The sequence below is a fragment of the Copadichromis virginalis genome, linkage group LG3 (genome assembly GCF_057382275.1).
Source record: "Copadichromis virginalis isolate Kocher_CV1m ecotype Utaka linkage group LG3, C_Virginalis_male_GT1.1, whole genome shotgun sequence".
NCBI classification, from domain to species: domain Eukaryota; kingdom Metazoa; phylum Chordata; class Actinopteri; order Cichliformes; family Cichlidae; genus Copadichromis; species Copadichromis virginalis.
In genome coordinates this window covers 61264873-61553230 of record NC_140620.1, presented here as the reverse complement: position 1 = coordinate 61553230, position 288358 = coordinate 61264873, and the positions used below count along the sequence as shown (strand labels likewise).

The window sequence follows — 288358 nt, the reverse complement described above, 5'->3', positions numbered from 1 at the left end:
GTGTGACCCCATAAAGACTTCCCTAAACCTGCTGGTCTGGAAGTCCAGCAGTTCATCTAAACAAAAGGCACTTAGCCTAAATCAGATATAGATACATTTATCCTAAATGAACAGAGGGAGTGACTTTAAGTCTGATTTCAGACTATGTCAGTATTAGTTAAGCCAAGAGTCGGGCAAAAGCTTTATGACCCGGAAAGTTCTAATTCCCACAACATATTGTTGGATTAGTAAGCAAAACTTTTCTGTGATGAAGATTTTTGGGGTCGTTGTTTTAGTGATGGGTTCATTCTGTCAGTTAGCTTTGGCTTGTTTTCTTATTTCAATAGAGGGAGTTTTACTAAACATGGACATGTCGAGGAGCGGCTCATTATTTCTGTAACAGTGCACTTAGAGAAAACTGTCAGGTGTCGCCCCCTTTGGTGATGATGTTTTGTGCTCTGATGAGCTAATAATCAGCTCTCTTTTCCTCCTTCTTTGTTCTAAGCAGGCCTGCAAGATTGAATTAACAGCGCTGTAAAACATTGTTGTGAGAGCAAATATAAGGTGAGCTTTTCCAGATTACAATGGGCTGAGGAAAAGGTCACCTGTGGGAACCTGCCAGTTCCTGTCTAAAAGGATTGCAGCGAGTCAATCCAGTCCAAGATCATAAAGAACTCTTTTTCTAAAAACAAAAGAAAGAACAAATAAATGAGCTCATATTGATGAGGGTGGAGACTCTGATGCTTTGCGCGTGAGGCTCCACTTGTCTGCTGTGCAGCCGTGACAAAGACTGGACCAGCGTTAGGATGAGTAGATGTTGACAAACAATTCACGACGCCGGTAAGAAAAAGGTGGATGCTTTGCTTTGCTTTTGGCAGGAGCACAAGAGAGAGAGAGGGAGACCGAAAGGTTCACATGAGAGTGGAGCTGCAGACTCCACCCTTGGGCGGCTAATTTTGGGTTGCTGATGTTTGCTTTAAGAAAATGTTGTTTTATTGACTGGGTTTAGATGATGGTGTCACATTATATTGTTGGGAAAATGCCAAATGCTGAAGGGGAGAAAATGTTTGATATTACTGATGTTACCATTAACCAAAGCAGGCCACTGTAGAAGTCAATGACATTTTATAGAAGGAAAACAGAACCAAAGCCAAATGTAGGAGTTATATAGGGGATTGGTGGACTTGTCACATTCCAAATCCAGTTATGGAATAACAAACACTGGTCCAAGGGAAAGGGCAGGTGATACGAGGTGGTGCTGGAGGGAAACGAGCAAAGTAAAGACAGCAAACCTATTTTGGTTCGATTTGATAAAGTCAAATTAAAAGAAGTACCATGACACTCAGAGGATCAACGTGAAACTAAAACATACGCACATTTTGTATGAAGCACATGACTGATAACTGTTGTGTTTTAAGTTTAGTTTCTTATAGCACAGAGTGGATCACAGTGAGGGAAGGACAGGGGGGGAACTGAGTTTAAATGTGAAGTTGATGCTAATATACAGGTTTTGTTTCTAGGTCGTTCTGGGGATGCAGGCTCTGGGTGGAGCCAGGAGCTGAAAAGATCGAACATGATAATTAAACTGATTTTATTATTTAAACACAGGTTTGCAGGCCCGGAGCAAATATACTCGAGAGGAGAATCGCTGAGGTTTCCTGAGAAATGATCTGATGAACCTTTTTCTTTTAATTTTCTAGTTGTGGTTTTGTTTGACACATGAAGATGTGTCAAAAGGGGGAGTTTTAGGTCTAATTTGAAACAATGGATTATATGATCGATGATGCAATTCTACACTGCAATCATCGAGTCCATCCTCACCTCCTCCATCACCGTGTGGTACGCTGGAGCCACTATCAGGGACAAACAGAGACTGCAGCATGTTGTGCGCTCTGCTGAGAAGGTGATTGGCTGCAGACTCCCATCTCTGCAGGACCTGTACGCCTCCAGGACACTGGGGCGTGCAGCTCAGTCACAGCTGACCCTTCTCACCCTGGACACAGTCTGTTTGACCTGCTCCCCTCAGGCAGGAGGCTCCGGTCCATTCGCACCAGAACCTCTCGCCATAAGAACAGTTTCTTCCCCTCTGCTGTTGGACACATGAACAATAACCGTATGACTGTTCCCACCACTACCACGTGACCCTACGCTGTGTTCACTGCATCATTCCATGTTTGGCCCTGATCACCACCTGCACTCATGTATATATCTATCTACTTAGCACTTTTAATCCTTATTTTTATTTTTATTTAAGTGTTATATGACAGTATGTTTGCACTGAAGCACCGCAGCAATTTCCTAATGTTGTAAACCTGCTCAACATTTGGCAATAAAACCGTTTTTGATTCTGATTACTGTCAGCATTTTAATCGCTAGTTTAAAGGCTGCAGCTGTTGCTCTAACATAAATGTAACAGGCCTCAGTGCTGGTTCTAATAGTCTGAGCTGCTTCCAGCTTTATTTGTGAAGAGCACAGCAGCTTACAAAACACGTAGCTAGCTCGTACAGCTGCGACGTTAAACTTTCATGAGCTAAGATGACCTTAAAATAACGGGGCTACGTGTGGTGATGCTAGCGTTAGCCACGTTAGCGCGTTAACTTCACAGGTGGTCAGACTGAGTAAACAGGCACTAAGTCAGAGGTTGGGCTCTCCGTTTCGCTGCAGGATCCCTTCATTCATGCAATTTATGCAGTTTATTAAAGTGCAATTGGAAAAAGGATTTTGAAATGCAGTTTTTAAAAGCATTTCAAAAATCAGTTTATTAAATGGGAATTCAAAAATGAATTTACAAATGCAGAATTTATTCTATAATTCATTACTTAAGCACAGAATTCTTTATTTCGATGCGCGTGGCTCTTGTGGTCCTCCATACAGGAGTGAGAACGTGTTGGCATTTGGGTCCTCCTTCCCCTCATCATAGTCTGCCACGCAGGCCGTGACAGAAAAGCCCACTAAAAGAACGCCCACCAGACCAAAGCAATGGTTTTGACTTGATCAGCATTAACCCCGCCCCCTGACTTTGATGGGTGAAGCTGACAAATAAAATGTATTTATGAACAGCGATGCAGGGCCAGGAGTAGCAACGTGAATTAAATAAATACATCATTAAATAATTCATTAAATGTGTCAGTAAAATAATCAAAATAGAAAACAAACCAATAATTGATTAAATATGTAATTAACTAATTTGAATTGTATATAAACAAATATTGAAAATTTTTAAATGAAATTAATGGATAATTCATTATTAATATATATCTTTAATTGATTATGTAGATTTTTTAAATTAATTACTGAAATAGTTCATTCATTAGTGATGCATTTATTTAATGCAACCATAAAATTATTGCTAGTTTAAGTAAAATCAATTTAAGACATCAATATTAAAGGTTAACTTATGATAATGAATACATGCAACTATAACTGATGACATAAAAATGAGGATTTCTTAAGCTGAAGCCAAAGTGCTGACTCATTTGTCATGTTACTCTCAAATGTTTTCCCTAATAACAAGAACATAATTACACTTTAGCCACAAGAGGGCAGCAGCATTAATATAAGTCACATGTATATAAAGGTACAGTGATTATATTACAGTGATTTTGACAAAAACAAAACAGTTGATGGCAGTGTGTTTTTCCATGACAGAATAATTACGCACACCCCACTTTGCAGTTATTTATTGTAAAAAATGTTTGGAATCATGTATGATTTCCGTTCCACTTTGTGTTGGTCTTTCACGTGGAATTCCAATAAAACTGATTCATGTTTGTGCTGTAATGTGACAAAATGTGGGAAAGTTCAAGGGGGCCAACACTCGGACCGGCGGCCGCCTCGGGTCTCTGCTCCTCCTGCCTCCCCTTTCCCTCATCCACCTGCTGCCTCTGTGGAAGCTCCGCCATAGCCACCACCAAACAACTGACTTATTTCTACACATCGACCAGCATCCGGCCAATCCACCACCTTCCATCGTTTATACCGTTACAAAAAAAAAAATCATAAAAAAACATCATTGGCCCAGAAAAACGAAAAATCATCATCGGTATGCCCGATGGCCAGTCCAGCTATGGTCGTGCCATCAGTTAACCCTTCGCTTGCCAGCTGTGACACGCGTGCCCAGGGTTGCCGACCCCTGCTCTAAAGCATCTGATTTGGATTCCTGAGATCAAATATATTTTCCTTTGTGTTTGTTTTCTTCACATTTGTGGCTTTAATGTAGTGTTACATCCTGTTTGTTTGCTTCCCTCTGTATACATGTCCAGATTCACTGTTATGTTTCTATTCTTACATTGCTGTGTGATCACTGTTCCCTCTGCTGACTGATGTGACCTTTTGTATCTCACACTGATACTTGTCATATTTGTATCTGCGCCTAAAAGATAAAAAGTTTTCCATGCTAAAACACAGCTCTACCTCCTGCAGTTCTCCCTCTGAACCACTAGATGTCTCTGTTATCTAAATGAAGACGTGCAGCACAGCAACCACAGCAGCGCTCAGATCACACGTGTCCTGTTATTATGTATAAAAGCATGAAACAGGTGAGACAGGTGGGATCAATATTAATGTTGTGGAAATATATGAAAAAGCAACAGAAGAGTGAAAACATTTCGTGTTTCTAGAAAGATCTTTCAGCTCAGAGCTGCTCACAGACTGTATTTACAAGTGACAAACTGCAACTCTACAGTACATCTACAGTATATATCAAATATATTCTGTATTCAAATCTATTGAGTGATGTTTGAAAGTCTTTCCAGGTGAGTTTGATCCAGGAGGGTCTGAAGCCAGAGTCAGACAGAGACTGTGCAGAGACTGTAGAAGGACAGAGCAGCAGCAGAGCAGTCCAGATACACTGATGATCCTCTGTCAGATCCAGAGGGACACACAGGGATGATGCTGGACTCTACATTGTGTCTGACAGTGGAGCTGTTCTCAGAGCAGTTCACTCTGCAGCACTGACAGTCATCTGCATTTCTTCTCATTCCTCTGTCAGTCACTGCTGGATGAAGCTCTCCTCTCCACCTCCCAGTAACATGGCCCAGTCAGAGCGTCTCTACACACAAGCTGCTGCTGCTTCAACCTCTCTGGATCATCAGGACACAGCTCCTCCTCTCTCAGCACACACACCGTCCTGTTTACCATCATCACCTCCACCTGCAGAGAGAAGAAGGAAGAGCAGAGGAGATAAACGAGTGTTTCCAGAGACTCTTCATCAGCTGTCAGTCAGTGATGCAGCACATCCAGTATAAAGAGCAGCAGGGACTTCAGTGCTGGGACTGTACTAGGACTCATTGTTGCTTCACTTTTTCTAATCTTTGGATTTTTATTGAAGTTGATGAAAATGTTTTTCCCTCCTAGTTTGAGTTTGGACTTTCATTCATTAGAAGAACCTTGGTGTGTCCACTCTGAGCTCTGTAGGAACCCCAACAACAAGCCCAACAATCCAGATGGACGGTTCCAGCTGTTAACTGGAGGAATTCCATCCAAACATCTGCTCTCACTAAATTCTTCCTCACCTACAGACTGTGTTCTTCACTGCTTTAAACTTGGAAATGAATGCAGTCATTGGTCTGCGTGCTGCTTTGTTCAGAGAGCTGATTGGCTGTTGACAGCGTTTGATCAGAGCGTGTCAGCCGTTACCATGGTGACCATAAAGGTCAGAAACAGGAAGTGTTTGTGTCCAATCCTGAAGCCTGTCACCATTCTCCTCTCACAGCTTCACCGAGAAGCTGCAGCTTTACAGGAAACACTGGATCTTTGTTTCATACTGACTGTGTTTAGTACAATACTGCTGACAGCACCACCCACTCACTCCATCACTCTACTTACAGCAGAGTCTCCAGTCTGTAGTCTGGACTCTGCTGAAGATCAGACAGCTGCTTCACATCTGGATCCTTCAGGTTGTTCCAGCTCAGGTCCAGCACTCTCAGATGGGAGGGGTTGGACTTCAGTGCTGCTGCCAGATAATCACAGCTGATCTTTGACAAACCACAGCTCATCAATCTGTATAAAGAATGAAAGATGTAAGTTTATTAGACAAAGTGCTTGAAATCATTCAGTGTTTCATCATCTGTTCAGAGCTGAAGAAGGTTCAGAATGTAGAAGTTTAGAAAATGGAAACTCCAAACAGCTGAAGCCAACAGGAAGCAGCTTCAAACAGGAAACTGTGCAGAGTTTCAGACTATATGTCCTGATGCAGCCAGTTGGATTTTGGAGATTTGAATCTCTGTTCTGTGACTAAGTCCTTGAATCATTTCTTCCAGTTGGTCCAACAAGACAGACTAAGTATTGGACATGTGTTGTGGCTCCATTAGGGGAGCTTCTAAATGTGATGTGATGGCCCCTCTGGGTCTGTCAGGTCACAGGACTGAAGAGAGCTCAAACTGGGCACGCAGTTGTTCCAGTCTGGACCAAAGACTCTATACTGGGACTGAGGGACTGCTTTGACTGCACCCACTGGGACTTTTTAAAGGCTCATGTTCTCACTTAGATCATCGATTTCTACTTACATTTCTTTCTGGGAAAAATGGGGATTACTTTGGAAACAGGAAGTATTTTCCCCAATAAGCAGCCCTGGATTAGTAAATCACTCCAACATGTTCTCAGGCAGAAGAAGCTGTCTTGTTATGAGGGAGAGAAGAAAAAGATTGAGGCACAGAAACTTGTTGAAAGAGAGATAAAGCAGCTAAAATCAGGTGTAAAAGTAAAGCAGAGGATGAGCTGAATAAAGGACACTCAAGGCTGGCTTGGAAAGGAATGAAGTCCATGGTGGGGATGCAGAACAAGGAGCAAAGATGAATGTGATGCTGAATCAGCAGAAGACTTGGACTCATTGGATTCCAGCTTTGATATCATTGATTTCAATGAAGAGCTTTGTGATTGTAGCAAAGGGCTGGTAGCTCTGAGAGTCCCACTGATGAGGTGTTTGTGTGGAAATCTCTTAGTGGGACCAAAGAGAGAAAAAGCCCTGGTCCTGATGCTGTGGGAGGGAAATGATTGAAGTGTGCTGTGAGGAACTGACTGGGAGATCTTCACACATTTTCCAGTCCTCCTTGGAACAACAGGAAGTTCCCAGCATATGGAAACAAAGGTTAAGTGTCCTATGGCACTCAGTGATGATGGTGCTGCGGCCCCACCACCTCCACCTCTTTGTAAAGGAACTAACTGTAATCTGAAGCTTCAAATGGGACTAAGACTTCCTCCACTAGGTGGCAGTGTCTGATGAGAAAGTGTTAGTGGAGCTGGCCTGGAGTCAAAAACAGGAAGATGCAGGATTTGGGATGAAATGGGGAAAAGTGGTTCGCACTAGTGCCTTAAAGCAAGAAGGTTGTAGGTTGAAGCTTGTTGGCCTTTCTGTGGAGGTTGGATGTTCTCCCACAGTCCAATGAAATGCTGCTTAGGTTCATTGGTGCTTCTAAATTGGCTGTAGGTGTGGATGTGAGAGAGTGCTTCTCTGTCTCTCTCTGTTGGCCCTGTGATGGACTGCTCACCTGTGCAGGTGGACCACGCCTCTTGCCCTATGACAGCTAGGGCACAGGCTGCAGCCCTGTGAGCCTAAGCTGAATAAACAGTTAGCAAAAATGATCCATAGATGGCCTGAAATCCCCCAGTTAGCAGTTTGGTAGATAGCTATGACATGCTAATCCCATCCAGCAGCTGTATTCTACCTGTAAGCTGATCCCTGCTGAGCCAAAGCACTTTTTCATATACAAATTACAACCTTTAATAGAAACCTATTGGTCAGCATCTTATTAGCCTGCTGTTAGCTTCATTCCACAGAAAACTGAGAGAAACTAACAAAGTTGATAAAGAATAAAGAGAAATGTGCTGATTTAAAGCCTTTGAAGTGCTTCAGATGATCTCTGTCCACTTCTGTCCACTCATTCATTCATGTAAGCTTTCTAATGCAGCTTTGATCTTCACAGTCTGCTTCATGAAACTCATTCTAACCCTGAATGTCAGAGTGTTCCTCCTTCTCTTTCCCATCATTCATGCTGGCAGTGGAGGAGATTTGGATGTTGGACTGTGTTTTGGATGATGTGTGTATGTTTGTGTTGGACTGCTGTCTGTAAAGCAAACGCACATTTTGCTTTGGATTTCAGTGTCAGACAGACTTTAAGGTGCAATGAAGAGTTGGAGAGTTTCACAGTGAATTATCCAGTGGAGGATTTTTCTTCTTCTTTGAAGGTTTGAAATGTGAACATTGTTCTGCTGCAGTCAATGGACTAAACCAGAGAAGAAGAAAACAGACTTTACCATGAAGATCCTCAGTGTGGATCAGTATAATATCAGCCTGATGTCTGCAGTTTAGTGTCAGCACAACTTTCACATCATATTCATCTCAGCACAACTAAAACATGCTGACTGACCTCAGAGTTTCAAGTCCACATCCTGGACTCTCCAGGAAACCACACAGATGCTTCACTCCTGAATCCTGCAGGTTGTAGTTGCAGCTCAGGTCCAGCTGTCTCAGATGGGAGGGGTTGGACTTCAGCGCTGCTGCCATATAATCACAGCTGATCTCTGACAAACCACAGTAACTCAATCTGTATAAAGAATGAAAGATGTAAGTTTATTAGACAAAGTGCTTGAAATCATTCAGTGTTTCATCATCTGTTCAGAGCTGAAGAAGGTTCAGAATGTAGAAGTTTAGAAAATGGAAACTCCAAACAGCTGAAGCCAACAGGAAGCAGCTTCAAACAAACACAACAAGAGAAAAAACTCTGAATGTTTCACATTAAAGTCGTACATTTCTCATAAAAACAGGACAAAGACTTGAAAAAGTCGTGTTTTTCCTTCCAGGAACCACAAGGCTTCACTTTTAAAGGTGAAGTGTGAAAGAAATGGACATATTTGAAGTCCAACACCTATTTCCAGTCACATTATTAAAGCAGACAAACTACAAGCTCATTTTCATTCCAACAAGTCATCTTCTGACCTGGACTAACAACACTGGTCTCTATGTGCAGCTGGCTGTGAGACCAGTGCTCAGGGAGCGTCTACAAAGTGCAACACTGAAAGAACATCACACACTAGCTTTGTCCCAAAACGTCGGCTGCATCCTTCGGAGGACCCGGTATTCGCGGTCTACGTGGGCCGGGTCCTTCAAAGACCGAAAAGGCTGGAAGTGCTGTGAAATGGGACGGTCTAGCCTTCAGATTTGCGTCACCGCTGTGTTGGTGGAGTTTAATAAACTCGGCCGTCTGCTCCTTGCTATCTAAAATATAACAGGACACTGGCGTAAATTCTCGACCGTCTCACACTTCTGTTTAATCAGTTTCCTGTTTAACGTTTATTCAGCTGTGTGAAAATCCCGGAGGAACTTTGATCTCAGCCAAACCGATTTACTCCGGAACAAATAAAACACAGAAAAAAGGCAAACAATTACATTTTTAAGTTATCCGAGTGACTTATATATCATGTTTAACCTGAGTAGCGAAAGAGCGGGGTCTGAAAACGATGAAGCCGGGCGTCCGCTGCTCTCGCCGGCTGGAGTGACCATTGAACCCCCCGGCTTGCTAGCGAGCGGGTGGGTAACAGACGTCTCCGAAAACGTCGGCACACTTTTGCAAATATGCGATGTCTTGATAAACCAAGCAGATATTTGAAGTTTACACAGCTACTTTCTCGCCTGAAAATATGTTAAAAGTTTATTTTGTGACCCAGAAAGATTAATAAGAGTAATTTGAAAACTTAGTAGCTGCCGCCATTGTTGGCAGCTGAAATTTGGCTGGGCCGCGCTATGAATTCTGGGATATGGTGGGCCACGAAGGACACACCCGATGAATCCTTCAAATTCGGGGAAATGAAGGACGCATTTGTCGGGCACATTTGAAGGAGTCGACAAATACGGACAGCCTTCATCGCCTGGCTGTGACGTAATCGGCCTTCAAATGCAGCCTCTGGAGGATGCAGCCGACGTTTTGGGACACAGCTACTAATTTGCTTCCATCATCCAACCTGAAGAGGAAACAGAGACGCCTCCCCTTCAAAGTAAAAGCTGCTCCTTTTGGACACAGTATCAAAGAAAGTCTACAGTATAACATAGAAAAGACAGAACAAAGTTTTGGTTGTTTTTAAATTGTGCAGAAATGAAACTACACTAAGCTCAATTATGTGACAGACATTTCATCCCATGTCAGTTTGGCCTCATCCTGGGCCGGATTATCCAGCACACACTCTGACCACAGGCCCATGTTGAGCAGGATGAGCTGCTGGCTAATCTGGAGGCTGTAGCAGCAGCTCACAGTCACAGTGGGTTTCCACTCATGAAAAAGCTCTGGCTGCTTCATTTCTCATCTCATATCAGAGACTTTAAAGCTTCACTGAAGCTGTACTGTGATGCTTCCATATTCCAGTGAGGCCTCCATAATGATTTCAGCTGTTCTGTACACACACTGTGTGCCCTGTATGGCTCAAAGTCTCTGCAGCCTGTTTTTATCTGCTATCATCAGATCTTCATCATCCTCATTCACATCCCTCACACACTCTACAGCCTCATCAGCACTGACTTCATCTTCACTGACTGATGGAGCACAACATGAACCTGTGGAGGCTGAAACACTGTCCTGTCAAACATCTCCCCGTCACCACTCCACTTCTGTCAGCCTTTAAATGAACCCTGCTCAAGTCTGTCACTTCTGTTTGGAGCCAAAAGAGGTTAAAGATTACGCCACTACATTCTTGTCTAGAAAATATTAAAGTGTATTTGGTGACACACAAAAAAGGGTAAAAGTATAGTTTGGGTCCACACATGTCCAAACCCTGGTGTGTAGGCCTATTGAGAAAAGCCCACTAAAAGAACGCCCACCAGACCAAAGCAATGGTGTTGACTTGATCAGCATTAACCCCGCCCCCTGACTTTGATGGGTGAAGCTGACAAATAAAATGTATTTATGAACAGCGATGCAGGGCCAGGAGTAGCAACGTGAATTAAATAAATACATCATTAAATAATTCATTAAATGTGTCAGTAAAATAATTAAAATAGAAAACAAACCAACAAAATATGTAATTAACTAATTTGAATTGTACATAAATACTTAATGAATTATTTTAAATGAAATTAACTGATAATTCATTGTGATTTTGTTTTGTGTTTTGATGAGCTAATAATCAGCTCTCTTTTTCTCATTGTTGTTCTAAGCCGCTTATCCAAAGGTAAGGCACTACCTGTTGAATTATTTCCAAAGTGTGCCAAATTGGACATTACAAATTAAAGTCTACTCACTGAAATTACTGGGGAATGTCTGCTTTGATTTTGATGAGAATCTCATGACAGTACTGAGGATTTAATGCAGTTGGACTGCTAAAAATGATTGAATGCGGTTGGACCGCTAAAGGATTTAATACGGTTGGACCGTGGAAAGCAGTTGGACTGCTGAGTGATTTTAGTATATTAGGGAATTTGGTTATTGTTTGGGGTGGAGCCCGTATTGGTTATAAGGTTGGACCTGCTTCAGTCTTACACTTTTTTGGCTGTTTTACTGTTGTTCCAAAGTATTATAAATTATTCAAGAACGTCAGTTGGACTGATAGGAAGCACAGTGCTCAGAGGTAACGCTTGCCAATGCCAAGGACGCTTAGGCATTGTCCTCGAAGAGGGATAGTCAGTTGGTCACTGTGGAGCTTGGGGCACTCCAGAATAACTAGGAGTTAGAGTCTCCTTACCGTTTGGAACGGTAGTCTGCGCTTTTTTGGCCAGCAGAAGTTGGACTTCGGGCGTGTAACTTTAACTTAAAACTTCGGGGTAAGCCTTGGCTGTGAAATGCCAAAAATAGAGCTTCAGGCAAAGTTTGGGTTGGTTGACGCTTTTAAATTGAGTTAGGGATTTTAGAGATGAGGCCAGAAACTGTTGGACAGATACTGGTTAATTGATCACAAAAAAGTTGGACTTTATCGGTTGGACCGTTAACTTAAATTTGTCGAAATTGTTTAGGCGCTAAAGCTGACAGATGTGACAGTGGTTGTAAATATAAGACGTCTTTGTAATATAAAATAAGAGATCTCTGTGTGAAAGGAGTCTGAGGCAGTGCTGGAGCTATTTTTAGACTGTGTGTGTGTGAGTGTGAAAATGCAAATTAGTCAGCAGTGAACTGTTTAAACCACAGTTGGTTTTACAAATACTGCTGCAAACATTGTTGAGTGTGTGTTTAAGACGCCATTTATGTTCATTAGAGGGCTATAAATAAAGTTTTGAGTTGCCGTAGTGGATGTATAGTAATTGACTGAGTTTTGATATATAAATATAGTGAGTGCACTGTATATATTTAAGACTAACATATTACTTTTAGGAGTAACCTCTCATCAGCAATAAATGCTGGTGTGTTTTATTTTTTCTATTCTATGTGTGTGCTGTGAGAATTAATAGAGGTTTCAATTGTTTTCTTTGACTTGCTCTTTCTGATTATGAAAGGCATGTCTGAAAGACTCTTAGGAAAGCGTGTTGTGAGTATATTCCTCAACTCTTGTCACAGTTTAAGTGTGTGAATGCTGTGAGTAGCAGGTTTTGAGTGATTGGGTGTGATTTGTACAAAATAATAAATAATAATAACACTATGAAAGTTGATAGTAGAGTGAGTGCAGAAGTGGAAGTGTGAGAGAAAAGGCGGTGTGTGTGTGAGACGATCTGACAAACGCAAAGAATTTAGTATATTTAGAAGTGTGTGCGTGAAATAAGGGTGAATTGTTTTAGATCAAGACTTAGTAAAACAAGAGTTTTATTAGCCTGTAAAAAAAACAAAACAGGAGAGATAGAAACAGAAAATATGGTTCTGAGCAGCTGCAAGGTTGACAGGAAATGGTGTGTGTGACAGGAACTTTGCATGCCCATAAAAGGAACTGACTGTGACAAGTGAGCACACAGAGAGAGAAACATACGAGTTAAACTCCAGGCAGATGAAGCAAATGGAGGTTTTAAGAAAAGAAATGAAAAGGATATTAATTGTATGCTTTAGTGTGTCAATACAGGTGGACTTCTTTCAACCTAGAATCTTGAGTACAAAACCATTGATTAACAGAATTGGGAGGAAAACAGGCCAGATTTTGGCTTAAAATTTTACAGCTTGACCTCCCACTTGTCCCGATCCTGAGAAGAAGCTCATAGGACAGTTAATCTCCTGATGAAGACCGACAGAACATCGTGGACTTCAAGAATTAACAGCAGGCAAAAGACAGTGCAACTGAAACTACACTGACGATACCAGCAGCAGCATGGAAGAAAAGCACGTGATGGAAAATGCACGGTGAACTGCAGGCTGGTAAGAACAGTGTGACATAACTGTTTAAAGACACTGAATGGGATATTTTGCCAGGCTGGGATTTAATCTAAAAGGAAAATACTGAAAAGAGCAACGGAGAAGAAACAGAGAAGAAACAGACTGTGTTTGCTGGGGATCACAAGACAACAAAGGACACTAAGAGAAGGGCACAGGGGCCAGTGGGAAGGTGAAGCCCAGACGAGTTCGACTGCGAGAATAGAGGGTACAATTGGGTTGAAATTGAAGCCGGAACTCAGGATGGTTTAGGGATGTCCACGTCACAAACAAAGAGGTAAACAAAAAGAAGGTAAAATAAAGAGAGAAAATAACTGACAATTACATTAATGAATAGAAGACACACATACAGATATTACATAGATTTATTTTTAGGATAAAGGGGAGAGCTTATACGTAGAAATGACTTTTTATACATATTGCATTTTGTGCCTTTAAGGGAGTTGTGGCTCAATTCGTCTCTTGTGGGTCACGAGCCTTTGGCTAGCGCTATGATTAGCCAATCTACTGTGAGGATGATATGAGTTATTGAAGGATTGCACACGCTTACAGACATATAGAGTCCATAAACACACATGACAGTATTGATTCCAGGCAAAAGGCCTCAAATTAATTTAGCGTTTAACTGAACTTGAGCTGGCCCTGTAACAAGTGACAGAAAAGAGGAACTGAATAGGAGTTTCTTGCTTTAGAGAAGGACCAAAGGAAGGAAAGCATATATTTTGGTTAAGTCTGATAAACTAGAATGAGAAGGTATTGTTACATCAAAGGAGCAAGATGAAATAAAAAGGCTGTACCAAAAACAGGCTATAACATAGGAAATGTGAGTTTTAAAATGAAGTTAGTGTTAACACACAGGAGTTGTTTCAAGGCAGCGTTTAGCTGTGATAAAATGTATGCAGGAGTAATTGCTTATATGTTTAAACTTAATTGATTAAAGTGGTTGTTTTTTTTTTGGATCTTTTAGTAGAATAGGCGCTTATAATGATTTTCTTGTGAAAGGAGATTCTAGGTCAGAGTGGAGGCCTTGCAGCAGCGAGAGTTCTGTGTACAGGATGTTGATGATTAGATAAGGCAAGCGACAGGAAACGCATGCAGGGACGTGAAAGCAGCGTTTTAAGAGTTTTAAAATGATGCGTAATGTTGAAGAATATATATAAATACAAGTCAATAAGTCAAGAAGATAATTAGGATCAGGCTTTTGATTAAAGAGTCCCAAAGATGATAAGTTAGGGAGGTGCAGGAAAAGGTGTTTGGTTTGCTTTACACAAGATCTCGGCGACCACAGGGGGGTGAGGATCCTGGAGGCCCGAGGCATGATGGACCACAAGAGAGGGACGCAGAAAAAAGAGCACCCATCGGAGTGTTCTCGAGGGGGAGCTGGTGTTTATTACTGGACCACTTAGATGACATGAGGTTGTCTGATTTGCTGAGCCAGAGGACGGCTAGAGAGGGTCAGAGCGGGAGTGGTGACCCCGATGTGCACGATGCCATGGATGGACATGGAAGCAGCTGAGTGGGCCGAGGAGTGACCCAACACAATGTATTGTGACCTCTGGTGTTCCAGAGGTCGAGAGAGGGAGTATTGAGATTGGAGAAATATTTTGCTGCTATTGTTAAAGGCTCATGTTCTCACTTAGATCATCGATTTCTACTTACATTTCTTTCTGGGAAAAATGGGGATTACTTTGGAAACAGGAAGTATTTTCCCCAATAAGCAGCCCTGGATTAGTAAATCACTCCAACATGTTCTCAGGCAGAAGAAGCTGTCTTGTTATGAGGGAGAGAAGAAAAAGATTGAGGCACAGAAACTTGTTGAAAGACAGATAAAGCAGCTAAAATCAGGTGTAAAAGTAAAGCAGAGGATGAGCTGAATAAAGGACACTCAAGGCTGGCTTGGAAAGGAATGAAGTCCATGGTGGGGATGCAGAACAAGGAGCAAAGATGAATGTGATGCTGAATCAGCAGAAGACTTGGACTCATTTGATTCCAGCTTTGATATCATTGATTTCAATGAAGAGCTTTGTGATTGTAGCAAAGGGCTGGTAGCTCTGAGAGTCCCACTGATGAGGTGTTTGTGTGGAAATCTCTTAGTGGGACCAAAGAGAGAAAAAGCCCTGGTCCTGATGCTGTGGGAGGGAAATGATTGAAGTGTGCTGTGAGGAACTGACTGGGAGATTTTCACACATTTTCCAGTCCTCCTTGGAACAACAGGAAGTTCCCAGCATATGGAAACAAAGGTTAAGTGTCCTATGGCACTCAGTGATGATGGTGCTGTGGCCCCACCACCTCCACCTCTTTGTAAAGGAACTAACTGTCATCTGAAGCTTCAAATGGGACTAAGACTTCCTCCACTAGGTGGCAGTGTCTGATGAGAAAGTGTTAGTGGAGCTGGCCTGGAGTCAAAAACAGGAAGATGCAGGATTTGGGATGAAATGGGGAAAAGTGGTTCGCACTAGTGCCTTAAAGCAAGAAGGTTGTAGGTTGAAGCTTGTTGGCCTTTCTGTGGAGGTTGGATGTTCTCCCACAGTCCAATGAAATGCTGCTTAGGTTCATTGGTGCTTCTAAATTGGCTGTAGGTGTGGATGTGAGAGAGTGCTTCTCTGTCTCTCTCTGTTGGCCCTGTGATGGACTGCTCACCTGTGCAGGTGGACCACGCCTCTTGCCCTATGACAGCTAGGGCACAGGCTGCAGCCCTGTGAGCCTAAGCTGAATAAACAGTTAGCAAAAATGATCCATAGATGGCCTGAAATCCCCCAGTTAGCAGTTTGGTAGATAGCTATGACATGCTAATCCCATCCAGCAGCTGTATTCTACCTGTAAGCTGATCCCTGCTGAGCCAAAGCACTTTTTCATATACAAATTACAACCTTTAATAGAAACCTATTGGTCAGCATCTTATTAGCCTGCTGTTAGCTTCATTCCACAGAAAACTGAGAGAAACTAACAGAGTTGATAAAGAATAAAGAGAAATGTGCTGATTTAAAGCCTTTGAAGTGCTTCAGATGATCTCTGTCCACTTCTGTCCACTCATTCATTCATGTAAGCTTTCTAATGCAGCTTTGATCTTCACAGTCTGCTTCATGAAACTCATTCTAACCCTGAATGTCAGAGTGTTCCTCCTTCTCTTTCCCATCATTCATGCTGGCAGTGGAGGGGATTTGGATGTTGGACTGTGTTTTGGATGATGTGTGTATGTTTGTGTTGGACTGCTGTCTGTAAAGCAAACGCACATTTTGCTTTGGATTTCAGTGTCAGACAGACTTTAAGGTGGAATGAAGAGTTGGAGAGTTTCACAGTGAATTATCCAGTGGAGGATTTTTCTTCTTCTTTGAAGGTTTGAAATGTGAACATTGTTCTGCTGCAGTCAATGGACTAAACCAGAGAAGAAGAAAACAGACTTTACCATGAAGATCCTCAGTGTGGATCAGTATAATATCAGCCTGATGTCTGCAGTTTAGTGTCAGCACAACTTTCACATCACATTCATCTCAGCACAACTAAAACATGCTGACTGACCTCAGAGTTTCAAGTCCACATCCTGGACTCTCCAGGAAACCACACAGATGCTTCACTCCTGAATCCTGCAGCTTGTTGTTCCTGCTCAGGTCCAGCTGTCTCAGATGGGAGGGGTTGGACTTCAGTGCTGCTTCCAGATAATCACAGCTGATCTCTGACAAACCACAGCCCCACAATCTGTATAAAGAATGAAAGATGTAAGTTTATTAGACAAAGTGTGAGCTTGAAATCATTCAGTGTTTCATCATCTGTTCAGAGCTGAAGAAGGTTCAGAATGTAGAAGTTTAGAAAATGGAAACTCCAAACAGCTGACAGAGTTCATACGCCTTTGTCAGGGTCAAATTCAAGCAAGACCATGTGAAAATTAAAACACATCATCCTAGGTGAACTTAAACACCTTTGTTCCCCTTTTGTTAAGACATAGAAAAGTACACCACACAAAAATACTGCAAAAGGAAACGGTCGCCTTATATACATAGTGTATAAACTCAAAATGCACATTTCACTTCAAATTAAGATTAAGGCTTTGAACAGATCACATAGTTCAGTTCAACATATAAGACTTTAAGAATGCACAAGCATCTACTTAAAATCTATTTAATTTATCATCCATGATATTATTTTGTACAATTCCAATGTATTTTGTTCATCTCCCTTAAATAAACAGGCAGTCTTAAAGTATGAAATATTCATATACAAACACATATAAATGTGTGTACTGTCTCAGTGGCTGATAGTACCCCACAGGCCTCAGTGTGAGCTTGAAGACATTTATAATGTTTAAGTAGTTTAATGTGCAGGTGCTGACGATAAACACATTTTGAATGAAAGCCGGGGAACTTTGGTAGCACAGAAACAAGTGGCTATTCTTTGTGACTATATGGATCACTCACAATACCATTATTTCACACAAAGGCACCAAATTAATACTCAAAAAAGCTGCAGCAATACACACAAATATAAACAGTACTTGGTGACAACTTTGCTTTTAGCCTTTAACCCTTCTTGACTACTTTTGATGTGGCCTCTATATTTTACCTTTAAAAACAGTTTATCTTGCCAATCTGTTATTTTCTCATTTTGACCAACTGTATCAGCACAATTTATCTAAATTCAGACAAAATTTAAAATACAAGTAGAAAGTGATATTTTGACTGTAAAAACCACACACATGTTTAACGAATCATCTTCATAACTTGAAATGCAAATAGAGATTGTACACTTTTAAAAATACGCACACGTTTTGCAAACAACAAAGTTATATGGTACTATTTACCAAAAAATGCAGCCAAGGCTCAGACGTTTTTCATATAATCATTTCAAACTATTTACAGAACAATCAGGTGTCAAACAATAGTTTGTGTCACTCTAACATATATGAGAACAGCACAGGGATAAACCTGCAGGTCTGACAGCAGGTGTGTCACTCAGCGTTTACACTGCAATCTGCCTTTGTTGGCTTTAAGGCAGCAACTGTGACGATCACTAGTAGAACTGACACACAAAACAAAACAACAGCTACACACTAAATACACAAGACAACAAACTAACTTGAGACCAAACACGGTAAACGTCACAAATCTCTCACGTATCAAAACTCTCTCTCTCTTTCGCTCACTCGCTCTCTCTTGCCGGTCACTCCTAAAACTTCCCCCTTTTGCTAAACAACCAAATGTCATGTTTCCATATCATTTTTGATTGGTCGACATGGTACATTTTCCCACCTATAGGGCTTTGGAGCGTGATGTCACGGGAGATGGGCCATGCCCCCTTCCGCCATGACAGTAGGCCAGCCAAAGGATACCATTTCAGCTATGGATCGTACGTGTTGTGTTGTCGGTTGCAACGTTAGATCACACGATCGTGAAGGCAAGAAGCTGGATAACGGGCTCTCTTTTCATCGTTTTCCGTCCTGGAGGCAACGTGAGGGATCCCATGTATCCGATATTACTAAACAAAGACGTCAGGCTTGGATTGCAGCGGTGAGACGAGCGGATATCGAGTTCTCTGCAATCCCCAGCTTTTTGTTGGTTTGCTCACGGCATTTTCTTTCCGGTGAGTTCTAAATTAATTCATATCACTCTTGAAAGGCTTTTAGTGTTATTTTCAACGTGCTGAGGTCATAGATAATGAGATAAAACATGCTAATGTGTGATGCTGCAGAACCACGTCATGTCGACTGAGTAGCTTATGATTTGGCATTATTGCAGGCAAACCAGCATATGAAATGGATGTAACAAATCCAGACTGGGCACCAACACTGCACATGGGGCATGACGACATACCTGTATCAGACTCGGACCGGCACTCAAGGCGTACGCAACGGAAGCGAAAAAGAGCACCCATCGGAGGTAAACAACCCCCCCCCCCTCTAAAAACATACTAAATTGCTATCACTGTACACTAATCCGCACATAACTTCCAGATGAATCACACACCTGTCATTGGAATATTGGTGTACATTTACCTTATGTCTAATTTTATCTTACAGGCTTTCGTTATGCAGCTGCAGAGTCTGAAGGTGTGCCCCGTGCAGAAGTGATTGATGAAGATCTGACAGAAGACCAACAGCAAAATCACAATGTCATGGAGGCAGTGGACAGCAGTTGTGTTGGACAAGTGGAGGTTGAGGTACCAGCTGCAAATGTGGATATACTGAAGAAATGTAAACCTTTTAAAATGATGACAGATTACAAACTCTCAGCTGTGTCTGTAATCAAACCTCTGTAACTTTGCTTCACTTCAGCAGCATCAGCTCATGTTCACATGTTGATTCATGGTTTGCTTCAGTTTTTGATGGACTGCAGAATATTTTGAAGGTTATCTGCTATAAAAAGCCAGAACAGGAAAATCTGCTTCATGTGTTTCTGTTTGATCCTCAGTGACTTTGACACAAAGGCCTCTGCTGTGATGATCACACCTCTGATCAAGTCTCACAGTGTCAGCTTTGTTTTTATACATATGGATATGTGCTGATAAATGATCAGAGTTATAATATTTCCCACTGTCTGCTGTGTGCCGTGACCTTTGACCTGCTAAAGACAGTCAGCTGTGGATTATTCATTGTTGTGTCTGATACTTAGAACTGTGAGGAAGAACACTACACAGTTAATCAGGGTCCCCTCTCTCTGAATCAGGGAAGGTAGGCAGGCCGCGTGTGGGCCGCGGGCCATACGTTGAGTCTCACTGTTTGAAATGTGAACATTGTTCTGCCACAGTCAATGGACTAAACCAGAGAAGAAGAAAACAGACTTTACCATGAAGATCCTCAGTGTGGATCAGTATAATATCAGCCTGATGTCTGCAGTTTAGTGTCAGCACAACTTTCACATCATATTCATCTCAGCACAACTAAAACATGCTGACTGACCCCAGAGTTTCAAGTCCACATCCTGGACTCTCCAGGAAACCACACAGATGCTTCACTCCTGAATCCTGCAGCTTGTTGTTCCTGCTCAGGTCCAGCTGTCTCAGATGGGAGGGGTTGGACTTCAGTGCTGCTGCCAGATAATCACAGCTGATCTCTGACAAACCACAGCGACTCAATCTGTATAAAGAATGAAAGATGTAAGTTTATTAGACAAAGTGTGAGCTTGAAATCATTCAGTGTTTCATCATCTGTTCAGAGCTGAAGAAGGTTCAGAATGTAGAAGTTTAGAAAATGGAAACTCCAAACAGCTGACAGAGTTCATACGCCTTTGTCAGGGTCAAATTCAAGCAAGACCATGTGAAAATTAAAACACATCATCCTAGGTGAACTTAAACACCTTTGTTCCCCTTTTGTTAAGACATAGAAAAGTACACCACACAAAAATACTGCAAAAGGAAACGGTCGCCTTATATACATAGTGTATAAACTCAAAATGCACATTTCACTTCAAATTAAGATTAAGGCTTTGAACAGATCACATAGTTCAGTTCAACATATAAGACTTTAAGAATGCACAAGCATCTACTTAAAATCTATTTAATTTATCATCCATGATATTATTTTGTACAATTCCAATGTATTTTGTTCATCTCCCTTAAATAAACAGGCAGTCTTAAAGTATGAAATATTCATATACAAACACATATAAATGTGTGTACTGTCTCAGTGGCTGATAGTACCCCACAGGCCTCAGTGTGAGCTTGAAGACATTTATAATGTTTAAGTAGTTTAATGTGCAGGTGCTGACGATAAACACATTTTGAATGAAAGCCGGGGAACTTTGGTAGCACAGAAACAAGTGGCTATTCTTTGTGACTATATGGATCACTCACAATACCATTATTTCACACAAAGGCACCAAATTAATACTCAAAAAAGCTGCAGCAATACACACAAATATAAACAGTACTTGGTGACAACTTTGCTTTTAGCCTTTAACCCTTCTTGACTACTTTTGATGTGGCCTCTATATTTTACCTTTAAAAACAGTTTATCTTGCCAATCTGTTATTTTCTCATTTTGACCAACTGTATCAGCACAATTTATCTAAATTCAGACAAAATTTAAAATACAAGTAGAAAGTGATATTTTGACTGTAAAAACCACACACATGTTTAACGAATCATCTTCATAACTTGAAATGCAAATAGAGATTGTACACTTTTAAAAATACGCACACGTTTTGCAAACAACAAAGTTATATGGTACTATTTACCAAAAAATGCAGCCAAGGCTCAGACGTTTTTCATATAATCATTTCAAACTATTTACAGAACAATCAGGTGTCAAACAATAGTTTGTGTCACTCTAACACATATGAGAACAGCACAGGGATAAACCTGCAGGTCTGACAGCAGGTGTGTCACTCAGCGTTTACACTGCAATCTGCCTTTGTTGGCTTTAAGGCAGCAACTGTGACGATCACTAGTAGAACTGACACACAAAACAAAACAACAGCTACACACTAAATACACAAGACAACAAACTAACTTGAGACCAAACACGGTAAACGTCACAAATCTCTCACGTATCAAAACTCTCTCTCTCTTTCGCTCACTCGCTCTCTCTTGCCGGTCACTCCTAAAACTTCCCCCTTTTGCTAAACAACCAAATGTCATGTTTCCATATCATTTTTGATTGGTCGACATGGTACATTTTCCCACCTATAGGGCTTTGGAGCGTGATGTCACGGGAGATGGGCCATGCCCCCTTCCGCCATGACAGTAGGCCAGCCAAAGGATACCATTTCAGCTATGGATCGTACGTGTTGTGTTGTCGGTTGCAACGTTAGATCACACGATCGTGAAGGCAAGAAGCTGGATAACGGGCTCTCTTTTCATCGTTTTCCGTCCTGGAGGCAACGTGAGGGATCCCATGTATCCGATATTACTAAACAAAGACGTCAGGCTTGGATTGCAGCGGTGAGACGAGCGGATATCGAGTTCTCTGCAATCCCCAGCTTTTTGTTGGTTTGCTCACGGCATTTTCTTTCCGGTGAGTTCTAAATTAATTCATATCACTCTTGAAAGGCTTTTAGTGTTATTTTCAACGTGCTGAGGTCATAGATAATGAGATAAAACATGCTAATGTGTGATGCTGCAGAACCACATCATGTCGACTGAGTAGCTTATGATTTGGCATTATTGCAGGCAAACCAGCATATGAAATGGATGTAACAAATCCAGACTGGGCACCAACACTGCACATGGGGCATGACGACATACCTGTATCAGACTCGGACCGGCACTCGAGGCGTACGCAACGGAAGCGAAAAAGAGCACCCATCGGAGGTAAACAACCCCCCCCCCCTCTAAAAACATACTAAATTGCTATCACTGTACACTAATCCGCACATAACTTCCAGATGAATCACACACCTGTCATTGGAATATTGGTGTACATTTACCTTATGTCTAATTTTATCTCACAGGCTTTCGTTATGCAGCTGCAGAGTCTGAAGGTGTGCCCCGTGCAGAAGTGATTGATGAAGATCTGACAGAAGACCAACAGCAAAATCACAATGTCATGGAGGCAGTGGACAGCAGTTGTGTTGGACAAGTGGAGGTTGAGGTACCAGCTGCAAATGTGGATATACTGAAGAAATGTAAACCTTTTAAAATGATGACAGATTACAAACTCTCAGCTGTGTCTGTAATCAAACCTCTGTAACTTTGCTTCACTTCAGCAGCATCAGCTCATGTTCACATGTTGATTCATGGTTTGCTTCAGTTTTTGATGGACTGCAGAATATTTTGAAGGTTATCTGCTATAAAAAGCCAGAACAGAAAAATCTGCTTCATGTGTTTCTGTTTGATCCTCAGTGACTTTGACACAAAGGCCTCTGCTGTGATGATCACACCTCTGATCAAGTCTCACAGTGTCAGCTTTGTTTTTATACATATGGATATGTGCTGATAAATGATCAGAGTTATAATATTTCCCACTGTCTGCTGTGTGCCGTGACCTTTGACCTGCTAAAGACAGTCAGCTGTGGATTATTCATTGTTGTGTCTGATACTTAGAACTGTGAGGAAGAACACTACACAGTTAATCAGGGTCCCCTCTCTCTAAATCAGGAAAGGTGGGCAGGCCGCGTGTGGGCCGCGGGCCATACGTTGAGTCTCACTGTTTGAAATGTGAACTAACTGTAATCTGAAGCTTCAAATGGGACTAAGACTTCCTCCACTAGGTGGCAGTGTCTGATGAGAAAGTGTTAGTGGAGCTGGCCTGGAGTCAAAAACAGGAAGATGCAGGATTTGGGCTGAAATGGGGAAAAGTGGTTCGCACTAGTGCCTTAAAGCAAGAAGGTTGTAGGTTGAAGCTTGTTGGCCTTTCTGTGGAGGTTGGATGTTCTCCCACAGTCCAATGAAATGCTGCTTAGGTTCATTGGTGCTTCTAAATTGGCTGTAGGTGTGGATGTGAGAGAGTGCTTCTCTGTCTCTCTCTGTTGGCCCTGTGATGGACTGCTCACCTGTGCAGGTGGACCACGCCTCTTGCCCTATGACAGCTAGGGCACAGGCTGCAGCCCTGTGAGCCTAAGCTGAATAAACAGTTAGCAAAAATGATCCATAGATGGCCTGAAATCCCCCAGTTAGCAGTTTGGTAGATAGCTATGACATGCTAATCCCATCCAGCAGCTGTATTCTACCTGTAAGCTGATCCCTGCTGAGCCAAAGCACTTTTTCATATACAAATTACAACCTTTAATAGAAACCTATTGGTCAGCATCTTATTAGCCTGCTGTTAGCTTCATTCCACAGAAAACTGAGAGAAACTAACAGAGTTGATAAAGAATAAAGAGAAATGTGCTGATTTAAAGCCTTTGAAGTGCTTCAGATGATCTCTGTCCACTTCTGTCCACTCATTCATTCATGTAAGCTTTCTAATGCAGCTTTGATCTTCACAGTCTGCTTCATGAAACTCATTCTAACCCTGAATGTCAGAGTGTTCCTCCTTCTCTTTCCCATCATTCATGCTGGCAGTGGAGGAGATTTGGATGTTGGACTGTGTTTTGGATGATGTGTGTATGTTTGTGTTGGACTGCTGTCTGTAAAGCAAACGCACATTTTGCTTTGGATTTCAGTGTCAGACAGACTTTAAGGTGCAATGAAGAGTTGGAGAGTTTCACAGTGAATTATCCAGTGGAGGAGTTTTCTTCTTCTTTGAAGGTTTGAAATGTGAACATTGTTCTGCTGCAGTCAATGGACTAAACCAGAGAAGAAGAAAACAGACTTTACCATGAAGATCCTCAGTGTGGATCAGTATAATATCAGCCTGATGTCTGCAGTTTAGTGTCAGCACAACTTTCACATCATATTCATCTCAGTATTAGATTATTCTGTTATTATATGTTACCTTATATATGTAATCAAAGTAGTTGAATTAGAATACTGCTGTAGATCACATTATACCCTTTAATATAGAGTGTGTGAGCTGTATGTAGTTTAGTTCTCATTATACTTTTGAGTTAACAGAACATATTCACATATTAGTTCATTAGATAAATGTGCATCACTCTGTATCCTTGATCTGCTGGGAATGTGTTACACTGTTTTCTTGACATGCTTAATTGTTGAATCATGAAGAGAAGGTTGTAAGCAGGAGACTCTGTGTCTAAAGACAGGGGAGATAGATAGACTACATTCCACACCCCCACCTTACAGAAAGCAGAGAAACAACTGCCGAGGTCATAACTTAGGCGCTGTAACAGAGAAAAAATGTGATGTTTTGGCTTTTACGACTAGCTGGGGGCCACTAGAGACTATAAAAAGCTGAGCAACCCGTCACCATTTGGAGACATGTGCCTGACCCTCTGGTAGCATCTCTCCCGTCCGGACGTTGTAATGCTCTGACTGTTGAATTGTATGGAAATAAATGATTGTTGATTGAGCATTGATACACCGAGTATTGTCCCTCCTTCAGCCCAAAGATTCAAAGAATTGGGAGATTTCAACAACTTGGTGCCGTGACCCGGATCTTTGGTGTGCTGAGGAGGTGCAGATTTGGCCTTTGGTGAGATCGTGGGGCAAAGTGAACAGAAGGCCGGCCTAAAACAGAAAGGTAAGCACAGCCTGTTGTATTATAAATACCAAATGTGCATATTGGGCTTTCCAAATTAATCTGTTCGCTGAGTCACATGTATTTTCACAGTAAATTTGTCGGTGTCTGGTTTTTGGCGCAAGATACTAACAACATAAGTTGAGGCTGAATTCCAGTGTGTTAAATAAACTGCTTCTACCGAGATACTAATAACATACTACGTTGGACTAGTTGCAGCCACTTTACCTTCCACATTTAATTTTGTCTAATACTGGCTTCTGTAGCAATAATACGTTAGAATTTCTTCTGAAGACGCGGCCATTAGTCCAGTACATTGAAGTCGAGGTTTGTTTATTTTGTTTATGGTGTCAGTGACGTCCTGGCTTTTGCCGGCTATGAAATAGAAGTTGATTTAAGGAAAAGCAGATGCTGGCTTCACGGTGCAGTTGAACGCTGGCAACGCGAGAGCGAAACACGTCCGTAGGTTTGGTTTATGATACAGCGTGTTCCGGTGGTGCGGCCGTGAAGTGCAGTAGTGGTTGGTGCTAATTTAGTACATTGGATAGAGGTTTGACGGTGGTTTGTGGCGTCAGTCGAGTTTTAAGGGCTGCGGTCATAATACAAAGTAAAATTTTACATAGAGCAAAACCTGGTTTATGATGTCAGGTATAACTTCGGGGATGCAAGCATCACTTTTATGATGCGATTTTGCCCCGTTGTGGCGGTCATAAGCGCAGAGAAAGGGGTATTTTGGTCTATGGTGCAGTGTGCTTTAAGAAGATCTAATAGTTGAGCTCAGAGGTTTCTGTGCAAATTTCTGCTGATGAGAGGCGCTCTCTGAGTGTCACACTGATGGTGTAACGCGCTGTGTGTGTAAGGCGCGCTCTGGCCGTGGGTGAGGCGCGCTCTGAGTGTGCTTTTTGTGTGTGTGAAGTCTGAACACAGTGACAGTGATGGTTGATGTGTTTGATTAGGAGGACATTAGAGCAAAGACACATTTTAGGATCAAAGGTTGATGCCTAGTGTACCTGTGGAAATAATTTTGCCCTAGGAGTGGCGACCCTCCTGTTCGTGGACGCGCGGCCAGGACCGGCGGCGTCCGGGTGCCGAGGTGGTGACTTGGGGAGGTGAGGGCCCCCGCATAGCTACGGAATAACACTGGGACCGCAGCGTAATCGCGGGTTCACATTTATTCCGGACTAGAACAAGACACATTTTGCGAACAAAGGTTGAGTCTAGATTAGTAAAGAAATAAAAAGGTTAAATTCCTCGTTTCAGTGGTTGAAATTGTTGTGTGCCTGTCCCCTGACGAGTGTGAAATTAAAATAAAGAGGGAATTTGGAGCCACATAGAGATACTGGCGTACAGTTTACGCTGTCAAGGTAGGCGTGTTGCCTGCTTATCTGTTTAACAGTGATGAAAATGAAATTAAATAAATCTCTTAGTGTGTTAATACAGGAAGCTGCGGACCGGGACCAACTGCCCCCACAAGCACAGCGGCCGAAGCAAAATTATAGGTAATGGGAACCACACCCAGCACGAATCAGCAGCTGTGAAAAAGACAGCAGCGAGGAGAGAATTAGAGGAGAAATTAAGAGAAGTTTTAACACATAAAATTGGGGCCAACGGACTTGTGGAGGTTGGGAAGGCGTCCGGAGCATCACAACAAAAAGGTGAAACAAAAACACACACAAGCAGAGAAATCTGAGAGAAAGGCTCCTTTTAAGGTAACGCCTAGTTTGAGAAAAGATAAAATTAACCTGCTTTTATACAAATGCACATACACGCAATGAAGAAACAGCTTACACTCATGAACACGTGAAGATTTTCCAGCAAGGTTAAAGAAAAATTAACATACTTAAATGATGAAGTCTATACATTGACAAAGAAACCCTCTGGGTTGCAGGACAACAATTTAACTAAAAAAAAAAAAAAAGGAACACTGGTCTAACCAACCAGGCAAGACGCAACAAATTTAGTGGTAAAAAGAGTCAAATTGTGACATGTTTTCTGTTGATTGATTAATAAAAGTGATTACTGAATGAAAGGAAATTCCTTTTTTGGGCTTTTAAACATGATCTTAAGAATTTTAATATGTACTTGTGTTGTCCTGTCAACTTGGTGGGTTATTGACTCAGAGGATGTCCCCGCAGAGATGCCTTCGGCCACAGGGCGCCCACTGTTTTGGCTGAGGGCCAACTGCTCAGCCTCTGTGAGTGGTGGTGGTGGTGGAGGACCCCCACCTGTTTTTCGGGCCTCCTCTTTTTTTCTGTTGGCTATAACGGGTCACATTTGAGCATACAGAGTAAGCAAATATGTACTTGTAATGTGCTCAGATAATTTCAATAAGTACTTACAGACAGAAAATTAATGTAGCCTCTAACTGCAATTGATTTACATCGGACAAACAGACCAAGCACTATGGCTCATAATACAATTACACCTTACCTGTTTGGACTATATTTTTATATTTCATTTTTACTTGCTGCCAGGAACGTTTGGGGCCTGTTGGGTTGCACCTGCGCTCACATCACGTCACAAAATAAAATGTATAAAATAACAAATAAAATAACATATGATAAAATAACGTGTTAAATGGGTGGAAATCCCTAGATCAATGTTTAAATTAATACTCACGCATTGACTCTGTCGGCTATGTTTTGCCATGCATGCTCACTTTCTTTTGCAGCTGAGGCTGTGTTACTTTTTTTCCGCGGAATTTGCATGTTATCGGCATATGCTGCCATCAGAATTTCGGCCTCAAGCGCTGTAAAATACATTGACCGCGCCTTCTTTCCCTCCGTCTCCATGGTGACTCGCTTAATCTGTGCTCCACTGATCAGGGCTTTATGTATCCTCGTCCGCGCGCTTCACTTGGGGTTAAAGCAACTCCGCGTTGACTGAACTACTTGTTATCAGCCTTTCTGAAACCGAATATTCCGAGTTGGACAGTTCGGGGTTACTCAACCCTGCGTATCGTTTTTCACTCTGAGTTTTCTAAACCGGCTTCCTGAAACAGGGCCCAGAACAGGAAAGTGATGAACACAAACACCCACACAAACACACACATCTACATGCACTGACTCAGAATGAAGAGAAACAAACACACACACACACACACACACACACACATACACACACACACACACAGATTCAGAATGAAGTGAAATACACACATGAACACGTGCACTCGTTGAGTGAGTGAGAAATGACACACACACACACATATACACACACACACACATACACACACACACACATTGGAATGCTGATTCACTGAGAAGTGATCCACATACACACACACACACACACGCTGATGCAATGAAGAATGCTTTGCTTATGCTGATATGCAAAATGCTGCACACAAACATCCCAATGCATAATTTTTATGAGGAGCCATTGATTACTTAGAATGTGTTATATGTCACCTAGAAGGCATTTATGTAGATTTTAGGAATAAGCTCTAAAACGGTTTGGTTATGAAAACAATGTCTGTGCGTGATGTCTGTTTATGGCTCAAGGCCTTGACTGAATTCTTTGCTGTGCTTCACACAGCCCTGATGAGGAACAGTGGCACAGAGTGAAAATGATGAATTAATAGTGTAAGTTTAGGTTGGAGTACGGCATTTTCTGTGATTGAGTTTTAATTCAAGGAGGAACAAAAGGTGTTACGGCACCTGAGGTTCTCATTCCCACACAATATTGTCCCGGCAGGAAGCAAAATGTTCCTGTGAATTTCTGGTTGATTGTTTGGTTTTGTTTAGCGCTAGTTTGATGTTATCAGTGAGCTTTGGCTTGTGTTCTTTCTCGTAAGCGAGAGAGGGATAGTTTTATGCTTGGACATGTCTGCAACGGGCCCTAGTTTTTGTTATTTTAGTAGTATTTTGTTGGTTATGTCTGTTTTCGTTTTTGTTACAGTGCACTGAGATAAGAAAATCTGAGAGGTGTGATCCACTGGTGGTGATATGTTGATATTTTGTGAGTTTATGATTTAACAATCAGCTCTTTAAACCAGGCCTGAAAGATTGAAATTTAAAGCGCTATGAAATATTCTTACAAAAACAGTTGCAAAGTGTGCTTCTCCATGATTGTAATTGGCTTGGGAGAAATTCACTTATAGGGAACACTGAGAAGTTCCCACTGTCTGTTCCCAAAAAACAACAAGGAATTGTTTTCCTTTAAAATGATGATGTCATCTTGCTGGTGATGGATGCTCGAATAGGTTGCGCGTGAGACTCCATTATCAGCAACATCTGGTATGAATGTGTATGGAGGTATGCATGTGAATGGACTGTGATGGACTGACGACTAAAAGCTTTGACTGACTTGATACTGAGACAATGACTGCACCCACTTTAGGATTAGTAAATGCCAATAAACAATTCACCCAGCCGACAAGAGAAGGGTGGATGCTTCGCTTTGTTTTGTTTTGTTTTTTCAGGAGCAGGAGGATAAGAGAGACTGGAGGAGGAGACTCTAGCTTCACATAAGTATGAACTGCAGACTTAACACTGTGGTTGCTGATTTTGAGTTACTGATGTTTGCATTAAGAAAACTGTGCTATATTAGCTGTGTTTTGATTAAGGTATCATGTTATATTATTGGGAATGCCAAATGCTACAGTGGAGATAACTATTGATATCACTCATGACTGGAATATGTTACTATTAACCACAGCAGGCCACTGTAAAAAAGTCAATTAAATTTTATAGAGGAAAATCGCCAAAATTTAACAATACCTATGAATGACTGGCCACATTCAGAATAGAGATATGCAATAATAAACATTGGTCCACGTGATTTAGGTTCTCACTTGAAATAGTAAGTTATTAAATGTAGAATATAATCGACAGGGACATTTGATAGGATGTGGTACTGAAAAAGAACAAGAGCAAAGTAAATAAAGAAAATATTGTGTTTAGTTTGGATAAATTCAAATTAAAATGTGCCATTACACTCAGAGGATCAATATGGAATAAAACATATGCAAAATTTGTAGGAAGTACATGACTGATAACTGTTCTGTCCTGAGCGTTTGTTTCCAGAGCACCCACTTGACCACACCAACAGTTTCTCGCCACCGAGGAGGGGTACTTGCAAAAAGAATAAAATAAAAATCTGAGTTTAACAAAACATTTTAAATGTAAATATCAAGCTTACCTTTCTTTTTCCATGAAATGTGCTTGTGGGCACGCCAGCCATTTTGAAAAGGTGGGCAAAACAATTGGCAAGGCCACACCCCCACACATGTGATATAATTTTAGAGGTACTGTTGCCCTCTCTAAGAAACATCAGGACTTAGAGGAGTGGCAAGTAGAGTATGCGAGCTACAAGCAAAAACTAAAATGTGTACTACAGTGTGCAAAAATGAAATACTGGGTCATCAGGGGGACATGAGGGACATTTATAAAACTAAAAGTCCCACTAACCTTAAAGTGCACTTGAAAAGCTCACACAAGAAGGTTAACCTAGCTTACCTAGAAGCACCCACTCAACCCGCATCCCCAGAAAACAGCTAACCCCAGATAAGGCAGCGTGATGTATCCCGAGACAACAGGACTGGGACATCTAAATAAAGGTGTGAAACAATCGCCTTCAAAAGGTTATCAATTCACTTCAACCAAAATTAGGACCACACGGTGCGGCAAGAGTTAATAGTTATTAGTCTCAACACCCAAGGATAACCAGAAGAGTATGACTGATATGATGGAACTGGGATTTTGTTACACTTAATTTTGGCAAAACACAAATAAAACTAAATTGAAACTAAGGATTTTCAGAATATAAAAACTAAACTAAACTAGCAAACAATTGGTAAAAACTGATTAAAACTGATGAAAATTGCAAAACTATTACAACCCTGGTCCAGACTAAGATGACGTTGGACATCTTCAGGGCAGAAAAGGGTTGGTGTGACCAAGGTGTGGTTTGGCTTGTTGTATGTACATTTCAAAATGTTACAGCTCTGGATGGACCAGTTACCTGGGCATGCAAGGATGACAGACTTTATTACATGAGGAGAAGGGAAATTTTCGGGATTGAAGATACTTTCTGAGATATGATGTCACCAACCTTCTCTTTTAATTGTCTAGCTCCAATGAATTGAGACATGGGAGTGTGTCAAAAAGGGGGAAGTTGAGTCCGAACATCAAACAATGGTTTTATGAACATCTTATGACGTTATTTCTGTGTTTAATAATTTAGCTATGGTAAAACTTAAGCTTATAATGTGTTAGACTTAGAAAGGGTTCACTAATTTTTGATTTCTTTTACACACACATAGATTATGATTAGAATAGGTCCTGAACATAATATTTTAAACCAAATTTGAATCATTAGAACAACAATGGATAACAATATTAGATTATCAAGCCTAGGGAGAGAGGTGTTTTGGTTTTCTGTCTCTTGCAGAGAAAGGAAGAGACACCAGACGGGGACACGGAGATGTGAGGACCCTTCACAGCAGAGACAGATGTAGGGACAGCCGAGACAGCAACTGGGGTCAAGTGTCATGACGTTTGGGCTCCTGGAGAAGATGGATCCCACAAACACAGCAATAACCATGAAGGGGTTGGCGAAAACCAGGAACACCAGACCAACGAGGTTCGAGAGACTCTTGGCAAAAAGGGGGACACGGCGGTGATCCCAAAACACACAGATCCTTGTTTGAAATCGGGGCAGAATAATCCCCAGAACTGTGCAATGACTAAAGGGTGGTCTAACCCCGGAGGTCGAAGAAAGAAGCTGAGAATCACCCAACTGGAAGACACTGGTAGCTGCAGCAATAAAAATAAAGGTTAAAAGCTCCTTAGACAGAGGTTCTAGTCTAAGTACATTTGAAAGGTATAAGGGGGCATTAAAATGGGAGTGGAAAACTGGAGCACCAAAATAAAGCTGTGGGAAAATTGGGAATGATGGGAGTGTCATCTGTAACTGCTGTTATGGTTGTAAATCTAACTTTGCTTGCATCTGAACTGCGTGAACACAGAGGTCATCCCACATATGGTCCACCCGTTAAAGGGGGACAGAGGGCCTCAGGATCAAGAAAACCTGGACCTTGCGACCCTGGAGTGCATGTTGTAAGTGATCTCTTTCAGAGATCAAAAGGGGGAATTATTAGATTATTCTGTTATTATATGTTACCTTATATATGTAATCAAAGTAGTTGAATTAGAATACTGCTGTAGATCACATTATACCCTTTAATATAGAGTGTGTGAGCTGTATGTAGTTTAGTTCTCATTATACTTTTGAGTTAACAGAACATATTCACATATTAGTTCATTAGATAAATGTGCATCACTCTGTATCCTTGATCTGCTGGGAATGTGTTACACTGTTTTCTTGACATGCTTAATTGTTGAATCATGAAGAGAAGGTTGTAAGCAGGAGACTCTGTGTCTAAAGACAGGGGAGATAGATAGACTACATTCCACACCCCCACCTTACAGAAAGCAGAGAAACAACTGCCGAGGTCATAACTTAGGCGCTGTAACAGAGAAAAAATGTGATGTTTTGGCTTTTACGACTAGCTGGGGGCCACTAGAGACTATAAAAAGCTGAGCAACCCGTCACCATTTGGAGACATGTGCCTGACCCTCTGGTAGCATCTCTCCCGTCCGGACGTTGTAATGCTCTGACTGTTGAATTGTATGGAAATAAATGATTGTTGATTGAGCATTGATACACCGAGTATTGTCCCTCCTTCAGCCCAAAGATTCAAAGAATTGGGAGATTTCACTGTTTGAAATGTGAACATTGTTCTGCTGCAGTCAATGGACTAAACCAGAGAAGAAGAAAACAGACTTTACCATGAAGATCCTCAGTGTGGATCAGTATAATATCAGCCTGATGTCTGCAGTTTAGTGTCAGCACAACTTTCACATCATATTCATCTCAGCACAACTAAAACATGCTGACTGACCTCAGAGTTTCAAGTCCACATCCTGGACTCTCCAGGAAACCACACAGATGCTTCACTCCTGAATCCTGCAGCTTGTTGTTCAGGCTCAGGTTCAGCTGTCTCAGATGGGAGGGGTTGGACTTCAGTGCTGCTGCCAGATAATCACAGCTGATCTCTGACAAACCACAGCTCCACAATCTGTATAAAGAATGAAAGATGTAAGTTTATTAGACAAAGTGTGAGCTTGAAATCATTCAGTGTTTCATCATCTGTTCAGAGCTGAAGAAGGTTCAGAATGTAGAAGTTTAGAAAATGGAAACTCCAAACAGCTGAAGCCAACAGGAAGCAGCTTCAAACAAACACAACAAGAGAAAAAACTCTGAATGTTTCACATTAAAGTCGTACATTTCTCACAAAGCTCAATTATGTGACAGACATTTCATCCCATGTCAGTTTGGCCTCATCCTGGGCCGGATTATCCAGCACACACTCTGACCACAGGCCCAGGGGCCACGCACAGCTGGGCTCCATCCAAGAGACAGCAAACAAACCAACACAATAATAAAAAGCACCATGTGATCTTCTTACATCTTCAAGACAAACATAGTAAAAACATGAGCATATTTGTTTCCTGATAAAATGATGTGACAGGTAGAACAGAGTAAAGTGGTGGTGTTACAGCCTTTCTCCCCTCTGCTGCCGAGGCTGTTAGTCTCTCCCAAACTCAGCTACAGGACTTCCAAATGAATGAAAGCAGCAGAAGTGGCTTTACAAATGAAAGAGGAAGAGGAGAAGAAGAGGAGAGGGAGGCCACCCTGACCATCACTCCAGCTGAAAACATCACACTTCCATTAAAGTTGGTGAGGAAATGTTGAGCAGGATGAGCTGCTGGCTAATCTGGAGGCTGTAGCAGCAGCTCACAGTCACAGTGGATTTCCACTCATGAAAAAGCTCTGGCTGCTTCATTTCTCATCTCATATCAGAGACTTTAATGCTTCACTGAAGCTGTACTGTGATGCTTCCATATTCCAGTGAGGCCTCCATAATGATTTCAGCTGTTCTGTACACACACTGTGTGCCCTGTATGGCTCAAAGTCTCTGCAGCCTGTTTTTATCTGCTATCATCAGATCTTCATCATCCTCATTCACATCCCTCACACACTCTACAGCCTCATCAGCACTGACTTCATCTTCACTGACTGATGGAGCACAACATGAACCTGTGGAGGCTGAAACACTGTCCTGTCAAACATCTCCCCGTCACCACTCCACTTCTGTCAGCCTTTAAATGAACCCTGCTCAAGTCTGTCACTTCTGTTTGGAGCCAAAAGGAAAAACTCTTGTTCAGTCGTTTGGAAAGACAACATTTCTGAAAGCACTCAAACTTCTTCACATTTGTCTTCAGAAACATCCTGAACATTTAGGAACTAAAGAAAGTTTCAAACATCAAAGACCTGAAATATAGAAAAACAACAACAGCCGCAGTCAGTGAACTCACCTCAGAGTCTCCAGTCGACAGTTTGGACTCTCCAGTCCAGCACACAGAAGCTTCACTGCTGAATCCTGCAGGTTGTAGTTGTTACTCATGTCCAGCTCTGTCAGATGGGAGGGGTTGGACTTCAGAGCTGAGGCCACAACTTCACAGTGAGACTCTGAGAGTCCACACTGAGTCAGTCTGTGATGATAGAAAATATAAAATGTGTTATTATAAAAGCAGAAAATCTGCATTATAAACACAGACTGAATGTATATGAAGACAAAACAGAGTGAGGTCATAATCTGATGAATCTGCTCTTCACATCTGTGCTTCAGCTCCTCTTACTGTGTTTGACATGACACAACGATTGAGTCTCTCTCAGACCTGCAGACTTTTAATGAGCATCTTTGTTTGGCTTTAATCTGCAGATGAAGGAGGAAGATGGTGTCACATTTAGGCTTCCATAATGTCCACAGTCTGTCACTGAGATCTGATCCAGAGTCAGAGTGAAGACACGCATTTGGACTGTTTCCTGTTTTGACTCCAGAACATTTTGAATGAGTTCAGCTCAGTGAAGAGTTCCAGTTGGAAAGATGATCTCTGTTTGCTACCTGCTGTCAGGTACGACTGTTCACGTCCACACGCAGGAAAAACCTGCTGACTGTTACCAAACGGAGCAGAAATCTCATCACTGGACAATAATGATGAATGAACTCAGAGCTGCTGATATCAGATCTGATTTCAGGGGAACTAAACACAGAAATGATTGGCTCATTTTAGCTTTCTGAGCCATTATCTGCTGGTGTGTCGCTAGTTGGCAGAAAATGATTTGTATTCCTGTTCAGGGCTTCACTGTTTATGAGTCCAGATCCAGGTGACAGCAAGTCAAAATGATGTTACCTGTCTGTGTCCAGCAGCAGCCTGTATTCACTTTGGATATTGTTATAACCTGACATGGATCAGTTTGTCTTTGATTGGTTTGTAAATGTCACTGTTTCCATTGGACCTGAGTGACGTACAAAGACAGAGAGGGAGAGAAAGGAGAGAGAGGATGGAGACAGCAAAGAGAGAGCAAACACAAACAGGTGAGAGTGGACAGGTGACCAAGGTCAGCAACCAATCAGAGAGCTTCTGTTTGACCCACAGTCACTGATGATGACTGCACATAACCAAGCAGTGTGTTACTCTGATATCAAATATGGATCCTGCTCTTATAATAATGATCATCAGATGATATTATTGTGTTATTTTGTAGCTGAATACGATGTTTGTGTGATTATCAGTGAAAGAAGCAGTGAGGAGGATGGAGAGAGAGAGAGGACAGAGGCTGAAGTTAGAAACACTAAAAGGATTTTTCATGGATTTCATGGATGATTTGAGTGATTTCCAGCAGGACACTTAAACATGTCAGTGGACGTCCTAAAGAACATATTCACTGATATGAAACGTGTCATTGAACAGGATTAATATCAGTGGAAACATGGTGGAAACAGCTGTGACTGCATGGATGTGACACACTTCAAATCTGTTCTCCACTCTTGGATTTGGGATCCATGGAGCTGCTGCTGAGTCTGTACAATAAAGGAATGGTGTGGAAGGTTGCAGCGTACGGACACAAACACTTTCTGCTTACAATCTGATTTTATTTTCAAAATTAAACTACTAACCTACACTGATCAATGATGTTAATGATCACATCTGGACTCACCCAGCCTTTCTGCAGTTCCTCACAGCTGGAATCAGTCTCTGTCGTCCCTGCTCTGATGTTTTGTACTTCTGCAGGTCCAACTCATCCAGAACCTCCTCTGACATCTGCAGCATGAAGGCCAGAGCTGAGCACTCGATCTCAGAGAGTTTCTTCTCTGATCTGTTCTCTGACTTCAGGAACTCTTGGATCTCCTGATGTACTGAGAGGTCGTTCATCTCCATCAGACAGTGGAAGATGTTGATGGTTCTGTCAGGAGAGATTTCATCACTGTTCATCTCCTTCAGGTTGTTGATGACTCTCTGGATGGTTCCATAACTGATCTCTGTCTGACCCAGCAGACCTACTAAGAGTCTCTGGTTGGACTCCAGACAGAGGCCATGAAGGAAGCGAACAAACAGGTCCAGGTGGCCATTTTTACTCTGGAGGGATTTCTCCATGGCTCTGCTCAGGAAATCATCCAGAGAGGACTCGTTGTATTTTTTTCCCAAAAAGTTCTTCAGCACCTCTGTCTTCCTGTTGGTGTGACAGTGGAACATGTAGACAGCAGCCAGAAACTCCTGAATGCTCAGATGAACAAAGCAGTAGACTGGTTTCTGGAAGATCACACACTCTCTTTTGAAGATCTCTGTACAAACTCCTGAGTACACCGAGGCCTCTGTCACATCCAGACCACACTGCTCCAGGTCTTCTTGGTAGAACATGATGTTTCCTTTCTCCAGATGTTCAAACGCCAGCCTCCCCAGCTTCAGAAGAACTTTCCTGTCAGCCTCCGTCAGCTCCTGTGGACTCGTCTCATGTCCCTCGTGGTACTTGTTCTTCTTCCTCTTTGTCTGAACCAGCAGGAAGTGTGAGTACATGTCAGTCAGGGTCTTGGGCAGCTCTCCTCTCTGCTCTGTAGTCAACATGTGCTCCAGAACTGTAGCAGTGATCCAGCAGAAGACTGGGATACTACACATGATGTGGAGGCTCCTGGATGTCTTCATGTGGGAGATGATTCTGCTGGACAGCTCTTCATCACTGAATCTCCTCCTGAAGTACTCCTCCTTCTGGGCGTCAGTGAAGCCTCGTACTTCTGTTAGCCTGTCAACACATGTAGGAGGGATCTGATTGGCTGCTGCGGGTCGGGAAGTTATCCAGACGAGAGCCGAGGGAAGCAGATTCCCCTGGATGAGGTTTGTCAGCAGCTGGCTGACTGATGACTTCTGTGTGACATCAGACAGCAGCTTCCTGTTGGTGAAATCCAATGAAAGTCTGCTTTCATCCAGGCCGTCAAAGATGAACAAAAGCTGAGAGACAGCCAGCTTCTCTGCTGTGACCTTCTGTAATGTTGGATGGAAAACATGGAGCAGCTCCAGAAGACTGTACTGCTCATCTCTGATCAGGTTCAGCTCCCTGAATGAAAGCAGAACCACCACACTGACATGTTGGTTCTCCAAGCCCTCTGCCCAGTCCAGAGTGAACTTCTGCACTGAGAAGGTTTTTCCAACACCAGCCACGCCGTTGGTCAGAACCACTCTGATGGGTCTCTGTTGGTCAGGTAAGGCTTTAAAGATGTCCTGGCACCTGATTGGAGCATCATGGAGGGCGTCCATCTTGGAAGCTGTCTCCAGCTGCCTCACCTCATGTTGGGTATGAACCTCTTCACTCTGTCCCTCTGTGATGTAGAGCTCAGTGTAGATCCTGTTGAGGAGGGTTCTACTTCCTGTTTCATCACTTCCTTCAGTCACACGTTCACATCTCCTCCTCAGACTGATCTTATGTTCATCTAAAACCTCCTGCAGACCAACATCTTCTGAAAGAAAGAAAAACAATGAGACTAAAGAGAAAGAAAACTCTTCAATGTCTGAACAACACAAGAAGTCCAGTTTTCAGAAATGAGTCCATCAGCAGACAGATGTTCAGTCTTACTTTGTACACAGCTGCTCTGACTGGCTGTCTGCAGTCCAGCTCTGCTTCTGGATCTTTCTCCACACTGGGGACAGGAGGAGTCTCCCGATGAAGCAGACTGGTCCCAGTATGAGGAGATGCACTGTCTGCAGAACCAGTGTCCACAGCTGGTAGAGACTGGATCCTTCAGGACGTCCTGACACAAAGCACAGCAGGACAGCTGCTCCTCATCACAAACACCACTCCTCTTCCTCTCTCTGTGAACACATTTCTTTATCACTAAAACATTTACTGTCAGTGAAAAACATCCAGATGTGACCAAACTGCAGTTCCTCACAGTTCCTTTGATTTCATCAACACTAATGAGCTGCTCTTCCTGTCTGCCTGTCTCATTAAACACTGAGTGATGAATACAAACTCAACACTTCCTGCAGACTTCCTGACTTCACAATAAAAGCTTTCCATCAGAGAGACAGTTATGACTTTCACTGTTTTACAGCCGCTGTGTGCAGATTATCTGGGTCAGTTCACTCTGAAGCAGCTTAGAAGTGTCTGTGTAGAGCCGTGGTCTGACACACAGAGACTTCTGATTTTCTCTATTTAAACAAACATGATGAAGATGAGCAGGTTTCTCTTCTAGTATAAACTCTGTGTCTCTCTGGCTGGCTCATGATGGCTTTTTAGGTTTTATGTTTTGCTCTCTCCTGCTAGCGTTTTGCCTGCCTGGGTGGAGCTTGTAATGGCCTCTCGCTCTTGGTCCACACAGTTATGATGATTACACCACCTGTTGCTGATTCACCTGGGCTTACCGGTAACCATTTAACGCTGCGGCATGGAGCAGTTTGTCGCTGGGACATTGACCCTCCTGTGTTCATGATCTCAGCTCCTTGCTAAGAAATCTCTCTTTTAATTCACCAGTTGGGTTAACTTTGTGTATACTTTGAGTAAATATTTCCCCGGACCTGGTTACAGACGCTTACCTGTGATTCCTGTGTGTGGCTGTGTGAGTGGAGAGCAGGACAAGAGTGATTGAAGAGGAGTGAGTGTGGACTCCCTTCCCTCTTTTCCCTGGAGCCCTGGACCCCCTCCCCAACTCACTGTACATATATAGAGCACTGTGGTTCACCTCTTTGGTAAATAAACTGTCACCTTTTTGTTTGTCAGAACTCAGTCTGTGCTTGAGTTCCTCTGTTAGCCATGACATCTTGTTGGTTCTCTCTCTTCAGGTCCCTGTAAGTGTTTGATCTAAAACATTATATTTATTCTGCTTTGATTGTTTTGTGTGCTGAGGGACATTGTTGCATGATCCACTTTTTCTTATCACTCAAATATCCTGATACTTTCAGAAAATTGGAGAGCTCTCCTGGCTTGCTTAGTCTTTGCTCTGTACTGCAGTACTTGCACTGGTTTCACTGGACAAGTCTGCATGTGAATCTACAACTGATCTGACATTGTGGCACAAACACAGTAAACAAACTCTACGAGCACCTTGTTTCATGTGCAGTGGCTTTCTTCTCATTCTGTTACTGAACACTGTATGAAAAGCCTCTCACTGCCAGCATCCTTCCAGCCCCACGACAACAAGACCAACTCACATCTTCACAACACCAAGAATTTTTCCCCTTTTCTTTGGAGAAACTGAGAAGCCAGTAGGATTGTAGCTCAAACTTGCCCACAGTCCTGCTTCATCACTGCTCACTCCTACCTGTGTTGGTGCTCAGTGGACAGTCATTAGGGTTGCCAACTCCCTGAAAAATAAATAAGGGACACCTCGTGGCCAGGGCCGGGCAACCTAGTTGTCTTCACCCTTCCCAGTGTGGTAGCTCTTTTTTGTGTGTGTGAAATTATTTTTTAACCATTTGACTTGAATTTGATTTAAGCAGATGCATATTCTATTCTTTGTGATATGACCATATGGGAAACAAATGATCCTTTAGCCATTTATTTTTAGCTCAAAATGACAACATTAACACAGTAAAACAGGTCTCTTTCTTAAACAGAAGCCTGTCATGCTTAACTTTTGAGAATAAAAGTAAATCTTTCTTTAAAAGAACTCTGTCCTGCTTAACTTAAAATTATATAAATTAATAGAAAGCAATAGAACGAAAAATATTCTTGTAACAGTGCACATATAGTGCATTTAGTGCAATTGGCTTCAGCTGAGGTATTATTTCAGCTTTTCTAATGCTAATCAGCTGCTCCTGTTTGTAAACCCTCTTGTTCCCATGATTACGCATCATAACTCATCATCATTATTCATCTATGTATTACTTTTATGTATTAGTCATCTATTTGTTGTAATCATCTATCCTTGCAGTTGTTTATTACACAAAATAAATTATATTATCACACTTCTGGCCACATAGCGCTGATATTCACTGCACATGCCCATATTAACCTTAACCAGAGGGTTTAAAAAACAAACCAGTGTCTACATACCATATCTGCTTCTGCCGTAGCCTGGTGGACAACAAATTGGTTAAGGGTTCCCCGAGCTTTCACGCCCCTCATGTTCTTCATGTGCCCACCATTAGAAGCATGCCTATGGAAAAAGTGCGCCGGCACACAGTGCAGTGCGCTTTATATGTGTTATCGTGCACTTTTCCAGCCAGGTGTTTTCCTTTTCCCATTCCTCCCTGTACTTTTGCAGCCTTTTTTTCTTTCTCTGAGCGAACAAACATTGCTGCTCTGATGCTGGGCTTACACTGTGCGATTTTTGTCCCATTTTGAGATGATTTTTGAGTCATGCGACCGATTTGGCGATCGGCCCAATTTTGGCCTTCATCGTGCATCGTGTAGTATACGTGGGGTAACGAGAAGCGATTAACACCTCACGACCAGCTCCCGATCATCAATCGCTCGTGAGCGTGTCACCACAGCCGTTCACACTGCTCACGCGCAAACACGTAAACGTTGGTGAAAAAGACGGAGCAGCACGGCTGTGCAGCGTGTGATCTGGACACAAGCGATGGAGGCACAACTGTAGAACTTTGGAAAGCTCATCAGAGCCTTTTCGATGTGGCCCCACAAAATTATCACGACCACAACAACCGTGAAAATAGTTGGAGATACATGCTGCTCAATCACAGCTGCCTGATCAATGTTTTTCATTAGCAATTTAGCAAAGTTGATGGTGGTGGTGTGTCTGTGTGAGTGAAAGACAGAGAGAGCGACAGATTTTCTGTTATAACCTTCATTTTATGGAGGCACAGTGTGAGCACTCAGGTCGCATCAGAGCATCGGGCGGTATAGTGTGAGACCTGCATCGTGACCTACCAACTGCGAGTCAATCGTGCAGTTTGAGCAGGAGCTGAATAACGTGACTGAAAAAATCACACAGTGTCTGCCCAGCTTTAGGTGTACTGTCGTCCGAGACTTGCACCGCAGTGTCGGCGTTTGTTTCCCTGTTGGCCATGCTTCTTGTTGTGGTCATCTGTTGTCTTCCGGTATTTTCTCCGCAAGCGACCTTTCCTCGACCAATGAGATGAGTGGTAATCTGAATTGTCATAAGTGTGCTGTCAGCTCATTGGTCACAAAGCAGGAGAGGGGCTGGGAATTATGTTTTCAAACAAAGCATTAATTCCATAAACATTTATAGACCACTTTTGATTCTCACTGTATTACGGGACAAAGTACGTCCCTTATTAGCTCAATACGGGACGTGTGCTTTTGTTTCTACAAAAAAACGATTCCGTTTTTTAAGGGACGGTTGGCAACCCTAACAGTCATAGCCTGCTGCTAGCATGAATGCTAAACGTACTGCTGTGGATGATCAGCAGAAAAACATGTGGTCAGTTTGACTGTTTGCTGTATTTAAAGTGTTTTTCTCAGTTCGTCTGTATTCAAAGTGCATTCGGGGCTTTAGCTGACAGCTCTTTGTGCTAACAAACTAAACTCTCTTAGTTTAAGCCAACAGACTTTACCAAACACAAAGCCTGCTGCTGCCTCCATGGGTTAGCTTGTGTGACTGGTGTTTACACCAATGAAATCTAAATCACACTAATGTGTCCTCCAAGGTGTTTGGTGGGAGCACTGAGTGAAACATAAGAGCTCTGGTTAAGCCTCATCAGCTGGATAGGCTGTCCACCCTAGTCCAGGCTTTAACTCAAATCTCTGACTGGCTTTCTAACAGCTACCTTGTTAGAACAAGACAGAGACCATGATCATAGCTCCTCCTGATCTATATTCTAAAATCAGTCAAGTTGTTGCCCCTTTCTGTTCTTCTGCTGAGCCAAATATTCGAAATCTTGGAATAATATTTGACTCTTCTTTGGGCCTTGACTCACATGTAAAGTCTCTGTCTCGTTCCTGTTTCTTTCATTTAAGGAATATTTCTAAACTGCGACATATGGTCTCCTTAGCTGAACTGGAAAAAATTGTCCATGGATTTGTGTCATCGCGTTTAGATTATTGTAATTCCCTGTTTACCAGCTTGGATAAATCATCTCTTTCTCGCCTCCAAGCTGTACAAAACGCAGCAGCCAGACTACTAACTCGCTCTACCCAGCGAGCTCACATCACTCCTATTTTATGTTCTTTACATTGGCTCCCAATAGATTTTAGAATTCTTTTTAAATGATTGTTTTAACGTACAGAGCACTAAATGGCCCCAGATTATTTATCCAAGCTTCTCACTAAATACACTGCTGCTCGCTGTCTCCGCTCACAGACTCAGAGTTTGTATGTTGCTCCCAGAACACGTCTGAAGACGAAAGGGGGCGGAGCCTTTCAGTCTGTGGCACCAAGGCTGTGGAACAGTCTACCTCTACAACTACGTTTGGTTGACTCTGTGGGATCCTTTAAAAAACAGTTAAAAACTTTACTGTTTAAACAAGCTTTCTGTTGACCAATGCTGTTTACATTTTTATATTTTTAATTCACATTTAAACTCTATATTGTGTATATTGTGCATTTTGCTATTTATCGTACTGTTTATTTTAATCTCTGTGTGCAGCACTTTGTGACTACCTGTCTATGAAAAGCGCTTAATTAATAAACTTTACTTACTTACTTACTAAAATAACAAACAGGGCTGTGAGAGCAACTGAAGTGATAAAAATACTGTTTGAAGATAAAAAACACTTTGATGTTCTCTCGTCACCTAACAAAGTCCAAACCCTGTGAACTATTTTAGCTTTAATAATTGTGGATTCAGGTATCCTGAACCCATCTTTGGACATTTGTAATTAAATATTTTAAAACTCCATCAGAGACTCCTGATGTGGCTGTTTGGAGAAGGAAAAGAGGGACAAAGTGGAGCGTTGAGCTGAGGCTTCATTCACTGCAAACCTACAGTTGTGTTTCCTTATTTCTGCTGTTTGCATGTTCACAGCTGAAATAAAGCTGCCTCTTTGGGAAAACACAAACATGTAAAGGAGTCATCACAGGTCTCTGACCTCGTTGGTTCAGGTTCAGCACTGAAGTTTGGAGGGTAACCTTTGGACCCATCACTCCTCACAGACGGACAGCTGGATCCTGCAGACTGTGACCTCTGACCTCTGCAGACACAAACATGTTTTATTCAATGATCAATTCTCTGATAAAGTGATTGAAGCAGCTGTGATCACACAGACTGCAGATAATGCAGCTGTTTCCTGTCAGTAACAGTCCTCTTAGATTAGAGTTCAGCTTTTTACAGGAAAACAAATGTCCCTGAATGCAACAGTGAGACACAGTCTGCCTGTGTGGCTGTGATAGCTGCCGTTAGGAGCGCTCATGTGTTTGCAGTTAGACGAGGAGATGTTACCATCATGGACACGTTAACAAATCCTGCAGCATCACGTGGCACAAACACTTTGTGTTCCTGTCATCTGCAAGCAACAGGAAGTTCATTAATAAAGGCAGGATGGAGACGCGACTGTGATGGTTCTCCTTCATCCAGCTGTTACACACATCTGGGCTCACACGACGAGCCTTTGTCTAATACAGCAGCTGCTCTCTGAACACTTTTCTGAAGAGGAGCTGCACAAACCTTTGTTTGCTTTCTAGAGCAGCGTATCAAAGTCAAACTACCCACTGCTAGCAGCTGTTTCTATCATAGTTTAGGATCCAGATGTGTGAGGTCTAAATTTACACCTCTGATTAAAATACATAGTTAAAAACAGCCAATTGAGTCCAAATGTGTCTTAAACCAGATAAACTGACAGTTGCAGCTGAGCCTGTGTGTCCTTGGAGACACTGCTCTGCTACAGAGATGCATTTTAGAAACCAGGAAACATCAAAATCATTTAAATCAGAGAGTTCTTGTTACTAACAGCTCACCTCTCTGCAGCAGACACAGGCTGGGATTTAAAACCAATGAATCGATGATTGGACCAGTCACTCTTTAAGGACACAGAGCTGGATGGTTTCTCATTGACGCTAAAAATATGTGAACATGTGTCACATCCAATGTGACCAATACATTACATAAAAAGTATAAACTATGTAAATAGTATATTATTTAAATCGTTAAATAGTAAAAAGCTGATTAAAATTTCAAACATTTTAATACTGACATGAACTTACTTTTTGTCAGATGACTTTTTTTGCCCTAAATTACGAAAGAAATGCTTCACCCGTTTGCTCTTAGAGGACACACTTCTGGGTGGAGGTCCAGGCGGGTTCCTGTGAATAATGATGGAGCAGTGATGTGAGTGCTGAGCTGTGACATGAAGAAGAGTCATGGACAGTTAGAGATGGTCATCTCACCTCTGAGCTTTGGTCTGGCTCTCATGTTCCCCACACAGAGTGCTTTTAGAGGGAGGGACTCCCTCCTCTCTGTCCTCACACTGATCCATGCTGCTCAATTCACATCAGCTCACACACACTTTCTACCTTCACCTGCAGAGGAAACACAAATCATTCATGTGCACATCAACTGAGAGCTGCAGAGGTCGTGTCTGATGTGTTGGACTAACATCCATCTGAGACGCAGCTTTCATCAGTTCACTACAAAAAGTGTCACAGAGCCCAGTTCAGCCTCCAAATCCTCCATTACTGTAGTCCTACAAAGCAGCAGGTCAAACATGGCTGCAGAGAGCAGCTTTATGTCAGTAACCATGTCCAGGACCGAGCTGACTGCTTACAGAGTTCATACTCTAACTGCTAGCTGCTCTGCTAGCTAAGCTAACTCAGTAACAGTGACTCTGACAGCAGTTACTGTGGAACAGCGGCCGAGCTCAGGACACATTCAGTGTGTTTAGTCTGAGTCCTGGACTCTGATTCAATGGATTCAATCCAGCTCAGAGTTTCATGTGTTCATCAGAATAAAATACATGTACTAATATAACAGAAGTAATGCTCTGAATGCAGGACTGTAATGGAGGATAAATAAGGTTTTTACAGCCTGAAAGAAACATTCAGTTCATATATTTGTAGACAGTGAAGCAGTTTTTAATACTGCAGCTGTTTCCTTCACCTGTGTGTGTGTGAGCCACACCTTCATGTGCTGCTTTAGAAATATGTGGTCTGACTGCTCAGACTGAGTCTAGGAGGAAAGTTCACACGCTGGGGCAAGTTTTGTTCCTAACTTTGTCAGAGTTCAGCTCCAAAGACAAAGAAGACGGAGCTCACAGTCTGTAGATGGTCCTCAGTGTGTGTGTGAAGCCAAGAAAGCACACAGGAGTGTGTTTATGTCAGCAAATCAGTGTGTGTGAAGAGTCTGAGGGAGTGTGTGAATGAGACTCAACACTGAACAGTCCAAGAAAAGCGTCTGGACTTCTTTAAGTTTAACTTAAAGAAATCCAGACGCTTTTCTTTTTGTCTCCATAATGTCTCCATAATGCTGCAATGTTATCTGCCCCAGAAACACTGTGCAGAAGCTCTGATGGTGACACAGAAAAGTCACAGTGGAGATACTTCTGTCCACCTTTGATTAGACTCATTATAAAAAGGAAACAAAGTTTGAACACAGTCATGTTTCCAGTTCACTGACTTACATTTATTCCATGGACACTCACTCTAACCTGAACCACAGCTGCGACCATATTTGTAATAACTACAACCCAAACATCAGATGTTAATCGAAATTTTTTGCTCTCTCTCCTCCTTAAATGTGTTTTTAATGTTAGTTATAATTCAGAATTGGCGACTGGAATACGTATGACACATACGAACATCAGAAAATAAAAACTCGATAAATATAACCTCAGTAAATGAAGTCAGTGTACAGCGTGGAATTATTTTATGTCATAAGAAGAAACATATTCATGTTAACACTCACCTGCCTCAGCTCCACCTTCCTCCTCCTGCTGCTCTGAACGGCTCAATACTTTCACTTTCACTGCACCTCCCTAAACACAGAGGATGCTGGGACTTGTAGTTGTTTCCTTCCAGTGCGGTCTTCCTCTTTGTTTGTTTGTGTTTGTGTTCAAGTTATTTCGATCATGTAAACATCAACAGAACACGTGAAGCCACACAGAGTTTGTATGTCGAGGTGGGTAGGAGGGTTTGAGGGTTTGGGGAGCGGTCAGAGGGAAGAGGTCTCTCAGTCTTGACAATCCACATTGATGGCATTGCATCTTTCTTTGTGGGTCGATTTGGATGCTCCAGGTGTAAGAGCAGCCACTCAGCCTCTACTGCAGATGTGTGTCACAAGTTCATCTAGTAGTAGGCTATGGCACTTGGCCACAGGTGGCAGCAGTGGACTGGTATTAAAACCCGATTCTTTGATCCCCATGATAGAACAGAGAAAACCCGACTCATAGTGGTCAAAACATTTATAATTCTTTATTCAATCATCTTCCGGAAGAGATCAGATGGGCCCAATGGCAGTTGTAGGATCTCTAACATTAGAAGCTAAAAATGTGTCTCATATAGGTGTTATTTTGGTACTTTACACGTCACACAGTTTCAACAACTCCTTATATGGTACAAGTTTGTTTTTTCTATCTGGCTTCCTGTATTTATTAATATGCTTGTATATTTCTACACTAACTTCCTGTTTTTCAGTCTGGCTGAGCACTTAGTTTGTGAGTCAAAAGTGGCCTTGCTTTACAAACCTTCATTATTAAAGTACATAAAACAATATAATTAGAAAATAAGCACTAAGAATATATTAATTACATGACAGTTCTTCCCTTTTTGTGTTTCCTAAGAAACACGACATAATTCCTGATTTATCCCATTAAGTTTACCTGCATGTTAAAAGGCTAAAATATAACAAAAGAGATTATGCTAAACAAAATGAAACCTTTCAATTGCCCAACCCTATCTGTCCCCTCAACGGGTTTTATGTTTTCAATGTTTCATTATTATTTGTCATAATTACTTCTATCCACAACAAATAAATAAAGCTCTAAGACAGCACCTGTGAAATGTGAAATGTCCTAAATCTACTTCCTACACCCCCTTTTTTACCCAGAATCCCAATTTAAACCCACTTCTGACTTCCCTCAGTGCTCACTGTAAACTGCAGATACAATCAGTTATATATATATATATATATATATATATATATATTTATAAAAAAAAACCAGCACGCCCCTGCGGGCGGTTTATCCTTCAAGCTCGGGTCCTCTACCAGAGGCCTGGGAGCTTGAGGGTCCTGCGCACATATATATATATATATATATATAAGAAAAATCACCTTTGTGAATGGTATACCGGAGTCTCTGAGTGACGATGTCCTTTTACCTCCGGATAAGAACGATGTGATGAATACTGCGTCTGACAGCATAGAAGTTCAAAATGTGTTCACACAATATGTTCATCATAGGAACTTGAGCTGCATGTATTTAGTTCAGAATTTGTTGCTAAAGCGGTAAAAAGGATGTCGTATTCACGGATGCAGAGAAACATTGCACTGTTGGAGTTGTTGTATAAATCCCCACCCAGCGTACGGAGGAATATTATTTGTAATGCAAGCATGGATTTTATTAATGCTCTGTGTGAGATATCGCTCAATGTTTTGAAAGGTGTTATCCCGCTGACTGATCAACAGTACTGTTAGGGAAAATATTCTAAAACACTTCTTCAGTAAAGACTGACTGATCAAAATGACTGATCAACAGTACAGACAGCTAAAAAAGAAGTGCAGTGGGAGGGGTCTTAGAAGGTTTGGGTGTATACACATACAAGCCGTTGCCATCCTGCTTAGTAGATGTTGGCTTGGTTATGTTGGATATCACATCAGACACTATGCCTGATGCTGCTGTTTTTAGGTGGGGTTTGACTGTGCTGACTCCTTTTTTAAACAATGGTACAGCAATTCTAAACAGGCTGCTGAACAAACCTCCCAGACCTGCGCCACATTGCGTGCTGGTCCCAATATAACCATTCAATTCGCCACCAGCCTGAAAAACGGTATGTGTTGATTTTGGTCGTCTATCAAATCAATTTCTATGTCATGGATTAAGGATTTCGAGACCTGTGTGCAGTGTGGGCTGTCAAATTGAAGAATGGCTCCCCGACGGTCATCGTCTGTTATATTTATTGCTCTTAATAGCCGCGCATGGGCGTCACCCACAAGCTGGTAATCAACAATATCTGCATAAATAAAAATGTTCTATTTTCCGCCGTATACGTCTGCAGGATGTGGTGCGTATGTGTTTTTATAATGAAGTACAAACGGGTCTTCTGATTTGAATCCTAAGATTCCTGCCAGTCTCCCTCTAAATGTGAGAACTGTGCCCCTAGGGCCCATAACACTAACATAGTTACTAACTTCACTGTATTGTGTTTTAATGTCGGTGTTATGTTTTAATGTTTTATTATCTGCGCCACAGATGCATAATGCCCCACAGACAGCTCAATCAAGGTTATGGACAATGCTCCATTTGTGACTGGATCATAAATTTCCACTCGCGAATCTGATTGTGGAAAAGACAACCATAGTCTTGGGTATTGAAATTCTATAACACCGACCTCATACGGTTCATTTAAAACAATAGGTGTTATAACCTCAGGATAAAAATGCTCGGAAACTCAAGTGCCAAGTGCCTCTTTTTTTCTGCCAAGTATTTTCTCTATTTTAAACCTTTTGTTTTTGTCAATAGTCACCTGCTGTATCTCAGGTTCGTAAATTACACCTTTCACTGCAGCTCCTGTGAGATCCTCTAGTTTGTATACGGGAGGGTCTCTTCCTAAACGCTCCTTTATGGTAAAGTACTCGTCTGTGTAGGTCTGATGGTAACCCTTTCAGAATATGCCTCGTAGTTTAGATATTCTCTCTGTATCGCCCACATTAAATTTAAAAGTCACCGGTTTTTGGGGTTTCATTTTGTACAGGGTGTTAAAGACTGCTTTCTCATTATCTTTGCACACCTCGGTGGGGTCATTTTGATAGAGCTGTGATAAGACAGGTTATAGGACTGTACAAGATCTTGGATCACATTAACATATCTTGGCCAGTTAACTGATGTTAAGTATTTCCACATTTTCCCCTTTAAGGTGCGGTTAAAACGCTCTACCACACATGATTTCATTTCACTAAAGGTTGAAAAATGTGTGATGTTATGCTGCTCCATTAGTTTTTTAAAATGTTTATTATAAAATTCCTTCCCTAAATCTGTTTGGAGTTTTTCAGGCACACGGCCCTCTCTCAGAATATCACCAAAAGCCTCAGCAACAGCCTGTCCTGTCTTGGTTTCAAGGCACCTAACCCATGCATACTTAGAAAACACATCTATGCATGTCAATAAGTACCTAACATTATCATCATCCGCAGAATATTCATGCATGTCAACCAAATCAGCTTGAAACTGTTTGTCAGTCCCGTTAACCAAAACTCTATTTCTGTATCCTTGCATTTCTGTATCCTTGCATTTCTGTGTCCTCTATCCTTGCAGGTTTATGAAGAGTATATGTGTCATCTCCTTTTAAAAACGCTCCACGTCAGGTAATGACGGCTTTAAGCCTGTTGCCTCACTGACAGCGATACGGAGCTTCTTTACACTTCCTAAACCCCCTGGGTGTGCAGGGTTGGGATATATTTTTCTCAGCGTGTTTTCCATAATCACTTTGACCAAACACAAATACAAATGACCAGAAAAAAGTGTTAGCATACGTTTTTATTTCATTTTCTGTGTAGTGCACAGTAAGGTTTTTATAACAGATGTGCATTAAATCTTGTGTCTCCCAGACCAGTAGTTTCCAATCATGTGGAGCAGCGCTGATTTAACTCCGCGGGTGTGATGATTGGTATTTAGCAGGTATCCGACATTCTCATCAGTGGTGCAAACAATGTGCGGCACTGATCTCAGTTCACACAGAAGACGCTCTGCAGTGCTGATGATTTGTGCTTCAGCCTCACTGACACTGTATGAGCAAACAAACAGACGGATGGCCGGGATGAATCGGGGCGTCCGGAGCTTTTCCATCACCTCATCATAGCAGGTCTCGAAGAAAAACACAGGCAGCTCAAACAGGCAACTGTGGTGTAACTGGCTGGGGTGACCGGATTGGCATCCATAACATATCTCCTGCACATACTCATTCAGTGCCGTCGACAGCAGGTGGAAGGTTGCGAGTTTAATGTTGAGTTCCGTTTCCTCAGACGGGTGTGATCCTGCAGAGTCCTGTGAGCATCCTGGAGAGGGGGGCGGAGTCGGTGGGGTCTGGTGTTAGAGTGAATTGTTAAATGTTTGTCATTTTTATGTTTACCATTTGTACATTGTTTTAACTCTGATGAAAGAAATTCCACTGTCCTTCCCCCCAGATTCTCGAGGATCAAGGTGGGGGGCTGTAGTCTTTTATCACAGACACATCCTTGTGCTTCTTTTGATGTAACCTTCCTGCGTTTATGACCCTTTGGTCAGCAGGAGGTCTGACACACACACACACACACACATATACATACAATGCCTTGTCTGGGCGTGGCTTTGTTCTGACGTGTTTTGTGTGAACGGTCTCTCAATAAAGGCAGCAGGAGGAGGAGGATCTAGAGGTCATTTTCATGGTGGCCTCCCTTGCGCAAATAATCGATCGATCGACTGTCTTGTTTTCTTCATGATGAATAAGTCTCTAGAATTCGCGGGACTTGTGGAAACACAGATCCAACATCTGGATTAGCAGTGCTGGAGGGGGAGACTCTGAGCAGTCCACAACATGGCAGATGTTGTCTGTAAAAGAAATCCACACATTGCATTTTTAAAAAAATATCGGGTATAATGCCAACGTCTCTCACACAGAGACAACCTACCATTTGTTTTTTGTTTTTTTTTCTGTCCTCAGGGTTTTTGGCCTCAACATGGCAGAAGGTAAACCAATCTTCGGGCCATGTGCGAGCCGATCATATATACAAGACGCGTCCTAATATTCTCATAAGAAGAGTTGTTTGTATGTGCTAAAAAAAACAAGCCTCAGAATGAAAACAAAATGAGGCTAATTAGTTCTTTGCCTTATATAGTGTACAAAGGTTGCAGCCTTGTTCTATCATGGAAATGTTAGTAGACTCCTATGACTCACAGAACATTTGAGCCGACCTGGTTTTCCATTTTAGGATGAAACCTCTTCTCACCCACACTCTGCTATTCATCTCTGTTTTTATGTTGCGGCTTTTGAGCCGGGTCGTAACACTGAAGATCACAAAGATCAACATTAAGACCAGTCTGTGCATTCAAAGCAGTGACAGAAAAGAGTGTGGGGCATTAACCCCCACTCACTGAAATGGCATCCAAGATGCCTTCATAACTTTAAGAAAAAGGAAAGAAAAAAGGCAATAAAATGTAACTCTAGGAATCACTCATTTCATCCACCTTTGCCACCATTTTCCACATTAATTAGAAGATGAAATGAATCGATTAGCTCAAAGAAATTCCACTGCAGACGAGTGTTTTGGTGGTTAACCCTTGGTAAGTCCTAAAAAAAAAAAAAAAAAAAAAAAAAGTACCCCTTATGAAGACCTAGAGCCAAAAATCGACCACGCCATAAAAAGTGCTATAAAAAGATTATACATTAATATTTTTCCACTTTAAATTAGCCAATATTTTAGACCTACTTCTCCTTGAAATATTCATATAAAGTTTTAATTATATTTCGCGATTTTAACCTTTTATATCCCGGTTTTGTCACATGAGCACACTGCCTTTTTTGGCAAAAAAAATGAAAAAATTAAATATTTTCCATAAAATACATTTGAAAGTTATATTTTATTGTACTTTTAATTAGGCCTTTGGATGGTCTAAAAATTACTACTGACCTTCATTTTGATTGGCCGTTAGTTTTTTTTTGCAGGAGAACGTTTTTCACTCTTGCCCCAATAAATGCATATTACCTTGTTGCCATCTAAAATCAAATAAAAAGCATTATGTAAATAAAAATACAAGATCAGTTTGAACCAAATAAACATTTATTTTTCAACAATGAACAAGAACATGTATATGGTAAATGTAATTATGTATATTGTTGTTGGGAATGGGGAAATGTATGAGAGAGAAAGAGAGTGTGAGAAAGTGAGAAAGCAGTGAGAGGGTGGGGGGCGTGTGTGTGGCTGGGGGGTAAATGTCTTGCTCAGGTAGAGCAGTGGCTGCAGACAAATTTGCTGTGGGCTCGGCAGCTGAATTTTCCACATTTGCTGCATGTGTTTCCCACTCGCCTCCTTTTCCCAACACAGAGCTCACAGAGCTTCCTGCCCTTGGGATTTGTCACTCCAGAGGGGCCTGCAGCAGCACCATCCTGCGCATCTCTTACTAACTCAGCAGCGGCTGATGAGCGGGGAAGACGCTGTCTTTGTGACAAATGGGGCGTGATCAGGCCTTCTCCCACCTCTTCAATGAACATCCTCCTCCTGTGTGGCTTCTGCTGATGCCAGGCCTGATCCACGGAGGTCCACAGCATGAAGGCGTTGTAGAGGGAGACGTCTATGATGTGATGAAAAAGGGCCATTGGCCATCGATTGGTCCGTCTCCTGCAGGAGTAGGTGCCGACAACCTAACAAAAAATAAACATAACAAAAAAAACAACAACATAAAACCTCTATATATTTTACACAAGAATATATGAAGAAAAATGAATAAAGGTGTGCGTAACTGATGCGTAATGATACCCACCTTATCAAGGTTGTCGACACCTCCTTTGCATCGATTGTAGTCTGTGATGATCGCTGGCTTTTTTCTCTCGTCATCGCTGACCTCCGGCCTGCGATGTTTCGTGCTCAATAAAAGCACATTCCTGCCCCGTCGGGGAATGTACGACACTAGGGTCTGTTTCGCTGAAAAGGCAAAGATCGAGGAGTAGACGGCTCTCCCTCTCATCTGGCGCAAAACGGGTGGGATTCCTTTTTTGTTCTGGCGGATTGTGCCGACCAGAGCCATTTTATTTTTGAGGAGTTCCTCTGCCAGTTCAGATGAGGTGAAAAAAATTGTCGACTGTGACGACATGCCCATGGAGCCCGTCAGTCATCTGCTGGACGACCCTCATCCCCTGGTTTACCTCGGCCGGTTCGCCCGCTGCTCTCCGGGTGTAAACCTGCAGCCGCCAGGCGTATGATGTCTTGACATCGCATGCTGCCCAGACCTTTATGCCGCATTTCGCAGGCTTTTTGGGGATATACTGGCGGAAACTGCACCTTCCCTTGAACGGTACCAGCTGCTCATCCACCGTAAGGTCCCGGTCTGGACTAAACAACATCCCCAGGCGGTGTGCCCACATGTCCCATATCTGCCGAATGGGAGCCAATTTGTCCGCACGTCGTGCAGGTCGGGTGAGTTTGTTATCAAATTGGAGCGCTCTGGTTATGTGACAAAATCTTTTCTCAGCCACTGAGGCACGGAAAATCTTCCTTCCCGTTTTCTCACTCCAAAGGCTGGCGATGGCCTCGTGCTTTGACCGGTATACACCGGACAAAATTAGCAGCCCCACATAAGCGAGCATTTCGTTGCTATCTAAATCTCTCCAGAATGAGATGTAGCGTCTGCCCTGAAGGTTTGTCATTGCAACTATATGCTGTATAATCCCATCAGTTATGTACGACCTGAAGCTGGAGAGTGGGTCCGTAATTCGGGCTACGGCGTAGTGGGTCGGTCCCGGAATAAGCCCCGTGGGTGCTGCGACGTAGCGCAGCGTCTCGGCGTTTGTTGCGGACCATTTCTTCCCATCTTTGGAGGTCCACGCCGCTGCTTCCTCCGGCGTCCTCCCCTCGTTCTCATCTTCAGAAGAAAAATCAGAGGACGACTCCTGGTGATCAGTGTCGAGAGACGAATCATCCGTGTCACCCCCGGAATCAGAGTCACTCTCGGCAGATGAAGAGGAGAGATCCTCGCTGTCAGAGCGCATCAGGATGTCCACTACTTCCTCGGTACCGTGCCATCGTGAAAATGCCTACTCCCGCGCTACGGCTTATTCTTATAACCTCTCCTGCCTGCACCTGCATAAACAAGCTGAGGTTGGCGACAAAATAAAGTCTAATTTGTTTTTTATTCTTGTTTTCATGTTAGATTTGTTTGCATTGCAGGGTGTACTTCAAAGAGGGAAGGCTTTTATCTAAACTTAGAATGAGACAGACACAAATTTTTTTTCTTTTAGGCAGAGAGACCTTTATTTTATTTATTTTTAAATATAAAGGTCAAAATGCACCCTCTAACAGCCCTAAGGGCAGAAAATGGTCCCGAACGAGCAGCGGGCCAAGCTGCTGCTGCACTCGGGGAATGAGTCTGCCTTTCCCGGGTGTATGTCTCGAGCAGCCCGCTGGAAAAGGTCTATGTTCCAGCAGGCGTCACATGTGGAACAAGGGCGCCACCCGGTGGCCAAATAAAAAAAATTACAATTCTAAGGCCCCTTGTCCAACACGGAACCGAAACAGAAGCCATCACCCATACGTTAATGGTAATAATTCTGCAGTGAAAAATAGCGTTTATAATGGGTTTCAATGGGGCGATTTATGGCTCTAGGACCTCATGTGGATGGCGGTTTGTAGCTTAGCCACTTTAAGCTAATCTAATAAACGGAGACTGCAATTCTAAAGAAAAAAGAAGAAAAAAAAGGGTCGGAAGGTTTGGCTATATTCTATTCAACACAGTGAAAATGGCCTAATATTAAAAAACGCTGGGGATGAAAAATGGCTGTAGGTCCTACTGAGGGTTTTAAACTGCAAAGCAAGCCACGCACATGGTGCAGGCCACTTCTGTGGGCTCTATCAGGGATTTATGTGACTAGTCGACTAATTGTCACTAGTCTGTATCAGACTTACCAGTCGTTCAATCTAATTGTTAACATTTTAATTGATGCCCAATGCTGGTACATTGTGTTCTAAATGTTAGGCAGCGATCTACCACCAGATGGTGCACTGTTGTTGAGAAACACCATAAATCTATTAATCTACCCTGATCTTCTTGTTAACACTGAGATCGCAGATACACGCAGAGGAAATTAGTTTCCTGAGAGGTGGAAAACCTCTCCTTTAGGAGAGCAGTTAAGTCAATGGGGGAGGGGCTCAGAGTAGAGTCACTACTCCTTCACATCAAAAGGTGACAGCCACCTTGGCCAGGAGGCTGTTCCAGCTGGGCACGTCCTACCAGTAGGAGGCCCCAGCATCCTTGGTCATGCTAGCCAGTTTACATCTATCAGCTGTGGTCAGGAGTAGTCCTTCCTGCTGCCCCCACAACCTGACTAGAAAACAGCTGTATAATGTATTACCTGAATCATTCTCGCCACACTTAGACGTACTTTTAGATTCTCAAATGATTGTCATATTTTAATAGAACATCTTTTGTAGTAACGCATTTTCATTTGTATTTAACAGAATGTGATAAATGGTTTAAGATACCTCTGCGTCTAGTTTGACAGTTTCTATTAATCAGTTCTGAAAATCAACTCAATATCTGAATGTTCCTTAGTTTTACATTAGTTGGTTAGTCTAATTATTTCCCCCTCGATTAGTCGACTAGTAAATAAGACGCCAGGAACATCCCTACTCTTCAGACAAAATGTGAGTATGAATTACACACCAAGGTATTAAAATGGATATGGAGTATGGCTTTGGTTTACCATAAACAGCTGATGTAAGGACATCATTAATGTACTCTGTCCAATGAACACTGGAAACAAGACTGCACTGACCTTGCTGGCAAACCTCAATGAGTTCAGAGTTTCCCCAAAGCTGTCGGGCTCCGGAGCAATGTTAACAAACATCAAGCTGCAAATAAAGACATCCAAAATTAGTGCCAAAGAATAAACAGTCACAATCTGAAGTGATGAGATCAAACGCTGTTAAATATTTTTTGGGGATAAATTCCTTCAGTTTTATGTGTCGTCATTATAAAGATTTGTGATGTCAACAAACTCACGTTTTGCCGTTTCCCCCCCAAACATCCCTGAAGGAGGTACGTGAGCTTCGAGTTCCTGTAAGCTACGTAAGTCTCCTGGAACACAAAGGCCAAAAAAATCATTAATACTGTAAATGTAAAGAAAGCAGGTGTGACATCTAAGACTACAGAAACTGCAGCTGCAGACCTTTTTGGCCAGAGCGGCGATAACGACGCCCAGGTTGGACAGTGAGCTGTTGATGGCGGTCATCTCTTTGAAACGGTCACCCTGAGACTGGCTCTTCACCATTCGCTCACTGCCAGCCAAGTCCACCAGGCACAGAGTGGCTACACACACAGAGAAAACCAACTCTTATAGGAAGCAGTGATCCGTTTTTCCTTCCATTAAAGGTAGTTTTAATACTTTACAAAACACTTCTTTTAGCGCTCAGGGGCTCAAACATTAACGTTGAGTCATCAGAGCAGATTTTGCACTGGTTACAGTAACAATAACTAACCAGACTAAATATTATAGATCCAAAAAGAAGAAGCCACATTCCTGATGCTGGTACTTCCAGTGTGATACATTTGCACTTGACATCCCTGCCGGCATTAACTCCCTCAATATCCAGCTGGAAGACTGAGTGGGAGCGAGACGAGCGGTCATTCTGGGCTGTCTGGGCAGTGGAGCGATTCTGATTGGCCAAAGCAATCAGACGGAGAACCTGAGAGGACGAGGGAACATTTTAAAACATAGAGCATCGATAAAGTTTGATGTATTTTCAAAGTTTGGTAACAATTTGTCAGCAGATTTGAAATTAATTTGTTCTGAGCTACAGATGTCTGTCTGCTGTACCTGATCCTCATTGGAGACCCGCTCATAGGTGAGATTAGTGATTGTCAATTCGTTGCTGGCTGTCTTGCGGATCTCATGCTCAGGTCTCTTGCTGGACTTGCCGGTGAACACAAGGTCCCTCAGGGTCTCATTGTAAATTTCGACGAAGCTCGCTGTGAACGTGAACTGTGAAGTGAGTGGGGGTTAATGCCCCACACTCTTTTCTGTCACTGCTTTGAATGCACAGACTGGTCTTAATGTTGATCTTTGTAATCTTCAGTGTTACGACCCGGCTCAAAAGCCGCAACATAAAAACAGAGATGAATAGCAGAGTGTGGGTGAGAAGAGGTTTCATCCTAAAATGGAAAACCAGGTTGGCTAAAATGGCTGGCGCCACCAAGGCAAAGACTAGTGCACTGCCGGGAAGCTTGCCTCAGGTATGCTTTTATCCACACCTGACTAGGTGTGGCCAATTAGCACCAGCTGAAAACACTGAGACGATTAGAAGCTGCAGAGGGACGTAACATTCAGTATTGATATTTGTAAATGTAAACTATGAGGATTTATTTATTTTTAATTCTTTTCTTTTTTTTCTTTTTTTTCCCTCTTTTTTTCTTTTTCCAAATAAATGTCCCGATTGAGTAATGAAACTAACCCAAAGGAGAATTCTAACAATATTAGACAGGCCATTCAATATGCTTTATCGTGGACAACTCGTGGCTAAAAACCCACACACACACACACACACACAAACCTCTAATCAAACATGAAAACGGATAATCCAGCTGAAGCTTCAGACAGCCGTCAGACAGTGAAACACTGCCATCTGCTGGACTCGAATAACAAAGACGCTGCTTTGACGGGTGAGGGAGTTTCAACAAGTCTGCAACGACTCAAGCATCAAACTACAGAACTATTATAGCGGACATGGTGCTCTAATGACTGCTTCATTAACGCAGGTCAGAAAGGATCAAACATATCAATAAATCATAAAACACAAAACGTCTCTTATTGCCCAGGGCTCAGGAAGTGAGTGTGTTCCTTATAGCCTATTAAACCTTAGCAGGTTATTTTGATGTGTTACAGATGAAACAGCTATCCAGTAACATTCAGCTACAAAAACGCTTTTTTATAATTACTTTTTTACAGCTTCGCACTTTTACACAAGTTTTATCATCAGTGTCACAATGGCTGCTGCTAAAATTGAGTACAAGATATTTGTTGGCCTGATTAAAAGGTCTTGATGCGTGCTCAATCATCAGGGAAGTAAATCTCCAAAAGTTGATTCTGTTCTTCTGGACGTAGCGTTTTCAGTCAGAGAAACCAGCCGACTGAAGGAACAATGGGCTGGGAGGTCAGTTCCTTAATCATGATTATGCAAATTCTCATGACCATTGATCAACAACCACTGATCAATGGTCTTGAGTACCATTCACAGAGAGTTGGAGAACGGCTGCAATCACAGCATTGTAAGATGGTGACAGATGTACCCTTAGGCCCCCTCCTTGATTCATAGAGGGTCTTTCCCTTTTCACGTAAATGGCCTCCTTGACTCCGCCCTCAAACCAGCGTTCATTGCAGTTATTGTTGACAATCACATTGTGTCGTGTAACCATCCAGCTCACATATTCAATGTAAATGATTTGTTGAACTGAAGACATGATGAATGTTCCTGCATTAAAACACATCCAGCCTAGTGTTCTCACTCTCCCTAAATGGATCTGTTACATTAGTGATATATGGGAGTTGTGTTTCAGTCTTTTCCACATGAGGACATTTACATTTAGTTTTTGCTTTACTGATGAGTGGCTGGTTAACCTGCAGTGGTTGAAGCATGTGTCGGTCGTCTGGAAGAGTAGGTGTAGAAGACGTCTTTAATGAATGTAATGCTCTGAAGGTGTCAGTGATTACTGTGAATTCATTATAAAAGTGGATTTCAGTGAATAAAGTGAATAAAGACAGGCCCTCATGGTGACGCTCAGGTGTCCATAAAGTGTAACAGGAGAGCTTTGTCATACTTTCAGAGATTTTACATGAGCCAGTCTTTCAAAAATTACATAAATAAATAATTCATTCATTCATCCACAGGAAACACAATGCTCATATCTGAAAGTAAACTCTGATATATATCCCTGACTAGAGTTACTACTAAATAAAGGATCGCCCCAAAATGACTAAATATATAAAGACACTCTCCAGAAGAAGTTAAAGGGATTTTATTTATTGTACAAGCAATATCTTCATAAGAATTACAAATTCTGCAGACATATTACCTTCTTACTGAACCTGAACAACTCACACACAGACGTGTCTGCTGCTTATCTTTGTTCAAACATGATGTTTTATCTTCTCTTCAAAACACATTACTCATCTTTCTGGCATCGTGTTACATGAAAACACCTGCATTCTACCTGTGTCATTGTACCACAAAGACAATGATTGCAACACTGTGCTTGCAAAATAGAAGAAATAAGACGACCAGCAAATACATAAAAGATGGTAAAAGTGATTCCATCTTTGTGTCTCCTCCCATTGTTTCCCCAGTCTGTCTAGTTCCCATATTCCCAGGACACCGCTGGACAACAAGTGGGTATTCCAAGACTGAGAGACAGCCAGAGTTGGCAAAAGATCAGACATTCTCCACTTAAGTAGAAGTAAAAATACTATTGTTCCAGTGAAAGTTAAAGTACTGATTCAACTTCATTACTCAGCTAAAGCAAAAAAGTACAGGCTCGAAGCGCTTACAGAGAAAAGCAGACAACAGAATACAACAGAATGCTGATGGCGGCAGTAACACACACTTGGAGGAGAGGCTCCAGCCGTCCATTCCAGCCCTATCCCTAACATTAACTCTAACCATAACTTTAACCTTAACCCTATCAGGTCTTGTTTTACAAAGCGATTCATGATTAGAACAAAAAACACATTTACACATACCGATGATTTGTCACATAGCATCATTACCTGTTGGGATGAGAACGTGTTGTTTCCAGAGCAACACAAATTGGGGTGTCTGTAGCTCAGGTAGAGCAGGAAACCTACTAATCAGAAAGTTGCTGGTTCAATCCCCGCCTGCTCCAGCCTGCATGCCAAATATCCTTGGGCAAGACGCTAACCCCAAGTTGCTCTCCGATGCATCCATCGGGAGGATGAATGCGTATTAATGTTAGATAGAAAGCACTTACAGAGAAAAAGCATAGAAAAAAGTGAGTGCATGAATGAGGCAAGTTGTAGAGAGTAGAAAGGTTTTATACAAGAACCAGTTCATTTACCGTTATATTTTAGTTTCATTTTCAGTTCTGTACTTTTTACATGTAATATTGATTCATTAGATTGACTACATGCATTAGACCTAACTTGCTGACAGCAAATTTAAACAACCGTAATAATTTATTTTCAGCGTCTGAAATATTTATTTAGTTTGTTTTTTGTTTTCTTTTTGGCTCCTGATATTAGTCAACTACTATTTGTCAATGTTGAACTAATAATGAATCTAAGAAAAGCTATTTGTCACGGTTGGCCAGCGTCAACCGTGGGGATGTGAGGAAGGAGGAGCCAGGCACGGAGCTCTGAATGCAAGCAGTGCGTTTATTTACAGTGAATGGAAAATAACAATAAATCCGCAGTGCGTTCCCGACTCCCGTGAAATGTCCTCTTCCCAGTGCTAGTGTTCCTTGTCTCCGCTCCTCAGTGTCTGAGCACCCCGTGCTCGCTGCCCTCTCATCTCCACGCTTCTCCTGGGGAGATAACAAACAGGCAGCCGTAAGACACATACAATGCGGCAGACTATCCGTACTGACTGGCCGAGAGACTAACGTGAAGTCACGCAATGATCCAGCGTCAGAGAGAGCGCCACCGCATTCTCAAGTGGCTCCTCTGACAAGGCTTGATCAGCTGTGTGATGGTCTTCAAGTGTGGCCAACCACCTGGCAGGGCCACACCCACCAGGCCTGAAGGTGCCTGTAAACAGGTGCTCTCAGAAACTCCGGCATCCACACACACACACAGATATACCTGCAAGCAGGGAGAACGAGGGACAGCACACCAAAAACACACATGTCCATAACTGCTGGGTCGTTTAGACTCCTGAGCTGTGCACGAGGGGTCGAACACCCACTGGAAGGCCGGGCACTGGTTTTCAACCGTAATATACCTGATGTGCTCAGGTAACCTGTAGCGCCATGAAACCACTGTCACACCAGGGCGCATAAAAATGATGCTTTAAGAGACTGATGGGATCGGGCAGCAGGGAAAACATCCACAAAATGCTACTTTCAGTTTGACTCCCTAAGACTACCTAAACTAAGTAGAGTCATTACATGCTTGTTAAAAGCAAACTCTCATATAGTTTTTAATGTGCTTCTTTCATTACAATGACTAGATAAAGAATGTGGCCCTGTCTCTATTTAACACTGGCTACCCCAAAATGTTTCCAAACCTACAACCGTAACTTTCACTGAGAGATTTTTAGATACGGTTATTGAAGCTGTGGGGTTAATTTTTTAAGTAACATGAGAGAGAGGCAGCAGCATACTGTTAGATTATAATATTATTTTATGCCATGTTATACCCCTAACTAAAGATTGTGAATTATTATGTAGTTTTAGTTTGCATTATTCTCCTGAATTAGAAGAAGCTGATAACTATTGCATTAGTTAAACTGATTTGCATTAAAGTAGACTGCTGATTTATTGTGGATGAATGATATTGTTTTATGATGCATAATACTGCTGCAGAAAGCCATCGCCTTATTTGTCTGATTAGAAGAGAACAGAGCATGCTGGAGTTTTCTGCCCCAACTCAGCAGGAGCAGATAAACGGGGAGCCAAGGTCGTAGCTTAGGCGCCGTGTGAGAGAAAAGCATGTGAATGTTTAGGCTTTTATGATAAGGTGGGAGAACCAGAGGCTATAAGAGTTTGAGCAATGCTCCACCATTTTGAGATCTGAGGCTGTCTGCATACGGTGTCCATCTCCCACGCGTGTGATCATTAAAATCATCGTTTGACTTAACCCGGCCGGACCAGTGTTGTTATTGTGGTTTTTTTCTCTTGTCTCTTGTCTCCATCCCCATATTTTGAACCATAACAATACACACAGAGCATCAGTGATAGAAAGCTAGGCTAACATAGGGTAGCTACCTGTTCAAGGAGAAACATGTATAGGCCCATCTCAAGTGCCAGTGAACATCTAAATGATTCAGGGAAGACTTTGGAGAAAGTGCTGTGGGGAGATGAAACCAAATTCCAATTATGTGGCTTTAACTGACCTTTTGAAATAGGAGTGTGATGCAAAAAATAGCATCCCCGCAGTCAAGCAGAGAGATGGAAACATTATGATGTGGGCTACAGGACGACTTAGTCGGGGTTCCAAGCAGTCAGGAAATGTGACATCGTCAGACTGCAGGCCACGGATTGGCTCGTCAGTCGCGGCACTCAATGAGTCATGAGACGGTGTCTTTCACTAAAATCAAAACTGCAGTTTTTTAAAAACCCTGCAACAAGGCAAATAGCTGCACAACACCGTGGTTTCCAAGTGTGACAAAAAGCCACAGATACATCATTCACACATTCACACACTGGTGATGGCAGCTACATTGTAGCCACAGCTGCCCTGGGGCGCACTGACAGAACATTGCAGAACCTTCAGCACCTCGTATGAAAAATATTTGACTGTGTGTATGCTTTTAGCACTGTTTGGATTTGAGAAAATCTAAAATAAATCGAAATTTGCTTTTAGAAGTTGTTTTATAAAGTTCAGTGGTATATTATGCATACAATAGGACATCTATTTAGATTTACATCTTCCACAGAAAAAACTGCACATTACTGAAACTTAGTATACTGGACTTTGTTGTTGTCCCACACAGGTTCAATTTCGAGTGGTAGATGGCTCAGTGCTCAGTCAACCAAGATTTTATGATAGTGGGCACAATGAGATAGATAAGCTGCTTGTAAACAGTACTTTTATGCTCTCTTTTTCCATTTGGATAAGAAAGAAAGAACCAGGAAACAAAGGCAAACAAATAATCTGTGCCTTTATCCCAGATTCACATTATAGGAACAGCTGCTCAATGACCACTGTAGTCTTTGCTTACAGCACTTTTATCTAGATCTATGCAAAGTGATCCACTACACCTACTTTTACAGTTAAATCATTTTATGAGCACTGATGCCATTTTAATCTGAGTTTCTACTCAAATACAATCAGTAAAGAAAAACACAGTCTGTGACGTTTGTTTTGAAGGAAAAGGTATTCCCTGCAAATGTTTATCTGTGTGAGACTATTCAGAAAACAGTCATTTTGTTTTATAGGTGAGACACTTGGCCTCTTTTTTCCTTGTTCTACGTTTGTCTTTTGTCCGATTACTCTGGAACACAAGATGGAAAACTGATATTCTCATGTTAAAAATATAGAAAAAGGATTTTATCACCCATAAATGTTAACTTCTCATGCCTCTAAGCACAAGCAGGAGCAGAAGTGCCCTCTGCAGTTTGTGTGTGGAAGTGCAAAAGCTTACAGCACCTGGTATTCCCAGGCGGTCTCCCATCCAAGTACTGACCAGGCCCGACCCTGCTTAGGTCACGATATCGGGCAAGCAGAGCTGAAGAGGAGGATGCAGGAGGCCTGTGTGTGTTCAGCAGCCTGCTGCATTGGAGTTTGCCTGGTAACAGATGACTCAAACAGCCCACACACCCGCTGGACGTGACCGCAAACATGCCCCCCTACACCTTTTACATAGCCCGGCTGCTCGAGTTCTTTTGCTGGTTTTTCCCGCGACCCCCCACCTTCTTCAAATCCAACAAAAGTGGTATCAAACGTTTATGCTACGTTTGTGCTGTAAAAATTTTTGTTTGTGCTGCTATCATTTTAAAGATATTCAAGAAAATTTCTAGAGGTCCCCAGAGGTCAACCAGCCCCCCCACATTAATTAAATCAAACAAAACTGGTGTCAATCAACTGTGCTACGCTTGTGCTGGTTTGTGCTGCTAAAATTCTCGTTTCTGCTGCTTCTGTTTTAAAGATATTAACGAAAATGTAAAGGTCAAAAGGTCTCTTCAGTATCCTTCCTGATGGCAGCAAACTGAAGACGCTGTTGAAGAGATGAGTGGAGTCACCTGTAATGAAGAGGACCTTTCGAATGAGGCAGGCACAGTAGATCTCCTGGGGAGGGAGGCAAGAGAGGACCCTGCAATCCTCTCCACTGCTCTCACTACCCGTTGTCATATTTTTCCTGCAGGACCCAGTGCAGGAGTCATACCACACAGTGATGCAGTTGGTGAGGATACTTTCAATGGTGCTCTTTAGAAGGTGCTCATAGTGGGGGTTGAATCTCTTGTCAGCAGAGTGAAGAGAATTGTTATGTGCATTATTATTCAGCCCCCTTTGGTCTGAGTGCAGTCAGTTGCCCATAGACATTGCCTGATGAGTGCTAATGACTAAATAGAGTGCACCTGTGTGTAATGTAATGTCAGTACAAATACAGCTGCTCTGTGACGGCCTCAGAGGTTGTCTCAGAGAATACTGGGAGCAGCAACACCATGAAGTCCAAAGAAACACTCTGATGGACGTGTGGACAGCAATGCTGCCTTGAACAGTACCAATGTTTCAGGGCTGGGTGACGTTGTTGGGTGGGACATCTACATCCTGACATATCAAGGTTACTTTACTTTTAGGTCAATTTGCTTTACAGAAAAATAATAGCATTTGTCATCAAGATATTTATATGACTGCACTTGCTCAGGTTTGTCCGGATTTCAAACTGTTCTAAAAGTCTTTTGATTCAAATCTGGGGCTGTGTTATTGAAAGAAGCAGAGAAATCGATGAACTGAAGTCCTTTACTCTCTACATGTTTGACAATCAGGTGAAGTAGAATCAAAAGCACGTCCTCCACTCCTCTATTGGGCTTATGTGCAATCTGCATTGAATCAAGCTGAAGTTCAGTGTCTTCCATAATCACATTTCTGATGATTTTTTCAAAGACTGAAGTGAGGGCAGCAGGCCTGAAGTCGTTTAGAACTTTTGGACGACTAGATTTAGGACCAGGAACCACAACAGCTTCTTTCCAAAGAGAGGGCATGAACGATTTATTCAGAATAACCTAAAATATGGGACTGAGTTGTCTGTGACGGTTCTCAGTCATCCAGGTCATTGTAGACTAAGGAGCTTGCAAAGAAAAGCGTCTGGACTTCTTTGAGTTGCTTGAAGACGTTTCACCTCTCATCTGAGAAGCTTCTTCAGTTCTAAGGGTCAGTTGGTGGGGAGTCCCAGATTTAAACCCAGTGGGAGTTTCCCCCCAAAGAGGGACAAAGGACCCCCTGATGATCCTCTACGTAATCACATGAGCCAAGGTGTGAAAGCGGGTGGGGGTCCTAATCAGCCAGGGTTTCGGGTGAGCTCATTGTGAAACCTGGCCCCACCCTATCATGTGATTTCCTGAGGTCAGATGGCCCAGGATGTGAGTGGGCGTTAAGGTGTCTGGGGAGGGAACTCAAAACTGGATTATAGATTATTTATATTATATATTGATATTATTTATCTGAATATTTATTTATCATAACTCTGTTTCTACACTCACTTTATATGAGTGCTTGTTGTTTCTTGTATATTTGCTGCTATGACAACTCAGTTTCCCTCCTGGATTAATAAAGTTTCTCTGATTCTGAAATACAGTGAGCCATTATATTTGTAGTTTCTAACTAACAATATAAAGGCTCTGCAACCGATAGTGCCACAGCACGTCCCACTGGCAGCTGAAGGAGCTTTTATACAAAGGACTTTGTAATTGAAGCTTTATTTATACAGGTCGGCTCATTGAGACTCAATGTCTCATTTACAAGAGAGACCTGTTCCAGACACACATATTAAAATTACAACAATAAGAGAAAAGTTTGTGTAATGTACTCAGTCACATTAAAAACGAGAACAAGTTCCCAGAGATGGTTTCACAAAAACATGTGTACGTCTTTTGAAGTCTGCAAGTGAAATCAACGGAGAGCCTTAAATCCTTCGGTTATGTTTTCCATGAAGACGGAGCAGAAAAGGAGAACGCCTTCTTCCCAAGCTCTGCATGAACTGATGGAACAGTGAATGTAATGATGTCCTGAGACTGCAGGCTGTGACTAAACTGTTTGCCTAACATGTACTCTGATGAATAGGAGGCAGTAACCCAGAAACAGATTGATAGATAAAATGATACTAATGGACCATCCTGTGTAAGACCAATGAGGACCAGTTAACCAGAGAACACAGAGCATAGTGGTGTTCTTCTGTTGTAGAGAAAGATTAAAAATATAAGACACTGGCTCAGCTATGATATTTGCAGCCAAGTGCAAGAAGGAAGGAGAACGATTGTGAGGACGAGTTTCTGGTGTTGGGGCTATTCAAAGCCTTACAAACCTCTTCTACTGTGACAGGTGTGAAGGAAAAGGTATCAGTAAGCAGGAACTACGAGCAGAGTTGTGTGCAAGAGGTTTACCATCAGATACTGTGCTGAACAAAGAGCAAGAAGCAACAAAGTGTTTGTTAAAGCAACATTTCAGTTTTGTCTGACACAGGAGTGGAGTCGATATTTAAGTGAGGAGGAAGCTCTGAGGAGTCACAGCTGGCAGAGACACTTTATAGTTTGCCAAAACCTCCTACGGTCGTTTGGACTGTCAGTCGTTAAAGTAAAAAATAGTTACATCTTGATGATGGAGGCAGTAATCCGATTACACAGCTAATGAAAACGTAGCCAATCAGCATCAGAGCCAGACTTCCTGCCCAGGCCTGGTTTCTCTCATGTAGGAGATCGGCCGGTACTGAACCAAACCAGGCCTGTCCCGACCTTTCACCCTGACCTGGCAAAAAGGGGCGTGTCTGTCCACAAAGTAGACACAACTCTCCTGTAAATGTTCCCAAACTGACATTGTCAGCCTGTTTAATACGACCCCAGTTCAAACTGATGCGGGCTCGGAGCGTGAGATTTTAGTGTTTCTCACAGCACCAACTACGCAGTGATCACTCAGGTCGTTGGCAAAAACTGCAGATGTGGAAAACTTACGCAGCATATTAGTTAAAAAAGGTCAATAAGAGCAGATTTATCTGGGTGTTTAGGATCAAGGCGTGTGAGGCTTTAAATAATTTGAGTCAGTTTTAAAAACAAGCAGCGTGCCTTAAAATCATCAGACACAGAAGAAAGCCAGTCCCAATGAAAATCATCCATCTGAAAGACGTCATTAAAATGCAGCTCAGATAAAAGTTGAACCAGAGACGGTGATGTGCTGGGGGAAGCAGGTGGAGGCTGATAGCAGCCAACAACAGTCTGATTTCCAAACAGATCAATAGTTAAGGCCAAGATTTCAAATGGCTGAGGTGCAGATGGAGAGAACAAGACTTGAGCAGCAAGACAGAGCTTCACATACACTTCCAGACCTCCGCCTTTTCTGGGACAGTCTGAGAGCTAAATGTTAAATCCATCAGTTGCTACGTTTTTATCCAGTAAAGATTTGGAAAGTCTCAGAAACAACAACGATACCAGCACCACTTGAACAGGCCCAGATTCCAATCATATCCATGTTAGGAAGCACACGACGTGATGCACGTGTAACCCAGACAGTTTTTAACATCTGCTGGTGTTTCACATTCAGCCAGAGGCCCAGGGTTAGGTTGGATACCAGACAATAATAAAAGCATCGTTATTAGACTCTAGAGCTGGTTTATAGCTGACACCACATGTAGAGTTTAAGTTCACACAGAGACGATGACATTTTTCTACAACCAGCAAACAATAAACAAGAAATGTAACAAGAGTTTCAGAAGAAGCTGTTTTACAGAGAAATGATTCCCTGAAGACAAAATTATTATTATCATCTTTATTTCTCCAGGTGAAAATTTAATTGAGATTAAAAATGTTGTTTTCAAGAGAGACCTGGCATCGTGGCAGCAAGAGTCAGAAATACATCATAATTCAAACAAATACAAAATAGGAAAAACATCCTACATAAACTTCATAAAGTTTCATTAACAGACTTTGAACAATGGACTTCAAACTTCCCCCCAAAACAACAGAAACACATTTGAAGACAATGAATGACATTTATCCCTCTAAAGAAGGACTTAGACTACGATTTAATATGAATGAGAACATGTTCATAAATGGATGCAACCAAAGATTTCATCAATCCCTGATTTAGAGACAACAGAACGTTTGGTTTGATTTCACAAGATAAGAATGACGACTGAGTTGGAAGATTGTTTTATGTTTAGTCAAATCTTTCATACATAAAGTCGGATTACAAAATCATCCCCTAAGTTTGTTGTTTTATTCAAGGAATTGAAATTATGGAGAAAATCTGTGAAATGACTTAAAGAAAACAAACCACAAAAACTCCAAGATGCTCTAAACCCCCTGGTTTAGGTCGGACACCTTTCTGATGATGAGTGCATCTAACATTTCCTCAGAAGTCAATGTGCCATATGATTGCATTAGCAATAAATTACACACTATATAGAACCACTTCATAGGATTATATTTGTGCGCAGATGTTTGCAGCTATCAACGAATATTTATCAGCTATTTTGAAACAAAGAAAGACTTTTTATCCATAACAGCAAATGAAATGTACAACAGAAAATACAAATGCTATTTATGGTCTCCTCACAACAATGATAAGAAAAATAAACTGGGCCAATATGTCATGTTTCTTACTACAGAGACACACATGTTAATGTGATCTCTGGTCTCCTCTGAGTGGGAGTTATTATAACTGACTGTAAAAAGTCAGCACAAGGAAAATAAACTCCACCTAAACTTGGTTTATATCTGACCCAGACAGACTGCAGGTCATAACTTCTTACCTGAAGTTCAGTTCACCTGACACTCGGACCGGCGGCCGCCTCGGTTCTCTGCTCCTCCTGCCTCCCCTTTCCCTCATCCACCTGCTGCCTCTGTGGAAGCTCCGCCATAGCCACCACCAAACAACTGACTTATTTTTACACATCGACCAGCATCCGGCCAATCCGCCATCTTTCATTGTTTATACCGTTACAAAAAAATAAAAAAACATCATCGGCCCATTAAAAATGAAAAATCACCATCAGTATGCCCGATGGCCAGTCCAGCTGTGGTCGTGCCATCAGTTAACCCTTCACGTGGCAGCTGTGACACGCGTGCCCAGGGTTGCCGACCCCTGCTCTAAAGCATCTGATTTGGATTCCTGAGATCAAATATATTTTCCTTTGTGTTTGTTTTCTTCTCATTTGTGGCTTTAATGTAGTGTTACATCCTGTTTGTTTGCTTCCATCTGTATACATGTCCAGATTCACTGTTATGTTTCTATTCTTACATTGCTGTGTGATCACTGTTCCCTCTGCTGACTGATGTGACCTTTTGTATCTCACACTGATACTTGTCATATTTGTATCTGCGCCTAAAAGATAAAAAGTTTTCCATGCTAAAACACAGCTCCACCTCCTGCAGTTCTCCCTCTGAACCACTAGATGTCTCTGTTATCTAAATGAAGACGTGCAGCACAGCAACCACAGCAGCGCTCAGATCACACGTGTCCTGTTATTATGTATAAAAGCATGAAACAGGTGAGACAGGTGGGATCAATATTAATGTTGTGGAAATATATGAAAAAGCAACAGAAGAGTGAAAACATTTCCTGTTTCTAGAAAGATCTTTCAGCTCACAGCTGCTCACAGACTGTATTTACAAGTGACAAACTGCAACTCTACAGTACATCTACAGTATATATCAAATATATTCTGTATTCAAATCTATTGAGTGATGTTTGAAAGTCTTTCCAGGTGAGTTTGATCCAGGAGGGTCTGAAGCCAGAGTCAGACAGAGACTGTGCAGAGACTGTAGAAGGACAGAGCAGCAGCAGAGCAGTCCAGATACACTGATGATCCTCTGTCAGATCCAGAGGGACACACAGGGATGATGCTGGACTCTACATTGTGTCTGACAGTGGAGCTGTTCTCAGAGCAGTTCACTCTGCAGCACTGACAGTCATCTGCACTTCTTCTCATTCCTCTGTCAGTCACTGCTGGATGAAGCTCTCCTCTCCACCTCCCAGTAACATGGCCCAGTCAGAGCGTCTCTACACACAAGCTGCTGCTGCTTCAACCTCTCTGGATCATCAGGACACAGCTCCTCCTCTCTCAGCACACACACCGTCCTGTTTACCATCATCAGCTCCACCTGCAGAGAGAAGAAGGAAGAGCAGAGGAGATAAACGAGTGTTTCCAGAGACTCTTCATCAGCTGTCAGTCAGTGATGCAGCACATCCAGTATAAAGAGCAGCAGGGACTTCAGTGCTGGGACTGTACTAGGACTCATTGTTGCTTCACTTTTTCTAATCTTTGGATTTTTATTGAAGTTGATGAAAATGTTTTTCCCTCCTAGTTTGAGTTTGGACTTTCATTCATTAGAAGAACCTTGGTGTGTCCACTCTGAGCTCTGTAGGAACCCCAACAACAAGCCCAACAATCCAGATGGACGGTTCCAGCTGTTAACTGGAGGAATTCCATCCAAACATCTGCTCTCACTAAATTCTTCCTCACCTACAGACTGTGTTCTTCACTGCTTTAAACTTGGAAATGAATGCAGTCATTGGTCTGCGTGCTGCTTTGTTCAGAGAGCTGATTGGCTGTTGACAGCGTTTGATCAGAGCGTGTCAGCCGTTACTATGGTGACCATAAAGGTCAGAAACAGGAAGTGTTTGTGTCCAATCCTGAAGCCTGTCACCATTCTCCTCTCACAGCTTCACTGAGAAGCTGCAGCTTTACAGGAAACACTGGATCTTTGTTTCATACTGACTGTGTTTAGTACAATACTGCTGACAGCACCACCCACTCACTCCATCACTCTACTGACCACAGAGTCTCCAGTCTGTAGTCTGGACTCTGCTGAAGATCAGACAGCTGCTTCACTCCTGAATCCTGCAGCTTGTTGTTGTATCTCAGCTCCAGCTCTCTCAGATGGGAGGGGTTGGACTTCAGTGCTGCTGCCAGATAATCACAGCTGATCTTTGACAAACCACAGTCCATCAATCTGTATAAAGAATGAAAGATGTAAGTTTATTAGACAAAGTGTGAGCTTGAAATCATTCAGTGTTTCATCATCTGTTCAGAGCTGAAGAAGGTTCAGAATGTAGAAGTTTAGAAAATGGAAACTCCAAACAGCTGAAGCCAACAGGAAGCAGCTTCAAACAGGAAACTGTGCAGAGTTTCAGACTATATGTCCTGATGCAGCCAGTTGGATTTTGGAGATTTGAATCTCTGTTCTGTGACTAAGTCCTTGAATCATTTCTTCCAGTTGGTCCAACAAGACAGACTAAGTGTTGGACATGTGTTGTGGCTCCATTAGGGGAGCTTCTAAATGTGATGTGATGGCCCCTCTGGGTCTGTCAGGTCACAGGACTGAAGAGAGCTCAAACTGGGCACACAGTTGTTCCAGTCTGGACCAAAGACTCTATACTGGGACTGAGGGACTGCTTTGACTGCACCCACTGGGACTTTTTAAAGGCTCATGTTCTCACGTAGATCATCGATTTCTACTTACATTTCTTTCTGGGAAAAATGGGGATTACTTTGGAAACAGGAAGTATTTTCCCCAATAAGCAGCCCTGGATTAGTAAATCACTCCAACATGTTCTCAGGCAGAAGAAGCTGTCTTGTTATGAGGGAGAGAAGAAAAAGATTGAGGCACAGAAACTTGTTGAAAGAGAGATAAAGCAGCTAAAATCAGGTGTAAAAGTAAAGCAGAGGATGAGCTGAATAAAGGACACTCAAGGCTGGCTTGGAAAGGAATGAAGTCCATGGTGGGGATGCAGAACAAGGAGCAAAGATGAATGTGATGCTGAATCAGCAGAAGACTTGGACTCATTTGATTCCAGCTTTGATATCATTGATTTCAATGAAGAGCTTTGTGATTGTAGCAAAGGGCTGGTAGCTCTGAGAGTCCCACTGATGAGGTGTTTGTGTGGAAATCTCTTAGTGGGACCAAAGAGAGAAAAAGCCCTGGTCCTGATGCTGTGGGAGGGAAATGATTGAAGTGTGCTGTGAGGAACTGACTGGGAGATCTTCACACATTTTCCAGTCCTCCTTGGAACAACAGGAAGTTCCCAGCATATGGAAACAAAGGTTAAGTGTCCTATGGCACTCAGTGATGATGGTGCTGTGGCCCCACCACCTCCACCTCTTTGTAAAGGAACTAACTGTAATCTGAAGCTTCAAATGGGACTAAGACTTCCTCCACTAGGTGGCAGTGTCTGATGAGAAAGTGTTAGTGGAGCTGGCCTGGAGTCAGAAACAGGAAGATGCAGGATTTGGGCTGAAATGGGGGAAAGTGGTTCGCACTAGTGCCTTAAAGCAAGAAGGTTGTAGGTTGAAGCTTGTTGGCCTTTCTGTGGAGGTTGGATGTTCTCCCACAGTCCAATGAAATGCTGCTTAGGTTCATTGGTGCTTCTAAATTGGCTGTAGGTGTGGATGTGAGAGAGTGCTTCTCTGTCTCTCTCTGTTGGCCCTGTGATGGACTGCTCACCTGTGCAGGTGGACCACGCCTCTTGCCCTATGACAGCTAGGGCACAGGCTGCAGCCCTGTGAGCCTAAGCTGAATAAACAGTTAGCAAAAATGATCCATAGATGGCCTGAAATCCCCCAGTTAGCAGTTTGGTAGATAGCTATGACATGCTAATCCCATCCAGCAGCTGTATTCTACCTGTAAGCTGATCCCTGCTGAGCCAAAGCACTTTTTCATATACAAATTACAACCTTTAATAGAAACCTATTGGTCAGCATCTTATTAGCCTGCTGTTAGCTTCATTCCACAGAAAACTGAGAGAAACTAACAGAGTTGATAAAGAATAAAGAGAAATGTGCTGATTTAAAGCCTTTGAAGTGCTTCAGATCTCTGTCCACTTCTGTCCACTCATTCATTCATGTAAGCTTTCTAATGCAGCTTTGATCTTCACAGTCTGCTTCATGAAACTCATTCTAACCCTGAATGTCAGAGTGTTCCTCCTTCTCTTTCCCATCATTCATGCTGGCAATGGAGGAGATTTGGATGTTGGACTGTGTTTTGGATGATGTGTGTATGTTTGTGTTGGACTGCTGTCTGTAAAGCAAACGCACATTTTGCTTTGGATTTCAGTGTCAGACAGACTTTAAGGTGGAATGAAGAGTTGGAGAGTTTCACAGTGAATTATCCAGTGGAGGATTTTTCTTCTTCTTTGAAGGTTTGAAATGTGAACATTGCTCTGCTGCAGTCAATGGACTAAACCAGAGAAGAAGAAAACAGACTTTACCATGAAGATCCTCAGTGTGGATCAGTATAATATCAGCCTGATGTCTGCAGTTTAGTGTCAGCACAACTTTCACATCATATTCATCTCAGCACAACTAAAACATGCTGACTGACCTCAGAGTTTCAAGTCCACATCCTGGACTCTCCAGGAAACCACACAGATGCTTCACTCCTGAATCCTGCAGCTTGTTGTTCCTGCTCAGGTCCAGCTGTCTCAGATGGGAGGGGTTGGACTTCAGTGCTGCTGCCAGATAATCACAGCTGATCTCTGACAAACCACAGTCCATCAATCTGTATAAAGAATGAAAGATGTAAGTTTATTAGACAAAGTGTGAGCTTGAAATCATTCAGTGTTTCATCATCTGTTCAGAGCTGAAGAAGGTTCAGAATGTAGAAGTTTAGAAAATGGAAACTCCAAACAGCTGAAGCCAACAGGAAGCAGCTTCAAACAGGAAACTGTGCAGAGTTTCAGACTATATGTCCTGATGCAGCCAGTTGGATTTTGGAGATTTGAATCTCTGTTCTGTGACTAAGTCCTTGAATCATTTCTTCCAGTTGGTCCAACAAGACAGACTAAGTGTTGGACATGTGTTGTGGCTCCATTAGGGGAGCTTCTAAATGTGATGTGATGGCCCCTCTGGGTCTGTCAGGTCACAGCACTGAAGAGAGCTCAAACTGGGCACACAGTTGTTCCAGTCTGGACCAAAGACTCTATACTGGGACTGAGGGACTGCTTTGACTGCACCCACTGGGACTTTTTAAAGGCTCATGTTCTCACTTAGATCATCGATTTCTACTTACATTTCTTTCTGGGAAAAATGGGGATTACTTTTAAAACAGGAAGTATTTTCCCCAATAAGCAGCCCTGGATTAGTAAATCACTCCAACATGTTCTCAGGCAGAAGAAGCTGTCTTGTTATGAGGGAGAGAAGAAAAAGATTGAGGCACAGAAACTTGTTGAAAGAGAGATAAAGCAGCTAAAATCAGGTGTAAAAGTAAAGCAGAGGATGAGCTGAATAAAGGACACTCAAGGCTGGCTTGGAAAGGAATGAAGTCCATGGTGGGGATGCAGGACAAGGAGCAAAGATGAATGTGATGCTGAATCAGCAGAAGACTTGGACTCATTGGATTCCAGCTTTGATATCATTGATTTCAATGAAGAGCTTTGTGATTGTAGCAAAGGGCTGGTAGCTCTGAGAGTCCCACTGATGAGGTGTTTGTGTGGAAATCTCTTAGTGGGACCAAAGAGAGAAAAAGCCCTGGTCCTGATGCTGTGGGAGGGAAATGATTGAAGTGTGCTGTGAGGAACTGACTGGGAGATTTTCACACATTTTCCAGTCCTCCTTGGAACAACAGGAAGTTCCCAGCATATGGAAACAAAGGTTAAGTGTCCTATGGCACTCAGTGATGATGGTGCTGTGGCCCCACCACCTCCACCTCTTTGTAAAGGAACTAACTGTCATCTGAAGCTTCAAGTGGAACTAAGACTTCCTCCACTAGGTGGCAGTGTCTGATGAGAAAGTGTTAGTGGAGCTGGCCTGGAGTCAGAAACAGGAAGATGCAGGATTTGGGCTGAAATGGGGAAAAGTGGTTCGCACTAGTGCCTTAAAGCAAGAAGGTTGTAGGTTGAAGCTTGTTGGCCTTTCTGTGGAGGTTGGATGTTCTCCCACAGTCCAATGAAATGCTGCTTAGGTTCATTGGTGCTTCTAAATTGGCTGTAGGTGTGGATGTGAGAGAGTGCTTCTCTGTCTCTCTCTGTTGGCCCTGTGATGGACTGCTCACCTATGCAGGTGGACCACGCCTCTTGCCCTATGACAGCTAGGGCACAGGCTGCAGCCCTGTGAGCCTAAGCTGAATAAACAGTTAGCAAAAATGATCCATAGATGGCCTGAAATCCCCCAGTTAGCAGTTTGGTAGATAGCTATGACATGCTAATCCCATCCAGCAGCTGTATTCTACCTGTAAGCTGATCCCTGCTGAGCCAAAGCACTTTTTCATATACAAATTACAACCTTTAATAGAAACCTATTGGTCAGCATCTTATTAGCCTGCTGTTAGCTTCATTCCACAGAAAACTGAGAGAAACTAACAGAGTTGATAAAGAATAAAGAGAAATGTGCTGATTTAAAGCCTTTGAAGTGCTTCAGATGATCTCTGTCCACTTCTGTCCACTCATTCATTCATGTAAGCTTTCTAATGCAGCTTTGATCTTCACAGTCTGCTTCATGAAACTCATTCTAACCCTGAATGTCAGAGTGTTCCTCCTTCTCTTTCCCATCATTCATGCTGGCAGTGGAGGAGATTTGGATGTTGGACTGTGTTTTGGATGATGTGTGTATGTTTGTGTTGGACTGCTGTCTGTAAAGCAAACGCACATTTTGCTTTGGATTTCAGTGTCAGACAGACTTTAAGGTGGAATGAAGAGTTGGAGAGTTTCACAGTGAATTATCCAGTGGAGGATTTTTCTTCTTCTTTGAAGGTTTGAAATGTGAACATTGTTCTGCTGCAGTCAATGGACTAAACCAGAGAAGAAGAAAACAGACTTTACCATGAAGATCCTCAGTGTGGATCAGTATAATATCAGCCTGATGTCTGCAGTTTAGTGTCAGCACAACTTTCACATCATATTCATCTCAGCACAACTAAAACATGCTGACTGACCTCAGAGTTTCAAGTCCACATCCTGGACTCTCCAGGAAACCACACAGATGCTTCACTCCTGAATCCTGCAGCTTGTTGTTCCTGCTCAGCTCCAGCTGTCTCAGATGGGAGGGGTTGGACTTCAGTGCTGCTGCCAGATAATCACAGCTGATCTCTGACAAACCACAGCGACTCAATCTGTATAAAGAATGAAAGATGTAAGTTTATTAGACAAAGTGTGAGCTTGAAATCATTCAGTGTTTCATCATCTGTTCAGAGCTGAAGAAGGTTCAGAATGTAGAAGTTTAGAAAATGGAAACTCCAAACAGCTGACAGAGTTCATACGCCTTTGTCAGGGTCAAATTCAAGCAAGACCATGTGAAAATTAAAACACATCATCCTAGGTGAACTTAAACACCTTTGTTCCCCTTTTGTTAAGACATAGAAAAGTACACCACACAAAAATACTGCAAAAGGAAACGGTCGCCTTATATACATAGTGTATAAACTCAAAATGCACATTTCACTTCAAATTAAGATTAAGGCTTTGAACAGATCACATAGTTCAGTTCAACATATAAGACTTTAAGAATGCACAAGCATCTACTTAAAATCTATTTAATTTATCATCCATGATATTATTTTGTACAATTCCAATGTATTTTGTTCATCTCCCTTAAATAAACAGGCAGTCTTAAAGTATGAAATATTCATATACAAACACATATAAATGTGTGTACTGTCTCAGTGGCTGATAGTACCCCACAGGCCTCAGTGTGAGCTTGAAGACATTTATAATGTTTAAGTAGTTTAATGTGCAGGTGCTGACGATAAACACATTTTGAATGAAAGCCGGGGAACTTTGGTAGCACAGAAACAAGTGGCTATTCTTTGTGACTATATGGATCACTCACAATACCATTATTTCACACAAAGGCACCAAATTAATACTCAAAAAAGCTGCAGCAATACACACAAATATAAACAGTACTTGGTGACAACTTTGCTTTTAGCCTTTAACCCTTCTTGACTACTTTTGATGTGGCCTCTATATTTTACCTTTAAAAACAGTTTATCTTGCCAATCTGTTATTTTCTCATTTTGACCAACTGTATCAGCACAATTTATCTAAATTCAGACAAAATTTAAAATACAAGTAGAAAGTGATATTTTGACTGTAAAAACCACACACATGTTTAACGAATCATCTTCATAACTTGAAATGCAAATAGAGATTGTACATTTTTAAAAATACGCACACGTTTTGCAAACAACAAAGTTATATGGTACTATTTACCAAAAAATGCAGCCAAGGCTCAGACGTTTTTCATATAATCATTTCAAACTATTTACAGAACAATCAGGTGTCAAACAATAGTTTGTGTCACTCTAACACATATGAGAACAGCACAGGGATAAACCTGCAGGTCTGACAGCAGGTGTGTCACTCAGCGTTTACACTGCAATCTGCCTTTGTTGGCTTTAAGGCAGCAACTGTGACGATCACTAGTAGAACTGACACACAAAACAAAACAACAGCTACACACTAAATACACAAGACAACAAACTAACTTGAGACCAAACACGGTAAACGTCACAAATCTCTCACGTATCAAAACTCTCTCTCTCTTTCGCTCACTCGCTCTCTCTTGCCGGTCACTCCTAAAACTTCCCCCTTTTGCTAAACAACCAAATGTCATGTTTCCATATCATTTTTGATTGGTCGACATGGTACATTTTCCCACCTATAGGGCTTTGGAGCGTGATGTCACGGGAGATGGGCCACGCCCCCTTCCGCCATGACAGTAGGCCAGCCAAAGGATACCATTTCAGCTATGGATCGTACGTGTTGTGTTGTCGGTTGCAACGTTAGATCACACGATCGTGAAGGCAAGAAGCTGGATAACGGGCTCTCTTTTCATCGTTTTCCATCCTGGAGGCAACGTGAGGGATCCCATGTATCCGATATTACTAAACAAAGACGTCAGGCTTGGATTGCAGCGGTGAGACGAGGGGATATCGAGTTCTCTGCAATCCCCAGCTTTTTGTTGGTTTGCTCACGGCATTTTCTTTCCGGTGAGTTCTAAATTAATTCATATCACTCTTGAAAGGCTTTTAGTGTTATTTTCAACGTGCTGAGGTCATAGATAATGAGATAAAACATGCTAATGTGTGATGCTGCAGAACCACATCATGTCGACTGAGTAGCTTATGATTTGGCATTATTGCAGGCAAACCAGCATATGAAATGGATGTAACAAATCCAGACTGGGCACCAACACTGCACATGGGGCATGACGACATACCTGTATCAGACTCGGACCGGCACGCAAGGCGTACGCAACGGAAGCGAAAAAGAGCACCCATCGGAGGTAAACAACCCCCCCCCCCTCTAAAAACATACTAAATTGCTATCACTGTACACTAATCCGCACATAACTTCCAGATGAATCACACACCTGTCATTGGAATATTGGTGTACATTTACCTTATGTCTAATTTTATCTTACAGGCTTTCGTTATGCAGCTGCAGAGTCTGAAGGTGTGCCCCGTGCAGAAGTGATTGATGAAGATCTGACAGAAGACCAACAGCAAAATCACAATGTCATGGAGGCAGTGGACAGCAGTTGTGTTGGACAAGTGGAGGTTGAGGTACCAGCTGCAAATGTGGATATACTGAAGAAATGTAAACCTTTTAAAATGATGACAGATTACAAACTCTCAGCTGTGTCTGTAATCAAACCTCTGTAACTTTGCTTCACTTCAGCAGCATCAGCTCATGTTCACATGTTGATTCATGGTTTGCTTCAGTTTTTGATGGACTGCAGAATATTTTGAAGGTTATCTGCTATAAAAAGCCAGAACAGGAAAATCTGCTTCATGTGTTTCTGTTTGATCCTCAGTGACTTTGACACAAAGGCCTCTGCTGTGATGATCACACCTCTGATCAAGTCTCACAGTGTCAGCTTTGTTTTTATACATATGGATATGTGCTGATAAATGATCAGAGTTATAATATTTCCCACTGTCTGCTGTGTGCCGTGACCTTTGACCTGCTAAAGACAGTCAGCTGTGGATTATTCATTGTTGTGTCTGATACTTAGAACTGTGAGGAAGAACACTACACAGTTAATCAGGGTCCCCTCTCTCTGAATCAGGGAAGGTGGGCAGGCCGCGTGTGGGCCGCGGGCCATACGTTGAGTCTCACTGTTTGAAATGTGAACATTGTTCTGCTGCAGTCAATGGACTAAACCAGAGAAGAAGAAAACAGACTTTACCATGAAGATCCTCAGTGTGGATCAGTATAATATCAGCCTGATGTCTGCAGTTTAGTGTCAGCACAACTTTCACATCATATTCATCTCAGCACAACTAAAACATGCTGACTGACCCCAGAGTTTCAAGTCCACATCCTGGACTCTCCAGGAAACCACACAGATGCTTCACTCCTGAATCCTGCAGCTTGTTGTTGGAGCTCAGGTGCAGCTGTCTCAGATGGGAGGGGTTGGACTTCAGTGCTGCTGCCAGATAATCACAGCTGATCTCTGACAAACCACAGCCCCTCAACCTGTATAAAGAATGAAAGATGTAAGTTTATTAGACAAAGTGTGAGCTTGAAATCATTCAGTGTTTCATCATCTGTTCAGAGCTGAAGAAGGTTCAGAATGTAGAAGTTTAGAAAATGGAAACTCCAAACAGCTGAAGCCAACAGGAAGCAGCTTCAAACAAACACAACAAGAGAAAAAACTCTGAATGTTTCACATTAAAGTCGTACATTTATCACAAAGCTCAATTATGTGACAGACATTTCATCCCATGTCAGTTTGGCCTCATCCTGGGCCGGATTATCCAGCACACACTCTGACCACAGGCCCAGGGGCCACGCACAGCTGGGCTCCATCCAAGAGACAGCAAACAAACCAACACAATAATAAAAAGCACCATGTGATCTTCTTACATCTTCAAGACAAACATAGTAAAAACATGAGCACATTTGTTTCCTGATAAAATGATGTGACAGGTAGAACAGAGTAAAGTGGTAGTGTTACTGTTAAGTCTAATTGTTGAATGTTGCCATTGTGTTTCTTAAATTTGTACAGTCTTAGTTCAAGCAGTAGGATCAAAGCCATTCCTTTGATCCTGGCCACCTCTCCAACCACTCTGTGCTGGGGGAGGTTTTATTGTAGATACATCCTATCTGAAAGATCTGTTTCTTTTGATGTAAACTTCCTGGGTTTACGACCCTTTGGTCAGCAGGAGGTAACACACACACACACACACACACACACACACACACACACACACACACACACACACACACACACACACAGTGCCTTGTCTATGTAACCAAAGGGGGGTTGCAAGGGGAGGTGCTTTGTAAACTATTGTTTGAGGATTGTCAATAAAAGGCAGCGAGAGGAGGCCACCATTGGGGTCATTGTCGTGCTGGACACAGACGAGGCCTCCCTTGCGCAAGTAATGGATCGATCGACTGTCTTGTTTTCTTCATGATGAATAAGTCTCTAGAATTAGCGGGGCTTGTGGAAACACAGACCCAACAGTTACAGCCTTTCTCCCCTCTGCTGCCGAGGCTGTTAGTCTCTCCCAAACTCAGCTACAGGACTTCCAAATGAATGAAAGCAGCAGAAGTGGCTTTACAAAGGAAAGAGGAAGAGGAGAAGAAGAGGAGAGGGAGGCCACCCTGACCATCACTCCAGCTGAAAACATCACACTTCCATTAAAGTTGGTGAGGAAATGTTGAGCAGGATGAGCTGCTGGCTAATCTGGAGGCTGTAGCAGCAGCTCACAGTCACAGTGGATTTCCACTCATGAAAAAGCTCTGGCTGCTTCATTTCTCATCTCATATCAGAGACTTTAATGCTTCACTGAAGCTGTACTGTGATGCTTCCATATCCCAGTGAGGCCTCCATAATGATTTCAGCTGTTCTGTACACACACTGTGTGCCCTGTATGGCTCAAAGTCTCTGCAGCCTGTTTTTATCTGCTATCATCAGATCTTCATCATCCTCATTCACATCCCTCACACACTCTACAGCCTCATCAGCACTGACTTCATCGTCACTGACTGATGGAGCACAACATGAACCTGTGGAGGCTGAAACACTGTCCTGTCAAACATCTCCCCGTCACCACTCCACTTCTGTCAGCCTTTAAATGAACCCTGCTCAAGTCTGTCACTTCTGTTTGGAGCCAAAAGGAAAAACTGTTGTTCAGTCGTTTGGAAAGACAACATTTCTGAAAGCACTCAAACTTCTTCACATTTGTCTTCAGACACATCCTGAACATTTAGGAACTAAAGAAAGTTTCAAACATCAATCAAAGACCTGAAATATAGAAAAACAACAACAGCCGCAGTCAGTGAACTCACCTCAGAGTCTCCAGTCCACAGTTTGGACTCTCCAGTCCAGCACACAGAAGCTTCACACCTGAATCCTGGAGGCCATCATTCCAACTGATGTCCAGCTGTGTCAGATGGGAGGGGTTGGACTTCAGAGCTGAGGCCACAACTTCACAGTGAGACTCTGAGAGTCGACACGGAGTCAGTCTGTGATGATAGAAAATATAAAATGTGTTATTATAAAAGCAGAAAACCTGCATTATAAACACAGACTGAATGTATATGAAGACAAAACAGAGTGAGGTCATAATCTGATGAATCTGCTCTTCACATCTGTGCTTCAGCTCCTCTTACTGTGTTTGACATGACACAACGATTGAGTCTCTCTCAGACCTGCAGACTTTTAATGAGAATCTTTGTTTGGCTTTAATCTGCAGATGAAGGAGGAAGATGGTGTCACATTTAGGCTTCCATAATGTCCACAGTCTGTCACTGAGATCTGATCCAGAGTCAGAGTGAAGACACACATTTGGACTGTTTCCTGTTTTGACTCCAGAACATTTTGAATGAGTTCAGCTCAGTGAAGAGTTCCAGCTGGAAAGATGATCTCTGTTTGCTACCTGCTGTCAGGTACGACTGTTCACGTCCACACGCAGGAAAAACCTGCTGACTGTTACCAAACGGAGCAGAAATCTCATCACTGGACAATAATGATGAATGAACTCAGAGCTGCTGATATCAGATCTGATTTCAGGGGAACTAAACACAGAAATGATTGGCTCATTTTAGCTTTCTGAGCCATTATCTGCTGGTGTGTCGCTAGTTGGCAGAAAATGATTTGTATTCCTGTTCAGGGCTTCAGTGTTTATGAGTCCAGATCCAGGTGACAGCAAGTCAAAATGATGTTACCTGTCTGTGTCCAGCAGCAGCCTGTATTCACTTTGAATATTGTTATAACCTGACATGGATCAGTTTGTCTTTGATTGGTTTGTAAATGTCACTGTTTCCATTGGACCTGAGTGACGTACAAAGACAGAGAGGGAGAGAAAGGAGAGAGAGGATGGAGACAGCAAAGAGAGAGCAAACACAAACAGGTGAGAGTGGACAGGTGACCAAGGTCAGCAACCAATCAGAGAGCTTCTGTTTGACCCACAATCACTGATGATGACTGCACATAACCAAGCAGTGTGTTACTCTGATATCAAATATGGATCCTGCTCTTATAATAATGATCATCAGATGATATTATTGTGTTATTTTGTAGCTGAATACGATGTTTGTGTGATTATCAGTGAAAGAAGCAGTGAGGAGAACAATGTTCTGGACATTTTCCAGTCTGGTTTCCGCAAATTGCACTCCACTGAAACCGCTTTGCTTAAAGTGTCTAGTGACATTCTGATGGCAGCAGACTCTGGAGAGTACACTGTTCTGGTTATGTTGGATCTCAGCTCTGCTTTTGATACTGTTGATCACAGCATCATGATAAATAGGCTGAAGGACTTGTTTGGGATTACTGGCGTTGTTTTAAAATGGTTTATGTCATATCTATCTGAGAGATCCTTTACTGTCTGTATAAATCATGTGCTGTCGGAAACATCAGTTCTGTCTTCTGGGGTACCTCAAGGATCTGTTTTAGGTCCTATTCTCTTTTTGCTGTATATCCTCCCTCTAGGCCACATTATCAGATGTTACAATAACATTTCTTATCATCTCTATGCTGATGACATTCAGTTGTACTGTTCTTTCAAAGCTTCTGAGTTGTATAAATTGTCTTGTTTAAATAATTGTCTGTCAGAAATCAAACAATGGTTAAATGACAATTTCCTTCAGTTAAATGCAGATAAAACAGAAACTTTGATTATTGCACCTGATCACATGCTCTCAGAAATTAGGCAGCATATCAGTTTTTTAGACCCTTCATTTCAGTCGAGTCTCAGAAACTTAGGTGTTATATTTGACAGTTCGATGTCTCTTGAGAAACACTCTAAACAACTTGTCCGGAACTGTTTTTATCATCTAAGAAACATTTCTAAACTCAGGCTACTGGTGTCAAAGGCAGAACTTGAGATGATTATTCATGCTTTTATCTCTTCTCGTTTGGATTATTGTAACGGTCTTTTTACGTGTCTTAACAAATCAGCTCTGGATCGCCTTCAGTCTGTACAGAATGCAGCGGCAAGACTTTTAACTGGTACAAACAAGAGGTCACACATTACTCCAGTTTTGGCTTCTCTTCATTGGTTGCCTGTAAATTTTAGGGTTCATTTTAAAATTTTAGTTGTAACTTTTAGAGCTCTGCATGGTGAAGCTCCCCAGTATATCTCTGACCTGTTGAAACCTCATGCTTCATCCCGAGCACTTAGGTCTTCAGGTCAGAGGCTACTGGTGGTCCCACGTACTAGGTTTAAAACACGTGGGGATCGGGCTTTTCAGGCACTGGCACCTAGGCTGTGGAACTCTCCGCCGTTGTCTTTACTACTGTGTCTAGACTCTACTGACTCCTTTAAAAAGCAGCTGAAGACATTTTTATACAAACGGGCTTTTAATTAATTTAATTAATTTTAACTTGTATGTCTGATCTTACTGTAAAGCACTTTGTGATTTTTATCTGTGAAATGTGCTATATAAATAAATTTTACTTACTTACTTACTTACTTACTTACTAGGATGGAGAGAGAGAGAGGACAGAGGGTGAAGTTAGAAACACTAAAAGGATTTTTCATGGATTTCATGGATGATTTGAGTGATTTCCAGCAGGACACTTAAACATGTCAGTGGACGTCCTAAAGAACATATTCACTGATATGAAACGTGTCATTGAACAGGATTAATATCAGTGGAAACATGGTGGAAACAGCTGTGACTGCATGGATGTGACACACTTCAAATCTGTTCTCCACTCTTGGATTTGGGATCCATGGAGCTGCTGCTGAGTCTGTACAATAAAGGAATGGTGTGGAAGGTTGCAGCGTACGGACACAAACACTTTGTGGTTACAATCTGATTTTATTTTCAACATTAAACTACTAACCTACACTGATCAATGATGTTAATGATCACATCTGGACTCACCCAGCCTTTCTGCAGTTCCTCACAGCTGGAATCAGTCTCTGTCGTCCCTGCTCTGATGTGTTGTACTTCTGCAGGTCCAACTCATCCAGAACCTCCTCTGACATCTGCAGCATGAAGGCCAGAGCTGAGCACTGGATCTCAGAGAGTTTCTTCTCTGATCTGTTCCCTGACTTCAGGAACTCTTGGATCTCCTGATGTACTGAGAGGTCGTTCATCTCCATCAGACAGTGGAAGATGTTGATGCTTCTGTCAGGAGAGATTTCATCACTGTTCATCTCCTTCAGGTTGTTGATGACTCTCTGGATGGTTCCTGGACTGATCTCTGTCTGACCCAGCAGACCTACTAAGAGTCTCTGGTTGGACTCCAGACAGAGGCCATGAAGGAAGCGAACAAACAGGTCCAGGTGGCCATTTTTACTCTGGAGGGATTTCTCCATGGCTCTCCTCAGAAATACATCAAGTGATTGGAGATCTTTGTTATCAAAAACACTGAAAATCCTCTTGATTAAAGATTCTGATTTTAGAAACATCTTCAGCACCTCTGTCTTCCTGTTGGTGTGACAGTGGAACATGTAGACAGCAGCCAGAAACTCCTGAATGCTCAGATGAACAAAGCAGTAGACTGGTTTCTGGAAGATCACACACTCTCTTTTGAAGATCTCTGTACAAACTCCTGAGTACACCGAGGCCTCTGTCACATCCAGACCACACTGCTCCAGGTCTTCTTGGTAGAACATGATGTTTCCTTTCTCCAGATGTTCAAACGCCAGCCTCCCCAGCTTCAGAAGAACTTCCCTGTCAGCCTTCGTCAGCTCCTGTGAACTCGTCTCATGTCCCTCATGGTACTTGTTCTTCTTCCTCTTTGTCTGAACCAGCAGGAAGTGTGAGTACATGTCAGTCAGGGTCTTGGGCAGTTCTCCTCTCTGCTCTGTAGTCAACATGTGCTCCAGAACTGTAGCAGTGATCCAGCAGAAGACTGGGATACTACACATGATGTGGAGGCTCCTGGATGTCTTCATGTGGGAGATGATTCTGCTGGACAGCTCTTCATCACTGAATCTCCTCCTGAAGTACTCCTCCTTCTGGGCGTCAGTGAAGCCTCGTACTTCTGTTAGCCTGTCAACAAATGTAGGAGGGATCTGATTGGCTGCTGCGGGTCGGGAAGTTATCCAGACGAGAGCCGAGGGAAGCAGATTCCCCTGGATGAGGTTTGTCAGCAGCTGGCTGACTGATGACTTCTGTGTGACATCAGACAGCAGCTTCCTGTTGGTGAAATCCAATGAAAGTCTGCTTTCATCCAGGCCGTCAAAGATGAACAAAAGCTGAGAGACAGCCAGCTTCTCTGCTGTGACCTTCTGTAATGTTGGATGGAAAACATGGAGCAGCTCCAGAAGACTGTACTGCTCATCTCTGATCAGGTTCAGCTCCCTGAATGAAAGCAGAACCACCACACTGACATGTTGGTTCTCCAAGCCCTCTGCCCAGTCCAGAGTGAACTTCTGCACTGAGAAGGTTTTTCCAACACCAGCCACGCCGTTGGTCAGAACCACTCTGACGGGTCTCTGTTGGTCAGGTAAGGCTTTAAAGATGTCCTGGCACCTGATTGGAGCGTCATGGAGGGCGTCCATCTTGGAAGCTGTCTCCAGCTGCCTCACCTCATGTTGGGTATGAACCTCTTCACTCTGTCCCTCTGTGATGTAGAGCTCAGTGTAGATCCTGTTGAGGAGGGTTCTACTTCCTGTTTCATCACTTCCTTCAGTCACACGTTCACATCTCCTCCTCAGACTGATCTTATGTTCATCTAAAACCTCCTGCAGACCAACATCTGCTGAAAGAAAGAAAAACAATGAGACTAAAGAGAAAGAAAACTCTTCAATGTCTGAACAACACAAGAAGTCCAGTTTTCAGAAATGAGTCCATCAGCAGACAGATGTTCAGTCTTACTTTGTACACAGCTGCTCTGACTGGCTGTCTGCAGTCCAGCTCTGCTTCTGGATCTTTCTCCACACTGTGCAGAAGCTCTGATGGTGACACAGAAAAGTCAAAGTGGAGATACTTCTGTCCACCTTTGATTAGACTCATTATAAAAAGGAAACAAAGTTTGAACACAGTCATGTTTCCAGTTCACTGACTTACATTTATTCCATGGACACTCACTCTAACCTGAAGCACAGCTACAACCCAACATTGTTGAGGCCTCATCTCCTCCTTTCCTGACTGTAGAGGTTAAATATGCAACAACCAACAAATAAAAGAATTTGGTTCATTTCAAAGAAATTCACACGGTGACCAAGTAAAGTAACCGTAGTAAAGGAGACAACATCCCGTTGATGGTGGGATTATTTGAAAGATTTGCTTTAGTCACGTCACCAAATGCAGTTGAACCACCCGTGGATCCATGTTTGACCATTCTACCACTCTGAGCTCTGCTTTTGAATCATTTTATTATTATCATCATTCATTTATTCATTCTTTGGAGGGGGGCTATTTCCTAATGCCGCCCTAATAAGCTGATGTTCAAGGGGAAATATAACAGAAACTCTTTCAGTGTTATTCATTAATAAATTAACAGATAAACTGTGAAGAAGAAAAAACTGAGATTTAAAGGAGAGAGTGAGAAACTTGATCATCCATCCTCATAATACATGTTTATCAGTATCTGCTGTGACCATACTGCAGTAATAACTACAAGTCTACATTTCTGTGACTGTTGATCAATCACAGCAGGAATCTGAGCTCATCTCTGCACACAGAGCAGCTTCAGCTCTGGGATAAACTGCTCGCTTCACGTCCTTCTCAGCTCACAGACACTCATCCTGATATTTTCCTTTAACATTTGATGGTATAATTCATCTGAGTTTACACTTTATCTGCATGAATACAGAAAAACAGACCCAAACACCAGAAACCATCAGTTTCACCATGTAGAATATATTGTTGTTTCCTTTTAATTCAGAGAAAAACTCTGATTTGGATTTTCTCTGTTCTCTTTGCCACAGCCCATCCCAGCAGCAGCTGAAGCAGCTGACTGTCACAACACTGAATAACACTTTAGGAGGAATTTCAGAGGTCAGTAAAGCTCCAGTTTCAACATCAGTTAATTAATCATAGTTCATCATAAATGTGAACCTGGCTGGCACACATGTTAATATTAGCCATTTAAATATTAGCAGTTAGCTGAGGCCACAAGAAGAAGAGGCCCTAGAAGAACAATGGATGATAAGATTAGATTTTCAAGACTAGGCAGAGACGTGTTTTCCTTTACTGTCTCTTACAGAGGAGGGAGCAGATACCAGACGAGGTCACGGAGGTACGGGGAGGATTCGCAGCAGACAGCAAGACTGCCACGTCCATGCGAGAGAGCGATGGCTACGATAATCTCTGTTTTTGTCTCCCTATATAATGTTGTACAGCCCATGTGAGGGTTATCCTCTCTGCGAACCAGATGCTTGATTTCACACAGAGGTCCACCAACTGAATTTGATCAGTTATGGAACGATTTACCTCGACAGGCTCCTTCACTCGCTGCTTTTAAACCTCCTTTAAAACACACTTTTACTCCCTGACCTTTGACCCAGTGTGACATGTTGACTCACTACCTCAGACAGCTTAAAAATAGTCTTTTTGTTTTTTGGTGCTGCCTAAAAGAACCGTAAAATATCTGTCCTATATACAGTTATGTTCATATATTTTTGTGCTACATCAGGAAACTCAAAAACATAGTTTTTAATATTTTAATCCTTATTTTTAAAACTTTTTTTGTCATTTTTCTGAATAACACTTTAGGAGGAACGTCTTGATGCATTCTCAATCATCCAGGAAAGTAAATCTCCAAAAGTTGATTCTCTTCATCTGGACGTAGCGTAAATGTGTCCCAGCTGGACTTTTGTCAAAGCTGGAAAGGCTCCTAAAGAAAGTTCCAGTCGATCCAGGAGAGAAGGACAACCGCTGCCTAAGAGAAAACCTGTAGCTATCCCATATGTGTCAGGAGTGTCGGAGCAGCTGAGTCGCATTTTTTCTAAACACCGGGTCTCTGTGGCTTTTAAACCCCAAAACACGCTGCGCCAAAAACTGGTCCACCCCAAGGATCGGGTCCCCCGACACAAACAGAGTAACATAGTGTACGCTGTTAAGTGCAGGAGGATTGGCAGGATTTATACATCGGGGAAACCAAACAACCTCTGGCTACAACACAGAAGAGCCACCTCGTCAGGCCAGGACTCTGCAGTCTATTTACACCTACAGGCCAGTGGACACTCTTTCAATGATGAGGATGTAACATCCCGGACAGGGAGGAACGCTGGTTTGAAGGCGGAGTCAAGGAGGCCATTTACGTGAAAAGGGAAAGACCATCTCTGAATTGAGGAGGGGGCCTAAGGGTACATCTGTCACCATCTTACATGCTGTGATTGCAGCCATTCCCCAACTCTCTGTGAATGGGACTCATGACCATTGATCAGTGGTTGTTGATCAATGGTCATGAGAATTGCATAATTAAGATTAAGGAACTGACCTCACAGCCCATTGTTCCTTCAGTGGGCTGGTTTCAGTCATCATGCAAATGTCCTGTTTATAAGATTGAAACCTGCAGTCAGCTGAGACTGAAGGAGTCACCTGGATGAGAGACGAAATGTTTCTCCCACTAAACGCTACGAACAGATGAACAGAATCAACTTTTGGAGAAAGAAGTTGAATCAGTATTTCAGCTTTAAGAGGGTATTTTAACACAAACATCAGTCCTTCTACTTAAGTATGTTTGACACTTTGTTTACACCTAAATTAACTTTACTGTTAACCAGTTTTCATGTTTCTGTAATCCACCAGTGTGCTCATGCTTTTTTAAGTGAAAACATATTTTTAATGATCAAATATAATTATGTTTGTTATTTGTGGATTTTAAATGTCCTTGACAGAGACAGATGATGATCATTATCCTGCACTGTGGTCTCAGGTTTGGTCGAGCTAGCACAAAGAATGGCTATGTTGAACTTCCTCCTGGGATCTACACTAAGAAGTGAGTCCAACATTAGCAGGGTCTCTTTCCTTTATCTGGATTCACTTTAGCATTCACAGTCACGTGAAGCTTGTTATTAACTCGATAAGTCAACCCAGGGTTTCAGCTGAGCGCTCACATGAAACACATGGTGTTGGCAGCATCTGATCAATCATATTCATGGAGACGTGTATCAGCAACAGAGCAGCTGAGTTTGCAGAAGGAAGTCAAACTAAACCACAGGAACAATATGAGGAGATTACACACATAATAAAATACTAGCAGTAACACAGCTGCTGCAGACAAATCAGTCGTGTGATCGTGTGTGAGAGGAGAAGGACTGTAAAGGAGTTTGGTGTTAAAAGCTCTGTATGAATGTGGGAGACTTTGAAGGGCTTTAAAAAGGCCAATATAAAATAAAAGGCAGCAAAATTGCTGACTGTGAAAGTCACCAGACTTATCAGAGCTCTGTGATTAAGACCTGTAAGAACACCTGTTTGTACTTGTTGGCATTATATCAAACACACACGTATATTAAGCCTTTGTTTGAACTCTGGTTGAATTTGTTACTTTCAGACTGTGAAACATCACAGAGGCTGCAGCTGCAGATCTTTTATTCACCTGGAAATTTACTTTAAATGTTAGATGGAAAATGTATTGCTCAGTTTAACCAAAGTAAGAACAAGAATCCATAAACCTTCATAAAGACAAACATCTCCCAGAACATTGAGCTGCTGAAGTGTCACTGAAGGGAAAAACTATTTGTCCTCCTCCATCCAGCAACACCTGAAACACCTGAGTGGAAGCTCCTCCCTACACTGTGTTTGAAGCAAAGCACAAAGGAGACACCTGCTGGAGCAGCTGGAGTCCTACAGACACTCAGCCTCTTCACTACACAAACACCTCCTACAACATCCACTCTTTCCACTCTGACTGCTGTGTTTGTGGAAACACTCCAACACACACCGCTTCACATACCAACATAGAAATGTGTGAAAAAGAGCTGAGCTGATATTAAACATGAGGATTTATTCAAAAATACAGAGTCAGGAACAACATCTAGACACACATTACCTCTCAGCAGCAGAAGAACAGCCTTTAAAGTTTGCACCAACACCCTTCGACCTGTTGCTCTTTAAGGAAACACAGCTGGGTTCAGGTCCAGGAGATTCTGGCCTCTTATTGATCCTAAAAGAAAAACAATAAATGTCACAGCTTCATGAGACAGGAAGGAAAAACTGGAAATATTAAATTAAAGACATGATGAACAATCTCATAAAAATAATGTACTTACTCTTTGTTACATAACAATCTTTTGTTAAAGTTTACAGCAGCATCCTTCGACCTGTTGCTCTTTAAGGAAACACAGCTGGGTTCAGGTCCAGGTTCTGGATTAGTTTCAGGGTTATGTCCAGCTGAGCCTGGTACGCCCCACAGCTCTGGGCTTTAAAACAACACACACAGAGGTATGAGTGTGAATAATGATGGAGCAGTGATGTGAGTGCTGAGCTGTGACATGGAGAAGAGTCATGGACAGTTAGAGATGGTCATCTCACCTCTGAGCTTTGGTCTGGCTCTCATGTTCCCCACACAGAGTGCTTTTAGAGGGAGGGACTCCCTCCTCTCTGTCCTCACACTGATCCATGCTGCTCAGTTCACATCAGCTCACACACACTTTCTACCTTCACCTGCAGAGGAAACACAAATCATTCATGTGCACATCAACTGAGAGCTGCAGAGGTCGTGTCTGATGTGTTGGACTAACATCCATCTGAGACGCAGCTTTCATCAGTTCACTACAAAAAGTGTCACAGAGCCCAGTTCAGCCTCCAAATCCTCCATTACTGTAGTCCTACAAAGCAGCAGGTCAAACATGGCTGCAGAGAGCAGCTTTATGTCAGTAACCATGTCCAGGACCGAGCTGACTGCTTACAGAGTTCATACTCTAACTGCTAGCTGCTCTGCTAGCTAAGCTAACTCAGTAACAGTGACTCTGACAGCAGTTACTGTGGAACAGCGGCCGAGCTCAGGACACATTCAGTGTGTTTAGTCTGAGTCCTGGACTCTGATTCAATGGATTCAATCCAGCTCAGAGTTTCATGTGTTCATCAGAATAAAATACATGTACTAATATAACAGAAGTAATGCTCTGAATGCAGGACTGTAATGGAGGATAAATAAGGCTTTTACAGCCTGAAAGAAACATTCAGTTCATATATTTGTAGACAGTGAAGCAGTTTTTAATACTGCAGCTGTTTCCTTCACCTGTGTGTGTGTGAGCCACACCTTCATGTGCTGCTTTAGAAATATGTGGTCTGACTGCTCAGACTGAGTCTAGGAGGAAAGTTCACACGCTGGAGAAAGTTTTGTTCCTAACTTTGTCAGAGTTCGGCTCCAAAGACAAAGAAGACGGAGCTCACAGTCTGTAGATGGTCCTCAGTGTGTGTGTGAAGCACACAGGAGTGTGTTTATGTCAGCAAATCAGTGTGTGTGAAGAGTCTGAGGGAGTGTGTGAATGAGACTCAACACTGAACAGTCCAAGAAAAGCGTCTGGATTTCTTTAAGTTTAACTTAAAGAAGTCCAGACGCTTTTCTTTTTGTCTCCATAATGTCTCCATAATGCTGCAATGTTATCTGCCCCAGAAACACTGTGCAGAAGCTCTGATGGTGACACAGAAAAGTCACAGTGGAGATACTTCTGTCCACCTTTGATTAGACTCATTATAAAAAGGAAACAAAGTTTGAACACAGTCATGTTTCCAGTTCACTGACTTACATTTATTCCATGGACACTCACTCTAACCTGAAGCACAGCTACAACCCAACATTGTTGAGGCCTCATCTCCTCCTTTCCTGACTGTAGAGGTTAAATATGCAACAACCAACAAATAAAAGAATTTGGTTCATTTCAAAGAAATTCACACGGTGACCAAGTAAAGTAACCGTAGTAAAGGAGACAACATCCCGTTGATGGTGGGATTATTTGAAAGATTTGCTTTAGTCACGTCACCAAATGCAGTTGAACCACCCGTGGATCCATGTTTGACCATTCTACCACTCTGAGCTCTGCTTTTGAATCATTTTATTATTATCATCATTCATTTATTCATTCTTTGGAGGGGGGCTATTTCCTAATGCCGCCCTAATAAGCTGATGTTCAAGGGGAAATATAACAGAAACTCTTTCAGTGTTATTCATTAATAAATTAACAGATAAACTGTGAAGAAGAAAAAAACTGAAATTTAAAGGAGAGAGTGAGAAACTTGATCATCCATCCTCATAATACATGTTTATCAGTATCTGCTGTGACCATACTGCAGTAATAACTACAAGTCTACATTTCTGTGACTGTTGATCAATCACAGCAGGAATCTGAGCTCATCTCTGCACACAGAGCAGCTTCAGCTCTGGGATAAACTGCTCGCTTCACGTCCTTCTCAGCTCACAGACACTCATCCTGATATTTTCCTTTAACATTTGATGGTATAATTCATCTGAGTTTACACTTTATCTGCATAAATACAGAAAAACAGACCCAAACACCAGAAACCATCAGTTTCACGATCAACGGGAAGTGGCTCAAACGTCACAGTTTCATAACGTCACCCTGAACTCCACTCACGGAGTTTCTGTCGCCATTGTAGTTTTTAAAGTCCCGTGATAAAGGCGGGTCTTTCTGTGAATCCGCACGCTCATTGGCTAATAGCTCGAGATTGACACATCGTTATCCAATGAGCGTGCGGGAACTTCCGACATAAAGTTGTTTCCTTTGAAAAACCAAAGTCTGATTATTTTTGCCTCCACTGACGGAGCCTGTTGTTCCCGCCACAGAGACACAGTAATGTCAGAGCGGTGTTAACACTCACCCTGCCTCAGCACAGCTCTCACTCTCCTCCTGCTCTCTCACACTAAACGGAGGCTCAGCTAAACTCACTTCCTCTCTACTTACAGGAAACCAGCGCTCAGAGGAGCCGACCGGCCTCACATTTCACCCACAGACACGAACAGCGTGGAATTATTTTATGTCATAAGAAGAAACATATTCATGTTAACACTCACCTGCCTCAGCTCCACCTTCCTCCTCCTGCTTTCACTTTCACTGCTGCTCCCTAAACACAGAGGATGCTGGGACTTGTAGTTGTTTCCTTCTGGTGCGGTCTTCCTCTTTGTTTGTTTGTGTTTGTGTTCAAGTTATTTCGATCAAGTAAACATCAACAGAACACGTGAAGCCACACAGAGTTTGTATGTCGAGGTGGGTAGGAGGGTTTGAGGGTTTGGGGAGGGGTCAGAGGGAAGAGGTCTCTCAGTCTTGACAATCCACATTGATGGCATTGCATCTTTCAGCGTGTTTGTGGGTCGATTTGGATGCTCCAGGTGTGAGAGCAGCCACTCAGCCTCTGCTGCAGATGTGTGTCACAAGTTCATCTAGTAGTGAGACGGTGGCGCAAGATGGCGAGTTGAGCAGTCGCACGAATTAGGAGCTCGTTGAACTTGTCCCAGAATTTACTTTGTGTTCGTTATTGTTTCCACTCGAAAGTAGTAAAATGACTGCCCCAAGTATAGTTAAACCTGCTAAATTCAAACTCGACCTCAAAAAACAAGAAACAACATCGCCATGTGATGGAAAGGAAGACAGCAGAGAAGGAACGGATCATGACTACGTAGAAAAAACCTTGAAAAAAGAGTGGACGAGCAGCTAGCTGACCTGAGTGTGCAATGCAAGCAAGCTAGTACGATGCTAGCCAGCCTAGCCAAAGCGGTTCAGTTCAACTCGGAGGAGGTGAAAGAATGTAAACAAAAGGTTAAAGAGTTGGAGAGACGAAACGAGCAGTTGACCAAAGATAACTACGATCTCAAGGAGAGAGTGTGAGAGCAAGAAAGGTACAAAATGAGGTGGTGCCTCCGGATTAAAGGATTAGAAGAGAAAAGAGATGAAGGTGTCAGATCGCTGGTTATTGGAATTCTTGGCAAGATCGCACCTGATATGATATCAAAGCTTGAAGAATCTGTGGATGTGGTGCATAGAGTTGGGAAGAAGATTGAGAACAAGGTCCGACATATCATCATTCTGTTTGCTCTGAGACACGCGAAAGAGGAGATTTGGCGTCGCACCAAAGATTCGGCTGTCTGTAAGAACGGGGGTTTCCACTTCGCTGAGGTACTGCCGCGGGAGGACTGGGAAGAGAGGAGGCGGCTGTGGCCGCAAATTGAACAAGCCAGACGGGCTGGGAAACGGGCCTTTTTCCGGGGTCCTCATGGATACATCGAAGGACGGAGGATCATCGATGTTGAATGAAAGACTTGATGTAAGACTGTATACAGTGGAATATTATTAATGGGACAAAAGAGTTCTACTTAAAGTTAAAGGTTATTAGTCACTGAGTTGGTGACAAGTGTTACAATTTAAACTCATGTTTATATATTTTTCTTTTCTTTTTAAAAAAAAAGTTATTTTCTTAGCATATTCTTATTATGGTTCACTCAAAAATTTCTTTTGGTTCATTAAACGTTCGGGGTTTGAAGGAAATTGTTAAGAGAAAGGCACTTTTTTTATTTTGCAAGGGGCAAAAATGTCACTGTCTGTTTTTACAAGAGACTCACTCTGTGGATGCCGATGTTACCTTTTGGGCTAATCAGTGGGGAGACAAGATTCTTTTCAGTCGTGGATCTAACAGATCTGGAGGTGTGGCGATTTGTTTTAATAAGTTCCCAGGGGAGATTATAACATATAAAGCTGATAGTGAGGGTCATTGGTCAACTGCAGCTTGAAGAGCGAAGGTATATTTCTAATTGTTACAAATCTTTATGGACATAATAACGAAGGTCAAAATAAACGTCTATTGGAAAATCTAACAAATGTTATTTCAGAGTTTAAAGTTATGTACCCCACAGATTACATCCTAGTAGGAGGAGACTGGAACATGACCTCAGATGAATGGATGGACAGATGGCCTCCTCGCTTAGGAAGGAGGCAACAGAATAACATTATTGAGAACTTTTCTAGTGATAATAATTTTACAGACATTTGGAGAAGTTTGAATCCTGGAGTTAAGAATTATTCATGGTTTAAACCTAATGGAGAAAGCAGGTCAAGAATTGATTATTGGTTAGTGAGCGATGACATTTTGAGGTGTACTTCACCATCTAAAATCTCCAAAGCACCCCTATCTGATCACTGTTTCATTGATCTTGTCTTAGAACCAACAAGGATGAAACGTAGTAGCAGGGGATATTGGAAATTTAATGCCAGCCTTTTAAATAAGGACAAGTATTGTGATAAAATTAGACATAAAATTACAGATATAAAAAATGATGACTCAGTAGTGGGTAATATACAGAAATGGGAACTTATTAAATTCAAAATCAGAGAATTCACTATAAAATTCTGCAAAGAACTGAACAGGGAAAAACGGGAATATGAAAGTAATTTACTTCGTGAAATAACTCAGTGCTGTAGTAAAGAAAAACTAAACGTGCAAGAAAAGAATAAATTGATGGAGTTACAAACTAAATTAGACGATCTTTACCTAGAGAAAGCCCAGGGTGCCTTTATAAGATCGAGAGCCAAGTGGATTGAGGCAGGTGAAAAGAACTCATCATATTTTAGTAAGCTGGAAAAGTGCAGACAGCAGAGAAATCTAATCTCAAGCTTGTTGATAAATGGGACTGAATGTAAAGATTTCAGAAAGATTGAAAAGGAAGTCTTCACTTTTTATTCCAAATTGTACTCCTCAGAATATTCAGCAGCTGATTCTGATAGTTTCTTTGATAAGATTCATAATCTCATCCCATGTATTGACAAGCCGTTCAAAGATCTGTGTGATTCAGAGCTTAAAATTGAGGAACTGGATTTGGTGGTCATGAAAATGGCATTAAACAAGTCCCCAGGGACAGATGGACTCACTACTAATTTTTATCAATTCTTCTGGAAGGACCTAAGAACTTTATTGTTTGATGCATTAAAGGAATCGATAGAGAAAAAAGAAGTGATGCCGAGCATGAAACAAGGGCTGATAACCCTGATCCCTAAATCGGGTAAGGATAAAAGAATTTTAGACAATTTAAGACCCATCACCTTACTAAACACTGACTATAAGATCCTGTCTGGAGCTGTAGCTGAGAGGCTAAAGAAAGGCATCTCAAACATTATCAGTGAAACACAATCAGGTTTTTTGAAAGGAAGACTAATTCATAACAATATTAGGCTGGTTTTGGATCTCCTTGAATACAGTGAATTAATCCAAGAGAGAGGGTACATCCTGTTCTTGGATTTTTACAAAGCATTTGACTCAGTTGAACATACGTTCATATTAAAAACTCTGCAGTCTTTTGGTTTTGGAGAGGAATTTATCAATGTTATAGAGATGCTATATAATGACATTAACAGCTCTGTTTTGCTAGAACATGGTACATGTTCAAGGTTTGAGGTTAATAGAGGGATAAGGCAGGGATGTAGCAGCTCACCACTTCTGTTCATCATGGTTGCTGAGCTGTTGTCTATTTTGATTAACAACAGTCACATTAAGGGGTTAACTGTGATGGGTGAACAGATAATAATCAGTCAGCTGGCAGATGATACCACCCTGTTTCTAAAAAATGAGGACCAGATTCCTTTAGCCTTGCAGGCGATCAACCATTTCTCCAAAGCTTCTGGCCTACAGCTGAATATTAATAAATGCAAAATTCTAGCTCTGCATGAGTGTCCCCTGCAAGCAATAAATAATATGCAGATCAAAAAAGAGGTGAAGTATCTGGGCATTGTAATTTGCAAGGATAAGACATCAACAGAAAATAAGAATATCTGTACCAATATAGAAAAGTGTAAGTCGATTTTAAACATGTGGCTGCAAAGGGACATAACTCTGTTTGGGAGAATCTTGCTAACCAACATGGACAGTCTGTCCAGACTCATCTATCCAGCCTTTTCTCTGCCCATACCTCCAAAACTAATTAAATCTATAAATACTCTTAATTTTAGGTTCATATGGAGGAACAAATGTCATTATATAAAGAAAAATGATGTGATTAAGAATTATGAAGAGGGTGGGGCTAATGCCACTGACTTTGATGTTATGAATGGTGTACTAAAATTGAAATGGTTAAGATCTTTCATTAGGAACAAAAATTCCTTTTGGAACATTATTCCCAATGTGATTTTTGGCAAAATGGGTGGAATAGACTTTTTGTTACGTTGTGACTTTGATTGCAGTTCGTTACCTGTTAAACTCTCAGCTTTCCATCAGCAGGTCCGTCTCTACTGGAAATTAATCTATAAACATAGCTTTACTCCTCACAACACCCCTATATGGAACAACAGGTATATCCGTTTGTGTAGGAAATCTGTGTACGTGGATGAATGGAGATCTAAAGGGATTTGGGCTGTAGCTCATTTTATGGATGATAATGGGGTCTTACTAAAACATGAGACGTTTTGTGAGAAATTTGATGTAAGATGTACTGCTAAGAGATATAAATCCCCAGTGAAAGCCATCCCAGTCCCTTTGAGATCAATGATAAAAGAAGATATTGTGCACTCTAAAATTTCTCCTGGACTGAGGCAGCTCTGCATAGCTGGAGTTGAATTTGGTGACAGCAGGTTTACAAACAAAGTGATCAGGAATATTTTGATAAATGAAATTTCCCCTAATCCGGTTAAAAGAAATTATATCCTGAAAGAATTTGAGACCATGGAGGTTAAGGCGATAAGAAAAAAGTCTACAGGGAGAGCAGAATTATTAGGCAAATGAGTATTTTGTCCACATCATCCTCTTCATGCATGTTGTCTTACTCCAAGCTGTATAGGCTCGAAAGCCTACTACCAATTAAGCATATTAGGTGATGTGCATCTCTGTAATGAGAAGGGGTGTGGTCTAATGACATCAACACCCTATATCAGGTGTGCATAATTATTAGGCAACGTCCTTTCCTTTGGCAAAATGGGTCAAAAGAAGGACTTGACAGGCTCAGAAAAGTCAAAAATAGTGAGATATCTTGCAGAGGGATGCAGCAGTCTCAAAATTGCAAAGCTTCTGAAGCGTGATCATCGAACAATCAAGCGTTTCATTCAAAATAGTCAACAGGGTCGCAAGAAGCGTGTGGAAAAACCAAGGTGCAAAATAACTGCCCATGAACTGAGAAAAGTCAAGCGTGCAGCTGCCAGGATGCCAGCATAGGAAAATTGGGTTGAACAGTGAGACTGCATTTGTGGGTTTAGAAACATCCAGAGCATCGCAACAGAAAGGTAAATAAAAAAAGTAAGAGAGAGAGATAAAGAAATAAATGAACTAATAATACATAAATGAATAGAAAAATAGAAAACACACATGTAGAAATTGTCACATGTGAAATTGTTTTTGGAGAGAATCAGAAGTGAGACAGTTTGAATCCACAGTTCAGCGCAAAGATGCAGGAATTAAATCTGATTATAAAAACACATCGAGGCAACGAAGACCAGCTTACACTCAATATTAATATGAACACACAACATACACGCAATGAAGACATGCTTACACTCATGAATGTGAATACATGACATAAATGCTGAATGGTGTAGATTTAACACACTTAAAGGCTGAAGCTGAGGAATAACTCAGGAAGCTGCAGGACAATAGAGCGACTTTTGTGACAAGGAAAAAGAGACTGGGAGGACCAACCAGTGATTAGAAGCTTAAAGCAGGTTTAAAATAGTGAATTAGAAGTGGTTTCCAGCTGATTGAGCAAAAGAAGTGACGACTGTAGAAATAAAAATAAAAGAATAATAATTGAATTATGCAGCAATGTTTTGAATATGCATTTCTGTTGTCAGGGCAACTTCTCGAGATGTGACTCAATATGCAAATTAGTTGAATGAGTGGGGACAGAAAAAAAAGAAAAACTCAAGTTTCCTGTCTGAGACATGAGTGAAGTTTGCATTGAGAGAAATATATCTGTGACTGTGTGAGAAGAACTGTTTGGTAAAATATATGATAGCAGCCGCAGGACAATTAAATAAAGTCTGTGACTAAGTGCAGTCGTGCAGATTTGGAGAAGAAGTTTATAATTTAGTGATGACACATTGTTATAAAGTGTTTAGAAAGGGCTTAATGGGAATATTACTGTTGGGCAAACTGTGCGGCTTTAACAAGATTTTCTGTGTATTTAGCAGGTGAAACTCTGTCAGCTGACTTCAGACTGTCAGGAAGCTGAAGAACCTGAGGCCAACCACTGAAACATGATGTGGGCAAAATGAACAGAGGGAGGGATTTTAAAGGTGAACATTCAGGACTTACTGCAAATGTTACTATGTCAAAGTTACTGTGACTCAAACAGAGGAAATTCTGATTTTCTTATTTCCACACCCAGCATGTTTTGGGTGTTATATGCTATTAAATACTTTTAAATAAATTAAAAAGTATTTAATAGCATATAACACCCAAAATATGCTTCGGTTCACATTTAACTCCAGAAAATCATCAATCAAAACATGGATATTACCTGACCACAGATTCGTGGTGACGTCACTGCTCTTTTAACTGTTCGGTGTCTTTGTTTGTTTGCTGGTTGTAGAAATGGTTTATATGAGCTTTGAGCTGAGAGTCAGAGGTTTCTGTGGACACTGCTCATGTCGGCACTTATATTTCTGACCTTTTCTTATAACCGATTAAACATGATCTCCTCCCTTTTGCCCCCATTTTTGGTGGTGTAGGTACAAATGATCAGGCATGACATTCTCATAATAAATAAGATACTGCAAATAATTATTTCTGCATTTGTGCGATTGAAGTGAATTGAAAATGTGTATGAAATGACACTGTTTTAAAGATTTGGCCTAAATAATTTTGGAGTGAATGAGTCTAAACATGATGACCTAACTAGTGATACCCTGACACACACACACACACACACACACACACACACACACACACACACACACACACACACACACACACAGCATGTTATGCCAGTTTCAGCTGAAACTATGTTTCAAACCATGTTCCGGGTTTTTAGTTCACCATTTATGAGGCTTCAAGAAGAAAATAAAAGACAGATCTGAATGTTTGAAAATGTTTTGGAAAGATTCTGTAAAGATGAGATGAAAAATACTCAAAGGATAAATTTAATTGGTTTATTATTTAGATAAGTTGAAAAAAGTTAAACAAGCAAGTAAATGAAGAAACAAGGTAAAATGAAGTAATAATGAAAAAAGTTAAACAAGTAAATGAAGAAACAAGGCAGAGGAGAGAAAAGCCCAACAATCCCCTCTGAGCAAGCACTTGGCGACAGTGGGGAGGAAAAACTGCCTTTAAACGGGCAGGAACCTCCGGCAGAACCAGGCTCAGGAGGGGACAGTCAACGGCCGGGACTGGTTGGGGGGGTTAACAGAGGTGGAGCAAGACGAGGCTACATCAGGTGAGGAAGCAGTAGCGTCTCTCCTCCGGAACAAGTGGAACCATTTTCTCTTTTTTTTCATGCACTTTTCCACGAGCGCTTTTTTCTCCAGGATGAGATTTCTCAGCTCATCGATGGTTTCTGCGTTTTGTTCTTCAAGTTTCTCACATCTTTGTTCCACCTCTTCCAATGTTGCTTGTTGTTCTTCAAGCTTGTCTTTGAGTTGTTTGGATGTTGCCTCCTGTATCAGCTTGTCCTTGTGCATGTCTGCATTTCTCTGTTGGACCTCTTTGTGCTTGTCTTCTAACTGCTCGTTTCTTTTCTGGATTTCTTGGAGCGTGAGCTGCAGGTCTTCATGTATTTTGTCTTCTTGTTGTTTTTGCGCCTGCATTTGAGTGTTTTCACGCTTCAAGTTATTGAATTCCACCAAAATCCCCTTAACGAGCTCGGAGTTGTTTCTCGCTATCTGATCGATCCTTCTCTGCATCTGTGAGCAGCGTTTCTCCAGTTTGTCCTTTTCTTCTTCCACTTTAGTTGCTTTGTCCTCCAGCTGATTACAAAACTCTTGCAGTTTTAGATTTTTAGACTCAAAGTCCTGGACGATACGTTTTCCTTCTTTCAGTCTTTCTTGCTGTTGCTCTTTCTGTTGAAGAAGGTCTTTATTTTGGCGCAGTGTTTCATCCAGGCTTTCTTTCAGCATGCGGTATTTTTCCTGCATGCTCTTCAGTTCGTGCTGCATGTCTCGTTGCTTTTTGTCCTGCTCTTCCTTCTGTTGGAGGAATTCTTTCTTTTCTTCCACAGCTTCATGGAGCTGTCTTTGGAGGAGCCGATTTTTTCGGTCCATGTATTGGAGATCCCGTTGTATCTTATCAGTCATCGTTTTCTTGTCTTGGAGCTGGTTGGTCATTTCTTTTAGTTCTGCACTCTTTTGCCTGTTTTCTTTAATGAGGTGCACAATCTGCTCTCGGCTCTGAGCAAACTTGATTCCCCAGCCCTCATTAATAATTTTTATGTCCGGCTGGCGCTGTTGTCTTTCTTCCAGCTCTTTATTTTGGGCTTCCATTCGTCTACATTTGTCCTCCAGTTGAAGTTTCTCTTCTTCAATTTGTTGCATTTTTTCTGGAGAAGGTAGTTTTCCTTCCTACTCTCCTCTAATGCCCTTTGGAAGGATGAGACGCCATTTGGGGAAATTGGCCGGCCACGCCAGGAAGGAGAGGCGGCGTAATCTTTTTGAATTGGTTGTTTTTTTCTTGGAAACATGTTGGAGTTTCTATACGATGACTTTGAAGAGCTTGTGATGAACGTTTTGTAGGCTGCAAACACAGATGCTGCTGAAACGAACTAAAACTTGCTGTTTCTCACCCCTACTTAAGGAAAAACATCAAAGGACTTAAGATTCTTAAGATCTATGACATCATCACTCCCTAAGCCAATGAGATTGTCACAAGACATTTTGGAATGGGGTATTTTTTTTTAAACTGTTTTCAAACTTAACTTAAAATTTCAGTGTTTCCTGGTTGTGGACTATTGGTTAGTCCAGCCGATTAAGAAATTAATTGTCACAAACATCACTAATATTATATAACAGACGACAGAAAACACGAGTTTTTTTTCTACTCAATAGAGGTATAATAAAAGTTTTTTTAATTATCCTACTTTTTATAAAAGAGAACATTTATTAAAGATTATGTATTTAATTAAAAAACTCTGTTCATCTAAAGCAGGGGTCAGCAACCTTTAAGACCCAAAGAGCCAAAGAGCCATAATTGGCCTATCTGGGGTTGAAAGGCTCGATAAATGCACGGCGTTTCGCCGGGTACACCGGCTTCCGCGAGTGTGACGCTTATTTTGAGCGATGAAAAAATAAGAAAATATAATTTTATTTGTATATTGCAAAATCACAATAATCTTCCAATTTAGAACTACAAGTTAAAAAAAGAACTAACATAAATAAAATACACTTCAGCTAATTTATTTTCACAAACCACGCGGAGCCGCACTATAAGGACTAAAGAGCCGCAGGTTGCCGACCCCTGATCTAAAGGGTTTAACAAAAAGGGGGAGCTTCCTGCTGGAAATTGAAATGTCCCCATGTCCCCACTGGGCGATCGTGGCTCAAGAGTTAGGAGTTCGCCTTGTAATCGAGCCCCGGCTTGGACAGTCTCGGTCGTTGTGTCCTTGGGCAAGACACTTCACCCGGCAAGACACTTCACCCGTTGCCTACTGGTGGTGGTCAGAGGGCCTGGTGGCGCCCCAGGGTGGCTGTAGCTACATCACCAGTGTGTGAATGTGTGCGTGAATGGGTGGATGACTGAACGTGGGTGCTTAACTAGTTAAAAAAACAAACAAACATCTGTCTCTTATTTTTTATGTCACACAGGAAAGAAGCTTCAATGTCTGATGAGAAGACATTAATTTGTTGGTGTTTGTGGTGTTTGGTGCAGTTTTCTTGTTCTCTGGCTTGTTGTTTATTTACAGTGGAGATGAAGATCTCTAACAAGTTGATTTGTTCACATTTGCGCATTTTTAAGAGGAATGTGTTTTTTGAGTTTGTACACTATATGCATGTAAGGCAACCGTTTCCTTTTTCTGTATTTTTGTGTGCTGCTCTTTTAACAAAAGGGGAACAAAAGACATTTAAATCGACCTCAGATGATTTGTTTAAATTTTTACAAGGTCTTACTGAGGTGATGCAAAGTGAAACATGCTTCTTTTTTGGTAATGTGCTGGAAAAGCTTGAAAATTGACCTTGAATGTGCTTAAAAAGTGCTTGAATTTGACCCTAAAAATGTGTATGAACCCTGCATATATTGCAGTATTTACAGTTTATAGTAGGAATTTCATGGCAACAGCTAATCTTTATTTTGTTTACTGGGAAATGAAATGCTGCCAATTCACAAAGCTGTGCTTCAGCTGCACTTCCTGTTGTAGACTTGTGATGCACACAGGCTCTGTTCCAGCACTCAGCATGTTCTTCCTTATTTGCTCCACCAGGGGGAGCTCCTAAACTATGACATCCTGATAGGAGTGAACCAGGGAGAGGGGCTGAAGTTTGTGGACGACAGTGAGGACAACGACGGCATCTCAGCTGCGGCGTTCGACTACACCATCTCCAACTTTGTTGACAACCTCTACGGCTACCCAGAGGGTGAGGACGCCACCTCTGTACACTGCCACTTTTTCAGTTATTCCATTTTACAGCCTCCTCTCACTTAACTGCATTTTGCAGCATCATCAGGTTTTGTCTCATTAGGAGCCGCGTTTGTTGATTTGTTCGTTTTTTTCTGTTTGCTGTATTCATTAAAATAAACGGATATGACAAATGTGGACAATTATCAAAGCTTACATTACAATTCTGACAGCTTGAGTTCACATGAATTTTCAAAAGAATATAAAAAGCTGTGAAAGTGCTTTAAGCGTTTAAAACATGCGAGTAAAGAATGGAATCAGTAACATGTGAGCCCAGTGAAGTGCATCAAACAAGACAAGCGTGCTAAAGAGAGCCACTCATCCACATCACGGCGTGTCTGCGCCTTAACCTTTGAGGCTCTGTGGGCAGTAATGCTATCATCCCCCAGGTAGTGGGCTCCCAATCTCAGTGTCGGTGTTTCTGACAGATCGGCCTGCGAACCCCTCACAGCCGGACCACAGTCGCAGTACAGACATGTTTGGATAATGCAGTCATGCTTCCTCTCTGCTGCCTGTCACTCCTTCTGTTATCAGAAAGACTTTTTTTTCCTCTCTAGATTTCTCACTCACTTCCTGTTTACGGACCACCAGTGGGTGGCACCAGCTGTGGCCACTGCCAAACTCCATGCTGAGTTTCAGTCCCCAGTTTACTTTTACACGTTCTACCACCACTGCCACACCGAGACGCGGCCCGAGTGCCAACGCCGCGCACGGAGACGAGATACCTTACGTGTTCGGCGTACCGATGATCGGTGCCACGGACCTGCTCCCGTGCAACTTCTCCAAGAACGATGTGATGCTGAGCGCTGTGGTCATGACTTACTGGACTAACTTCGCAAAGACTGGGTAGGCCTCATGTCACAGTAGTGTAAACTGTACACGTTACTGTATGTTCTCTGACAGCCTTCTAGTCATGTTGAATACTTGAATCTAGGTTGCTAGTTTAATTCCCGTGTGGCTTTGAAGAATTGAACATACTGGTTCACCAAAAGCATCCAGATCCCAGAGCAGCCGGTTGGTCTTAGATAGTTTAAAGGTTGCACAGAGAATGGGCCTCCTGTCTGTATTCAGTGTATTGATGCCACATGTTACTTATAATGGAGACTGAATATAACTTTGAACTGAAACGTTTAACCTTTATGCTCCACCAGGGACCCCAACCTGCCCGTCCCTCAGGACACCGAGTTCATTCATACCAAGCCCAACCGCTTCGAGGAGGTCATCTGGACCAAGTTCAACTGGAAGGACAAGCAGTACCTTCACATCGGTTTGAAACCTCGTGTCAGAGACAACTACAGAGCTAACAAAGTGGCCTTTTGGCTGGAATTAGTCCCTCATCTTCACAGCCTGCACGACGTGCTCTTTCCCACCACTACGCGCTCCCCCGCAGGCCGTGACCCCGGCACCATGAGGCCCAGAAACAACGTTCCTCGAACCACTCGTCATCCTTACCCTACCTTCCCATCAGATCCTGAGCCCGAGGGCTCAGAGCGCCCGCCCCAGGACCTCTTTCCCGGAGACACCCGCGACTACTCCACCGAACTGAGCGTGACAGTTGCAGTTGGAGCGTCTCTCTTCTTCCTCAACATCCTGGCCTTCGCCGCCCTTTACTACAAGCGTGACAAGCGGCACGAGATGCGCCGGCACCGGCTGTCCCCTCAGCGGGGCGGCCCCGCCAACGACCTGGCTCACAGGCAGGAGGAGGAGATCATGTCCCTGCAGATGAAGGACTGGGAGCACGACGCTCACCACGACATGGAGCCCCTGCGACCCCACGACATCCTGCGGCCCGCCTGCCCTCCCGACTACACCCTGGCGCTGCGCCGCGCCCCCGACAACGTGCCGCTGATGACGCCATACACCATCACCGTGATCCCCAGCACCATCACCAGCATGCAGCCTCTTCACGCCTTCAACACATTCCCCTCCACCGGCCACAACAACACCCTGCCCCACCCCCACTCCACCACCAGGGTATAGTAGGGACAGGCCCGACACAGCGCCACCTAGGGACCAGGAACACTGGCTCTGCTACCGCTCTGGAAGGGAGGCCTCTAGACGTGGGCCTTCGTTCTGTCCTCTTATTCTCTTCTTTCTCCAAAAGCAACTACACCTGCTGCGTCATGTGCTGTGAAACTTGGCAGCTCCCTCCACTGGTGGCATGTGGAGGTGCGACTGAAGTGTCCAGCAGCAGATGAGCAGTTTGGGGTGGGTGACTCAGATCTTTCAAAGATACTGTTTTCAAAGACGGTCTGCTGTTTCCAGGCTCAAGACCTCCAACATTTGTCAAAGGGACGAATGCTCTCTCGCTCCTCGCTGTTTTCTCTTTTTTACGTTGGCGTCATCTCTTTTTCCATCTCCTGTGTGTTATGTGCACATTATGCTTCTCTTTTCTACATCCGTGTTTTATTACTGCTCTCTTCCTCTCATTTGACACGCCTCCCTCCTGCTCTTCTCTAAAAATTCCCGATCTGCTGAGCAGTCTGGAGGGGGGAGGCGTACACTAAACATATAACTATGAAAACACTGATATCTTTCATTCGACCAGCATTTTTAGGTGCCAAGTAAGTACTGCTGTGTTTCATTTCTCATCGAGGGAGAAGAAAAACGAAAGAAAAATAGAGTTTCGCTATTTACCGTCAACTAACAGAGTTCTGTCATGTTCTCATGACAAAGTGCCAAACTGGCCTCAGTCGTGATTTTCTTTCTTCCATCTTCTCTCTTTTTGTTGTTTTGTTTGAAGCATTTGTTTAATTGTTGTTTTTTATTGTGTGGAAAGAATTTTTCTGAAAATATAGATATAGAGAAATGATATTATATATAGTTCTATATAAAATGTGTACAAAGGAGAAAGTATATAAAAGGGTTTTCTCAGTGGGGGATCTATGCATGAATTATTTTTAAAGACGCGGGGAAAAGGACACTGTACCTGTCGATGCACGTTTCCCAAAATCTAAACGAGTCATATCGCTCCATGTTTGCTACTTTTGGTTTTTGGTTTTCTCCCGCAGAGTAAGAGCATCGCAGGAGCATCGCAGGAGCATCGCAGGAGCATCGCAGGAGCATCGCAGGAGCATCGCAGGAGCATCGCAGGAGCTCCTGAAGTCAAACGACGCCTCCCAGCACTCATTTATTAAAACGGAGTCGATGCCAAAAGTCTTAAACGTTAGAATCAAAGCAACAGCTGTGAACTCAGTCATGGTGTCATGTGCAGCCTCCGTCTTACTGTCACTACTTTTTCATTTTAGGGTACGTGAGGTAAAGCGTCCGTCGATGTAGCTTGATTGTACAAAATTATTTTTCTACGTTATTAACAAAACAGAGCAGAGACTGATGCTGCTCCTGTCTGACCCCCTTATGTCTGCCACATGTGTATTCTGACTTCATATCATCACTGCTCCCTCCCTCCTCCTCTCTCCATCCTACACCGCCTTTGTTATTTAACACCGACCCCCCCAAACTGATAATCAGACAAATTCCCAAACAGCTGACTTCACTGTGTCGACACCGTTCCTGACTATTTCTGACCTCAGCTCAGCTCTGCTATTATCCTCACATTAAGGGTTCGTTCACCTGCCTGCAGATGATCTGTGAGCTCGTCGGTTGTAAATTAAACTCTAAGCACACTGAGGGTAACCGGGAGGCGTTCAGGGCCTGCAGTGCAGAGCTGCAACATGAAAAAAAGGGATGGGGGCTCAGATCTCCTGAACAGGGTAGAAACAACACGGTGGGTTTGTGCTGTTTGTGATTCCTGCTCCGTCACTCTGGTGGAGACCACTGCAGCTCAGCAGCGCTCCCTGCTGATCCTCTGATGAAGATGTCAACAGTATGTAAACTGAGCTGATGTGCTGCTGTTTGAGCCCACGTGGTAGCGTACGTCCAGTATGGGAGAACTTAGTCACCGGTGCTGTCTTTGCTTGTGCTCTAGCTTTAGCCTGTTTGATTGTTTGTTTTCTATTTTATTACTGCCTAAAAGGGGAGGTGGGGGAAACACATGCCTGACTTCTCCTGTCAGAGGTTTTGTAAGCTCAGTGGAAGGGAAACGTGCACAATGTAAATCATAAAACAACTGAGTGGGGCTGTGCTGCAGGTGGATCAGTGCTGTGGACAGTAGCTGTGGAAAAGAGACTGGACAAAGACTCTCAGCCTTAAATACAGGACAGAGGATGATCCGATCATCTTTCAGCTAACAGTGTCGAGCAGAAGGACGGCCGGCTGATGCGTCCGTACGAACCCTTTTGTACTCACTCCTGTGTATAAGGAGGTGGCGAGGGGTTGTGTAGTTAACCTCAGTGATAGGTTTGTAGCATAAACCTATTCGTTGGAACGTTAAGGACAATTTAATTACATAGCAAAGCAAGACACGAGTAGGCAAAGTTCTTCATGTTTCCCGTGCACGGGAGAGAACCGGACAAACGCCGTTCCTTCGCTTCACCCCAGTTGCTCTCGTCCGCTCCCCCGTAACACTGCTCTTTTATTGAGGTTACATGAATATACATATGACGTTCATTAACATATGACGTCTACATACAAACAAAGAGTACCTTGCCTGTGCGTGCGTGCGTGCGTGTGTGTGTGTGTGTGTGTGTGTGTGTGTGTGTGTGTGTGTGTGTGGTGGGGGGGATCAGAGTGTGACCCCATAAAGACTTCCCTAAACCTGCTGGTCTGGAAGTCCAGCAGTTCATCTAAACAAAAGGCACTTAGCCTAAATCAGATATAGATACATTTATCCTAAATGAACAGAGGGAGTGACTTTAAGTCTGATTTCAGACTATGTCAGTATTAGTTAAGCCAAGAGTCGGCAAAAGCTTTATGACCCGGAAAGTTCTAATTCCCACAACATATTGTTGGATTAGTAAGCAAAACTTTTCTGTGATGAAGATTTTTGGGGTTGTTGTTTTAGTGATGGGTTCATTCTGTCAGTTAGCTTTGGCTTGTTTTCTTATTTCAATAGAGGGAGTTTTACTAAACATGGACATGTCGAGGAGCGGCTCATTATTTCTGTAACAGTGCACTTAGAGAAAACTGTCAGGTGTCGCCCCCTTTGATATGATGTTTTGTGCTCTGATGAGCTAATAATCAGCTCTCTTTTCCTCCTTCTTTGTTCTAAGCAGGCCTGCAAGATTGAATTAACAGCGCTGTAAAACATTGTTGTGAGAGCAAATATAAGGTGAGCTTTTCCAGATTACAATGGGCTGAGGGAAAGGTCACCTGTGGGAACCTGCGAGTTCCTGTCTAAAGGATTGCAGCGAGTCAATCCAGTCCAAGATCATAAAGAACTCTTTTTCTAAAAACAAAAGAAAGAACAAATAAATGAGCTCATATTGATGAGGGTGGAGACTCTGATGCTTTGTGCGTGAGGCTCCACTATCAGCAAGATCTAGTGTGAATGTGTGTGCATGATGTGTGTGACTGGACTGTGACTGGACTGACCATGTGGACTAAAGTGTTGACTGACTTGACACTGAGACAAAGACTGGACCAACGTTAGGATGAGTAGATGTTGACAAACAATTCACGACGCCGGTAAGAAAAGGGTGGATGCTTTGCTTTGCTTTTGGCAGGAGCACAAGAGAGAGAGAGGGAGACCGAAAGGTATCGATTTGTCACATGGCATCGGTTTGTCACATGGCATCGGTTTGTCACATGGCATCGGTATGTTAGGTTTTGGGATGAGAACGTGTTGGATGGTTATCTGTCTTGGTCTGGTGGAGGTCTCTTCCCATAAGAAGACTGATGACTTTTTCATTAACACTGAAGTGTTTCTTTCTTCTCTCTCCCCTCAGATGACTTCACACTATAACCAAGGACACCTCATAGGGGATCATCTGATTGTGGCTTCTCTAATAATCTTTCTAATAGTAATATTGTTCACTGTTATGTTACAGAGTGAAGTGAGATTAGTGCTGTAAAACTTCCATAACACTGAACAGATGCCACCACAGATATGTTGAAATCTCAGTCAAAACTAGCAAAAACAAATGAAATCCATGAATCAGAAATGCTGATTGTTGAACAGATAATTCAGTCTGTGCATGAGGAGGATCCACTTTAGACTAAACTACATACAGAAACACAGGAACCAGGGCACAGTGTAAATCCAGGAGCTCTGTGTGCAACAGCTGACCTGTATGAACACAAAACACTGATTGAAGTCCACGTTGATGCTTTCTGTCTGTTTAACTTTTACATTTGAAGCAACACATTTTACTTCAAACACACAGATCAGGTAGAAAACTGTGGATTAGAAAACAAATTCATCAAGAAGGTCCTGAAGCAAGAAGTTCATCATTGCATAGAGTAAGAAAAAGGACATGAATCATCCCACGGGTCTGTGCAGTCGTTATATTATCATCACCTAAATCATGTCTGCATACTGTGTGTGTGTGTGTGTGTGTGTGTGTGTGTGTGTGTGTGTTGCTTTTTTAAATCTTCTACTTAGAGTTCAAACTTGGATAGTGATAAAAACATTGCACTGCTTCATTTAATATCTAATTGAACACATCTGTGATTGAATTTGAATCTTAAATGTTTTGATTTCAAAGATGTGGTTCTGATATGAAGGAACAGGAAGTAAATTGTTGCCATGGATACAGTGAGACAGACGCCTCAGACCCTTATTTTTTATTTCTTTGACTTTTTATTTTATTGATTCATTTCTTTATTTTTACATTTTAAAAAGTGTATTTGTCTGAATGAACTAATCCCCATTTCCCATGCTTTGTATCACTGGTCATACTGGGAACAGCCATAGAAAATGTTTGTAAAGAAGAAATCTTAAACATGAGCAGATTCTCAGGCGATTTCTGTTTCCTAACCATTGTTTCAGTGCACACGTCCCATCACTACATGTGTGTTAAAGATTTCTTTGGGATCAAAATCATCCACTGACAGTTATCAGTACAAACAGGATGCAAAAATCCAAAGTTCAGACTTCAGAGTTACTAAAACAGAGATCTGAGGAAAACTGGTTCTTCACACGACGTTTCATGTGTGAACAGTAGAGGTGGTTTCATTTTCACATGTAGGTGTTGCAGTGAGGATTGCAGGGAGACATTTGCTGAATAGCTGCAGCTCTGCTCCTGTAGACTGCCTCTGAATGTGTGTGTGGTGATAAAGTCACTTTAATTAAATGTCACCTGTCAGGGAAAACTTTGTGTTGACTGAAGAAAGTTCACTTCTCTTTCATTGCAGCTCCACTCTTATTTTTGATGCACTCATTTGTTTCATAAATGATTCAATGATTTTGCCACAGCTCTGCATTGTCAGGTCGGAGCATGTGTGCTTTTGATGAAATGCTGATATGATGACGCTTGATTGGGGAAAGATTTCCACAGGTGGTGTTGTTGGTCTCCTTCTTCCAGTTTTCTTGTTGCTGCCTCTCTCCTCGCCTCAGTTGCTGCAGCTGTATCATGTATGTTGTTATGTTACATACAAAGAGGAATTTGTGACATTAAAGAGTAAAGATTCTTCTAATTGTTTTCATCTCATCTCCTACTGCTTTAGTCTGCGTGGACAATATATGAGTAAATCATTACCAAGCCAGATTATATTTGGAATATTTCAAACAGAGGACATTACAGTGAAATCTGCTTTCAATGTGACATTTACTTTGATCCTTTAAGACACAGTTTATACATCAGACAAGCTGTTTGCAGAGCGATTAAATGTTTGATATTGTTGTTAAAGTTGTACAGATGAGCGTTAATCACCAACAGCTTCATTAATGTGGATGAACTGGACGGTTCCAGGGAAACTATCAGGATCACACGCCTCCAGTGGTCACTGTGAGTAACTACAACTCTGCACATACAATAATTAAGATGAAGAAATGTTTTTATTGTAGAAAGATGAACCAAATGTAGTTTGACTCTCTGACAAACGATGGCAAGATAAAAGTAGTTTGTTAAAAAAGACACAAAAATGGTAACAATGCAAACAAATACAAACAACAGCATATCCTGATATGAGGCTCACAGATCAGGATCAGTACAATACGTAGCAACCGACATTGATGTTGCCATGGTGACCGCTGCTATATATAGTGTTTCTGTTACCTCACTTGTCTTAAACATCAACGCTGGCTGTTTTTCATTTTACTAATGAGTCCACTCTCTTCCCTCACTTTCGTCTCTTCCTCGTGTTTGAGCTCCTCTCAGAGAGGATTTAAGAAAGAGCTTTGATGATGGCTGTAGCTCAGGAGACAGAGCAAGGCATCTAATGATCAGAAGGTTGGTGGTTCAATCCCTGACTGCTCCAGCTGGCACGCAAAGTGTCCTTGAGCAAGACACTAACCCTCTCCGATACATCCATCAGAGTATGAACGTGTTAAACAAGAATCAGTCCATTCACCATGGAAATATCAAAGTAGAAAGTGATGGCAGTTATGATTGGCTGCACAGCTGGATCACATGACCAGGTGAGTGGTACAAATAACAGGAAGCTTCTCTTGTGGCTTTAATAATCATTTGAATTGATAACTTGTGATTTACAGACTGTTCTTTATCTTTTCATTGTCGTCTGAAACACAGAAAAATATCAATGTTGGAAAATATGACATTTATATCTAGTTTCTACAGGATGGTTTAATTCTCCAAAGGCCACCACAGACATGACAAAGTTATTTCATCATTATAATGCACAAAAACAAAAATCAGGATGAGCCCTGCTGCTCACCAAACTTTTGTGTTGAATAATAATTTGTGAATCATTTAGTTTAAAACATCAACTGACTGAATCCATGAATCTCATCATGTGTTTCTGAGTGAAAGACACAGACATGAACAGACTGAACTGTTTCTCTAACAGGTAAGACTAACTACAAAGAGTCAATTCATACCTAAGTGTGCCAAAAAAGTCTGAAATACCCTTCATGAAACCAGTCGATGGATCCCAGAACCCAAATCCAGGATAAAGAGGTTCAGTGAATGTGGTGTGGAAGGTGTGGAGGTGGATCAGAGAGTCAGAGGAGACTCTGTAGAAGGACAGAGTGCCAGCAGGACAGTCCACACACACTGCTACTCTGTTAGAGACAGAGGAGGAGGAGGAGGAGGAGATGGGTGTTTGTCTGTTATTGTGCCACACAGAGGAATAATGATCAGAGCAGCAAAGACTCCAGGACTGATCATTTCCACCAAACACACACTCATCACTCCTTCCTTTCCTTTTGATTCCTCTGTAACTCACTGATATCCAAGCCCTCCTCGTCCACTCGACCTCCCAGTAACAGCGACCAGTCAGACCATCTCTACACAGCAGCTGTTCACAAACATCAAATCTGTCTGGATGATCAGGATGTGACTGAAGCTCCTCCACATGTGTCACCTTCCTGTTGTTGTCAGACAGTTGGAGCTTTGTGTTCACTGTGTTTGTGTCGATTGTGAGTTGACAGGAATCTAAGTTCAAAATACTTATTAAATACATACATCATTGATTTAATGCCAAATAATTTCATTTCCAACATTTACAATAAATTAATTAAAAATTTAATGATTTTTAAATAAATGTAATTAATCAATTAATAACACATTTAATTAATTATTTAAGAATCTATTTATTTAATTCATTTGGGCCCTTCTAGCCCTGCAGCTGTGCATGTGCTCACATATCCACTGGTATGTGTCCTACAGGTATTCTCACAGCAGTGCTGCTGAACATTAAATGACCAGCAGATGTCAGTTCTTCATAATAAGCAGTTAAACTTTGTGTGATCTGCCTTTGGGTGAAGCAACAAAGCCGGAAAAATTGGACACATTCACAGAGCTTTACCACACCATCACTAGACAACAATGGAATTATTTTAACTAAAAACAAATAATCAGAAAGTCTTCTGCCTGGTCTCGTACCTCTGTGTTTCTGTAACATGAATAATGAGCTGAAATTCTCCTCACGACACCACCGATCAGCTCGAAGGGCCCTCGAGTTTACCTGCATGCATCCTGTTCACCTGTCAGCTGTTTAACACCTGCTGCTTATTCAGCAAACACGCCCACATTACCTGGTGACAGTCACAGTTTAATGCGGGCCGCTGTTTGTCAATATAAAATAGTTTAGTTCCAATATTGTGCACATAATTTGCAAATGCACCATATTTTACAGACCATGAGGCTCACTGGATTATAAGGCGCATTAAGCGAAACAAAAATGTCGCATGAGTCAAACTTTACTCAGCTCATTCTTCTTGCTTCCTCCACTTCCGTACCGTTGATTCATTCATGTTTAATTCTCTCACAGCTGCTTTATTCCCATGTTGGGAAGGGCGATGGACACTAAGATAACTACAGAATACTTTATAAGTGAACCTGATGCTTTAATCAGGATTTGGGCTATTTGCATTTAAATTAAATCAGTAATATAGTTCTGCCACTTATCTGCTCTAATGACTGGAAATCTGATATCCAGTCACCAGCACAGCTCACTCACTTACAGTCACTGACTTCACTGTTTTTGCTCCTGAGCAAATCAGTTTGTTTTAGATTAAAGTTGTTTCATAACTGCATCATTTTACTGAAGTTTAATGTGTCAGCGGAGCACATGTGGAACTGAACCATTCGCTTGTCTTAATTATCTGATGTTTATATGTGTTACACTTTTTTAATCTTTAATTTTAAATTGAAACTAACATTTAAAAACATTTGGTACAACGTGGAAAGAGGAAGAGTATTTCCAGCAGGAGCAGAAACGTCTGACTCAGCATGACGATGCTGTTGGTGGATACTGAAGAGCTCAGCCTGTCAAGACAGGATTAGGTTATCGTTTTTAAACATGTTTATTCAATTATATTCTGAGGCCAGTTATCTGGTATAATCTTTGGAAGTCTATTAAAATAAAAATGAAATCAGATGTGTGGTCTTTTGGTTGTTTTTGTTTTGTTCAATAAGCAGATGTTGGTGTTTCAGCAATGCAGTAACTTAAGTTTAAAAGGCTTGTTAGAACCTATGAAACACATCATACAGACTTGTGGACGTTAGAAGACGACTAATAATCATCATGAATAAGACTAAAGGCAGGAAGGTGTCCTTTATAACTAATAATATTAATAACTAATAATATTAATATCATAGTCTGTCTGCAGCTGAGACAATACAAACTCAAACTGTGGGGAGAAGATTATATCACTTCAGTTTAAATTGACCTTAAGCGCCACATTTTCACAGACTTCTTTATTTACAGCATTTTTTACGTGCTGTAGAGATTATACAGTTAGGTCCATAAATATCTGGACAGAGAGAACTTAGTTTCTGATTTTGGTTCTGTACATACACTAAAATCTATTTTAAATGCAACAACTCAGATGTGTTTGAAGTGCAGACTTTCAGCTTTAATTCAGGGGGTTGAACAAAGAGATGCAGAAAAATGTGAGGAACTAAAGCATGTTTAACACAATCCCTTCATTTCAGGGGAAATGTAGAGGAAAAATTAGAAAAATTAAATAACTTAATTAAATTAATTAAATAATAAGATTGTCAGCTGATAACCAGCTTCATGCGACCGCTTATCCTGGTCCCAGTGTTAGTGTCAGTGAATCCAGTTAACAGAAAGATATCCTGGATATACTCGACTGACTTTTTAGACTCAAGATTAATAATCATTATAAAAATTATAGTCTAACATCCAGAAATCTGCACGATGTGTTTCATTATGTCTAACAAGCCTTGTACAGTTAAAGCTAACAGTTACAACATGCATCAGTACATTTCTATATTTTTATATCTATAAAAAGAAATCTGACACTTGCGAGACTTTATCAAAGGTGTGAGCGTCACAGCAGAGGCCTTTGTGTCAAAGTAGCTGAGGATCAAACAGAAAAACATGAAGGTTTTCCTGGCCTGGGATTTTATACAAATATTCTGCAGTACATCAAAAACAAAAGAAAACCATTAATGAACATATGAACATTACCTGATGCTGCTGATGTGAAGCAGAGCAAAGTTACAGAGGTTTGATTACAGACACAGCTGAGCGTTTTGCAATTTTGCATCATTTTAAAAAGTTTAAATTTGTTCAGTATTGAACGGCAGAAATGAGGCTTTGTTTTCAGAAGTAAGTAAAAGAAAAAAAAACAGCGTCCGACAGGCTGTAAGAACGGTAGACTTGTGCGTAACAAGCAAGCGAATAATGCAGAAAACAGATTTTTAGACGGGAAACTGTTCTTGAAGTACAGAGAGAGAGAGAGAGAGAGAGAGAGAGAGCTGTGCATGAAGTGTGATTTTATCCTGGTGGCAGCAAAACAATCAGAGGGAATTCATGACGATGTTTATGTGAAGCGTAGTTTGGAGCTTCTTTTGCTGCTGGTTTACTCAATATTGTTTGGAGAGACATCAAACCTGCAGCTTCAGAATCAGCGCAAAAAGGGCGTAAACACAAAGCGCGGAGCCGCCAAAACTTTAGAATCAGCGAGCTGTCGGCTTTCAGCTCGTGTCCGTGCAGTCAGGTGAGAAAGTCACATCTCACTGATTCTGATGCGTCGGCGGCTCCGCGCTTTGTGTTTACGTCTTTGTGCAGAATCCGTGTTCCTGCTCTCATTTACTGTTTTAGCTGTTTGGTGGTTGTTGAAACTTTGGGAGGTTTAACCTGAGATTCTGGCGTTTTGGCCAAAATAAATTTATATTAAAAATCGATTCAGGATTTTAATGAATCGATATCACGTTATCCAAGCCAGAATCGATTTTAATCGATAAATCGATAATCAAAACCACCCCTGATGCATATACACGGGTCACACTGCTTATTGAAACCCCCCAAAGATCAGATCTTAATCAGACAGGTTTTTGTTTTTTGTTTTCAAAGTTTAGACTTTGCTTCTATTGGACTTTTTATCAGTAACACGTGCTTACTTTTTGCAGGAACAGTTGAAACTAACATAAACAAATAACTCCAGAGCTGATAGTCAGCAGGGGGTTTACAAGTTGTGGCCGCGTTGTCGGCGGTATGAGCTCGACCACTTGCAAGGTGAGCTGGCAGACATCACTGAATTCATCAGAGATGATTAGGTTCATTTTGACAAAGTGAGCAGATATTTAACCTCCTAGGACCTGGCGTCCACATATGTAGACATCACATTTTGGGTTGTTTAGACCAAAATACTACATTTTGCTCTACAAGGGCCTGATATCCACTCACAAGGATGTTATACTGCCACTGTGCTATCAAAATTTTAGACAAATATCCTCATATGTGGCTCTCATTTTTCTCAGAAACAAAAAATGTGGTAATTCTTTGTTTTTACATTCATCAGGTCCCAATCAGCCCAAATATCAAAGAGAAATTAAAAATGAATGCCACGGAGGAGTTTGGGTCTTAGGAGGTTAAAGATTGTGCCACTACATTCTTGTCTAGAAGATATTAAAGTGTATTTGGTGACACACAAAAAAGGGTAAAGTTTAAGTATAGTTTGGGTCCACACATGTCCAAACCCTGGTGTGTAGGCCTACTTAGTTTTGAGGAATTGTCATGGGACCGGGGTCTGGGTGACCCAGGGCCTGTAAGAAGTTATGGACATGTGTGTTTTTGGTGCTGCTGTCTCCTGTTTCCATGTTTGTGTATCTAGGTGTGTGTGTGGGTGTGTCAGCCAGGAGCCTGGCCACACCTGCGGAGGAGAATTACTCACACCTGCAGCTGATCAAGCCTCGTCAGAGGAGCTACTTAGGAGTGTGGTGGAGCTGTCTCTGATGCTGGATCATTGCGTAACTTCACGTTAGTCTCTTGGCGAGTTAGTTAAGGTTAGTCTGCAGCATTGTGGTGTTGCTGACGGCTGCCTCTTTGTTGTTCCCCAGGAGGAGTGTGGAGACGAGAGGGCAGCGAGCACGGGGTACTCAGACACTGAGGAGCGGAGACAAAGAACACTAACACTGGCAAGAGGACATGTCAGAGTCGGGAACGCACTGGGGATTTATTGTTGTTTGGATTATTTAGCATCACTGTAAATAAACGCACTGACCTCATCAAAGAGTCCAGCATTTGGGTCGTCCTTCCCCTCATCATAGTCTGCCACGCAGGCCGTGACAGAAAAGCCCACTAAAAGAACGCCCACCAGACCAAAGCAATGGTTTTGACTTGATCAGCATTAACCCCGCCCCCTGACTTTGATGGGTGAAGCTGACAAATAAAATGTATTTATGAACAGCGATGCAGGGCCAGGAGTAGCAACGTGAATTAAATAAATACATCATTAAATAATTCATTAAATGTGTCAGTAAAATAATTAAAATAGAAAACAAACCAATAATTGATTAAATATGTAATTAACTAATTTGAATTGTATATAAACAAATAATGAAACATTTTAAATGAAATTAATGGATAATTCATTATTAATATATTTCTTTAATTGACTATGTACATTTTTAAATTAATTACTGAAATAATTAATTCATTAGTGATGTATTAATTTAATACAACCATAAAATACCATAAAATTGCTAATTTACTCAAAATCTATTTAAAACATCAATATTAAAGGTTAAATTATGATAATGAATACATGCAACTATAACTGATGACATAAAAATGAGGATTTCTTAAGCTGAAGCCAAAGTGCTGACTCATTTTTCATGTTACTCTCAAATGTTTTCCTTAATAACAATAACATAATTACACTTTAGCCACAAGAGGGCAGCAGCATTAATACAAGTCACGTGTATATAAAGGTACAGTGATTATATTACAGTGATTTTGACAAAAACAAAACAGTTGATGGCAGTGTGTTTTTCCATGACAGAATAATTACGCACACCCCACTTTGCAGTTATTTATTGTAAAAAATGTTTGGAATCATGTATGATTTCCGTTCCACTTTGTGTTGGTCTTTCACGTGGAATTCCAATAAAACTGATTCATGTTTGTGCTGTAATGTGACAAAATGTGGGAAAGTTCAAGGGGGCCGAATACTTTTGCAAGCCACTGTAAAGTTCACTATCAGTAACATCATAGCACCACCCAGCTGTATAGAAACTCCGTCATGCTAGCTAGTACACAGTATGAGTTATTGTAACTGACTGTAAAAAGTCAGCACAAGGAAAATAAACTCCACCTAAACTTGGTTTATATCTGACCCAGACAGACTGCAGGTCATAACTTCTTACCTGAAGTTCAGTTCACCTGACACTCGGACCGGCGGCCGCCTCGGGTCTCTGCTCCTCCTGCCTCCCCTTTCCCTCATCCACCTGCTGCCTCTGTGGAAGCTCCGCCATAGCCACCACCAAACAACTGACTTATTTTTACACATCGACCAGCATCCGGCCAATCCGCCATCTTTCATTGTTTATACCGTTACAAAAAAATAAAAAAACATCATCAGCCCATAAAAATGAAAAATCACCATCAGTATGCCCGATGGCCAGTCCAGCTATGGTCGTGCCATCAGTTAACCCTTCACGTGGCAGCTGTGACACGCGTGCCCAGGGTTGCCGACCCCTGCTCTAAAGCATCTGATTTGGATTCCTGAGATCAAATATATTTTCCTTTGTGTTTGTTTTCTTCCCATTTGTGGCTTTAATGTAGTGTTACATCCTGTTTGTTTGCTTCCATCTGTATACATGTCCAGATTCACTGTTATGTTTCTATTCTTACATTGCTGTGTGATCACTGTTCCCTCTGCTGACTGATGTGACCTTTTGTATCTCACACTGATACTTGTCATATTTGTATCTGCGCCTAAAAGATAAAAGGTTTTCCATGCTAAAACACAGCTCCACCTCCTGCAGTTCTCCCTCTGAACCACTAGATGTCTCTGTTATCTAAATGAAGACGTGCAGCACAGCAACCACAGCAGCACTCAGATCACACGTGTCCTGTTATTATGTATAAAAGCATGAAACAGGTGAGACAGGTGGGATCAATATTAATGTTGTGGAAATATATGAAAAAGCAACAGAAGAGTGAAAACATTTCCTGTTTCTAGAAAGATCTTTCAGCTCACAGCTGCTCACAGACTGTATTTACAAGTGACAAACTGCAACTCTACAGTACATCTACAGTATATATCAAATATATTCTGTATTCAAATCTATTGAGTGATGTTTGAAAGTCTTTCCAGGTGAGTTTGATCCAGGAGGGTCTGAAGCCAGAGTCAGACAGAGACTGTGCAGAGACTGTAGAAGGACAGAGCAGCAGCAGAGCAGTCCAGATACACTGATGATCCTCTGTCAGATCCAGAGGGACACACAGGGATGATGCTGGACTCTACATTGTGTCTGACAGTGGAGCTGTTCTCAGAGCAGTTCACTCTGCAGCACTGACAGTCATCTGCACTTCTTCTCATTCCTCTGTCAGTCACTGCTGGATGAAGCTCTCCTCTCCACCTCCCAGTAACATGGCCCAGTCAGAGCGTCTCTACACACAAGCTGCTGCTGCTTCAACCTCTCTGGATCATCAGGACACAGCTCCTCCTCTCTCAGCACACACACCGTCCTGTTTACCATCATCACCTCCACCTGCAGAGAGAAGAAGGAAGAGCAGAGGAGATAAACGAGTGTTTCCAGAGACTCTTCATCAGCTGTCAGTCAGTGATGCAGCACATCCAGTATAAAGAGCAGCAGGGACTTCAGTGCTGGGACTGTACTAGGACTCATTGTTGCTTCACTTTTTCTAATCTTTGGATTTTTATTGAAGTTGATGAAAATGTTTTTCCCTCCTAGTTTGAGTTTGGACTTTCATTCATTAGAAGAACCTTGGTGTGTCCACTCTGAGCTCTGTAGGAACTAGAGATGGCACGATACCGATACCGATATCATAAATTTGGATATCTGCCGATACCGATATGAATCCGATATAGTGTGTTTTTTAATCAATAAAACGTTTTTTTAATATTTTGCTGCATTTTGTATAAGTTCATACGCAAGTTTAAAAAACAAACAAACACTAAAGCTATTCTGTTATACCTGTATGTAAAAAAAATACACTGCGCCCAAAATATTTCATAGTTCAGCAACACTGATCAATCTAATAAACTTAAACCTGCAACATCCTCCCTATTCTGGTATTTTAAAGCGTACTTAGCAGAAATATTAAGCAACCTGACTAATAGGGTTGCAAACTCCCAGCAAAAAATAAAATAGGGAACCACCCTCCATCTCATGATGCTTAATCGATGTAATCAAATTTAATTTGATGCAGGGGAAAAAATGCACAGAAAGAATTTTTTTTCAAGAATAATTAAATAGATTCAACATCTTTCTTCAACATAATTACAGAACTCACAGATAGTACCTTCCCAAAGGAAAAAGTACTATAGCTTACTAGGGTATATTAGACTTAACAGTTACTATATACAGTAATGGACTTCTATATATTTTACATCAAATTAAAACTTTGGGTGTCAGATAATTATTTATTAAAAGCTAGACATTTTAAATGAGAATAAGAAAGAAAATTATGTCTTTGTGCCCCCTTTTCCTTGTTCATGCCCTATCGGCCCCCCTGGCTAAACTTTGCTAGATCCGCCCCTGCACAGTTACCAGCTGTCAGCTGTAGAAAAAGATCCTGGTGTAGAAAGTAATATTAAATAAATTCTAACAACAGCTTATCAAGCTTAAACGTTCTGCTGTTGTTCAGCCGCTGGTTTCCTCTTTCTGGTGCAAAGTGGACCAAAAACAAACAAGAGAGACAGACTCGCGACAGAAAAGCCGATCAGCTGATCATTAAGCAGTTTCACGATTGAAGTAAGATAAGATAAGATAAGATAACTCTTTATTGTCATTGCACAGTCATACATAGTACAGTAGTACAATGAAATTGGAAAAACTGTCCTACGTCGGCACTACATATAACACAACACGACACGATATGACACATCACAACGCAACAAACAACACAACACAGTATATTAACTTAGTATAAAAAAGAAGAATAAGTGTATGTGTATTGCACACTGTTATTATTGCACATTAATTATTATTGCACCTTGTTATAAATATAAATATTATTGTTATCGTTTTAAACATTGTTACCTCCCCCCTAAAAAGTCCAGGGAGGTATCCAGTCAGGTCAGCTATTTGCATTGATCAGGGCTATTGCCCTGTTGTAAAAGCTGTCCTTGAGTCTATTTGTTCGGGACCTCAGCAGCCTGAACCTCCTGCCAGACCGCAGCAGCTTAAACACCCGGTGTCCTGGGTGTGTGCAGTCCCGAAGGATGCTGCGTGCCCTCTTGAGACAGCGAGTGCTGTACAGGTCCTTCAGGGAGGGAAGAGGATGTCCAATGATTTTTTGGGCCATGTTGATGACCCTCTGGAGTGCCTTTCTGTGTGCTGTGGTGCAGCTGATGCAATATGTCAGCACACTTTTCAATCAACCAATCTTACATCCTCTGAACTTCAGCTCTGTATGCAGTCTCATCTCCCCCTGAGATGAGCCCCACCACGGTGGTATCATCTGCAAACTTGATGACTGTGTTGTCTGGGTGGGAACTAACACAGTCATGTGTGTACAGAGTGTACAGTAGGGGACTCAGTACACAGCCTTGTGGAGAGCCGATGTTGAGGCTGAGGGCTGAGGAAAGATGAGGCCCCACTCTAACTCTCTGTACACGGTCTGAGAGGAAGTCTCTGATCCAGCGGCAGGTGGTGGAAGGAAGTCCAATTTCCAGCAGTTTAACTATTAGTCTGTCCGGGAGTATCGTATTGAAAGCAGAGCTAAAGTCAACAAAGAGCAGCCTGGCGTAACGGCCCTGCACTTCCAGGTGAGAGATGGTGATGTGGAGCATCTTCAGTTGATCTGTTAGCTCTGTATGCAAACTGGAGCGGGTCGAGTGTGGGTGGCAAGTAGGACATGATGTGACATCGGACCAGTTTCTCGAAGCACTTCATTATAACAGATGTTAGAGCAACTGGTCGGTAGTCGTTGAGGCTGCTAATGTTAGTACGCTTTGGCAGTGGGACAATTGTGGCTGACTTTAGGCAAGTAGCAGCCGGAGAGCGAGAGGCAGTGGCTCCATTAATTGGTTGTTAAGTTCATCTCTGAATGCTTTACAAACATTCAGAGATGAACTTACACACTTGCTTTAATTCTCTATGGGATGACTTCCTCGGAGACGAAATGCTGGTGAGGCTACAAATACACACAACAGCTCTATCACGTGATGCATACTGCTGCGACGTGCTACGGTTATGAGCCGAGTTACGCCGTGTAGCAAGATTTGTGAGGTGCTTTATTGATATTTAATGGATTGGATTACATTTTTTATTTCTCACCGATATCCAATCCAGTAATTTGGGTCAGTATCAGACCGATACCGATACGTAATATCGGATCGGTCCATCTCTAGTAGGAACCCCAACAACAAGCCCAACAATCCAGATGGACGGTTCCAGCTGTTAACTGGAGGAATTCCATCCAAACATCTGCTCTCACTAAATTCTTCCTCACCTACAGACTGTGTTCTTCACTGCTTTAAACTTGGAAATGAATGCAGTCATTGGTCTGCGTGCTGCTTTGTTCAGAGAGTTGATTGACTGTTGACAGCGTTTGATCAGAGCGTGTCAGCCGTTACCATAGTGACCATAAAGGTCAGAAACAGGAAGTGTTTGTGTCCAATCCTGAAGCCTGTCACCATTCTCCTCTCACAGCTTCACTGACAAGCTGCAGCTTTACAGGAAACACTGGATCTTTGTTTCATACTGACTGTGTTTAGTACAATACTGCTGACAGCACCACCCACTCACTCCATCACTCTACTTACTCCAGAGTCTCCAGTCTGTAGTCTGGACTCTGCTGAAGATCAGACAGCTGCTTCACATCTGGATGCTTCAGGTTGTTTCCCAGCAGGTGCAGCTGTCTCAGATGGGAGGGGTTGGACTTCAGTGCTGCTGCCAGATAATCACAGCTGATCTTTGACAAACCACAGCCCATCAATCTGTATAAAGAATGAAAGATGTAAGTTTATTAGACAAAGTGTGAGCTTGAAATCATTCAGTGTTTCATCATCTGTTCAGAGCTGAAGAAGGTTCAGAATGTAGAAGTTTAGAAAATGGAAACTCCAAACAGCTGAAGCCAACAGGAAGCAGCTTCAAACAGGAAACTGTGCAGAGTTTCAGACTATATGTCCTGATGCAGCCAGTTGGATTTTGGAGATTTGAATCTCTGTTCTCTGACTAAGTCCTTGAATCATTTCTTCCAGTTGGTCCAACAAGACAGACTAAGTGTTGGACATGTGTTGTGGCTCCATTAGGGGAGCTTCTAAATGTGATGTGATGGCCCCTCTGGGTCTGTCAGGTCACAGGACTGAAGAGAGCTCAAACTGGGCACACAGTTGTTCCAGTCTGGACCAAAGACTCTATACTGGGACTGAGGGACTGCTTTGACTGCACCCACTGGGACTTTTTAAAGGCTCATGTTCTCACTTAGATCATCGATTTCTACTTACATTTCTTTCTGGGAAAAATGGGGATTACTTTGGAAACAGGAAGTATTTTCCCCAATAAGCAGCCCTGGATTAGTAAATCACTCCAACATGTTCTCAGGCAGAAGAAGCTGTCTTGTTATGAGGGAGAGAAGAAAAAGATTGAGGCACAGAAACTTGTTGAAAGAGAGGTAAAGCAGCTAAAATCAGGTGTAAAAGTAAAGCAGAGGATGAGCTGAATAAAGGACACTCAAGGCTGGCTTGGAAAGGAATGAAGTCCATGGTGGGGATGCAGAACAAGGAGCAAAGATGAATGTGATGCTGAATCAGCAGAAGACTTGGACTCATTTGATTCCAGCTTTGATATCATTGATTTCAATGAAGAGCTTTGTGATTGTAGCAAAGGGCTGGTAGCTCTGAGAGTCCCACTGATGAGGTGTTTGTGTGGAAATCTCTTAGTGGGACCAAAGAGAGAAAAAGCCCTGGTCCTGATGCTGTGGGAGGGAAATGATTGAAGTGTGCTGTGAGGAACTGACTGGGAGATTTTCACACATTTTCCAGTCCTCCTTGGAACAACAGGAAGTTCCCAGCATATGGAAACAAAGGTTAAGTGTCCTATGGCACTCAGTGATGATGGTGCTGTGGCCCCACCACCTCCAACTCTTTGTAAAGGAACTAACTGTAATCTGAAGCTTCAAATGGAACTAAGACTTCCTCCACTAGGTGGCAGTGTCTGATGAGAAAGTGTTAGTGGAGCTGGCCTGGAGTCAGAAACAGGAAGATGAAGAATTTGGGCTGAAATGGGGAAAAGTGGTTCGCACTAGTGCCTTAAAGCAAGAAGGTTGTAGGTTGAAGCTTGTTGGCCTTTCTGTGGAGGTTGGATGTTCTCCCACAGTCCAATGAAATGCTGCTTAGGTTCATTGGTGCTTCTAAATTGGCTGTAGGTGTGGATGTGAGAGAGTGCTTCTCTGTCTCTCTCTGTTGGCCCTGTGATGGACTGCTCACCTGTGCAGGTGGACCACGCCTCTTGCCCTATGACAGCTAGGCACAGGCTGCAGCCCTGTGAGCCTAAGCTGAATAAACAGTTAGCAAAAATGATCCATAGATGGCCTGAAATCCCCCAGTTAGCAGTTTGGTAGATAGCTATGACATGCTAATCCCATCCAGCAGCTGTATTCTACCTGTAAGCTGATCCCTGCTGAGCCAAAGCACTTTTTCATATACAAATTACAACATTTAATAGAAACCTATTGGTCAGCATCTTATTAGCCTGCTGTTAGCTTCATTCCACAGAAAACTGAGAGAAACTAACAGAGTTGATAAAGAATAAAGAGAAATGTGCTGATTTAAAGCCTTTGAAGTGCTTCAGATGATCTCTGTCCACTTCTGTCCACTCATTCATTCATGTAAGCTTTCTAATGCAGCTTTGATCTTCACAGTCTGCTTCATGAAACTCATTCTAACCCTGAATGTCAGAGTGTTCCTCCTTCTCTTTCCCATCATTCATGCTGGCAGTGGAGGAGATTTGGATGTTGGACTGTGTTTTGGATGATGTGTGTATGTTTGTGTTGGACTGCTGTCTGTAAAGCAAAGTTACATTTTGCTTTGGATTTCAGTGTCAGACAGACTTTAAGGTGGAATGAAGAGTTGGAGAGTTTCACAGTGAATTATCCAGTGGAGGATTTTTCTTCTTCTTTGAAGGTTTGAAATGTGAACATTGTTCTGCTGCAGTCAATGGACTAAACCAGAGAAGAAGAAAACAGACTTTACCATGAAGATCCTCAGTGTGGATCAGTATAATATCAGCCTGATGTCTGCAGTTTAGTGTCAGCACAACTTTCACATCATATTCATCTCAGCACAACTAAAACATGCTGACTGACCTCAGAGTTTCAAGTCCACATCCTGGACTCTCCAGGAAACCACACAGATGCTTCACTCCTGAATCCTGCAGCTTGTAGTTGATGCTCAGCTCCAGCTGTCTCAGATGGGAGGGGTTGGACTTCAGTGCTGCTGCCAGATAATCACAGCTGATCTCTGACAAACCACAGCCCCTCAATCTGTATAAAGAATGAAAGATGTAAGTTTATTAGACAAAGTGTGAGCTTGAAATCATTCAGTGTTTCATCATCTGTTCAGAGCTGAAGAAGGTTCAGAATGTAGAAGTTTAGAAAATGGAAACTCCAAACAGCTGACAGAGTTCATACGCCTTTGTCAGGGTCAAATTCAAGCAAGACCATGTGAAAATTAAAACACATCATCCTAGGTGAACTTAAACACCTTTGTTCCCCTTTTGTTAAGACATAGAAAAGTACACCACACAAAAATACTGCAAAAGGAAACGGTCGCCTTATATACATAGTGTATAAACTCAAAATGCACATTTCACTTCAAATTAAGATTAAGGCTTTGAACAGATCACATAGTTCAGTTCAACATATAAGACTTTAAGAATGCATAAGCATCTACTTAAAATCTATTTAATTTATCATCCATGATATTATTTTGTACAATTCCAATGTATTTTGTTCATCTCCCTTAAATAAACAGGCAGTCTTAAAGTATGAAATATTCATATACAAACACATATAAATGTGTGTACTGTCTCAGTGGCTGATAGTACCCCACAGGCCTCAGTGTGAGCTTGAAGACATTTATAATGTTTAAGTAGTTTAATGTGCAGGTGCTGACGATAAACACATTTTGAATGAAAGCCGGGGAACTTTGGTAGCACAGAAACAAGTGGCTATTCTTTGTGACTATATGGATCACTCACAATACCATTATTTCACACAAAGGCACCAAATTAATACTCAAAAAAGCTGCAGCAATACACACAAATATAAACAGTACTTGGTGACAACTTTGCTTTTAGCCTTTAACCCTTCTTGACTACTTTTGATGTGGCCTCTATATTTTACCTTTAAAAACAGTTTATCTTGCCAATCTGTTATTTTCTCATTTTGACCAACTGTATCAGCACAATTTATCTAAATTCAGACAAAATTTAAAATACACGTAGAAAGTGATATTTTGACTGTAAAAACCACACACATGTTTAACGAATCATCTTCATAACTTGAAATGCAAATAGAGATTGTACACTTTTAAAAATACGCACACGTTTTGCAAACAACAAAGTTATATGGTACTATTTACCAAAAAATGCAGCCAAGGCTCAGACGTTTTTCATATAATCATTTCAAACTATTTACAGAACAATCAGGTGTCAAACAATAGTTTGTGTCACTCTAACACATATGAGAACAGCACAGGGATAAACCTGCAGGTCTGACAGCAGGTGTGTCACTCAGCGTTTACACTGCAATCTGCCTTTGTTGGCTTTAAGGCAGCAACTGTGACGATCACTAGTAGAACTGACACACAAAACAAAACAACAGCTACACACTAAATACACAAGACAACAAACTAACTTGAGACCAAACACGGTAAACGTCACAAATCTCTCACGTATCAAAACTCTCTCTCTCTTTCGCTCACTCGCTCTCTCTTGCCGGTCACTCCTAAAACTTCCCCCTTTTGCTAAACAACCAAATGTCATGTTTCCATATCATTTTTGATTGGTCGACATGGTACATTTTCCCACCTATAGGGCTTTGGAGCGTGATGTCACGGGAGATGGGCCACGCCCCCTTCCGCCATGACAGTAGGCCAGCCAAAGGATACCATTTCAGCTATGGATCGTACGTGTTGTGTTGTGTTGTCGGTTGCAACGTTAGATCACACGATCGTGAAGGCAAGAAGCTGGATAACGGGCTCTCTTTTCATCGTTTTCCGTCCTGGAGGCAACGTGAGGGATCCCATGTATCCGATATTACTAAACAAAGACGTCAGGCTTGGATTGCAGCGGTGAGACGAGCGGATATCGAGTTCTCTGCAATCCCCAGCTTTTTGTTGGTTTGCTCACGGCATTTTCTTTCCGGTGAGTTCTAAATTAATTCATATCACTCTTGAAAGGCTTTTAGTGTTATTTTCAACGTGCTGAGGTCATAGATAATGAGATAAAACATGCTAATGTGTGATGCTGCAGAACCACATCATGTCGACTGAGTAGCTTATGATTTGGCATTATTGCAGGCAAACCAGCATATGAAATGGATGTAACAAATCCAGACTGGGCACCAACACTGCACATGGGGCATGACGACATACCTGTATCAGACTCGGACCGGCACTCAAGGCGTACGCAACGGAAGCGAAAAAGAGCACCCATCGGAGGTAAACAACCCCCCCCCCCTCTAAAAACATACTAAATTGCTATCACTGTACACTAATCCGCACATAACTTCCAGATGAATCACACACCTGTCATTGGAATATTGGTGTACATTTACCTTATGTCTAATTTTATCTTACAGGCTTTCGTTATGCAGCTGCAGAGTCTGAAGGTGTGCCCCGTGCAGAAGTGATTGATGAAGATCTGACAGAAGACCAACAGCAAAATCACAATGTCATGGAGGCAGTGGACAGCAGTTGTGTTGGACAAGTGGAGGTTGAGGTACCAGCTGCAAATGTGGATATACTGAAGAAATGTAAACCTTTTAAAATGATGACAGATTACAAACTCTCAGCTGTGTCTGTAATCAAACCTCTGTAACTTTGCTTCCCTTCAGCAGCATCAGCTCATGTTCACATGTTGATTCATGGTTTGCTTCAGTTTTTGATGGACTGCAGAATATTTTGAAGGTTATCTGCTATAAAAAGCCAGAACAGGAAAATCTGCTTCATGTGTTTCTGTTTGATCCTCAGTGACTTTGACACAAAGGCCTCTGCTGTGATGATCACACCTCTGATCAAGTCTCACAGTGTCAGCTTTGTTTTTATACATATGGATATGTGCTGATAAATGATCAGAGTTATAATATTTCCCACTGTCTGCTGTGTGCCGTGACCTTTGACCTGCTAAAGACAGTCAGCTGTGGATTATTCATTGTTGTGTCTGATACTTAGAACTGTGAGGAAGAACACTACACAGTTAATCAGGGTCCCCTCTCTCTGAATCAGGAAAGGTGGGCAGGCCGCGTGTGGGCCGCGGGCCATACGTTGAGTCTCACTGTTTGAAATGTGAACATTGTTCTGCTGCAGTCAATGGACTAAACCAGAGAAGAAGAAAACAGACTTTACCATGAAGATCCTCAGTGTGGATCAGTATAATATCAGCCTGATGTCTGCAGTTTAGTGTCAGCACAACTTTCACATCATATTCATCTCAGCACAACTAAAACATGCTGACTGACCTCAGAGTTTCAAGTCCACATCCTGGACTCTCCAGGAAACCACACAGATGCTTCACTCCTGAATCCTGCAGCTCGACGTTGTCACTCAGGTCCATCTGTCTCAGATGGGAGGGGTTGGACTTCAGTGCTGCTGCCAGATAATCACAGCTGATCTCTGACAAACCACAGTCCCTCAATCTGTATAAAGAATGAAAGATGTAAGTTTATTAGACAAAGTGTGAGCTTGAAATCATTCAGTGTTTCATCATCTGTTCAGCGCTAAAGAAGGTTCAGAATGTAGAAGTTTAGAAAATGGAAACTCCAAACAGCTGAAGCCAACAGGAAGCAGCTTCAAACAAACACAACAAGAGAAAAAACTCTGAATGTTTCACATTAAAGTCGTACATTTATCATAAAAACAGGAGAAAGACTTGAAAAAGTCGTGTTTTTCCTTCCAGGAACCACAAGGCTTCACTTTTAAAGGTGAAGTGTGAAAGAAATGGACATATTTGAAGTCCAACACCTTTTTCCAGTCACATTATTAAAGCAGACAAACTACAAGCTCATTTTCATTCCAACAAGTCATCTTCTGACCTGGACTAACAACACTGGTCTCTATGTGCAGCTGGCTGTGAGACCAGTACTCAGGGAGCGTCTACAAAGTGCAACACTGAAAGAACATCACACACTCATTTGCTTCCAGCACTTTCACACAAACATCTACTGTCATTATTGTCACCAAACTCTGTGGATCCTTTATTTCAAATTCAAATGGGATCAAATGGTCAGACAAAAGAGGGTTATAAGGAAATATGATGAAATGTTGTGTATTAGCAGCAAGTTATTAAATCATTTTCCTCAGAAACCAAACAAAATGATTGACAAACATGTTTTTACAAACTCAGTGTTGGACTTGGATCAGCAGGATAAGCTGATGTTTAAAGGCATTTGAGTCTCGCTGTATGAGAGTCCAGTTATTACTCAATATTTATGGATGATGTTCTTTCAGTGTTGCACTTTGTAGACGCTCCCTGAGCCTCACAGCCAGCTGCACATGGACCAGCTGACATTACCCAGCATTAGAGGCGGGTGTAAAAAAATGGATTTTCCTATTTAAATGGTTTTATTTTGAATAAAGCGATGTTGATTCATTCAAGGTTCTTTATTTGTCACATGCATAGTTATACAAGTATAACACACCGTGAAATGTAGCCTGACACGCTCCTCGACATGTGCAAAAAAAAAAAAAAAATTGGGGAGGGGGGGTGTAGAGGAAAAACATATATATAGTATATACATTGGGCAGCAAGCAGGTGAATTCTGTACATTAATATGAATAGACATCTGAGTATTTTACAGGATGGACAATATAAACATATTTAAAATTAAAGGAATTGAAATGTACATTGTGCCTTGGTTTAGTGTCTGGAAGAGAGTCCTGTCTCAGTCAATTATAGATGATGTGAGAGTGCGGGTGTGTGTGTTTAGGGCACGGATGGCTTGGGGATAGAAGCTCCTCTTGAGTCTCTCTGTCCTTGCCCGGATGATGAGGAACCTTCTACCAGATTGCAGAAGTTGGAACAATTTGTTGCCAGGATGGGACGGGTCCTTCAGTATCTGCGCTGCTCTAGTCCGGCATCTCCTGGTGTAGGTGTCCTGAAGCGGGGGGAGAGCAATCCTGCAGCAGCGTTCTGCTGTACGGATCACTCTCTGGAGAGCTTTTTGGTCCTTCACACAGCTGTTCCTGAACCACGATGTCATGTTCTGTGTGAGGATGCCCTCCACAGCGCCTGTATAGAAAATCCTGAGGATCTTTGGAGAGACCCTGAACTTCCTCAGTTGTCGTAGGTGATACAGGCGCTGCCTAGACTTTTTGGTCTGGACCTGAATGTGGGCAGCCCATGTCAGGTCTGAGGAGATGTGGACAGCAAGATACTTGAAGGACTGCACCCTCTCCACTGGAGCTCCATTGATGATAATGGGCTTGTAGTCTCTGTGCTGACCCCTTCTGAAGTCCACCACCAGCTCCTTGGTCTTGCTGACGTTCAGCTGGAGGTGGTTGTCCTGGCACCACGATGCCAGATTCTTCACTTCATTCAATCCTGAATCGATTTTTAATATAAATGTATTTTGCCAGAATCTCAGGTTAAAGCTCCCAAAAGTATTTCAACAACAAGCAAACAGACAAAACAGTAAATGAGAGCAGCTAAACACACAAAGATGGAAACACAGAGCGTGGATCGTTCACTCGACGGCACGTACACGGACACGCCGTCGGGGCTGACAGTGGACAGCTCACAGATCCTGAAGCTGCAGGTTTCATCTGTCTCCAACCAAAACTGACTGAACCAGCAGCAGAAGAAGATCCAAACTACGCTTTACGTTTGATGAACATCGTCATGAATTCTCTCTGACTTTGACGTTTACTTCCTGCACAGCTCTCTCTCTCTCAGTGTACTTCAAGAACAGTTTACCTTCAAAAATCTGTTTCCTGCATTATTCACTGCTTATTACGCACCGGCCTCCGAAAACAAAGCCTCATTTCTGCTGTTCAATACTGAAGAAATGTAAACCTTTTAAAATGATGACAGATTACAAACTCTCAGCTGTGTCTGTAATCAAACCTCTGTAACTTTGCTTCACTTCAGCAGCATCAGCTCATGTTCACATGTTGATTCATGGTTTGCTTCAGTTTTTGATGGACTGCAGAATATTTTGAAGGTTATCTGCTATAAAAAGCCAGAACAGGAAAATCTGCTTCATGTGTTTCTGTTTGATCCTCAGTGACTTTGACACAAAGGCCTCTGCTGTGATGATCACACCTCTGATCAAGTCTCACAGTGTCAGCTTTGTTTTTATACATATGGATATGTGCTGATAAATGATCAGAGTTATAATATTTCCCACTGTCTGCTGTGTGCCGTGACCTTTGACCTGCTAAAGACAGTCAGCTGTGGATTATTCATTGTTGTGTCTGATACTTAGAACTGTGAGGAAGAACACTACACAGTTAATCAGGGTCCCCTCTCTCTGAATCAGGAAAGGTGGGCAGGCCGCGTGTGGGCCGTGGGCCATACGTTGAGTCTCACTGTTTGAAATGTGAACATTGTTCTGCTGCAGTCAATGGACTAAACCAGAGAAGAAGAAAACAGACTTTACCATGAAGATCCTCAGTGTGGATCAGTATAATATCAGCCTGATGTCTGCAGTTTAGTGTCAGCACAACTTTCACATCATATTCATCTCAGCACAACTAAAACATGCTGACTGACCTCAGAGTTTCAAGTCCACATCCTGGACTCTCCAGGAAACCACACAGATGCTTCACTCCTGAATCCTGCAGGTTGTTGTTGCAGCTCAGGTCCAGCTGTCTCAGATGGGAGGGGTTGGACTTCAGTGCTGCTGCCAGATAATCACAGCTGATCTCTGACAAACCACAGCCCCACAATCTGTATAAAGAATGAAAGATGTAAGTTTATTAGACAAAGTGTGAGCTTGAAATCATTCAGTGTTTCATCATCTGTTCAGAGCTGAAGAAGGTTCAGAATGTAGAAGTTTAGAAAATGGAAACTCCAAACAGCTGAAGCCAACAGGAAGCAGCTTCAAACAAACACAACAAGAGAAAAAACTCTGAACCTTTCACATTAAAGTCGTACATTTATCATAAAAACAGGACAAAGACTTGAAAAAGTCGTGTTTTTCAAATTCAATTCAAATTCAAATTTTTATTTGTCATGTACACAGTCATACACAGTACGATATGTAGTGAAATGCTTGGACAACTGCTCGTGACCTAAAGAAAACAAAAAAGGAAAAGGCTATGAATAAGATAGGAAATAAATATGAAAAATTAAAAAGGGTAAATTTAACTAGGAAGGAATAAAATATAAATTAAGGTTAAAAATGAAATAACTGTACAACACACTGGGAAAGAATAAGATAAAATATATAAATTAAATTGAAAATAAAATAACTGTACAACAAAATACACAATATAGAACTATATAAGAATGTATGAACAAAACACACAAGAAGTATAAAGAAGTATAAATAGATATATACACAATAACAGCAGCAGTGATTTAAGTGATGAAGTGAAAACAATGTCCAGAATGTCCAGTGTGTGTGTAAGAACCATATGTGTGGGTCAGTACTGTGTGGTGGTGTGATTGAGAGACCGTATCGCCTGCGGGAAGAAGCTCCTCCTCAGTCTCTCTGTGTTGGTCTTCAGGGAGCGGAATCGCTTTCCTGACCTCAGCAGAGAGAACAGTCTGTTGTTGGGATGGCTGAGGTCCTTCACGATCTTCCTGGCCTTGGTCCAGCACCGCCTGCTGTAGATTGAGTGCAGGTCAGGGAGCTCGGAGCGGATGGTGCGCTCAGCTGACCGCACAACCCTCTGTAGAGCTCGTCTGTCCTGCATGGTGCTGTTCCCGAACCAGGTTAAGATGTTTCCCGTCAGGATGCTCTCTATGGTGCACGAGTAAAAGTTCCTGAGCACCTTGGAGGGCAGTTGGAAGTCTCTCAAGCGTCTGAGGTGGTAGAGACGCTGACGGGCCTTTTTCACCACGGAGTTGATGTGACAGGACCATGACAGGTCCTGCGTGATGTGAACTCCGAGGTATTTGAAGCTGTCCACTCTCTCCACTGGGCACTCGTTGATGACAGGGGTCTGGTAGTTCCTCTCCTGCTTAGTGCTGAAGTCCACTATCAGCTCCTTTGTCTTACTGACGTTTAGAAGGAGGTTGTTCCTCTGGCACCAGTTCTCCAGATTCCTAATCTCCTTCAGGTAGGCCGTCTCGTTGTTATCAGAGATCAGGCCCACCACGACGGTGTCGTCAGCAAACGTGATGATGGTGGTGGAGCTGGTAGTGGCCACGCAGTCATATGTGTACAGAGAGTACAGCAGGGGGCTCAGAACACACCCCTGGGGGGCTCCAGTGCTGAGAGTGGTGGAGGCTGAGACATGTCCGCCCATCCTTACTGCCTGTTGTCTGCCAGTTAGGAAGTTGGAGATCCACTGACACATAGATGAGCTGAGTCCCAGATGCTCCAGCTTGGTGGTGAGTGTGGAGGGAATTATGGTGTTAAATGCAGAGCTGTAGTCTATGAAGAGCATTTTAACATAATTCCCCCTTCTAGTGTCCAAGTGAGTGAGTGATGTGTGGAGGAGATGAGAGATGGCATCGTCTGTGGAACGATTTGGACGGTAAGCGAACTGTAGTGGGTCCAGTGTGTCTGGTAGTGAAGAAATGATGAAGTCTCTGACCAGGCGTTCAAAGCACTTCATCACTACTGAGGTGAGGGCTACAGGGCGATAGTCATTGAGAGAAGCAGGGTGGGGTTTCTTCGGGACAGGAACAATGATGGACTCTTTGAAGCATGTGGGGATCACCGACTGAGATAAAGAGATGTTGAATATCTCAGTGAACACAGGAGCTAGCTGGTATGCGCAGTCTCTTAGGATACGACCTGGGATGCCGTCTGGTCCTGCTGCTTTCCTGGTGTTCACTCTCTTGAAGGCTCTCCTTACTTCATGCTCGGAGATGACGAGCACGTTTCCGGTGCTGGCAGAATCTTCCTGTCTGCAGCCGTTAGCGCCGCTAACACTAGCATTGTTGGAGACCTTAGCTGCAGCCTCGAAGCGAGCATAGAAAGTGTTCAGCTCGTCTGCCAGAGTCACGGCCGCGTTCGTCATACCGGTTGTTGGTGCTTTATAGTCCGTTATTGTCCTTAGTTCCCGCCACAGGCTCCTAGAGTCACTCTGTTGGAGTTGTGACTCTAGTTTCCTCCCGTAGCGCTGCTTCTCCTCTTTCACCGCTCTCCGCACGTTATATGACGCGGCTTTGTACGGGTCCATGTCCCCCGTCGTGAGTCCCGTGTTGTAGGCAGCGGTGCGGGATCTCAGAGCGTCGCGGATGGTTTTATCCACCCACGGCTTCTGGTTGGGAAACGTTGTGATAGTCTTTGTCTCCACGGTATCATCCGCTAGTTTCCCGATGAATCCCACAACCGCTTCCGTAAACACGTTGGCGTCATCGTCGGAGCTGTTTCTGAACATGCCCCAGTCTGCGTCATCGAGTGCGTCCTGTAACACGGCCACCGATTGATCCGTCCAGCGCGCGACCTTCCTCTGAACCGGAACTTCCTGTTTCAGCCTTTGTTTGTATTTTGGCATGAGGAAGATGTTCCTTCCAGGAACCACAAGGCTTCACTTTTAAAGGTGAAGTGTGAAAGAAATGGACATATTTGAAGTCCAACACCTTTTTCCAGTCACATTATTAAAGCAGACAAACTACAAGCTCATTTTCATTCCAACAAGTCATCTTCTGACCTGGACTAACAACACTGGTCTCTATGTGCAGCTGGCTGTGAGACCAGTGCTCAGGGAGCGTCTACAAAGTGCAACACTGAAAGAACATCACACACTCATTTGCTTCCAGCACTTTCACACAAACATCTACTGTCATTATTGTCACCAAACTCTGTGGATCCTTTATTTCAAATTCAAATGGGATCAAATGGTCAGACAAAAGAGGGTTATAAGGAAATATGATGAAATGTTGTGTATTAGCAGCAAGTTATTAAATCATTTTCCTCAGAAACCAAACAAAATGATTGACAAACATGTTTTTACAAACTCAGTGTTGGACTTGGATCAGCAGGATAAGCTGATGTTTAAAGGCATTTGAGTCTCGCTGTATGAGAGTCCAGTTATTACTCAATATTTATGGATGATGTTCTTTCAGTGTTGCACTTTGTAGACGCTCCCTGAGCCTCACAGCCAGCTGCACATGGACCAGCTGACATTACCCAGCATTAGAGGATAAAACAGTAAATGAGAGCAGCTAAACACACAAAGATGGAAACACAGAGCGTGGATCGTTCACTCGACGGCACGTACACGGAAACGCCGTCGGGGCTGAAAGTGGACAGCTCACAAATCCTGAAGCTTCAGGTTTCATCAGTGTTACGACTGTTGTCGTAATTATATGTAAATTTGAGTTTGCAGGTGCTCCTCCATGATTGGTGCATCCAGGGTGGATGGCTGGCAGCAGCAGATAAGCAGATACCTCCAGGGACTGCCATGTCATTCATCCTTGGCCCAACCCAACCGGCAGACCGTTAACTGTGTCACTATGTTGGTTAATGTAAGAGCATGTAGGGGTGGACCGCCTTTTTGTTTGATCAGTTTTCTCCTGTTTTTGTTAGGCAGGGAGGAAAGTGATTGTCGTTTGAGTTAGTTCTTTTGCGTAGGTAAGTTGTATTTATTCCTGAGATAGGCTACCTTATGTCTGTTGTTTTGGCCTTGGGTTCACCCTGAAGTTATGATATGGTCCCTTCCTTTGTTTAACTGCACTCATTGTAAATGAATCACTGTTACAAAGTATTAAGTGTGTGACGTGCTGCTTGGGGTTGGACGGGGATGGATCACCCTTTATGTTGTGGTCTGGCCGCGCCTAGACGGGCCATAACAATCTGTCTCCAACCAAAACTGACTGAACCAGCAGCAGAAGAAGATCCAAACTACGCTTTACGTTTGATGAACATCGTCATGAATTCTCTCTGACTTTGACGTTTACTTCCTGCACAGCTCTCTCTCTCTCAGTGTACTTCAAGAACAGTTTACCTTCAAAAATCTGTTTCCTGCATTATTCACTGCTTATTACGCACCAGTCTGCTGTTGTGTTCACTGCTGTCGGCGTCCGAAAACAAAGCCTCATTTCTGCTGTTCAATACTGAAGAAATGTAAACCTTTTAAAATGATGACAGATTACAAACTCTCAGCTGTGTCTGTAATCAAACCTCTGTAACTTTGCTTCACTTCAGCAGCATCAGCTCATGTTCACATGTTGATTCATGGTTTGCTTCAGTTTTTGATGGACTGCAGAATATTTTGAAGGTTATCTGCTATAAAAAGCCAGAACAGGAAAATCTGCTTCATGTGTTTCTGTTTGATCCTCAGTGACTTTGACACAAAGGCCTCTGCTGTGATGATCACACCTCTGATCAAGTCTCACAGTGTCAGCTTTGTTTTTATACATATGGATATGTGCTGATAAATGATCAGAGTTATAATATTTCCCACTGTCTGCTGTGTGCCGTGACCTTTGACCTGCTAAAGACAGTCAGCTGTGGATTATTCATTGTTGTGTCTGATACTTAGAACTGTGAGGAAGAACACTACACAGTTAATCAGGGTCCCCTCTCTCTGAATCAGGAAAGGTGGGCAGGCCGCGTGTGGGCCGCGGGCCATACGTTGAGTATCACTGTTTGAAATGTGAACATTGTTCTGCTGCAGTCAATGGACTAAACCAGAGAAGAAGAAAACAGACTTTACCATGAAGATCCTCAGTGTGGATCAGTATAATATCAGCCTGATGTCTGCAGTTTAGTGTCAGCACAACTTTCACATCATATTCATCTCAGCACAACTAAAACATGCTGACTGACCTCAGAGTTTCAAGTCCACATCCTGGACTCTCCAGGAAACCACACAGATGCTTCACTCCTGAATCCTGCAGCTTGTAGTTCAGGCTCAGGTCCAGCTGTCTCAGATGGGAGGGGTTGGACTTCAGTGCTGCTGCCAGATAATCACAGCTGATCTCTGACAAACCACAGCCCCTCAATCTGTATAAAGAATGAAAGATGTAAGTTTATTAGACAAAGTGTGAGCTTGAAATCATTCAGTGTTTCATCATCTGTTCAGAGCTGAAGAAGGTTCAGAATGTAGAAGTTTAGAAAATGGAAACTCCAAACAGCTGAAGCCAACAGGAAGCAGCTTCAAACAAACACAACAAGAGAAAAAACTCTGAATGTTTCACATTAAAGTCGTACATTTATCATAAAAACAGGAGAAAGACTTGAAAAAGTCGTGTTTTTCCTTCCAGGAACCACAAGGCTTCACTTTTAAAGGTGAAGTGTGAAAGAAATGGACATATTTGAAGTCCAACACCTTTTTCCAGTCACATTATTAAAGCAGACAAACTACAAGCTCATTTTCATTCCAACAAGTCATCTTCTGACCTGGACTAACAACACTGGTCTCTATGTGCAGCTGGCTGTGAGACCAGTGCTCAGGGAGCGTCTACAAAGTGCAACACTGAAAGAACATCACACACTCATTTGCTTCCATCATCCAACCTGAAGAGGAAACAGAGACGCCTCCCTTTCAAAGTAAAAGCTGCTCCTTTTGGACACAGTATCAAAGAAAGTCTACAGTATAACATAGAAAAGACAGAACAAAGTTTTGGTTGTTTTTAAATTGTGCAGAAATGAAACTACACTAAGCTAAATTATGTGACAGACATTTCATCCCATGTCAGTTTGGCCTCATCCTGGGCCGGATTATCCAGCACACACTCTGACCACAGGCCCAGGGGCCACGCACAGCTGGGCTCCATCCAAGAGACAGGAAACAAACCAACACAATAATAAAAGCACCATGTGATCTTCTTACATCTTCAAGACAAACATAGTAAAAACATCAGCACATTTGTTTCCTGATAAAATGATGTGACAGGTAGAACAGAGTAAAGTGGTGGTGTTACAGCCTTTCTCCCCTCTGCTGCCGAGGCTGTTAGTCTCTCCCAAACTCAGCTACAGGACTTCCAAATGAATGAAAGCAGCAGAAGTGGCTTTACAAAGGAAAGAGGAAGAGGAGAAGAAGAGGAGAGGGAGGCCACCCTGACCATCACTCCAGCTGAAAACATCACACTTCTATTAAAGTTGGTGAGAAAATGTTGAGCAGGATGAGCTGCTGGCTAATCTGGAGGCTGTAGCAGCAGCTCACAGTCACAGTGGATTTCCACTCATGAAAAAGCTCTGGCTGCTTCATTTCTCATCTCATATCAGAGACTTTAATGCTTCACTGGAGCTGTACTGTGATGCTTCCATATCCCAGTGAGGCCTTCATAATGATTTCAGCTATTCTGTACACACACTGTGTGGCTCAAAGTCTCTGCAGCCTGTTTTTATCTGCTATCATCAGATCTTCATCATCCTCATTCACATCCCTCACACACTCTACAGCCTCATCAGCACTGACTTCATCTTCACTGACTGATGGAGCACAACATGAACCTGTGGAGGCTGAAACACTGTCCTGTCAAACATCTCCCCGTCACCACTCCACTTCTGTCAGCCTTTAAATGAACCCTGCTCAAGTCTGTCACTTCTGTTTGGAGCCAAAAGAGGTTAAAGATTATGCCACTACATTCTTGTCTAGAAAATATTAAAGTGTATTTGGTGACACACAAAAAAGGGTAAAAGTATAGTTTGGGTCCACACATGTCCAAACCCTGGTGTGTAGGCCTACTTAGTATTGAGAAAAGCCCACTAAAAGAACGCCCACCAGACCAAAGCAATGGTTTTGACTTGATCAGCATTAACCCCGCCCCCTGACTTTGATGGGTGAAGCTGACAAATAAAATGTATTTATGAACAGCGATGCAGGGCCAGGAGTAGCAACGTGAATTAAATAAATACATCATTAAATAATTCATTAAATGTGTCAGTAAAATAATTAAAATAGAAAACAAACCAACAAAATATGTAATTAACTAATTTGAATTGTACATAAATAAATAATGAATTATTTTAAATGAAATTAACTGATAATTCATTATCAATATATTTTTTAATTAATTACTGAAATAAATGATTCATTAGTGATGTATTTATTTAATAAACCATAAAATTATTGCTAGTTTAATCAAAATAAATTTAAGACATCAATATTAAAGGTTAAATTATGATAATGAATACATGCAACTATAACTGATGACGTAAGAATTTGGATTTTTAAGCTAAAGTGAAGGTGCTGACTCACTTGGCATGTTACTCTCTTTGTTTGTTTTTTTTGTTGTTTTTTTTTTTTGGCTTGTCCCGTTTGGCTCTTTTGCCCTCAGAATTGTTGTCTAAAGGCAAAGAAAGATGCCCAACGGATTTACTTTACCAAACTGACCATCCCAGCCTTGCCGTAATGGTCCATTTGATTCACCTTTTATTGTTTATTTTATTTTCACTTACTGAATACGGGACAGACTTGACTGGGGGAAAGAAGGGGAGAAAGAAAGAGGGAAAGAGAAACAGCTGAGAAGAGGGACGGGGGAGAAGGGCAAAAGACAAAAACCAACAGAACGGGCAGAGAAAAAAAAATGCATGTATCGATCACCTGGATCACCTGCTGAGAAAGAAAAAAGAAAGCAAGCAGAAGAGAACAAGAGTAATAGAATAAACAACATCACAATGATATATGGGAATATGACAGTAAATACTAAATATTAAACATTATTGTGCAGCACATAAGATCAACAGAACACAGTGTGCTTTGAGGTAGGAGCCAAAAAGGGTGTAGTTTGTGGGTGTGATCACCCGTGTGTACACCTGTGAGCATGGACGCGCTTGTTTTTTGTTTTTTAAAAGGTTCCTTCATGTAATAATCTGCTAGAGGGTGTGGGGGGGGCCACAGCCCCGTCCTCCAGGGCATGAAGCAGGTGTGGAGGAGATCAAAACTCCAGACATCCAGAGGCCCCCAGAACACAAGAGACCAAGGAAGACCAACAGAGGGGCAGCTGCGCCACTGTCCCAGAAAGAGCTGAGGAGAGTCCCAGATGAGGGCTCACTCAGCAGCCGCGGAGCAGAAGCCAGGGGGAGTTGCAGTGACGCGCCCGTGAGCTCCGCCAGCAGCCAGCTGCGCCTGAGTGACCGAGCCCCAGGCCGAGAGGCCGGGGGCACCCCACCTCCGAAGTGGCCCGAGCGAGCCCCAGGCTCCAGGCCCCGACAAGCGGCCGCCAAGGAGTGAGCCGGTGTGTACCTGGACGCCCATCCCCGGACACAAAGAACCACCAACGCACCGATGTCTGAGGGGCTCCGCCACTGGCAGGGGAAGTGGTGGTAGGGGGAGATAGGCCTCCAAACCTTGGAGGGCCTGAGATGTCCCCAGAGAGGTGGCGCCTGACACCCAACCTGACATATAGACACAGATATACAGGCACACACAGATACAAACATCCATTCCCACCCTCATGCTCTCATATGGCATGTTACTCTCAAATCCTCCCTAATAACAATAACATAATTACACTTTAGCCACAAGAGGGCAGCAGCATTAATACAAGTCACGTGTATATAAAGGTACAGTGATTATATTACAGTGATTTTGACAAAACAAAACAGAAGTTGATGGCAGTGTATTTTTCCATAACATACCAACCAAATTAAATAATAAAAACTTTATAACTTACAGAGCTTTTTTAGAGGCTTTGACCACTGGCAGCAGCCTCAGAAGAGCCTCTTCTGAAGCAAAGTATTTCTGCAGGTCAAACACATCCAGATCTTTTTCTGAAGACAGTAAGATGAAGACCAGAGCTGACCACTGAGCAGGAGACAGTTTATCTGTGGAGAGACTTCCTGATCTCAGGGACTGTTGGATCTCCTCCAGTAGAGAACGATCATTCAGTTCATTCAGACAGTGAAACAGATTGATGCTTTTCTCTGCAGACAGATTCTCACTGAGCTTCTTCTTGATGTACTGAACTGCTTCTTGATTGGTCTGTGAGCTACTTCCTGTTTGTGTCATCAGGCCTTGCAAATGAGTTTGATTAGTCTTCAGACCCAAGAGAAAACGAAGGAACAAGTCCAGGTGTCCATTGGGGCTCTGTAAGGCCTTGTCCACAGCACTCTGGTAGAAGTATTTCTCTGAAGATTTTCTTGTTTGAAACACCTTCCAAGTTGTTTGTTGCTCTTCCAGCAGATTGAGTCCAGAGTTGATGAAGGTCAGGTGGACATGAAGAGCAGCCAGAAACTCCTGAACACTGAGATGAACAAAGCAGAACACCTTGTCCTGGTACAGTTGTTTCTCCTCTTTAAAGATCTGTGTGAACACTCCTGAGTACACTGAGGCTGCTCTGATATCGATGCCACACTCTGTCAGGTCTGGTTCATAGAAGATCAGGTTTCCTTTCTGCAGCTGATCAAAAGCCAGTTTTCCCAGTGACTCAATCATCTTCCTGCTCTCTGGACTCCAGTGTGGATCTGTCTCAGCTCCTCCATCATATTTGATCCTCTTGACTTTGGCCTGAACCACCAGGAAGTGGATGTACATCTCAGTCAGGGTGTTGGGCAGCGCTCCTCCCTCTCTGGTTTCCAGCACATCCTCCAGAACTGTAGCAGTGATCCAGCAGAAGACTGGGATGTGACACATGATGTGGAGGCTTCGAGCTTTCTTGATGTGGGAGATGATCCTGCTGGCCTGCTCCTTATCTCTGAATCTCTTCCTGAAGTACTCCTCCTTCTGTGGGTCAGTGAACCCTCTGACCTCTGTCACCATGTCGACACACTGAGGAGGGATCTGATTGGCTGCTGCAGGTCGTGTTGTTATCCAAAGGCGAGCAGAAGGGAGCAGGTTCCCTCTGATGAGGTTTGTCAGCAGCTCATCCAATGAGGTGGACTTTCTGGTTTCAGTCAGGATTTTAGTTTTGTTGAAGTCCAAATTAAGTCGACACTCATCCAGACCATCAAGTATGAACACAACCTGGAAGTCTTCAAGCCTGCAGATTCCTGATTCGTTAGTTTGATTAAAGAAGTGATGAACAAGCTCCACCAAGCTGAACTTTTCCTCTTTCAGCACATTCAGCTCTCTGAAAGTGAATGGAAATATGAACTGGATGTCCTGGTTGGCTTTGTCTTCAGCCCAGTCCAGGCTGTATTTCTGTGTTAAGACTGTTTTCCCAATGCCAGCCACTCCCTTTGTCAGCACTGTTCTGATTGGTTCGTCTCTTCCTGGTGAGGCTTTAAAGATGTCTTCTTGTCTGATTGTTGTTTCTGGTCTGTCTGGTTTCCTGGATGCTGTTTCAATCTGTCTGACCTCATGTTCCTCATTGACCTCTGCAGTCCCTCCCTCTGTGATGTAGAGCTCTGTGTAGATCTGATTCAGGAGGGTTGGGCTTCCTGCTTTAGCGATGCCCTCAAACACACACTGGAATTTCTTCTTCAGTTGGGCTTTAAGTTCTCGTTTACGGAGTGAAGCAAATATTTCTGAAGGTAAGACATTCAGAAAAAAATATTATACAATAAATATCATAGCCTTTCAGTACCCTGAAAGGATGAATGTCTATTGGTCCATTTCTTGAGCTATTAGGAAAGATCAATATTCAGTCTTTAGAGAAATTCTCTTACTGCTCTGCAGATGGTCAGCCATCTCATGCTGCTTAAGTCTCCTCAAGAAGTGGAGTGTGATCTTCAGAAATGCTTCTCTGCAGCTCTTTCTTTCATCTTCATCCTCACCTTCAAACATCTCCTCATCCTCCATCTGGCTCTTTAAAGTTTCTGGGTGATCTGGACTCAGAAGCATCTGGATCTTCTTCAGCTCGTTCTTCACAAACATGGTGATGTTGTCCTCCAGCCGCTGGAAAAGAAGACTATATGAATTACCCAGTGGTAAATGGACTGGTTCTTATATAGCTCTCTTTGATACTCTGTGCACACAAAGCATTTTATACAACATGCCTCATTCAACCAAGCACATTGTTCTATGCTTAAATACTTTCTTTCACACTCTGATGGATGCATCAGAGGGCAGCTTGGGTTTAGTACGTTACCCAGTACATTTGCCAGCCAGGGTTTGATTCACAAACCTTCTGACTAGTAGCTGACCTGCTCCCCTCCTGAGCTACAGTCACCCCAATCTGACTGAAATCATGGAGCCCAAACTCTGACTTATGTTGGACACACTGACAATCCTCTGGTCCACAAAGTGCAGCATAGAGGTGACTGAAAAGAACAAATGTAAACGTAGTAATACAAACCATGACCACAGAGTCCAGGTGTGTTTGATGTTGCTGTGCAGACTGACCAGTGGAAACCTCTGCTCTCTGCTGGTCCACTCTGTGGAGGATTAATGTATAATTAGCTCATGTTATGTCTGTCCACACACAGACACAAGCTAAAGGTCCATGAAGTGATGTTTGGATGGGTTCAGTCAATCAGATGACTGTCATGGTGGAGCTTTGCTAGTCCTGCTGATCCCACTGAGAATTAACAACTCAGTTTCCAGATGTCTGTAGTTTTCTGCTCAGTTTCTTTAGTCCCAACAGCTCTTACCATCTCCTGCATAAAGCTTTCCCTGCATGCTCAGATGCCCTGGAACAAGGTGCTCTCTTTATATCAGTGACTGGTTTAAAGTGCCAACTTGCAGTGCTCGCCAACCTTTGTGTCAGCAAAAGTAGTTCTAATGTTTCTTACATTTATTACATTTTTACATTTTTACACACACAAATCAATGAACGCAAAAACATAAACTTTTCAGATATTTTGTTTCACAATGTTACAAAACTCAGTTCACAACTACACAGTCTGATTTACAAGTACAAAATATTTATGACCACAGTTTGAGCCGATGTATGTCCCGAGTCTGTGGACTCAGTGGTTTTGTTTTGATTGTTATTGTCTTTTGTTACAATTTCATTCTGATTAAGATTTTCTAGTTCTGAGGTTTTGGTTTCTGTGTTCCCGCTGTACTGTGTTAGTATTGTGTCTCTGTGTTCACTTCCTGTTTTATTTTGACAGTGCCATGTCCTACGTTAGTGTGTCTACTTTTGCTTCCCCTTGTCTGGTTATGTCCAATGAATCCTGCTGTGTCTCCCTTTTCTCATTCCCTGATGGCTCTTTTGTGTATATGAGCCCTTTGTTTTCTCCTGCTTGTTGCTGGTTCGTCTGTGTTGTCTCCCCGTGCCTCCGCTTAAGGTTTCAGGTTAGTTTAGTAGTTTTTTCAGTAGAGGTTATCTTAGCTTCTGCACAGGCCATCTCCACTGCACTTCACCGTTTCAATAAAGCTCACTCACTTCACAGCAGTGTCGGCATCTTGGGTCCTTTATTAAATTCAACATGGCTCGCCCCGCTAGCCGTGACATAAGATGTGAAAACAATATCCAAAAAACATGAGGGACAAACAGGGAATAGTTTTAAGGTGCAGGGCCAACAAACTGAGTCTAGCCATGAACTCAGAGTTGATTGAATTAGCATTTTGAATTGGCTGATCTGAGTTACTTCAATCAAGTCTATGTTCACTTTGAGTTAAGATTATACGTGATTGATGTAAAATAAAAAAGCCGTCATCAGCAACTGATTCTGATTTAGCATGTTTTCAAATCTAAACGGTACCCATCCCTAGCTGGCTGTAGTTAAACCTTTATTAAAAAGCATCCCTAGACCCAGCTGTCTTAGCTAATTATAGGCCGATCTCCAACCTGACAATCCTTGAAAGAGTAGTTGGGGGGAGACAATCAGAGGGGCAGTGTGGCCTCCAGTAACACTGTGAGGAACCTTGGAGTCATTTTTGACCAGGACATGTCCTTCAACGCACATATTAAACAAATATGTAAGACTGCTTTCTTCCATTTGCGCAACATCTCTAAAGTTAGAAATATCCTGTCTCGGAGTGACGCTGAAAAACTAGTTCATGCATTTATTACTTCCAGGCTGGACGACTGTAATTCATTATTATCAGGATGTCCAAAAAACTCACTGAAAAGCCTTCATCTGATCCAAAATGCTGCAGCAAGAGTCCTGACAGGGACTAGAAAGAGAGAGCAGATTTCTCCTGTTTTGGCTTCCCTTCATTGACTTCCTGTTAAATCAAGAATTGAATTCAAAATCCTGCTCCTCACATTCAAGGTCTTAAATAATCAGGCCCCATCTTATCTTAATGACCTTGTAGTATATCATATCACCCTATTAGAGCACTTCGCTCTGCAGGCCTACTTGTTGTTCCTAGAGTATTTAAAAGTAGAATGGGAGGCAGAGCCTTCAGTTTTCAGGCCCCTCTTCTGTGGAACCAGCTTCCAGTTTGGATTCAGGAGACAGACACTATCTCTACTTTCAAGATTAGGCTTCAAACTTTCTTCTTACTTAACGATTAAGTCCCTGTATTCCACCGTTATATGGAAATCAGCCATTATAACTTGTGTCAAATCTACTTGTACCTCACAGTTTTCTAAGCACACAGAGAGCAGTAAACCTCAGAGCAGCAGCACATCAGACTGTGCAAAAAATCTAGAAGAGAAAATATTTTGACCCATTTCTAAATGATTCTTGTGACCATGCTGCACCACAACACCTGATCTTTGGTTTCCTGACCTCTTCAATCCCACTTTAATACTTGACTAAACTCATTTTCCTGTTTAGGTGTTGAGGCAAAGCCGCCCATCTACAATGCAGGCAACAGCAAACGGAGCTATTTTTTATTCCCTTTGGGTTTTTTCTACTTTTGTGCTACAAAATGTTCAAGCTGATTAAATTCATTAGAATAAAAATTCAGATAATTTTCTAATATTAATGTTGGAGGTAGAAATTCAGGTAACTTTGCTCAAAACCTGGCAGAAATTTCCTTCAAAGATGGAGTTTTTACTGTAATACTGTGAGTACATTTCAGAGCCTGTACTCTTTTACCTTTACTTGAGTAAAGAAGCTGAATCAGTATTTCAGCTTTAAGAGGGTATTTTAACACAAACATCAGTCCTTCTACTTAAGTATGTTTGACACTTTGTTTACACCTAAATTAACTTTACTGTTAACCAGTTTTCATGTTTCTGTAATCCACCAGTGTGCTCATGCTTTTTTAATTGAAAACATATTTTTAATGATCAAATATAATTATGTTTGTTATTTGTGGATTTTAAATGTCCTTGACAGAGACAAATGATGATCATTATCCTGCACTGTGGTCTCAGGTTTGGTCGAGCTAGCACAAAGAATGGCTATGTTGAACTTCCTCCTGGGATCTACACTAAGAAGTGAGTCCAACATTAGCAGGGTCTCTTTCCTTTATCTGGATTCACTTTAGCATTCACAGTCACGTGAAGCTTGTTATTAACTCGATAAGTCAACCCAGGGTTTCAGCTGAGCGCTCACATGAAACACATGGTGTCGGCAGCATCTGATCAATCATATTCATGGAGACGTGTATCAGCAACAGAGCAGCTGAGTTTGCAGAAGGAAGTCAAACTAAACCACAGGAACAATATGAGGAGATTACACACATGATAAAATACTAGCAGTAACACAGCTGCTGCAGACAAATCAGTCGTGTGATCGTGTGTGAGAGGAGAAGGACTGTAAAGGAGTTTGGTGTTAAAAGCTCTGTATGAATGTGGGAGACTTTGAAGGGCTTTAAAAAGGCCAATATAAAATAAAAGGCAGCAAAATTGCTGAGTGTGAAAGTCACCAGACTTATCAGACCTCTGTGATTAAGACCTGTAAGAACACCTGTTTGTACTTGTTGGCATTATATCAAACACACACGTATATTAAGCCTTCTGGACAGTCATAGCCTGCTGCTAGCATGAATGCTAAACGTACTGCTGTGGATGATCAGCAGAACAAGATGTTGTCAGTTTGACTGTTTGCTGTATTTAAAGTGTTTTTCTCAGTTCGTCTGTATTCAAAGTGCATTCGGGGCTTTAGCTGACAGCTCTTTGTGCTAACAAACTAAACTCTCTTAGTTTAAGCCAACAGACTTTACCAAACACAAAGCCTGCTGCTGCCTCCATGGGTTAGCTTGTGTGACTGGTGTTTACACCAATGAAATCTAAATCACACTAATGTGTCCTCCAAGGTGTTTGGTGGGAGCACTGAGTGAAACATAAGAGCTCTGGTAAAATAACAAACAGGGCTGTGAGAGCAACTGAAGTGATAAAAATACTGTTTAAAGATAAAAAACACTTTGATGTTCTCTCGTCACCTAACAAAGTCCAAACCCTGTGAACTATTTTAGCTTTAATAACTGTGGATTCAGGTATCCTGAAACCATCTTTGGACATTTGTAATTAAATATTTTAAAACTCCATCAGAGACTCCTGATGTGGCTGTTTGGAGAAGGAAAAGAGGGACAAAGTGGAGCGTCGAGCTGAGGCTTCATTCACTGCAAACCTACAGTTATGTTTCCTTATTTCTGCTGTTTGCATGTTCACAGCTGAAATAAAGCTGCCTCTTTGACTTCATCCTGTTGTGTTTGGGTCCAATCCTGCCTGCCACACAGCGCTACAGGACAAAGTCTAATATTTTTATCTTTTTAATGAATCTTTGGTCATATTTATCCAGGAAAACACAAACATGTAAAGGAGTCATCACAGGTCTCTGACCTCGTTGGTTCAGGTTCAGCACTGAAGTCTGGAGGATAACCTTTGGACCGGTCACTCCTCACAGACGGACAGCTGGATCCTGCAGACTGTGACCTCTGACCTCTGCAGACACAAACATGTTTTATTCAATGATCAATTCTCTGATAAAGTGATTGAAGCAGCTGTGGTCACACAGACTGCAGATAATGCAGCTGTTTCCTGTCAGTAACAGTCCTCTTAGATTAGAGTTCAGCTTTTTACAGGAAAACAAATGTCCCTGAATGCAACAGTGAGACACAGTCTGCCTGTGTGGCTGTGATAGCTGCCGTTAGGAGCGCTCATGTGTTTGCAGTTAGACGAGGAGATGTTACCATCATGGACACGTTAACAAATCCTGCAGCATCACGTGGCACAAACACTTTGTGTTCCTGTCATCTGCAAGCAACAGGAAGTTCATTAATAAAGGCGGGATGGAGACGCGACTGTGATGGTTCTCCTTCATCCAGCTGTTACACACATCTGGGCTCACACGACGAGCCTTTGTCTAATACAGCAGCTGCTCTCTGAACACTTTTCTGAAGAGGAGCTGCACAAACCTTTGTTTGCTTTCTAGAGCAGCGTATCAAAGTCAAACTACCCACTGCTAGCAGCTGTTTCTATCATAGTTTAGGATCCAGATGTGTGAGGTCTGAATTTACACCTCTGATTAAAATACATAGTTAAAAACAGCCAATTGTGTCCAAATGTGTCTTAAACCAGATAAACTGACAGTTACAGCTGAGCCTGTGTGTCCTTGGAGACACTGCTCTGCTACAGAGATGCATTTTAGAAACCAGGAAACATCAAAATCATTTAAATCAGAGAGTTCTTGTTACTAACAGCTCACCTCTCTGCAGCAGAGACAGGCTGGGATTTAAAATCAATGTCTCGATGATTGGACCAGTCACTCTTTAAGGACACAGAGCTGGATGGTTTCTGATTGACGCTAAAAATAAGTGAACATGAAACATGTGTCACATCCAATGTGTCCAATACATTACATAAAAAGTATAAATAAAGTATTAAATAGTTTATTATTTAAATCGTTAAATAGTAAAAAGCTGATTAAAATTTCAAACATTTTAATACTGACATGAACTTACTTTTCGTCAGATGACTTTTTTCGCCCTAAATTATGAAAGAAATGCTTCACCCGTTTGCTCTTAGAGGACACAGAGCTGGGTGGAGGTCCAGGCTGGTTCCTGTGAATAATGATGGAGCAGTGATGTGAGTGCTGAGCTGTGACATGGAGAAGAGTCATGGACAGTTAGAGATGGTCATCTCACCTCTGAGCTTTGGTCTGGCTCTCATGTTCCCCACACAGAGTGCTTTTAGAGGGAGGGACTCCCTCCTCTCTGTCCTCACACTGATCCATGCTACTCAATTCACATCAGCTCACACACACTTTCTACCTTCACCTGCAGAGGAAACACAAATCATTCATGTGCACATAAACCAAAATCCTCCTTTCCATCATGCGTGCTGTCCAAATATCAGCTGAATGCAGTCAGACAGCAGTGTGAGGCACAGGAAGCTGCCATCAGCTGCTCTACTTCTACTATCAGTCCACTAGATGGAGCCATGAAGCACACATGATGCATTCACTGACACACACTGATTCACTGTGACTGGAAGTTTAAGTACATTAAGCCTCCACTCATCTACATTGTGCTTACAACCCACTGCCCCCCATCTCCCACCCCCATCAACCTCCTGGGGCCAGGAATGACTGGAACTGAATTGGAAACGGGCGTAATCAAACATAAATCTGTTATTCTTATCCAACCTGTCTGCCTGGACACAGTTTGCTGACCAATCATGGAGCCTATGATTCGCTTGGACAACAACTTCATGAATGTGGAAATGAAACTGAGTGTCAGCTGAGTGTCGAGCAGAAGAGGAATCAGAGAAAAGTGACAGAGCTGCTGACTTTACAAAGAAAACTAAAACCATGTTGAAGAGATTAAACAGATAATACAAGCTAACAACAACACAGCTGCTGCTGCAGACAAAACACATGTATGAGTGTGTGACAGGAAAAGCACTGAACAGAAGTTTACTATTAAAAATGCAGCATGTTGTAAAAAGTTTGGTCAGTGAGACTGAAAAATGGCTGCATGAGTTACTATTGTGAACAAACCCCTATAAGAACCCTGATATTACCTGAATAAGATCAAATCCTGATACGTAGTGCAGACCTTGGTAAGAGATACGGTCCAACTGGAATATAAACCTTTGGTGTGTTTAATCCAGTCAGTCTCTGAGTAACTCCACTCCTCTGCTTTCTGTTGGAAGAGACAAAAGTTTGTAGCATGATCCTTTTCCTCAGAGGCCTGTGTTGGATTTATATTACATCTAAGATAAAAAATAATTCACAAAGTCTGCTCTGTCCTCCTGTCCTCCCTGCAGTCTCTGTGAGCTCCGCAGAGTGATTATAAAGACCCGGAGCTCAGAGTTTCTCCAACACCGTGGTCAAGTGTGAGCCACGCCTGCCACCCGTTATCTGCCAAACTTGAGCTTCAACGCTAAGTTTTACAGTAGTGCTGCTTCTTATCCCTTTTTGCTGATCACACACATAACAACACACATGGTTTTCAGGAAGTTAACAGAAATTAAGCCACAGTGTCATTTGTTTTTCACTCAAGTTGTCTTTTCTTCTTAATTTTTCTGGTAATGCTTCTTCATTCATGATTCAGTCAAATCTAAAATAACTTCAAAAAATGTAAAATATTTCTGAAAATCATCTCTTATAGTTGAAATTCAGTTGTCATTTGGCTCAGCTGCTCTTTCATGCATCCATAGTTTCACCTCAAACTGCTGCTTGAGACACGAGAAATTAAAGAACAACTCTGTTCAAACGGAGAAACTTTGAAGGAACTCAATAATGTCATTTAAATGGTTTCAGGTAGGTGTATGAAGGTTCTGTATTCAATCATATATGATAGTTGACATGAAATTCTGAATTCATCTTCTTGGACACCCACACTGCATAATTCTGTAGAAATGAAATTAGTCGTTTCTAATCAATTTCAACATCAAATATCATAACATTGCATCAAAATGCGTAAAAATGATTCTTGATAGCTGACCTTAAAGTCTCTGTGCATTCTTCCTCTGGGTTACCTTCTCTATATATTTGCAGTTTAACCACCAAAAGCTGCAAGGTTTCAGAGAAATAAAAGGAGCGTTCTACTCAAATTGAATAAGCTTCATTTAATAAACAATAGAAAAAAAACTTTGACAGTTGTCATAAAATTCTTAACAAACTCCTCTTCTGTCTGTAGCTCAGGAGTTAGAGCAGGGGCCCGTTCTTCGTACGTCACTTACTACATCCAAGACCAAATCATCGCGCTAACCGTGAGCTCGCTAATCCGGTTCTCCGAACACACCTGCTGTTGATGATTAGTACAGCTGGATGAAGTAATGTGAGATCACTGGGTGGCTTAACAGGGGCTACGCATCGATAGTAGAAACATTGATCGGCAACTCTCTGAGTGGTCGGCGAAAATGTCGAAGGAGCACGCTCGGTATTTTTCGGCAGCAGAGCAAGAACTCTTGAGTGAGGGATTTCAGGAGTGTCAGAGTTTAATCAGAACGCAAGGGAACACTGCAAAGGCTGCAAAAGCAAGGAGAGAGGGCTGGCAGAAAGTTGCTGACAAATTAAACTCGTAAGTAATTTCATATCACACCATATTATCCAATATTATATTATATTATATTATAATATGTTATATTATATCCCCTTTCACATTAGAGCCACAACAGGACCCACAAGAACATGGGAACAAGTAAAAGTGAAATATAAGAATATTCTACAGAATGGTAATATTTATCACTTATATTGCTTTTCGTCTCTTGGAAAGAGACCCTGAAATAATCTGTTTGTTTGTTTATAACAGCAACCAAGAAAAGGGCAGAGCAAAAAAAGACAGGTGGTGGTCCTGCACCCCCTCGTCAACAAGTTGGTTAAGTGAATAATATCCTCACGGGAATATCGATATCTCTCTATGAGCACACTGTCGCGCTGAGCTAAAGGATCCTGTCTATCCCGCAATATACGCTGAATTCTGAGGACTCTCCTTATCAATCTTGCACCTTCCGCAATGGGTGGCTCGCGTATACGGACAGGACATGGCTGCGACAGACTTCCCAAATCCACCTTCGCTTTTATAGCCGTGGTCTCTCATCTTGATTACACGAAGTAATTTACAATTACTACTCTGAAATATGTATTACATCTGTAATAATCACATACATGTAATAGAATGTTAATAGTACATTTCCCTTTTTTAGGAAATGACCTGTATGTATCTGTGTGACATCAATAAATGGATCAGGTGCTGCATTATCTTTAGTTACATTGATGTTATTTATTTATGGTGAAACAGTGGTGGAATATCGCTGTTGCTTTCGTATAAATGAAGCGGACATACCTGCGTGGCCGTGATCTAATCCTGTTTACATAAAGTAAACCTGCTCCCGAGCAGGTTTACGCTTACGGCTCTGTTGCTACGACAGCAAGTCCCGGATGAGCTTCGGGGAACCGAGCGATCCAAGATCACGCGAAATCGTCAACAATCAAATCCAGCTAACTTACTTAGCGAGGTACGAAGAACAGGCCCCTGGTCACGAAGTAACTGGAAGGTTGGTTGTTTGATACGAGATACTAACCCCAAGATAGAAAACTCTTCTGCACAGGAAAAGTCCTTGAATGAGTCATTTGTATGAAGCACTTTGAATGCTCAGAGTAGAAAAGCACCATATCAGAACCAGCCTCACCCACTTGTGATGGGTGGGTGGCTGTGGCTCAGGTGGTAGAGCAGATCAGCTGCTGATTGGAAGGTTGGTGGCTCGAACCTTGGCTTCCCCAGCCTGCATGCCAAATATCCTTGGGCAAGATACTAACCCCAAGTTGCCCTCTGATGATTAGTTTGCACTTGTGTTTAGAAGTGCTTGTGTGAATGAGGCCTGTTGTATAGAGCACTTTGAAAACTCCAGGAGAGTAGAAAAGCACTATATAAGAATCAGTCCATTTACTACATGTCCGCAAAGTTTCATCTCCAACCACTGCAATATTATTTGTTAGGATCGCTGTTCTCTCCGGGTACTCCGGCTTCCTCCCACCGTCCAAAGACATGCAGCTTGTGGGGATATTTAGTTGGATAATCCAAATTGCCACTAGGTGTGAATGTGTGAGTGAATGTGAGTGCGAATCGTTGTCTATCCCTGTGTGTTGGCCCTGCGACAGACTGGCGACCTGTCCAGGGTGTACCCCGCCTCTCGCCCTATGACAGCTGGGATAGGCTCCAGCACCCCCGCGACCCTGAAAAGGAGAAGCGGAAGCTGATGGAGGATCGCTGTCTTTTTCCTCAGGGTTTTGTGATGCCTTTTTGTTTTTGAGAGTCTTTTGTGTTTTAGTTTGGATCTTTGTATATAAGGATGGTTAATAGTTTGCTTTAGGATTTACTATATCCCATGTAACCTGTTTTCATATTGTAGTTTGTCTTCTTGGTTTTGTAACACTAAATATCTGCTTTTGTGATCCCTTTCTGTACTTCAGTTATGTCCCTTTGTCTGTCTTGTCTCTCTGTTTGTCTGTCATTGTCTGATTTCCCCATCTGTCATGTTTCCCATTCACTTATATTTTCCTTTCTGTTTTCTACATGTCTGCGTATGTCTCTGTGTATCATTTCCTCTTTTTTATCGTCTCATGTCTTGTGAACTTAGCTTTGAGTTTTACTTCCCCCATTTGGTTAATGATTTGTTCCCATCAGTGTCTCAGTCTCGTCTGCATTTATCTAGCTCATGTTCCCCTGTCCAGTCTGTTCTCCTCTATGTAATTTAAGCCTTGTTCTCCATGTTTTCCTGTTTTATTGTTTTAACTGTTGCTTCCTGTGACTATTGTAGTTTTCTCCTGCATCATGTCTCTCACCCGTTGCCTCTCGTCTCATTATCCAGTGTGTATTTATTGTCCCCGTCTTCTTGTGTACATTGTGCTTTCCTTGCTCTGTGTTCCCATGGTTTTGGGGGCGGTGGTGTAGGATTGATTAAGGAAATGGCTGAGTTAATAGGAATGACCAAAATGAGAAAAATAAATCGATCTTCAATAAGAGAAAGGATTATTCTAAGAAGGAATATTTTTGATGGATCAGAATTATATAATGAAATATGAACAAAATCTTTTGTTAATCATTGTTTATTAACTGAACCTTGTTGAATTTGAGTAGAACTGTTTTTTAATTTGGCAGAAACACGGCAGCAGTTTGAAATGAAACTATCCAGGCTGTAGAGTAGACGAGCAAAATCAAGAATCCACTGAGATTTTCATGACAATAACTAAGAAGGATTTCTTAAATGAATTGTTGATACGCTGTTATGATAATCCACTGAGCTTATTGAATTTGGGGAGAAATGTCCTTTAATGTGCAATCACACAGTGGGCTGAGATGAAACTGCACACAGTGTGGGTGTCCCAGAAGAGGAGCTAGTAAGCAAGAATTTAAAAAATATTTTTACAGATATCAAATTTGTTCTGTTATATAAAACTCTAATTTATACTAGTCAGGTGGATCATCAACAATCATCAATCAGTGCAGTACCAGCAAAATTCAGACAGACACACAAACACACACATGCACAATTTTACTGTCTTAACACAGTATCATAAATCTAATTAGAATATGCTATAGTCCTTTAAATACCAATTTAAATATATTTCAAAAATATATTACAGCTTTTTTCAGTCTGTTGAACAAAAATCCCCAAAGAAGAAGAAGCACTACCATAAAACTTTGTGTAAAAGTGCAAGAAAGTTTAAGAGGCTTACAAATGACGGCTCACATAACTGCGGTGTTACAAGTCAACCTCGTTCATATCTGTCATCATGAACAATGCTATGGTTTGTGCTGGAGCGAAGCTGCACACAGCTGATATTATCAGAAAAAAATACATACTGATTCGATTACCTTCACACGCAGATTCACACAAAGACGACCAGCTGCATCAGCGAAGTTTAGAAGACAGACAGTGAAACTTAAAAAAGGAAACAGACAGATTTGTGGGAATGCTGGGGCTGGGGAACATTAGTAATTAGAAACACAAAATGTTTCTAAGCATTTGTAAATGTTTGTTGGAGGGTTTAGAGGAGCTGAATCATTTTGTGTGAAAGTTAAAGTCAAACACACTCTTAGTGTTTTTAAATCATGCTTTTTATTTGTTCTTGTTTCTAATGTCTCTGTAAAGCACTTTGAATCACCTTGTTGTTGAATTGTGCTATACAAATAAACTTGCCTTGCCTTGCCTAGTAGAGAGAGACTGTGTCTGCAGATCAAACAGGTCTCACTGTGATGTCCCTTTAGTCAGACTCTGTCTCTGCTACATTAATGACTGAAAGTTGTCACGTTCTTATTTAGTTAATACTCTTTAAACCAGGTGTACACTTTTAGTTTAATACATTATAGATTCTCTGATGAAGAAATACGGTATATATATGTAACCTGATGAAGCGGTATCTAAAATGTTTTTATGTTTGACATACCAAGACTGTTTCACACTGCAGGAGTTGCAGATGATAAAACAAAGACTGTAAAGCGAAGCAGCTTGTTTGCTGTTTATCACTGCCTGTCCATTAGTCAAATTAATATTACTTTTATCAAAAATAATTTCCCGTCTGTATTTGGTCTTCCTCCATAGTCGCCATAGTCACATCATTGTGTTTTGTTGATGTTTCCCCTCCTTGTGATTCATTCAGTGTCCCCATGTCGGTCCCTGTGTGTCGAGCCGTGTCTCTTAGTTTGTATCCTGTTTTATTTGGAAAGTCTCGTGTCCTGTGTTCAGTGTGTTCAGTTTTGCTTTCTCCTGTCTCATCACATCTAATTTGTCCCTGCTGTGTCCTCATGTGTTTCCACTTCCCTTATCATCCCTCTGTGTATATATTGTGTGACTTTCCTTTTGTTCATTGTCCCTACATTGTTTAGTTTCACTTTAGCCATGGCATCATTATGTTCATTTCAGTCAGCTGTTCCCCCGTATGTTTCCACTTCCCCTGATCACCTCCTGTCTGTATTTAAGTCCTCTGTCTTTCTTTATTCAGTGTCAGGTCGTCTGCGTTGCCTCCCTTCAGGTCTTATCACAGTTGATTCAAAGTTATCACAGTTTTGTCACAGTCAGTTAGTTTTCCTAGTTTGGTTTCAGTTTAGTTTTTGCCACTGCTCATGATGCTTTCATTTTGTATTCACGTTTATAGCCTAAATAAACAGCTTGCCTTTTTTTTCAAAACTTAGTTCTGTCTCCTTCCCTGTCTGCACTTGGGTCCACTTCATCATAACACTGGTGTACCCCACCATGACAGTTATGTCCAAGTTTTCCATGTTCCCAGTGTTTAGTTTCCCCACTTTAGTCATGGTTAGTTTTCCTTTAGTTTGCTCCTGCCTTTTGTTTTGTTTTGCTCACCAGCCTTGAATAAACGGTTCGCTTTTGGTTAAACTTTTGTTTCCACGCGTCTGCTTCTGGGTCCACACTTCAACCTCCACATAGTCCACAGCCCACACTGTGGCTGGGGTCAGGTCACAGAGTTTTGGACTTTAACTGGCATTTTATGCAAGGTTTCATTATTTTCCTGGAATTTACTTCCCATGTTTTGCTGGCTGTGTGTTATGACTCTGGAAATTATTCTAAAAAATATTAATTTGTGATTGTTTCATGACCAGATCCTACAGACTCTTTACAGTCATTATGGGATGGTTTTACAGGTGGGGGACACTGATATTTTTCCTCCTCATACCAGTGTCACTACTGGTATGAGAAGAGACCAGTAACCTGTACTTGTATCTGACAAAACAATCAGAAACAGATTTTATAAGGGTGGCCTGAGGGCCTGATGTCCTCTAGCAGGCCCTGTACTCACTGACTGGAACCATGCATGATTGACATTTGCCATAGAATACCAGAATTATCAGGCCACCACTGGCAGACTGTGTTTTTCACCCTGAACACATATGACAGATATGAAAGGGTCCAGAGAAGTTGTAACATCGTTCTGCGTGGCCAGTTTGATAGTGGGCCAGTAATGACCCAAGAGGCATATCAGTGGAGGGAGGCACAGACATCTATGGGCTGGCAGCATCACCCTGACTGCAATTAGGCATCAGGATGAAGTTTCTGGACCTCTGGACTGATTACCAAACTCTACGCTGGTGCAGTGGTTGCTCCTCCTGCTGCAAGACAATGACACCAAACACACCTCCAGGCTGTGTGAGGGCTGTTTGACCAAGAAGGAGCGTGATGGAGTGCTGACCAGATGGTCTGGCCTCCACAGTCACCTGACCTAAACCCAGTGGAGATGGTTTGGGATGAGATGGAGCGCAGAGTGAAGGCAAAGGACCAACAAGTGCTCAGCATCTCTGGGAACTCCTTCAAGACTGTTGGAAACCATTTCAGGTGATGACCTCATGAAGCTCATGGAGAGAACGCCAAGAGTGAGCAAAGCAGGAATCAAAGCAAACATTAAATTTTAGTAAGCTCTTTGGGATCCACTAAGGTTTTTGAAATTCCGTCATATTTTGTTTGAGATATCTTTTTTCTCTGCTGATCAAACTGGAGAGTCTCACTGTAATGTGCCGGCGAGTCACACTCAATTTTACTTTTAGTTTGGAAACTGAACAGACTTTCAGTAAAAATAATGATTCAGCAATGTACAATGTTGGGAACTAATACATTTATAACTATTTTCTAAAGGATCATTTAATGCCACTACAGGCAAGCTAAAGTCTAGCTATCATTTCATAATTCCCACAGCAAAAGTAAGGTGACAGGTGACCACAATGTGGCAACAAGACTGAATTAAGACTGGAAACCTGCACCATCATCTCATCCATCCTCTCAGTTTGGAAAGTAGACCTACACCATTGTCTCAAAGGTATACTCTTCTGTTGGATAATTTGTTGGTTTGTTAAAAACCGACAGAGGAAGCTGTACAAACACATCACATGTCAGTGTTCAGCAGAAGTGTAGGAGAGGACAAAATGTAAGCGCTGAGAACTTCAGAATCTGAGATTTGTCCAGATTTATAGAGGAACAGATCAGATTTATTTTGTTTATATCATGTTCAGTCTTTCAAAATTAGAAAAGGCATAATTTGTGCTGTTCAAACACACTGATTCCACAAAAAGACAAAAATGTGAAATTGCCTAGCTAACAGTTACAGAGTGTTACGAGTTCAAAATTGGGGATGGAGACAAGAGAAAAAACCACAATAACAACACTGGTCCGGCCGGGTTAAGTCAAACGATGATTTTAATGATCACACGCGTGGGAGATGGACACTGTATGCAGACAGCCTCAGATCTCAAAATGGTGGAGCATTGATCAAACTCTTATAGCCTCTGGTTCTCCCACCTTATCATAAAAGCCTAAACATTCACATGCTTTTCTCTCACACAGCGCCTAAGCTACGACCTTGGCTCCCTGTTTATCTGCTCCTGCTGAGATGGGGCAGAAAACTCCAGCATGTTCTCTTCTAATCAGACAAATAAGGCGATGGCTTTCTGCGAACAGTATTTCTTATAACATCATAAAACAATATCATTCATCCACAATAAATCAGCAGTCTAATGTAATGCAAATCAGTTTAACTAATGCAATAGTTATCAGCTTCTTCTAATTCAGGAGAATAATGCAAACTAAAACTACCTAATAAGTCACAATCTTTACTTAGGGGTCTAACATGGCATAAAATAATATTATAATCTAACACTATGCATTGTATAATAGCCAGTGAGGGGACAGACATGGCAAATGGTGCAACATGTCAGACTGTGGGATTATACATTTGTTAGTTTTTCTAATGGCCTCTTCAAAAGGTAAGTTTTATTCCATATTGTCATTTTTGGTTTTTTAAGTTATTTATTGTGACAGGAAAACAAAACAAAACAAGAAGCTCCTAAAAAGGTCATAAATGTGAGAACTTTTCCAAAGAAATCTCAGTCAGTTATGCCTGAGATAGAGAGATGATTATAACAGAGTAAAGATAGCATTAAAATGTTGGTGACAGAAGTAATGCTAAAATCTCAACAAGCCAAAGTTACATACATGCTAAAGAGAAAGATCAAACAGTACTGAAATGAAGAAGTGGGCATTACGGGGCTTCCCCAGTGAAATAACTGAACTTGGAGCACAAAATAATAAATAACATACCAGTAATGCGCAGAGGGAAGGCTTCTGAGAAAATGTATAAGTTCACAGGGAATTTCTACAATAGCACGAGTTAGATGTGGGCAGATTGATGCAGTTATCAATAGTATTGATACCAATGCTGGTATTGTTACTGGAGATATACTACTGCAATAGGATTGGTACTTTGTTTCTGTCCTGTAAGTTCAGTATGTACCTCAGTGAATTCTGTTATGTAGTTGTTGTTTTTTTTTTTTTAAATGAAACATAAAACACGGACTATGAAAGCCTCTTATTTTGTTTGTGCAGTGATACAAGCACAGCAGACTGTGCTGGCTGCAGTGGGAGAAGATGCTGAATTCAGCTGTCAGCTCTCGGAGACTAAATACATCCTTCAGGTCACATGACAGAAAATCTTACAAGATGTGGAGACAAATGTTGACACCTACAGCTTTACTGAATTTTCAAAATGCAGAAAAAAATGATTGAGTTTGCTGATTAAAACACTGATGAAACTCTGCACTGGGAAGTTTTTGTACTTTACTTGGTACAGTTGATCATTCTAACATGCCTTGGAATGTCCCACAAGGAAGGGAGATTCTTCCTTCCTTCGGGGACATTTGAGTTTTCAATAATTTGGCTATTGTACGACGTTGTTTCAATACGTGGTACAATAGCCAGTGGGGACACAGAGACGTGCACCATGTCAGACTGTGGGATTCTGTGTTTGTTTTTTCTTTTTATGGCCTTTTCAAAAGGTACGTTTTATTCCGTATTGTTGTTTTTGTTTTTTAAAGTTATTTATTGTGACAAGAGAAAAAAAAAGAAAACAAGAACCTTCACTCGTAATAATTAAAAATTGATCCTAAAATGTGAGAACTTTTCTCTGAAGTGACAAAGAGATTGTCTTTAGACAGAATTAGAGGGAGATACAATTACTGAAGAGTTTAGATTTTGTTTGAATGAGTGACAAAACGTTTCTCCCACTGAACACTCAGCCTAATAAAAAAGAACAAAATCAACTTTCTGTGTCATGAGTTGTTCATCATTCAGATTAATGAGACTGTTTTGAGAGCTGTGTGAAAACAGCTTTAGACTGTTTTATTAAAGGTTGCCCCATGCCTATTCATATTACGATGAAAGCAATAGATAAACCACATGTTTGTGTGTTATGTATGTATGGTTGGTAAATTAACAACAATTGGGTTGTATGTGGCCTACAATGTAAAAGACGTTTCACAACCCCAATGTAGTTAAAAACAAGAAGGCACTCATTTCCATTAGACAGAGATGGAGTTCAGGTCATAAGTAGTTTACTGACAATTATTTAACATTTGAAATTAAAAGATCCGTCAGTCCATTCACATATATACTGTTCAGAGAAGGAATGTAGTTTAGAGCAAAGTGTAGTAGTGTGAAGTGGCTAAACACACTCACCAATTGTTCTAAAATAAACAATTTATCAAAACATTAACAGTCTTTCACACATACATACGGTTTATACACTATTTTAAAAAGAAGGGGTTGAAGACCTGATTGATTACAAAAAGTCTATTAAAATGTTCTGGGTAACCACAGAAATCTTAGTCAGTTATGTCTGAGAGAGAATGTTTATGACAGAAGTAATGCCAAAATCTCAACAAACCAAAGTTACATACATGCTAAAGAGAAAGATCAAACTGTGCTGAAATTAGGAAGTGGGCAATATAGGGCTTCCCCAGTGAAATAACTGGTCTGAAATAATTGAGGCACAAATTAATAAATAACATACTAGTAATCCACAGAAGGGGAGGCCTCTGGGAAAATGTAGAAAATCAATGGGAATTTCTACAGTAGCACGAGTTACCAGTCAATACCAGTCCTGGTATTGGTTATGTTGAAGTGATGGGTTTTATAATTCATTTTTGGTCCACTGAAGGGATTGTTTTGTAACCCCAATATTGATATTTTGTAAATAAAAAATATGACCTCAATTAAACCTTTAAATTCCCTGCACTTGTCATAGATATCTACATGATGTCCAACAAATATACATCAAGTCCAAGGTTCTAATGTTGAACGCCATATTGATGTCCAGCTTAAATCATGGTTGGACCTCCAAATTGTTGAAAAAGTTCAAATGCAGTACAGACCTCCAGAATTGGTCATGGACCAACAGAACCAATATAGACACGATCTGTACATCTATCTGACTTTCTTTGTTTAGTTGGTAGCTAACTGAATTGTCTTACTTTTTTTTTATAGATGAAAGAAAATGTCCCTGAAACATACAGTATGAAACAATGAGTGTCAGGTTTATATTTATAGTCTACATCACATTTAAGTGGTACCCATATGTCAATTTGTTTGAGCCTAAAACACAGACTACTCCATGACCCGAATTATTGTTTAATCCTTCCCATCAATACCTCTCAGTTCCACATCTCTAACTCATGTTATTCTCCATGCAGCTCTAACAGCAGTGGTCCAAACACAGCAGACTGTGCTGGCAGCAGTGGGAGAAGATGCTGAATTCAGCTGTCAGCTCTTGGACACTAAAGACGTCCTTCAGGTCACATGGCAGAAAATCTCACGTGATGTGGAGACAAATGTTGCCACCTACAGCAAGTACTATGGTCAGAGAGTGAATGATGGCTTTAACGATAAACTCAAGTTTAAATACACTGGACTACAGAACTGCTCCATAGTCATCAGGAATGTGACGGAGCAGGATGAAGGATGCTATCACTGTCTGTTTAACACGTATCCTGAAGGCTCCTTCACTGGTAGAACCTGCTTCCAAGTCTATGGTAAGAACTTTTGCATTAATGTGTTTAAATGTGCTAGAAACTGATTTCCTTTCAACAACATATTCCTTGCAATATCTCCTGATCCTTCACAGAGCTGCATGAACCTGTTGTTGATGTCAGAGAGTCAAACTCTGCTGAAGAGTGGGTTGTTTCCTGTTCAGCCACTGGTCGACCTGCTCCCACTGTAACACTCTCACAACAACACCTCAGCTTCTCACAGTACAACACTGTCAGTGTGTCCAACACCAACGCTACATTCACTGTCACCACTACAGCTGTGCTCTCAGGTTCACGTAAACACAGCACACAGGTGGGATGTGCAGCACGAGTGCTCTCTGCTCCTCACAGAGAGGTGATGGAGACGATTCCTGAGGTCCAAAAAACATCTGTTGGTGGTGAGAAACTCTTTCTGTATACCACAGACTAGACGAGAGACGGATGATACTTGGGTAAATTTGACTGGGATCTAATAACAATGACTTCAGTACTTCATGAGTGATGTATTATTGTTGGTCAGCGTCACGTTTTTCTGTTTTTTTCACAGATTTTCCCTCAATCACTGTAATAGCTGCAGCAGTGCTGGTGTTGGGGTTTGTCTTTTTCTGTTGCTCCACTATGCTGCTTGAAGAAAAGTTACCTTTTCACTTTCTAGTATGTCGTTTTGTAATGTGTCTTATCTTATTAACATGATAGTGATTTATTGATTCTAACCCTAAATCTATCCAGTAATGTCTGCACATATTTTCAGTACTGATTTTAAAGTGTTTTAATCCTTCTGTCACTCAGGGAACCCAATAAGGATTCAAATACTTCAAAAGTCAACCAATGACATTGATGTGTAAGACTATTTAATAATTATTTATTTTTTATATTTCATTTATTCATTCATTCTTTGCACTGTGATTTAACCCATCTTTGTGTAAAGCAGGGGTGTCAAACTCCAGGCCTTGAGAGCCAGCGTCCTGAAGCTTTTAAATGTATCTCTGCTGCAACACACCTGAATAAAATTATTAGGTCATTAGCATGACTCTACCCTACTCAAGTAAATTTAAATACCGTATTTCCCGGACTACAAAGCGCACCTGAATATTAGCCGCACAAGCTAAAATCAGGCGAAAATCCTGTTTTGTACATACATTAGCCGCACCTGACTAAAAGCCGCAGGTGTTTCAATGTTGACTTATCATATGTAAGAGAATATGCACAAATCGAATTGTCAGGAAAGAGATGGCTGTTTGGAGACACACCACTTTTATTAATATTTTGAAAAACAAGTTATGGCTACATATTTGCATAACCTTTTAGGGTATATGTACAAGTAGCGGTAATTACAAGTACAAAACATGTACTGTGCTTCATAAATGAGTAACAAATGTAGTACATAACAATAACCTACAGCACACCAGAAAAATAGATTCAGACTACCTTTTAGGCTCAGGTGCAGTGACACGGCTTTAACAAGAAGAAAAGTCAGTCATTCACCATCTTTCTCTTCTTCCTGCGCACTAAAACCACCAAAGTCCTCTCCTCCAGTGTCGGATACGAACAGGCTCAGGGTGGCTTCGTCATCCACTCTCAGCTTCTCTCCTTCGTTGTCACTTGCAAAACCAAACAAATCCTTGTTGTCAGTGTCAGAGTTGAAGAGCCTCCTCTCCATCAGGCAGCAGTCCAGCCCTTCGAAATCCGTTGGTGATCGTGGATGTTTTCACACTTTTCCACGCTGTCATGTCACACAGTCATGCTTACGTTTTTATGTCCTGTATATAAGTTGAATTGCAGGGCCGTGCAGAGAGGTTTAAAGGGGCGGGTGCTCAAAGTTAAAAAGGGGCACATTGAACCAGGCTGAATAACAACAACACACATTCATCAAGAGTCTACTATGGGAAGGGCAGGGCTGTGTTGATCTGAGATTGTAGACATTAAAAAGTCCATAGGAGAGATGGTAGCAGATTAAACAAGTGTCATGAGAAAATAACAAAATACAAAGATTGGTGACAGCGCTTGGAACCATAAGGCAACAAAAACTGTGAGAAATAATTTAGGCTCTGCCTGTGAATCACTCTTTGCTTCTCTTCTTCCTTCCATCCCATCATTTCATATATCACTCTCCACTTGCTGTCTATGTGAGAACAAGGCACAACTTGCTATTGCAATAAACTATAATCTAATTATCCACACCTAACAACTCCTGCACTTAATCTATAATAAAATGATGACAGAAAAATGTTATAGCCCTGCCTTTAGTAGCCTCACACAGCTCCTGCTGTTTCCTCCTCATGTCCTTACCAGGCATGTCTGCACAATGTTATATCATGAGTAATATTTTTTTTAAAAATCCATCCAAATAAAACACACACATGCACACACAGTGACATTTTAGACCTTCTTCAGAATACTGTATATACTATGGGCATCATGGTGCTGATTCAGAATCCTTACATTATTATTTATTACTAGAGCTACAATAATAAAGCAAAGAGGAGTGGGAAGTAATAAATATGAAATAATGTATTTATGATGATTCTATTTGTTTCACTATCCACTCTGTGCAGGGGCAAAGCTTATTACATGTTTAAACTGTAGAGATACAATCATTTTACTGCTGTAAAATCCAACTTTTGTCTTAATTAAAATATAAATCTAATATAATCTGCTTCTTAATGTATGTTTTTTAAAATACAGCGTGTGTTTTTTAAAATATTATAATAATGCATAATTATGTGGACATGCATATTAGATCGTTTTTTAGTGAAATATAATCCCTCCAGAAAGGCAGGAAAAGCCCGGAAACTTACTTTAAAACTAAATATGTTCTAAATACTTTAAAACTAAATATGTTCCCTAAAACAGTGACAGAGCTACAGACCCATGACAGCCTTACACAGGTAGCCAGCAGCTATGACCAGCACTACTTGTGCAGTTAATAAAAGGACAGGTAATGTTTGTCGCGCTGTTGCACACACAGCACGCTCGTTTGTTTCAGTTCGTCAGTAGCAACAAGACAGCTTACCAACGTGTACGTAATAAGCTAATACTCCTGTGTGCTACACACTACAGTGTGCGCTGTACACCTACTTACTGGTTTTGTTGCATCAGTCTGTGAGAGTGTCCAAATTCATGGGCTGCATTCTCCTGAGGCCGCATTTGTAGACCGATTACGTCACAGCGACGCGCCGAAGGCTGTCCAAATTCGTAGACCCCTCCGAATGCAGCCGACAAATGCGTGCTCCTTTTTCCGAATTTGAAGGATGGGTCGGGTGTGTCCTTCGTGGCCCACCATATCCCAGAATTCATAGCGCGGCCCAGCCAAGCTCCAGTTTCCGGCTAATGGCGGCCGCTACTAAGTTTTAAAATTACTCTTATTAATCTTTCTGGGTCACAAAATAAACTTTTAACATATTTTCAGGCGAGAAAGTAGCTGTGTAAACATCAAATATCTGCTCGGTTTATCAAGATATCGCATCTTTGCTAAAGTGCTTCGACGTTTTCGGAGACGTCTGCTACCCACCAGCTTGATAGCTAGCCGGGAGCTCGAGGGTTACTGATGCGGCCGAGAATGGCACAACTCCCGGCACATCATTTTCAGATCACCGCGGACTTTCGCTGCTCGGGTTAAACGTTGTCAGCCGGTGATCAGCTGTGATCAGCTGATCACGGGGCCGGGGTTAAAAGAGAGACGCCAGACATCATTCTCTTCGTGTCAGGAGCTCCGAAACTCTGCCGACGTCAGTCTCCGCCTGATTCAGCAACCGTGAGTGATTATCCCTTCAATCCTTTTTCTCTTCCCGGCTCCGCTCGCTCTCTGTCGGTAACGACCGTTCCGAAGCCACGCTTCGTGCACTGATCGTTACTAGAATAACTGCGTGCCTGCTCCAAACCCACCGCTAGCCTTCGCCGCGCTTGGGTCTAGCCAACACGCCACACGGGCACGCCGAATTACTGTGTGTAACCCGCCCGGCCGTGACAAACGTAATATATAAGTCACTTAGACCACCTAAAAATGTTATTGTTGGGCTTTTTTTCAGTGTTTTGTTTGTTCGTGAGTAAATCGGTTTGGCTGAGATTAAAGTTATTAGATTAGATAAAATAAAACTTTATTAATCCCCTGGGTGGGTTCCTCCTTGGTTTTTACACAGCTGACTAAACGTCAAACAGAAAACTGATTAAACAGAAGTGTGAGATGGCCGAGAGTTTACTCCAGTGTCCTGTTATATTTTAGACAGCAAGGAGCAGACGGCTGAGTTTATTAAACTCCACCGAGACAGCGGTGACGCTAATCAGAAGGCTAGACCGTCCAATTTCACGGCCGTTTACTTCCGGCCTACCCGATCTTCTGAGGACCCGGCCCACGTAGAACGCGAAGGCCGGGTCCTCGGGAGAATGTAGCCCATGAATTTGGACACGACCAATGTCTCTGAGTTAACTTGTGTTTCTCCTACAGCTCCGGACCGCAACAAATGCGCGTGCTCTTTGTGAGCTCGTTCCCGGTGTTGTGCCAAAAAGTGATTGTCTGCCAGAAACTGATTGCCGTCCGCGGGAGCGCGCGCAGCTTCTTAAAGCTGCAGCGCCCGGATTACTTGCGTTGCCAGCTACTTCCGTGCAACTGATATAACGTGGGGGGAAAAAACGCAAACACATTTATGCCTTTGTTATTAGGCAAAGGTATGCATTTATGGAGCTTTAACGTTTCTTGTAACCGAATTATGACGCTTATCAGAAGATTGCTTTCAGTGTGTAGCGCAGTCACGAATGACTACACGCATCACGATGGAATAATTAATGCCTACAGGTTTAGTATGTCTACTCTCGTTGTTCATATTTGTTATAAGACTGTCGAATAGTAGTTAAAAAAATAAAGACCTATTGTGCCAGTATCACCATGACTCTTTCTTGTTTGTTCAGAATAACGACTGAGAACATGGCATTTTAGCGCTACCAAAAGTGATTGTGGCCTATAACTTGTCACTGAAACAATATTTCGGCTTCAAACTTGTTGGATATATTCCAGAAGGGTTATATGTGATATATTATATCCCAAACACTCTCCAAGAACTGCTGAATAACTTGTACAGGAACAATAAAACTGATAATATGCCATTTTCAAGCTGCCAAAAGGTGATTATGGACTATAACTTGTCACTGAAACAATATTTCTGCTTCAAACTTGGCGGATGTCATTTAGAAGGGTCATATTTCAAATATTACATCTCAAACAGTCCCTTAGAACTGCTGGATAACCTGTAAAGGAACATTAACATTGATAATATGTCACGGCTGGCGGAGTGAGCCGTGTGGAGTGGAGGAAAAGGAGGACCCAAAATGCAGCAAACTGATGATGCGAGTGAAGTTTATTTACACGGTGGCAGTGGCAAAAACAGGCAATGAGTAATGACAAACCTAAACTCGGAGAAACTAAAGAGCAAACCTGAAATCTACAAAACGGAGAGCGGAGCAGAGAGACGCAGACTAAGGAACAGGATACCAAGAAACACAGACGAGCCGACAACGAACACAGACCGACACCCACTAAATATACACACACAAGGTAATCAGGTAATCACACACAGGAGGGAAGAACAGCTGAACCTAATACACATGAGGACCGGAGGAGACAAGCTGAACACAATGACAACAGACACAGACTTTCAGAACAAAACAGGAAATCTTGAACCCAAACCGGACACAAGGGGGGAGGACACAGAATAACTAGAACAGAGGAAAATAATCACAAAACACAAAACGCTGGGTCAAAATGACCCAGGACCATGACAGTACCCCCCCTCCAAGGGCTGGCTCCAGACAGCCCAAAACAAAAACAGACGACCAACCCAGGGCGGGCGGCGGGGGGCCCAGGACGGAGGGACCAACACCGAACAAAAACAAGCTCCAGTGAACCAAGTGACTTGTCCAAAACAAACACACATGCTGGAGCACAAGGACAAAACACAGTTCAGGAGGCCGGCCCGGAGGCTGACAACTCAGAAGTCCAGGACAGTTCATCTTCTGAGGCCGGCCACGTCGGCGACACAGATCCAAAAGCCGACCGAGCGGAAGGCAGCGGTGGCGGAGTGGAGGCAGTTCAGGGGGCCGACCGTGCACACGGCAGCGGCGGCGACTGGGAAACCGTTCAGGTGGCTGACTGTGCGGACAGCAACGGCGGCGATGACACAAGTCTGGAGGCCGACCGCACGGAAGGCAGCGGCGGCGTCTAGGAGGTCGTCCATATCGACGATGACGCTCCACCAGCGGCCTGACAGACGACCGCTGATGTCGAGGCGGCAGTCCGGGACCCGATGGCGGCGTGGCCTTCGTAGCACCAGACGAGACCGAAGCAGAGGCTGGACCAGGCAACGTTGAGGATGATGAGGCTGAAGCTGGACCAGGCGACGGCGAGGATGATGAGGCTGAAGCTGGACCAGGCGACGGCGAGGATGATGAGGCTGCAGCTGGACCAGGCGACGGCGAGGATGATGAGGCTGAAGCTGGACCAGGCGACGGCGAGGATGATGAGGCTGCAGCTGGACCAGGCGACGGCGAGGATGATGAGACTGCAGCGGGCGAGGATGATGAGACTGCAGCTGGCGGCTGGTCGGGCTCCTCGGGCCCTCCAGCTGACGAGTCTTGGGGCTGGACGGGCTCCTCGGGCCCCCCAGCGAAAACAGTCTCTGGACTAGTGGGCACCGGGGCCCCTGGAACACACAGGTCAGAACCAGCAGGCACACGGGCCTCTGGCAGGAACGCAACAGAACCAGCAGGCGCACGGGCCTCTGGCAGGGACAGATCGGAACCAGCAGGCGCACGGGCCTCTGGCAAACACAAAGCGGACTGCGGCTGCACAGAGCAGTGACTCAGCTCAGGCAGCGACAGCCGGATGCAGTCCTCAGCTGGCTTCTTAACCTCCAGGGGTCCAGAGTCGGCTGGGGGCTGGAACCCAGCCTCTGGGGAGGCCCTGGAGTGCGTCACAGTCTCAGAACTGGCCAGCTCTTGAGGAATGTTTTCAGTATTGTGTGGTTTGTCTCTCTGCTTGTAATGAACAGATGAAAAATAGTTCTTTTCAGGTTGGATGGACTCAACTTGAAGTACCGGAGGAGTAGGTGAAGATGACGGCTGAGCTGATAACAAGGCTGATGAGTCTTCTACCAACTGAGCTATTGACTGGGCTATGGATTGTAACATAGTTTCCAATAAGTCTGGCTGTGGTAATGACTGAGCTATGGGTCGTGAGGCTGAATGTGATGGAGGTGATGACCGAGCGGCTAACTGAGCTACCGGCTGGGCAGCTGACTCAACAAACACAGCCCCGGAATAAACAGTCATACGAGCTGGCGAAACAGACGGAGTGTCTTTTCCACTCACCACAGCCGGCAGGTCCGAAGTCCTAATCTCCGGCTGTGGGGCGACGCGCCAACGGCGCGATCGTCGCTTCCTCCCGGGCAAAACCTCCGGCGGGCTGGGCAAAACCTCCGGCGGGCCGGGCAAAATCTTCACCGCCGGGCTGGGCAAAATCTTCACCGCCGGGCTGGGTTGGGAAGCGGTAGCGGCTGGAGGGTGAAAGTGCAGTTCGTGAAGAATGAAGTCCTGTGCGAGCGGGTGAAGAGAGCCGAGTAGCCAGAAGTGAGCAGAAATTAGCTGCTGTAACTCCTCCTCTCCCTCACGTTCGAGCCACAGGTTGATTAACCTTGAGACACAGTCAATTACTTCCTCCCGAAACTCCTGGGAAGGTGCGGATGCTGCTGGGTCCATGTTTGGTCGGCTCGTACTGTCACGGCTGGCGGAGTGAGCCGTGTGGAGTGGAGGAAAAGGAGGACCCAAAATGCAGCAAACTGATGATACGAGTGACGTTTATTTACAGGGTGGTAGTGGCAAAAACAGGCAATGAAGCATGAGTAATTACAAACGGAAACCTAAACTGGGAGAAACTAAGTGACAAACCTGAGACCATACAAAAGGGGTGCGGGGCAGAGAGACGCAGAGACACACGGAAGAATGCAGACGAGCCGAAAACGAACACAGACCGACACCCACTAAATATACACACACAAGGTAATCAGGTAATCACACACAGGAGGGAAGAACAGCTGAACCTAATACACATGAGGACCGGAGGAGACAAGCTGAACACAATGACAACAGACACAGACTTTCAGAACAAAACAGGAAATCTAGAACCCGAACCGGACACAAGGGGGGAGGACACAGAATAACTAGAACAGAGGAAAATAATCACAAAACACAAAACGCTGGGTCAAAATGACCCAGGACCATGACATAATATGCCATTTCAGCCTGCCAAAAAGTGATTGTGGCCTATATCTTGTCACTGAAACAATGTTTCTGCTTCAAACTTGGTGGATGTCATTCAGAAGGGTCCTATGTGACATGTTATATCTCAAACACTCTCCAAGAACTGCTGAAAAACTTTTAAAATAACATTAATACCGATAATATGTCATTTTCAACCTGCCAAAAAGTGATTGTGGCCTATATCTTGTTAATGAAATACTATTTCTGCTTCAAACTTGCTGCATGTCATTCTGAAGGGTCCTATGTGACATATTATATCTCAAACACTCTCCAAGAACTGCTGAAAAACTTTTAAAATAACATTAATACCAATAATATGTCATTTTCAACCTGCCAAAAAGTGATTGTGGCCTATATCTTGTTAATGAAATACTATTTCTGCTTCAAACTTGCTGCATGTCATTCTGAAGGGTCCTATGTGACATATTATATCTCAAACACTCTCCAAGAACTGCTGAAAAACTTTTAAAATAACATTAATACCGATAATATGTCATTTTCAACCTGCCAAAAAGTGATTGTGGCCTATATCTTGTTAATGAAATACTATTTCTGCTTCAAACTTGCTGCATGTCATTCTGAAGGGTCCTATGTGACACATTATATCTCAAACAGTCCCTTAGAACTGCTGAATAACCATTAAGGGAACGATAAAACTGATAATATGCAATTTTCAACCTGCCAAAAAGTGATTGCCGCCTATATCTTGTCACTGAAACAATATTTCTGCTTCATAATTGTTGGATATCCTCCAGAAGGGTTACATGTGATATATTATATCCCAAACACTCTCCAAGAACTGCTGAATAACTTTTAAAATAACATTAATACCGATAATATGTCATTTTCAACCTGCCAAAAAGTGATTGTGGACTATATCTTGTCACTGAAATACTATTTCTGCATCAACTTGTTGGGTATCATCCAAAAGGGTTACATGTGACACATTATATCTCAAACAGTCTCTAAGGACTGTTGAATAACTATTAAAGGACCATTAATACCCATAATATGCCATTTTCGACCTGCCAAAAAGTGATTGTGGACTATATCTTGTCACTGAAACAATATTTCTGCTTCAAACTTGTTGGATATCATCCAGAAGGGTTACATGTGACATATTATATCCCAAACACTCTCCAAGAACTGCTGAATAACTTTTAAAATAACATTAATCCCGATAATATGTCATTTTCAACCTGTGCATAAAACGTCAAATTTCAAAAGTGTTGTAATTCAAAAATAATACAAAAAAAGGATAATGGCCAAATGGAAACAGGTGGGAGGAGATCTGCTTAAACACATTAGGAACACCAAGTAATAGGAAAGACAAAACAAACGGTAATAAAAATGTCATTCCAATACAGCACTTATTAATTGAAATGAAAACCAAAAACAAATAACAATTACATCCAATTAAAGAAGAAACCACCAGTTAAAATAAACTAACAAATAGACCAGAAACAGAGGGTATAGCGGAAGCTCAACACCAGTAAACCATGGAACAACATATATATTAATTCTTTGCATACAGTAACTATGCTAACATGTTAGGAAACACAAAATAATTGAATCATCCTACAAACAAATTGCAATCAAAGCTGAACTTGTGAACAACACAGAAACACACACAGCAACACGAAGATAAATTAATGAATTAATAAACAAATAAACAACCAATAAATATTATAGGAGACAACGATACAAAACAAGAAACATTTCAAAAACATTGAAAAAACATAACTTAACCATTGTACCACTAATGTGTCACATGTAACCCTTCTGGATGATATCCAACAAGTTTGAAGCAGAAATATTGTTTCAGTGACAACTTATAGTCCACAATCACTTTTTGGCAGCTTGAAAATGGCATATTATCAGTGTTATTGTTCTTGTACAAGTTATTCAGCAGTTCTAAGGGACTGTTTGAGATATAATATTTGACATATGACCCATCTGAATGACATCCACCAAGTTTGAAGCAGAAATAGTATTTCAGTGACAAGATATAGGCGGCAATCACTTTTTGGCAGGCTGAAAATGGCATATTATCAGTATTAATGTTCCTTTAAAAGTTATTCAGCATTTCTTAGAGACTGTTTGGGATATGATGTGCCACATATCATCCTTTTGGATGATACCCAACAAGTTTGAAGCAGAAATATTGTTTCAGTGACAAGATATAGGCCACAATCACTTTTTGGCAGGTTGAAAATTGCATATTGTCAGTTTTATTGTTCCCTTAATGGTAATTTAGCAGTTCTGAGGGACTGTTTGAGATATAATATTTGACATATGACCCTTCTGAATGACATCCACCAAGTTTGAAGCAGAAATATTGTTTCAGTGACAAGTTATAGTCCATAATCACCTTTTGGCAGCTTGAAAATGGCATATTATGGGTATTAATGGTCCTTTAATAGTTATTCAACAGTCCTTAGAGACTGTTTGAGATATAATGTGTCACATGTAACCCTTTTGGATGATACCCAACAAGTTGATGCAGAAATATTGTTTCAGTGACAAGATATAGTCCACAATCACTTTTTGGCAGGTTGAAAATGACATATTATCGGTATTAATGTTCCTTTACAGGTTATCCAGCAGTTCTAAGGGACTGTTTGAGATGTAATATTTGACATATGACCCTTCTAAATGACATCCGCCAAGTTTGAAGCAGAAATATTGTTTCAGTGACAAGTTATAGTCCATAATCACCTTTTGGCAGCTTGAAAATGGCATATTATCAGTTTTATTGTTCCTGTACAAGTTATTCAGCAGTTCTTGGAGAGTGTTTGGGATATAATATATCACATATAACCCTTCTGGAATATATCCAACAAGTTTGAAGCCGAAATATTGTTTCAGTGACAAGTTATAGGCCACAATCACTTTTTGGTAGCGCTAAAATGCCATGTTCTTAGTCGTTATTCTGAACAAACAAGAAAGAGTCATGGTGATACTGGCACAATAGGTCTTTATTTTTTTAACTACTATTCGACAGTCTTATAACAAATATGAACAACGAGAGTAGACATACTAAACCTGTAGGCATTAATTATTCCATCGTGATGCGTGTAGTCATTCGTGACTGCGCTACACACTGAAAGCAATCTTCTGATAAGCGTCATAATTCGGTTACAAGAAACGTTAAAGCTCCATAAATGCATACCTTTGCCTAATAACAAAGGCATAAATGTGTTTGCGTTTTTTTCCCCCCACGTTATATCAGTTGCACGGAAGTAGCTGGCAACGCAAGTAATCCGGGCGCTGCGGCTTTAAGAAGCTGCGCGCGCTCCCGCGGACGGCAATCAGTTTCTGGCAGACAGTCACTTTTTGGCACAACACCGGCTCGTAACCAGCGCGTTCTGCCGTCAAGGGCGATCATTGGTTAATAGTGATCATGTGACTGATGCAAGCCAGATCCTTTTATTTAGCAAAACTGTGATTAATAGTTAAATATTATTGTTGAGGGGCACAGACAGGACTCCGCACGCACGCACACACACATTAAAAAAATAATAATAATAATTTTTTTTTAAAAAAGTTGCCTCAACAAAAGGGCACTTTGGGCACGCATCAGGAAAGGGGCGGGTGCTCAAGCCCCTCTAGCCCCCCCCCCCTCTGCACGTGCCTGAAGCAGAGGGAGCCTGACCATGCGTGTAACGGTCTTTTGCATTTGATGTTTGTTGCATTTGATGTTTGTTGCATTTGATATTTGTTAAGCTGTATGTCTGGATTTTGTTCCTTTGCGCCCTCTGGTGGTGAACTGTGTAGGGTACAGCTTTGCTGTTTGGGTCTCCACCCAGCCACTTTTCTTTTGCTAGCTCACATGGTGTCTGCATGCTGCAACTCACAGTTAGCTCCACACATGGAGAAAATATCGTTTAAAGAGTGGAAATAATTGACGAAGAAGATGGAAGATAAGGCAATAAGGCCATAAAGGAGTATTTAGCACCTCCTGGATGTCAGCTCACGAGGTTTGTGTATTTTAAATGGTTTATTTTCTGTAATTAAGGATTTTTTGATTGATTGACACTACGTACAAGAGCGCATTTTGATGTGATGTTTTTGTTTTATTGTTTTGTCCGTGAGCAGTTCTCACGGGTTGCCAAGACCAGAATAAACCCTGTTTTATAACTACATCGTGCGTACGTCAATCCTTGAGGATGCTACAGTGAGAACTCCGCTCTGCACGGGTAGATGAAGGACGCAGCCCCGCAGGAAAGTCAGGTGCCCCGAAAATAAGTGTTGCCTCAGTTAAAGGACTCAATATAATTAACCACAAGAAAGAGAAATAAAAAGGAAAAGGACTGTAAAAATAATTAAGATAAGTTTCCTTTTATAAATGAACAAAGGACTGGAATATTTCTTCTTTTTTCTTTCCTTCTCATTGTTTACATTTCTGCTGTTCAAGTGACTGATATTCATACAGTGTTAAGTTAAAAATCAAGATGGCGCCGAGTATGGCAGCCTCGTCGCGAGCTCCCCCAAGCAACGGCTTTCTTCTGTGTTTAATTTTTTGTTTATTTTTTCACGAGCAGCACTTGTCTCCTTGTGTACGACCGACAAACCTTACTGGACATAAAAGACGGTCTTTCTTATAACTTTCCGGAGTTCAAGTTTTGCAACACGGACGCTCCGTTTGCAGACCCCCCATTCATCTCACCTGAGACGCCTTTGTTCTCTGGCCCTGGAGGCCGCAAACGCCGACGCAGAGGGAGAAGATCTGGCGTTCTGGTTCGACTGAGACGGCGCACTTACAGACCACCGTTACCCAGTTTATTACTGGCTAATATGCAGTCTCTGGAGAACAAGCTGTGCGAGCTTCGGGCACGGATCTCATTCCAGCGAGAGATGCGGGACTGCTGCGTGATCTGCCTCACAGAAACCTGGCTATCGGACAAAGTACCGGACTCCGCAATACAACTGCCGGGGTTCTCTGTGCACCGCGCGGACAGGTCACAGGATCTTACTGGGAAAAGCAGAGGCGGTGGTGTGTGTTTCATGATCAACAACAGCTGGTGTGATTATGCGAACGTGCACCCGGTCAAATCCTTCTGCTCACCGGACCTGGAGTACCTGATGATTAAGTGCCGGCCATTCTGGCTACCGAGGGAATTTACAGCAGTGATTATTACGGCTGTTTACATTCCCCCACAAGCCGACACTGACCGTGCACTCAGGGAACTGTACAGCGCGATCAGCAGCGAGGAAACCGCACACCCAGAGGCAGCGTTTATCACAGCCGGAGACTTTAATAAGGGAAACCTGAAGAAAGTCTCACCAAAACTCCATCAACACATCCTTTTCAACACACGTGGAAACCGGCAACTCGACCACTGTTACACCTCTTTCCGGGATGCGTACAAAGCCCTCCCCCGCGCCCCATTCGGCCAATCAGATCACTGCTCCATCCTGCTCCTGCCCGCCTACAGGCAGAAGCTGAAACAGGAAGCTCCAACCCGGAGGGCGGTGCACTGTTGGACGGACCAATCGGAGTCTGCGCTGCGGGACTGTTTTGATCACGCGGACTGGGAAATGTTTCACGTGGCCGCCAGAGACATTGATGAATACACAGACTCAGTCTGTGGATTTATCAGGAAATGCGTGGAAGATGTCGTCCCATCCAGAACAGTCAAATCCTTCCCAAATCAAAAACCCTGGATTAACGGAGATGTTCGCGCGGCACTGGCGGCACGGAACACCGCCTTTGCCTCCGCAAACACATCGGACTACAAACACGCACATTACCAACTCCGGAAGACGATCAAAGCAGCCAAACGTGAGTACAGGGACAGGGTGGAACAACAGTTTGACAACCCTCGGAGTATGTGGCAGGGACTAAACACGATCACAGACTTTAGAGGGAAAACCAGCACACCGCAGACCACGGCCTCTCTGTGTGAGGATCTAAACGTATTCTACGCTAGATTCGACACAGCGAACACCATGAGACCGGACAGTGTGCGCACCGCGGATGACGTCAGTGCGCACACTGTGTCTGAGGAGGATGTGCGGAAGTGCTTCAGGAAGGTGAACGCACGCAAAGCTACTGGTCCGGACGGGATTCCCGGCCGCGTCCTCAGGTCATGCGCGGCTCAGCTGGCTGGAGTGTTCACGCACATCTTCAACCTTTCCCTCTCTCTGTCTGTAGTCCCAGCCTGCTTCAAAATGGCCACCATCGTCCCTGTACCCAAATCCTCCACCATCTCCTCATTGAACGACTGGCGACCTGTAGCCCTGACCCCCATCGTAAGCAAATGCTTCGAGAAGCTGGTCAGGGACTTCATCTGCTCTGCACTACCCGACTCACTGGACCCTCTACAGTTTGCATACCGCCACAACAGGTCCACTGATGATGCCATAGCCCTGACACTACACACTGCCCTGTCACACCTGGAGAAGAGAGACACGTATGTGAGGATGCTGTTTGTAGATTACAGCTCAGCATTCAATACCATCGTTCCCTCGAAGCTGGACAGGAAACTGCAGGATCTAGGACTGAGCAGCTCCCTCTGCAGCTGGATCCTTAGCTTCCTGTCTGACAGACGCCAGGTGGTCAGACTGGGCAGCATCACCTCATCCCCCATCACACTGAACACTGGTGCTCCACAGGGGTGTGTACTGAGCCCTCTCCTGTACTCACTCTACACCTACGACTGCACAGCCACTAACAACTCCAACATCATTGTGAAGTTTGCGGACGACACTACAGTGGTGGGTCTTATCACCAACGGTGATGAGACGGCTTACAGGGAGGAGGTCAGCGCCCTGACCCACTGGTGTCAAGACAACCATCTCACCCTCAACGTCGCAAAGACAAAGGAGTTGATAGTGGACTTCCGGAGGTGCAGAGAAGTACACACCCCCATCACCATCAGCGGCGCTGCTGTGGAGAGAGTGAGCAGCTTCCGGTTCCTTGGAGTACATCTGGCTGAGGATCTTACGTGGTCAGTACACACAAACAAAACAGTGAAGAAGGCCCAGCAGCGCCTCTTCTTTCTCAGGAGACTGAAAAGATTTGGCATGAGCCCCCGCATCCTCAGGACCTTCTATCACTGTGCCATTGAGAGCATCCTCACTGGATGCATCACCACCTGGTATGGCAACAGCACCGCCTACAACTGCAAAGCTCTCCAGCGAGTAGTGCGGTGCTCTGAACGGATAATTGGAGGTGAGCTTCCCTCCCTCCAAGACATCTACAGGAAGCGGTGCCTGAGGAAAGCGGGGAGGATCATCAAGGACTCCAGTCACCCCAGCCATAAACTGTTCAGACTGCTTCCATCAGGAAGGAGGTTCTGCAGCATCTGGTCCCGTACCAGCAGACTGAGAGACAGCTTTTTCCATCAGGCCATCAGACTGCTGAACACGTCATAGACACCTCAGCTTCACTACTGGAACTTCAACATTATGCACTCCACACTGTATATAAAGGCCACTTGTTTTGCACATATTCAACTCTGTATATTTTATATATTTTATTATTATTATTATTATTATTATTATTATTATTATTTTATTTTTTTACTATTTAATTTGTAAAAATGTGTATACACACACACACACACACACACGTAGGAAAATATTTAGTATACTGATCAGGAGATATTTTATTTTGTATTCTCATAATCAGTTATCATTGATTAATCATTTACCATTGTGGAATCTGATGACAGTATAATCTTTGTTTTATATCTATGGTAATCTGAGTAAAGATTAATGTATGCATATTATCATCATTGTAATCAAGTCTCAAATGGTATCCACAGCATTGTATTCACCGTCCATAATTGGAGGGTCCAGCAGGACCTTGTTCTAATTCATTTGCAGGCCTACATCAGAACATGCACATAGAGAGTTATGTAAACACGCACGTTCGCATACACACTTATTTACACAGGGAGGTCATGTCAGGACATTCTCTAGTTGGACACACAGGCTCACAGAACTGCACAACATGACATGTCACACACTTGTTTTTCTCTAAAGTATCATCTGATGTTTGTATAAGGAGAACTTTGGACTATGGGGAGACTGTTATCATTTCCAGTAAGGTCTAACTGTGTGATGTCATCATGGGTTATATAAGGATGGGGAACGGTCCACTCTTTGGAGATTGTTGCTGTACGTCAGTCTTCCCATACTTCTGGTTCAGAAGTGTGTAATAAAGATCACCATTCTGACATCTACTGAGACCATGCAGTCGTTTGTCTTCTCCTCAAAACTCGAATCATGACAATACACATCCAGAAATGCATACACTATTATATATTGTACATATATTTATTAGTTTCAGGTTGGCCATTCTTGTATTTTGCTCGTTTGTGTTGTTGTGTTTGCACATCTCTGTTGCTTGTGGGGCTCGCACACAAGAATTTCACTCGCATGTGCTGTGCCAGTGTGCCTGCACATGTGATGTGACAATAAAAAGTGATTTGATTTGATTTGATTTGATTTGATTTGATAATGTTGTGATGAGTAACCTGTGCATTGTGCATATGGTGGGCTTCAGCAGTTGCTGTAAGAAACAGTATTACTGGCTTGGACAAGAGATGTAATGTGACTTAAGTATACATGTTAAGTGATGTTTAAGGAGTAATAGTAATTACTGTGCTTTAAAGTTGTAACAGTAAATGAAGATCAATATTCATTTGCTCCTCAACTACCAAATCAAATTTAAGCTGCTGCACCTTTACATTAAGGCTAAGTAAGATACACAAAAAACCCAAACCCCTCCAACAATGGCAGAGTTTGAGGCTAATCCAGAAGTCAGTGAAAAGGGTGATGTGGAACAACTTTCTGCAGATGAGCAACTACAAGCAGTTGAAGGCACAGCTGATGATGTTTCTACTACCTCACAAAGAGCACGACAGAGCCAACGAGTCTGTACATTGACGGAAAAGGGCAAAGAACTGTACGGTGAGCACATAAAGAAGGCTGCACATCGTTTCAGTGTGCGCTATGAGAAGTGGAAGGTTGTCATTAAGAATGCCAAAGGAGCTATAGATGGTCAATGCTCAAAGGATCTGCTACAAGAACATGTTTCCAAGGTTTTGAGTGCTTCTAAGGATGTGAATGCAGCCTATGATGACTTGAGACGCATTGAATCTCCAGATAGTGACACAAGACGAAGGATGGATACGTGTGAAGCCATAACAAAGACAATTATCGAATCTGTAAGAAAGTGTCCAAGCCCAAGTAATGCGGAGGTTCAAAGAGATGAAGAACTTTGGAAGGACACTGAGTCTTCATCTAAATCCGTAGCCTCAGATGTGAAAAGTCAAAGGGATGAAAAATGGAAAGAGACTGAGTCTATGCCTAAGTTAGAAGCCTCAGACAGGATGAGTGTTAAGTCACACCACACTAAGCTCTCTTCTCATTCGAGGGTTTCCTCTAGACACTCCAGCCGGCTCTCGGCTAAAAGACAAGATGCAGCTGCTGAAGTTGCAGCAAATGAGGCTGCTCTCCAAGTTCTGCTTGAACAAGAAATCCATATGAAGGAAATTGAAAGGCAAGAAGCAGAAATAGCACAAAGACAAAAGGCTCTAGAAGCTAAGCGCAGAGAAGTAGAGCGACTTGAGACTGTAAAAAAGCTGAATGCAGCAAAGGCTCGACAGTGGGTGTATGAACAAAGTGAATGTTCAGATGAAGAAATATACAACCTACTTCACCACAGATCTGATAAAAATGAAGTCAAGTCTGAAAACAATGACCAGCATATGAAACGGTGTTCCTCGCCACGAAATGTGACACCGCACCAAGAGGTGAACACAGAAGATCTGGTCAAAGCATTTGCAGTGTCTCTTAATGCAAGTCGTCTTCCGGTACCAGAGCCAACAATATTCAGTGACGATCCTATCAGATATAATGATTGGAAAATTTCCTTTCAGACTCTGATTGACAGGAAAAATATACCAACTGAAGAGAAGACTTATTATCTGAGGAAATATGTAAGTGGACCTGCAAGGAAGGCAATAGAAGGCTACTTCCCGCTTGGCACAGAGTCTGCATACTATGCAGCATGGACAGTTCTCGAAGAGAGGTGTGGAAATCCCTTCCTCGTAGCAAAGGCCTTCAGAGACAAACTTGACGCGTGGCCTAAGATAAGCTCTAAAGGCAGTATGGAACTTCAAGCATTTGCTGACTTCCTTTGCTGCTGTAAGACAGCCATGTCGCAAATGAAGGGGCTTGAAGTGCTCAATGACTGCAATGAAAACCAAAAAATGCTCGCAAAACTTCCAGATTGGCTTACTTCAAGGTGGAACAGAAAGGTTACAGAAGTGCAAGAAGAGACTCACACCTTTCCAAGCTTCAGCCAATTCATAGATTTCATCTCACGGGAAGCCAAAATTGCCTGTAATCCCATAACATCTCTCTTTGCTCTGAAGCCAAGTGAAACTGAAGGGGCAAAAACAACAAGGAACAGAGGCAATGGAGCAAAGGTGCTAGCAACTAACTCAAATTAAAGGACTGTTAGTGCTAGTTGTGTGTACTGTGAAAGGTCGAGTCACAGCCTACTTAAGTGTAGAAGGTTCATAAATGAGAGCATTGTTGAGAGACTAAAGTTTGTTCAAGACAAGAAGTTATGTTTTGGCTGTCTGAACTCTGGTCATCGCTCCAAGGATTGTGAAGGGAGAGAAACCTGTGACACATGTAATAAAAGACATCCAACATGTCTTCATGACAATCGCACAAAGGAAGACAGAACAAGGAGAAATCCACACAAGAACAGTGACAGGACAAGACAAACGAACGCAGATGTCTCACAAGACAACAGTGTCACACCAACAACAAGTGAAGCAACTTCTAACAGAGTCACACAGAATGTTGACGACACTCACACATCTTCCATTATTCCAGTATGGGTGTCAACCAAAGGTGAGCCAGAGCATGAAATTCTTGTGTACGCGCTCCTTGATACACAGAGCGATACGACCTTTATTCTTGAAGAAACGGCACAAGCTCTGCATATCAAAGGTGAATCGACTCAGCTAAAGCTCACTACTATGTCTTCAAGAAACACAGTTGTGCCCTGTCGCAAGCTCTCAGGTCTACAAGTCAGAGGGTTCTACTCAAATAAGACCATTTCCCTACCAGTGACGTATGCCAGAGACTTTATTCCCGCAAACCGAGATCACATTCCATCGCCTGCAACAGCTAAGGCATGGTCTCATCTTGAATGCATTGCAAGTGAGATCGCTCCACTACAAAGCTGTGATGTTGGTCTGCTGATTGGGTACAACTGCCCCCAAGCACTTGTTCCTCGTGAGGTTGTGTCTGGAAAGGAAAATCAGCCGTTTGCGCAAAGAACTGATCTGGGATGGAGTATTGTGGGTTATGGCAATCCATGTCTCGATTATGGAGACGCCTTCGGAATAAGTCACCAAGTCATTGTGAAGGAAGTGGTGCCTGACATTAATCCCTCTTTAAATCTCACCAACAAGGTTCACTATGGCCTTCTTATCTCTCAGATCTGCTTTTACCATATGAACCCTCGCGGACCCTGAGGTCCTCTGGTACTGGCCTTTTGATTGTCCCTAAAGTCAGGACACATACTCACGGAGAGGCAGCTTTTCAGTGGTATGGTCCTCGTCTGTGGAACAGCCTGCCGGAGGAGCTCAGGGCCGCAGAGAACGTACATGTTTTTAAGAACAGGCTCAAGACCCACCTTTTTAATTTAGCTTTTACTTAGCGTTTATTTATTTTATGCTTATTTATTCTATCCTGTTATTCTATTATTAATTTAGGATTTACCTAATATTTTATTCTTATTCATTTTTTAATCTTCTTACTCTATTTATATTTATATTGTATCCTGTTCTTATTTATTTTATCATTTTACCCTGTATATATCGTATTGTGTCATATCTCCAGTGTTTCCTCGGAGGGCGCTCTCTGCACCGGGGCTGTGATTGACCGTGGCTGCTGGGTCTCTGGGGTCCTCTCAGCCTGGCTGGGGGGCTCCTTTGCCTCCCTCCTGCTGTGTGCCCAGCCTGGAGGCTGCGGTCTGTGACCGGCTCCCGGTGCAGACGGCTCCCTGTTATAGTGTTTCCTCACTTGGCTCATGCGAGTCCAGCCCAATTTTTACTCTTTAAGTGTGCGCGTGTGTGTATGTGTGTGTGTGTGTGTGTGTGTGGGGGGGGGATATATGTGTATTGAGAGTGTGGGGAGTGAGTTGGAGGGTGGGGTGGGCTGCTTTTAACTATGTAAAGCACCTTGTGCTACATTTTTTTTTGTATGAAAAGTGCTTTATAAATAAAGATTGATTGATTGATTGATTGATGCCTACAGAACTCAAATAAAGGAAATGATCTCTCCCACAGAGGTCCTAAAGATGTTGGAGTCTGACTTTGTTGAGAAAGCACCAGAAGACACAAAGGTCTCTCAAGAAGATCTCAAATTTTTAACAAAGATGAAGGCCGGCATTAGGCACAAGGAGGATGGTCATTTTGAAATGCCACTCCCATTTAAGAGTGAAAGGCCGAACCTGCCAAACAACAAGGCATGTGCTATTCATCGCCTCAAATGTTTAGAAAAAAGGCTCAAGAGTAACAAGCAGTACTACATGGACTATAAGAAATTCATGAATGACATCCTAGCCCATGGAGATGCTGAAAAGGTCACAGAGCAAGACATTGACAAGACACCAGTTTGGTACATCCCACACCATGGTGTGTATCATCCACAAAAACCCGGAAAGATTTGTGTCGTCTTTGATGCCTCTGCCAAGTTCCAAGGCGCTTCCTTAAATGACCATCTCCTCACTGGTCCAGAGCTAACAAACACCTTGCTCGGAGTCTTGTGTCGCTTCCGAAGAGGCCAAGTGGCTTTCATGTGTGACATTGAACGCATGTTCCACCAATTCCATGTGCATGCTTGTGACCAAGATTACCTACGGTTCTTGTGGTGGGAGAACGGTGACCTTGAAACTCCATTCACTGTCTACAGGATGAAGGTACACCTATTTGGAGCAGCATCTTCTCCAGGTTGTGCCAACTATGGCCTCAAGCATCTTGCAGCTGAAGGGGAAGGAAGTTTTAATGAAGAAACCATCAAGTTCATCAAAACCAACTTCTATGTTGATGACGGACTAGCAAGTGTTGACACTGAAGATCAGGCAATACAGCTGGTTAATGAAGCACGGAAACTCTGCAGCATGGGCAAACTTCGGTTGCACAAGTTCATCTCAAACAGCACCAAAGTTCTAGCTTCACTTCCGAAAGAAGAATGCGCTGCAGCTCCCAAAGAGCTAGATATGGCACTCGGTGAAGTACACATGGAAAGAGCACTTGGCATACAATGGTGTGTGGCATCAGATCAATTTCAGTTCAGAGTAGTTGTTAAGGACAAACCACTCACCAGAAGAGGAGTATTGGCCACAGTCGCCTCTGTGTTCGATCCACTTGGGTTTGTGTCACCTTTCATTCTGCTGGGAAAGCAGATTTTGCAACAAATGTGTCGAGATAAACTCAGCTGGGATGATAACTTACCTGACAGACTTCGACCTCAGTGAGAGTATTGGTTGCGTGACCTGGGAAACCTTGCAGACGTAAAGGTTCACAGATGCTACATTCCTTCGAACTTCAAGGCACAGCACTACGAACTTCATCATTTTTCTGATGCAAGTGCATCTGGATATGGAATGTGCACTTACCTCAGAGCAGTAAGCACAACTGGTGAAGTCCACTGCTCATTGGTGATGGGATGATCAAGAGTTCCACCAACCAAAGTCACAACTATACCTCGGCTTGAGTTGTCGGCGGCCGTTGTTGCTGTGCGCACTGGTGACATGCTGAAAAAGGAATTAGAAATGGAAATTTCAGAAGAAAGGTATTGGACTGACTCGAAGGTGGTACTCGGATACCTCAGCAATGAAGCCAGAAGATTTCATGTGTTTGTTGCAAACCGAGTGGAACGCATCAAACAAAGCACAGATTCAACCCAATGGAGGTATGTAACTTCCGAAGATAATCCGGCGGACCACGCCTCAAGAGGTCTCACAGCAGAACAACTTGTAGCATCAAACTGGTTCAAAGGCCCAGACCTCCTTTGGCAGAAAGTCATACCCAGTGGGGAAATTAAGGAAAATCAACCATTGACCCGGAGGTTAAGAAGGTTCAAATCCACAAGATACAAGGGGAGGAACAAAGGTCACTGTTAGACCGCTTACACAAGTTTTCCGATTGGTCGAGGATGATTAAGGCAGTTGCTAGACTCAAGCGCTATGTGAAAGAAGCAAAGGATCACAAGAGTAGATCACACGACATCAGTAGCCTACAAGAGTGAAAGGAAGCAGAGTTAACAATCATAAAGATGGTTCAAGAAACAGCCTTTGCTCAGCAAATAAAAACCTTGCAACATCATGATGTGATGCAGATGAAAGACAAGGTTAGCAAGTTACACAAGTTATGTCAAGCATCCCGCGATCCTGCCAAGAGACAGTCACGTGTCGGCATTACTGGTCAAACATTATCACGAGAAGACATACCATCAAGGACGAGGGATCACCATGAATGAACTTCGAGCTAACGGATTCTGGATTCTTGGATGCAGCAAGATTGTGTCATCTTACATCTATAAATGTGTAAAATGCAGAAGGTTCAGAAGGTGCACAGAGCAGCAGAAGATGGCAGACCTCCCAGAGGATCGGATGGAGACCACACCGCCATTCACCTACTGTGGGATGGACTGCTTTGGTCCTTTTTATGTCAAAGAAGGCCGCAAGGAGCTAAAGCGTTATGGCTTGCTAATCACTTGCATGTGCTCCAGAGCAGTGCATCTTGAAATGCTTGACGATCTCTCTACAGATTCCCTCATCAACTCATTACGTGCATTCATGGCCATCAGAGGTACAGTTCGTCAGATAAGATGCGATCAAGGCACGAATTTTGTCGGCACTAGAAATGAGTTTATTGGAGCATTTAAGGAAATGGATCAAGCCAAGCTAGGGAAACTGGACTGTGAGTTTCTCATGAACACCCCAGCATCTAGTCATATGGGTGGTGTCTGGGAAAGACAAATTCACACCATAAGAAGTGTTCTCATGTCCATTCTGGAACAATCAGCCAAACAACTCGACAGCTCCTCTCTGAGGACATTCCTGTATGAAGTCATGGCAGTGATTAATAGCAGACCATTGACTACTGACCAACTATGTGATCCATCAAACCCAGAACCTTTAACACCGAATCACATACTAACCATGGAGTCCACAATCATCTCTCCACCTCCAGGAAGGTTTGTGAAAGAAGATCTTTATCTCCGTAAGAGGTGGCGTCGTGTTGAACTACTTGCCAACACTTTCTGGACAAGGTGGAAAAAGGAGTATTTGTTAAATCTTCAAGGCAGACAGAAGTGGACCAAAGAGCACAGAAATGCTAAGATCAATGATGTTGTTCTCCTGAAGGATGAGATAACTCCACGCAACCAGTGGAAGTTGGCAAGGATCATTGAAGTGTAAATAAATAAATAAATAGTTATGACACATGTAATTAATTAATTATTGACACATTTAATTAATTAATTATTGACACATGTAATTAATTAATTATTGACACGTTTAATTAATTAATTATTGACACATTTAATTAATTATTTATGTATTTCACATTTTAATTAATTATTGACACATTTAATTAATTATTGACACATTTAATTAATTATTTAATGATATATTTATTTATTTCATTTTGGCAGTCCTGGCGCCTGGCTCTCATCTTGAAATAATTTTATCTGTCAGCCTCACCCATCAAACTCAGGGGGCGGGGTTAACGCTGCCCATGCAGCTTCTCTAACATTTGATTGGTTGCCGTGCAAAGTAAGTCAAAACAGGTCGATCCTAGATAATCGATTGCTTGTGTAGACTTGGGGCAGCCAGGTATCCCAGAATGCAGATCAAATCACAGGCAGCAATGGTGGTGGTGTAGTTTTAAAATACCCCGTTTTTCTGTCACCAGCTACACTTTTAACAGTGTTTTAGCCGCGAATGTCGCGCCGTATGTCTGGTCAGGTTGTCAACATAGAACATGTTTGCAAAAGTGCTCAGATGTTTTCAGAGATTTCACTAGCTCTGCTAACAATTAGCATGCAGAGTGCACCCAGGGGGTTACGTTAACCGGTTTGTTTACATATTCCACTCTCCGTGTTCCACATGTTGCATTCGCAGATTCTCATTTTCACCGAACGATCGTCTCTTTCCGCCTGGTTTTGTGTCTCTGTGCTTCTGTAACATAAAGAACGAGCTGACATTTTTCTCACGAAACCAGCGATCAGCTCAACAGACCCTCAGTTTACCTGCATGCATCCTCCTCCTCATCTGTCAGCTGTTTAACACCTGCTGCTAATTCAAGAAACACGCCTACGTTACCTGGTGATAGTCACAGTTTAACTGGGCAGCCGGTGCTCGATATAAAGCAATGTCAGCGCATTTTTCTGCACAAGATAAGTAAATATAATGTTTTCCCCGAGCGCAGAGCTGCTGGAGCTTGTTTCCTTACAGAGCACTTTATAGGCGAACCAGCTTCATCAGCGGCTGATGTCCAATCACCGGCACACAGCTTTGAACCTCAGCTGAGTTTTAGCTCTCAGTGGTTAAACGCTGGACTTCATTCACTCAGGTTCTGTCTGTCGGGTCACGTTTACTTCGCTGTTTTATTTACAACTGAGCAAATCGGTTTGGCTGAGGTTAAAGTTACGTTTCATAACTGCATAGTTTCACAGACGTTTAATGGTTCACTGGCACATGTGTTAGACTTAACTATTCGCTTTTCTTTATCTGGTGTGTTTTGGATTTAACAGTGAATTTTGAGATTAAACTGACTTTTAAAATGTTTTTATACAAAGAGGAAAGAGAAGGCGCATTTCCACCGAGAGGAGCAGGGTTTGCAACAGCATGTTCATTATGAAGTCTGCAACCTGGACAGAAATATTATATCATCTGTTTTTTAATAGTTATTCAACTGTATTCTAAGCACCAGCTGTCTGTCAGAATGTGATTTTTTTTTCTCTCTCTGTTGGCAGAGGTATAAAAATGCGCAGGAAAATCTGACGTGCATGGCAAACTTCACCGACAATATTTAGGGAGGAATAAACACACATCAAACATAAATGAACCATTTGTCTGTCTCCATAATTGAGAGCATTTTCTCTTCTTATGTCAAAAACTCTCTCTCTCTCTCTCTTTTTTTTTTTTTTTTTTTTGCTTTTTCGGTCATGTTATGTTTACCTGTCAAAGGCTTGTTACAAACTATGAAACACATCGTGCAGACTTCTGGATGTTAGAAGAAAACTAATACTGCTCATGAAGGAGACTAAAGGCAGGAAGGTGTCCTTTAAAACTAAACATGTTAATAGGACCTCCCTATTTATATCATAGTTTATGATATAGCACGTGTATTTCAGTAATAGCCTGCTGATTTCAGTGTAGTGGTGAACAGTCGCACAGCTCACGTGGGCGTTATCTGTGATACTCCTTAACTATAATTTATCCAAGTTAACTTCAGTTAACCATTCAGACGGTTCTTTTGCAATGAAAAACATAAACACCCATGCTGCCGGTAGGTTTCCTCAGTGCCAGCTGTTAGCATTATAGCTGCTTATGCAGTAACCATGGTAACCACGGACTCTGAGCGGCTGGATCGACGGAGGTCAGACAACAATTTTACATGTATGATCTTAAAACAGGACACAGCCACTATACGTGCTGGCCTCATATCAAATGTGAAGGCAGACTGAGTCTATGTTTGACGTTTGTTTATATCTAATCTTCCTTTTGAAACATTTAAACAGCAGCGAGTCTGCAGCTGAGGGAATACAAACTCAAATTGTCGGAACAGGTTTGCTCGTTTCTTGGATTCATTTGGTGATTTATTAAATGTATAATTGTTATTCTAATCTGCTGCTGAGTCTCTTACACTTTTCTTTATGCTGTATATTTTCACGTCTCTGGAATAGTTGGCAGTTAGATAGTCAGCTGGGAAACTTTGTGTTAACTCATGGAGCTGAGGATATCGTGGATGTGCTGACCTCGCTCCGTGGTGTACAGGGTGAGGTCAGCATGATTAATATTCACAATAAAAATATTAGCCGAACATCATGAAGTCTGTATGTGTTTCATAGTGTCGAAAAACCTTTGTACAGTTAAAGCCAGCAGTTACTACATGACAGAAACACCAACGTTATCTCTTTTATGCGTTTATACACAGGTCACGCTGATTACTGAACAAAAACCCAAAGATCAGATGTCAAACAGATTTATTTGCTCTCTCTCCTCCTTAAACATGTTTTTAATGTTAGTTATAATTCAGAATTGGCGACTGAAACACGTAGGACACATAAGAACATCAGGAAATGAAACACCGATAAATATAACCTCAGTAAAAGAAGTCAGCGGGGGTTACTACAGCTGTGTACCGGGGCCTGCGCTTTGTCGGTGGGATTGCTTGCGAGGCGAGCGGGTCTATCCCACGCTTTGCCGTGAGACTGGGCAGACATCTCCGAAATCATCGAAGCACTTTTGCAAAGAGGCTGTATCTTGACAAACCGACCAGACACATGAAGATTAAACCACTACATTCTCGGCTAAAAAAACATTAAAACGGTATTTAGTGACACACAAACAGGGTTTTTCAAAGTTCAGTTCTGTTAGCTTCCACATGCCGGTTGTTGTGTGCTAGAAACAATGGCCACCAGGCCAAAGCAATGGTTTTGACTCGATCAGCGTTAACCCCGCCCCCTGAGTTTGATGGGTCAGGCTGACAGATAAAATTATTTCAAGATGAGAGCCAAAATGAAATAAATAAATATATCATTAAATAATTAATTAAATGTGTCAATAATTAATTAAAATGTGAAATACATAAATAATTAATTAAATGTGTCAATAATTAATTAATTAAATGTGTCAATAATTAATTAATTACATGTGTCAATAATTAATTAATTAAATGTGTCAATAATTAATTAAAATGTGAAATACATAAATAATTAATTAAATGTGTCAATAATTAATTAATTACATGTGTCATAACTATTTATTTAATTAATTAATTCCAATTTTAATTAATTATTGCCACATTTAATTAATTATTTAATGGTGTATTTAATTAATTCATTATGGCAGTCCTGGCACTCCATACAGCCTTGCCATAATGGTCTATTTGATTCACCTTTTATTATGTATTTTATTTTCACTTGCTGAATACGGGACAGACTTGACTGGGGGAAAGAAGGGGAGAAAGAAAGAGGGAAAGAGAAACAGCTGAGAAGAGGGACGGGGGAGAAGGGCAAAAAACAAAAACCAACAGAATGGGCAGAAAAAAAAAGAAAAAAGAAAAAGAAAATGCATATATCGATCACCTGGATCACCTGTTGAGAAAGAAAAAAGAAAACAAGCAGAAGAGAACAAGAGTAATAGAATAAACAACATCACAATGATATATGGGAATATGACAGTAAATACTAAATATTAAACATTATTGTGCAGCACATAAGATCAACAGAACACAGTGTGCTTTGAGGTAGGAGCCAAAAAGGGTGTAGTTTGTGGGTGTGATCACCCGTGTGTACACCTGTGAGCATGGACGCGCTTGTTTTTAAAAGGTTCCTTCATGTAATGATCTGCTAGAGGGTGTGGGGGGGCCACAGCCCCGTCCTCCAGGGCATGAAGCAGGTATGGAGGAGATCAAAACTCCAGACATCCAGAGGCCCCCAGAACACAAGAGACCAAGGAAGACCAACAGAGGGGCAGCTGCGCCACTGTCCCGGAAAGAGCTGAGGAGAGTCCCAGATGAGGGTTCACTCAGCAGCCGCGGAGCAGAAGCCAGGGGGAGTTGCAGTGACGTGCCCGTGAGCTCCGCTGGCAGCCAGCTGTGCCTGAGTGACCGAGCCCCAGGCCGAGAGGCCGGGGGCACCCCACCTCCGAAGTGGCCCGAGCAAGCCCCAGTTCCCGACAAGCGGCCGCCAAGGAGTGAGCCGGTGTGTACCCGGACGCCCATCCCCAGACACAAAGAATCACCAACGCACCGATGTCTGAGGGAGTCCGCCACTGGCAGGGGAAGTGGTGGTGGTGGGAGATAGGCCTCCAAACCTTGGAGGGCCTGAGATGTCCCCAGAGAGGTGGCGTCTGATACCCAACCTGACATATAGACACAGACATACAGGCACACACAGACACAAACATCCATTCCCCCCCTCATGCTCTCATATGCGCTTACTCCACACTCAACCGACATGGAGACAGACATAAAGAGACGCTGTACACACGATCACACTCCCCAAGCGTACTCTACAAACTGGGTCTAGGTACCCTTGCCCCTGGAGGGGGGAACTGCACCCAGACCCAGGTGGTGTTACCCTTTTCCCTGCGGTGGGGAGAGGCAGACCGCCCCGACTCCGCAGCAGCAGGGAGGCCCCACACCCCAGACCGCAGCCGGACGGCCAACTCCTCCTAGCCCCCCCGCTCCAGCAGGCCGCAGAGAACGGGGGTGAGAGAAGACTCCAAACCTCCCTCCACCCACTCATTGTAGTGTTCATGCATGTGTGTTCTAAGGTGCATTTAAAACCCAGGAGGGCATGGAGCTACCTGCCAGAGAGCAGCAGGTAAGCGCATAGTCCCTCCTGCTAGCCCTCAATGTCTACGTGTATTTAAAATTGAGAGGTGGGCAACGACGCCAGGGGTGAGGTGTACACCCTGATGGTAATTTGGACTCCGTGTGTCGTGCCCACCCCCAAGATCCCATATGTATGTGTAATGAGAGTGTGAGTAATGTGAATGTCTAAGTTGTGGGATAAAATTGAGGCAGAGGCAGCCAGAAGGGGACAGAGGGGGGGGGTAGCCTCCTCTGCACCCTGGTGACATACCCCTACTCCAAGGCCCTGCATGTGTGGGTGGTTGTGGTGGAGCGGGAAGAGGGAGGCAGCTGGAGATGGGGAGGGAAGGAAGGGAGGGGCAAGTGACCCTCCCTGGGGCCAGCTCCCCCGCTGACCCCAGTAGGCACCCCCATACTCCGCGACCCGCCAGGGAAAGGGGGCCCAGGCCCATCCAGACCGGGGCCCAGCGCAGCAGCGCCCCCCGGCCCCACAGAGCCCGGGACAGTCCACCCAACCCCACCACAGAGAAAACTGCACCCACCCCACCATCCACTCATCTTCCAGACTACATAAGACAATAGACGCCCAGGCTGAGATCTTCCTCCACCTCTCCTGTATCTCCCCCTCCTGCAGAGAGAGTTCCTGAAGAGCGGAAAGCTCCTGCGAGATGTGACAATCTCCCCCACCAGTTGAAGAGCCCCCCAGGTGGCTCGACGCACCGGCGGCACCCTGCACCAGGGCTGGGCCCCCATGCACCCACCCGCCCACAACCCCGGCAACACACCAACCAGGACCCAAGCTCCCGAGGCCCGGCCAGGGCCCCAGCCCAGAGACGGAGCGCCCCCAGAACCTCACGCCCATCCCGGACCCACCCAGGGGCAGCCAGGCTACCAGGTCAGTAACCCACGTCCGTCAGCACAGACCCTCCCCTAGCCCCGCTGCACGCAGCCACGAGGAAACAGTCACCCGAGAGCCAACAGAGCCCCTAACCGGACATGACCGCTACCCCGGATTGAGCCCCCCAAGGAAGATGCCCCTGGGGAACCCCCCGACGCCCTAGGCCTGTCCTTACCCCCACACCAATCACAACAGTGAAGGCGGGACCAAACTATGACCCCCCACCCCCACTAGGTGATGGAGCTGATCAAAGGAGCCCAGAGCAATTGATCTGGTGTGGTGGCAGAGGCTGTATCAAGACTAATGTAATCTAATAGATAATTTCTATATTGGTTAGAATTAAGATTATTTTTATTTTTCCAGTTCATGAGGACTGTTTTCTTGGCTATGCATAGGGCAGTGAAAACCATATGGGCTATATTCTTTTCTGAAGTGACATTATCTAAGCTGCCCAACAAACACACCAAGGGGAAGTTGGAATGTTACATTTCAGACACTTCGATAAGTCTTCACATATCTCGCGCCAAAACTTCTGAACTGGTGGACAGAACCAAAGAGCGTGGATATAATTGTCCGGTGAATTGGTTTGGCAGTGTGAGCAGTTGTTGGTAGACGTAAAGCCCATCTTGAACATCCGATGACCTGTATAGTGCATTCTATGTAATATTTTGTATTGAATTAATTGAAGACTGGGATTTCTGATTAGATGAAAGGTTTTTAAGCAAGTCTGAGACCAGAAGTTTTGGTCTAAGTTAACTGATAAATCCGCTTCCCATTTTGCAATAGGAAGTGATATTGATTCATCTGTTTTAGAAAGCATTCTATATATTTTGGATAGTAATTTGGGGGTTTTAAGAGTAAGAAATTGAACCACACTTGGTGGTGTTTGTAGTTCAACTTGACCCGGTTTAAATTTCTTTTTTACTATGGATTTAATTTGTTGATATTCTAAAAATCTTTTCTTGTTGATCCCATATTGTGTAACTAGTCCGTCAAATGAAATAAATTCTGTTCCTTCTAGTATATGTTCTAAATATTTGATTCCTTTACCACTCCAATCTGAAAAGTTTATCATATTATTGTTTTGTAATATGTCAGGGTTGTTCCAGATAGGTGTACGTTTCATGGGATTAATGAAGATGCCGTCAATTTTAGAAACTCCCACCATGCTGTCAGAGAAGAGCTGATGTCGATGCTTTTAAAGCATTCATGTCGTTGGATGTTTGAGCTGATAAATGGTAGGTCTGAGATCTCTAAATTATTGCAAAGTGCTTGTTCTACACGACGTGCTTCCTTTTCAGATGCTCATGCATCGCCGTCATACTGTCATGCAAGGCAAGTTCCATTTTGCAGATTTTGCATTGGACCTTCTTTTCTTTTGTTTTGTCAAAATGCTCCCAGACTTTTGAGTTCTGTTGCCGAGTAGCCATGATAACGGAGACAGCTTCTGTACACCGTTATAAGCGTGCCACAAAACCAACCAATCACAGACTCGGATGCAAAAATTCTGATTGGCTGTTTTGGTCTCCAATCAGCTTGCTAGCTACTGTAGCTAAGCCCAGGCAAATATCCCAGAATGCATTTCATCCACAACTCAAATTGAGGCAGTGGTGGAGGAACGCAGAATTTGAAATATACATATTTCTTTCTGGGTCACAAAATAAAAGATATTTTCAGGATAGATTGTTGCTGTCAGGACATCACATATTTGCAAAAGTGCTCTAACATTTTCAAAGATGCCTGTTACCCACCAGCTGACCTCACAGCTGGACTGGCCATCGGGCATATTGGGCATTTGACACAAAGCTGGAGTTATTCTGTCTTTGCTGCACAGCTGCCTCTTCTCTCCTCCTCTCCCCCTCCCTCTCCTGTTGCCACTTCAATCATGAAACTGATCAATGATCAGCTGATCGGCTTTTCTTTCGCAAGTCCTGTCGGTCTTGTTTGTTTATCACCCACTTTGCGCCAAAAAGAGGAAACAAGCAGATGTCACGATGAACAACAGCAGCGTTTAAGCTTGATCAGCTGTTGTTAGAATTTATTTAATATTAATTTCTAGTATCAGCTGATGTTTGTTGGAGCCACAGCTGTAAAAGCTGCTGGTCATGATATCGGGTTGGATATGTGGTGAGAGGGAAACATGAAGATGAAACCAGGAGATGTCCTTAAGTGGTCATCTGGTGTAAACTGTATAGAAATCATACATATATACAAACGAGACAGTGTACATCACTGTCACAACAGTGTTTGTGAAGCAGTATGTTTAAGATACATTGACAGTCTCATGACGACATGATTCAGATATAAGACGCAAATCAAGTCAATCAGACGAATGTAACATTTGTGTTAAATACTTTTGAATTTCACCCAAAACACCCTTTTTTAAAATTAAATATGTCATTTTGCATCTCACTCTCCTACCTGTGTGATCTGAGTCTGTGTGCATTCGTGTGTGTGCGCGCTGCGTGGTGACGTACGCGCGTGCATGTGTGCCCCGGTCACAGCTCGCTTCAGCAGCAGAGTGAAGCTGACCCCCCACCCACTTGAAACATAAAGGCAAATAGGCGGAGCGGTTAGTGCTACGTTTGTGCAGATTTGTGCAGGTAAAATTAGTGTTTGTGCTGCTACGGTTTCCGAGATATTAAACTTTATTTTATAGGTCATTCAAAGGTCACCATCCCCCCAGACTGCTCCAAAACGGGCCAAAATGGTCTACTTTTTAAGTGCTACGTTTGTGCAGATTTGTGCAGGTAAAATTAGTGTTTGTGCTGCTACGGTTTCCGAGATATTAAACTTTATTTTATAGGTCATTCAAAGGTCACCATCCCCCCAGACTGCTCCAAAACGGGCCAAAATGGTCTACTTTTTTAGTGCTACGTTTGTGCTGATTTGTGCAGGTAAAATTAGCGTTTGTGCTGCTATGATTTGAGATATCCTGTTATGGTTTACTGCTGAAAAATGTCTTTTTCAAATGACCTTTCACTTTGTGTGTTCACTTGTTCAATAAAGTTCTGTTAAAAAAACCCTCTTGTTGTATTTAATCAGCTAAATTTGTAATGAGTGTATTTTTTTTTAACTTCAATTTCTTTACTTCAATCACTTTTTGTTCATAAAACCACGATGCAAATGCTTGAGTATTTATTTTTTTTAGAGTGGATTAAAAAAACTTTATTGAAAACTACATTTGAACATTTTACACTCCCATGAACACTTTTTGAGAAACGAACAAGCTAGCAGTCTTTTGCATCAAATACACATTTTCTGGCAGAAAAAACTATTATTTGGCATTACTGTGTCTGAAGGATTCTTAGAACAGCGTTCATCTGATTTCTGAACAAGGTAAGCTTACATTTAAAATACTGAGGTTTTAGTTACTGAGTTAATACATGATATAGCTAACTGTCTGGATCAAAAGGATTTTTTTTCAATGTTAAACATTTTCAAAAATGTCCAAGAAAAAAGTTTCTAAAGCACTTTAAAACATGTAGCACACTGGACTAAAGTGCTGTACAGTACATGGGTTAAATACTCAGACTCAATTTAATAAACTCACAAATTCAATAGCTCCATCTTAAAAACAATAATTCCACAAAATATGAAAGTGTAGATTGGTGGAGAACTTGGGGGAGGGGATGCTCCTGGCTGTGTATATAGTTCAGAAATCACATTTTGCTCCATCATAATCATAGTGTGTTTTTTTTTAGATGCCTCGAAAGCCATCTGTAGACAAGGTTTCCATTTTTGCAGTTCTTTGCAATTCAAAAGAGGCCATAGTCCAAAATGGCAAAATAGCCACTCCAGCTGCATCAGTCTGGAAAGAGCTGAGTCAGCAGCTAGAAGACAAGATGTCAGCAAAGGCCCTGTACACTTTTGTGAAGCTAAATAGACACAACATCTGGTCAGCTTTGGAAATCAGTGATCAGGAAAGTAATAGTGAAGGAGAGTTAGATTCACATTGCATTTCTCCTGGACAAGAAAACTGTCAAGCTTTTGAACTAGAAGTCCCTTTTGAGGACTGGGTTAAATTTATTCCTGAAAAAGTTGAATACAATGACAAGTTTTCTCCTACCCTAAAAAGGGAATACACAATTTTGAAACCTGGCACTTGGACTCATATCATCAACGATCTTATATGGAAGAAGATCAAAAATACATGTACACTTGTGTTCCGTAGAGCAAAGGTCCATCCAACTGTCAACAATAATTATCTGGACATCAGAGGCGACTGTAAGGAGTGTCATGGCCAGTTAGAAATGTCATGTGACAGACAGCCAGCAATTAATAGTCCAATGGTGCTCCAGTGTTTCATGAGAAATACAGATTTCTCCCTGCACACTGGCCACTCCAAGCGGTTCATGTCTGGAAACCTGCGTGAACAGATCGCTAAAGAGCTGTGTGAGGGCAGAATGGAACCGGCTGTATGGAGGTCAGCGAGGGCAGCAGATCTGATGGATGTTGGAGATCCTGAGCCAAGCCACCTTCCAAATTTGGCCACTCTGCGAAAAGCCAAACAAGAGAGAAAAGACTTGGAATTAGGAGATAAGGACCCCATTGCATCTCTGCAATTGTTAAAATATAGTGTTCTTCACAGTGGTAGCATCCGAGATATTGGACTGGACAAGTTTTTCTGTCACTACTGGAGTCAAACACAGATGCATGTTTATAAGACATTGTCAAAAAAATCTCCCCCAACTGTGTGTTTTGATGCAACCGGTTCAGTTGTGAAAAAACTGCTGAGACCAAATGGCAAATCTGGCCATATCTTCCTTTATCAAGGTATTCTGAAAGAAAACAATTGCCCCAGTGTCCCAGTGGTGCAAATGCTGTCAGAGAAACATGATGTTAATGCCATCGCAAACTGGTTGACAGAATGGATTCGTGCAGGTGCACCTGTGCCAAAGTATGCTGTGAGTGACTTTTCTCTGGCAATTCTGGGAGCTCTGGTCAAGGCTTTCACTCCTCATCCTGATCTGAAGTCCTACCTTAATGAATGCTTTCATGTCCTTCTTGGAACCCAGTCTGCCAAACTCCCCCCTTGTTATATCAGGGTTGATGTTGCGCACTGCATCAAGATGATATGCCAGTGGGATTGCCTGAAGAAGAAAACACATCGTGTTAAAGATTTCTTTGTCAGGTCATTAGCAAAACCTCTTCAGTCTCAATGTTTGGACCATGCAAAACAGCTCCTACATGCTATCACTGTTGTGGCCCTCAGTGAGGCAGAAGGTGATGACAGTTCTGGAGCACCTCTTCCTTCAGAAAGGTGCAAGAAATACTTGAAAGCCCAAATTGCTCAAGACTCCATCATCATTCCAGATGAACAGACGGAGGAAAGTGAGAGAGTGGATTCAGTGGATGAGATCCAGACTGACCTGCGACAGTGGGTAACAGAAATATGTGAGGAGAGCAGGTCACTTGCTGCAGCAAATGGGGATAGAGATAATATTCACTTTCTCCCTGAGATTATTCCTCATATAATAAGACTGGCAAGTTACTTGCCACTCTGGACAGGAATAATGGTCCCTCTCTTCCAAAGCACCAGCATCACAGCAAGTTCAGCCACTGTTGAAGCTGATTTCAAAAACATAAAACATGGCCTTTTCAAACATGACAACTTGCCTCTTCGAGTCGATCGCTTCATTGCTCGTCATCTTTCCTTCATCGAGGGAAATATGCGGATTTGTTCTGCAAAAGAAAAGGTCAAAGATGAGGCAACGGTGGGATCACTGAAAGTCACAGATGCCAATTCTGGATCCATGACGACTCACAATGCAGAAGACAAAATAAAAATGGATGCTCACCCATTTGTGGGATCTGATGCTACCACAAACATTCTTCCGGCTGATGGGGATGCAGTTGAGAACTGGAGGGGCCTAGCTGTTCCACTCAAAAAAAGGAAGAGGACTTCCTACCTCTCTTCATGTACCGAATGGCTCCATGCAGATGAAACTTTTGGGGCCAAAAGAGTGAAAGTGGGATTATTAAAAAATGGAAACCTCCATCAGCCTATTAGATTAGGGGAATCGACAATCTCTGTGCTCAATACCTGTGCATTTGATGCATTTTTTCAGTGCTTATGTTGTGCCTTCTGTGACAGCTCCACATTTCAAAATGCTGTTCTGAAAGACAGTGAAAACCCAGTCCTGCAGCTGGTGAAAGCCATTGCCACAGATGGTGTGACCCAACAAACCTACAGGAGGAGAGCAGAGCTGCTTAGTGTAATGTTTGAAGCTGTCTCGTTGAGGTCTGCTGCGATCCAAATCGATGCTCAGTGCAATATCTCCGCTGTAATTGCTAAGACAATGAGGAACATCTCAAGTGTTTATTTTACCAAACACTGCTCTTCACAGCACTGCTACCTCAGCAAAGGGATGACAAGGGAAGTGCCATTTGTTTCTCCTGCCATCTCTGTCCTCAAAGAGTCTGGTATGGCTCATCTTGGCACGGCTGTGGAAGCAGGACTTGGCCTACCTGAGTCTACCTGCCTCAGGCCACTCTCCAATCCATCTCTGTGTCCATCAGAATTCAAAACAGAAGACAGCACCACAGGAAATGAGCTCTGTGCAGGGACAGTTACTCACAGCTACAACATTGGAGATATCGTGTGGATTGATACTGACCTTGCAAATCAAACAGAATTTCCACTGAATGAATTTCCCTCCAACCTGGTTCTCCAAGGAAAGTCGTTCACTTTGAGGGCATTAATTGCTTTCCATGGAAAGATGACCACTGATGGTTTGGGGCATTACACTGCATACTGCAGGAGAGCTCCATGTGTGTGGGAGTGCTATGATGACCTGGGAAATGGAGTGACAGGAGCATCTGAAAAGAAAAAAATACAACCCCATGCTGTGTTATACACAGTATATTGAGTGCTGCCTGCATTTTTCTGTTTTATTTGGTTCATTACAGTTACATGTGTTCAAATGGCTAGTGTGTGTTATCAGTAAGTTCAGTTTTGCACATAAAGTTAAAGTTCTAAATTAAAAATCTTTTAACACTCTTTTCTTTGTCAGTCTGATGTATATTTGCTTTTACACACCAAGTCACCTTCACCCATAGCCTTGAAAGTAACCGTTCCATTTTTCTGTCAATAATTTTCCAGTATTTCTTTTGTGTTTACCTGGTGGCTTAAGTCAGGGGTCAGCATCCTTTTCATTTCAAAGGGCCCCTTTCCCCCCTGCTGCTACAAAACCTGTCTAGAGCCTAAAAAAAGAAAGAGCCTATAAATATCTAGAAAATGAGTTGTTATATCGTGTAAGCTATGGAAATGTAAATAAAAATGTTTATTTTTAGATTTGATAAGACAATGAATCATCAAAGCTTTATAACGGAAAAAAGTATTTGTTAAAATGAAGCCAGCTACGAGCATCCTTTCCATAATAATTGAAAATTAGGAAAGATGGGCAACCAACTTGAAAATTACAGTAAACAGATTTGAACCTAAGAAACATTAAATCACTTTTAAAAGCCTTGTAGATTCAATGAATAGTCAATGCAGATATTTCATAAAAAAAAAACAAAACTGTTAACAGAACCCTTTCTTGTTGTCTTTATAATAAAAAAATGACTTACTTGGTCTTATAAGAGCCACAGTGGAGGGGCCGGAGAGCCACATGTTGCTTTAGAGCCGCAGGTTGAAGATCCCTCGCCTAGGTGCTGTGGAATATTCAGTTTTCTACACGTAGGTAACAATCTATCAAAGCAAACACTTCATTTTTTCTGAGACAGCTACATTAATAATAATGAACATATATAATTCAAAACAAAATCATAGAGGCCAACTGGGTATGTAAAAAATAATAATAATTTAGGTATACGTGAATCACTTCACATGAAACTCAGTTTTGCCACAGAAAAAATAAAAACTTTAGCCTACCTTGTGTACGTTTCTGCACTAGTAACAAAAGAAATATCGACCTTTCCGCTGAATAAATTGTGTTACTAAAGTGTAAACTAATAAAAGTTAATATGCAGCAAGCCTAGAAAAAGTGCAAAACTCCACAGCTGCTGAAACTCACTGCCACAGACACTGGTGTTATACAGCGTAGGCCGTAATAATTAAAATCATTATATCTCAGATACTGTAGCAGCACAAACGCTAATTTTACCTGCACAAATCTGCACAAACGTAGCACTAACCGCTCCGCCTATTTGCCTTTACGTTTCAAGTGGGTGGGGGGTCAGCTTCACTCTGCTCATCAGGAGAGGTGTACTGGCAGTCGCGTGACACACACAGATCAGACACATATTTCTGTGTTGCAGGTATGGAGATGTTCTTATGTTTTGGAGATGCAGTCTTTCATTCATTGTTTTTATAAGTACAGTGTTGTATTGCCTGTTGGATGGCGGTTATTAATATAATTGTACTGAAGTATAATGTTTGAACTATAAGCACTAGAATATTGGGTCCTGGTTATTGAATTGTATTTATCTGACTGTTTATTTGATTTTGAATTATTTTGTTTATTGTTCTTATAAGTTGTTTTTAATGATTTTTCAGTGACATGTTATTTATTTTATGCTTTTTGTTTTTGAGAGCTTAAGTTAATGTTTTAAAACAATTTGTTGTATTAGATTTATTATATTATTGTGGTGTTAATGCAGCTGCAGGCACAGCTCCTTTCAGCATGGCCGGAGGAGAGGTGTACTGGCAGTCGCGTGACACACACAGATCAGACACTTATTTCTGTGTTGCAGATGTGCAGTAAAGAGCCAAAGACCCAAGTGCTGTCTCCTGCCTCTTACTTTCACGCCAGAACACAACGCAATGACGGGTGTAACACATGAACGGGTTACACGAACAGGAAGCTCAAACTGTTTAAAAACACGAATTCAAACTCCAGCATAAGAAAGCAAACAGCAAAACTTTATTTATACAGGCAGAAACACAAAATGCTGCTCAGAGCAGAAGCTAGCACAGACGAGAACCTCAGTAATGAGATTGTAAACACTGATCATGTGATTCAACATGTTATTCCAGCATTAAAGGTAAAAACAGCTTCAGTTATATTGTTGGAAACAGACGCCGGTCACAGATAACTTGAGGTGTTGCTCTTCAACCTGTAGATGTGGTTCAGCATCTACAGGTTGGAGCTTCACATATTTCCTGGTTTGTGCACTAATAATGAGCAGCCCAGAGACTTACCGAGGTCCCAGACTCTGCTTCAGTCCATCCAATGTCCTGCTCAGCTTCTAGTCAGAGTCCAGGTTTTAATAAGAACTAAAGTCCAGTTTCCAACACACACATGAAGATCACAATAATGACACTGTCAGTGGTCTTTGAGATTTATTAGAAATCTGTCTTAAGTTCAGCTCTGTGAAAAGGCATAGATCCGCCTCACGGAGAGCAGCGATCAGAACTGAGGAGGCTATACTTCCTTTTCGTCGCACTGTGTCAATAACCTCTTCTGCTTTATCTGTTTTGCTCTTCTGTGATTTGACTGATCCCATCTCCCGATCATTGATAATATGCTTCTCCAGGAGTTTATCCAGAAGTTTGTTTAAAACAGGTTCAGACACTCTGTCAATAAACTGTGAGCGAACTGTGAACAGCCTCTTGTCTGCTGGGACTCCGGACTCATCTGGGACATTTCTCATTAAGGTTTCTGTTCTTGGTGCTGAAGGAACAAAGAAAGATAGACATTTAACAGCACTCTGAACTGAGGATGAAAAGAGAAGTATGATTTCAGTTGAAGTTTTATAAAATATAAAATAAAAAGTTTGTAGGGTAATTTCTGCTGGTATTTGGCAGGAATCTTACCTGGCAGGCAAACAGATGATTTCCAAATTTCCTTCCCCTCTTGGTCTTTGACTATCAGAGTCACAAACCCTGAATTTGTACTCAGGAAAACTTGAAATGTTGGATGGTAATTTGGGCCAGACTTTGAGCGAAACCGTGTTTGCTAAACAACAACAGAAAGGTGCCATTTTCATGACGAGTGGGTTATCCAGGACTTTCATTTCATTTCAGCAGCATATAGTTTCTAACTGCTGACTCACCTTCGGCTGTATTATCCTGCTCTCAGGTTCACAGTGGACACTGTACCTTTGACCGAAGCTGAAAAGACAGTCAGCAGGGGTCTGGATGTATTTAGCATCATCGTGTTGTTGGGCAGACACCTGCAGTGACAGGACAGTTTATTATGCTGGTAACGTTAATAAGTCTATTCACCTGTAGAGCTCATTTAAACATATCAGGTGTAGAATATCATGTGTCAGTATGAATCAAAAACAATCATTCTTGAGATAGAATAGCTTTGCAGAGAAAAAAAAGCTCCATGATTTTATTTTTATCAGTGAAGTGTCAGATCTGACATTATGGGTCACAAACATCAAATGTTCACAGCTTAGGGTCATTACTGGGAGTGAATAAAGAAGAGCAGTGATTGGTCAACAATGTGGGTAAGAAAAGTTAAATGGAGCCTGACTCTTTGTCTCAGGTAATCAGAGAGGAGTGACCAGTACACCTGTACATAACTTTAGTTTATTATCAGAAAGCTGCTGAGAATCATTTGGATTCTGAGAGGACTACAGAGTGAAGATGATGAAACTATTTACCTCTGACAATGGGATATTTTCCTGGAGTAGAAACACGTTGATTTGTGCAGGTTCTGTCTCTGAAGGTCGGAAGAAAAGCAGAACTTGGCCATTTACTGTTATGTTCAGGAGCCGCTTAAAAGACCGGATGATGCCCCACCCAGAGAGGTGAGGAACCTTCACAACCACATGGGTGGCAGTGATCTCCAGCGGCTCCAAGATGCTCATCCCATCATCAGAGATGTGGGCAACAGACAGCAGGCCATCAACACACAGCGCTGTGAAAGGAAAGAGCTTTTCATTCTGAGAGTTCAGATTTACTTCTCACCTTATCTGAGGATTACATCTCCTGCAAACAAGTTCACCTCCATCCTTTTTTGTTATAAATAAACTGCATTGTGGTTATTTGTATGATAAAGAACAGTTCATATTAGCTGAGCACCACACAGTAACACAGATGTTTCACAGCACAGTGCTCACCCTCCTTTGTTTCACAGTGTGGCAGGTGGAGCTCCCAGACTGCATCCTCAGAGCATCTGATGTTAAACAGCGGCCCTGCAGCTGTTTTTCCAGCTGATTGAAGGAGGCTCTCATCCCATTGGACAGTCCTGTACAACAGCTCCGCCTCCTGAGCCATAACAAACACTAGTCTGGTCAGAGTACACTGGAACACACCTGGACCAGGACACCTGAACCTGTAGGACACAGAAGGGCTGAAGCACTCCAACCAGCCTGTATGAGCTGAGGTCTGATCACCTCCAGCTGTATCACGCGTCTTGTCACATCATTACATACATGTTATCAACCTAATGTGAAATTAGAAGCACCTGTAGGAGATGTGTGTGGATTCAGTTTGTACTTGAGGGGTGAAGCTTGATGGAGGCTGGAATTCAGAGAGGAAATACATCAGCTGTTTAAAGCAGCAATAAACAAGTAAACAGTGAACAAACTATACAGAGTACACCCATCCATCCATCATCCATCCATCTTCTTCCGCTTTATCCGGGGCTGCAGGGGCAGCAGCCTAAGCAGAGAAGCCCAGACCTCCCTCTCCCCAGCCACCTCCTCCAGCTTATCCGGGGGAACACTAAGGCATTCCCAGGCCAGCCGAGAGATATAATCTCTCCAGCGTGTCCTGGGTCTGCCCCGGGGCCTCCTCCCGGTGGGACATGCCCAAACACCTCACCCAGGATGCACCCAGGGGGCATCCTTGTCAGACGCCCAAACCACCTCAGCTGGCTCCTTTCGATGTGGAGGAGCAGCGGCTCTACTCTGAGCCCCTCCCGGATGGCCGAACTTCTCACCCTATCTCTAAGGGAGAGGCCAGCCACCCTTCGGAGGAAGCTCATTTCCACCGCTTGTATTCGCAACCTCGTTCTTTCAGTCACTACCCACAGCTCGTGGCCATAGGTGAGGGTAGAAACATAGCTGGACCACACAGCTAGTGGCGTGTGCCCCTAGGCACACAGAGTACACATCAGGTGTTATCTGTACACACTTTCAAAACTGCGAGTAACATACTGACAATGACACAGAATCTTAAACCTGACTGTAGAGCTGGGCGATAGAACGATAACGATATGTATCGCGATATAACTTTTACTCGATAGAGAAATTAAGCTATCGCGATAGACCTCGCATCTCTTGTCCTCTTTAAAAAAAAAAAAAAAAAAAAGGTCAGCCAATCCAAATTAAGTAGCGCAGAGCCGAACCAATCACAGCCGCAGCGTCACGTCGCGTGACTTGTTACGTACAGCACAAGTGCCAAGCCACACGTGTGTTTGTTTGGGAAGCAGCCAGCGGGTAATGGAGCCAGCGCGTAATGGAGGAAATGAGTGTGCCGACTAGAAAAATCAACCGAGCGTGACCGAAGAGAAAACAGATGATGGTTCCAACGCCGGAGAGACTGTCAAACGGAAGAGCCATAGAAGTTCCGTAGTGTGAAGGTATTTCGGCTATTTCAGGTCTGACAAAAAACAGAGTAGCGTGCACTGTAAATTGTGCCGAAAGCAAGTCTGGAAATACAATAAACTGGAGCATGCGTCACACTGTGCGCCACGTTATTGTTTCGGTGAAATGAATTTCTACAATACTGTTACTGTTAATTCTACTGTCTGCAGTGTTTAAATGCTTACATATACACACAGTTACTGTTCGTCCACACATACGACTTGGTTCTGCTTCTATGCCCCAGCTTTGTTTACTTTTTCCCACCGAGGCTTCTAGACTTCTGATTGGCCAACATTTCTGCACGGTTAGGAATCTAGCGCCACCTGCTGCTTTGGCATGTTCATAGCGTTTTCCTTCATTTCTGCCTTTATGTGTGGACGGGATTATTTTTTAAAACGAAAACGGAAAATCTCCGTTTTCAAAAATACCCGTGTACGTGTGGACGTAGCCTCAGTCTCTGACTGGAAGCGCTAATTCGTCATTCGGCTTTTGTCAGACTAAAGTAACTGTTAAAACTGTTTGAAAAGCTCAGCTATACAACAAGGAGAGATTGAGAATTTCCTTTTAGTTCTCAGTTTATTTGATATTGACAAAAGTTAGTCAGTTTTGTCTGTTCTTCTGTAAAACAAACTAAGATTTATTTTTAGAATTCATATTTTGTTTCTAAATAGAATTGACAATTTAGTCTGTTTCGTTTGTTCTATTTTGAAACTTAAACGCTTTAGCGGCTGCCTTTTGTGTAGTTTGCAATATTTGCCTTTATTTATCTGAAAAAGTCTCATGTTCCTTAAGTACATCTACCCTGTTGAACTTATTATGGGAAATAAATATTTAAATAAAAACAAGCTGCTGATTATTTCACATTTTACTTGTGAGCAACGGCACATTTAAATCTTACAAATATAGTTATTTGGCTTATATCGTGATAGATATCGTTATCGCCTGAAATGAAAAAAACATATCGTGATATGAAAAAATCTCATATCGCCCAGCTCTACCTGACTGGTTGTCTGCCCTGTGCTTTAACACACCTGACACAATTTCTGTGCTGAAGGCCTCTTTTTTGTGTCACAAGACAATCAGATCCACATGCTTTTCTCTCACCTTAATGTGCTTTATGTCATCCTTAGACAAATCAAGCTCTGTGTCTAATGAGTCTGGATTCAGTCTGACCTCAGAGTCACCTGATGAGAGACAAACATCGAATATGTCAGGATTTCCTGGAACTCTAACTGGTGCTGTTTACAATCATATTAGTTTTTTAGTGGTTTTCTGATCAAATACAAACTGTCTGTGAGGGATTTCTCTTTCTTCCTTAAGGACCCACCATCTTCTTCAGCTGCAGCCTTCTCACTCACTAAAAAGATTTTAAAGTATTAAAATATTTTGACCAAAACCAGTACCTAAAAACACATCCTTAAAAACCTCCATAATTTATAGATTTTTGCAGAATGAAATAAGCACAAACGAGCTTTCATGTGATATGCTGTTGATGAAATAGTGATGAATGTGACACAGAGTCTCAGTACTCACTGGTTTTGTCTATGGAAAATTTAAAAGTCTTGTCATCAACCCTGCAGAGAGCAATGTTAAAACACAACTGATTAATGGGGTACTAAGCCTAGCCAGAGAAGAAGAAAACAGACTTTACCATGAAGATCCTGTTGGGTTATAATATTATTTTATGCCATGTTATACCCCTAATTAAAGATTGTGAATTATTATGTAGTTTTAGTTTGCATTATTCTCCTGAATTAGAAGAAGCTGATAACTATTGCATTTGTTAGATTGATTTGCATTACATTAGACTGCTGCTTTATTGTGAATGAATGATGTTGTTTTATGATGCATTATACTGCTAAGTTATAAGAAAATACTGTTTGCAGAAAGTCATCATCTTATTTGTCTGATTAGAAGAGAACAGAACATGCTGGAGTTTCCTGCCCCATCTCAGCAGGAGCAGATAAACAGGGAGCCAAGGTCGTAGCTTAGGCGCCGTGTGAGAGAGAGTGTGAATGTTTAGGCTTTTATGATTAGGTGGGGGCTACGAGAGGCTATAAGAGTTTGAGCAATGCTCCACCATTTTTGAGATCTGAGGCTGTCTGCGTACGGTGTTTATCTCCTGCGCGTGTGATCATTAAAATCATTGTTTGACTGAACCCGACCGGACCAGTGTTGTTCTTTTGGTTTTTCATCTTGTCTCCATCCCCAATATTTGAATCCATAACAATCCTCAGTGTGGATTGACTGGAGGAATTCCATCCAAACATCTGCTCTCACTAAATTCTTCCTCACCTACAGACTGTGTTCTTCACTGCTTTAAACTTGGAAATGAATGCAGTCATTGGTCTGCGTGCTGCTTTGTTCAGAGAGCTGATTGGCTGTTGACAGTGTTTGATCAGAGCGTGTCAGCCGTTACTATGGTGACCATAAAGGTCAGAAACAGGAAGTGTTTGTGTCCAATCCTGAAGCCTGTCACCATTCTCCTCTCACAGCTTCACTGAGAAGCTGCAGCTTTACAGGAAACACTGGATCTTTGTTTCATACTGACTGTGTTTAGTACAATACTGCTGACAGCACCACCCACTCACTCCATCACTCTACTTACACCAGAGTCTCCAGTCTGTAGTCTGGACTCTGAAGATCAGACAGCTGCTTCACTCCTGAATCCTGCAGCTTGTTGTTGAAGCTCAGGTCCAGCTCTCTCAGATGGGAGGGGTTGGACTTCAGTGCTGCTGCCAGATAATCACAGCTGATCTCTGACAAACCACAGCCCATCAATCTGTATAAAGAATGAAAGATGTAAGTTTATTAGACAAAGTGTGAGCTTGAAATCATTCAGTGTTTCATCATCTGTTCAGAGCTGAAGAAGGTTCAGAATGTAGAAGTTTAGAAAATGGAAACTCCAAACAGCTGACAGAGTTCATACGCCTTTGTCAGGGTCAAATTCAAGCAAGACCATGTGAAAATTAAAACACATCATCCTAGGTGAACTTAAACACCTTTGTTCCCCTTTTGTTAAGACATAGAAAAGTACACCACACAAAAATACTGCAAAAGGAAACGGTCGCCTTATATACATAGTGTATAAACTCAAAATGCACATTTCACTTCAAATTAAGATTAAGGCTTTGAACAGATCACATAGTTCAGTTCAACATATAAGACTTTAAGAATGCACAAGCATCTACTTAAAATCTATTTAATTTATCATCCATGATATTATTTTGTACAATTCCAATGTATTTTGTTCATCTCCCTTAAATAAACAGGCAGTCTTAAAGTATGAAATATTCATATACAAACACATATAAATGTGTGTACTGTCTCAGTGGCTGATAGTACCCCACAGGCCTCAGTGTGAGCTTGAAGACATTTATAATGTTTAAGTAGTTTAATGTGCAGGTGCTGACGATAAACACATTTTGAATGAAAGCCGGGGAACTTTGGTAGCACAGAAACAAGTGGCTATTCTTTGTGACTATATGGATCACTCACAATACCATTATTTCACACAAAGGCACCAAATTAATACTCAAAAAAGCTGCAGCAATACACACAAATATAAACAGTACTTGGTGACAACTTTGCTTTTAGCCTTTAACCCTTCTTGACTACTTTTGATGTGGCCTCTATATTTTACCTTTAAAAACAGTTTATCTGTTATTTTCTCATTTTGACCAACTGTATCAGCACAATTTATCTAAATTCAGACAAAATTTAAAATACACGTAGAAAGTGATATTTTGACTGTAAAAACCACACACATGTTTAACGAATCATCTTCATAACTTGAAATGCAAATAGAGATTGTACATTTTTAAAAATACGCACACGTTTTGCAAACAACAAAGTTATATGGTACTATTTACCAAAAAATGCAGCCAAGGCTCAGACGTTTTTCATATAATCATTTCAAACTATTTACAGAACAATCAGGTGTCAAACAATAGTTTGTGTCACTCTAACACATATGAGAACAGCACAGGGATAAACCTGCAGGTCTGACAGCAGGTGTGTCACTCAGCGTTTACACTGCAATCTGCCTTTGTTGGCTTTAAGGCAGCAACTGTGACGATCACTAGTAGAACTGACACACAAAACAAAACAACAGCTACACACTAAATACACAAGACAACAAACTAACTTGAGACCAAACACGGTAAACGTCACAAATCTCTCACGTATCAAAACTCTCTCTCTCTTTCGCTCACTCGCTCTCTCTTGCCGGTCACTCCTAAAACTTCCCCCTTTTGCTAAACAACCAAATGTCATGTTTCCATATCATTTTTGATTGGTCGACATGGTACATTTTCCCACCTATAGGGCTTTGGAGCGTGATGTCACGGGAGATGGGCCATGCCCCCTTCCGCCATGACAGTAGGCCAGCCAAAGGATACCATTTCAGCTATGGATCGTACGTGTTGTGTTGTCGGTTGCAACGTTAGATCACACGATCGTGAAGGCAAGAAGCTGGATAACGGGCTCTCTTTTCATCGTTTTCCATCCTGGAGGCAACGTGAGGGATCCCATGTATCCGATATTACTAAACAAAGACGTCAGGCTTGGATTGCAGCGGTGAGACGAGCGGATATCGAGTTCTCTGCAATCCCCAGCTTTTTGTTGGTTTGCTCACGGCATTTTCTTTCCGGTGAGTTCTAAATTAATTCATATCACTCTTGAAAGGCTTTTAGTGTGATTTTCAACGTGCTGAGGTCATAGATAATGAGATAAAACATGCTAATGTGTGATGCTGCAGAACCACGTCATGTCGACTGAGTAGCTTATGATTTGGCATTATTGCAGGCAAACCAGCATATGAAATGGATGTAACAAATCCAGACTGGGAACCAACACTGCACATGGGGCATGACGACATACCTGTATCAGACTCGGACCGGCACTCAAGGCGTACGCAACGGAAGCGAAAAAGAGCACCCATCGGAGGTAAACAACCCCCCCCCCTCTAAAAACATACTAAATTGCTATCACTGTACACTAATCCGCACATAACTTCCAGATGAATCACACACCTGTCATTGGAATATTGGTGTACATTTACCTTATGTCTAATTTTATCTTACAGGCTTTCGTTATGCAGCTGCAGAGTCTGAAGGTGTGCCCCGTGCAGAAGTGATTGATGAAGATCTGACAGAAGACCAACAGCAAAATCACAATGTCATGGAGGCAGTGGACAGCAGTTGTGTTGGACAAGTGGAGGTTGAGGTACCAGCTGCAAATGTGGATATACTGAAGAAATGTAAACCTTTTAAAATGATGACAGATTACAAACTCTCAGCTGTGTCTGTAATCAAACCTCTGTAACTTTGCTTCACTTCAGCAGCATCAGCTCATGTTCACATGTTGATTCATGGTTTGCTTCAGTTTTTGATGGACTGCAGAATATTTTGAAGGTTATCTGCTATAAAAAGCCAGAACAGGAAAATCTGCTTCATGTGTTTCTGTTTGATCCTCAGTGACTTTGACACAAAGGCCTCTGCTGTGATGATCACACCTCTGATCAAGTCTCACAGTGTCAGCTTTGTTTTTATACATATGGATATGTGCTGATAAATGATCAGAATTATAATATTTCCCACTGCCTGCTGTGTGCCGTGACCTTTGACCTGCTAAAGACAGTCAGCTGTGGATTATTCATTGTTGTGTCTGATACTTAGAACTGTGAGGAAGAACACTACACAGTTAATCAGGGTCCCCTCTCTCTGAATCAGGAAAGGTGGGCAGGCCGCGTGTGGGCCACGGGCCATACGTTGAGTCTCACTGTTTGAAATGTGAACATTGTTCTGCTGCAGTCAATGGACTAAACCAGAGAAGAAGAAAACAGACTTTACCATGAAGATCCTCAGTGTGGATCAGTATAATATCAGCCTGATGTCTGCAGTTTAGTGTCAGCACAACTTTCACATCATATTCATCTCAGCACAACTAAAACATGCTGACTGACCTCAGAGTTTCAAGTCCACATCCTGGACTCTCCAGGAAACCACACAGATGCTTCACTCCTGAATCCCGCAGCTTGTTCCAGCTCAGGTCCAGCTCTCTCAGATGGGAGGGGTTGGACTTCAGTGCTGCTGCCAGATAATCACAGCTGATCTCTGACAAACCACAGCTCTCCAATCTGTATAAAGAATGAAAGATGTAAGTTTATTAGACAAAGTGTGAGCTTGAAATCATTCAGTGTTTCATCATCTGTTCAGAGCTGAAGAAGGTTCAGAATGTAGAAGTTTAGAAAATGGAAACTCCAAACAGCTGACAGAGTTCATACGCCTTTGTCAGGGTCAAATTCAAGCAAGACCATGTGAAAATTAAAACACATCATCCTAGGTGAACTTAAACACCTTTGTTCCCCTTTTGTTAAGACATAGAAAAGTACACCACACAAAAATACTGCAAAAGGAAACGGTCGCCTTATATACATACTGTATAAACTCAAAATGCACATTTCACTTCAAATTAAGATTAAGGCTTTGAACAGATCACATAGTTCAGTTCAACATATAAGACTTTAAGAATGCACAAGCATCTACTTAAAATCTATTTAATTTATCATCCATGATATTATTTTGTACAATTCCAATGTATTTTGTTCATCTCCCTTAAATAAACAGGCAGCCTTAAAGTATGAAATATTCATATACAAACACATATAAATGTGTGTACTGTCTCAGTGGCTGATAGTACCCCACAGGCCTCAGTGTGAGCTTGAAGACATTTATAATGTTTAAGTAGTTTAATGTGCAGGTGCTGACGATAAACACATTTTGAATGAAAGCCGGGGAACTTTGGTAGCACAGAAACAAGTGGCTATTCTTTGTGACTATATGGATCACTCACAATACCATTATTTCACACAAAGGCACCAAATTAATACTCAAAAAAGCTGCAGCAATACACACAAATATAAACAGTACTTGGTGACAACTTTGCTTTTAGCCTTTAACCCTTCTTGACTACTTTTGATGTGGCCTCTATATTTTACCTTTAAAAACAGTTTATCTGTTATTTTCTCATTTTGACCAACTGTATCAGCACAATTTATCTAAATTCAGACAAAATTTAAAATACAAGTAGAAAGTGATATTTTGACTGTAAAAACCACACACATGTTTAACGAATCATCTTCATAACTTGAAATGCAAATAGAGATTGTACATTTTTAAAAATACGCACACGTTTTGCAAACAACAAAGTTATATGGTACTATTTACCAAAAAATGCAGCCAAGGCTCAGACGTTTTTTCATATAATCATTTCAAACTATTTACAGAACAATCAGGTGTCAAACAATAGTTTGTGTCACTCTAACACATATGAGAACAGCACAGGGATAAACCTGCAGGTCTGACAGCAGGTGTGTCACTCAGCGTTTACACTGCAATCTGCCTTTGTTGGCTTTAAGGCAGCAACTGTGACGATCACTAGTAGAACTGACACACAAAACAAAACAACAGCTACACACTAAATACACAAGACAACAAACTAACTTGAGACCAAACACGGTAAACGTCACAAATCTCTCACGTATCAAAACTCTCTCTCTCTTTCGCTCACTCGCTCTCTCTTGCCGGTCACTCCTAAAACTTCCCCCTTTTGCTAAACAACCAAATGTCATGTTTCCATATCATTTTTGATTGGTCGACATGGTACATTTTCCCACCTATAGGGCTTTGGAGCGTGATGTCACGGGAGATGGGCCACGCCCCCTTCCGCCATGACAGTAGGCCAGCCAAAGGATACCATTTCAGCTATGGATCGTACGTGTTGTGTTGTCGGTTGCAACGTTAGATCACACGATCGTGAAGGCAAGAAGCTGGATAACGGGCTCTCTTTTCATCGTTTTCCATCCTGGAGGCAACGTGAGAGATCCCATGTATCCGATATTACTAAACAAAGACGTCAGGCTTGGATTGCAGCGGTGAGACGAGCGGATATCGAGTTCTCTGCAATCCCCAGCTTTTTGTTGGTTTGCTCACGGCATTTTCTTTCCGGTGAGTTCTAAATTAATTCATATCACTCTTGAAAGGCTTTTAGTGTTATTTTCAACGTGCTGAGGTCATAGATAATGAGATAAAACATGCTAATGTGTGATGCTGCAGAACCACATCATGTCGACTGAGTAGCTTATGATTTGGCATTATTGCAGGCAAACCAGCATATGAAATGGATGTAACAAATCCAGACTGGGCACCAACACTGCACATGGGGCATGACGACATACCTGTATCAGACTCGGACCGGCACTCAAGGCGTACGCAACGGAAGCGAAAAAGAGCACCCATCGGAGGTAAACAACCCCCCCCCCCTCTAAAAACATACTAAATTGCTATCACTGTACACTAATCCGCACATAACTTCCAGATGAATCACACACCTGTCATTGGAATATTGGTGTACATTTACCTTATGTCTAATTTTATCTTACAGGCTTTCGTTATGCAGCTGCAGAGTCTGAAGGTTTGCCCCGTGCAGAAGTGATTGATGAAGATCTGACAGAAGACCAACAGCAAAATCACAATGTCATGGAGGCAGTGGACAGCAGTTGTGTTGGACAAGTGGAGGTTGAGGTAGCAGCTGCAAATGTGGATATACTGAAGAAATGTAAACCTTTTAAAATGATGACAGATTACAAACTCTCAGCTGTGTCTGTAATCAAACCTCTGTAACTTTGCTTCACTTCAGCAGCATCAGCTCATGTTCACATGTTGATTCATGGTTTGCTTCAGTTTTTGATGGACTGCAGAATATTTTGAAGGTTATCTGCTATAAAAAGCCAGAACAGGAAAATCTGCTTCATGTGTTTCTGTTTGATCCTCAGTGACTTTGACACAAAGGCCTCTGCTGTGATGATCACACCTCTGATCAAGTCTCACAGTGTCAGCTTTGTTTTTATACATATGGATATGTGCTGATAAATGATCAGAGTTATAATATTTCCCACTGCCTGCTGTGTGCCGTGACCTTTGACCTGCTAAAGACAGTCAGCTGTGGATTATTCATTGTTGTGTCTGATACTTAGAACTGTGAGGAAGAACACTACACAGTTAATCAGGGTCCCCTCTCTCTGAATCAGGAAAGGTGGGCAGGCCGCGTGTGGGCCGCGGGCCATACGTTGAGTCTCACTGTTTGAAATGTGAACATTGTTCTGCTGCAGTCAATGGACTAAACCAGAGAAGAAGAAAACAGACTTTACCATGAAGATCCTCAGTGTGGATCAGTATAATATCAGCCTGATGTCTGCAGTTTAGTGTCAGCACAACTTTCACATCATATTTATCTCAGCACAACTAAAACATGCTGACTGACCCCAGAGTTTCAAGTCCACATCCTGGACTCTCCAGGAAACCACACAGATGCTTCACTCCTGAATCCTGCAGGTTGTAGTTGATGCTCAGGTCCAGCTGTCTCAGATGGGAGGGGTTGGACTTCAGTGCTGCTGCCAGATAATCACAGCTGATCTCTGACAAACCACAGTACCTCAATCTGTATAAAGAATGAAAGATGTAAGTTTATTAGACAAAGTGTGAGCTTGAAATCATTCAGTGTTTCATCATCTGTTCAGAGCTGAAGAAGGTTCAGAATGTAGAAGTTTAGAAAATGGAAACTCCAAACAGCTGACAGAGTTCATACGCCTTTGTCAGGGTCAAATTCAAGCAAGACCATGTGAAAATTAAAACACATCATCCTAGGTGAACTTAAACACCTTTGTTCCCCTTTTGTTAAGACATAGAAAAGTACACCACACAAAAATACTGCAAAAGGAAACGGTCGCCTTATATACATACTGTATAAACTCAAAATGCACATTTCACTTCAAATTAAGATTAAGGCTTTGAACAGATCACATAGTTCAGTTCAACATATAAGACTTTAAGAATGCACAAGCATCTACTTAAAATCTATTTAATTTATCATCCATGATATTATTTTGTACAATTCCAATGTATTTTGTTCATCTCCCTTAAATAAACAGGCAGTCTTAAAGTATGAAATATTCATATACAAACACATATAAATGTGTGTACTGTCTCAGTGGCTGATAGTACCCCACAGGCCTCAGTGTGAGCTTGAAGACATTTATAATGTTTAAGTAGTTTAATGTGCAGGTGCTGACGATAAACACATTTTGAATGAAAGCCGGGGAACTTTGGTAGCACAGAAACAAGTGGCTATTCTTTGTGACTATATGGATCACTCACAATACCATTATTTCACACAAAGGCACCAAATTAATACTCAAAAAAGCTGCAGCAATACACACAAATATAAACAGTACTTGGTGACAACTTTGCTTTTAGCCTTTAACCCTTCTTGACTACTTTTGATGTGGCCTCTATATTTTACCTTTAAAAACAGTTTATTTTGCCAATCTGTTATTTTCTCATTTTGACCAACTGTATCAGCACAATTTATCTAAATTCAGACAAAATTTAAAATACAAGTAGAAAGTGATATTTTGACTGTAAAAACCACACACATGTTTAACGAATCATCTTCATAACTTGAAATGCAAATAGAGATTGTACACTTTTAAAAATACGCACACGTTTTGCAAACAACAAAGTTATATGGTACTATTTACCAAAAAATGCAGCCAAGGCTCAGACGTTTTTCATATAATCATTTCAAACTATTTACAGAACAATCAGGTGTCAAACAATAGTTTGTGTCACTCTAACACATATGAGAACAGCACAGGGATAAACCTGCAGGTCTGACAGCAGGTGTGTCACTCAGCGTTTACACTGCAATCTGCCTTTGTTGGCTTTAAGGCAGCAACTGTGACGATCACTAGTAGAACTGACACACAAAACAAAACAACAGCTACACACTAAATACACAAGACAACAAACTAACTTGAGACCAAACACGGTAAACGTCACAAATCTCTCACGTATCAAAACTCTCTCTCTCTTTCGCTCACTCGCTCTCTCTTGCCGGTCACTCCTAAAACTTCCCCCTTTTGCTAAACAACCAAATGTCATGTTTCCATATCATTTTTGATTGGTCGACATGGTACATTTTCCCACCTATAGGGCTTTGGAGCGTGATGTCACGGGAGATGGGCCACGCCCCCTTCCGCCATGACAGTAGGCCAGCCAAAGGATACCATTTCAGCTATGGATCGTACGTGTTGTGTTGTCGGTTGCAACGTTAGATCACACGATCGTGAAGGCAAGAAGCTGGATAACGGGCTCTCTTTTCATCGTTTTCCATCCTGGAGGCAACGTGAGGGATCCCATGTATCCGATATTACTAAACAAAGACGTCAGGCTTGGATTGCAGCGGTGAGACGAGCGGATATCGAGTTCTCTGCAATCCCCAGCTTTTTGTTGGTTTGCTCACGGCATTTTCTTTCCGGTGAGTTCTAAATTAATTCATATCACTCTTGAAAGGCTTTTAGTGTTATTTTCAATGTGCTGAGGTCATAGATAATGAGATAAAACATGCTAATGTGTGATGCTGCAGAACCACATCATGTCGACTGAGTAGCTTATGATTTGGCATTATTGCAGGCAAACCAGCATATGAAATGGATGTAACAAATCCAGACTGGGCACCAACACTGCACATGGGGCATGACGACATACCTGTATCAGACTCGGACCGGCACTCAAGGCGTACGCAACGGAAGCGAAAAAGAGCACCCATCGGAGGTAAACAACCCCCCCCCCTCTAAAAACATACTAAATTGCTATCACTGTACACTAATCCGCACATAACTTCCAGATGAATCACACACCTGTCATTGGAATATTGGTGTACATTTACCTTATGTCTAATTTTATCTTACAGGCTTTCGTTATGCAGCTGCAGAGTCTGAAGGTGTGCCCCGTGCAGAAGTGATTGATGAAGATCTGACAGAAGACCAACAGCAAAATCACAATGTCATGGAGGCAGTGGACAGCAGTTGTGTTGGACAAGTGGAGGTTGAGGTACCAGCTGCAAATGTGGATATACTGAAGAAATGTAAACCTTTTAAAATGATGACAGATTACAAACTCTCAGCTGTGTCTGTAATCAAACCTCTGTAACTTTGCTTCACTTCAGCAGCATCAGCTCATGTTCACATGTTGATTCATGGTTTGCTTCAGTTTTTGATGGACTGCAGAATATTTTGAAGGTTATCTGCTATAAAAAGCCAGAACAGGAAAATCTGCTTCATGTGTTTCTGTTTGATCCTCAGTGACTTTGACACAAAGGCCTCTGCTGTGATGATCACACCTCTGATCAAGTCTCACAGTGTCAGCTTTGTTTTTATACATATGGATATGTGCTGATAAATGATCAGAATTATAATATTTCCCACTGCCTGCTGTGTGCCGTGACCTTTGACCTGCTAAAGACAGTCAGCTGTGGATTATTCATTGTTGTGTCTGATACTTAGAACTGTGAGGAAGAGCACTACACAGTTAATCAGGGTCCCCTCTCTCTGAATCAGGGAAGGTGGGCAGGCCGCGTGTGGGCCGCGGGCCATACGTTGAGTCTCACTGTTTGAAATGTGAACATTGTTCTGCTGCAGTCAATGGACTAAACCAGAGAAGAAGAAAACAGACTTTACCATGAAGATCCTCAGTGTGGATCAGTATAATATCAGCCTGATGTCTGCAGTTTAGTGTCAGCACAACTTTCACATCATATTCATCTCAGCACAACTAAAACATGCTGACTGACCTCAGAGTTTCAAGTCCACATCCTGGACTCTCCAGGAAACCACACAGATGCTTCACTCCTGAATCCTGCAGCTTGTTGTTGGAGCTCAGGTGCAGCTGTCTCAGATGGGAGGGGTTGGACTTCAGTGCTGCTGCCAGATAATCACAGCTGATCTCTGACAAACCACAGCCCCTCAATCTGTATAAAGAATGAAAGATGTAAGTTTATTAGACAAAGTGTGAGCTTGAAATCATTCAGTGTTTCATCATCTGTTCAGAGCTGAAGAAGGTTCAGAATGTAGAAGTTTAGAAAATGGAAACTCCAAACAGCTGACAGAGTTCATACGCCTTTGTCAGGGTCAAATTCAAGCAAGACCATGTGAAAATTAAAACACATCATCCTAGGTGAACTTAAACACCTTTGTTCCCCTTTTGTTAAGACATAGAAAAGTACACCACACAAAAATACTGCAAAAGGAAACGGTCGCCTTATATACATAGTGTATAAACTCAAAATGCACATTTCACTTCAAATTAAGATTAAGGCTTTGAACAGATCACATAGTTCAGTTCAACATATAAGACTTTAAGAATGCACAAGCATCTACTTAAAATCTATTTAATTTATCATCCATGATATTATTTTGTACAATTCCAATGTATTTTGTTCATCTCCCTTAAATAAACAGGCAGTCTTAAAGTATGAAATATTCATATACAAACACATATAAATGTGTGTACTGTCTCAGTGGCTGATAGTACCCCACAGGCCTCAGTGTGAGCTTGAAGACATTTATAATGTTTAAGTAGTTTAATGTGCAGGTGCTGACGATAAACACATTTTGAATGAAAGCCGGGGAACTTTGGTAGCACAGAAACAAGTGGCTATTCTTTGTGACTATATGGATCACTCACAATACCATTATTTCACACAAAGGCACCAAATTAATACTCAAAAAAGCTGCAGCAATACACACAAATATAAACAGTACTTGGTGACAACTTTGCTTTTAGCCTTTAACCCTTCTTGACTACTTTTGATGTGGCCTCTATATTTTACCTTTAAAAACAGTTTATCTTGCCAATCTGTTATTTTCTCATTTTGACCAACTGTATCAGCACAATTTATCTAAATTCAGACAAAATTTAAAATACAAGTAGAAAGTGATATTTTGACTGTAAAAACCACACACATGTTTAACGAATCATCTTCATAACTTGAAATGCAAATAGAGATTGTACATTTTTAAAAATACGCACACGTTTTGCAAACAACAAAGTTATATGGTACTATTTACCAAAAAATGCAGCCAAGGCTCAGACGTTTTTCATATAATCATTTCAAACTATTTACAGAACAATCAGGTGTCAAACAATAGTTTGTGTCACTCTAACACATATGAGAACAGCACAGGGATAAACCTGCAGGTCTGACAGCAGGTGTGTCACTCAGCGTTTACACTGCAATCTGCCTTTGTTGGCTTTAAGGCAGCAACTGTGACGATCACTAGTAGAACTGACACACAAAACAAAACAACAGCTACACACTAAATACACAAGACAACAAACTAACTTGAGACCAAACACGGTAAACGTCACAAATCTCTCACGTATCAAAACTCTCTCTCTCTTTCGCTCACTCGCTCTCTCTTGCCGGTCACTCCTAAAACTTCCCCCTTTTGCTAAACAACCAAATGTCATGTTTCCATATCATTTTTGATTGGTCGACATGGTACATTTTCCCACCTATAGGGCTTTGGAGCGTGATGTCACGGGAGATGGGCCATGCCCCCTTCCGCCATGACAGTAGGCCAGCCAAAGGATACCATTTCAGCTATGGATCGTACGTGTTGTGTTGTCGGTTGCAACGTTAGATCACACGATCGTGAAGGCAAGAAGCTGGATAACGGGCTCTCTTTTCATCGTTTTCCATCCTGGAGGCAACGTGAGGGATCCCATGTATCCGATATTACTAAACAAAGACGTCAGGCTTGGATTGCAGCGGTGAGACGAGGGGATATCGAGTTCTCTGCAATCCCCAGCTTTTTGTTGGTTTGCTCACGGCATTTTCTTTCCGGTGAGTTCTAAATTAATTCATATCACTCTTGAAAGGCTTTTAGTGTTATTTTCAATGTGCTGAGGTCATAGATAATGAGATAAAACATGCTAATGTGTGATGCTGCAGAACCACATCATGTCGACTGAGTAGCTTATGATTTGGCATTATTGCAGGCAAACCAACAGGAAGCCAACAGGAAGCAGCTTCAAACAAACACAACAAGAGAAAAAACTCTGAATGTTTCACATTAAAGTCGTACATTTCTCATAAAAACAGGACAAAGACTTGAAAAAGTCGTGTTTTTCCGTTCCAGGAACCACAAGGCTTCACTTTTAAAGGTGAAGTGTGAAAGAAATGGACATATTTGAAGTCCAACACCTTTTTCCAGTCACATTATTAAAGCAGACAAACTACAAGCTCATTTTCATTCCAACAAGTCATCTTCTGACCTGGACTAACAACACTGGTCTCTATGTGCAGCTGGCTGTGAGACCAGTGCTCAGGGAGCGTCTACAAAGTGCAACACTGAAAGAACATCGCACACTAGCTGTGTCCCAAAACGTCGGCTGCATCCTTCGGAGGACCCGGTATTCGCGGTCTACGTGGGCCGGGTCCTTCAAAGACTGAAAAGGCTGGAAGTGCGAGGCTGTGAAATGGGACGGTCTAGCCTTCAGATTTGCGTCACCGCTGTGTCGGTGGAGTTTAATAAACTCGGCCGTCTGCTCCTTGCTATCTAAAATATAACAGGACACTGGCGTAAATTCTCGACCGTCTCACACTTCTGTTTAATCAGTTTCCTGTTTAACGTTTATTCAGCTGTGTGAAAATCCCGGAGGAACTTTGATCTCAGCCAAACCGATTTACTCCGGAACAAATAAAACACAGAAAAAAGGCAAACAATTACATTTTTAAGTTATCCGAGTGACTTATATATCGTGTTTCACCTGAGTAGCGAAAGAGCGGGGTCTGAAAACGATGAAGCCGGGCGTCCGCTGCTCTCGCCGGATGGAGTGACCATTGAACCCCCCGGCTTGCTAGCGAGCGGGTGGGGAACAGACGTCTCCGAAAACGTCGGCACACTTTTGCAAATATGCGATGTCTTGATAAACCAAGCAGATATTTGAAGTTTACACAGCTACTTTCTCGCCTGAAAATATGTTAAAAGTTTATTTTGTGACCCAGAAAGATTAATAAGAGTAATTTGAAAACTTAGTAGCAGCCGCCATTGTTGGCAGCTGAAATTTGGCTGGGCCGCGCTATGAATTCTGGGATATGGTGGGCCACGAAGGACACACCCGACGAATCCTTCAAATTCGGGGAAATGAAGGACGCATTTGTCGGGCACATTTGAAGGAGTCGACAAATACGGACAGCCTTCATCGCCTGGCTGTGACGTAATCGGCCTTCAAATGCAGCCTCTGGAGGATGCAGCCGACGTTTTGGGACACAGCTACTAATTTGCTTCCATCATCCAACCTGAAGAGGAAACAGAGACGCCTCCCCTTCAAAGTAAAAGCTGCTCCTTTTGGACACAGTATCAAAGAAAGTCTACAGTATAACATAGAAAAGACAGAACAAAGTTTTGGTTGTTTTTAAATTGTGCAGAAATGAAACTACACTAAGCTCAATTATGTGACAGACATTTCATCCCATGTCAGTTTGGCCTCATCCTGGGCCGGATTATCCAGCACACACTCTGACCACAGGTCCATGTTGAGCAGGATGAGCTGCTGGCTAATCTGGAGGCTGTAGCAGCAGCTCACAGTCACAGTGGGTTTCCACTCATGAAAAAGCTCTGGCTGCTTCATTTCTCATCTCATATCAGAGACTTTAATGCTTCACTGAAGCTGTACTGTGATGCTTCCATATCCCAGTGAGGCCTCCATAATGATTTCAGCTGTTCTGTACACACACTGTGTGCCCTGTATGGCTCAAAGTCTCTGCAGCCTGTTTTTATCTGCTATCATCAGATCTTCATCATCCTCATTCACATCCCTCACACACTCTACAGCCTCATCAGCACTGACTTCATCTTCACTGACTGATGGAGCACAACATGAACCTGTGGAGGCTGAAACACTGTCCTGTCAAACATCTCCCCGTCACCACTCCACTTCTGTCAGCCTTTAAATGAACCCTGCTCAAGTCTGTCACTTCTGTTTGGAGCCAAAAGGAAAAACTGTTGTTCAGTCGTTTGGAAAGACAACATTTCTGAAAGCACTCAAACTTCTTCACATTTGTCTTCAGACACATCCTGAACATTTAGGGACTAAAGAAAGTTTCAAACATCAAAGACCTGAAATATAGAAAAACAACAACAGCCGCAGTCAGTGAACTCACCTCAGAGTCTCCAGTCGACAGTTTGGACTCTCCAGTCCAGCACACAGAAGCTTCACTGCTGAATCCTGCAGGTTGAGGTTGTTACTCATGTCCAGCTCTGTCAGATGGGAGGGGCTGGACTTCAGAGCTGAGGCCACAACTTCACAGTGAGACTCTGAGAGTCGACAGTGAGTCAGTCTGTGATGATAGAAAATATAAAATGTGTTATTATAAAAGCAGAAAATCTGCATTATAAACACAGACTGAATGTATATGAAGACAAAACAGAGTGAGGTCATAATCTGATGAATCTGCTCTTCACATCTGTGCTTCAGCTCCTCTTACTGTGTTTGACATGACACAACGATTGAGTCTCTCTCAGACCTGCAGACTTTTAATGAGAATCTTTGTTTGGCTTTAATCTGCAGATGAAGGAGGAAGATGGTGTCACATTTAGGCTTCCATAATGTCCACAGTCTGTCACTGAGATCTGATCCAGAGTCAGAGTGAAGACACACATTTGGACTGTTTCCTGTTTTGACTCCAGAACATTTTGAATGAGTTCAGCTCAGTGAAGAGTTCCAGCTGGAAAGATGATCTCTGTTTGCTACCTGCTGTCAGGTACGACTGTTCACGTCCACACGCAGGAAAAACCTGCTGACTGTTACCAAATGGAGCAGAAATCTCATCACTGGACAATAATGATGAATGAACTCAGAGCTGCTGATATCAGATCTGATTTCAGGGGAACTAAACACAGAAATGATTGGCTCATTTGAGCTTTCTGAGCCATTATCTGCTGGTGTGTCGCTAGTTGGCAGAAAATGATTTGTATTCCTGTTCAGGGCTTCAGTGTTTATGAGTCCAGATCCAGGTGACAGCAAGTCAAAATGATGTTACCTGTCTGTGTCCAGCAGCAGCCTGTATTCACTTTGAATATTGTTATAACCTGACATGGATCAGTTTGTCTTTGATTGGTTTGTAAATGTCACTGTTTCCATTGGACCTGAGTGACGTACAAAGACAGAGAGGGAGAGAAAGGAGAGAGAGGATGGAGACAGCAAAGAGAGAGCAAACACAAACAGGTGAGAGTGGACAGGTGACCAAGGTCAGCAACCAATCAGAGAGCTTCTGTTTGACCCACAGTCACTGATGATGACTGCACATAACCAAGCAGTGTGTTACTCTGATATCAAATATGGATCCTGCTCTTATAATAATGATCATCAGATGATGTTATTGTGTTATTTTGTAGCTGAATACGATGTTTGTGTGATTATCAGTGAAAGAAGCAGTGAGGAGGATGGAGAGAGAGAGAGGACAGAGGGTGAAGTTAGAAACACTAAAAGGATTTTTCATGGATTTCATGGATGATTTGAGTGATTTCCAGCAGGACACTTAAACATGTCAGTGGACGTCCTAAAGAACATATTCACTGATATGAAACGTGTCATTGAACAGGATTAATATCAGTGGAAACATGGTGGAAACAGCTGTGACTGCATGGATGTGACACACTTCAAATCTGTTCTCCACTCTTGGATTTGGGATCCATGGAGCTGCTGCTGAGTCTGTACAATAAAGGAATGGTGTGGAAGGTTGCAGCGTACGGACACAAACACTTTGTGGTTACAATCTGATTTTATTTTCAACATTAAACTACTAACCTACACTGATCAATGATGTTAATGATCACATCTGGACTCACCCAGCCTTTCTGCAGTTCCTCACAGCTGGAATCAGTCTCTGTTGTCCCTGCACTGATGCGTTGTACTTCTGCAGGTCCAACTCATCCAGAACCTCCTCTGACATCTGCAGCATGAAGGCCAGAGCTGAGCACTGGATCTCAGAGAGTTTCTTCTTTGATCTGTTCTCTGACTTCAGAAACTCTTGGATCTCCTGAAATAATGAGAGGTCGTTCATCTCCATCAGACAGTGGAAGATGTTGATGCTTCTGTCAGGAGAGATTTTATCACTGTTCATCTCCTTCAGGTTGTTGATGACTCTCTGGATGGTTCCTGGACTGATCTCTGTCTGACCCAGCAGACCTACTAAGAGTCTCTGGTTGGACTCCAGACAGAGGCCATGAAGGAAGCGAACAAACAGGTCCAGGTGGCCATTTTTACTCTGGAGGGATTTATACATGGCTCGTTTAAGGAAATCATCCAGAGAGTAGTCGTTGTAGTCTTTTCCCAAAAAGTTCTTCAGCACCTCTGTCTTCCTGTTGGTGTGACAGTGGAACATGTAGACAGCAGCCAGAAACTCCTGAATGCTCAGATGAACAAAGCAGTAGACTGGTTTCTGGAAGATCACACACTCTCTTTTGAAGATCTCTGTACAAACTCCTGAGTACACCGAGGCCTCTGTCACATCCAGACCACACTGCTCCAGGTCTTCTTGGTAGAACATGATGTTTCCTTTCTCCAGATGTTCAAACGCCAGCCTCCCCAGCTTCAGAAGAACTTTCCTATCAGCCTTCGTCAGCTCCTGTGGACTCGTCTCACGTCCCTCATGGTACTTGTTCTTCTTCCTCTTTGTCTGAACCAGCAGGAAGTGTGAGTACATGTCAGTCAGGGTCTTGGGCAGCCCTCCTCTCTGCTCTGTAGTCAACATGTGCTCCAGAACTGTAGCAGTGATCCAGCAGAAGACTGGGATACTACACATGATGTGGAGGCTCCTGGATGTCTTCATGTGGGAGATGATTCTGCTGGACAGCTCTTCATCACTGAATCTCCTCCTGAAGTACTCCTCCTTCTGGGCGTCAGTGAAGCCTCTTACTTCTGTTAGCCTGTCAACACATGTAGGAGGGATCTGATTGGCTGCTGCAGGTCGGGAAGTTATCCAGACGAGAGCCGAGGGAAGCAGATTCCCCTGGATGAGGTTTGTCAGCAGCTGGCTGACTGATGACTTCTGTGTGACATCAGACAGCAGCTTCCTGTTGGTGAAATCCAATGAAAGTCTGCTTTCATCCAGGCCGTCAAAGATGAACAAAAGCTGAGAGACAGCCAGCTTCTCTGCTGTGACCTTCTGTAATGTTGGATGGAAAACATGGAGCAGCTCCAGAAGACTGTACTGCTCATCTCTGATCAGGTTCAGCTCCCTGAATGAAAGCAGAACCACCACACTGACATGTTGGTTCTCCAAGCCCTCTGCCCAGTCCAGAGTGAACTTCTGCACTGAGAAGGTTTTTCCAACACCAGCCACGCCGTTGGTCAGAACCACTCTGATGGGTCTCTGTTGGTCAGGTAAGGCTTTAAAGATGTCCTGGCACCTGATTGGAGCGTCATGGAGGGCGTCCATCTTGGAAGCTGTCTCCAGCTGCCTCACCTCATGTTGGGTATGAACCTCTTCACTCTGTCCCTCTGTGATGTAGAGCTCAGTGTAGATCCTGTTGAGGAGGGTTCTACTTCCTGTTTCATCACTTCCTTCAGTCACACGTTCACATCTCCTCCTCAGACTGATCTTATGTTCATCTAAAACCTCCTGCAGACCAACATCTGCTGAAAGAAAGAAAAACAATGAGACTAAAGAGAAAGAAAACTCTTCAATGTCTGAACAACACAAGAAGTCCAGTTTTCAGAAATGAGTCCATCAGCAGACAGATGTTCAGTCTTACTTTGTACACAGCTGCTCTGACTGGCTGTCTGCAGTCCAGCTGTGGTCCTGGATCTTTCTCCACACTGTTCAGAAGCTCTGATGGTGACACAGAAAAGTCACAGTGGAGATACTTCTGTGCACCTTTGATTAGACTCATTATAAAAAGGAAACAAAGTTTGAACACAGTCATGTTTCCAGTTCACGGACTTACATTTATTCCATGGACACTCACTCTAACCTGAACCACAGCTACAACCCAACATTGTTGAGGCCTCATCTCCTCCTTTCCTGACTGTAGAGGTTAAATATGCAACAACCAACAAATAAAAGAATTTGGTTCATTTCAAAGAAATTCACACGGTGACCAAGTAAAGTAACCGTAGTAAAGGAGACAACATCCCGTTGATGGTGGGATTATTTGAAAGATTTGCTTTGGTCACGTCACCAAATGCAGTTGAACCACCCGTGGATCCATGTTTGACCATTCTACCACTCTGAGCTCTGCTTTTGAATCATTTTATTATTATCATCATTCATTTATTCATTCTTTGGAGGGGGGCTATTTCCTAATGCCGCCCTAATAAGCTGATGTTCAAGGGGAAATATAACAGAAACTCTTTCAGTGTTATTCATTAATAAATTAACAGATAAACTGTGAAGAAGAAAAAACTGAGATTTAAAGGAGAGAGTGAGAAACTTGATCATCATCCTCATAATACATGTTTATCAGTATCTGCTGTGACCATACTGCAGTAATAACTACAAGTCTACATTTCTGTGACTGTTGATCAATCACAGCAGGAATCTGAGCTCATCTCTGCACACAGAGCAGCTTCAGCTCTGGGATAAACTGCTCGCTTCACGTCCTTCTCAGCTCACAGACACTCATCCTGATATTTTCCTTTAACATTTGATGCTATAATTCATCTGAGTTTACACTTTATCTGCATAAATACAGAAAAACAGACCCAAACACCAGAAACCATCAGTTTCACCATGTAGAATATATTGTTGTTTCCTTGCTTTTAATTCAGAGAAAAACTCTGATTTGGATTTTCTCTGTTCTCTTTGCCACAGCCCATCCCAGCAGCAGCTGAAGCAGCTGACTGTCACAACACTGAATAACACTTTAGGAGGAATTTCAGAGGTCAGTAAAGCTCCAGTTTCAACATCAGTTAATTAATCATAGTTCATCATAAATGTGAACCTGGCTGGCACACATGTTAATGTTAGCCATTTAAATATTAGCAGTTAGCTGAGGCCACAAGAAGAAGAGGCCCTAGAAGAACAATGGATGATAAGATTAGATTTTCAAGACTAGGCAGAGACGTGTTTTCCTTTACTGTCTCTTACAGAGGAGGGAGCAGATACCAGACGAGGTCACGGAGGTACGGGGAGGATTCGCAGCAGACAGCAAGACTGCCACGTCCATGCGAGAGAGCGATGGCTACGATAATCTCTGTTTTTAAGATAAGATAAGATAAGATAAGATAAGATAAGATAGAACTTTATTAATCCCTCGGGTGGGTTCCTCTGGGAAATTCGACTTCCAAAAAGCACAGCAACGACCGAAGTTACAGTTACAGAATTGTTATATATAATATATATATATATACACACACACACACACACACACACACACACACACACACACACACACACACACACATATATATATATAAATACAGAGACAAATATAAATAAAATATACAAAGGGGATAAATAGAATAAATAGGAATAAAAAATAAAATAAAAATACAATGTCTCCCTATATAATGTTGTACAGCCCATGTGAGGGTTATCCTCTCTGCGAACCAGATGCTTGATTTCACACAGAGGTCCACCAACTGAATTTGATCAGTTATGGAACGATTTACCTCGACAGGCTCCTTCACTCGCTGCTTTTAAACCTCCTTTAAAACACACTTTTACTCCCTGACCTTTGACCCAGTGTGACATGTTGACTCACTACCTCAGACAGCTTAAAATAGTCTTTTTGTTTTTTGGTGCTGCCTAAAAGAACCGTGAAATATCTGTCCTATATACAGTTATGTTCATATATTTTTGTGCTACATCAGGAAACTCAAAAACATAGTTTTTAATATTTTAATCCTTATTTTTAAAACTGTTTTTGTCATTTTTCTGAATAACACTTTAGGAGGAACGTCTTGATGCATTCTCAATCATCCAGGAAAGTAAATCTCCAAAAGTTGATTCTGTTCATCTGGACGTAGCGTAAATGTGTCCCAGCTGGACTTTTGTCAAAGCTGGAAAGGCTCCTAAAGAAAGTTCCAGTTGATCCAGGAGAGAAGGACAACCGCTGCCTAAGAGAAAACCTGTAGCTATCCCATATGTGTCAGGAGTGTCGGAGCAGCTGAGTCGCATTTTTTCTAAACACCGGGTCTCTGTGGCTTTTAAACCCCAAAACACGCTGCGCCAAAAACTGGTCCACCCCAAGGATCGGGTCCCCCGACACAAACAGAGTAACATAGTGTACGCTGTTAAGTGCAGGACGATTGGCAGGATTTATACATCGGGGAAACCAAACAACCTCTGGCTACAACACAGAAGAGCCACCTCGTCAGGCCAGGACTCTGCAGTCTATTTACACCTACAGGCCAGTGGACACTCTTTCAATGATGAGGATGTAACATCCCGGACAGGGAGGAACGCTGGTTTGAAGGCGGAGTCAAGGAGGCCATTTACGTGAAAAGGGAAAGACCATCTCTGAATTGAGGAGGGGGCCTAAGGGTACATCTGTCACCATCTTACATGCTGTGATTGCAGCCATTCCCCAACTCTCTGTGAATGACCATTGATCAGTGGTTGTTGATCAATGGTCATGAGAATTGCATAATTAAGATTAAGGAACTGACCTCACAGCCCATTGTTCCTTCAGTGGGCTGGTTTCAGTCATTATGCAAATGTCCTGTTTATAAGATTGAATCCTGCAGTCAGCTGAGACTGAAGGAGTCACCTGGATGAGAGACGAAATGTTTCTCCCACAAAACGCTACGAACAGATGAACAGAATCAACTTTTGGAGAAAGAAGTTGAATCAGTATTTCAGCTTTAAGAGGGTATTTTAACACAAACATCAGTCCTTCTACTTAAGTATGTTTGACACTTTGTTTACACCTAAATTAACTTTACTGTTAACCAGTTTTCATGTTTCTGTAATCCACCAGTGTGCTCATGCTTTTTTAAGTGAAAACATATTTTTAATGATCAAATATAATTATGTTTGTTATTTGTGGATTTTAAATGTCCTTGACAGAGACAGATGATGATCATTATCCTGCACTGTGCTCTCAGGTTTGGTCGAGCTAGCACAAAGAATGGCTATGTTGAACTTCCTCCTGGGATCTACACTAAGAAGTGAGTCCAACATTAGCAGGGTCTCTTTCCTTTATCTGATTCACTTTAGCATTCACAGTCACGTGAAGCTTGTTATTAACTCGATAAGTCAACCCAGGGTTTCAGCTGAGCGCTCACATGAAACACATGGTGTTGGCAGCATCTGATCAATCATATTCATGGAGACGTGTATCAGCAACAGAGCAGCTGAGTTTGCAGAAGGAAGTCAAACTAAACCACAGGAACAATATGAGGAGATTACACACATAATAAAATACTAGCAGTAACACAGCTGCTGCAGACAAATCAGTCGTGTGATCGTGTGTGAGAGGAGAAGGACTGTAAAGGAGTTTGGTGTTAAAAGCTCTGTATGAATGTGGGAGACTTTGAAGGGCTTTAAAAAGGCCAATATAAAATAAAAGGCAGCAAAATTGCTGAGTGTGAAAGTCACCAGACTTATCAGACCTCTGTGATTAAGACCTGTAAGAACACCTGTTTGTACTTGTTGGCATTATATCAAACACACACGTATATTAAGCCTTTGTTTGAACTCTGGTTGAATTTGTTACTTTCAGACTGTGAAACATCACAGAGGCTGCAGCTGCAGATCTTTTATTCACCTGGAAATTTACTTTAAATGTTAGATGGAAAATGTATTGCTCAGTTTAACCAAAGTAAGAACAAGAATCCATAAACCTTCATAAAGACAAACATCTCCCAGAACATTGAGCTGCTGAAGTGTCACTGAAGGGAAAAACTATTTGTCCTCCTCCATCCAGCAACACCTGAAAGACCTGAGTGGTAGCTCCTCCCTACACTGTGTTTGAAGCAAAGCACAAAGGAGACACCTGCTGGAGCAGCTGGAGTCCTACAGACACTCAGCCTCTTCACTACACAAACACCTCTACAACATCCACTCTTTCCACTCTGACTGCTGTGTTTGTGGAAACACTCCAACACACACCGCTTCACATACCAACATAGAAATGTGTGAAAAAGAGCTGAGCTGATATCAAACATGAGGATTTATTCAGAAATACAGAGTCAGGAACAACATCTAGACACACATTACCTCTCAGCAGCAGAAGAACAGCCTTTAAAGTTTACACCAGCATCCTTCGACCTGTTGCTCTTTAAGGAAACACAGCTGGGTTCAGGTCCAGGCTCTGGATTAGTTTCAGGGTTATGTCCAGCTGAGCCTGGTACGGCCCACAGCTCTGGGCTTTAAAACAACACACACAGAGGTATGAGTGTGAATAATGATGGAGCAGTGATGTGAGTGCTGAGCTGTGACATGGAGAAGAGTCATGGACAGTTAGAGATGGTCATCTCACCTCTGAGCTTTGGTCTGGCTCTCATGTTCCCCACACAGAGTGCTTTTAGAGGGAGGGACTCCCTCCTCTCTGTCCTCACACTGATCCATGCTGCTCAATTCACATCAGCTCACACACACTTTCTACCTTCACCTGCAGAGGAAACACAAATCATTCATGTGCACATCAACTGAGAGCTGCAGAGGTCGTGTCTGATGTGTTGGACTAACATCCATCTGAGACGCAGCTTTCATCAGTTCACTACAAAAAGTGTCACAGAGCCCAGTTCAGCCTCCAAATCCTCCATTACTGTAGTCCTACAAAGCAGCAGGTCAAACATGGCTGCAGAGAGCAGCTTTATGTCAGTAACCATGTCCAGGACCGAGCTGACTGCTTACAGAGTTCATACTCTAACTGCTAGCTGCTCTGCTAGCTAATCTAACTCAGTAACAGTGACTCTGACAGCAGTTACTGTGGAACAGCGGCCGAGCTCAGGACACATTCAGTGTGTTTAGTCTGAGTCCTGGACTCTGATTCAATGGATTCAATCCAGCTCAGAGTTTCATGTGTTCATCAGAATAAAATACATGTACTAATATAACAGAAGTAATGCTCTGAATGCAGGACTGTAATGGAGGATAAATAAGGTTTTTACAGCCTGAAAGAAACATTCAGTTCATATATTTGTAGACAGTGAAGCAGTTTTTAATACTGCAGCTGTTTCCTTCACCTGTGTGTGTGTGAGCCACACCTTCATGTGCTGCTGTAGAAATATGTGGTCTGACTGCTCAGACTGAGTCTAGGAGGAAAGTTCACACGCTGGAGAAAGTTTTGTTCCTAACTTTGTCAGAGTTCGGCTCCAAAGACAAAGAAGACGGAGCTTACAGTCTGTAGATGGTCCTCAGTGTGTGTGTGAAGCCAAGAGAGCACACAGGAGTGTGTTTATGTCAGCAAATCAGTGTGTGTGAAGAGTCTGAGGGAGTGTGTGAATGAGACTCAACACTGAACAGTCCAAGAAAAGCGTCTGGATTTCTTTAAGTTTAACTTAAAGAAGTCCAGACACTTTTCTTTTTGTCTCCATAATGTCTCCATAATGCTGCAATGTTATCTGCCCCAGAAACACTGTGCAGAAGCTCTGATGGTGACACAGAAAAGTCACAGTGGAGATACTTCTGTCCACCTTTGATTAGACTCATTATAAAAAGGAAACAAAGTTTGAACACAGTCATGTTTCCAGTTCACTGACTTACATTTATTCCATGGACACTCACTCTAACCTGAAGCACAGCTACAACCCAACATTGTTGAGGCCTCATCTCCTCCTTTCCTGACTGTAGAGGTTAAATATGCAACAACCAACAAATAAAAGAATTTGGTTCATTTCAAAGAAATTCACACGGTGACCAAGTAAAGTAACCGTAGTAAAGGAGACAACATCCCGTTGATGGTGGGATTATTTGAAAGATTTGCTTTAGTCACGTCACCAAATGCAGTTGAACCACCCGTGGATCCATGTTTGACCATTCTACCACTCTGAGCTCTGCTTTTGAATCATTTTATTATTATCATCATTCATTTATTCATTCTTTGGAGGGGGGCTATTTCCTAATGCCGCCCTAATAAGCTGATGTTCAAGGGGAAATATAACAGAAACTCTTTCAGTGTTATTCATTAATAAATTAACAGATAAACTGTGAAGAAGAAAAAACTGAGATTTAAAGGAGAGAGTGAGAAACTTGATCATCCATCCTCATAATACATGTTTATCAGTATCTGCTGTGACCATACTGCAGTAATAACTACAAGTCTACATTTCTGTGACTGTTGATCAATCACAGCAGGAATCTGAGCTCATCTCTGCACACAGAGCAGCTTCAGCTCTGGGATAAACTGCTCGCTTCACGTCCTTCTCAGCTCACAGACACTCATCCTGATATTTTCCTTTAACATTTGATGGTATAATTCATCTGAGTTTACACTTTATCTGCATAAATACAGAAAAACAGACCCAAACACCAGAAACCATCAGTTTCACGTTCAACGGGAAGTGGCTCAAACGTCACAGTTTCATAACGTCACCCTGAACTCCACTCACGGAGTTTCTGTCGCCATTGTAGTTTTTAAAGTCCCGTGATAAAGGCGGGTCTTTCTGTGAATCCGCACGCTCATTGGCTAATAACTTGAGATTGACACATCGTTATCCAATGAGCGTGCGGGAACTTCCGACATAAAGTTGTTTCCTTTGAAAAACCAAAGTCTGATTATTTTTGCCTCCACTGACGGAGCCTGTTGTTCCCGCCACAGAGACACAGTAATGTCAGAGCGGTGTTAACACTCACCCTGCCTCAGCACAGCTCTCACTCTCCTCCTGCTCTCTCACACTAAACGGAGGCTCAGCTAAACTCACTTCCTCTCTACTTACAGGAAACCAGCGCTCAGAGGAGCCGACCGGCCTCACATTTCACCCACAGACACGAACAGCGTGGAATTATTTTATGTCATAAGAAGAAACATATTCATGTTAACACTCACCTGCCTCAGCTCCACCTTCCTCCTCCTGCTTTCACTTTCACTGCTGCTCCCTAAACACAGAGGATGCTGGGACTTGTAGTTGTTTCCTTCCGGTGCGGTCTTCCTCTTTGTTTGTTTGTGTTTGTGTTCAAGTTATTTCGATCATGTAAACATCAACAGAACACGTGAAGCCACACAGAGTTTGTATGTCGAGGTGGGTAGGAGGGTTTGAGGGTTTGGGGAGGGGTCAGAGGGAAGAGGTCTCGCCAGTTGCAGGATCTCTAACATTAGAATCTAAAAATGTGTCTCATATAGGTGTTATTTTGGTACTTTACAACGTCACACAGTTTCAACAACTCCTTATATGGTACAAGTTCCTCTTTTCTGTCTGGCTTCCTGTATTTATTAATATGCTTGTATATTTCTACACTAACTTCCTGTTTTTCAGTCTGGCTGAGCACTTAGTTTGTGAGTCAAAAGTGGCCTTGCTTTACTAACCTTCATTATTAAAGTACATAAAACTATATAATCAGAAAATAAGCACTAAGAATATATTAATTACATGACAGTTCTCCCCCTTTTCGTGTTTGCTAAGAAACACGACATAATTCCTAATTTATCCCATTAAGTTTACCTGCATGTTAAAAGGCTAAAATATAACAAAAGAGATTATGCTAAACAAAATGAAACCTTTCAATTGCCCAACCCTATCTGTCCCCTCAACGGGTTGTATGTTTTCAACGTTTCCTTATTATTCCGTCATAATTACTTCTATCCACAACAAATAAATCAAGCTCTAAGACAGCACCTGTGAAATGTGAAATGTCCTAAATCTACTTCCTACACCCCCTTTTTTACCCAGAATCCCAGTTTAAACCCACTCCTGACTTCCCTCAGTGCTCACTGTAAACTCCAAACAGATACAATCAGCTTTTCTGGTAAAAGGCCCTAGATTATTTTGTCAATCTTTGGAAACATCCTCCATAGAGTTAGCCCATTTCATCTTCCAAACTTAGTCCTGGTTTCTTTGCCCCCTTTAACGTGTAGAGCATATCCGGCCTGAATACTGTGTTTGGGCAATTTACATAACATAGAAATCCTGCAACTGTTCCTAAAGTCCCTCTCATTACTCTTCATTACTTTTATGCTCACATTTAACCTGTGTCTAACGAGCTTTTAATCTCCTAAACAACACATTTTCTGGAACTATGGTTCTCTGTGCTCTGTGCTTCTTTTGGTTCCCCTTTCTCTGGTTGGTTCCGTGCGGTCTGGGGCTTCCAGGATTCTCGCCACCCCTGTAGTCGCTGTGGTCCTGAAATCTTCTCCTGTAAAGGATAGAAAACAAAACGCCTCTCTCTGCTACACCTCAATAATCTACTGTGTGCATCTATTGTTCCCTTAATTATTCAAAGTTGGTTCAAGATATCATGTTCTGGGCTCTGTCCTTTATATTAACTTTACTTAATCTTTAATTAATCTTAATTTACTTGATCTCAATGTTCTTTATGTGTGTGAGCAACACTTTTAATTTTATTAAACACACCCAGGGTCAGATATACACCATCACCATATCAGCATAAAAACAGACAGAGACGTTCCTCTTTCTGTCACATTCTTCCATACATGACAATTTGTTTCACCTTCCAGATGATTCCTGGGGACTTACAATTTCTTGACTCTTCTTCTGTCACTTGTTACTAGGCAGCTCAAATGCAGTAAGAAGCAAAATGAATTCCAGGCCCTCGGCCTGGCCTATGTTTAAATCATTTGTGTTTGTAAGCGTGTATGCGGTTTAACCTTCTGCTGCTCCAAGTCACTTACACAATAGATCATCGGGACATCGTGCCCAACGAAGCTTAAGACCTTGAATAGACTGAGCATCAACTCTGTCATGAGTACAATATGCAATGTGTGTATACAATGATTATAGCTGCACCTTTAATAAAAGTTTTAGTCTAATGCCAGTAGCTTTAATAAACATTTTAATGCAATGTTAATGATGAAGGCTATATTGTAGCAGTAAAGTATTTTCTTTATTCCCACATTCCCTCTCTTGACCTTTCAAAAAGAAAGGTCACCACACTTCGTGTTGTGTCACTCCTCGGCCCATTTGGCCGCTTCTAAGTCCATCAATGGCATCATGGCCACTGGAACGACCGTTCTGGGGTCCACTGCCCTCGTTATTACCTTTTCCAGCAGTCCTCTGGCGCAAGGAATGAGACAACAACCGCAGGTGACCAGTATCGCTAAAAAGTGGCAGTAGAAAACATTGCAGACATGAAAAACCCCTTCCATTTCCCAAACACTGAGGTCATCCAGCTGTCCAGCGGATTGTCAATTCCCGAGTGCTCATGCATGGTTTTAGACAGAGTTTTCAGCCCCTCCGTATCCGTTACCGTATCCGTATCCGTTGAGAATTTAAAGCATGTGTAGTTGTTTCGTTTGGGCATGAATGGTCCTACTTGTGTTTGCTTGTGAATTAGGACTGGCCTCCCGTTTGTTTCCTGCTCCTCTTAATGTAATGGTACATTTTATTTTACTTTATCAGACTTACCCAAAATATATATGCTTTCGTTACTTTGCTGCTGTTTTAATAATTTACTGTTTAAAAGTCAAGTCAAGTCAAGTATTTATTTATTGTCATTGTCAAAGAACAATGAAATTGCGTTTGGGGCTTCCGTACAACCCGTAAAAAGAAAAAAAAAATACCCCTTAAAACCCAAGTGTAAATATTTAACCCAGTGTGACTTCAGTGCAATGAGACAATCCTTAGCAACAACATGAGAACAAGACAGGTAATGTTCATAGGACATTCAGACAAAGACCTGAGAAACATGACAAACTGCAACAATGCAACACGTTCAATATTATTATACTGTGAGATATGATGGTTGTCTATTTAAGAAAGGGGGGGGGGGGGGGCAGGGGGGGAAAAGGGAAAAAAACCTTGGTCACTTGGACAAGTCTTTGTAATTATTTTCCTCTATCAAATTTAATTGACTTCTACAGTGGCCTGCTTTTGTTAATAGTAACATGAGTAACATCCAACATTTTCTCCCCTTTAGCATCTGGTATTTCCCCACTATATAATGTACTACCATAATCTACACCCAGTCAATAAAACAGAATTTTCTCAAAGCAAACATCGGCAACCCAAAATAAGCAGCCCCAGAATTAAGTATTCCGCTCCTCCTGCTCATGGCCAAAGCAAAGCAAAGCAAAGCAAAGCATCCCCTTTCTCTTGCCAGCATGGTGAATTGTTTGTCAGCATTTATTCATCCTACTCTCGGTCCAGTCTTTATCTCAGTGTCCAGTCAGTCCAACCTTTAGTCCACATCGTCAGTCCAGTCACAGTCCATTCACACACATTCACACCAGATATTGCTGAGGGTGGAGACTCCTGCGCAAATAATCAGATTCTCCACCCTCAGCAACGTGAGCTCATTCATTTGTTTTATTTTGTTTTGTTTTTTGTTTTTTAGGGAAAGAGTTCTTTATGCTCTTGGACTGGATTGACTCGCTGCAATCATTTTAGACAGGGACTTACAACCTGATCAGGTCCCCACAGGTCAGCTTTTCCTCAGCCAGTTGTAATCTGGAAAAGCTCACCTTATATTTATTCTCCCGAAAATTTTTACAGCGCTGTTAATTCAATCTTTCAGGCCTGCTTAGAACAAAAATGAGAAAAAGAGAGCTGATTATTAGCTCATCAGAGCACAAAACATCATCACCTGACAGGTTTTCTCTAAGTGCACTGTTACAATGTTAAAGGGCCCAGTTCTAACCATGTCCATGTTTAATAAAACTCCCTCTATTAAAATAAGAAAACAACCCAAACCTAACCGACAGAATCAACCCATCACTAAAACAACAACCCCAAAAATCTTAATCACAGAAAAGTTTTGCCTCAAGTTCTTCAGTGTCCTGACAGTCTGAGGTCAACTGACATAGTCTCACCTGCTCAATACACAGAAAATCTTGTTAAAAGCTGCACAGTTTTGCACACCATTGATATTCTCATTAAGCCCTTTCTAAAGACGCCATAACCATCTATCATCACTAAATTCTAAATTTCTTTTCCAAATCTGGACGACTGCACGTAGTCACAGACCTGAACACTTTATTTAATTATCCTGTCTGTTACCAAGCCTTTCTTCTCACACAGTCACAGTGTGTGTTTCAGTGCAAGCTTCACTCATCCAGTCAGACAGGAAACACAAGTTCTCCTTTTTCTGTTCCTGTCCCCAGTCATTCAACTCATTTGCATACTGAGTCATATCTCAACATCCCTGAGTTATTCCTCAACTTCAGGGTTTAAGTGTGTTACATTCACACTATTTTAACACTGATGAAAGATAACAAGCTGATTTTCATTGCATGTGTGTTATTAGTCAGGTTTAATCGATGTCTGTGCAGTGGAGCTGCAGATCCACCAGGACATGTTCTCAAAGCTGCCTTTCCTACACATTTCTCTGCTATAACTGGATCATTTTTAACTACTTTGATATTAGTCCAATGATCTTTGTATCACTTTTTCTTCACACTAAGTGACTTGGACAAGATGATAAACAGACTCACATGCTGAAGATGCTGTCTAATCTTCATGAGCTCTCTTGTATTTGTAAGTGTTAGTAAGGTTAATACATTTTCTGCTTGTGTGTGTGATTTTGTGTATGTTTCTATTTGCAGTGTTTCAGACTCCTTCACAATTTTCCCACTTAAGCAGTCAGTTTTCTTTTCCCCAGGTTTGCTAACCCAAATTTAGATTTCCCACATTAAATAACAGCGTTCCTCTGTGTTCTCACCTACTGCTCTCACTCCTTTGTCCTCTCCCACTTCAACAATCCAATAACAGGAAGTTCTCTTTCAGCTTTGTCCTGCATTCTCCACTGTCGCTCTTTAACTGCCGTGTTATTGCTCTTTGGAGCTGCATTCCTCGTCTTCAGTTAAGAGTGAGAGCTCGCTTGTCAGGTTTAGTGACACATGACGCTGTAAACAATTCAACCAGAAACTTGGCCTGAAACACCAGAAACACCAGAAACTCCAATTTTCCATTCATGAGTGTAAGCATGTCTTCATTGCGTGTATGTTGTGTATTCATATTAATATTGAGTGTAAGCTGGTCTTCGTTGCCTCGATGTGTTTTTATAATCAGGTTTAATTCATGTATCCACTACAGAAGGCCTAAATACCGTGGCTATACATTTATAGCCCATAATTCTTCGGGTTTCGACAGCTATATTCTCCTGGAATACCTCGTTAAACAGGGTATTGCTCCGGGTGTAACAATGAGAGGGAGTCGTGTCGTTCTAATGTATGACAAATCCTATGATCAGAGATGGATGGACTCATTTAGCTCTCTGCCTTCTGCCTTGGGATTCGAGGACCTTGAAAAAGGCTTCTTCCCACACACATTTAACACAAGGGCTGACGAATTCTATGTAGGTCCTTATCCTGCCCCGTCTTTTTACAGGTATGAAAAAATGTCTGAATTTGAAAAGGAGAAATTGATGACGTGGTACAAGCCTGCCTGCAAGAAACCATTTGATTTACAGGCTGAAATGCGTAAGTACTGCATTAATGATGTCGAAGTGTTGAGAATGGCTTGTAAAATATACCGCGAGACCTTGATGGAGTGCACGCAGATTGATCCATTTTCACACGCCACCCTGGCATCATACTGCATGGGGATTTTCAAAACCTTGTTTCTTCCAAAAGACACCCTGGCACTGACTCATCACGGTGCGCATGTTGATCAGAATAAGACATTTTCAGACGTGTCTCTTGAATGGCTTCAATACGAAACAAAACATTGTTATCAAGCATGCTCTCAGAGGCGGCGAACAAAAAGTAGGACCTTATTTTGTGGATGGATTTGATGCTTCCAGCAGAAGTGCATATGAATTCATTGGGTGTTTCTATCACGGCTGTCTCCGCTGCTACCCGGAGAGTGATGTTAACCCTGCCGCCAAGCTGTCATATGGCGAGTTGTATCATGCAAGTTGTGAGAAGGTGAATGCTCTAAGAATGCATTATGGTCTTAATGTCGTGGTCATGTGGGGGTGTGATTGGTCATCATTAAAGTCGACTGATCAGTCAGTCAAGGACTTTATGCGCAAATACAAAAAGCCTGAGCCTCTGGACCCTAGAGACGCGTTGTTTGGGGGGAGGACTAATGCGATGAAACTGTACCACAAGGTTGATGATGGTGGAGATGAAAAGATCAGATACTATGATTTTACAAGTCTTTACCCCACTGTTCAGTGCACAAAACATTATCCAATAGGTCACCCTCAGATCATATCCAATCATTTTGACAGAGTTGAAAATTATTTTGGGTTTGTTAAGTGCACTGTGCTTCCTCCAAGGGGTCTATTTCATCCTGTTCTGCCCTACAAGTGCCACAATAAGCTGATGTTTCCTCTCTGCAGAACGTGTGCTGAAGAGCAGCGCCAGCACAGTGATTGTGTGCATGCTGAGCGTGAGAGGCAACTGTCAGGTACTTGGGTTTCCTTTGAGCTTGAAAAGGCTATTGAAAAAGGGTATCAGATTGTCTGCATCGCTGAAGTTTGGCACCTCCCTAATAAGACTGACACACTCAAAACATTTTTGAAATTGAAGCAGCAGGCATCTGGATACCCGAAAAATGTCAAAACAGCTGAGGAGCAGCAGAAGTTTGTTCAAGACTATTATGAGAGAGAAGGCATCAGACTTGACCCTGCTAAGATTTGTGTAAACAAAGCAATCAGAAGTTGTAATAAACTGCTTCTGAACTCTCTCTGGGGGTGATTCTGCATGCGAACAAATATGCCATCTTGCGAGCTGATTACAGACCCTGCCAGATTCACACAGCTGATGTTCAGTGACCATTATGACGGACGCCAGTTTTGTTTCATCTCTGATGATGTTGCAGTGGTTCAGTGGTGTCACGCTGATGGTAGAGGGTCGCGGGTGAAGGATGTGAATGTCTTTGTCGGTGCTATGACTACGGCCTATGCGAGGCTCACTCTGTATGACTTGTTAGACAAGCTGCAGGAACGCATTCTTTACTGTGACACAGATTCAGTTATCTTCACCTCTCATCCCGGGGAGTGGGTACCCCCTTTAGGACCATACCTTGGTGAGCTGACTGATGAGCTCAGTGATGGCGGGTCTGGAGAGGATGATCACATTACTGAGTTTGTCTCTGGAGGTCCAAAATGCTTATTACACAAAACAGGGCAAGACTCAGGTTAAGTGTAAAGGTGTAACACTCAATGATGTTAATTCTAAAGTTGTTACCCACGAATCGTTGAAAGGCTTAGTCAAGGCATTTGTGGCCAACAGGGATGCGCGTTTAGTTGCAGAGTCTGACACCATCAAACGCAATAAGAAGAGGTTTCATCTCAGGAATGAAACAGTTGTAAAAAAAGTTCAGGTGGTCTATAACAAGAGAAGGGTGCTGCCTGACTATACAACACCCCCTTATGGATACTGATCAGGATCAAGCCTTTGATGGGAGGCTCCAGCACCCTTTAGTTTAGTTATTAGCGGGCCGAGTAATTGTGGAAAGACTTTCTTTGTCAAAAGCATCATTGAAAAAGCATCCACTATTATTTCAGCCAAAATTGGCATATTGTTTACATCTACTCCTGCTGGCAACCTTAATACAATCAACTTCTTCAGATAAGAAAAATCACCTTTGTGAATGGTATACCGGAGTCTCTGAGTGACGATGTCCTTTTACCTCCGGATAAGAACAACTTGCTCATTATCGACGATGTGATGAATACTGCGTCTGACAGCATAGAAGTTCAAAATGTGTTCACACAATATGTTCATCATAGGAACTTGAGCTGCATGTGTTTAGTTCAGAATTTGTTTATGCAACAATTTCGTTCAATACTAATTATTTTACTCTGTTTAACAACCCGAGAGATAAATATCAAATTTCAGTTTTAGGTAGACAGATGTTTCCAGGTAATACAAAATACTTCTTAGAAGCTTTTAATGATGCCACATCCACCCCATACGGGTATCTTCTAATCGATTATAAATCTAAGACGCCTGACTATTTAAGACTCAGAACCAATTTGTTGTCAGATCGTCAAGTTGTTTATATCCCCAAAAAACGGCTAAAGCGGTAAAAAGGATGTCGTATTCATGGATGCAGAGAAACATTGCACTGTTGGAGTTGTTGTATAAATCCCCACCCAGCGTACGGAGGAATATTATTTGTAATGCAAGCAGGGATTTTATTAATGCTCTGTGTGAGATATCGCTCAATGTTTTGAAAGGTGTTATCCCGCTGACTGATCAACAGTACAGACAACTAAAAAAGAAAAAAAAGTAATCAGGCTGGTTGCAGACAAAAAGGTCAAAAGTTTGAAAAAGAGAAGATCCATCAACCAATCTGGAGGATTTTTGCTACCATTATTAGGGGCTACCATACCCTTCATCACCAGTCTTATAGCAAATAGGTGAAAATGGAGCACACACAGAAAATGTTTTTGGTCCCGCAGCATCAGTTGGACATGTTAAACCATCAGCAGCAACAACATACAGGCTCCGTCAGACATGTAGAGCAAAACGAGCGAGACAAAGCTATGGTTGAAGTGCTGCAGCTGCAGATTTGGATGTGTATGAGAGGCTAAAAAGTATTCTGCCATTCTTCAGAGATACCGTTCACTTGTGAAACAAGGCATGAGTGAAAAAAATGTGCTAACACTATCTTTGCCTTCTGAAACCGGTCAGGATGCATCTGACCGCCAAAGCAATGTTGGTGGCGACAGACAAAAAGACATGTTTGGGATGAGATTTTGTCCTATATGGCAAAAAGGAGCAGAAAAAATGCAGAGCTTATTTTAACAGCGCTCACTCGTGCGTCGGGAGTTTCTTGGAATGATAGGGGTGAGATTATTATTGACAACCAGAGAATCAGAGGTTCGCATCTCTATGATTTGATCAAAAGTGCAACAGCAACACGTAGAGCAACAGATGTTTCATGGCCTGCAGGGTGGTCGACATTTTTAAAAACACTCGCCCGCTTAAATGTTCCTCTGTCTGCTTTTCCTAATGCTGAGGTGAGGAGGACTATTAGCCAATATAAAGGCGACACTGGCGACCCGAGTGTTGAAACACATGGTTTGCACAAGAAGCGGTCACTGAGTGATCAAAGCTTATTTACCACACATAAAAAATCAAGGCAGAGTAGAAGCGGGTGGATCGATTTTTAATGAATTTTAAAATTATGTTTGTTTTTCTTATTCTTGAAAAAAAGATCATTTAACCTCGCATTTGTTTCCCTTTTTATAAACTACTACTTATGTGTTTTTTCTTATTTATGTCTATATTGTTTAGTTAAACAGATGACAGTTTTCCCCTTTTTACTACTTTTTGAACTCTATGCTGATGTTTAAAGATTTTATTATTACTAAATAATGTTTTTAGCAATTAGGTGAAAATAAATACCAGATGAAACGATATTCTCTTCTGTTATCTTTTATTATTTGTTACTTGAATCAGTATCCGCGCTGCACACAATCAAAGTTATTTTCAAAACATGCAGAAACAGGTCTTGTTTTGTTAACAAAATGACAAACCATTGCATCGTTACAAACAAGGTTATCACTGTACATATTAATTAGTCTTGAATAAGACGCTCCTTTTTGGACATGATATAGAAAAAGCACACAGTGTTGTCCGCAGGTTACCGAAAAGTCCTTCTGAACCTGTCTCCCAGAATACAATATCCGAGCGGTGTTTTTAAAAGAAAAACTTTTATCTCGGGTGAAAACGTATCAGGTGAGTTACCGAAGCTGTCAAAAAAGTGCCCTTGCTTGTCTTTGTGATATAGAACACCAACCAGTGCTTCCCAGGTAAGTCTGATGGATCTGTATTCACAATGCCCATGCATGGATATCTGATGGGCTTTGTTGGCAGCTGGTCACATGCTAAGACGCCTAGAAGATGAGCCCTGTTACTAATCCTTTTAACAATGCTGGTTAGTTCTATTGTATTCATTTTGAATCTTTAGTAGTCGTCCAGCAGCACTTGTCTCATTAGATATTTGGATGACTGAATCAAATACAGAGTAACACACCAGGTTCATTGTTCGGGGTAGCGGATTTCTGAAACGGGTTTCCAGCCTCACGCTCCCTGTTTGAACTAACGATACGTTCCCTGAATGTCCTTCATCAGCTTCCAGATTGAAACAGAATAATGTGTAGCCAAAGTCCTCACGTGTTATGGCCAATGGTCTATCCTTTAAATGTCTTCCAGTGGTTTGTATCAGCTGATAAAATTCTCTGGTGTAGTGTTTTCTCTGAAAATTTGGCTGGAATTGTTTGGCCGGATACGACTGTCCATCAGCATATAAACACATGAATTCTATATCACAGTTTTAAAATTAAATGGATTACGTGTAAAAGAACCAGGATAAGCTTCGTTATCCACGAAGGCGATGATGACAAATTTAGGCAACCTGCCCATAAATAAATTAGTTGATATTCTTGCCCCAGCAGGTGTGGAGAAGGTCTTTAAAGAAACTCTGTCTACAGCATATTTTGCATTTGCATGATGCAGCGCCTTGCCGTGTGCCAGCCTGACACTTGGTGAGACACTGATTCTTTTCACAAATAAGCTGGCAGAGACGATTTTAACTTTATACGCGGTGTTAGCTCCAGTCATGAGAGCAAATTCGTCTTTAGAGCGCACAAATTTCAGCGACAGATCGATTCCATTAAGTAATAATTTTTCTTGAAAAAACAGGTCTGCGTGTGCTGGAGCAATCAATTCAACAATACTGCTATTCGCTGTATAAGTACCTCTGGTCACCAGACCCTGGCTCTCCCCTTCTATACATGTATCATTCATGTGCGAGGCTGTGTCTGTACAGAATAAAGCGCTGCTGAACTGTGTGTCTAAAGTCTGCTTATTATAATTGATAAGACATTCTATTATGCCTCTGTATGGATACGTGTTGGATGATTGGCTCATCAAGCGATCCCCCAAATTTACATCTACCTGACTAAATAAGGTGCAACCTGGATAATTAACAAGTCCCACGTTTGCATCCCTGCCTAAGTTTGTGCCGTCAGCATCTGTGATTCTTACTCGTGTGTAGATATAGGAATCGTTTAGATCCAGGTAATCCTCTCCGGACGATGAGATGTAAAACTCGATTGGACCTCCGTCTGTGATTGCAGAAACTGGTGGAATTTCAATAAAGGTCGTTTTCTCTATGGACGTTTGTGTGTTTGGGACAGTAAAAAGATCGAGCTCTGTTTTTAGACATTCTCTGATTGGTTGTGTAACAGAGCCATTTAGAAGATGTCACATGCTGTAGTTTTTGAACGACTGGTTCTGGGTCTTTTCACTCCGCGTGGTTGTCTCCGTTTGGTGGCTTTCCTGGCAGGTTTTGTCGTTTTACGCTTTTTAGGCGGCGGCGTATCACGCATGCGTGCAGTGGGAGGGGTCTTAGAAGGTTTGGGTGTATACACATACAAGCTGTTGCCATCCTGCTCAGTAGATGTTGGCTTGGTTATGTTGGATATCACATCAGACACTATGCCTGATGCTGCTGTTTTTAGGTGGGGTTTGACTATGCTGACTCCTTTTTTAAACAACGGTACAGCAATTCTAAACAGGCTGCGGAACAAACCTCCCAGACCTGCGCCACATTGCGTGCTGGTCCCAATATAACCATTCAATTCTCCACCAGCCTGATTTAAATAATATCTTACATATTTTGCTTCATCTGTGTTGTAGACAGACATCCTTATTTTTTAAAAATGGTGTCTTATGGGTCGGAAGTTGAACTTGACAAACACCTTCCCGTATAAAAAGGGTATGTGTTGATTTTGGTCGTCTTTCAAATCAATTTCTATGTCATGGATTAAGGATTTCGAGACTGGTGTGTAGTGTGGGCTGTCAAATTGAAGAATGGCTCCCCGACGGTCATCGTCTGTTATATTTATTGCTCTTAATAGCCGCGCATGGGCGTCACCCACAAGCTGGTAATCAACGATATCTGCATAAATAAAAATGTTCTATTTTCCGCCGTATACGTCTGCAGGATGTGGTGCGTATGTGTTTTTATAATGAAGTACAAACGGGTCTTCTGATTTGAATCCTAAGATTCCTGCCAGTCTCCCTCTAAATGTGAGAACTGTGCCCCTAGGGCCCATAACACTAACATGGTTACTAACTTCACTGTATTGTGTTTTAATGTCGGTGTTATGTTTTAATGTTTTATTATCTGCGCCACAGATGCATAATGCCCCACAGACAGCTCAATCACGGTTATGGACAATGCTCCATCTTTGACTGGATCATAAATTTCCACTCGCGAATCTGATTGTGGAAAAGACAACCATAGTCTTGGGTATTGAAATTCTATAACACCGACCTCATACGGTTCATTTAAAACAATAGGTGTTATAACCTCAGGATAAAAATGCTCGGAAACTCAAGTGCCAAGTGCCTCTTTTTTTCTGCCAAGTATTTTCTCTATTTGAAACCTTTTGTTTTTGTCAATAGTCACCTGCTGTGTATTCATAAATTACACCTTTCACTGCAGCTCCTGTGAGATCCTCCAGTTTGTATACGGGAGGGTCTCTTCCTAAACGCTCCTTTATGGTAAAGTACTCGTCTGTGTAGGTCTGATGGTAACCCTTTCAGAATATGCCTCGTAGTTTAGATATTCTCTCTGTATCGCCCACATTAAATTTAAAAGTCACCGGTTTTTGGGGTTTCATTTTGTACAGGGTGTTAAAGACTGCTTTCTCATTATCTTTGCACACCTCGGTGGGGTCATTTTGATAGAGCTGTGATAAGACAGGTTATAGGACTGTACAAGATCTTGGATCACATTAACATATCTTGGCGAGTTAACTGATGTTAAGTATTTCCACATTTTCCCCTTTAAGGTGCGGTTAAAACGCTCTACCACACATGATTTCATTTCACTAAAGGTTGAAAAATGTGTGATGTTATGCTGCTCCATTAGTTTTTTAAATGTTTATTATAAAATTCCTTCCCTAAATCTGTTTGGGGTTTTTCAGGCACACGGCCCTCTCTCAGAATATCACCAAAAGCCTCAGCAACAGCCTGTCCTGTCTTGGTTTCAAGGCACCTAACCCATGCATACTTAGAAAACACATCTATGCATGTCAATAAGTACCTAACATTATCATCATCCGCAGAATATTCACGCATGTCAACCAAATCAGCTTGAAACTGTTTGTCAATCCCGTTAACCAAAACTCTATTTCTGTATCCTTGCATTTCTGTGTCCTCTATCCTTGCAGGTTTATGAAGAGTATATGTGTCATCTCCTTTTAAAAACGCTCCACGTCAGGTAATGACGGCTTTAAGCCTGTTGCCTCACTGACAGCGATACGGAGCTTCTTTACACTTCCTAAACCCCCTGGGTGTGCAGGGTTGTGATATATTTTTCTCAGCGTGTTTTCCATAATCACTTTGACCAAACACAAATACAAATGACCAGAAAAAAGTGTTAGCATACGTTTTTATTTCATTTTCTGTGTAGTGCACAGTAAGGTTTTTATAACAGATGTGCATTAAATCTTGTGTCTCCCAGACCAGTAGTTTCCAATCATGTGGAGCAGCGCTGATTTAACTCCGCGGGTGTGATGATTGGTATTTAGCAGGTATCCGACATTCTCATCAGTGGTGCAAACAATGTGCGGCACTGATCTCAGTTCACACAGAAGACGCTCTGCAGTGCTGATGATTTGTGCTGCAGCCTCACTGACACTGTATGAGCAAACAAACAGACGGATGGCCGGGATGAATCGGGGCGTCCGGAGCTTTTCCATCACCTCATCATAGCAGGTCTCGAAGAAAAACACAGGCAGCTCAAACAGGCAACTGTGTTGTAACTGGCTGGGGTGACCGGATTGGCATCCATAACATATCTCCTGCACATACTCATTCAGTGCCATCGACAGCAGGTGGAAGGTTGCGAGTTTAATGTTGAGTTCCGTTTCCTCAGACGGGTGTGATCCTGCAGAGTCCTGTGAGCATCCTGGAGAGGGGGGCGGAGTCGGTGGGGTCTGGTGTTAGAGTGAATTGTTAAATGTTTGTCATTTTTATGTTTACCATTTGTACATTGTTTTAACTCTGATGAAAGAAATTCCACTGTCCTTCCCCCCAGATTCTCGAGGATCAAGGTGGGGGGCTGTAGTCTTTTATCACAGACACATCCTTGTGCTTCTTTTGATGTAACCTTCCTGCGTTTATGACCCTTTGGTCAGCAGGAGGTCTGACACACACTCTCTCTCACACACACACACACACACAGCCTTGTCTGGGCGTGGCTTTGTTCTGACGTGTTTTGTGTGAACGGTCTCTCAATAAAGGCAGCAGGAGGAGGAGGATCTAGAGGTCATTTTCATGGTGGCCTCCCTTGCGCAAATAATCGATCGATCGACTGTCTTGTTTTCTTCATGATGAATAAGTCTCTAGAATTCGCGGGGCTTGTGGAAACACAGATCCAACATCTGGATTAGCAGTGCTGGAGGGGGAGACTCTGAGCAGTCCACAACATGGCAGATGTTGTCTGTAAAAGAAATCCACACATTGCATTTTTAAAAAAAATATCGGGTATAATGCCAACGTCTCTCACACAGAGACAACCTACCTTTTGTTTTTTTTTGTTTTTTTCTGTCCTCAGGGTTTTTGGCCTCAACATGGCAGAAGGTAAACCAATCTTCGGGCCATGTGCGAGCCGATCATATATACAAGACGCGTCCTAATATTCTCATAAGAAGAGTTGTTTGTATGTGCTAAAAAAACAAGCCTCAGAATGAAAACAAAATGAGGCTAATTAGTTATTTGCCTTATATAGTGTACAAAGGTTGCAGCCTTGTTCTATCATGGAAATGTTAGTAGACTCCTATGACTCACAGAACATTTGAGCCGACCTGGTTTTCCATTTTAGGATGAAACCTCTTCTCACCCACACTCTGCTATTCATCTCTGTTTTTATGTTGCGGCTTTTGAGCCGGGTCGTAACACTGAAGATCACAAAGATCAACATTAAGACCAGTCTGTGCATTCAAAGCAGTGACAGAAAAGAGTGTGGGGCATTAACCCCCACTCACTGAAATGGCATCCAAGATGCCTTCATAACTTTAAGAAAAGGAAAGAAAAAAGGCAATAAAATGTAACTCTAGGAATCACTCATTTCATCCACCTTTGCCACCATTTTCCACATTAATTAGAAGATGAAATGAATCGATTAGCTCAAAGAAATTCCACTGCAGACGAGTGTTTTGGTGGTTAACCCTTGGTAAGTCCTAAAAAAAAAAAAAAAAAAAGTACCCCTTATGAAGACCTAGAGCCAAAAATCGACCACGCCATAAAAAGTGCTATAAAAAGATTATACATTAATATTTTTCCACTTTAAATTAGCCAATATTTTAGACCTACTTCTCCTTGAAATATTCATATAAAGTTTTAATTATATTTCGCGATTTTAACCTTTTATATCCCAGTTTTGTCACATGAGCACACTGCCTTTTTTGGCAAAAAAAATGAAAAAATTAAATATTTTCCATAAAATACATTTGAAAGTTATATTTTATTGTACTTTTAATTAGGCCTTTGGATGGTCTAAAAATTACTACTGACCTTCATTTTGATCGGCCGTTAGTTTTTTTTGCAGGAGAACGTTTTTCACTCTTGCCCCAATAAATGCATATTACCTTGTTGCCATCTAAAATCAAATAAAAAGCATTATGTAAATAAAAATACAAGATCAGTTTGAACCAAATAAACATTTATTTTTCAACAATGAACAAGAACATGTATATGGTAAATGTAATTATGTATATTGTTGTTGGGAATGGGGAAATGTATGAGAGAGAAAGAGAGTGTGAGAAAGTGAGAAAGCAGTGAGAGGGTGGGGGGCGTGTGTGTGGCTGGGGGGTAAATGTCTTGCTCAGGTAGAGCAGTGGCTGCAGACAAATTTGCTGTGGGCTCGGCAGCTGAATTTTCCACATTTGCTGCATGTGTTTCCCACTCGCCTCCTTTTCCCAACACAGAGCTCACAGAGCTTCCTGCCCTTGGGATTTGTCACTCCAGAGGGGCCTGCAGCAGCACCATCCTGCGCATCTCTTACTAACTCAGCAGCGGCTGATGAGCGGGGAAGACGCTGTCTTTGTGACAAATGGGGCGTGATCAGGCCTTCTCCCACCTCTTCAATGAACATCCTCCTCCTGTGTGGCTTCTGCTGATGCCAGGCCTGATCCACGGAGGTCCACAGCATGAAGGCGTTGTAGAGGGAGACGTCTATGATGTGATGAAAAAGGGCCATTGGCCATCGATTGGTCCGTCTCCTGCAGGAGTAGGTGCCGACAACCTAACAAAAAATAAACATAACAAAAAAAAAACCAACATAAAACCTCTGTATATTTTACACAAGAATATATGAAGAAAAATGAATAAAGGTGTGCGTAACTGATGCGTAATGACACCCACCTTATCAAGGTTGTCGACACCTCCTTTGCATCGATTGTAGTCTGTGATGATCGCTGGCTTTTTTCTCTCGTCATCGCTGACCTCCGGCCTGCGATGTTTCGTGCTCAATAAAAGCACATTCCTGCCCCGTCGGGGAATGTACGACACTAGGGTCTGTTTCGCTGAAAAGGCAAAGATCGAGGAGTAGACGGCTCTCCCTCTCATCTGGCGCAAAACGGGTGGGATTCCTTTTTTGTTCTGGCGGATTGTGCCGACCAGAGCCATTTTATTTTTGAGGAGTTCCTCTGCCAGTTCAGATGAGGTGAAAAAAAATTGTCGACTGTGACGACATGCCCATGGAGCCCGTCAGTCATCTGCTGGACGACCCTCATCCCCTGGTTTACCTCGGCCGGTTCGCCCGCTGCTCTCCCGGTGTAAACCTGCAGCCGCTAGGCGTATGATGTCTTGACATCGCATGCTGCCCAGACCTTTATGCCGCATTTCGCAGGCTTTTTGGGGATATACTGGTGGAAACTGCACCTTCCCTTGAACGGTACCAGCTGCTCATCCACCGTAAGGTCCCGGTCTGGACTAAACAACATCCCCAGGCAGTGTGCCCACATGTCCCATATCTGCCGAATGGGAGCCAATTGGTCCGCACGTCGTGCAGGTCGGGTGAGTTTGTCATCAAATCGGAGCGCTCTGGTTATGTGACAAAATCTTTTCTCAGCCACTGAGGCACGGAAAATCTTCCTTCCCGTTTTCTCACTCCAAAGGCTGGCGATGGCCTCGTGCTTTGACCGGTATACACCGGACAAAATTAGCAGCCCCACATAAGCGAGCATTTCGTTGCTATCTAAATCTCTCCAGAATGAGATGTAGCGTCTGCCCTGAAGGTTTGTCATTGCAACTATATGCTGTATAATCCCATCAGTTATGTACAACCTGAAGCTGGAGAGTGGGTCCGTAATTCGGGCTACGGCGTAGTGGGTCGGTCCCGGAATAAGCCCCGTGGGTGCTGCGACGTAGCGCAGCGTCTCGGCGTTTGTTGTGGACCATTTCTTCCCATCTTTGGAGGTCCACGCCGCTGCTTCCTCCGGCGTCCTCCCCTCGTTCTCATCTTCAGAAGAAAAATCAGAGGACGACTCCTGGTGATCAGTGTCGAGAGACGAATCATCCGTGTCACCCCCGGAATCAGAGTCACTCTCGGCAGATGAAGAGGAGAGATCCTCGCTGTCAGAGCGCATCAGGATGTCCACTACTTCCTCGGTACCGTGCCATCGTGAAAATGCCTACTCCCGCGCTACGGCTTATTCTTATAACCTCTCCTGCCTGCACCTGCATAAACAAGCTGAGGTTGGCGACAAAATAAAGTCTAATTTGTTTTTTATTCTTGTTTTCATGTTAGATTTGTTTGCATTGCAGGGTGTACTTCAAAGAGGGAAGGCTTTTATCTAAACTTAGAATGAGACAGACACAAATTTTTTTTCTTTTAGGCAGAGAGACCTTTATTTTATTTATTTTTAAATATAAAGGTCAAAATGCACCCTCTAACAGCCCTAAGGGCAGAAAATGATCCCGAACGAGCAGCGGGCCAAGCTGCTGCTGCACTCGGGGAATGAGTCTGCCTTTCCCGGGTGTATGTCTCGAGCAGCCCGCTGGAAAATGTCTATGTTCCAGCAGGCGTCACATGCGGAACAAGGGCGCCACCCGGTGGCCAAATAAAAAAAATTACAATTCTAAGGCCCCTTGTCCAACACGGAACCGAAACAGAAGCCATCACCCATACGTTAATGGTAATAATTCTGCAGTGAAAAATAGCGTTTATAATGGGTTTCAATGGGGCGATTTATGGCTCTAGGACCTCATGTGGATGGCGGTTTGTAGCTTAGCCACTTTAAGCTAATCTAATAAACGGAGACTGCAATTCTAAAGAAAAAAGAAAAAAAAAGGGTCGGAAGGTTTGGCTATATTCTATTCAACACAGTGAAAATGGACTAATATTAAAAAACGCTGGGGATGAAAAATGGCTGTAGGTCCTACTGAGGGTTAAACTGCAAAGCAAGCCACGCACATGGTGCAGGCCACTTCTGTGGGCTCTATCAGGGATTTATGTGACTAGTCGACTAATTGTCACTAGTCTGTATCAGACTTACCAGTCGTTCAATCTAATTGTTAACATTTTAATTGATGCCCAATGCTGGTACATTGTGTTCTAAATGTTAGGCAGCGATCTACCACCAGATGGTGCACTGTTGTTGAGAAACGCCATAAATCTATTAATCTACCCTGATCTTCTTGTTAACACTGAGATCGCAGATACACGCAGAGGAAATTAGTTTCCTGAGAGGTGGAAAACCTCTCCTTTAGGAGAGCAGTTAAGTCAATGGGGGAGGGGCTCAGAGTAGAGTCACTCCTCCTTCACATCAAAAGGTGACAGCCACCTTGGCCAGGAGGCTGTTCCAGCTGGGCACGTCCTACCAGTAGGAGGCCCCAGCATCCTTGGTCATGCTAGCCAGTTTACATCTATCAGCTGTGGTCAGGAGTAGTCCTTCCTGCTGCCCCCACAACCTGACTAGAAAACGGCTGTATAATGTATTACCTGAATCATTCTCGCCACACTTAGACGTACTTTTAGATTCTCAAATGATTGTCATATTTTAATAGAACATCTTTTGTAGTAATGCATTTTCATTTGTATTTAACAGAATGTGATGAATGGTTTAAGATACCTCTGCGTCTAGTTTGACAGTTTCTATTAATCAGTTCTGAAAATCAACTCAATATCTGAATGTTCCTTAGTTTTACATTAGTTGGTTAGTCTAATTATTTCCCCCTCGATTAGTCGACTAGTAAATAAGACGCCAGGAACATCCCTACTCTTCAGACAAAATGTGAGTATGAATTACACACCAAGGTATTAAAATGGATATGGAGTATGGCTTTGGTTTACCATAAACAGCTGATGTAAGGACATCATTAATGTACTCTGTCCAATGAACACTGGAAACAAGACTGCACTGACCTTGCTGGCAAACCTCAATGAGTTCAGAGTTTCCCCAAAGCTGTCGGGCTCCGGAGCAATGTTAACAAACATCAAGCTGCAAATAAAGACATCCAAAATTAGTGCCAAAGAATAAACAGTCACAATCTGAAGTGATGAGATCAAACGCTGTTAAATATTTTTTGGGGATAAATTCCTTCAGTTTTATGTGTCGTCATTATAAAGATTTGTGATGTCAACAAACTCACGTTTTGCCGTTTCCCCCCCAAACATCCCTGAAGGAGGTACGTGAGCTTCGAGTTCCTGTAAGCTACGTAAGTCTCCTGGAACACAAAGGCCAAAAAAATCATTAATACTGTAAATGTAAAGAAAGCAGGTGTGACATCTAAGACTACAGAAACTGCAGCTGCAGACCTTTTTGGCCAGAGCGGCGATAACGACGCCCAGGTTGGACAGTGAGCTGTTGATGGCGGTCATCTCTTTGAAACGGTCACCCTGAGACTGGCTCTTCACCATTTGCTCACTGCCAGCCAAGTCCACCAGGCACAGAGTGGCTACACACACAGAGAAAACCAACTCTTATAGGAAGCAGTGATCCGTTTTTCCTTCCATTAAAGGTAGTTTTAATACTTTACAAAACACTTCTTTTAGCGCTCAGGGGCTCAAACATTAACGTTGAGTCATCAGAGCAGATTTTGCACTGGTTACAGTAACAATAACTAACCAGACTAAATATTATAGATCCAAAAAGAAGAAACCACATTCCTGATGCTGGTACTTCCAGTGTGATTATACTCATGTTACGACCCGGCTCAAAAGCCGCAACATAAAAACAGAGATGAATAGCAGAGTGTGGGTGAGAAGAGGTTTCATCCTAAAATGGAAAACCAGGTTGGCTAAAATGGCTGGTGCCACCAAGGCAAAGACTAGTGCACTGCTGGGAAGCTTGCCTCAGGTATGCTTTTATCCACACCTGACTAGGTGTGGCCAATTAGCACCAGCTGAAAACACTGAGACCATTAGAAGCTGCAGAGGGACGTAACATTCAGTATTGATATTTGTAAATGTAAACTATGAGGATTTATTTATTTTTAATTCTTTTCTTTTTTTTTCTTTTTTTTCCCTCTTTTTTTCTTTTTCCAAATAAATGTCCCGATTGAGTAATGAAACTAACCCAAAGGAGAATTCTAACAATATTAGACAGGCCATTCAATATGCTTTATCGTGGACAACTCGTGGCTAAAAACCCACACACACACACACACACACACAAACCTCTAATCAAACATGAAAACGGATAATCCAGCTGAAGCTTCAGACAGCCGTCAGACAGTGAAACACTGCCATCTGCTGGACTCGAATAACAAAGACGCTGCTTTGACGGGTGAGGGAGTTTCAACAAGTCTGCAACGACTCAAGCATCAAACTACAGAACTATTCTAGCGGACATGGTGCTCTAATGACTGCTTCATTAACGCAGGTCAGAAAGGATCAAACATATCAATAAATCATAAAACACAAAACGTCTCTTATTGCCCAGGGCTCAGGAAGTGAGTGTGTTCCTTATAGCCTATTAAACCTTAGCAGGTTATTTTGATGTGTTACAGATGAAACAGCTATCCAGTAACATTCAGCTACAAAAACGCTTTTTTATAATTACTTTTTTACAGCTTCGCACTTTTACACAAGTTTTATCATCAGTGTCACAATGGCTGCTGCTAAAATTGAGTACAAGATATTTGTTGGCCTGATTAAAAGGTCTTGATGCGTGCTCAATCATCAGGGAAGTAAATCTCCAAAAGTTGATTCTGTTCTTCTGGACGTAGCGTTTTCAGTCAGAGAAACCAGCCGACTGAAGGAACAATGGGCTGGGAGGTCAGTTCCTTAATCATGATTATGCAAATTCTCATGACCATTGATCAACAACCACTGATCAATGGTCCTGAGTACCATTCACAGAGAGTTGGAGAACGGCTGCAATCACAGCATTGTAAGATGGGGACAGATGTACCCTTAGGCCCCCTCCTTGATTCAGAGAGGGTCTTTCCCTTTTCACGTAAATGGCCTCCTTGACTCCGCCCTCAAACCAGCGTTCATTGCAGTTATTGTTGACAATCACATTGTGTCGTGTAACCATCCAGCTCACATATTCAATGTAAATGATTTGTTGAACTGAAGACATGATGAATGTTCCTGCATTAAAACACATCCAGCCTAGTGTTCTCACTCTCCCTAAATGGATCTGTTACATTAGTGATATATGGGAGTTGTGTTTCAGTCTTTTCCACATGAGGACATTTACATTTAGTTTTTGCTTTACTGATGAGTGGCTGGTTAACCTGCAGTGGTTGAAGTATGTGTCGGTCGTCTGGAAGAGTAGGTGTAGAAGACGTCTTTAATGAATGTAATGCTCTGAAGGTGTCAGTGATTACTGTGAATTCATTAAAAAAGTGGATTTCAGTGAATAAAGTGAATAAAGACAGGCCCTCATGGTGACGCTCAGGTGTCCATAAAGTGTAACAGGAGAGCTTTGTCATACTTTCAGAGATTTTACATGAGCCAGTCTTTCAAAAATTACATAAATAAATAATTCATTCATTCATCCACAGGAAACACAATGCTCATATCTGAAAGTAAACTCTGATATATATCCCCGACTAGAGTTACTACTAAATAAAGGATCGCCCCAAAATGACTAAATATATAAAGACACTCTCCAGAAGAAGTTAAAGGGATTTTATTTATTGTACAAGCAATATCTTCATAAGAATTACAAATTCTGCAGACATATTACCTTCTTACTGAACCTGAACAACTCACACACAGACGTGTCTGCTGCTTATCTTTGTTCAAACATGATGTTTTATCTTCTCTTCAAAACACATTACTCATCTTTCTGGCATCGTGTTACATGAAAACACCTGCATTCTACCTGTGTCATTGTACCACAAAGACAATGATTGCAACACTGTGCTTGCAAAATAGAAGAAATAAGACGACCAGCAAATACATAAAAGATGGTAAAAGTGATTCCATCTTTGTGTCTCCTCCCATTGTTTCCCCAGTCTGTCTAGTTCCCATATTCCCAGGACACCGCTGGACAACAAGTGGGTATTCCAAGACTGAGAGACAGCCAGAGTTGGCAAAAGATCAGACATTCTCCACTTAAGTAGAAGTAAAAATACTATTGTTCCAGTGAAAGTTAAAGTACTGATTCAACTTCATTACTCAGCTAAAGCAAAAAAGTACAGGCTCCAAGCGCTTACAGAGAAAAGCAGACAACAGAATACAACAGAATGCTGATGGCGGCAGTAACACACACTTGGAGGAGAGGCTCCAGCCGTCCATTCCAGCCCTATCCCTAACATTAACTCTAACCATAACTTTAACCTTAACCCTATCAGGTCTTGTTTTACAAAGCGATTCATGATTAGAACAAAAAACACATTTACACATACCGATGATTTGTCACATAGCATCGTTACCTGTTGGGATGAGAACGTGTTGTTTCCAGAGCACCACAAATTGGGGTGTCTGTAGCTCAGGTAGAGCAGGAAACCTACTAATCAGAAAGTTGCTGGTTCAATCCCCGCCTGCTCCAGCCTGCATGCCAAATATCCTTGGGCAAGATGCTAACCCCAAGTTGCTCTCCGATGCATCCATCGGGAGGATGCATGCGTATTAATGTTAGATAGAAAGCACTTGCATAGAAAAAAGTGAGTGCATGAATGAGGCAAGTTGTAGAGAGTAGAAAGGTTTTATACAAGAACCAGTTCATTTACCGTTATATTTTAGTTTCATTTTCAGTTCTGTACTTTTTACATGTAATATTGATTCATTAGATTGACTACATGCATTAGACCTAACTTGCTGACAGCAAATTTAAACAACCGTAATAATTTATTTTCAGCGTCTGAAATATTTATTTAGTTTGTTTTTTGTTTTCTTTTTGGCTCCTGATATTAGTCAACTACTATTTGTCAATGTTGAACTAATAATGAATCTAAGAAAAGCTATTTGTCACGGTTGGCCAGCGTCAACCGTGGGGATGTGAGGAAGGAGGAGCCAGGCACGGAGCTCTGAATGCAAGCAGTGCGTTTATTTACAGTGAATGGAAAATAACAATAAATCCGCAGTGCGTTCCCGACTCCCGTGAAATGTCCTCTTCCCAGTGCTAGTGTTCCTTGTCTCCGCTCCTCAGTGTCTGAGCACCCCGTGCTCGCTGCCCTCTCGTCTCCACGCTTCTCCTGGGGAGATAACAAACAGGCAGCCGTAAGACACATACAATGCGGCAGACTATCCGTACTGACTGGCCGAGAGACTAACGTGAAGTCACGCAATGATCCAGCGTCAGAGAGAGCGCCACCGCATTCTCAAGTAGCTCCTCTGACAAGGCTTGATCAGCTGTGTGATGGTCTTCAAGTGTGGCCAACCACCTGGCAGGGCCATACCCACCAGGCCTGAAGGTGCCTGTAAACAGGTGCTCTCAGAAACTCCGGCATCCACACACACACACAGATATACCTGCAAGCAGGGAGAACGAGGGACAGCACACCAAAAACACACATGTCCATAACTGCTGGGTCGTTTAGACTCCTGAGCTGTGCACGAGGGGTCGAACACCCACTGGAAGGCCGGGCACTGGTTTTCAACCGTAATATACCTGATGTGCTCAGGTAACCTGTAGCGCCATGAAACCACTGTCACACCAGGGCGCATAAAAATGATGCTTTAAGAGACTGATGGGATCGGGCAGCAGGGAAAACATCCACAAAATGCTACTTTCAGTTTGACTCCCTAAGACTACCTAAACTAAGTAGAGTCATTACATGCTTGTTAAAAGCAAACTCTCATATAGTTTTTAATGTGCTTCTTTCATTACAATGACTAGATAAAGAATGTGGCCCTGTCTCTATTTAACACTGGCTACCCCAAAATGTTTCCAAACCTACAACCGTAACTTTCACTGAGAGATTTTTAGATACGGTTATTGAAGCTGTGGGGTTAATTTTTTAAGTAACATGAGAGAGAGGCAGCAGCATACTGTTAGATTATAATATTATTTTATGCCATGTTATACCCCTAACTAACAGGTAAGCGCATAGTCCCTCCTGCTAGCCCTCAATGTCTACGTGTATTTAAAATTGAGAGGTGGGCAACGAGGCCAGGGGTGAGGTGTACACCCTGATGGTAACTTGGACTCCGTGTATCGTGACCACCCCCAAGATCCTATATGTATGTGTAATGAGAGTGTGAGTAATGTGAATGTCTAAGTTGTGGGATAAAATTGTCCATCTCCCACGCGTGTGAATATTAAAATCATCGTTTGACTCAACCCGACTGGACCAGTGTTGTTATTGTGGTTTTTTTCTCTTGTCTCTTGTCTCCATCCCCATATTTTGAACCATAACAATACACACAGAGCATCAGTGATAGAAAGCTAGGCTAACATAGGGTAGCTACCTGTTCAAGGACAAACATGTATAGGCCCATCTCAAGTGCCAGTGAACATCTAAATGATTCAGGGAAGACTTTGGAGAAAGTGCTGTGGGGAGATGAAACCAAATTCCAATTATGTGGCTTTAACTGACCTTTTGAAATAGGAGTGTGATGCAAAAAGTAGCATCCCCACAGTCAAGCAGAGAGATGGAAACATTATGATGTGGGCTACAGGACGACTTAGTCTGGGTTCCAAGCAGTCAGGAAATGTGACATCGTCAGACTGCAGGACACGGATTGGCTTGTCAGTCGCGGCACTCAATGAGTCATGAGACGGTGTCTTTCACTAAAATCAAAACTGCAGTTTTTTAAAAACCCTGCAACAAGGCAAATAGCTGCACAACACCGTGGTTTCCAAGTGTGACAAAAAGCCACAGATACATCATTCACACATTCACACACTGGTGATGGCAGCTACATTGTAGCCACAGCTGCCCTGGGGCGCACTGACAGAACATTGCAGAACCTTCAGCACCTCGTATGAAAAATATTTGACTGTGTGCATGCTTTTAGCACTGTTTGGATTTGAGAAAATCTAAAATAAATCGAAATTTGCTTTTAGAAGTTGTTTTATAAAGTTCAGTGGTATATTATGCATACAATAGGACATCTATTTAGATTTACATCTTCCACAGAAAAAACTGCACATTACTGAAACTTAGTATACTGGACTTTGTTGTTGTCCCACACAGGTTCAGTTTCAAGTGGTAGATGGCTCAGTGCTCAGTCAACCAAGATTTTATGATAGTGGGCACAATGAGATAGATAAGCTGCTTGTAAACAGTACTTTTATGCTCTCTTTTTCCATTTGGATAAGAAAGAAAGAACCAGGAAACAAAGGCAAACAAATAATCTGTGCCTATATCCCAGATTCACATTATAGGAACAGCTGCTCAATGACCACTGTAGTCTTTGCTTACTGCACTTTTATCTAGATCTATGCAAAGTGATCCACTACACCTACTTTTACAGTTAAATCATTTTATGAGCACTGATGCCATTTTAATCTGAGTTTCTACTCAAATACAATCAGTAAAGAAAAACACAGTCTGTGACGTTTGTTTTGAAGGAAAAGGTATTCCCTGCAAATGTTTATCTGTGTGAGACTATTCAGAAAACAGTCATTTTGTTTTATAGGTGAGACACTTGGCCTCCTTTTTCCTTGTTCTACGTTTGTCTTTTGTCCGATTACTCTGGAACACAAGATGGAAAACTGATATTCTCATGTTAAAAATATAGAAAAAGGATTTTATCACCCATAAATGTTAACTTCTCATGCCTCTAAGCACAAGCAGGAGCAGAAGTGCCCTCTGCAGTTTGTGTGTGGAAGTGCAAAAGCTTACAGCACCTGGTTTTCCCAGGCGGTCTCCCATCCAAGTACTGACCAGGCCCGACCCTGCTTAGGTCACGATATCGGGCAAGCAGAGCTGAAGAGGAGGATGCAGGAGGCCTGTGTGTGTTCAGCAGCCTGCTGCATTGGAGTTTGCCTGGTAACAGATGACTCAAACAGCCCACACACCCGCTGGACGTGACCGCAAACATGCCCCCCTACACCTTTTACATAGCCCGGCTGCTCGAGTTCTTTTGCTGGTTTTTCCCGCGACCCCCCACCTTCTTCAAATCCAACAAAAGTGGTATCAAACGTTTATGCTACGTTTGTGCTGTAAAAATTTTTGTTTGTGCTGCTATCATTTTAAAGATATTCAAGAAAATTTCTAGAGGTCCCCAGAGGTCAACCAGCCCCCCCACATTAATTAAATCAAACAAAACTGGTGTCAATCAACTGTGCTACGCTTGTGCTGGTTTGTGCTGCTAAAATTCTCGTTTCTGCTGCTTCTGTTTTAAAGATATTAACGAAAATGTAAAGGTCAAAAGGTCTCTTCAGTATCCTTCCTGATGGCAGCAAACTGAAGACGCTGTTGAAGAGATGAGTGGAGTCACCTGTAATGAAGAGGACCTTTCAAATGAGGCAGGCACAGTAGATCTCCTGGGGAGGGAGGCAAGAGAGGACCCTGCAATCCTCTCCACTGCTCTCACTACCCGTTGTCATATTTTTCCTGCAGGACCCAGTGCAGGAGTCATACCACACAGTGATGCAGTTGGTGAGGATACTTTCAATGGTGCTCTTTAGAAGGTGCTCATAGTGGGGGTTGAATCTCTTGTCAGCAGAGTGAAGAGAATTGTTATGTGCATTATTATTCAGCCCCCTTTGGTCTGAGTGCAGTCAGTTGCCCATAGACATTGCCTGATGAGTGCTAATGACTAAATAGAGTGCACCTGTGTGTAATGTAATGTCAGTACAAATACAGCTGCTCTGTGACGGCCTCAGAGGTTGTCTCAGAGAATACTGGGAGCAGCAACACCATGAAGTCCAAAGAAACACTCTGATGGACGTGTGGACAGCAATGCTGCCTTGAACAGTACCGATGTTTCAGGGCTGGGTGACGTTGTTGGGTGGGACATCTACATCCTGACATATCAAGGTTACTTTACTTTTAGGTCAATTTGCTTTACAGAAAAATAATAGCATTTGTCATCAAGATATTTATATGACTGCACTTGATCAGGTTTGTCCGGATTTCAAACTGTTCTAAAAGTCTTTTGATTGAAATCTGGGGCTGTGTTATTGAAAGAAGCAGAGAAATCGATGAACTGAAGTCCTTTACTCTCTACATGTTTGACAATCAGGTGAAGTAGAATCAAAAGCACGTCCTCCACTCCTCTATTGGGCTTATGTGCAATCTGCATTGAATCAAGCTGAAGTTCAGTGTCTTCCATAATCACATTTCTGATGATTTTTTCAAAGACTGAGGTGAGGGCAGCAGGCCTGAAGTCGTTTAGAACTTTTGGACGACTAGATTTAGGACCAGGAACCACAACAGCTTCTTTCCAAAGAGAGGGCATGAACGATTTATTCAGAATAACCTAAAATATGGGACTGAGTTGTCTGTGACGGTTCTCAGTCATCCAGGTCATTGTAGACTAAGGAGCTTGCAAAGAAAAGCGTCTGGACTTCTTTGAGTTGCTTGAAGACGTTTCACCTCTCATCTGAGAAGCTTCTTCAGTTCTAAGGGTCAGTTGGTGGGGAGTCCCAGATTTAAACCCAGTGGGAGTTTCCCCCCAAAGAGGGACAAAGGACCCCCTGATGATCCTCTACGTAATCACATGAGCCAAGGTGTGAAAGCGGGTGGGGGTCCTAATCAGCCAGGGTTTCGGGTGAGCTCATTGTGAAACCTGGCCCCACCCTATCATGTGATTTCCTGAGGTCAGATGGCCCAGGATGTGAGTGGGCGTTAAGGTGTCTGGGGAGGGAACTCAAAACTGGATTATAGATTATTTATATTATATATTGATATTATTTATCTGAATATTTATTTATCGTAACTCTGTTTCTACACTCACTTTATATGAGTGCTTGTTGTTTCTTGTATATTTGCTGCTATGACAACTCAGTTTCCCTCCTGGATTAATAAAGTTTCTCTGATTCTGAAATACAGTGAGCCATTATATTTGTAGTTTCTAACTAACAATATAAAGGCTCAGCAACCAATAGTGCCACAGCACGTCCCACTGGCAGCTGAAGGAGCTTTTATACAAAGGACTTTGTAATTGAAGCTTTATTTATACAGGTCGGCTCATTGAGACTCAATGTCTCATTTACAAGAGAGACCTGTTCCAGACACACATATTAAAATTACAACAATAAGAGAAAAGTTTGTGTAATGTACTCAGTCACATTAAAAACGAGAACAAGTTCCCAGAGATGGTTTCACAAAAACATGTGTACGTCTTTTGAAGTCTGCAAGTGAAATCAACGGAGAGCCTTAAATCCTTCGGTTATGTTTTCCATGAAGACGGAGCAGAAAAGGAGAACGCCTTCTTCCCAAGCTCTGCATGAACTGATGGAACAGTGAATGTAATGATGTCCTGAGACTGCAGGCTGTGACTAAACTGTTTGCCTAACATGTACTCTGATGAATAGGAGGCAGTAACCCAGAAACAGATTGATAGATAAAATGATACTAATGGACCATCCTGTGTAAGACCAATGAGGACCAGTTAACCAGAGAACACAGAGTATAGTGGTGTTCTTCTGTTGTAGAGAAAGATTAAAAATATAAGACACTGGCTCAGCTATGATATTTGCAGCCAAGTGCAAGAAGGAAGGAGAACGATTGTGAGGACGAGTTTCTGGTGTTGGGGCTATTCAAAGCCTTACAAACCTCTTCTACTGTGACAGGTGTGAAGGAAAAGGTATCAGTAAGCAGGAACTACGAGCAGAGTTGTGTGCAAGAGGTTTACCATCAGATACTGTGCTGAACAAAGAGCAAGAAGCAACAAAGTGTTTGTTAAAGCAACATTTCAGTTTTGTGTGACACAGGAGTGGAGTCGATATTTAAGTGAGGAGGAAGCTCTGAGGAGTCACAGCTGGCAGAGACACTTTATAGTTTGCCAAAACCTCCTACGGTCGTTTGGACTGTCAGTCGTTAAAGTAAAAAATAGTTACATCTTGATGATGGAGGCAGTAATCCGATTACACAGCTAATGAAAACGTAGCCAATCAGCATCAGAGCCAGACTTCCTGCCCAGGCCTGGTTTCTCTCATGTAGGAGATCGGCCGGTACTGAACCAAACCAGGCCTGTCCCGACCTTTCACCCTGACCTGGCAAAAAGGGGCGTGTCTGTCCACAAAGTAGACACAACTCTCCTGTAAATGTTCCCAAACTGACATTGTCAGCCTGTTTAATACAACCCCAGTTCAAACTGATGCGGGCTCGGAGCGTGAGAGTGTTTCTCACAGCACCAACTATGCAGTGATCACTCAGGTCGTTGGCAAAAACTGCAGATGTGGAAAACTTACGCAGCATATTAGTTAAAAAAGGTCAATAAGAGCAGATTTATCTGGGTGTTTAGGATCAAGGCGTGTGAGTCTTTAAATAATTTGAGTCAGTTTTAAAAACAAGCAGCGTGCCTTAAACTCATCAGACACAGAAGAAAGCCAGTCCCAATGAAAATCATCCATCTGAAAGACGTCATTAAAATGCAGCTCAGATAAAAGTTGAACCAGAGACGGTGATGTGCTGGGGGAAGCAGGTGGAGGCTGATAGCAGCCAACAACAGTCTGATTTCCAAACAGATCAATAGTTAAGGCCAAGATTTCAAATGGCTGAGGTGCAGATGGAGAGAACAAGACTTGAGCAGCAAGACAGAGCTTCACATAAACTTCCAGACCTCCGCCTTTTCTGGGACAGTCTGAGAGCTAAATGTTAAATCCATCAGTTGCTACGTTTTTATCCAGTAAAGATTTGGAAAGTCTCAGAAACAACAATGATACCAGCACCGCTTGAACAGGCCCAGATTCCAATCATATCCATGTTAGGAAGCACACGACGTGATGCACGTGTAACCCAGACAGTTTTTAACATCTGCTGGTGTTTCACATTCAGCCAGAGGCCCAGGGTTAGGTTGGATACCAGACAATAATAAAAGCATCGTTATTAGACTCTAGAGCTCGTTTATAGCTGACACCACATGTAGAGTTTAAGTTCACACAGAGACGATGACATTTTTCTAAAACCAGCAAACAATAAACAAGAAATGTAACAAGAGTTTCAGAAGAAGCTGTTTTACAGAGAAATGATTCCCTGAAGACAAAATTATTATTATCATCTTTATTTCTCCAGGTGAAAATTTAATTGAGATTAAAAATGTGGTTTTCAAGAGAGACCTGGCATCATGGCAGCAAGAGTCAGAAATACATCATAATTCAAACAAATACAAAATAGGAAAAACATCCTACATAAACTTCATAAAGTTTCATTAACAGACTTTGAACAATGGACTTCAAACTTCCCCCCAAAACAACAGAAACACATTTGAAGATAATGAATGACATTTATCCCTCTAAAGAAGGACTTAGACTACGATTTAATATGAATGAGAACATGTTCATAAATGGATGCAATCAAAGATTTCATCAATCCCTGATTTAGAGACAACAGAACGTTTGGTTTGATTTCACAAGATAAGAATGACGACTGAGCTGGAAGATTGTTTTATGTTTAGTCAAATCTTTCATACATAGAGTCGGATTACAAAATCATCCCCTAAGTTTGTTGTTTTATTCAAGGAATTGAAATTATAGAGAAAATCTGTGAAATGACTTAAAGAAAACAAACCACAAAAACTCTATGATGCTCTAAACCCCCTGGTTTAGGTCGGACACCTTTCTGATGATGAGTGCATCTAACATTTCCTCAGAAGTCAATGTGCCATATGATTGCATTAGCAATAAATTACACACTATATAGAACCACTTCATAGGATTATATTTGTGCACAGATGTTTGCAGCTATCAGCGAATATTTATCAGCTATTTTGAAACAAAGAAAGACTTTTTATCCATAACAGCAAATGAACTGTACAACAGAAAATACAAATGCTATTTATGGTCTCCTCACAACAATGATAAGAAAAATAAACTGGGCCAATATGTCATGTTTCTTAATACAGAGACACACATGTTAATGTGATCTCTGGTCTCCTCTGAGTGGGAGTTATTATAACTGACTGTAAAAAGTCAGCACAAGGAAAATAAACTCCACCTAAACTTGGTTTATATCTGACCCAGACAGACTGCAGGTCATAACTTCTTACCTGAAGTTCAGTTCACCTGACACTCGGACCGGCAGCCGCCTCGGGTCTCTGCTCCTCCTGCCTCCCCTTTCCCTCATCCACCTGCTGCCTCTGTGGAAGCTCCGCCATAGCCACCACCAAACAACTGACTTATTTTTACACATCGACCAGCATCCGGCCAATCCACCACCTTCCATCGTTTATACCGTTACAAAAAAAAAGAAAATCATAAAAAAACATCATTGGCCCAGAAAAACGAAAAATCATCATCAGTATGCCCGATGGCCAGTCCAGCTATGGTCGTGCCATCAGTTAACCCTTCGCTTGCCAGCTGTGACACGCGTGCCCAGGGTTGCCGACCCCTGCTCTAAAGCATCTGATTTGGATTCCTGAGATCAAATATATTTTCCTTTGTGTTTGTTTGCTTCCCATTTGTGGCTTTAATGTAGTGTTACATCCTGTTTGTTTGCTTCCATCTGTATACATGTCCAGATTCACTGTTATGTTTCTATTCTTACATTGCTGTGTGATCACTGTTCCCTCTGCTGACTGATGTGACCTTTTGTATCTCACACTGATACTTGTCATATTTGTATCTGCGCCTAAAAGATAAAAAGTTTTCCATGCTAAAACACAGCTCCACCTCCTGCAGTTCTCCCTCTGAACCACTAGATGTCTCTGTTATCTAAATGAAGACGTGCAGCACAGCAACCACAGCAGCGCTCAGATCACACGTGTCCTGTTATTATGTATAAAAGCATGAAACAGGTGAGACAGGTGGGATCAATATTAATGTTGTGGAAATATATGAAAAAGCAACAGTAGAGTGAAAACATTTCCTGTTTCTAGAAAGATCTTTCAGCTCACAGCTGCTCACAGACTGTATTTACAAGTGACAAACTGCAACTCTACAGTACATCTACAGTATATATCAAATATATTCTGTATTCAAATCTATTGAGTGATGTTTGAAAGTCTTTCCAGGTGAGTTTGATCCAGGAGGGTCTGAAGCCAGAGTCAGACAGAGACTGTGCAGAGACTGTAGAAGGACAGAGCAGCAGCAGAGCAGTCCAGATACACTGATGATCCTCTGTCAGATCCAGAGGGACACACAGGGATGATGCTGGACTCTACATTGTGTCTGACAGTGGAGCTGTTCTCAGAGCAGTTCACTCTGCAGCACTGACAGTCATCTGCACTTCTTCTCATTCCTCTGTCAGTCACTGCTGGATGAAGCTCTCCTCTCCACCTCCCAGTAACATGGCCCAGTCAGAGCGTCTCTACACACAAGCTGCTGCTGCTTCAACCTCTCTGGATCATCAGGACACAGCTCCTCCTCTCTCAGCACACACACCGTCCTGTTTACCATCGCCTCCACCTGCAGAGAGAAGAAGGAAGAGCAGAGGAGATAAACGAGTGTTTCCAGAGACTCTTCATCAGCTGTCAGTCAGTGATGCAGCACATCCAGTATAAAGAGCAGCAGGGACTTCAGTGCTGGGACTGTACTAGGACTCATTGTTGCTTCACTTTTTCTAATCTTTGGATTTTTATTGAAGTTGATGAAAATGTTTTTCCCTCCTAGTTTGAGTTTGGACTTTCATTCATTAGAAGAACCTTGGTGTGTCCACTCTGAGCTCTGTAGGAACCCCAACAACAAGCCCAACAATCCAGATGGACGGTTCCAGCTGTTAACTGGAGGAATTCCATCCAAACATCTGCTCTCACTAAATTCTTCCTCACCTACAGACTGTGTTCTTCACTGCTTTAAACTTGGAAACGAATGCAGTCATTGGTCTGCGTGCTGCTTTGTTCAGAGAGCTGATTGGCTGTTGACAGTGTTTGATCAGAGCGTGTCAGCCGTTACCATGGTGACCATAAAGGTCAGAAACAGGAAGTGTTTGTGTCCAATCCTGAAGCCTGTCACCATTCTCCTCTCACAGCTTCACTGAGAAGCTGCAGCTTTACAGGAAACACTGGATCTTTGTTTCATACTGACTGTGTTTAGTACAATACTGCTGACAGCACCACCCACTCACTCCATCACTCTACTTACACCAGAGTCTCCAGTCTGTAGTCTGGACTCTGCTGAAGATCAGACAGCTGCTTCACATCTGGATCCTTCAGGTTGTTCCAGCTCAGGTCCAGCTCTCTCAGATGGGAGGGGTTGGACTTCAGTGCTGCTGCCAGATAATCACAGCTGATCTTTGACAAACCACAGCTCCTCAATCTGTATAAAGAATGAAAGATGTAAGTTTATTAGACAAAGTGTGAGCTTGAAATCATTCAGTGTTTCATCATCTGTTCAGAGCTGAAGAAGGTTCAGAATGTAGAAGTTTAGAAAATGGAAACTCCAAACAGCTGAAGCCAACAGGAAGCAGCTTCAAACAGGAAACTGTGCAGAGTTTCAGACTATATGTCCTGATGCAGCCAGTTGGATTTTGGAGATTTGAGTCTCTGTTCCGTGACTAAGTCCTTGAATCATTTCTTCCAGTTGGTCCAACAAGACAGACTAAGTGTTGGACATGTGTTTTGGCTCCATTAGGGGAGCTTCTAAATGTGATGTGATGGCCCCTCTGGGTCTGTCAGGTCACAGCACTGAAGAGAGCTCAAACTGGGCACACAGTTGTTCCAGTCTGGACCAAAGACTCTATACTGGGACTGAGGGACTGCTTTGACTGCACCCACTGGGACTTTTTAAAGGCTCATGTTCTCACTTAGATCATCGATTTCTACTTACATTTCTTTCTGGGAAAAATGGGGATTACTTTGGAAACAGGAAGTATTTTCCCCAATAAGCAGCCCTGGATTAGTAAATCACTCCAACATGTTCTCAGGCAGAAGAAGCTGTCTTGTTATGAGGAAGAGAAGAAAAAGATTGAGGCACAGAAACTTGTTGAAAGAGAGATAAAGCAGCTAAAATCAGGTGTAAAAGTAAAGCAGAGGATGAGCTGAATAAAGGACACTCAAGGCTGGCTTGGAAAGGAATGAAGTCCATGGTGGGGATGCAGGACAAGGAGCAAAGATGAATGTGATGCTGAATCAGCAGAAGACTTGGACTCATTTGATTCCAGCTTTGATATCATTGATTTCAATGAAGAGCTTTGTGATTGTAGCAAAGGGCTGGTAGCTCTGAGAGTCCCACTGATGAGGTGTTTGTGTGGAAATCTCTTAGTGGGACCAAAGAGAGAAAAAGCCCTGGTCCTGATGCTGTGGGAGGGAAATGATTGAAGTGTGCTGTGAGGAACTGACTGGGAGATCTTCACACATTTTCCAGTCCTCCTTGGAACAACAGGAAGTTCCCAGCATATGGAAACAAAGGTTAAGTGTCCTATGGCACTCAGTGATGATGGTGCTGTGGCCCCACCACCTCCACCTCTTTGTAAAGGAACTAACTGTAATCTGAAGCTTCAAATGGAACTAAGACTTCCTCCACTAGGTGGCAGTGTCTGATGAGAAAGTGTTAGTGGAGCTGGCCTGGAGTCAGAAACAGGAAGATGCAGGATTTGGGCTGAAATGGGGAAAAGTGGTTCGCACTAGTGCCTTAAAGCAAGAAGGTTGTAGGTTGAAGCTTGTTGGCCTTTCTGTGGAGGTTGGATGTTCTCCCACAGTCCAATGAAATGCTGCTTAGGTTCATTGGTGCTTCTAAATTGGCTGTAGGTGTGGATGTGAGAGAGTGCTTCTCTGTCTCTCTCTGTTGGCCCTGTGATGGACTGCTCACCTGTGCAGGTGGACCACGCCTCTTGCCCTATGACAGCTAGGGCACAGGCTGCAGCCCTGTGAGCCTAAGCTGAATAAACAGTTAGCAAAAATGATCCATAGATGGCCTGAAATCCCCCAGTTAGCAGTTTGGTAGATAGCTATGACATGCTAATCCCATCCAGCAGCTGTATTCTACCTGTAAGCTGATCCCTGCTGAGCCAAAGCACTTTTTCATATACAAATTACAACCTTTAATAGAAACCTATTGGTCAGCATCTTATTAGCCTGCTGTTAGCTTCATTCCACAGAAAACTGAGAGAAACTAACAGAGTTGATAAAGAATAAAGAGAAATGTGCTGATTTAAAGCCTTTGAAGTGCTTCAGATGATCTCTGTCCACTTCTGTCCACTCATTCATTCATGTAAGCTTTCTAATGCAGCTTTGATCTTCACAGTCTGCTTCATGAAACTCATTCTAACCCTGAATGTCAGAGTGTTCCTCCTTCTCTTTCCCATCATTCATGCTGGCAGTGGAGGAGATTTGGATGTTGGACTGTGTTTTGGATGATGTGTGTATGTTTGTGTTGGACTGCTGTCTGTAAAGCAAACGCACATTTTGCTTTGGATTTCAGTGTCAGACAGACTTTAAGGTGGAATGAAGAGTTGGAGAGTTTCACAGTGAATTATCCAGTGGAGGATTTTTCTTCTTCTTTGAAGGTTTGAAATGTGAACATTGTTCTGCTGCAGTCAATGGACTAAACCAGAGAAGAAGAAAACAGACTTTACCATGAAGATCCTCAGTGTGGATCAGTATAATATCAGCCTGATGTCTGCAGTTTAGTGTCAGCACAACTTTCACATCATATTCATCTCAGTAGGTCTGGGCGATATGACCCAAAATTCATATCTCGATATTTTTTAGCTGGATGGCGATATAAGATATATATCTCGATATATTTTTTTAAAGCCATAAAGTAAGAACAAAAAGAGAGTTCTTAGTCAAAGCTGTGTCCCAGATGTCACACAGGCACTTTTATTAACATAGAGCAGATGTACATAAAATTTACTCAAAAATAAATTATGAGCATTTATTAAATAATAATGCTCCATAAATAAAAGAAAACAATGTTGTTTTTGTGCATAACAAAAAGCTCACAATTGTGCAGTCAAAATGTAAACTAAAAGACGCTGAGCACAATAACAAAGACAGATTTCACAGCTGCTCTGTTCCCAACTTGTACTGCAACCGCGTCTCTTAACAGGTGCCATTTATGGTCCTTATACACAGTAGGGTAATATTACGTTGAAGCACAGTACGTATCACTCCGCGAGGGTCAGCCGTAATGCTCCGACAATCCATCAAGCGGTGCAGCTCCGTAGCTTACTAAAGTCGTACTAAAACATTTTTTGACAGATTGCTGAGCGCCGTGTTCCACATAAAATCGGTTCGTGGCCATCAAGCACAACCAGAATTCATACATAAGGCGCGCTGTCAACTTTTGAGAAAATGAAAGGATTTTAGTCCGTGCAGCCCCTCTGGGCTGCATGGCGTTAGCGTGGTTAGCTCGTTAGCGTGGTTAGCTAGCTAACACGTTGACGCCGTCCAGCCCCACGCACGGGGCGATGCGCAGTAACTCGTTAACGGAGATTTGCCGTGTCCATCTTGTCGCTTCCTGCAGGTGAAGCGATGGGGGACGAGGAGGAGTTGTGTTCAGTGAAGGAGAGGCGAGGCCGAGTAACATTGCGTAAAGACGAAAGTGGACGAAAGAGAGGCAAACCTGCGGCTCCACAAGTATAATTATAACGTAACATAGACTATATCGATATAAAGGATATTGTCACATCTTATATCTCGTATAAAAATATATCGATATTTTTTAAAAACTCGATATATCGCCCAGCTCTACATCTCAGCACAACTAAAACATGCTGACTGACCCCAGAGTTTCAAGTCCACATCCTGGACTCTCCAGGAAACCACACAGATGCTTCACTCCTGAATCCTGCAGCTTGTTGTTGGAGCTCAGCTCCAGCTGTCTCAGATGGGAGGGGTTGGACTTCAGTGCTGCTGCCAGATAATCACAGCTGATCTCTGACAAACCACAGCCCCACAATCTGTATAAAGAATGAAAGATGTAAGTTTATTAGACAAAGTGTGAGCTTGAAATCATTCAGTGTTTCATCATCTGTTCAGAGCTGAAGAAGGTTCAGAATGTAGAAGTTTAGAAAATGGAAACTCCAAACAGCTGACAGAGTTCATACGCCTTTGTCAGGGTCAAATTCAAGCAAGACCATGTGAAAATTAAAACACATCATCCTAGGTGAACTTAAACACCTTTGTTCCCCTTTTGTTAAGACATAGAAAAGTACACCACACAAAAATACTGCAAAAGGAAACGGTCGCCTTATATACATAGTGTATAAACTCAAAATGCACATTTCACTTCAAATTAAGATTAAGGCTTTGAACAGATCACATAGTTCAGTTCAACATATAAGACTTTAAGAATGCACAAGCATCTACTTAAAATCTATTTAATTTATCATCCATGATATTATTTTGTACAATTCCAATGTATTTTGTTCATCTCCCTTAAATAAACAGGCAGTCTTAAAGTATGAAATATTCATATACAAACACATATAAATGTGTGTACTGTCTCAGTGGCTGATAGTACCCCACAGGCCTCAGTGTGAGCTTGAAGACATTTATAATGTTTAAGTAGTTTAATGTGCAGGTGCTGACGATAAACACATTTTGAATGAAAGCCGGGGAACTTTGGTAGCACAGAAACAAGTGGCTATTCTTTGTGACTATATGGATCACTCACAATACCATTATTTCACACAAAGGCACCAAATTAATACTTGAAGGATACAAAAAAAACAACAACAGCAATAGAATAATATTAAACACAAAGTGAACCCGTCTTCCTTCATTAAATAGGTTCTTTTAGATGTTAAGGAGGAATTGACTTAACCAGGCTGGCGGAGAATGAAGACAACCGGACACCTGCGGCAGATGGGGAATCAGTGAACTTTTATTGAGACAGAGACAACCTCTCAACACAGCTCACATCAGGAGATTCCTAAGATTTTCTGTGAGGATAGGTATATATTCTCTAAAACTTACAGGAGGGGGTTGTGAGGAAAGTGCTGCATTAGCAGAAAAACAACTCCATAAAAGGAAATCGGCCTTGGGTGTTCTAGTCTCTTCGCTTGCAGATATCTTGCACCTGCAGGATGAGGCGATCGCTTCTTATCGCTCTCAAGGCCAAAGTCGTGAGCACATTTTTATTACACAGTTGCACAGTAACTTTAAAGCTGAACAATATTTAAAGCTGAATAATGTTTGATCAGATTATATTTTCTTCATACTCAAAAAAGCTGCAGCAATACACACAAATATAAACAGTACTTGGTGACAACTTTGCTTTTAGCCTTTAACCCTTCTTGACTACTTTTGATGTGGCCTCTATATTTTACCTTTAAAAACAGTTTATCTTGCCAATCTGTTATTTTCTCATTTTGACCAACTGTATCAGCACAATTTATCTAAATTCAGACAAAATTTAAAATACAAGTAGAAAGTGATATTTTGACTGTAAAAACCACACACATGTTTAACGAATCATCTTCATAACTTGAAATGCAAATAGAGATTGTACATTTTTTAAAAATACGCACACGTTTTGCAAACAACAAAGTTATATGGTACTATTTACCAAAAAATGCAGCCAAGGCTCAGACGTTTTTCATATAATCATTTCAAACTATTTACAGAACAATCAGGTGTCAAACAATAGTTTGTGTCACTCTAACACATATGAGAACAGCACAGGGATAAACCTGCAGGTCTGACAGCAGGTGTGTCACTCAGCGTTTACACTGCAATCTGCCTTTGTTGGCTTTAAGGCAGCAACTGTGACGATCACTAGTAGAACTGACACACAAAACAAAACAACAGCTACACACTAAATACACAAGACAACAAACTAACTTGAGACCAAACACGGTAAACGTCACAAATCTCTCACGTATCAAAACTCTCTCTCTCTTTCGCTCACTCGCTCTCTCTTGCCGGTCACTCCTAAAACTTCCCCCTTTTGCTAAACAACCAAATGTCATGTTTCCATATCATTTTTGATTGGTCGACATGGTACATTTTCCCACCTATAGGGCTTTGGAGCGTGATGTCACGGGAGATGGGCCATGCCCCCTTCCGCCATGACAGTAGGCCAGCCAAAGGATACCATTTCAGCTATGGATCGTACGTGTTGTGTTGTCGGTTGCAACGTTAGATCACACGATCGTGAAGGCAAGAAGCTGGATAACGGGCTCTCTTTTCATCGTTTTCCATCCTGGAGGCAACGTGAGGGATCCCATGTATCCGATATTACTAAACAAAGACGTCAGGCTTGGATTGCAGCGGTGAGACGAGCGGATATCGAGTTCTCTGCAATCCCCAGCTTTTTGTTGGTTTGCTCACGGCATTTTCTTTCCGGTGAGTTCTAAATTAATTCATATCACTCTTGAAAGGCTTTTAGTGTTATTTTCAACGTGCTGAGGTCATAGATAATGAGATAAAACATGCTAATGTGTGATGCTGCAGAACCACATCATGTCGACTGAGTAGCTTATGATTTGGCATTATTGCAGGCAAACCAGCATATGAAATGGATGTAACAAATCCAGACTGGGCACCAACACTGCACATGGGGCATGACGACATACCTGTATCAGACTCGGACCGGCACTCAAGGCGTACGCAACGGAAGCGAAAAAGAGCACCCATCGGAGGTAAACAACCCCCCCCCCCTCTAAAAACATACTAAATTGCTATCACTGTACACTAATCCGCACATAACTTCCAGATGAATCACACACCTGTCATTGGAATATTGGTGTACATTTACCTTATGTCTAATTTTATCTTACAGGCTTTCGTTATGCAGCTGCAGAGTCTGAAGGTGTGCCCCGTGCAGAAGTGATTGATGAAGATCTGACAGAAGACCAACAGCAAAATCACAATGTCATGGAGGCAGTGGACAGCAGTTGTGTTGGACAAGTGGAGGTTGAGGTACCAGCTGCAAATGTGGATATACTGAAGAAATGTAAACCTTTTAAAATGATGACAGATTACAAACTCTCAGCTGTGTCTGTAATCAAACCTCTGTAACTTTGCTTCACTTCAGCAGCATCAGCTCATGTTCACATGTTGATTCATGGTTTGCTTCAGTTTTTGATGGACTGCAGAATATTTTGAAGGTTATCTGCTATAAAAAGCCAGAACAGGAAAATCTGCTTCATGTGTTTCTGTTTGATCCTCAGTGACTTTGACACAAAGGCCTCTGCTGTGATGATCACACCTCTGATCAAGTCTCACAGTGTCAGCTTTGTTTTTATACATATGGATATGTGCTGATAAATGATCAGAATTATAATATTTCCCACTGTCTGCTGCGTGCCGTGACCTTTGACCTGCTAAAGACAGTCAGCTGTGGATTATTCATTGTTGTGTCTGATACTTAGAACTGTGAGGAAGAACACTACACAGTTAATCAGGGTCCCCTCTCTCTGAATCAGGGAAGGTGGGCAGGCCGTGTGTGGGCCGCGGGCCATACGTTGAGTCTCACTGTTTGAAATGTGAACATTGTTCTGCTGCAGTCAATGGACTAAACCAGAGAAGAAGAAAACAGACTTTACCATGAAGATCCTCAGTGTGGATCAGTATAATATCAGCCTGATGTCTGCAGTTTAGTGTCAGCACAACTTTCACATCATATTCATCTCAGCACAACTAAAACATGCTGACTGACCTCAGAGTTTCAAGTCCACATCCTGGACTCTCCAGGAAACCACACAGATGCTTCACTCCTGAATCCTTCAGGTTGTTTCCCCACAGGTTCAGCTGTCTCAGATGGGAGGGGTTGGACTTCAGTGCTGCTGCCAGATAATCACAGCTGATCTCTGACAAACCACAGCCCATCAATCTGTACAAAGAATGAAAGATGTAAGTTTATTAGACAAAGTGTGAGCTTGAAATCATTCAGTGTTTCATCATCTGTTCAGAGCTGAAGAAGGTTCAGAATGTAGAAGTTTAGAAAATGGAAACTCCAAACAGCTGAAGCCAACAGGAAGCAGCTTCAAACAAACACAACAAGAGAAAAAACTCTGAATGTTTCACATTAAAGTCGTACATTTATCATAAAAACAGGACAAAGACTTGAAAAAGTCGTGTTTTTCCTTCCAGGAACCACAAGGCTTCACTTTTAAAGGTGAAGTGTGAAAGAAATGGACATATTTGAAGTCCAACACCTTTTTCCAGTCACATTATTAAAGCAGACAAACTACAAGCTCCTTTTCATTCCAACAAGTCATCTTCTGACCTGGACTAACAACACTGGTCTCTATGTGCAGCTGGCTGTGAGACCAGTGCTCAGGGACCGTCTACAAAGTGCAACACTGAAAGAACATCACACACTAGCTTTGTCCCAAAACGTCGGCTGCATCCTTCGGAGGACCCGGTATTCGCGGTCTACGTGGGCCGGGTCCTTCAAAGACCGAAAAGGCTGGAAGTGCGAGGCTGTGAAATGGGACGGTCTAGCCTTCAGATTTGCGTCACCGCTGTCTTTGTGGAGTTTAATAAACTCGGCCGTCTGCTCCTTGCTATCTAAAATATAACAGGACACTGGCGTAAATTCTCGACCGTCTCACACTTCTGTTTAATCAGTTTCCTGTTTAACGTTTATTCAGCTGTGTGAAAATCCCGGAGGAACTTTGATCTCAGCCAAACCGATTTACTCCGGAACAAATAAAACACAGAAAAAAGGCAAACAATTACATTTTTAAGTTATCTGAGTGACTTATATATCGTGTTTCACCTGAGTAGCCAAAGAGCGGGGTCTGAAAACGATGAAGCCGGGCGTCCGCTGCTCTCGCCGGCTGGAGTGACCATTGAACCCCCCGGCTTGCTAGCGAGCGGGTGGGTAACAGACGTCTCCGAAAACGTCGGCACACTTTTGCAAATATGCGATGTCTTGATAAACCAAGCAGATATTTGAAGTTTACACAGCTACTTTCTCGCCTGAAAATATGTTAAAAGTTTATTTTGTGACCCAGAAAGATTAATAAGAGTAATTTGAAAACTTAGTAGCTGCCGCCATTGTTGGCAGCTGAAATTTGGCTGGGATATGAATTCTGGGATATGGTGGGCCACGAAGGACACACCCGACGAATCCTTCAAATTCGGGGAAATGAAGGACGCATTTGTCGGGCACATTTGAAGGAGTCGACAAATACGGACAGCCTTCATCGCCTGGCTGTGACGTAATCGGCCTTCAAATGCAGCCTCTGGAGGATGCAGCCGACGTTTTGGGACACAGCTACTAATTTGCTTCCATCATCCAACCTGAAGAGGAAACAGAGACGCCTCCCCTTCAAAGTAAATGCTGCTCCTTTTGGACACAGTATCAAAGAAAGTCTACAGTATAACATAGAAAAGACAGAACAAAGTTTTGGTTGTTTTTAAATTGTGCAGAAATGAAACTACACTAAGCTCAATTATGTGACAGACATTTCATCCCATGTCAGTTTGGCCTCATCCTGGGCCGGATTATCCAGCACACACTCTGACCACAGGTCCATGTTGAGCAGGATGAGCTGCTGGCTAATCTGGAGGCTGTAGCAGCAGCTCACAGTCACAGTGGATTTCCACTCATGAAAAAGCTCTGGCTGCTTCATTTCTCATCTCATATCAGAGACTTTAAAGCTTCACTGAAGCTGTACTGTGATGCTTCCATATTCCAGTGAGGCCTCCATAATGATTTCAGCTGTTCTGTACACACACTGTGTGCCCTGTATGGCTCAAAGTCTCTGCAGCCTGTTTTTATCTGCTATCATCAGATCTTCATCATCCTCATTCACATCCCTCACACACTCTACAGCCTCATCAGCACTGACTTCATCTTCACTGACTGATGGAGCACAACATGAACCTGTGGAGGCTGAAACACTGTCCTGTCAAACATCTCCCCGTCACCACTCCACTTCTGTCAGCCTTTAAATGAACCCTGCTCAAGTCTGTCACTTCTGTTTGGAGCCAAAAGAGCTTAAAGATTACGCCACTACATTCTTGTCTAGAAAATATTAAAGTGTATTTGGTGACACACAAAAAAGGGTAAAAGTATAGTTTGGGTCCACACATGTCCAAATCCTGGTGTGTAGGCCTACTTAGTATTGAGAAAAGCCCACTAAAAGAACGCCCACCAGACCAAAGCAATGGTGTTGACTTGATCAGCATTAACCCCGCCCCCTGACTTTGATGGGTGAAGCTGACAAATAAAATGTATTTATGAACAGCGATGCAGGGCCAGGAGTAGCAACGTGAATTAAATAAATACATCATTAAATAATTCATTAAATGTGTCAGTAAAATAATTAAAATAGAAAACAAACCAACAAAATATGTAATTAACTAATTTGAATTGTACATAAATACTTAATGAATTATTTTAAATGAAATTAACCGATAATTCATTGTGATTTTGTTTTGTGTTTTGATGAGCTAATAATCAGCTCTCTTTTTCTCATTGTTGTTCTAAGCCGCTTATCCAAAGGTAAGGCACTACCTGTTGAATTATTTCCAAAGTGTGCCAAATTGGACATTACAAATTAAAGTCTACTCACTGAAATTACTGGGGAATGTCTGCTTTGATTTTGATGAGAATCTCATGACAGTACTGAGGATTTAATGCAGTTGGACTGCTAAAAATGATTGAATGCGGTTGGACCGCTAAAGGATTTAATACGGTTGGACCGTGGAAAGCAGTTGGACTGCTGAGTGATTTTAGTATATTAGGGAATTTGGTTATTGTTTGGGGTGGAGCCCGTATTGGTTATAAGGTTGGACCTGCTTCAGTCATACACTTTTTTGGCTGTTTTACTGTTGTTCCAAAGTATTATAAATTATTCAAGAACGTCAGTTGGACTGATAGGAAGCACAGTGCTCAGAGGTAACGCTTGCCAATGCCAAGGACGCTTAGGCATTGTCCTCGAAGAGGGATAGTCAGTTGGTCACTGTGGAGCTTGGGGCACTCCAGAATAACTAGGAGTTAGAGTCTCCTTACCGTTTGGAACGGTAGTCTGCGCTTTTTTGGCCAGCAGAAGTTGGACTTCGGGCGTGTAACTTTAACTTAAAACTTCGGGGTAAGCCTTGGCTGTGAAATGCCAAAAATAGAGCTTCAGGCAAAGTTTGGGTTGGTTGACGCTTTTAAATTGAGTTAGGGATTTTAGAGATGAGGCCAGAAACTGTTGGACAGATACTGGTTAATTGATCACAAAAAAGTTGGACTTTATCGGTTGGACCGTTAACTTAAATTTGTCGAAATTGTTTAGGCGCTAAAGCTGACAGATGTGACAGTGGTTGTAAATATAAGACGTCTTTGTAATATAAAATAAGAGATCTCTGTGTGAAAGGAGTCTGAGGCAGTGCTGGAGCTATTTTTAGACTGTGTGTGTGTGTGAGTGTGAAAATGCAAATTAGTCAGCAGTGAACTGTTTAAACCACAGTTGGTTTTACAAATACTGCTGCAAACATTGTTGAGTGTGTGTTTAAGACGCCATTTATGTTCATTAGAGGGCTATAAATAAAGTTTTGAGTTGCCGTAGTGGATGTATAGTAATTGACTGAGTTTTGATATATAAATATAGTGAGTGCACTGTATATATTTAAGACTAACATATTACTTTTAGGAGTAACCTCTCATCAGCAATAAATGCTGGTGTGTTTTATTTTTTCTATTCTATGTGTGTGCTGTGAGAATTAATAGAGGTTTCAATTGTTTTCTTTGACTTGCTCTTTCTGATTATGAAAGGCATGTCTGAAATACTCTTAGGAAAGCGTGTTGTGAGTATATTCCTCAACTCTTGTCACAGTTTAAGTGTGTGAATGCTGTGAGTAGCAGGTTTTGAGTGATTGGGTGTGATTTGTACAAAATAATAAATAATAATAACACTATGAAAGTTGATAGTAGAGTGAGTGCAGAAGTGGAAGTGTGAGAGAAAAGGCGGTGTGTGTGTGAGACGATCTGACAAACGCAAAGAATTTAGTATATTTAGAAGTGTGTGCGTGAAATAAGGGTGAATTGTTTTAGATCAAGACTTAGTAAAACAAGAGTTTTATTAGCCTGTAAAAAAAACAAAACAGGAGAGATAGAAACAGAAAATATGGTTCTGAGCAGCTGCAAGGTTGACAGGAAATGGTGTGTGTGACAGGAACTTTGCATGCCCATAAAAGGAACTGACTGTGACAAGTGAGCACACAGAGAGAGAAACATATGAGTTAAACTCCAGGCAGATGAAGCAAATGGAGGTTTTAAGAAAAGAAATGAAAAGGATATTAATTGTATGCTTTAGTGTGTCAATACAGGTGGACTTCTTTCAACCTAGAATCTTGAGTACAAAACCATTGATTAACAGAATTGGGAGGAAAACAGGCCAGATTTTGGCTTAAAATTTTACAGCTTGACCTCCCACTTGTCCCGATCCTGAGAAGAAGCTCATAGGACAGTTAATCTCCTGATGAAGACCGACAGAACATCGTGGACTTCAAGAATTAACAGCAGGCAAAAGACAGTGCAACTGAAACTACACTGACGATACCAGCAGCAGCATGGAAGAAAAGCACGTGATGGAAAATGCACGGTGAACTGCAGGCTGGTAAGAACAGTGTGACATAACTGTTTAAAGACACTGAATGGGATATTTTGCCAGGCTGGGATTTAATCTAAAAGGAAAATACTGAAAAGAGCAACGGAGAAGAAACAGAGAAGAAACAGACTGTGTTTGCTGGGGATCACAAGACAACAAAGGACACTAAGAGAAGGGCACAGGGGCCAGTGGGAAGGTGAAGCCCAGACGAGTTCGACTGCGAGAATAGAGGGTACAATTGGGTTGAAATTGAAGCCGGAACTCAGGATGGTTTAGGGATGTCCACGTCACAAACAAAGAGGTAAACAAAAAGAAGGTAAAATAAAGAGAGAAAATAACTGACAATTACATTAATGAATAGAAGACACACATACAGATATTACATAGATTTATTTTTAGGATAAAGGGGAGAGCTTATACGTAGAAATGACTTTTTATACATATTGCATTTTGTGCCTTTAAGGGAGTTGTGGCTCAATTCGTCTCTTGTGGGTCACGAGCCTTTGGCTAGCGCTATGATTAGCCAATCTACTGTGAGGATGATATGAGTTATTGAAGGATTGCACACGCTTACAGACATATAGAGTCCATAAACACACATGACAGTATTGATTCCAGGCAAAAGGCCTCAAATTAATTTAGCGTTTAACTGAACTTGAGCTGGCCCTGTAACAAGTGACAGAAAAGAGGAACTGAATAGGAGTTTCTTGCTTTAGAGAAGGACCAAAGGAAGGAAAGCATATATTTTGGTTAAGTCTGATAAACTAGAATGAGAAGGTATTGTTACATCAAAGGAGCAAGATGAAATAAAAAGGCTGTACCAAAAACAGGCTATAACATAGGAAATGTGAGTTTTAAAATGAAGTTAGTGTTAACCAGAGATGGGCAGTAACGCGTCACTTGTAACGCGTTACTGTAATATGATTACTTTTTTCAAGTAACAAGTAAAGTAAGGGATTACTATTGCAAAATCGGTAATTAGATTACCGTTACTTTCCCGTAGGAACGCTGCGTTACTGCGTTACTAAAACCGAGATTTTTTTGCGAGAATGTCTCACGACAGTGACCTAAGCGAGTGCGCCGTTAGTGACAACAGCTGTGTGCAGATCAACAATGGATCATAAATCGATTGTGGGAGAGAGTATGAGCGTGCAGCGTTTAAAGCGTGGAAGTACTGACCTTACTTTGAGTTTGATTCCATAAAAAGTGACAGAAACATTAGTGTCCGTTGTGCGTGGGAAGAAAACCTTTTACAGCGAAAAAAAACCCCTAAACTTCCAAGCAAGCACCGAGTGCGCAACGACGTAATGGGAAACTCACAGAGAAACTCGTGGATTCTTCAACTGACCGCGGCACACCTGCACCAGGGTAAACCTCCGCCTACCGCAGTCCTGCTTTACAGGTCAAAATAGAGCAACAGGACCGCTGAGTCTTTGAGTTTATTTATTTTCTGCTGCATCTATTTGAAAGACTGAGTGTAAACACAAAAAATATTTCATTTTATGTGCTGGAATGTGCAGAAAATAGGTTTCAATGTTAAACTAATTTATTCAAGTCAGAGAATGTTGCATATAATTAAATTTTTGCTTGATGCATAAAATTAAAAGATTAAAACTGATAAAACAAGTTTAAAAAAAGAGACTTTTCCATTTGATTACATTTTGTATGATGGATTATGCAGAAAAAGTAGAATTGGGCTGAAAGATCTATCGCTTTGTCACCTATTCAGGTTGTAAATCGTGTTTTTAAAAAGTAACTAAGTAACTAAGTAATTAATTACTTTTGAAAATAAGTAATCAGTAAAGTAACGGGATTACTTTTTTGGGGAAGTAATCTGTAATTAGTTACTGATTACTTTTTTCAAGTAACTTGACCAACACTGGTGTTAACACACAGGAGTTGTTTCAAGGCAGCATTTAGCTATGATAAAATGTATGCAGGAGTAATTGCTTATATGTTTAAACTTAATTGATTAAAGTGGTTGTTTTTTTTTGGATCTGTTAGTAGAATAGGCGCTTATAATGATTTTCTTGTGAAAGGAGATTCTAGGTCAGAGTGGAGGCCTTGCAGCAGCGAGACTTCTGTGTACAGGATGTTGATGATTAGATAAGGCAAGCGACAGGAAACGCATGCAGGGACATGAAAGCAGCGTTTTAAGAGTTTTAAAATGATGAGTAACGTTGAAGAATATATATAAATACAAGTCAATAAGTCAAGAAGATAATTAGGATCAGGCTTTTGATTAAAGAGTCCCAAAGATGATAAGTTAGGGAGGTGCAGGAAAAGGTGTTTTGTTTGCTTTACAGAAGATCTCGGCGACCACAGGGGGGTGAGGATCCTGGAGGCCCGAGGCATGATGGACCACAAGAGAGGGACGCAGAAAAAACCTAATCTTACGCATGGAGTGTTCTCGAGGGGGAGCTGGTGTTTATTACTGGACCACTTAGATGACATGAGGTTGTCTGATTTGCTGAGCCAGAGGACGGCTAGAGAGGGTCAGAGCGGGAGTGGTGACCCCGATGTCCATGATGCCATGGATGGACATGGAAGCAGCTGAGTGGGCCGAGGAGTGACCCAACACAATGTATTGTGACCTCTGGTGTTCCAGAGGTCGAGAGAGGGAGTATTGAGATTGGAGAGATATTTTGCTGCTATTGTTAAAGGCTCATGTTCTCACTTAGATCATCGATTTCTACTTACATTTCTTTCTGGGAAAAATGGGGATTACTTTGGAAACAGGAAGTATTTTCCCCAAAAAGCAGCCCTGGATTAGTAAATCACTTCAACATGTTCTCAGGCAGAAGAAGCTGTCTTGTTATGAGGGAGAGAAGAAAAAGATTGAGGCACAGAAACTTGTTGAAAGAGAGATAAAGCAGCTAAAATCAGGTGTAAAAGTAAAGCAGAGGATGAGCTGAATAAAGGACACTCAAGGCTGGCTTGGAAAGGAATGAAGTCCATGGTGGGGATGCAGAACAAGGAGCAAAGATGAATGTGATGCTGAATCAGCAGAAGACTTGGACTCATTTGATTCCAGCTTTGATATCATTGATTTCAATGAAGAGCTTTGTGATTGTAGCAAAGGGCTGGTAGCTCTGAGAGTCCCACTGATGAGGTGTTTGTGTGGAAATCTCTTAGTGGGACCAAAGAGAGAAAAAGCCCTGGTCCTGATGCTGTGGGAGGGAAATGATTGAAGTGTGCTGTGAGAAACTGACTGGGAGATTTTCACACATTTTCCAGTCCTCCTTGGAACAACAGGAAGTTCCCAGCATATGGAAACAAAGGTTAAGTGTCCTATGGCACTCAGTGATGATGGTGCTGTGGCCCCACCACCTCCACCTCTTTGTAAAGGAACTAACTGTCATCTGAAGCTTCAAATGGAACTAAGACTTCCTCCACTAGGTGGCAGTGTCTGATGAGAAAGTGTTAGTGGAGCTGGCCTGGAGTCAGAAACAGGAAGATGCAGGATTCGGGCTGAAATGGGGAAAAGTGGTTCGCACTAGTGCCTTAAAGCAAGAACCTTCTTGCTTTAAGGCACTAGGTTGAAGCTTGTTGGCCTTTCTGTGGAGGTTGGATGTTCTCCCACAGTCCAATGAAATGCTGCTTAGGTTCATTGGTGCTTCTAAATTGGCTGTAGGTGTGGATGTGAGAGAGTGCTTCTCTGTCTCTCTCTGTTGGCCCTGTGATGGACTGCTCACCTGTGCAGGTGGACCACGCCTCTTGCCCTATGACAGCTAGGGCACAGGCTGCAGCCCTGTGAGCCTAAGCTGAATAAACAGTTAGCAAAAATGATCCATAGATGGCCTGAAATCCCCCAGTTAGCAGTTTGGTAGATAGCTATGACATGCTAATCCCATCCAGCAGCTGTATTCTACCTGTAAGCTGATCCCTGCTGAGCCAAAGCACTTTTTCATATACAAATTACAACCTTTAATAGAAACCTATTGGTCAGCATCTTATTAGCCTGCTGTTAGCTTCATTCCACAGAAAACTGAGAGAAACTAACAGAGTTGATAAAGAATAAAGAGAAATGTGCTGATTTAAAGCCTTTGAAGTGCTTCAGATGATCTCTGTCCACTTCTGTCCACTCATTCATTCATGTAAGCTTTCTAATGCAGCTTTGATCTTCACAGTCTGCTTCATGAAACTCATTCTAACCCTGAATGTCAGAGTGTTCCTCCTTTTCTTTCCCATCATTCATGCTGGCAGTGGAGGAGATTTGGATGTTGGACTGTGTTTTGGATGATGTGTGTATGTTTGTGTTGGACTGCTGTCTGTAAAGCAAACGCACATTTTGCTTTGGATTTCAGTGTCAGACAGACTTTAAGGTGGAATGAAGAGTTGGAGAGTTTCACAGTGAATTATCCAGTGGAGGATTTTTCTTCTTCTTTGAAGGTTTGAAATGTGAACATTGTTCTGCTGCAGTCAATGGACTAAACCAGAGAAGAAGAAAACAGACTTTACCATGAAGATCCTCAGTGTGGATCAGTATAATATCAGCCTGATGTCTGCAGTTTAGTGTCAGCACAACTTTAACATCATATTCATCTCAGCACAACTAAAACATGCTGACTGACCCCATAGTTTCAAGTCCACATCCTGGACTCTCCAGGAAACCACACAGATGCTTCACTCCTGAATCCTGCAGCTTGTTGTTGGAGCTCAGGTCCAGCTCTCTCAGATGGGAGGGGTTGGACTTCAGTGCTGCTGCCAGATAATCACAGCTGATCTCTGACAAACCACAGTCCTTCAATCTGTATAAAGAATGAAAGATGTAAGTTTATTAGACAAAGTGTGAGCTTGAAATCATTCAGTGTTTCATCATCTGTTCAGAGCTGAAGAAGGTTCAGAATGTAGAAGTTTAGAAAATGGAAACTCCAAACAGCTGACAGAGTTCATACGCCTTTGTCAGGGTCAAATTCAAGCAAGACCATGTGAAAATTAAAACACATCATCCTAGGTGAACTTAAACACCTTTGTTCCCCTTTTGTTAAGACATAGAAAAGTACACCACACAAAAATACTGCAAAAGGAAACGGTCGCCTTATATACATAGTGTATAAACTCAAAATGCACATTTCACTTCAAATTAAGATTAAGGCTTTGAACAGATCACATAGTTCAGTTCAACATATAAGACTTTAAGAATGCACAAGCATCTACTTAAAATCTATTTAATTTATCATCCATGATATTATTTTGTACAATTCCAATGTATTTTGTTCATCTCCCTTAAATAAACAGGCAGTCTTAAAGTATGAAATATTCATATACAAACACATATAAATGTGTGTACTGTCTCAGTGGCTGATAGTACCCCACAGGCCTCAGTGTGAGCTTGAAGACATTTATAATGTTTAAGTAGTTTAATGTGCAGGTGCTGACGATAAACACATTTTGAATGAAAGCCGGGGAACTTTGGTAGCACAGAAAGAAGTGGCTATTCTTTGTGACTATATGGATCACTCACAATACCATTATTTCACACAAAGGCACCAAATTAATACTCAAAAAAGCTGCAGCAATACACACAAATATAAACAGTACTTGGTGACTGTTAAGTCTAATTGTTGAATGTTGCCATTGTGTTTCTTAAATTTGTACAGTCTTAGTTCAAGCAGTAGGATCAAAGCCATTCCTTTGATCCTGGCCACCTCTCCAACCACTCTGTGCTGGGGGAGGTTTTATTGTAGATACATCCTATCTGAAAGATCTGTTTCTTTTGATGTAAACTTCCTGGGTTTACGACCCTTTGGTCAGCAGGAGGTCTGACACACTGACACACACACACACACACACACACACACACACACACACACACACACACACACACACACACTCTTACAGAAGTTCACACATATACAGTGGGGCAAAAAAGTATTTAGTCAGCCACCGATTGTGCAAGTTCCCCCACTTAAAATGATGACAGAGGTCAGTAATTTGCACCAGAGGTACACTTCAACTGTGAGAGACAGAATGTGAAAAAAAAATCCATGAATCCACATGGTAGGATTTGTAAAGAAATTATTCGTAAATCAGGGTGGAAAATAAGTATTTGGTCACCTCAAACAAGGAAAATCTCTGGCTCTCACAGACCTGTAACGTCTTCTGTAAGACGCTTTTCTGTCCCCCACTCGTTACCTGTATGAATGGCACCTGTTTGAACTCATCATCTGTATAAAAGACACCTGTCCACAGCCTCAAACAGTCAGACTCCAAACTCCGCCATGGCCAAGACCAAAGAGCTTTTGAAGGACACCAGGAAAAGTATTGTAGACCTGCACCAGACTGGGAAGAGTGAATCTACAATAGGCAAGCAGCTTGGTGTGAAAAAAATCAACTGTGGGAGCAATCATCAGAAAATGGAAGACATACAAGACCACTGATAATCTCCCTCGATCTGGGGCTCCACGCAAGATCTCATCCCGTGGGGTCAAAATGATCATGAGAACGGTGAGCAAAGATCCCAGAACCACACGGGGGGACCTGGTGAATGACCTGCAGAGAGCTGGGACCAAAGTAACAAAGGTCACCATCAGTAACACACTACAACGGCAGGGAATCAAATCCCGCAGTGCCAGACGTGTTCCGCTGCTGAAGCCAGTGCATGTCCAGGCCCGTCTGAAGTTTGCCAGAGAGCACATGGATGATACAGCAGAGGATTGGGAGAATGTCATGTGGTCAGATGAAACCAAAGTAGAACTTTTTGGTATAAACTCAACTCGTCGTGTTTGGAGGAAGAAGAATACTGAGTTGCATCCCAAGAACACCATACCTACTGTGAAGCATGGGGGTGGAAACATCATGCTATGGGACTGTTTTTCTGCCAAGGGGACAGGACGACTGATCCGTGTTAAGGACAGAATGAATGGGGCCATGTATCGTGAGATTTTGAGCCAAAACCTCCTTCCATCAGTGAGAACTTTGAAGATGAAACGAGGCTGGGTCTTCCAACATGACAATGATCCAAAACACACCGCCCGGGCAATAAAGGAGTGGCTCCGTAAGAAGCATTTGAAAGTCCTGGAGTGGCCTAGCCAGTCTCCAGACCTCAACCCCATAGAAAATCTGTGGCGGGAGTTGAAAGTCCGTGTTGCTCGGCGACAGCCCCAAAACATCACTGCTCTCGAGAAGATCTGCATGGAGGAATGGGCCAAAATACCAGCTACTGTGTGTGCAAACCTGGTAAAGACCTATAGTAAACGTTTGACCTCTGTTATTGCCAACAAAGGTTATGTTACAAAGTACTGAGTTGTATTTTTGTTATTGACCAAATACTTATTTTCCACCCTGATTTACGAATAAATTCTTTACAAATCCTACCATGTGGATTCATGGATTTTTTTTTCACATTCTGTCTCTCACAGTTGAAGTGTACCTCTGGTGCAAATTACTGACCTCTGTCATCATTTTAGATGGGAGAACTTGCACAATCGGTGGCTGACTAAATACTTTTTTGCCCCACTGTACATAAAATGCTTTGTCTTAGAACAAAGGGGGCGTGGCTTTGTTCTGACGTGTTTTGTGTGAACTGTCTCCCAATAAAAGGTAGCAGGAGGAGGTCAGATCTGTGGTCATTTTCGTGGTGGACACAGACGAGGCCTCCCTTGCACAAATAATCGATCAATCGACTGTCTTGTTTTCTTCATGATGAATAAGTCTCTAGAATTAGCGGGGCTTGTGGAAACACAGACCCAACAGTGACAACTTTGCTTTTAGCCTTTAACCCTTTTTGACTACTTTTGATGTGGCCTCTATATTTTACCTTTAAAAACAGTTTATCTTGCCAATCTGTTATTTTCTCATTTTGACCAACTGTATCAGCACAATTTATCTAAATTCAGACAAAATTTAAAATACAAGTAGAAAGTGATATTTTGACTGTAAAAACCACACACATGTTTAACGAATCATCTTCATAACTTGAAATGCAAATAGAGATTGTACACTTTTAAAAATACGCACACGTTTTGCAAACAACAAAGTTATATGGTACTATTTACCAAAAAATGCAGCCAAGGCTCAGACGTTTTTCATATAATCATTTCAAACTATTTACAGAACAATCAGGTGTCAAACAATAGTTTGTGTCACTCTAACACATATGAGAACAGCACAGGGATAAACCTGCAGGTCTGACAGCAGGTGTGTCACTCAGCGTTTACACTGCAATCTGCCTTTGTTGGCTTTAAGGCAGCAACTGTGACGATCACTAGTAGAACTGACACACAAAACAAAACAACAGCTACACACTAAATACACAAGACAACAAACTAACTTGAGACCAAACACGGTAAACGTCACAAATCTCTCACGTATCAAAACTCTCTCTCTCTTTCGCTCACTCGCTCTCTCTTGCCGGTCACTCCTAAAACTTCCCCCTTTTGCTAAACAACCAAATGTCATGTTTCCATATCATTTTTGATTGGTCGACATGGTACATTTTCCCACCTATAGGGCTTTGGAGCGTGATGTCACGGGAGATGGGCCACGCCCCCTTCCGCCATGACAGTAGGCCAGCCAAAGGATACCATTTCAGCTATGGATCGTACGTGTTGTGTTGTCGGTTGCAACGTTAGATCACACGATCGTGAAGGCAAGAAGCTGGATAACGGGCTCTCTTTTCATCGTTTTCCGTCCTGGAGGCAACGTGAGGGATCCCATGTATCCGATATTACTAAACAAAGACGTCAGGCTTGGATTGCAGCGGTGAGACGAGCGGATATCGAGTTCTCTGCAATCCCCAGCTTTTTGTTGGTTTGCTCACGGCATTTTCTTTCCGGTGAGTTCTAAATTAATTCATATCACTCTTGAAAGGCTTTTAGTGTTATTTTCAACGTGCTGAGGTCATAGATAATGAGATAAAACATGCTAATGTGTGATGCTGCAGAACCACATCATGTCGACTGAGTAGCTTATGATTTGGCATTATTGCAGGCAAACCAGCATATGAAATGGATGTAACAAATCCAGACTGGGCACCAACACTGCACATGGGGCATGACGACATACCTGTATCAGACTCGGACCGGCACTCAAGGCGTACGCAACGGAAGCGAAAAAGAGCACCCATCGGAGGTAAACAACCCCCCCCCCCCCTAAAAACATACTAAATTGCTATCACTGTACACTAATCCGCACATAACTTCCAGATGAATCACACACCTGTCATTGGAATATTGGTGTACATTTACCTTATGTCTAATTTTATCTTACAGGCTTTCGTTATGCAGCTGCAGAGTCTGAAGGTGTGCCCCGTGCAGAAGTGATTGATGAAGATCTGACAGAAGACCAACAGCAAAATCACAATGTCATGGAGGCAGTGGACAGCAGTTGTGTTGGACAAGTGGAGGTTGAGGTAGCAGCTGCAAATGTGGATATACTGAAGAAATGTAAACCTTTTAAAATGATGACAGATTACAAACTCTCAGCT

At 42.2% G+C, this 288358-nt stretch overlaps 8 protein-coding genes, 5 long non-coding RNA genes and 2 pseudogenes across 15 annotated transcripts; 3 read left to right on the top strand and 12 right to left on the bottom strand.

Annotated features, from left to right (window-relative positions):
- Positions 1 to 2722: 2722 nt before the first annotated feature.
- Positions 2723 to 6320, bottom strand: LOC146716473 (uncharacterized). The gene is made up of 2 exons (XR_014919200.1): positions 5806 to 6320; positions 2723 to 5130 (listed from the first exon to the last, which is right to left on the bottom strand). It is a non-coding gene; the product is annotated as an uncharacterized LOC146716473 (long non-coding RNA).
- A 26814-nt stretch (positions 6321 to 33134) lies between these two features.
- LOC146716472 (protein NLRC3-like) lies at positions 33135 to 45064 on the bottom strand. Its single transcript, XM_085452521.1, has 8 exons — positions 44905 to 45064; positions 44722 to 44820; positions 44476 to 44574; positions 43611 to 43712; positions 38236 to 38471; positions 36328 to 38119; positions 34641 to 34817; positions 33135 to 33340 (listed from the first exon to the last, which is right to left on the bottom strand). Exons 1-8 carry the CDS (start codon positions 44991 to 44993, stop codon positions 33145 to 33147), a joined length of 2790 nt encoding a protein of 929 aa, XP_085308647.1. The 5' UTR covers positions 44994 to 45064; the 3' UTR covers positions 33135 to 33144.
- Positions 45065 to 55426: 10362 nt separating this feature from the next.
- LOC146716471 (carboxy-terminal kinesin 2-like) lies at positions 55427 to 57402 on the bottom strand (the record flags this gene model as incomplete). Its single annotated transcript, XM_085441442.1, has 5 exons — positions 55427 to 56266; positions 56410 to 56492; positions 56584 to 56723; positions 56962 to 57100; positions 57232 to 57402. Coding segments are annotated over 5 exons (714 nt in total), but the record flags the coding sequence as incomplete, so codon positions are not given.
- Positions 57403 to 69788: 12386 nt separating this feature from the next.
- On the bottom strand, positions 69789 to 71245 carry LOC146716470 (uncharacterized). Its single transcript, XR_014919214.1, has 2 exons — positions 71073 to 71245; positions 69789 to 70397 (listed from the first exon to the last, which is right to left on the bottom strand). It is a non-coding gene; the product is annotated as an uncharacterized LOC146716470 (long non-coding RNA).
- A 10282-nt stretch (positions 71246 to 81527) lies between these two features.
- On the bottom strand, positions 81528 to 86606 carry LOC146716469 (protein NLRC3-like). The gene is made up of 3 exons (XM_085452576.1): positions 86518 to 86606; positions 84574 to 86401; positions 81528 to 81708 (listed from the first exon to the last, which is right to left on the bottom strand). The coding sequence occupies exons 2-3, from the start codon at positions 86199 to 86201 to the stop codon at positions 81528 to 81530; spliced, it is 1809 nt and encodes a 602-aa protein (XP_085308702.1). The 5' UTR covers positions 86202 to 86401; positions 86518 to 86606.
- Positions 86607 to 91127: 4521 nt separating this feature from the next.
- Positions 91128 to 155868, bottom strand: LOC146716463 (uncharacterized). Its single transcript, XR_014919212.1, has 3 exons — positions 155817 to 155868; positions 151015 to 151136; positions 91128 to 91254 (listed from the first exon to the last, which is right to left on the bottom strand). It is a non-coding gene; the product is annotated as an uncharacterized LOC146716463 (long non-coding RNA).
- LOC146716468 (uncharacterized) lies at positions 101050 to 102215 on the bottom strand (annotated as a pseudogene).
- Positions 104701 to 106269, top strand: LOC146716467 (neuroligin-2-like). Its single transcript, XM_085452503.1, has 2 exons — positions 104701 to 104968; positions 105274 to 106269. Exons 1-2 carry the CDS (start codon positions 104748 to 104750, stop codon positions 106100 to 106102), a joined length of 1050 nt encoding a protein of 349 aa, XP_085308629.1. The 5' UTR covers positions 104701 to 104747; the 3' UTR covers positions 106103 to 106269.
- On the bottom strand, positions 112816 to 113545 carry LOC146716466 (stonustoxin subunit beta-like). The gene has a single exon (XM_085452495.1). It carries the CDS (start codon positions 113543 to 113545, stop codon positions 112937 to 112939), a length of 609 nt encoding a protein of 202 aa, XP_085308621.1. The 3' UTR covers positions 112816 to 112936.
- LOC146716465 (protein NLRC3-like) lies at positions 138127 to 144080 on the bottom strand. The gene is made up of 3 exons (XM_085452544.1): positions 143873 to 144080; positions 141940 to 143731; positions 138127 to 138322 (listed from the first exon to the last, which is right to left on the bottom strand). The coding sequence occupies exons 1-3, from the start codon at positions 144078 to 144080 to the stop codon at positions 138127 to 138129; spliced, it is 2196 nt and encodes a 731-aa protein (XP_085308670.1).
- LOC146716464 (uncharacterized) lies at positions 148016 to 150279 on the bottom strand. Its single transcript, XM_085452508.1, has 4 exons — positions 150138 to 150279; positions 149955 to 150053; positions 149699 to 149797; positions 148016 to 148935 (listed from the first exon to the last, which is right to left on the bottom strand). The coding sequence occupies exons 1-4, from the start codon at positions 150224 to 150226 to the stop codon at positions 148785 to 148787; spliced, it is 438 nt and encodes a 145-aa protein (XP_085308634.1). The 5' UTR covers positions 150227 to 150279; the 3' UTR covers positions 148016 to 148784.
- A 7053-nt stretch (positions 155869 to 162921) lies between the features above and the next one.
- Positions 162922 to 163809, top strand: LOC146716462 (uncharacterized). The gene is made up of 3 exons (XR_014919216.1): positions 162922 to 163204; positions 163354 to 163460; positions 163596 to 163809. It is a non-coding gene; the product is annotated as an uncharacterized LOC146716462 (long non-coding RNA).
- Positions 163810 to 179857: 16048 nt separating this feature from the next.
- LOC146716461 (uncharacterized) lies at positions 179858 to 180966 on the top strand (annotated as a pseudogene).
- Positions 180967 to 195752: 14786 nt separating this feature from the next.
- LOC146716460 (uncharacterized) lies at positions 195753 to 199929 on the bottom strand. Of its 3 annotated transcripts, XR_014919185.1 has the most exons (8): positions 199726 to 199929; positions 199223 to 199424; positions 198962 to 199111; positions 198649 to 198792; positions 198404 to 198551; positions 197793 to 198287; positions 197585 to 197695; positions 195753 to 197098 (listed from the first exon to the last, which is right to left on the bottom strand). It is a non-coding gene; the product is annotated as an uncharacterized LOC146716460 (long non-coding RNA). The 3 variants fall into 3 exon arrangements; XR_014919186.1 differs by having other exon boundaries at positions 197192 to 197695; positions 198649 to 199111; XR_014919184.1 differs by having other exon boundaries at positions 198649 to 199111.
- Positions 199930 to 201450: 1521 nt separating this feature from the next.
- Positions 201451 to 225644, bottom strand: LOC146716459 (protein NLRC3-like; the record flags this gene model as incomplete). The annotated part of the gene is made up of 11 exons (XM_085441433.1): positions 201451 to 202222; positions 202366 to 202507; positions 202605 to 202724; positions 203163 to 203419; positions 203622 to 203836; positions 203969 to 204024; positions 206196 to 206275; positions 206380 to 206448; positions 206625 to 206665; positions 207700 to 207878; positions 223857 to 225644. Coding segments are annotated over 11 exons (3312 nt in total), but the record flags the coding sequence as incomplete, so codon positions are not given.
- Positions 225645 to 288358: the final 62714 nt, after the last annotated feature.

Bases quoted from the DNA above. Each gene is read 5' to 3' on its own strand.
- LOC146716465 (XM_085452544.1), bottom strand. From the start codon at position 144,080: ATGTTTGTGAAGAACGAGCTGAAGAAGATCCAGATGCTTCTGAGTCCA. The intron at 143,732-143,872 runs GTAAGAGAATTT...TCTTACCTTCAG, and splicing joins GGCTGACCATCTGCAGAGCA to AAATATTTGCTTCACTCCGT. The intron at 138,323-141,939 runs GTAAGTTATAAA...TTCTTTATACAG, and splicing joins AAAGCCTCTAAAAAAGCTCT to ATTGAGGGGCTGTGGTTTGT.
- LOC146716469 (XM_085452576.1), bottom strand. From the start codon at position 86,201: ATGGACGCCCTCCATGACGCTCCAATCAGGTGCCAGGACATCTTTAAA. The intron at 81,709-84,573 runs GTGAGTCCAGAT...CTATCATCACAG, and splicing joins AGGAACTGCAGAAAGGCTGG to ACTGACTCCGTGTCGACTCT.
- LOC146716464 (XM_085452508.1), bottom strand. From the start codon at position 150,226: ATGGATCAGTGTGAGGACAGAGAGGAGGGAGTCCCTCCCTCTAAAAGC. The intron at 150,054-150,137 runs GTGAGATGACCA...CATTATTCACAG, and splicing joins AGCCAGACCAAAGCTCAGAG to GAACCAGCCTGGACCTCCAC. The intron at 149,798-149,954 runs GTAAGTTCATGT...ACTTATTTTTAG, and splicing joins AAAAAGTCATCTGACGAAAA to CGTCAATCAGAAACCATCCA.
- LOC146716472 (XM_085452521.1), bottom strand. From the start codon at position 44,993: ATGGATCAGTGTGAGGACAGAGAGGAGGGAGTCCCTCCCTCTAAAAGC. The intron at 38,472-43,610 runs GTCAGAGACCTG...ATGTGTTCACAG, and splicing joins GCTGAACCTGAACCAACGAG to AGAGAGGAAGAGGAGTGGTG. The intron at 34,818-36,327 runs GTGAGTCCAGAT...CTATCATCACAG, and splicing joins AGGAACTGCAGAAAGGCTGG to ACTGACTCAGTGTGGACTCT.
- LOC146716467 (XM_085452503.1), top strand. From the start codon at position 104,748: ATGCTGAGTTTCAGTCCCCAGTTTACTTTTACACGTTCTACCACCACT. The intron at 104,969-105,273 runs GTAGGCCTCATG...ATGCTCCACCAG, and splicing joins ACTAACTTCGCAAAGACTGG to GGACCCCAACCTGCCCGTCC.
- LOC146716466 (XM_085452495.1), bottom strand. From the start codon at position 113,545: ATGTATTTAATAAGTATTTTGAACTTAGATTCCTGTCAACTCACAATC.